General features: G+C 38.1%; 13 protein-coding genes and 2 long non-coding RNA genes across 29 annotated transcripts in view; 5 read left to right on the top strand and 10 right to left on the bottom strand.

Annotated features, from left to right (window-relative positions):
• Positions 1-29,665: 29,665 nt before the first annotated feature.
• Positions 29,666-49,783, bottom strand: LOC120494718 (broad substrate specificity ATP-binding cassette transporter ABCG2-like). Of its 2 annotated transcripts, none has more exons than XM_089124204.1 (16): positions 49,718-49,783; positions 48,637-48,850; positions 45,209-45,268; positions 44,325-44,439; positions 42,572-42,724; positions 41,391-41,548; positions 40,788-40,939; positions 40,580-40,681; positions 37,308-37,561; positions 36,724-36,806; positions 36,545-36,634; positions 36,193-36,317; positions 31,778-31,932; positions 31,543-31,632; positions 30,584-30,657; positions 29,666-30,124 (listed from the first exon to the last, which is right to left on the bottom strand). In XM_089124204.1, exons 2-16 carry the CDS (start codon positions 48,840-48,842, stop codon positions 29,974-29,976), a joined length of 1,968 nt encoding a protein of 655 aa, XP_088980330.1. In that variant the 5' UTR covers positions 48,843-48,850; positions 49,718-49,783; the 3' UTR covers positions 29,666-29,973. The 2 variants fall into 2 exon arrangements, with proteins under 2 accessions (XP_088980330.1, XP_088980331.1); XM_089124205.1 differs by having other exon boundaries at positions 49,526-49,719.
• A 6,850-nt stretch (positions 49,784-56,633) lies between these two features.
• Positions 56,634-73,633, bottom strand: LOC120494710 (broad substrate specificity ATP-binding cassette transporter ABCG2). The gene is made up of 15 exons (XM_089124483.1): positions 73,394-73,633; positions 71,802-71,861; positions 70,580-70,694; positions 68,813-68,965; positions 67,950-68,107; positions 66,728-66,879; positions 66,540-66,641; positions 64,509-64,765; positions 64,002-64,084; positions 63,823-63,912; positions 63,467-63,591; positions 61,774-61,928; positions 61,325-61,414; positions 57,615-57,688; positions 56,634-57,085 (listed from the first exon to the last, which is right to left on the bottom strand). The coding sequence occupies exons 1-15, from the start codon at positions 73,630-73,632 to the stop codon at positions 56,935-56,937; spliced, it is 2,004 nt and encodes a 667-aa protein (XP_088980609.1). The 5' UTR covers position 73,633; the 3' UTR covers positions 56,634-56,934.
• Positions 73,634-79,449: 5,816 nt separating this feature from the next.
• On the top strand, positions 79,450-89,528 carry ftr92 (finTRIM family, member 92). The gene is made up of 6 exons (XM_039693761.2): positions 79,450-80,039; positions 82,109-82,192; positions 82,453-82,686; positions 85,239-85,398; positions 88,068-88,127; positions 88,989-89,528. Exons 1-6 carry the CDS (start codon positions 79,602-79,604, stop codon positions 89,513-89,515), a joined length of 1,503 nt encoding a protein of 500 aa, XP_039549695.1. The 5' UTR covers positions 79,450-79,601; the 3' UTR covers positions 89,516-89,528.
• Positions 89,529-89,628: 100 nt separating this feature from the next.
• On the bottom strand, positions 89,629-105,577 carry fbxl5 (F-box and leucine rich repeat protein 5). The gene is made up of 11 exons (XM_039693760.2): positions 105,314-105,577; positions 102,895-103,110; positions 100,599-100,694; positions 100,047-100,245; positions 98,070-98,246; positions 95,747-95,872; positions 95,448-95,596; positions 94,988-95,070; positions 92,544-93,257; positions 92,178-92,326; positions 89,629-90,709 (listed from the first exon to the last, which is right to left on the bottom strand). The coding sequence occupies exons 1-11, from the start codon at positions 105,485-105,487 to the stop codon at positions 90,633-90,635; spliced, it is 2,160 nt and encodes a 719-aa protein (XP_039549694.2). The 5' UTR covers positions 105,488-105,577; the 3' UTR covers positions 89,629-90,632.
• A 1,576-nt stretch (positions 105,578-107,153) lies between these two features.
• Positions 107,154-114,757, bottom strand: syap1 (synapse associated protein 1). The gene is made up of 9 exons (XM_089124353.1): positions 114,441-114,757; positions 113,591-113,709; positions 113,273-113,339; positions 113,057-113,130; positions 111,426-111,565; positions 110,114-110,253; positions 109,622-109,680; positions 109,388-109,514; positions 107,154-107,766 (listed from the first exon to the last, which is right to left on the bottom strand). Exons 1-9 carry the CDS (start codon positions 114,562-114,564, stop codon positions 107,639-107,641), a joined length of 978 nt encoding a protein of 325 aa, XP_088980479.1. The 5' UTR covers positions 114,565-114,757; the 3' UTR covers positions 107,154-107,638.
• A 1,329-nt stretch (positions 114,758-116,086) lies between these two features.
• On the bottom strand, positions 116,087-136,107 carry lmnl3 (lamin L3). Of its 6 annotated transcripts, none has more exons than XR_016147993.1 (14): positions 135,973-136,058; positions 135,518-135,606; positions 134,754-135,156; positions 133,511-133,667; positions 131,842-131,967; positions 128,190-128,360; positions 126,952-127,077; positions 124,452-124,672; positions 120,974-121,196; positions 120,774-120,881; positions 120,521-120,643; positions 118,378-118,479; positions 116,794-118,234; positions 116,087-116,264 (listed from the first exon to the last, which is right to left on the bottom strand). XR_016147993.1 is itself a non-coding variant. In XM_089124263.1 (14 exons), exons 3-13 carry the CDS (start codon positions 135,137-135,139, stop codon positions 116,811-116,813), a joined length of 1,782 nt encoding a protein of 593 aa, XP_088980389.1. In that variant the 5' UTR covers positions 135,140-135,156; positions 135,518-135,606; positions 135,973-136,058; the 3' UTR covers positions 116,087-116,264; positions 116,794-116,810. The 6 variants fall into 6 exon arrangements, 3 of the variants coding, with proteins under 3 accessions (XP_088980389.1, XP_088980388.1, XP_088980390.1); XR_016147995.1 differs by having other exon boundaries at positions 135,511-135,606; positions 135,973-136,045; XM_089124263.1 differs by having other exon boundaries at positions 116,794-116,849.
• Positions 135,043-138,163, top strand: LOC148970688 (uncharacterized). Its single transcript, XR_016147998.1, has 3 exons — positions 135,043-135,131; positions 136,620-136,694; positions 137,174-138,163. It is a non-coding gene; the product is annotated as an uncharacterized LOC148970688 (long non-coding RNA).
• Positions 138,164-138,198: 35 nt separating this feature from the next.
• Positions 138,199-188,523, bottom strand: vdra (vitamin D receptor a). 3 transcript variants are annotated; one of them, XR_016147997.1, is made up of 11 exons: positions 188,388-188,523; positions 188,063-188,122; positions 160,340-160,487; positions 155,271-155,401; positions 151,879-152,063; positions 150,031-150,130; positions 149,765-149,939; positions 148,515-148,666; positions 148,313-148,429; positions 139,222-146,292; positions 138,199-139,110 (listed from the first exon to the last, which is right to left on the bottom strand). XR_016147997.1 is itself a non-coding variant. In XM_039679129.2 (10 exons), the coding sequence occupies exons 1-10, from the start codon at positions 188,416-188,418 to the stop codon at positions 146,039-146,041; spliced, it is 1,353 nt and encodes a 450-aa protein (XP_039535063.1). In that variant the 5' UTR covers positions 188,419-188,523; the 3' UTR covers positions 138,199-146,038. The 3 variants fall into 3 exon arrangements, 2 of the variants coding, with proteins under 2 accessions (XP_039535063.1, XP_039535062.1); XM_039679129.2 differs by having other exon boundaries at positions 138,199-146,292; XM_039679128.2 differs by lacking the exons at positions 188,063-188,122; positions 188,388-188,523 and adding an exon at positions 167,223-167,382 and having other exon boundaries at positions 138,199-146,292.
• A 188-nt stretch (positions 188,524-188,711) lies between these two features.
• On the top strand, positions 188,712-190,897 carry LOC148970687 (uncharacterized). The gene is made up of 2 exons (XR_016148228.1): positions 188,712-188,847; positions 189,529-190,897. It is a non-coding gene; the product is annotated as an uncharacterized LOC148970687 (long non-coding RNA).
• A 16,092-nt stretch (positions 190,898-206,989) lies between these two features.
• calcrl2 (calcitonin receptor-like 2) lies at positions 206,990-220,848 on the bottom strand. 3 transcript variants are annotated; one of them, XM_039679126.2, is made up of 14 exons: positions 220,702-220,801; positions 217,005-217,089; positions 214,573-214,667; positions 214,097-214,262; positions 213,821-213,928; positions 212,627-212,739; positions 212,452-212,543; positions 211,995-212,118; positions 210,317-210,476; positions 209,832-209,892; positions 209,482-209,545; positions 208,840-209,058; positions 208,594-208,635; positions 206,990-207,740 (listed from the first exon to the last, which is right to left on the bottom strand). In XM_039679126.2, the coding sequence occupies exons 3-14, from the start codon at positions 214,624-214,626 to the stop codon at positions 207,507-207,509; spliced, it is 1,437 nt and encodes a 478-aa protein (XP_039535060.1). In that variant the 5' UTR covers positions 214,627-214,667; positions 217,005-217,089; positions 220,702-220,801; the 3' UTR covers positions 206,990-207,506. The 3 variants fall into 3 exon arrangements, with proteins under 3 accessions (XP_039535060.1, XP_039535059.1, XP_039535058.1); XM_039679125.2 differs by having other exon boundaries at positions 217,015-217,089; XM_039679124.2 differs by lacking the exon at positions 217,005-217,089 and having other exon boundaries at positions 220,702-220,848.
• Positions 220,849-224,423: 3,575 nt separating this feature from the next.
• Positions 224,424-233,184, top strand: ednrab (endothelin receptor type Ab). 2 transcript variants are annotated; one of them, XM_039679091.2, is made up of 8 exons: positions 224,424-224,636; positions 226,475-226,919; positions 228,113-228,240; positions 231,049-231,247; positions 231,400-231,552; positions 231,715-231,848; positions 232,509-232,617; positions 232,956-233,184. In XM_039679091.2, the coding sequence occupies exons 2-8, from the start codon at positions 226,521-226,523 to the stop codon at positions 233,097-233,099; spliced, it is 1,266 nt and encodes a 421-aa protein (XP_039535025.1). In that variant the 5' UTR covers positions 224,424-224,636; positions 226,475-226,520; the 3' UTR covers positions 233,100-233,184. The 2 variants fall into 2 exon arrangements, with proteins under 2 accessions (XP_039535025.1, XP_039535026.1); XM_039679092.2 differs by having other exon boundaries at positions 226,457-226,919.
• A 3,804-nt stretch (positions 233,185-236,988) lies between these two features.
• On the bottom strand, positions 236,989-250,418 carry fhip1ab (FHF complex subunit HOOK interacting protein 1Ab). The gene is made up of 11 exons (XM_089124469.1): positions 250,092-250,418; positions 248,321-249,373; positions 246,879-247,037; positions 246,571-246,657; positions 246,315-246,482; positions 245,314-245,393; positions 244,707-244,906; positions 243,580-244,431; positions 241,819-241,985; positions 240,570-240,690; positions 236,989-239,843 (listed from the first exon to the last, which is right to left on the bottom strand). The coding sequence occupies exons 1-11, from the start codon at positions 250,185-250,187 to the stop codon at positions 239,638-239,640; spliced, it is 3,189 nt and encodes a 1,062-aa protein (XP_088980595.1). The 5' UTR covers positions 250,188-250,418; the 3' UTR covers positions 236,989-239,637.
• A 3,370-nt stretch (positions 250,419-253,788) lies between these two features.
• Positions 253,789-266,069, top strand: LOC120484071 (uncharacterized). 3 transcript variants are annotated; one of them, XR_005623660.2, is made up of 15 exons: positions 253,789-254,081; positions 255,733-255,772; positions 257,713-257,753; positions 257,859-257,901; positions 258,746-258,878; positions 258,970-259,132; positions 259,265-260,383; positions 261,394-261,461; positions 261,565-261,620; positions 261,700-261,912; positions 263,358-263,438; positions 263,523-263,683; positions 263,854-264,059; positions 264,709-264,776; positions 265,702-266,069. XR_005623660.2 is itself a non-coding variant. In XM_039679075.2 (15 exons), exons 1-15 carry the CDS (start codon positions 254,012-254,014, stop codon positions 265,816-265,818), a joined length of 2,544 nt encoding a protein of 847 aa, XP_039535009.2. In that variant the 5' UTR covers positions 253,789-254,011; the 3' UTR covers positions 265,819-266,069. The 3 variants fall into 3 exon arrangements, 2 of the variants coding, with proteins under 2 accessions (XP_039535009.2, XP_039535008.2); XM_039679075.2 differs by having other exon boundaries at positions 261,700-261,877; XM_039679074.2 differs by having other exon boundaries at positions 261,700-261,877; positions 264,691-264,776.
• A 2,278-nt stretch (positions 266,070-268,347) lies between these two features.
• Positions 268,348-281,790, bottom strand: dclk2b (doublecortin like kinase 2b). Of its 2 annotated transcripts, XM_039679077.2 has the most exons (16): positions 281,070-281,790; positions 278,485-278,813; positions 275,889-276,021; positions 275,703-275,789; positions 275,093-275,157; positions 274,944-275,019; positions 274,626-274,728; positions 274,479-274,536; positions 272,765-272,884; positions 272,519-272,665; positions 269,852-269,985; positions 269,146-269,320; positions 268,898-268,978; positions 268,721-268,813; positions 268,616-268,634; positions 268,348-268,526 (listed from the first exon to the last, which is right to left on the bottom strand). In XM_039679077.2, the coding sequence occupies exons 1-16, from the start codon at positions 281,467-281,469 to the stop codon at positions 268,486-268,488; spliced, it is 2,061 nt and encodes a 686-aa protein (XP_039535011.2). In that variant the 5' UTR covers positions 281,470-281,790; the 3' UTR covers positions 268,348-268,485. The 2 variants fall into 2 exon arrangements, with proteins under 2 accessions (XP_039535011.2, XP_088980825.1); XM_089124699.1 differs by lacking the exon at positions 268,721-268,813.
• Positions 281,791-287,069: 5,279 nt separating this feature from the next.
• LOC120484077 (F-box only protein 41) overlaps positions 287,070-288,358 on the bottom strand; it is a 9,486-nt gene continuing 8,197 nt past the window's right edge. The window contains exons 11-13 of the mRNA XM_039679090.2: positions 288,175-288,333; positions 287,383-287,498; positions 287,070-287,204 (exon numbers count right to left, since the gene is read on the bottom strand). Of these exons, the coding sequence (XP_039535024.2) occupies positions 287,133-287,204; positions 287,383-287,498; positions 288,175-288,333 (347 nt within the window). The 3' untranslated portion in view covers positions 287,070-287,132. The remainder of the gene's footprint in view (positions 287,205-287,382; positions 287,499-288,174; positions 288,334-288,358) is intronic.

Raw genomic sequence — 288,358 nt, 5'->3', positions numbered from 1 at the left:
AGAAGATTGGAGAAACTTAATTTTTCGCCCAAAAATGAAAAAAAACAAAAGGGGTAACACTGTCGTTTTTTTTTTCGGGTCGAAATTTTGAATTTTGATATCTCAGCTCTGGAAGGGTCTAGATCATCCATTTTTGCACTCAGGTCAAAGTTTCGTGGCCCTCTATCATAATCCAGAGTTTTGAGAAGATTGGAGAAACTTAATTTTTCGCCCAAAAATGAAAAAAAACGAAAGGGGTAACACTGTCGTTTTTTTTTCGGGTCGAAATTTTGAATTTTAATATCTCAGCTCTGGAAGGGTCTAGATCATCCATTTTTGCACTCAGGTCTAAGTCTCACAGCCCTCTATCATAATCCAGAGTTTTGAGAAGATTGGAGAAACTTAATTTTTCGCCCAAAAATGAAAAAAAAACGAAAGGGGTAACACTGTCGTTTTTTTTTCGGGTCGAAATTTTGAATTTTGATATCTCAGCTCTGGAAGGGTCTAGATCATCCATTTTTGCACTCAGGTCAAAGTTTCGTGGCCCTCTATCATAATCCAGAGTTTTGAGAAGATTGAAGAAACGTAATTTTTCGCCCAAAAATGAAAAAAAACGAAAGGGGTAACACTGTCGTTTTTTTTTCGGGTCGAAATTTTGAATTTTGATATCTCAGCTCTGGAAGGGTCTAGAGCCTCCATTTTTGCACTCAGGTCAAAGTCTCGCGGCCTTCTATCAGAATCCAGAGTTTTGAGAAGATTGGAGAAACTTAATTTTTCGCCCAAAAATGAAAAAAAACAAAAGGGGTAACACTGTCGTTTTTTTTTCGGGTCGAAATTTTGAATTTCGATATCTCAGCTCTGGAAAGGTCTAGAGCCTCCATTTTTGCACTCAGGTCTAAATCTCACAGCCCTCTATCATAATCCAGAGTTTTGAGAAGATTGGAGAAACTTAACTTTTCGCCCAAAAATGAAAAAAAACGAAAGGGGTAACACTGTCGTTTTTTTTTTCGGGTCGAAATTTTTAATTTCGATATCTCAGCTCTGGAAAGGTCTAGAGCCTCCATTTTTGCACTCAGGTCAAAGTCTCGGGGTCTTCTTTCAGAATCCAGAGTTTTGAGAAGATGGGAGAAACTTAATTTTTCGCCCGAAAATGGAAAAAAACGTAAGGGGTAACACTGTCATTTTTTTTTCGGGTCGAAATTTTGAATTTTGATATCTCAGCTCTGGAAGGGTCTAGATCATCCATTTTTGCACTCAGGTCTAAGTCTCACAGCCCTCTATCATAATCCAGAGTTTTGAGAAGATTGGAGAAACTTAATTTTTCGCCCAAAAATGAAAAAAAAACGAAAGGGGTAACACTGTCGTTTTTTTTTCGGGTCGAAATTTTGAATTTTGATATCTCAGCTCTGGAAGGGTCTAGAGCCTCCATTTTTGCACTCAGGTCAAAGTCTCGCGGCCTTCTATCAGAATCCAGAGTTTTGAGAAGATTGGAGAAACTTAATTTTTCGCCCAAAAATGAAAAAAAAACAAAAGGGGTAACACTGTCGTTTTTTTTTCGGGTCGAAATTTTGAATTTTGATATCTCAGCTCTGGAAGGGTCTAGATCATCCATTTTTGCACTCAGGTCAAAGTTTCGTGGCCCTCTATCATAATCCAGAGTTTTGAGAAGATTGGAGAAACTTAATTTTTCGCCCAAAAATGAAAAAAAACAAAAGGGGTAACACTGTCGTTTTTTTTTTCGGGTCGAAATTTTGAATTTTGATATCTCAGCTCTGGAAGGGTCTAGATCATCCATTTTTGCACTCAGGTCAAAGTTTCGTGGCCCTCTATCATAATCCAGAGTTTTGAGAAGATTGGAGAAACTTAATTTTTCGCCCAAAAATGAAAAAAACGAAAGGGGTAACACTGTCGTTTTTTTTTCGGGTCGAAATTTTGAATTTTGATATCTCAGCTCTGGAAGGGTCTAGATCATCCATTTTTGCACTCAGGTCAAAGTTTCGTGGCCCTCTATCATAATCCAGAGTTTTGAGAAGATTGAAGAAACTTAATTTTTCGCCCAAAAATGAAAAAAAACGAAAGGGGTAACACTGTCGTTTTTTTTTCGGGTCGAAATTTTGAATTTTGATATCTCAGCTCTGGAAGGGTCTAGAGCCTCCATTTTTGCACTCAGGTCAAAGTCTCGCGGCCTTCTATCAGAATCCAGAGTTTTGAGAAGATTGGAGAAACTTAATTTTTCGCCCAAAAATGAAAAAAAACAAAAGGGGTAACACTGTCGTTTTTTTTTCGGGTCGAAATTTTGAATTTCGATATCTCAGCTCTGGAAAGGTCTAGAGCCTCCATTTTTGCACTCAGGTCTAAATCTCACAGCCCTCTATCATAATCCAGAGTTTTGAGAAGATTGGAGAAACTTAACTTTTCGCCCAAAAATGAAAAAAAACGAAAGGGGTAACACTGTCGGTTTTTTTTCGGGTCGAAATTTTTAATTTCGATATCTCAGCTCTGGAAAGGTCTAGAGCCTCCATTTTTGCACTCAGGTCAAAGTCTCGGGGTCTTCTTTCAGAATCCAGAGTTTTGAGAAGATGGGAGAAACTTAATTTTTCGCCCGAAAATGGAAAAAAACGTAAGGGGTAACACTGTCGTTTTTTTTTCGGGTGGAAATTTTGAATTTTGATATCTCAGCTCTGGAAGGGTCTAGATCATCCATTTTTGCACTCAGGTCAAAGTTTTGTGGCCCTCTATCATAATCCAGAGTTTTGAGAAGATTGGAGAAACTTAATTTTTCGCCCAAAAATGAAAAAAAACGAAAGGGGTAACACTGTCGTTTTTTTTTTCGGGTCGAAATTTTGAATTTTGATATCTCAGCTCTGGAAGGGTCTAGATCATCCATTTTTGCACTCAGGTCTAAATCTCACAGCCCTCTATCATAATCCAGAGTTTTGAGAAGATTGGAGAAACTTAATTTTTCGCCCAAAAATGAAAAAAAAAACGAAAGGGGTAACACTGTCGTTTTTTTTTCGGGTCGAAATTTTGAATTTTGATATCTCAGCTCTGGAAGGGTCTAGAGCCTCCATTTTTGCACTCAGGTCTAAATCTCACAGCCCTCTATCATAATCCAGAGTTTTGAGAAGATTGGAGAAACTTAATTTTTCGCCCAAAAATGAAAAAAAACGAAAGGGGTAACACTGTCGTTTTTTTTTCGGGTCGAAATTTTGAATTTTGATATCTCAGCTCTGGAAGGGTCTAGAGCCTCCATTTTTGCACTCAGGTCAAAGTCTCGCGGCCTTCTATCATAATCCAGAGTTTTGAGAAGATTGGAGAAACTTAATTTTTCGCCCAAAAATGAAAAAAAACGAAAGGGGTAACACTGTCGTTTTTTTTTCGGGTCGAAATTTTGAATTTTGATATCTCAGCTCTGGAAGGGTCTAGATCATCCATTTTTGCACTCAGGTCTAAATCTCACAGCCCTCTATCATAATCCAGAGTTTTGAGAAGATTGGAGAAACTTAATTTTTCGCCCAAAAATGAAAAAAAACGAAAGGGGTAACACTGTCGTTTTTTTTTCGGGTCGAAATTTTGAATTTTGATATCTCAGCTCTGGAAGGGTCTAGATCATCCATTTTTGCACTCAGGTCTAAATATCACAGCCCTCTATCATAATCCAGAGTTTTGAGAAGATTGGAGAAACTTAATTTTTCGCCCAAAAATGAAAAAAAACGAAAGGGGTAACACTGTCGTTTTTTTTTCGGGTCGAAATTTTGAATTTTGATATCTCAGCTCTGGAAGGGTCTAGAGCCTCCATTTTTGCACTCAGGTCAAAGTCTCGCGGCCTTCTATCAGAATCCAGAGTTTTGAGAAGATTGGAGAAACTTAATTTTTCGCCCAAAAATGAAAAAAAAACAAAAGGGGTAACACTGTCGTTTTTTTTTCGGGTCGAAATTTTGAATTTCGATCAGCTCTGGAAAGGTCTAGAGCCTCCATTTTTGCACTCAGGTCTAAATCTCACAGCCCTCTATCATAATCCAGAGTTTTGAGAAGATTGGAGAAACTTAACTTTTCGCCCAAAAATGAAAAAAAACGAAAGGGGTAACACTGTCGTTTTTTTTTCGGGTCGAAATTTTGAATTTCGATATCTCAGCTCTGGAAAGGTCTAGAGCCTCCATTTTTGCACTCAGGTCAAAGTTTCGTGGCCCTCTATCATAATCCAGAGTTTTGAGAAGATTGGAGAAACTTAATTTTTCGCCCAAAAATGAAAAAAAACGAAAGGGGTAACACTGTCGTTTTTTTTTCGGGTCGAAATTTTGAATTTTGATATCTCAGCTCTGGAAGGGTCTAGATCATCCATTTTTGCACTCAGGTCTAAGTCTCACAGCCCTCTATCATAATCCAGAGTTTTGAGAAGATTGGAGAAACTTAATTTTTCGCCCAAAAATGAAAAAAAACGAACGGGGTAACACTGTCGTTTTTTTTTCGGGTCGAAATTTTGAATTTCGATATCTCAGCTCTGGAAGGGTCTAGATCATCCATTTTTGCACTCAGGTCTAAATCTCACAGCCCTCTATCATAATCCAGAGTTTTGAGAAGATTGGAGAAACTTAATTTTTCGCCCAAAAATGAAAAAAAACGAAAGGGGTAACACTGTCATTTTTTTTTTCGGGTCGAAATTTTGAATTTCGATATCTCAGCTCTGGAAAGGTCTAGAGCCTCCATTTTTGCACTCAGGTCTAAATCTCACAGCCCTCTATCATAATCCAGAGTTTTGAGAAGATTGGAGAAACTTAATTTTTCGCCCAAAAATGAAAAAAAACGAAAGGGGTAACACTGTCGTTTTTTTTTTCAGGTCGAAATTTTGAATTTTGATATCTCAGCTCTGGAAGGGTCTAGATCATCCATTTTTGCACTCAGGTCAAAGTTTCGTGGCCCTCTATCATAATCCAGAGTTTTGAGAAGATTGGAGAAACTTAATTTTTCGCCCAAAAATGAAAAAAAAACGAAAGGGGTAACACTGTCGTTTTTTTTTCGGGTCGAAATTTTGAATTTTGATATCTCAGCTCTGGAAGGGTCTAGATCATCCATTTTTGCACTCAGGTCTAAATCTCACAGCCCTCTATCATAATCCAGAGTTTTGAGAAGATTGGAGAAACTTAATTTTTCGCCCAAAAATGAAAAAAAACGAAAGGGGTAACACTGTCGTTTTTTTTTCGGGTCGAAATTTTGAATTTTGATATCTCAGCTCTGGAAGGGTCTAGATCATCCATTTTTGCACTCAGGTCAAAGTCTCGCGGCCTTCTATCAGAATCCAGAGTTTTGAGAAGATTGGAGAAACTTAATTTTTCGCTCAAAAATGAAAAAAAAAACGAAAGGGGTAACACTGTCGTTTTTTTTTCGGGTCGAAATTTTGAATTTCGATATCTCAGCTCTGGAAAGGTCTAGAGCCTCCATTTTTGCACTCAGGTCAAAGTTTCGTGGCCCTCTATCATAATCCAGAGTTTTGAGAAGATTGGAGAAACTTAATTTTTCGCCCAAAACTGAAAAAAAACAAAAGGGGTAACACTGTCGTTTTTTTTTCGGGTCGAAATTTAGAATTTTGATATCTCAGCTCTGGAAGGGTCTAGATCATCCATTTTTGCACTCAGGTCTAAGTCTCACAGCCCTCTATCATAATCCAGAGTTTTGAGAAGATTGGAGAAACTTAATTTTTCGCCCAAAAATGAAAAAAAACGAAAGGGGTAACACTGTCGTTTTTTTTTCGGGTCGAAATTTTGAATTTTGATATCTCAGCTCTGGAAGGGTCTAGATCATCCATTTTTGCACTCAGGTCTAAATCTCACAGCCCTCTATCATAATCCAGAGTTTTGAGAAGATTGGAGAAACTTAATTTTTCGCCCAAAAATGAAAAAAAACGAAAGGGGTAACACTGTCGTTTTTTTTTCGGGTCAAAATTTTGAATTTTGATATCTCAGCTCTGGAAGGGTCTAGATCATCCATTTTTGCACTCAGATCAAAGTCTCGCGGCCTTCTATCAGAATCCAGAGTTTTGAGAAGATTGGAGAAACTTAATTTTTCGCTCAAAAATGAAAAAAAACGAAAGGGGTAACACTGTCGTTTTTTTTTCGGGTCGAAATTTTGAATTTCGATATCTCAGCTCTGGAAAGGTCTAGAGCCTCCATTTTTGCACTCAGGTCAAAGTCTCGTGGTCTTCTTTCAGAATCCAGAGTTTTGAGAAGATTGGAGAAACTTAATTTTTCGCCCAAAACTGAAAAAAAACAAAAGGGGTAACACTGTCGTTTTTTTTTCGGGTCGAAATTTAGAATTTTGATATCTCAGCTCTGGAAGGGTCTAGATCATCCATTTTTGCACTCAGGTCAAAGTTTCGTGGCCCTCTATCATAATCCAGAGTTTTGAGAAGATTGGAGAAACTTAATTTTTCGCCCAAAAATGAAAAAAAACGAAAGGGGTAACACTGTCGTTTTTTTTTCGGGTCGAAATTTTGAATTTCGATATCTCAGCTCTGGAAGGGTCTAGATCATCCATTTTTGCACTCAGGTCTAAATCTCACAGCCCTCTATCATAATCCAGAGTTTTGAGAAGATTGGAGAAACTTAATTTTTCGCCCAAAAATGAAAAAAAACGAAAGGGGTAACACTGTCATTTTTTTTTTCGGGTCGAAATTTTGAATTTCGATATCTCAGCTCTGGAAAGGTCTAGAGCCTCCATTTTTGCACTCAGGTCTAAATCTCACAGCCCTCTATCATAATCCAGAGTTTTGAGAAGATTGGAGAAACTTAATTTTTCGCCCAAAAATGAAAAAAACGAAAGGGGTAACACTGTCGTTTTTTTTTCAGGTCGAAATTTTGAATTTTGATATCTCAGCTCTGGAAGGGTCTAGATCATCCATTTTTGCACTCAGGTCAAAGTTTCGTGGCCCTCTATCATAATCCAGAGTTTTGAGAAGATTGGAGAAACTTAATTTTTCGCCCAAAAATGAAAAAAAACGAAAGGGGTAACACTGTCGTTTTTTTTTCGGGTCGAAATTTTGAATTTTGATATCTCAGCTCTGGAAGGGTCTAGATCATCCATTTTTGCACTCAGGTCTAAATCTCACAGCCCTCTATCATAATCCAGAGTTTTGAGAAGATTGGAGAAACTTAATTTTTCGCCCAAAAATGAAAAAAAACGAAAGGGGTAACACTGTCGTTTTTTTTTCGGGTCGAAATTTTGAATTTTGATATCTCAGCTCTGGAAGGGTCTAGATCATCCATTTTTGCACTCAGGTCAAAGTCTCGCGGCCTTCTATCAGAATCCAGAGTTTTGAGAAGATTGGAGAAACTTAATTTTTCGCTCAAAAATGAAAAAAAAAACGAAAGGGGTAACACTGTCGTTTTTTTTTCGGGTCGAAATTTTGAATTTCGATATCTCAGCTCTGGAAAGGTCTAGAGCCTCCATTTTTGCACTCAGGTCAAAGTTTCGTGGCCCTCTATCATAATCCAGAGTTTTGAGAAGATTGGAGAAACTTAATTTTTCGCCCAAAACTGAAAAAAAACAAAAGGGGTAACACTGTCGTTTTTTTTTCGGGTCGAAATTTAGAATTTTGATATCTCAGCTCTGGAAGGGTCTAGATCATCCATTTTTGCACTCAGGTCAAAGTTTCGTGGCCCTCTATCATAATCCAGAGTTTTGAGAAGATTGGAGAAACTTAATTTTTCGCCCAAAACTGAAAAAAAACAAAAGGGGTAACACTGTCGTTTTTTTTTCGGGTCGAAATTTAGAATTTTGATATCTCAGCTCTGGAAGGGTCTAGATCATCCATTTTTGCACTCAGGTCTAAGTCTCACAGCCCTCTATCATAATCCAGAGTTTTGAGAAGATTGGAGAAACTTAATTTTTCGCCCAAAAATGAAAAAAAACGAAAGGGGTAACACTGTCGTTTTTTTTTCGGGTCGAAATTTTGAATTTTGATATCTCAGCTCTGGAAGGGTCTAGATCATCCATTTTTGCACTCAGGTCTAAATCTCACAGCCCTCTATCATAATCCAGAGTTTTGAGAAGATTGGAGAAACTTAATTTTTCGCCCAAAAATGAAAAAAAACGAAAGGGGTAACACTGTCGTTTTTTTTTCGGGTCAAAATTTTGAATTTTGATATCTCAGCTCTGGAAGGGTCTAGATCATCCATTTTTGCACTCAGGTCAAAGTCTCGCGGCCTTCTATCAGAATCCAGAGTTTTGAGAAGATTGGAGAAACTTAATTTTTCGCTCAAAAATGAAAAAAAACGAAAGGGGTAACACTGTCGTTTTTTTTTTCGGGTCGAAATTTTGAATTTCGATATCTCAGCTCTGGAAAGGTCTAGAGCCTCCATTTTTGCACTCAGGTCAAAGTCTCGTGGTCTTCTTTCAGAATCCAGAGTTTTGAGAAGATGGGAGAAACTTAATTTTTCGCCCGAAAATGGAAAAAACGTAAGGGGTAACACTGTCGTTTTTTTTTTCGGGTCGAAATTTTGAATTTTGATATCTCAGCTCTGGAAGGGTCTAGAGCCTCCATTTTTGCACTCAGGTCAAAGTCTCGCGGCCTTCTATCAGAATCCAGAGTTTTGAGAAGATTGGAGAAACTTAATTTTTCGCCCAAAAATGAACAAAAACAAAAGGGGTAACACTGTCGTTTTTTTTTTCGGGTCGAAATTTTGAATTTTGATATCTCAGCTCTGGAAGGGTCTAGATCATCCATTTTTTGCACTCAGGTCAAAGTTTCGTGGCCCTCTATCATAATCCAGAGTTTTGAGAAGATTGGAGAAACTTAATTTTTCGCCCAAAAATGAAAAAAAACAAAAGGGGTAACACTGTCGTTTTTTTTTCGGGTCGAAATTTAGAATTTTGATATCTCAGCTCTGGAAGGGTCTAGATCATCCATTTTTGCACTCAGGTCAAAGTTTCGTGGCCCTCTATCATAATCCAGAGTTTTGAGAAGATTTGAGAAACTTAATTTTTCGCCCAAAAATGAAAAAAAACGAAAGGGGTAACACTGTCGTTTTTTTTTTCGGGTCGAAATTTTGAATTTTGATATCTCAGCTCTGGAAGGGTCTAGATCATCCATTTTGCACTCAGGTCTAAGTCTCACAGCCCTCTATCATAATCCAGAGTTTTGAGAAGATTGGAGAAACTTAATTTTTCGCCCAAAATGAAAAAAAACGAAAGGGGTAACACTGTCGTTTTTTTTTCGGGTCGAAATTTTGAATTTTGATATCTCAGCTCTGGAAGGGTCTAGAGCCTCCATTTTTGCACTCAGGTCAAAGTCTCGCGGCCTTCTATCAGAATCCAGAGTTTTGAGAAGATTGGAGAAACTTAATTTTTCGCCCAAAAATGAAAAAAAACAAAAGGGGTAACACTGTCGTTTTTTTTTCGGGTCGAAATTTTGAATTTTGATATCTCAGCTCTGGAAGGGTCTAGATCATCCATTTTTGCACTCAGGTCAAAGTTTCGTGGCCCTCTATCATAATCCAGAGTTTTGAGAAGATTGGAGAAACTTAATTTTTCGCCCAAAAATGAAAAAAAACGAAAGGGGTAACACTGTCGTTTTTTTTTCGGGTCGAAATTTTGAATTTTGATATCTCAGCTCTGGAAGGGTCTAGATCATCCATTTTTGCACTCAGGTCTAAGTCTCACAGCCCTCTATCATAATCCAGAGTTTTGAGAAGATTGGAGAAACTTAATTTTTCGCCCAAAAATGAAAAAAAAACGAAAGGGGTAACACTGTCGTTTTTTTTTCGGGTCGAAATTTTGAATTTTGATATCTCAGCTCTGGAAGGGTCTAGAGCCTCCATTTTTGCACTCAGGTCAAAGTCTCGCGGCCTTCTATCAGAATCCAGAGTTTTGAGAAGATTGGAGAAACTTAATTTTTCGCCCAAAAATGAAAAAAAACGAAAGGGGTAACACTGTCGTTTTTTTTTCGGGTCGAAATTTTGAATTTTGATATCTCAGCTCTGGAAGGGTCTAGATCATCCATTTTTGCACTCAGGTCTAAATCTCACAGCCCTCTATCATAATCCAGAGTTTTGAGAAGATTGGAGAAACTTAATTTTTCGCCCAAAAATGAAAAAAAACGAAAGGGGTAACACTGTCGTTTTTTTTTCGGGTCAAAATTTTGAATTTTGATATCTCAGCTCTGGAAGGGTCTAGATCATCCATTTTTGCACTCAGGTCAAAGTCTCGCGGCCTTCTATCAGAATCCAGAGTTTTGAGAAGATTGGAGAAACTTAATTTTTCGCTCAAAAATGAAAAAAAACGAAAGGGGTAACACTGTCGTTTTTTTTTTCGGGTCGAAATTTTGAATTTCGATATCTCAGCTCTGGAAAGGTCTAGAGCCTCCATTTTTGCACTCAGGTCAAAGTCTCGTGGTCTTCTTTCAGAATCCAGAGTTTTGAGAAGATGGGAGAAACTTAATTTTTCGCCCGAAAATGGAAAAAAATGTAAGGGGTAACACTGTCGTTTTTTTTTTCGGGTCGAAATTTTGAATTTTGATATCTCAGCTCTGGAAGGGTCTAGAGCCTCCATTTTTGCACTCAGGTCAAAGTCTCGCGGCCTTCTATCAGAATCCAGAGTTTTGAGAAGATTGGAGAAACTTAATTTTTCGCCCAAAAATGAACAAAAACAAAAGGGGTAACACTGTCGTTTTTTTTTTCGGGTCGAAATTTTGAATTTTGATATCTCAGCTCTGGAAGGGTCTAGATCATCCATTTTTTGCACTCAGGTCAAAGTTTCGTGGCCCTCTATCATAATCCAGAGTTTTGAGAAGATTGGAGAAACTTAATTTTTCGCCCAAAAATGAAAAAAAACAAAAGGGGTAACACTGTCGTTTTTTTTTCGGGTCGAAATTTAGAATTTTGATATCTCAGCTCTGGAAGGGTCTAGATCATCCATTTTTGCACTCAGGTCAAAGTTTCGTGGCCCTCTATCATAATCCAGAGTTTTGAGAAGATTTGAGAAACTTAATTTTTCGCCCAAAAATGAAAAAAAACGAAAGGGGTAACACTGTCGTTTTTTTTTTCGGGTCGAAATTTTGAATTTTGATATCTCAGCTCTGGAAGGGTCTAGATCATCCATTTTGCACTCAGGTCTAAGTCTCACAGCCCTCTATCATAATCCAGAGTTTTGAGAAGATTGGAGAAACTTAATTTTTCGCCCAAAATGAAAAAAAACGAAAGGGGTAACACTGTCGTTTTTTTTTCGGGTCGAAATTTTGAATTTTGATATCTCAGCTCTGGAAGGGTCTAGAGCCTCCATTTTTGCACTCAGGTCAAAGTCTCGCGGCCTTCTATCAGAATCCAGAGTTTTGAGAAGATTGGAGAAACTTAATTTTTCGCCCAAAAATGAAAAAAAACAAAAGGGGTAACACTGTCGTTTTTTTTTCGGGTCGAAATTTTGAATTTTGATATCTCAGCTCTGGAAGGGTCTAGATCATCCATTTTTGCACTCAGGTCAAAGTTTCGTGGCCCTCTATCATAATCCAGAGTTTTGAGAAGATTGGAGAAACTTAATTTTTCGCCCAAAAATGAAAAAAAAACAAAAGGGGTAACACTGTCGTTTTTTTTTTCGGGTCGAAATTTAGAATTTTGATATCTCAGCTCTGGAAGGGTCTAGATCATCCATTTTTGCACTCAGGTCAAAGTTTCGTGGCCCTCTATCATAATCCAGAGTTTTGAGAAGATTGGAGAAACTTAATTTTTCGCCCAAAAATGAAAAAAAACGAAAGGGGTAACACTGTCGTTTTTTTTTCGGGTCGAAATTTTGAATTTTGATATCTCAGCTCTGGAAGGGTCTAGATCATCCATTTTTGCACTCAGGTCTAAGTCTCACAGCCCTCTATCATAATCCAGAGTTTTGAGAAGATTGGAGAAACTTAATTTTTCGCCCAAAAATGAAAAAAAAACGAAAGGGGTAACACTGTCGTTTTTTTTTCGGGTCGAAATTTTGAATTTTGATATCTCAGCTCTGGAAGGGTCTAGAGCCTCCATTTTTGCACTCAGGTCAAAGTCTCGCGGCCTTCTATCAGAATCCAGAGTTTTGAGAAGATTGGAGAAACTTAATTTTTCGCCCAAAAACAAAAAAAAAACAAAAGGGGTAACACTGTCGTTTTTTTTTCGGGTCGAAATTTAGAATTTTGATATCTCAGCTCTGGAAGGGTCTAGATCATCCATTTTTGCACTCAGGTCAAAGTTTCGTGGCCCTCTATCATAATCCAGAGTTTTGAGAAGATTGGAGAAACTTAATTTTTCGCCCAAAAATGAAAAAAAACAAAAGGGGTAACACTGTCGTTTTTTTTTTCGGGTCGAAATTTTGAATTTTGATATCTCAGCTCTGGAAGGGTCTAGATCATCCATTTTTGCACTCAGGTCAAAGTTTCGTGGCCCTCTATCATAATCCAGAGTTTTGAGAAGATTGGAGAAACTTAATTTTTCGCCCAAAAATGAAAAAAAACGAAAGGGGTAACACTGTCGTTTTTTTTTCGGGTCGAAATTTTGAATTTTAATATCTCAGCTCTGGAAGGGTCTAGATCATCCATTTTTGCACTCAGGTCTAAGTCTCACAGCCCTCTATCATAATCCAGAGTTTTGAGAAGATTGGAGAAACTTAATTTTTCGCCCAAAAATGAAAAAAAAACGAAAGGGGTAACACTGTCGTTTTTTTTTCGGGTCGAAATTTTGAATTTTGATATCTCAGCTCTGGAAGGGTCTAGATCATCCATTTTTGCACTCAGGTCAAAGTTTCGTGGCCCTCTATCATAATCCAGAGTTTTGAGAAGATTGAAGAAACGTAATTTTTCGCCCAAAAATGAAAAAAAACGAAAGGGGTAACACTGTCGTTTTTTTTTCGGGTCGAAATTTTGAATTTTGATATCTCAGCTCTGGAAGGGTCTAGAGCCTCCATTTTTGCACTCAGGTCAAAGTCTCGCGGCCTTCTATCAGAATCCAGAGTTTTGAGAAGATTGGAGAAACTTAATTTTTCGCCCAAAAATGAAAAAAAACAAAAGGGGTAACACTGTCGTTTTTTTTTCGGGTCGAAATTTTGAATTTCGATATCTCAGCTCTGGAAAGGTCTAGAGCCTCCATTTTTGCACTCAGGTCTAAATCTCACAGCCCTCTATCATAATCCAGAGTTTTGAGAAGATTGGAGAAACTTAACTTTTCGCCCAAAAATGAAAAAAAACGAAAGGGGTAACACTGTCGTTTTTTTTTTCGGGTCGAAATTTTTAATTTCGATATCTCAGCTCTGGAAAGGTCTAGAGCCTCCATTTTTGCACTCAGGTCAAAGTCTCGGGGTCTTCTTTCAGAATCCAGAGTTTTGAGAAGATGGGAGAAACTTAATTTTTCGCCCGAAAATGGAAAAAAACGTAAGGGGTAACACTGTCATTTTTTTTTCGGGTCGAAATTTTGAATTTTGATATCTCAGCTCTGGAAGGGTCTAGATCATCCATTTTTGCACTCAGGTCTAAGTCTCACAGCCCTCTATCATAATCCAGAGTTTTGAGAAGATTGGAGAAACTTAATTTTTCGCCCAAAAATGAAAAAAAAACGAAAGGGGTAACACTGTCGTTTTTTTTTCGGGTCGAAATTTTGAATTTTGATATCTCAGCTCTGGAAGGGTCTAGAGCCTCCATTTTTGCACTCAGGTCAAAGTCTCGCGGCCTTCTATCAGAATCCAGAGTTTTGAGAAGATTGGAGAAACTTAATTTTTCGCCCAAAAATGAAAAAAAAACAAAAGGGGTAACACTGTCGTTTTTTTTTCGGGTCGAAATTTTGAATTTTGATATCTCAGCTCTGGAAGGGTCTAGATCATCCATTTTTGCACTCAGGTCAAAGTTTCGTGGCCCTCTATCATAATCCAGAGTTTTGAGAAGATTGGAGAAACTTAATTTTTCGCCCAAAAATGAAAAAAAACAAAAGGGGTAACACTGTCGTTTTTTTTTTCGGGTCGAAATTTTGAATTTTGATATCTCAGCTCTGGAAGGGTCTAGATCATCCATTTTTGCACTCAGGTCAAAGTTTCGTGGCCCTCTATCATAATCCAGAGTTTTGAGAAGATTGGAGAAACTTAATTTTTCGCCCAAAAATGAAAAAAACGAAAGGGGTAACACTGTCGTTTTTTTTTCGGGTCGAAATTTTGAATTTTGATATCTCAGCTCTGGAAGGGTCTAGATCATCCATTTTTGCACTCAGGTCAAAGTTTCGTGGCCCTCTATCATAATCCAGAGTTTTGAGAAGATTGAAGAAACTTAATTTTTCGCCCAAAAATGAAAAAAAACGAAAGGGGTAACACTGTCGTTTTTTTTTCGGGTCGAAATTTTGAATTTTGATATCTCAGCTCTGGAAGGGTCTAGAGCCTCCATTTTTGCACTCAGGTCAAAGTCTCGCGGCCTTCTATCAGAATCCAGAGTTTTGAGAAGATTGGAGAAACTTAATTTTTCGCCCAAAAATGAAAAAAAACAAAAGGGGTAACACTGTCGTTTTTTTTTCGGGTCGAAATTTTGAATTTCGATATCTCAGCTCTGGAAAGGTCTAGAGCCTCCATTTTTGCACTCAGGTCTAAATCTCACAGCCCTCTATCATAATCCAGAGTTTTGAGAAGATTGGAGAAACTTAACTTTTCGCCCAAAAATGAAAAAAAACGAAAGGGGTAACACTGTCGTTTTTTTTTCGGGTCGAAATTTTTAATTTCGATATCTCAGCTCTGGAAAGGTCTAGAGCCTCCATTTTTGCACTCAGGTCAAAGTCTCGGGGTCTTCTTTCAGAATCCAGAGTTTTGAGAAGATGGGAGAAACTTAATTTTTCGCCCGAAAATGGAAAAAAACGTAAGGGGTAACACTGTCGTTTTTTTTTCGGGTGGAAATTTTGAATTTTGATATCTCAGCTCTGGAAGGGTCTAGATCATCCATTTTTGCACTCAGGTCAAAGTTTTGTGGCCCTCTATCATAATCCAGAGTTTTGAGAAGATTGGAGAAACTTAATTTTTCGCCCAAAAATGAAAAAAAACGAAAGGGGTAACACTGTCGTTTTTTTTTTCGGGTCGAAATTTTGAATTTTGATATCTCAGCTCTGGAAGGGTCTAGATCATCCATTTTTGCACTCAGGTCTAAATCTCACAGCCCTCTATCATAATCCAGAGTTTTGAGAAGATTGGAGAAACTTAATTTTTCGCCCAAAAATGAAAAAAAAAACGAAAGGGGTAACACTGTCGTTTTTTTTTCGGGTCGAAATTTTGAATTTTGATATCTCAGCTCTGGAAGGGTCTAGAGCCTCCATTTTTGCACTCAGGTCTAAATCTCACAGCCCTCTATCATAATCCAGAGTTTTGAGAAGATTGGAGAAACTTAATTTTTCGCCCAAAAATGAAAAAAAACGAAAGGGGTAACACTGTCGTTTTTTTTTCGGGTCGAAATTTTGAATTTTGATATCTCAGCTCTGGAAGGGTCTAGAGCCTCCATTTTTGCACTCAGGTCAAAGTCTCGCGGCCTTCTATCATAATCCAGAGTTTTGAGAAGATTGGAGAAACTTAATTTTTCGCCCAAAAATGAAAAAAAACGAAAGGGGTAACACTGTCGTTTTTTTTTCGGGTCGAAATTTTGAATTTTGATATCTCAGCTCTGGAAGGGTCTAGATCATCCATTTTTGCACTCAGGTCTAAATCTCACAGCCCTCTATCATAATCCAGAGTTTTGAGAAGATTGGAGAAACTTAATTTTTCGCCCAAAAATGAAAAAAAACGAAAGGGGTAACACTGTCGTTTTTTTTTCGGGTCGAAATTTTGAATTTTGATATCTCAGCTCTGGAAGGGTCTAGATCATCCATTTTTGCACTCAGGTCTAAATATCACAGCCCTCTATCATAATCCAGAGTTTTGAGAAGATTGGAGAAACTTAATTTTTCGCCCAAAAATGAAAAAAAACGAAAGGGGTAACACTGTCGTTTTTTTTTCGGGTCGAAATTTTGAATTTTGATATCTCAGCTCTGGAAGGGTCTAGAGCCTCCATTTTTGCACTCAGGTCAAAGTCTCGCGGCCTTCTATCAGAATCCAGAGTTTTGAGAAGATTGGAGAAACTTAATTTTTCGCCCAAAAATGAAAAAAAACAAAAGGGGTAACACTGTCGTTTTTTTTTCGGGTCGAAATTTTGAATTTCGATCAGCTCTGGAAAGGTCTAGAGCCTCCATTTTTGCACTCAGGTCTAAATCTCACAGCCCTCTATCATAATCCAGAGTTTTGAGAAGATTGGAGAAACTTAACTTTTCGCCCAAAAATGAAAAAAAACGAAAGGGGTAACACTGTCGTTTTTTTTTCGGGTCGAAATTTTGAATTTCGATATCTCAGCTCTGGAAAGGTCTAGAGCCTCCATTTTTGCACTCAGGTCAAAGTTTCGTGGCCCTCTATCATAATCCAGAGTTTTGAGAAGATTGGAGAAACTTAATTTTTCGCCCAAAAATGAAAAAAAACGAAAGGGGTAACACTGTCGTTTTTTTTTCGGGTCGAAATTTTGAATTTTGATATCTCAGCTCTGGAAGGGTCTAGATCATCCATTTTTGCACTCAGGTCTAAGTCTCACAGCCCTCTATCATAATCCAGAGTTTTGAGAAGATTGGAGAAACTTAATTTTTCGCCCAAAAATGAAAAAAAACGAACGGGGTAACACTGTCGTTTTTTTTTCGGGTCGAAATTTTGAATTTCGATATCTCAGCTCTGGAAGGGTCTAGATCATCCATTTTTGCACTCAGGTCTAAATCTCACAGCCCTCTATCATAATCCAGAGTTTTGAGAAGATTGGAGAAACTTAATTTTTCGCCCAAAAATGAAAAAAAACGAAAGGGGTAACACTGTCATTTTTTTTTTCGGGTCGAAATTTTGAATTTCGATATCTCAGCTCTGGAAAGGTCTAGAGCCTCCATTTTTGCACTCAGGTCTAAATCTCACAGCCCTCTATCATAATCCAGAGTTTTGAGAAGATTGGAGAAACTTAATTTTTCGCCCAAAAATGAAAAAAAACGAAAGGGGTAACACTGTCGTTTTTTTTTTCAGGTCGAAATTTTGAATTTTGATATCTCAGCTCTGGAAGGGTCTAGATCATCCATTTTTGCACTCAGGTCAAAGTTTCGTGGCCCTCTATCATAATCCAGAGTTTTGAGAAGATTGGAGAAACTTAATTTTTCGCCCAAAAATGAAAAAAAAACGAAAGGGGTAACACTGTCGTTTTTTTTTCGGGTCGAAATTTTGAATTTTGATATCTCAGCTCTGGAAGGGTCTAGATCATCCATTTTTGCACTCAGGTCTAAATCTCACAGCCCTCTATCATAATCCAGAGTTTTGAGAAGATTGGAGAAACTTAATTTTTCGCCCAAAAATGAAAAAAAACGAAAGGGGTAACACTGTCGTTTTTTTTTCGGGTCGAAATTTTGAATTTTGATATCTCAGCTCTGGAAGGGTCTAGATCATCCATTTTTGCACTCAGGTCAAAGTCTCGCGGCCTTCTATCAGAATCCAGAGTTTTGAGAAGATTGGAGAAACTTAATTTTTCGCTCAAAAATGAAAAAAAAAACGAAAGGGGTAACACTGTCGTTTTTTTTTCGGGTCGAAATTTTGAATTTCGATATCTCAGCTCTGGAAAGGTCTAGAGCCTCCATTTTTGCACTCAGGTCAAAGTTTCGTGGCCCTCTATCATAATCCAGAGTTTTGAGAAGATTGGAGAAACTTAATTTTTCGCCCAAAACTGAAAAAAAACAAAAGGGGTAACACTGTCGTTTTTTTTTCGGGTCGAAATTTAGAATTTTGATATCTCAGCTCTGGAAGGGTCTAGATCATCCATTTTTGCACTCAGGTCTAAGTCTCACAGCCCTCTATCATAATCCAGAGTTTTGAGAAGATTGGAGAAACTTAATTTTTCGCCCAAAAATGAAAAAAAACGAAAGGGGTAACACTGTCGTTTTTTTTTCGGGTCGAAATTTTGAATTTTGATATCTCAGCTCTGGAAGGGTCTAGATCATCCATTTTTGCACTCAGGTCTAAATCTCACAGCCCTCTATCATAATCCAGAGTTTTGAGAAGATTGGAGAAACTTAATTTTTCGCCCAAAAATGAAAAAAAACGAAAGGGGTAACACTGTCGTTTTTTTTTCGGGTCAAAATTTTGAATTTTGATATCTCAGCTCTGGAAGGGTCTAGATCATCCATTTTTGCACTCAGATCAAAGTCTCGCGGCCTTCTATCAGAATCCAGAGTTTTGAGAAGATTGGAGAAACTTAATTTTTCGCTCAAAAATGAAAAAAAACGAAAGGGGTAACACTGTCGTTTTTTTTTCGGGTCGAAATTTTGAATTTCGATATCTCAGCTCTGGAAAGGTCTAGAGCCTCCATTTTTGCACTCAGGTCAAAGTCTCGTGGTCTTCTTTCAGAATCCAGAGTTTTGAGAAGATGGGAGAAACTTAATTTTTCGCCCGAAAATGGAAAAAAACGTAAGGGGTAACACTGTCGTTTTTTTTTTCGGGTCGAAATTTTGAATTTTGATATCTCAGCTCTGGAAGGGTCTAGAGCCTCCATTTTTGCACTCAGGTCAAAGTCTCGCGGCCTTCTATCAGAATCCAGAGTTTTGAGAAGATTGGAGAAACTTAATTTTTCGCCCAAAAATGAAAAAAAACAAAAGGGGTAACACTGTCGTTTTTTTTTTCGGGTCGAAATTTTGAATTTTGATATCTCAGCTCTGGAAGGGTCTAGATCATCCATTTTTTGCACTCAGGTCAAAGTTTCGTGGCCCTCTATCATAATCCAGAGTTTTGAGAAGATTGGAGAAACTTAATTTTTCGCCCAAAAACAAAAAAAAAACAAAAGGGGTAACACTGTCGTTTTTTTTTTCGGGTCGAAATTTTGAATTTTGATATCTCAGCTCTGGAAGGGTCTAGATCATCCATTTTTGCACTCAGGTCAAAGTTTCGTGGCCCTCTATCATAATCCAGAGTTTTGAGAAGATTGGAGAAACTTAATTTTTCGCCCAAAAATGAAAAAAAACAAAAGGGGTAACACTGTCGTTTTTTTTTCGGGTCGAAATTTTGAATTTTGATATTTCAGCTCTGGAAGGGTCTAGATCATCCATTTTTGCACTCAGGTCTAAATCTCACAGCCCTCTATCATAATCCAGAGTTTTGAGAAGATTGGAGAAACTTAATTTTTCGCCCTAAAATGAAAAAAAACGAAAGGGGTAACACTGTCGTTTTTTTTTTCGGGTCGAAATTTTGAATTTCGATATCTCAGCTCTGGAAAGGTCTAGAGCCTCCATTTTTGCACTCAGGTCTAAATCTCACAGCCCTCTATCATAATCCAGAGTTTTGAGAAGATTGGAGAAACTTAATTTTTCGCCCAAAAATGAAAAAAAACGAAAGGGGTAACACTGTCGTTTTTTTTTCGGGTCGAAATTTTGAATTTTGATATCTCAGCTCTGGAAGGGTCTAGATCATCCATTTTTGCACTCAGGTCAAAGTTTCGTGGCCCTCTATCATAATCCAGAGTTTTGAGAAGATTGGAGAAACTTAATTTTTCGCCCAAAAATGAAAAAAAACGAAAGGCGTAACACTGTCGTTTTTTTTTCGGGTCGAAATTTTGAATTTTGATATCTCAGCTCTGGAAGGGTCTAGATCATCCATTTTTGCACTCAGGTCAAAGTTTCGTGGCCCTCTATCATAATCCAGAGTTTTGAGAAGATTGGAGAAACTTAATTTTTCGCCCAAAAATGAAAAAAAACGAAAGGCGTAACACTGTCGTTTTTTTTTCGGGTCGAAATTTTGAATTTTGATATCTCAGCTCTGGAAAGGTCTAGAGCCTCCATTTTTGCACTCAGGTCTAAATCTCACAGCCCTCTATCATAATCCAGAGTTTTGAGAAGATTGGAGAAACTTAATTTTTCGCCCAAAAATGAAAAAAAACGAAAGGGGTAACACTGTCGTTTTTTTTTCGGGTCGAAATTTTGAATTTTGATATCTCAGCTCTGGAAGGGTCTAGATCATCCATTTTTGCACTCAGGTCAAAGTTTCGTGGCCCTCTATCATAATCCAGAGTTTTGAGAAGATTGGAGAAACGTAATTTTTCGCCCAAAAATGAAAAAAAAACGAAAGGCGTAACACTGTCGTTTTTTTTTCGGGTCGAAATTTTGAATTTTGATATCTCAGCTCTGGAAGGGTCTAGAGCCTCCATTTTTGCACTCAGGTCAAAGTCTCGTGGTCTTCTTTCAGAATCCAGAGTTTTGAGAAGATGGGAGAAACTTAATTTTTCGCCCGAAAATGGAAAAAAACGTAAGGGGTAACACTGTCGTTTTTTTTTTCGGGTCGAAATTTTGAATTTTGATATCTCAGCTCTGGAAGGGTCTAGAGCCTCCATTTTTGCACTCAGGTCAAAGTCTCGCGGCCTTCTATCAGAATCCAGAGTTTTGAGAAGATTGGAGAAACTTAATTTTTCGCCCAAAAATGAAAAAAAACAAAAGGGGTAACACTGTCGTTTTTTTTTCGGGTCGAAATTTTGAATTTTGATATCTCAGCTCTGGAAGGGTCTAGATCATCCATTTTTGCACTCAGGTCAAAGTTTCGTGGCCCTCTATCATAATCCAGAGTTTTGAGAAGATTGGAGAAACTTAATTTTTCGCCCAAAAATGAAAAAAAACAAAAGGGGTAACACTGTCGTTTTTTTTTTCGGGTCGAAATTTTGAATTTTGATATCTCAGCTCTGGAAGGGTCTAGATCATCCATTTTTGCACTCAGGTCAAAGTTTCGTGGCCCTCTATCATAATCCAGAGTTTTGAGAAGATTGGAGAAACTTAATTTTTCGCCCAAAAATGAAAAAAAACGAAAGGGGTAACACTGTCGTTTTTTTTTCGGGTCGAAATTTTGAATTTTGATATCTCAGCTCTGGAAGGGTCTAGATCATCCATTTTTGCACTCAGGTCTAAGTCTCACAGCCCTCTATCATAATCCAGAGTTTTGAGAAGATTGGAGAAACTTAATTTTTCGCCCAAAAATGAAAAAAAAAAACGAAAGGGGTAACACTGTCGTTTTTTTTTCGGGTCGAAATTTTGAATTTTGATATCTCAGCTCTGGAAGGGTCTAGATCATCCATTTTTGCACTCAGGTCAAAGTCTCGCGGCCTTCTATCAGAATCCAGAGTTTTGAGAAGATTGGAGAAACTTAATTTTTCGCCCAAAAATGAAAAAAAAAACGAAAGGGGTAACACTGTCGTTTTTTTTCGGGTCGAAATTTTGAATTTCGATATCTCAGCTCTGGAAGGGTCTAGAGCCTCCATTTTTGCACTCAGGTCAAAGTCTCGCGGCCTTCTATCAGAATCCAGAGTTTTGAGAAGATTGGAGAAACTTAATTTTTCGCTCAAAAATTAAAAAAAAACGAAAGGGGTAACACTGTCGTTTTTTTTTTCGGGTCGAAATTTTGAATTTCGATATCTCAGCTCTGGAAAGGTCTAGAGCCTCCATTTTTGCACTCAGGTCAAAGTCTCGTGGTCTTCTTTCAGAATCCAGAGTTTTGAGAAGATGGGAGAAACTTAATTTTTCGCCCAAAAATGAAAAAAAAACGAAAGGGGTAACACTGTCGTTTTTTTTTTCGGGTCGAAATTTTGAATTTTGATATCTCAGCTCTGGAAGGGTCTAGATCATCCATTTTTGCACTCAGGTCAAAGTCTCGCGGCCTTCTATCAGAATCCAGAGTTTTGAGAAGATTGGAGAAACTTAATTTTTCGCCCAAAAATGAAAAAAAAACGAAAGGGGTAACACTGTCGTTTTTTTTTTCGGGTCGAAATTTTGAATTTTGATATCTCAGCTCTGGAAGGGTCTAGAGCCTCCATTTTTGCACTCAGGTCAAAGTCTCGCGGCCTTCTATCAGAATCCAGAGTTTTGAGAAGATTGGAGAAACTTAATTTTTCGCTCAAAAATTAAAAAAAACGAAAGGGGTAACACTGTCGTTTTTTTTTCGGGTCGAAATTTTGAATTTCGATATCTCAGCTCTGGAAAGGTCTAGAGCCTCCATTTTTGCACTCAGGTCAAAGTCTCGTGGTCTTCTTTCAGAATCCAGAGTTTTGAGAAGATGGGAGAAACTTAATTTTTCGCCCGAAAATGGAAAAAAACGTAAGGGGTAACACTGTCGTTTTTTTTTTCGGGTCGAAATTTTGAATTTTGATATCTCAGCTCTGGAAGGGTCTAGATCATCCATTTTTGCACTCAGGTCAAAGTTTCGTGGCCCTCTATCATAATCCAGAGTTTTGAGAAGATTGGAGAAACTTAATTTTTCGCCCAAAAATGAAAAAAAACAAAAGGGGTAACACTGTCGTTTTTTTTTCGGGTCGAAATTTAGAATTTTGATATCTCAGCTCTGGAAGGGTCTAGATCATCCATTTTTGCACTCAGGTCAAAGTTTCGTGGCCCTCTATCATAATCCAGAGTTTTGAGAAGATTGGAGAAACTTAATTTTTCGCCCAAAAATGAAAAAAAACGAAAGGGGTAACACTGTCGTTTTTTTTTCGGGTCGAAATTTTGAATTTTGATATCTCAGCTCTGGAAGGGTCTAGATCATCCATTTTTGCACTCAGGTCAAAGTTTCGTGGCCCTCTATCATAATCCAGAGTTTTGAGAAGATTGGAGAAACTTAATTTTTCGCCCAAAAATGAAAAAAAAACGAAAGGGGTAACACTGTCGTTTTTTTTTCGGGTCGAAATTTTGAATTTTGATATCTCAGCTCTGGAAGGGTCTAGATCATCAATTTTTGCACTCAGGTCTAAATCTCACAGCCCTCTATCATAATCCAGAGTTTTGAGAAGATTGGAGAAACTTAATTTTTCGCCCAAAAATGAAAAAAAAACGAAATGGGTAACACTGTCGTTTTTTTTTCGGGTCGAAATTTTGAATTTTGATATCTCAGCTCTGGAAGGGTCTAGAGCCTCCATTTTTGCACTCAGGTCAAAGTCTCGCGGCCTTCTATCAGAATCCAGAGTTTTGAGAAGATTGGAGAAACTTTTAATTTTTCGCTCAAAAATGAAAAAAAACGAAAGGGGTAACACTGTCGTTTTTTTTTTCGGGTCGAAATTTTGAATTTCGATATCTCAGCTCTGGAAAGGTCTAGAGCCTCCATTTTTGCACTCAGGTCAAAGTCTCGTGGTCTTCTTTCAGAATCCAGAGTTTTGAGAAGATGGGAGAAACTTAATTTTTCGCCCGAAAATGGAAAAAAACGTAAGGGGTAACACTGTCGTTTTTTTTTTCGGGTCGAAATTTTGAAGCTCTGGAAGGGTCTAGAGCCTCCATTTTTGCACTCAGGTCAAAGTCTCGCGGCCTTCTATCAGAATCCAGAGTTTTGAGAAGATTGGAGAAACTTAATTTTTCGCCCAAAAATGAAAAAAAACAAAAGGGGTAACACTGTCGTTTTTTTTTTCAGGTCGAAATTTTGAATTTTGATATCTCAGCTCTGGAAGGGTCTAGATCATCCATTTTTGCACTCAGGTCAAAGTTTCGTGGCCCTCTATCATAATCGAGTGCAAAAATGGATGATCTAGACCCTTCCAGAGCTGAGATATCAAAATTCAAAATTTCGACCCGAAAAAAAAACGACAGTGTTACCCCTTTCGTTTTTTTTAATTTTTCGCCCAAAAATGAAAAAAAACAAAAGGGGTAACACTGTCGTTTTTTTTTGGGGTCGAAATTTTGAATTTTTATATCTCAGCTCTGGAAGGGTCTAGATCATCCATTTTTGCACTCAGGTCAAAGTTTCGTGGCCCTCTATCATAATCCAGAGTTTTGAGAAGATTGGAGAAACTTAATTTTTCGCCCAAAAATGAAAAAAAACGAAAGGGGTAACACTGTCGTTTTTTTTCGGGTCGAAATTTTGAATTTTGATATCTCAGCTCTGGAAGGGTCTAGATCATCCATTTTTGCACTCAGGTCTAAGTCTCACAGCCCTCTATCAGAATCCAGAGTTTTGAGAAGATTGGAGAAACTTAATTTTTCGCTCAAAAATGAAAAAAAACGAAAGGGGTAACACTGTCGTTTTTTTTTCGGGTCGAAATTTTGAATTTCGATATCTCAGCTCTGGAAAGGTCTAGAGCCTCCATTTTTGCACTCAGGTCAAAGTCTCGTGGTCTTCTTTCAGAATCCAGAGTTTTGAGAAGATGGGAGAAACTTAATTTTTCGCCTGAAAATGGAAAAAAACGTAAGGGGTAACACTGTCGTTTTTTTTTCGGGTCGAAATTTTGAATTTTGATATCTCAGCTCTGGAAGGGTCTAGAGCCTCCATTTTTGCACTCAGGTCAAAGTCTCGCGGCCTTCTATCAGAATCCAGAGTTTTGAGAAGATTGGAGAAACTTAATTTTTCGCCCAAAAATGAAAAAAAACAAAAGGGGTAACACTGTCGTTTTTTTTTCGGGTCGAAATTTTGAATTTTGATATCTCAGCTCTGGAAGGGTCTAGATCATCCATTTTTGCACTCAGGTCAAAGTTTCGTGGCCCTCTATCATAATCCAGAGTTTTGAGAAGATTGGAGAAACTTAATTTTTCGCCCAAAAATGAAAAAAAACGAAAGGGGTAACACTGTCGTTTTTTTTTCGGGTCGAAATTTTGAATTTTGATATCTCAGCTCTGGAAGGGTCTAGATCATCCATTTTTGCACTCAGGTCAAAGTCTCGTGGCCCTCTATCATAATCCAGAGTTTTGAGAAGATTGGAGAAACTTAATTTTTCGCCCAAAAATGAAAAAAAACGAAAGGGGTAACACTGTCGTTTTTTTTTCGGGTCGAAATTTTGAATTTTGATATCTCAGCTCTGGAAGGGTCTAGATCATCCATTTTTGCACTCAGGTCTAAATCTCACAGCCCTCTATCATAATCCAGAGTTTTGAGAAGATTGGAGAAACTTAATTTTTCGCCCAAAAATGAAAAAAAACGAAAGGGGTAACACTGTCGTTTTTTTTTTTTCGGGTCGAAATTTTGAATTTTGATATCTCAGCTCTGGAAGGGTCTAGAGCCTCCATTTTTGCACTCAGGTCAAAGTCTCGGGGCCTTCTATCAGAATCCAGAGTTTTGAGAAGATTGGAGAAACTTAATTTTTCGCTCAAAAATGAAAAAAAACGAAAGGGGTAACACTGTCGTTTTTTTTTCGGGTCGAAATTTTGAATTTCGATATCTCAGCTCTGGAAAGGTCTAGAGCCTCCATTTTTGCACTCAGGTCAAAGTCTCGTGGTCTTCTTTCAGAATCCAGAGTTTTGAGAAGATGGGAGAAACTTAATTTTTCGCCCGAAAATGGAAAAAAACGTAAGGGGTAACACTGTCGTTTTTTTTTCGGGTCGAAATTTTGAATTTTGATATCTCAGCTCTGGAAGGGTCTAGAGCCTCCATTTTTGCACTCAGGTCAAAGTCTCGCGGCCTTCTATCAGAATCCAGAGTTTTGAGAAGATTGGAGAAACTTAATTTTTCGCCCAAAAATGAAAAAAAACAAAAGGGGTAACACTGTCGTTTTTTTTTCGGGTCGAAATTTTGAATTTTAATATCTCAGCTCTGGAAGGGTCTAGATCATCCATTTTTGCACTCAGGTCAAAGTTTCGTGGCCCTCTATCATAATCCAGAGTTTTGAGAAGATTGGAGAAACTTAATTTTTCGCCCAAAAATGAAAAAAAACAAAAGGGGTAACACTGTCGTTTTTTTTTCGGGTCGAAATTTTGAATTTTGATATCTCAGCTCTGGAAGGGTCTAGATCATCCATTTTTGCACTCAGGTCAAAGTTTCGTGGCCCTCTATCATAATCCAGAGTTTTGAGAAGATTGGAGAAACTTAATTTTTCGCCCAAAAATGAAAAAAAACGAAAGGGGTAACACTGTCGTTTTTTTTTCGGGTCGAAATTTTGAATTTTGATATCTCAGCTCTGGAAGGGTCTAGATCATCCATTTTTGCACTCAGGTCTAAGTCTCACAGCCCTCTATCATAATCCAGAGTTTTGAGAAGATTGGAGAAACTTAATTTTTCGCCCAAAAATGAAAAAAAAACGAAAGGGGTAACACTGTCGTTTTTTTTTCGGGTCGAAATTTTGAATTTCGATATCTCAGCTCTGGAAAGGTCTAGAGCCTCCATTTTTGCACTCAGGTCAAAGTCTCGCGGTCTTCTTTCAGAATCCAGAGTTTTGAGAAGATTGGAGAAACTTAATTTTTCGCCCAAAAATGAAAAAAAACGAAAGGGGTAACACTGTCGTTTTTTTTTTCGGGTCGAAATTTTGAATTTTGATATCTCAGCTCTGGAAGGGTCTAGAGCCTCCATTTTTGCACTCAGGTCAAAGTCTCGCGGTCTTCTTTCAGAATCCAGAGTTTTGAGAAGATGGGAGAAACTTAATTTTTCGCCCAAAAATGAAAAAAAACGAAAGGGGTAACACTGTCGTTTTTTTTTCGGGTCGAAATTTTGAATTTTGATATCTCAGCTCTGGAAGGGTCTAGATCATCCATTTTTGCACTCAGGTCAAAGTTTCGTGGCCCTCTATCATAATCCAGAGTTTTGAGAAGATTGGAGAAACTTATTTTTCGCCCAAAAATGAAAAAAAACGAAAGGGGTAACACTGTCGTTTTTTTTTTCGGGTTGAAATTTTGAATTTTGATATCTCAGCTCTGGAAGGGTCTAGAGCCTCCATTTTTGCACTCAGGTCAAAGTCTCGCGGCCTTCTATCAGAATCCAGAGTTTTGAGAAGATTGGAGAAACTTAATTTTTCGCCCAAAAATGAAAAAAAAACAAAAGGGGTATTACTGTCGTTTTTTTTCGGGTCGAAATTTTGAATTTTGATATCTCAGCTCTGGAAGGGTCTAGATCATCCATTTTTGCACTCAGGTCTAAGTCTCACAGCCCTCTATCATAATCCAGAGTTTTGAGAAGATTGGAGAAACTTAATTTTTCGCCCAAAAATGAAAAAAAACGAAAGGGGTAACACTGTCGTTTTTTTTTCGGGTCGAAATTTTGAATTTCGATATCTCAGCTCTGGAAAGGTCTAGAGCCTCCATTTTTGCACTCAGGTCAAAGTCTCGTGGTCTTCTTTCAGAATCCAGAGTTTTGAGAAGATGGGAGAAACTTAATTTTTCGCCCGAAAATGGAAAAAAACGTAAGGGGTAACACTGTCGTTTTTTTTTCGGGTCGAAATTTTGAATTTTGATATCTCAGCTCTGGAAGGGTCTAGATCATCCATTTTTGCACTCAGGTCAAAGTTTCGTGGCCCTCTATCATAATCCAGAGTTTTGAGAAGATTGGAGAAACTTATTTTTCGCCCAAAAATGAAAAAAAACGAAAGGGGTAACACTGTCGTTTTTTTTTTCGGGTCGAAATTTTGAATTTTGATATCTCAGCTCTGGAAGGGTCTAGAGCCTCCATTTTTGCACTCAGGTCAAAGTCTCGCGGCCTTCTATCAGAATCCAGAGTTTTGAGAAGATTGGAGAAACTTAATTTTTCGCCCAAAAATGAAAAAAAAAAAAAGGGGGTAACACTGTCGTTTTTTTTTTCGGGTCGAAATTTTGAATTTTGATATCTCAGCTCTGGAAGGGTCTAGATCCTCCATTTTTGCACTCAGGTCAAAGTCTCGCTGCCCTCTATCATAATCCAGAGTTTTGAGAAGATTGGAGAAACTTAATTTTTCGCCCAAAAATGAAAAAAAAAAACGAAAGGGGTAACACTGTCGTTTTTTTTTTCGGGTCGAAATTTTGAATTTCGATATCTCAGCTCTGGAAAGGTCTAGAGCCTCCATTTTTGCACTCAGGTCAAAGTCTCGTGGTCTTCTTTCAGAATCCAGAGTTTTGAGAAGATGGGAGAAACTTAATTTTTCACCCGAAAATGGAAAAAAACGTAAGGGGTAACACTGTCGTTTTTTTTTCGGGTCGAAATTTTGAATTTTGATATCTCAGCTCTGGAAGGGTCTAGATCATCCATTTTTGCACTCAGGTCAAAGTTTCGTGGCCCTCTATCATAATCCAGAGTTTTGAGAAGATTGGAGAAACTTAATTTTTCGCCCAAAAATGAAAAAAAACGAAAGGGGTAACACTGTCGTTTTTTTTTTTCGGGTCGAAATTTTGAATTTTGATATCTCAGCTCTGGAAGGGTCTAGAGCCTCCATTTTTGCACTCAGGTCAAAGTCTCGCGGCCTTCTATCAGAATCCAGAGTTTTGAGAAGATTGGAGAAACTTAATTTTTCGCCCAAAAATGAAAAAAAAACAAAAGGGGTAACACTGTCGGTTTTTTTTCGGGTCGAAATTTTGAATTTTGATATCTCAGCTCTGGAAGGGTCTAGATCATCCATTTTTGCACTCAGGTCTAAGTCTCACAGCCCTCTATCAGAATCCAGAGTTTTGAGAAGATTGGAGAAACTTAATTTTTCGCCCAAAAATGAAAAAAAAACGAAAGGGGTAACACTGTCGGTTTTTTTTTCCGGTCGAAATTTTGAATTTTGATATCTCAGCTCTGGAAGGGTCTAGAGCCCCCATTTTTCCACTCAGGTCAAAGTCTCGCGGCCTTCTATCAGAATCCAGAGTTTTGAGAAGATTGGGGATACTTAATTTTTCGCCCCAAAAAAAAACGTAAGGGGTAACACTGTCGTTTTTTTTCTGGTCGAAATTTTGATTTTTGATATCTCAGCTCTGGAAGGGTCTAGAGCCTCCATTGTTGCACTCAGGTCGAAGTCTCATGGCCCTCTATCAGAATCCAGAGTTTCAAGAAGATTGGACCAACTCAAAATTTCGACCCACAAAAAAACGACAGTGATATTGGTGTGTTTGTGACGCAGGACGTGCCGCTCTGATGACGACACAGACTGACCGGGACTTCACAGCGATTGTGATGAGTTTGGATATAAAGAGGATTTATCTGTATTATTAAGTGTGTGTAAATATATAAAACTTGTTTTTGTTTTGAGCACATTCATGTTTAGTACATTTCAGATCCTCTCCACTTTATGAAAGATTGTAAATTAGTGTAATTATTATTTATTGTGAATATGTAGTTCAGTCGCACTGGGGGACATGCTGAGTTTGGGTCAACAGACATTTTTATATTCCTGTAATTCCCATGTTTCGTTATAATGTTTGTGTTTATAATGAAATGTTTCACCTTTTATTTTTGAAAGCTTCAGATAAAATAAATATGTTTGTGAAATACTTTTGAGAATTGTATTATTAAATATTTTTTTTGACTAACATGAGTGACATCAACGGAGATTAATATTTATTAGCAGGATTGATATGATGGAACTGATAACCAAAAAAGTCAATATTACTGTAAGGTTGGTTTCACGTATTGAATGTAGGAAGAATAAAGAGGTCAAGATGACATGAATTTTATAATATTTTATTTTAATATTCCATGAGGTTCACCTGTTACGAAAGTTTTTGCACAAAAACTTTAATTTTAGAGACTGAACTCCAGTGGGCGGAGCTTATAGTGTGATGAGGTGTAACTATTGGTCCATGTCTTGCTCTGGAGGCGGGCATATGCAAATGTATGATGTCACAGATCCCGCTGTTTTTGGAGCTTGATTAAATAAATACTCTGTTTATAATGAAGACGTTTTAATCAAGATGTTCTAACGAAATAAAGACCTTTTATATGCCATAATAAGATCAAGGCAAATTTTAATTCTTATTAAGACATGAATAGCCAAAAATTACTGAGACAAACATTGTGAACATTTGTTTTTATTAAACAGCTTTCTTAAAAAAAGTATTTATTTTAACAAAATATATATAAATTCAATGTTGCAGAAATATTAGTATAGTCTCATAGAAAAAAACGTGCACCAAACAAAGTTAACTTACACGTGTCAAACATTGGCATATGACATTATGATTTTTTTAACACACCTGAGCACAGTTAAAGCTGATTGTATTGTAGACGATTGTATGACTTCAGTACAGGATGATTGATTGGTTCCGTGTGAAAACGGTGTCTTATGATAAAGGAGTGTGTGAGGAAGACGATGATCTGAGATTATGTGAATTTCTTGATGAAGCGCAGCTTGAGGTAAGCAATTACCAGGAAAATGAAGGTCATGATTGCCAGAGCCAAGTGATTCTGCCACAAACCCCAGGCTGAATAATCGATGCCCTGATCCATCAGGAACTCCTCGCCTGCGGTGCAACTGCCATGAGAACAAACCAGACGTCAAAACTATTATTAATACCAAGTGTTCACTGGATTGATTTCATATTAATTCAACTTAATTCTATTAAAGTCCCCCTGTGGTGTAAATCCAGCGTTTAATGTTGATTATGTGTGTATGTGGTGTTTTTAATCCGATTTAACCAAAGACAGTCTCAAAAACACGCTTTGAAATCGCTGGTGTTTCTGACGTCACAAACCACCTTGTAACCAATCAGATCAACGTGTGATCGCCAACCAGTGGATCTCTGAGTGAGTGGAGGTGGGGCTCATTTGCATATTCATAGAATCACGTATACTAAATGAGGCAAGGGTGTCGAGTTACATTCAAGAAATTTAAAGGCAGAATTTTTTTTTTCAAAGGAAAACCCATTTACAGTATAGCTGTCATTTTGGTGATCAGTTTTAAGGGTTTTATTTGGGTAATTTAGTTACTCACACTCTCTCTGGCGTGCCGGTTGTGTTCCTGGTGTCACAGAAACTGAGGCCGGTGAACTCGTTGATTTGCAGAGCCTGAAACAATCATCATCAACCATAAATAAACATGATTTCTTCTGCATTCAATAAATCAAACAGCAAGTGTTTAGTGTCAGGGTTCTTATACTTAAAAAAAATAAGTCCAAAAATATTGCTTTTTTTTTAACCGGCTTGTTATTTAGTTCACCTTCATGAACTGCAATAATTACCACTGAAATCAACATTAATACAAACTGGATGAGTAAAGTTTTATAACGAAGCCCTGTCTGAAAGTCTTAAATAACTGAGTGAAATAAGTTAACCTGATTTAACACGTAGCTAAAAACGAATCAATACTTTCCACAAAAAGTTACTAAATAAACTAATGTTTTCCTTTGCGTTACTTTTTCTCATCTTTGGGTTGCTTCTTTGTTTCTAAATAACAAAAAGTTCTCATTTTTCTTGTGTTACTTAATAAAAAAAAAGTGTTGTAAATAAAGTAAAGTAATCCGATTACGTCACTCGGTCACTTCTACTGCGTTACTCCAACACTTTTCAAAAAAAAACATTTTGCTAACATGTTTTTTTAGCATGATTTACCATTGCTGATGTTTTAACATGTTGCTTGCATGATTCATGATGTTGCAAGCATGATTTAGCTACACATTGCTAACATGCTTTAACATGTTGTTATCATGATTTAGCATATTGCTAACATTTTTTTGCATATTGATAACATGATTTAACCTGTTGCTAGCATGAATTAACATTGCGTTGACAAGCCAACATAACATACTTAAAGCAATTTTTTATAGAGTTAAAAAATACTTTTAGATATTTTTTTTACATCTAGTCTTTCAATGATAGTAAAACGACACTGCTGCGTGTCAGAGTATGCCAACTTAGGGCAGTTTGAGACACCAGCTCTGATTGGACACTCACAGCGAGACCGTAACGAGGAATACTGAAGTACTTCAACCAGTTCAACCAATTAGCCACACTGGGGAGATTCACCAGCAGCCCAGAGAAGATCTACACACACACACACACACACAGAGAGAGAAATAACAAACAATGTTAAACTAAACACAAATGTATTTATATTAACATTACATGTATTTTAGATCAGCCAAAATCACACATGTGTATGTGAATGTGTGTGTGTGTGTGTGTTTACCATCATGAAGACAAAGCTGATGGTCAAAAAGATGTTAGCAATGGCCACCACCGTCTGATCCGCAGAGATGGCCAGAGTCAAGGCAGTCGCCGTATACGAGACCATCACGATGGAGAATAAGAAGATAAAGAACGCCTCCACAGATGCCTTCAGGCCTGGAGAACCAATCACAACACAGCATCAGAGAAGAAACCACTATCACTCACTCACTCACAATCACTCTTTTACTCACTCACTCACAATCACTCTTTTACTCACTCACTCACAATCACACACTATCACTCTTTTACTCACTCACTCACAATCACTCACTATCACTCTTTTACTCACTCACTCACAATCACTCACTATCACTCTTTTACTCACTCACAATCACACACTATCACTCTTTTACTCACTCACAATCACACACTATCACTCTTTTACTCACTCACAATCACTCACTATCACTCTTTTACTCACTCACAATCACTCACTATCACTCTTTTACTCACTCACTCACAATCACACACTATCACTCTTTTACTCACTCACTCACAATCACACACTATCACTCTTTTACTCACTCACTCACTCACTCACTCACAATCACACACTATCACTCTTTTACTCACTCACTCACTCACAATCACTCACTATCACTCTTTTACTCACTCACTCACAATCACACACTTTCACTCTTTTACTCACTCACTCACTCACTCACTCACTCACTCACAATCACTCACTATCACTCTTTTACTCACTCACTCACAATCACACACTATCACTCTTTTACTCACTCACTCACAATCACACACTATCACTCTTTTACTCACTCACAATCACTCACTATCACTCTTTTACTCACTCACAATCACTCACTATCACTCTTTTACTCACTCACAATCACACACTATCACTCTTTTACTCACTCACAATCACTCACTATCACTCTTTTACTCACTCACTCACAATCACTCACTATCACTCTTTTACTCACTCACAATCACTCACTATCACTCTTTTACTCACTCACAATCACTCACTATCACTCTTTTACTCACTCACAATCACACACTATCACTCTTTTACTCACTCACAATCACTCACTATCACTCTTTTACTCACTCACAATCACTCACTATCACTCTTTTACTCACTCACTCACAATCACTCACTATCACTCTTTTACTCACTCACAATCACTCACTATCACTCTTTTACTCACTCACTCACAATCACTCACTATCACTCTTTTACTCACTCACAATCACTCACTATCACTCTTTTACTCACTCACTCACAATCACTCACTATCACTCTTTTACTCACTCACTCACTCACTCACTCACTCACTCACAATCACTCACTATCACTCTTTTACTCACTCACAATCACTCACTTTCACTCTGTTACCCACTCACTCACAATCACACACTATCACTCTTTTACTCACTCACAATCACTCACTATCACTCTTTTACTCACTCACAATCACTCACTATCACTCTTTTACTCACTCACAATCACTCACTATCACTCTTTTACTCACTCACAATCACTCACTATCACTCTTTTACTCACTCACTCACAATCACTCACTATAACTCTTTTACTCACTCACTCACTCACAATCACTCTTTTACTCACTCACTCACTTTCACTGTGTTACTCACTCACTCACAATCACACACTATCACTCTTTTACTCACTCACAGTCACACACTATCACTCTTTTACTCACTCACTCACAATCACTCACTATCACTCTTTTACTCACTCACAATCACTCACTATCACTCTTTTACTCACTCACTCACAATCACTCACTATCACTCTTTTACTCACTCACAATCACTCACTATCACTCTTTTACTCACTCACAATCACTCACAATCACTCTTTTACTCACTCACAATCACTCACAATCACTCTTTTACTCACTCACAATCACTCACAATCACTCTTTTACTCACTCACAATCACTCACTATCACTCTTTTACTCACTCACAATCACTCACTATCACTCTTTTACTCACTCACAATCACTCACTATCACTCTTTTACTCACTCACTCACAATCACTCACTATCACTCTTTTACTCACTCACTCACTCACTCACTCACTTACTCACAATCACTCACTATCACTCTTTTACTCACTCACAATCACTCACTTTCACTCTGTTACTCACTCACAATCACTCACTATCACTCTTTTACTCACTCACAATCACTCACTATCACTCTTTTACTCACTCACAATCACTCACTATCACTCTTTTACTCACTCACTCACAATCACTCACTATCACTCTTTTACTCACTCACTCACAATCACTCACTATCACTCTTTTACTCACTCACTCACTCACTCACTCACTCACAATCACTCACTATCACTCTTTTACTCACTCACTCACAATCACTCACTATCACTCTTTTACTCACTCACTCACTCACTCACTCACTCACAATCACTCACTATCACTCTTTTACTCACTCACAATCACTCACTTTCACTCTGTTACCCACTCACTCACAATCACACACTATCACTCTTTTACTCACTCACAATCACTCACTATCACTCTTTTACTCACTCACAATCACTCACTATCACTCTTTTACTCACTCACAATCACTCACAATCACTCTTTTACTCACTCACAATCACTCACTATCACTCTTTTACTCACTCACAATCACTCACTATCACTCTTTTACTCACTCACAATCACTCACAATCACTCTTTTACTCACTCACTATCACTCACAATCACTCTTTTACTCACTCACAATCACTCACAATCACTCTTTTACTCACTCACAATCACTCACAATCACTCTTTTACTCACTCACAATCACTCACTATCACTCTTTTACTCACTCACAATCACTCACAATCACTCTTTTACTCACTCACAATCACTCACAATCACTCTTTTACTCACTCACAATCACTCACTATCACTCTTTTACTCACTCACAATCACTCACAATCACTCTTTTACTCACTCACAATCACTCACAATCACTCTTTTACTCACTCACAATCACTCACAATCACTCTTTTACTCACTCACAATCACTCACTATCACTCTTTTACTCACTCACAATCACTCACTATCACTCTTTTACTCACTCACTCACAATCACTCACTATCACTCTTTTACTCACTCACTCACTCACTCACTCACTTACTCACAATCACTCACTTTCACTCTGTTACTCACTCACAATCACTCACTATCACTCTTTTACTCACTCACAATCACTCACTATCACTCTTTTACTCACTCACAATCACTCACTATCACTCTTTTACTCACTCACTCACAATCACTCACTATCACTCTTTTACTCACTCACTCACTCACTCACTCACTCACTCACTCACAATCACTCACTATCACTCTTTTACTCACTCACTCACTCACTCACTCACTCACTCACAATCACTCACTATCACTCTTTTACTCACTCACTCACTCACTCACTCACTCACAATCACTCACTATCACTCTTTTACTCACTCACTCACAATCACTCACTATCACTCTTTTACTCACTCACTCACTCACTCACTCACTCACTCACTCACTCACAATCACTCACTATCACTCTTTTACTCACTCACAATCACTCACTTTCACTCTGTTACCCACTCACTCACAATCACACACTATCACTCTTTTACTCACTCACAATCACTCACTATCACTCTTTTACTCACTCACAATCACTCACTATCACTCTTTTACTCACTCACAATCACTCACTATCACTCTTTTACTCACTCACAATCACTCACTATCACTCTTTTACTCACTCACTCACAATCACTCACTATCACTCTTTTACTCACTCACTATCACTCACAATCACTCTTTCACTCACTATCCCTCACTATCACACACACACACTACCACTCACTAACTCACTCATTATCCCTCACCATCAGTCACCCAATTCAATTTCAATTGAAATTTGATTTGCTCTATTAGCATGACTGTGTAACACGATGTTGCCAAAGCATCAACATATTAAATATAAATAATAAAACAAACAAGTAAAACTCACTCACTCACTCACTAACTCTTTCACTCACTCACTCACTATCAGTCACTCACTCACTCACACTCACTAACTCTTTCACTCACTCACTCACTATCAGTCACTCACTCACTCACACTCACTAACTCTTTCACTCACTCACTCACTATCAGTCACTCACTCAGAATCACTCACTCACTTATTATCACTCACCCTCTTTCACTCACTCACTCATTTTCAAATAATCAGTCTTTCACTCACAATCACTCACTATAACTTACTAGCACTCACTCACTAACAGTCACAATAAGTCACTATCTCCCACACACACATTCACACACACACACACACACACACACACACACACACACACCGATCATCCAGTAGGCCACACAGCTAAAGATGATGGCAGGGATGGTGCGCAGCGTGAGGATGTCAGACAGAAGCTTCGACAGAAAGTACACAGACAGTCTGTAGTAGCCGCTGATGTACTCATGCCTGAGACACAACAACAACAACAACAACAACAACATGACATATCACTCAAATATCACAATTATAGTCACAATAGTAACTGTACATAAAACATCACAAACCAACAAAACAAAACCACTGCCGCTAATAAACGGAGCACTCAACGTATAATATGTAGGTGGAAATTATTTCACCCCTGTAAATTGCGGGTGTGTGTGTGTGTGAGTGTGTGTGTGAGTGTGTGTACTTACACAAAGAGTTTCCTCTCTGTGATGAAGAGTTCAGCTGCTGAAACTGAACTAAAGCACTGATTAGTAGTGATAAAGAATAATGCGCCCATCCTGAAACACAAACACACACACAATTGGAGTTTTTCTTGAGATGCTTCAGCATCTGTTCTGTAAATCAAACACTGGTGAATGTTTCGTACCGGTTCTGAATCCCACTCGAGTTTAACTTCAATCCGAAAAATATCGCTCCAACAACCAGAGCCAGGAAGATTATGACCCCGATCTGGAGGAACAATACTTACATTAATATAGAAACGCCAATAAAACTTTCTAAATGAAAAATAAAAATAATACTTTTTCTTTCATAATTATGAGATAAATATTTGAAATTATGACTTAAAAAGTTAAACTATTAAAAAGATATACCAAGTCTAAATTATTATTATACAATTCCAAATAAACTTATACTCAAGATATATAACCAAGTTCTTAATCAAGTTATAATGACATTAAATGTTGAAATTATGAAATACTAGGTTAAAATTACAAAATAAATTTTAAAATTGACAAATTCTAATTATGACAAAAAAATTGAGATAGTGACATACTAGGTTAAAATTATGAAATAAAACTTTAAATTGACATTCTAATTATGACATAAAAAGTTTAAATGATAACATGACTAAGGTTATAATAACTAATGTCTCGTAATTATGACTTCAGAGTCATAATTAGTACGTCACAATTTCAACGTTTTGATGTGTTCAGCTGTCGAGCGCCTGACCTGAGCGAAGGAGGTCTGTGGGTTGAGCATCAGGTTCCGGAAGGTTCTCTTGAGGACCCAGTTGAACTGGTGGAAGAAGGACGTGCTGTAGGTGATGGTTCTGGTTTTGATTTTGACCCGAATGTTCTCCTGACCCTGAATGATGCGATCCAGTTCACCTTTGGTGTGTTTGAAGCTGGAGCTATTCCTGTATTCCTCCACTAAACGATCCTCGATGCCCTTCAGAGATGAACTCAGCTGATCCTGGTCCAGTTCTGGCATTCAAATGCATGTAGATACTCAATCATTCAATTTGAAATTGATTTAAATACTGATAATGACATAAAAAGTTGAAATTATGACATACCAAGTTTAAAGTATTAAATAAAATTCAAAATCGACAAATAGTTATAATTATGAAATAAAAGTTTAAATTGACTTAAATTCTAATTATGAGATAAAAGTTTAAATTATGACATAGCAAGTTTAAATTAAGAAATAAAATTCAAAATCGACAAATTGTTAAAATTACGAAATAAAATTTGAAATTTACTTTAATTCTAATTATGACATAAAAGTTGAAATTATAACATACCAAGTCTAAATTATTAAATAAAATTTAAAATCGACAGTTATAACTGAAATAACAAGTTGAAATTATGACATACTAAGTTAAAATTACGAAATAAAATTAAAAATTGACAAATTCTAATTATGACATAAAAAGTTCAAATTATGACATATCAAGTCTAAATTACGAAATAAAATTCAAAAGACAAATAGTTATAATTATGAAATAAAAAGTTGAAATTATGACATAGGCTACGAAGTTAAAATTACAAAATTTGAAATTAATTCATTTCTAATTAGGACAAAAATTTGAAATTATGACATACCAAGTATAAAATACGAAATAAAATTCAAAATCAACAAATAGTTATAATAATGAAACAAAAAGTTGAAATAATGTATACTAAGTAAAAATTACGAAATAAAAGTAGAAATCATGACATACAAATTCTAAATTATGACATACCAAGTCTAAATTATGATATACCAAGTCTAAATTATGACATACCAAGTCTAAATTATGACATACCAAATCTAAATTATGATTATGACATACCAAGTCTAAATTATGACATACCAAATCTAAATTATGATTATGACATACCAAGTCTAAATTACTAAATAAAATTAAAAATGGACAAATAGTTATAATTATGAAATAAAAAGTTTAAATTTTGACATACTAAGTTAATTACATAATTTGAAATTGACAAACTCTAATTATGACATAAAAAGTTGAAATTATGAAATAAAGTCTATGTTAGGAAACAAAATTCAAAATCGACCAATATTAGGCCTGTCATAATTTCAAATTTTATTACTTAAAACTGAAATAAAAATTAATTAAAGCTAAATAGAAATACTTAACACAAAAAACAAATTACAAAAGAATAAAAAAAGTTAATAGAATTTAAACTACTAATAAAATGAAAAGTAAAATTATGAAAAAAAATAATTCTCTTTCATGATATTTCTTAAAGGTGCAATGTGTAAAAAAGTTGAGTATCTATTAACAGAAATGCAATATGACATCCATAACTATGTTTTCAGTGGTGTATAAAGAACTTACTTAATTAACCGTAATGTTTTTTATTACCTTAGAATGAGACATTAATAGCTCCATAACCGCGGGAATCCCCTTCTATGAAGGTCGCCATGTTGTGACGTCATATTCCTACCGTAGCCGAACGCAAACAAACAGCGCTACAGAACGCGTTTCATCACTACCTTGAAAGAGAAGTAGCGGAAAGCTGGAAGCTAGCCTTACACTCCGTGAGTAGTGACTTTTCCCTTGTGAGTGGTGTAAAATATGTAGTTGGGATTGTTTCATGTAACTTAGTTCTCCCTCGCTGTGTTATGGGTTTGTTATGTTGGGGATAGATGTGCTGTTACGTTCGTGAGACAGCTGATGATTAGTATTCATGTCATTGACCGTAAAACAGTACGTTACAGGAATCACTAAGCCGTCGATAGAGACTTTTAGATCACTAAAGTCGATCACGAAGAGTTTTCAAAATCAGAGAAAAAAGCCTATTGTGTGTAGTAAATAGTATCTATGGGATGCGGAGATGACATGATTGCTCAGCCACAGTAACAGCTCATATTAGCCAGCTAAACTATTACTACCCTGTTAGAAAAAATATATAGCTGCTCCCTCGCTGTATTATGGGTTTGCTACAGTATGTGGGGAGAAATGTGCTGCTGGTTACGTTTGTGAGACAATCAGCTGATTACTATTATTTTATTAAATTATATATTAAAACCCTTGATCCTCACCTGACTATGGCTTTGTAAACAGTATCCATGATGTGGTTTATAATGGACTGTGGTACAGAAACAGTGACAATGTTACACACTCTTGGCTTACTCTGGCTATTCTCTGCTGTCTCAGCCGACGAGATGTTTGTCCCGTTTTAGCAACCGTAGCTTCTTCGAAAGGGAGGGGTGAGCAGTGGGCTGAGCCCTTAGTGCAAACCTGGTGCAAACTCGCAACCGAACCACTAGATGTCGCTAAAAATCACACATTGCTCCTTTAAGGATAAATATTATATATTAGTAGAACATATTAATTTAAATTAATTATTTAAAATAAGCTAAATGTTAAAAATTCAAATCTGCATATTTGTGATAATTTTTTACCCTTTTTTCCCTGTAATCTTATTAAAAGTGTGCTTCAACTTTCATTTCAAATTCTTCAATTTGATCAATTAATGTACAAATAAAAAATACTTTTCTCATGATATTTATGAATGATGTATATTAAATTGTAGTAAATATTCATTCAAAATCCACTCTGATAATATTATATATCCACTGTGATATTATATGGACCATTTCACAAGATGTAAACAACACTGGTCCAGAAGCACTTCCTGTTTCAGTTTGTAACTGTTTTCTTTATTTCACATGTATGTTTGTTTAACTTTTTGATTCAGTTTTAAATGTTCTGTTGGTTGTATTTTATCCCAGCTTTTATGTAGTGTTAAAAAACTGAAACAGGAAGTGCTTCTGGACCAGTGTTGTTTACATCTTGTGAAATGGTCTATATCACTCTAGTGTGTGTAGATATTATTTGACCATTATTATTTTACTAAATAATGAAATAATAATAAACGGTTCTTGACTAAAAAAAAGCATCAAAGTGGCCGTTATACAGCGAGACTGGAGACACACAGAAGGGAAGTTTGCGTGTGTGTGTGTGTGTGTGTGTGTGTGTGTCGTACCCTCATTGTTGTGTAACTTGTTGAGAGTTACAGCCGTCGAGTCTCCATTGATGACATCCAGGAAGAAATCAGCAGGGTTGTTATGAGGTTCACAGGTGTATCCTGACACACAAACAGAAGACATGAGAGTGAGTGTGTGTGTGTGTGTGTGTGTGTGTGTGTGTGTGTGTGTGTGTGTGTGTGTGTGTGTGTGTGTGCGTGTTCTCACCGATCTCACTGAAGTACTGCAGGGCGTCCTGAGCCGGCCCGTGATACACCAGCCTTCCTCCCACCAGGAGCGTCAGGCTGTCGAACAGACGATAGATGGAGTAGCGCGGCTGATGGATGGAGAGGATGATGGTGCGACCGTTGAGAGCCATTCTGAACACACACACACACACTTAAATAACACAATCTCTGTTTATGTTCATCTCAAAACATACACACACTTACACTTGAATTTTAGACACAACATTGACTGTTTTTGTTCTGCTTTAACAGCGATAATGATCTGTTATCATCAAGCTACTGGAGTGCCTCAGGGCTCAGTGCTGGGACCGCTTCTCTTCTCCATCTACATGTTATTAGTAGGACCTGTCAATCAGAAACATGGTTTCTCCATCACTGGAGTGCCTCAGGGCTCAGTGCTCACTCATTGAGACATTAAGACACCTGCTGCCACCTACTGGTGCTTTAGTGTGAGTGAGTGTGTGTGTGAGTGAGTGAGTGAGTGAGTGAGTGTGTGAGTGTGTGTGTGTGAGTGTGTGTGTGTGTGTGTGTGAGAGAGAGTGTGTGTGTGAGTAAGTGTGTGTGTGTGTGAGTGTAAACACACTTCTTCAGCAGCATGAGGACAGAGTTGGCAGTGCTGGCGTCGAGGCCTGTTGTCGGCTCGTCCAGGAAAAGCACTGATGGATCGATGATCAACTCCATGCCGATGTTCGTCCTCTTCCTCTCTCCTCCCGAAATTCCACGAATCAGCTGCGTGCCCACCTGTGAATCAGCCAATCAGGGCAGCAGTGAGTCAAAGCCACGCCCTCTGAACACAATCAGCAACTACAACACTCAGTTTGTTAAATTTCTCACACATACACAATTTTTACTGTATTTTTAGTGTATAATAAATTAGGGTTTGAAAATAACTCTGTCAAATCACGAGCCAATTGGGCGTCTTACTTATTATGTGTACTCACTTTGCTGGGAAGTTCGTGTAACACAAATCTGCAAAGATTTAGCGTAAACTCGTGATCATGATATATTTAATACAGCATATTAAGGAGAATCTGCTCATATCTGGCTTACGTGAACACGCACGTCTCTACTCGCAAACAAATAATTTAATTTGCATTGAATAGCAAAGAATAAAAAGCATTTGGTTGACAGAAAACGGTAACACTTTACAATAAGGTTCGTTAGTTAACATTAGTTAACTACATTAGTTAATATGAACTAATAATGAATAGCACATATACAGCATTTGTTAATCTTTGTTAATGTTATTTTCAACATTTATTAATACTTGATTAAAATCTTGTTAACATTAGTTAATGCACCGTGAACTAACATGAACAAACAATGAACAGCTGTGTTTTCATGAACTAACATTAACAAAGATGAACAAATGCAGTAACAAATGTATTGCTCATGGTTAGTGCATGTTAATAAATACATTAACTAATGTTAACTAATGAACCTTATTGTAAAGTGTTACCCAGAAAACATTGTTATTTTACAGCATCCTATCATTTTTTTATGTTCTTTGTACTGTATTGATCGGTCATCCTAAAACACATTTGGGGGATGAAAGAGGAAGGACTGGATGACAGGATTGTGTTCAAATAAGAGTGTATGAAATCCAAATATATATATATATATTATTTCTTCTTTTTTTTGCTAGTAGAAGCTCTGAGAGGCTTGTAACTTAATTTAGAAGCCAAATTGTTTGGCATGTGAAAAAGTTAATTTCAAACCCTGTGTAAAACGATTATAACTCCTGAAGTGTGTGTCGTGTGTTACCCGTGAATCTGCCACTTTGCTCAATCCGAGCTCCTGGATGAGTGTCTCCACCTTCTCATCTTTCTCTCGTTGTTTGATCGTCTTCGGGAGCCGTAAAGCGGCTGAGAAACGCAGATTCTCCCGTACGGTCAGCGTCCCCATGACCACATCATCCTGACACACACACACACACACACAGTTTGAGACGGAAGTGCGAGTGTCTCCTGACACGGCTGGCGTGATTTGAGATTAGATTAAAGAGTTATTCGATTTATAGGATTTCAGACTTCAGAAGAAAACAGGATCTATAGTAACTCTATTACACTGTATGTTAAACATCTTTACATTATGGCAGAGCTGCTGCTTTAAAGACATCTATTGTAAGTTCCTCTCCAATTCCTTAAAACTCATCTTTGTAGTTTTTGTCCAGTGAATATATGAAGAGTTCAGATGCAAAAGCCTCTAAATGCCATTTGAAATGTTCTTCTAGAATGATCATTTTTATCAAGCTTGTATATTTAAGTCCAGTGATTTCACTTAAATGGCAATGATAATTACCTATTAATTGTTATTTAAGTGAAATTACTGAACTTAAATATACAAGTTTGATAAAAATCATCATTAAAGAAGAAAATTTCAAATGGCATTTAGAGGCTTTTGCATCTGAACTCTTCATATATATATATATTTGTGTGTGTTTATTTGTGTGTATCCTGATATCGTTAAACACTTTGGTCAACTGTGATTGATTTTGAATTTTTATATACAAATAAATTTGAACTTCTCAACTTCTTCATGCCTTAGAATATGAATGTAACTCGACACCCTTGCCACATTTTAATATGCAAATGAGCCCCGCCTCCACTCACTCACAGCAGCTCGGATTACCTGATTCACTCACTTAACTTTACTGTGGTAAACGCTACATGTTTCATTTTTTGTTAAAACCACATGTTGCTGTCTGGGCAACATTAAAAACTTTAAAGGTTCTTCGTGGAACCATCGATGCAACGTCAATTAAGATCCTTTATTTTTAAGTGTGTATGGAAGGAAAACAAATTAACCTGCACTCCTACGAGTGTTGTGCCTGAGCGCGTTCATATTTTGAGTTCATGAGATTTGGGTTCGCCCAGTGTAAAATGGGTTGTGGCAATAATAATAATAAAAAAAAATAGTTTGCAGCAGTATAAGGAAAAAAAATAACTATGAACTAGTTCATTTTTTGGAACCGTGAGCTTAGTTTAAAATTGTGAACTATGAACTATGAACTGAACTAGTTCATTTTAAAATTTGTGAACTGAACTTGAACTAGTTCATGTAGAAAGTGAACTTTCCCAACACTGACTACTACTATAATCTTAGTCAGCAATCTCACAAATGCCTTAGTCATGAAACGTGCTGTACAGAAAAACCAGTTCAACTTCCTCTTTTTAATGCTAGAGTTATGTAATCTTATTTACAGTCCAAATATCAAACATTTCTTAAATCAAGATGCATTTACTAGATGAGTGAAATGACATAAGATATTGTGTCCTGTTATCTGGGGAAATAAATAAAAATTAAGTGAGTTTTTGCTTAAAACGAGCAAAATTATCTGCCAATCGGGAGTGAAAATAATGTTAAGATTATTTTTCTCACTCCATCGGCAGATCATTTTGCTTGTTTTAAGCATCAACTCACTTCATTTTGATGAATCCTCCAGATAACAGGATATAGTATTCGATGGGTTGTCTGTATGAATAGGATGTGCTTGTTTGCTGCTGTGAGTTTATACCTGCACTACATATCCCGACAGACACTTGAAGTTTGGAGGCTGAGGCGCTCCGTCGATAAGAACCTCTCCGGAAAGACCAGCGGGATCCTTACGGGCCGCCAGCACATCCAGGAACCTTCATTACAACATGGAAACAACATCAGCGACACGTCTGCTTTTGGGTCATGTTTCATGTCTCGGTCATGTGATCCCCTGTTTTAATCATGTGATCCTGCCATGTGTCCCTTGTCTAGTCTTGTGTATTAAAGGCCTCATGTTTGCCATGTGTATTTATCAAGTCATGTTTGTGTAACCACTGTTGGGAAGCGCTCTATTCCTGTCCATGTTTTGAGTTCATGCCATTATTTTACACTGCAAAACATGCTCTTCTTACTTACTATTTTTGTCCTGTTTCCAGTCCAAATATCAAACATTTCTTAAATCAAGATGCATTTACTAGATGAGTAAAATTACATAATAAAAATGCTGATTGTATAAACACAGACCGACAGAGAGACAGATAGACAGACGGATGGACGGATAGACAGACAGATAGACAGACGGATAGAGAGATAGACAGACAGATAGATAGATAGACGGATGGACGGATGGACAGATAGAGAGAGAGACAGATAGACAGATAGAGAGAGAGAGAGATAGAGAGAGAGAGAGAGACAGCTAGACAGATAGATAGATAGACGGATGGACGGATGGACAGATAGAGAGAGAGACAGATAGACAGATAGAGAGAGAGAGAGATAGAGAGAGAGAGAGAGACAGATAGACAGATAGATAGATAGACGGATGGACGGATGGACAGATAGAGAGAGAGACAGATAGACAGATAGAGAGAGAGAGAGATAGAGAGAGAGAGAGAGACAGATAGACAGATAGACAGCTCTTACGATGATTTCCCGCTCCCGGTCGCTCCTAATATGGCGTTCAGTCCCGGCTTCATGATGCCACTGGAGAAAAGGACACACAGAATTATGTAATAATCATCATCACCTCATTTTCTTCTTCATTAAACCAAAATAAAAAATTAAAACCAAAAATTAAAATTAAAATTAAACCAAACATAAAGCCAAGCACCAGTTCACACGAGGAAATAAACATCAGCATTTATAAAACACACACACACACACAGGAATCTGATTGGATGAGCCACAGCCGAAGCGATCATGAAATGCAGTTTCTTTTTGGAAGACCAGAATATTTGAATCTATTATATCAATCACGTACAAACAGATGAAGGCGACGAGTCATAATTAATATTCCTCCTAATCCCGATAGCGGAGCGCATGTCCAGGATCATGAAGATTTACAGTTTTTCTCGATTGTTTACACACATTTTCTGAAAGAATGCCTCATATTCTCAGAACTCTACACACAAATCTAAAAACACTCACACAATCGGCAAAACCCCTCAATTCTCCTGCAAAAGCAAACTTTACATTCAAAACAATGTTATTTCTTCTCAAAATCTAAAACACTTCTTCTCCATTCATCATAATGACTCGGGCCTTTTTTGTTCAGTGTTACACTTACTACAGACATTACATACATAAGTGTGTTGAAAAATATTTGAGAATATTGTGTTTTATACCCAGAACACACAAATACAATGTAACAAATATATTTTATTTTTCCCACAAAATCAATGGGAGATAGATCCCACATTTTGTACACCCCAACCAACACAAAGTTGCACATACAGTGGTCTATGCTGTTACAGAAAAAAAAGAAATAAATACATTTTTAAAGAAATAAAGAAATAAAGAAATAATTTAGAAAAACGTGTGTTTTAGAGCTGCAATTTGAGTGTAAAGCAGGAATTGTGCTTGTGGTTCAGCAGAATTGGTTCAGGGAGTTGGTGAATGAGTTACATGTTGTGGTCATTGTGTCTCGAGTACCAGAAAATGTGTGCAAACAATCGAGAAAAACTGTAATTATTTAATCAGTTCACACAAGGAAATAAACATCAGCACTTAAACAACACACACACACACACACACACGGGTTAATGATCACACTCGGTTGAGCTGACAGTAAACATAGGAATCCTGTACAAGGGTTGAACACACACACACACACACACACATGCCGGACTAGAATATCTGCTAAACAATGTCACTCTCATTATAGTGGAAATGATTTCATTAAGATTTCAAAAAGAACATTTAAAAAAAGGGCAATTAATAATTCTGAAATTATAAGATTATAGTTTCTGCTGTACTGAATGTGTCAATTTTAGGAAAAATTATGAAAAATCATATATATATATATATTCTGTTTGTCATGTATATTGTGTTGTGTTGTGTGTGTTGTGTTGTGTGTGTGTGTGTGTGTGTGTGTGTTGTATGTTGTGTTGTGTATTGTGTGTGTGTGTGTGTGTGTGTGTGTGTGTGTGTTGCGTTGCGTTGTGTGTGTGTGTGTGTGTGTGTGTGTGTGTGTGTTGTGTGTGTGTTATATTTTATGTGTTGTGTATTGTGTGTGTGTGTGTGTGTGTGTGTTGTGTGTTATATTTTATGTGTTGTGTGTTGTGTGTATGTGTGTGTGTGTGTGTGTGTGTGTGTGTGTTATATTTTGTGTGTTGTGTTGTGCGTTTGTTGTGTTGTGTGTTGCGTTGTGTTGTTGTTGTTGTTGTGTGTGTTGTTGTGTGTGTGAAAGTTCAGGCTATTGTTGTGTGAGACTTTGATGTTGGACAATGCCCTGGCCGCAGCGGGTGTGTGAACACGTAACGCCCATCATCAGGTTATGGAAGCGCATGTGTGTGTTCGGTAAACATGCACATGTGTAAAGTGTGTGTGTGTGTGATTGGATAACAAGCTTCTGCTGCTGTTTGTCTACGTAAATGCTTTTCTTACTTAATATTTTGTCGTGTTTCCAGTCAAAATATGTAAATTTCTTCAATCAAGATTCGTAAAATGAGATAACATATGATGTCCTGTTTTCTGGAGAATTGATGCTTTAAAAAAGCTAAATCATCAGCCAATGGAGTGAGAATAATTATGTTTCTGTTTGAATTAAGATTATTTCTCACTCCATTGGCAGATAATTTAGCTTTTTTAAGCATCGACTCACTTCATTTCGATTAATTCTCCAGAAAACAGGACATAATATCTAATAGAATGTTATTTTTCTGGCAAATGGATCTTGATTTGATCTGTTAGATATTCAGACTGGAAAGGACCCTGGGTAAGAGAGCCGTTCTGCAGTGAACCGCGTGTGTGTTTTAGAGAGCAGCTTTAGCTGATCTCCACACTTCCTTCCTTCAATTCACACGAGCCCTCCCTGGTGGATTCCCCAATCACACATGTTACCCCGCATCACGTCCACATGTTCTCAGACCCACGACCTCTGAGAGGACGTCAAATCCAGGAATGAAAACACTAGAATAAGCAACACTACCATCACATTCGCTCCTGCGCCCGTGTTCACATCGAGTGTTCAGAAGAAGAAGAGCGAGGCAGAGGACAAGTCTGAACAAGAGACCCGCTGGCCGGACCGACACAAGACCACACCGGCAGAGGGACTCGCTCACTTCATCACGTTTGCAGGATATGTTAGTTAGGGTTAGGGTTAAAAATGTATAAATGGAAATAAATGTGACTTGACTTGGCAGCTTGAAAAAACTAGTACTGCTATAAAAGCATAACTTGTACGAAAAAAACATGCAAAAATAAACAGAGAATAAAACATGCATTAAAAAAAACAAATACATGCATGCATGCAACATACAACAAACAACAACATGCATACTAAAACACTAAATAAAAACATGCATATAAAAACACCCATAAAAGCACGCATTAACAACCGTTTATCAAATGTCTTATCGCAAGAAACATAAAAAAACTTAAATAAACATGAAAAACATGCATACAAAAACACAAAAACAAAGCCTGCATACAAAAACATACACACAAAAATATAAAAAAACAAGCATACAAAAAACAAACCCAAAAATCATGAATCATCTTTGCACAATAGTAACTTCACACTAATTTTCAACTAATTAAAATATAAACTAATGTTTTAAACTTTTGTTATTTGTCGAGTGGCCGTGGGATAAGCGGGATGAGTACTCTTCGAGGTGTCCATCGTCCAGGTATGAATGGACTTGGACGGAGGCAGCCGTCCTCCACGCTCACGCCTCGCCATAAATACCCGACAATGGACACCTCGAAGGGCATTAAACTTGTTGTTTGTTTTATTTTTCCAAATGTGTTTATTTGTATGTTTTATTGCCCCTGACATGTTAGTGTGTAACCACCTGACGTAAGGAATATTAGTATTATAAAAAAAATAATGAAAAAGCGCAGCGACTTACTTGAGGTCGATGAGGATGTTCTTGCGCGTGACCGTCCTCTTGCAGAGGAAGCCGCTCTTCATCTTCACATTATAGTTGATGTCGTGAAAGCTCACGGTCGCTCCTCGCCGGGACGCTGAGAAGGACATTCTGGTGGACACGTGTTTTGGGGACACATGATTCTCCAGACCCTGGACGCTGGTCAGCTGAACAACCGTATCTGCCATCGCCAACCCTGAGGAACAGCAGAGCAACATCATCAGCTTCACTGGAGCTATACTGGAGCTATACTGGAGCTATACTGGAGCTATACTGGAGCATTACTGGAGCTATACTGGAGCTATACTGGAGCATTACTGGAGCATTACTGGAGCTTTACTGGAGCTATACTGGAGCTTTAAATAAAAGGAATTAAATGAGTAAAAAGATGATAAACTTATATAACAGTTTAACAGATTCTCAACATACCTGATCAACTCCTTACATATTCATGCATTCATAAACACATGGCATATTAATGCAAGTGTTATAGACATGTATTGCCGTCATAAGGTAATTAAATGCGAGCTGCAATTAACTAACATGATAAGATTCTTTCAGAAATGTTTTTGGACACTCATGATCACTAGCCTACATTATTTATGAAAAAGCCCTACATGGCATTCACACCAACATTAATATGGTAAATAATATTACGGTTTTTGAGCACCAATGTTATTTTTTAAACGCCTTACTAATTAGACTAGCGAATACTAATCTCAAACTCATAAATATAAACATAAAAACAGCGTTACTCAATATACAGCGACTCAACTGAGGACTAACGTTAGAGCAAGCGGGTCAACAACACAAGAAGTGCTCAATTATGAATTATGATTTTCTTATTATGATGAGCTAAATAACTACTTACGTCATTTCTCATCATGTTCATTCATTATCTGAGCAAAACATAATGTAAAACTTTGCTGAAATAATATCCCTCCACGGGCTTCACAAATCAACACAGACCAGAACAATCGAGGTCGTTTTCATCCGAACAGCGGAAAAATGCCGAATAATCATCGATTACGAGGTTGAGAAAAACCCATTCACACACACTCACCTGATGAGGAGACTATCTCTGCTCACGCGTGCACGGCTGCTTTTATGCGTGTGTGTGTGCGCGCGCGTGCGCAGTGCGAAATGTGAATGAGGTTTCATAAACACACACGGGCGCGTCACACGTGTTATGATGACTTTATAAAGCTTATGCATATCAGCATTACATATGAACACCATCGGCATGTACAAGAGGGACCGTGATCGTGTAAAAGTACCAGTAACTTAGCCTACTTAAATATCATGACATGAATTCGGCATATGGGGATCAAATATCAAAGTAGCCTATTGTGGGATTAGCATTTTACAATATAGCTACACATACACATTTTTTTTTTTTTTCAAAATGAAACAGTTATAAAAGTAATTGGTGACACTTTACAATAAGGTTCAATAAGAAAGAATAATACTTCTGCAGCATTTATTAATCTTAGTTGATATTAATTTCAACATTTAATTATACGTTATTAAAATCAAATGTTGTCTTTGTTAACATTCATTAAAGCTCTGTGAACAAACAATGAACAGCTGGATTTTTATTAACTTACATAAAAGATTAATAAATACAGTAACAAATGTATTTCTCACGGTTAGTTCGTGTAAAGTTAATAACTAAAGTTAACTAAAGTGTTAAGAGATGTAAAGATGATGCAGTCAGTTATAAAAGGAATTAAATAAGTAAAAATATGATAAACTTATGCAAACTCATATTTTTCACATGTTGATTGTCTGTTATGTTATTACACTGATAACAGGTTCTGAACATACCTGATCAACTCATCACATATTCATGCATTCATACATTCGTGGCATTTTAATGCTAGTGTTATAGAGGCTTAAAAACACCCATGCCATCGTATGGTAATTAAATGAGAGCTGCAATTAACTAACATGCTAAGATTCTTTCAGAAATGTTTTTGAACACTAATGATCACTATGATATTTATAATAAAAAAAACATATATAGGCTACAGTGTACATATTTACATACATATACATAGGCTACAGACAGACACACACACACACCCATATATATATATATATATATATATAATAAAATGTCATTAAATCGAGCCATAATTTGATATTGTTTAAAGATAAAAATATGCTTCATAAAAAAATATAATTTAAATTGTCCTCAAAGTAAATTGTTTTAGCTAAAATCCTGATTTCTAGACAGGCAATTATTCAGGCACACTGACTGAATTGTACTTGTGAGCTAAACTGATTAACTCAGGACAAACTAAATGAAGTGAAAAAGGGATGGCGAAGAAGTTTAGATGAAGCGGTGAAAACTTTAAAAGAAATGGTGACCGGTTACGTCATCTCAAAACACACGCGCTGTAAAAACATGACATGATCAATGAGTTATCACAACATTATTTACATTGCTTTCACTCATCAAAATAAGCTTTTTATATTCGATTTTATATTCGATATTCAATTCGATTTATATATCGATTTTAAAAGCAACTCGTTTTTTAAGTCAGTTTATTGTGATTTAAGTTGAAATTACTTAAATATACAGGTTGATTGTACTTAAAATTAAGGCAGCAAGTTTTCTTTCACAGCGTACAAATTACACAAGTCTTGATGTTAGAAACAAAAGTTTTCAATTCGTCATTTATTTAGGTAACTTCTGCTTTATTTAGCCTACACACGCACATCGTAACAACACAGCATATTATAAGCCTTTGAAACAAGACTTTATGGGGAAAATTATTGAAAATTATTTTATGGAAAAAAAAATTCAAGATTTGTTATCACAACATATTTTCTTTTGTCAAATCAACTTTATAATAATTTATTTAGTTGAGAACTTATTATTTTGAGTTTCTGATGAGTAAATTAATCTCCTTCATTGCATGAACTCACTTTTTCCAGTTCAATCAACTTAAAATTTTAAGGCAACCAGGTTACTTACTTTTTTAAGTTAAACTAACAATATTTTTTTACAGTGCACTTAATACAGTTTAATTACTATTGATCCGGTTTAATTTCACTGAGAAATTACATGAACCAAAAAATCATGCCAGAACACCTAAAATAAAATTATGAAACAAAAGGTATTCAATTATACAACAGCCCATACTTGGCTCTTCCCACATACGGGTTTATTGTCTCTCTTAACACGTTACACAACAGTGTGTTTGACAAGCTCACGGCAACTGGACTCTGTCCACATATAAACCTTATCAAAAAAACACTCACTGAGAGAAAAAAACTACAAAAGCGACAACAAACCAAGAGTTCACAATCTTTTCAACCTCAATCCACCTCGATATGCATGCAAACACAACATGAAAATATTTTAAATATCCACATGACAGCGTTCTGTCGTCTTTGACTGGTTTTTCTGGTCACTCCGAGTTATTTCATTTATCTAACCACACAGTAGCACGCAACTATCTGTCTCTCTGAATAGGTTTCACATGAGTTCTCTCTCTCTTAATCTGTGGCCACACACACCAATAATTACGCATAAGGTAAAGAAACGAAAAGGAAAGTGTTTGTCTCTTTAACACAGAGCTCCTAGACCTCCATGCAAATGGCAGATGATAAGAACACACACATGTGCTCGATTTGCCTCCAGGACCTGAAGGAAAACACCTTTCATCGGTGCGGGACAGATCCGGATGAATCCTTAGATTCGGTTGCAGGGGAACTGGGAAAGATGGGATTTCAGACGTGCGACTCCTGCACTGGTAGGGAGGAGAAAGCCATCAAGACTTGTCTGGTGTGTTTGGCGTCGTACTGCGAAACTCACCTTCAGATGCACAATGACTTGAGTGCTGGGAATACACACTTACTGGTGGACGTCACTGGAAACCTCCTGGAGAAGATGTGCGGTGAACACCAGAGGCTCTTGGAGGTTTACTGTCGCACTGATGGTCAGTGCATCTGCTGTTTTTGCATGCTTGATGAGAAACACAAACAGAGTGAGCTGACAAACAGGTAAAGTGTGTGTGTGTGTGTGAGTGATTTACGATTAGACAGACATTCATTCCTAGTTCAAGTTATCGGGGACAACATATACGATGACACTTAAAAGCAGCTGATGTCTTTATGATTATCACAGTAGGGGAGAGCGGGGCATAACCTAACGCATTTTGGTTTTGGCTCAATTAATTAAAAAATAATTAGGTTAGATTAATACTTTTTTTACACAAGCAACATACTGTACACATCTCTGCTACAAATGTTTTTTCTAGGACCTAGCATTTTCGTACAGTTGCACTGAAAGTGACAGAAGTGCAAATGTTACAACTTACCCCATATGCGGGGTTTATTGTAATAGACAGAGGGGTTAGTTGTAACACTTGTGTGTAACACACATAATTCAGTTTTTATTTGTATTGTTTGTGCATCTGTATAGACAGATATCCATACATCCATCCCTCATCCAATCATCCTTCTATTATGGATCAGAATCATGGATAGAGACATAGAAAAGGGCTGCATAGTTTTGCAATAAATAATCATAACTAAAATTATAAATATTGTAATTGCAATTAAATTAGATTTGTGTGTGGCAGCTGCATATACAATTATTACTACTACTAATAATAATACAAATGAGCTTAAAATAAAAAATTTAAAGGGTTTATTGCATTCATAACAGGCCATATTTTTAATAAATAAACAAGTTCCCTTTCGTAGTCACTCCGAGTTACGTCAGGAGTGACGGAGAATGGGGATTTCGCATAGAAAGCCAATCCTCTTCGAGTATTTAATAACGAGCCAATGGCATGAAAATGCCTTGGGGCTGCGGAATTTGCATGCGTAACTCCGCCCCACCCCATGGGTATAAAAGGAGGAAGTGAACGCAACCGCAGTATGTCTTCGCTGAGGAGCCAAGAGACCTCTTCACTCCTAAAGCCATTTCTCACTGACAAGACTCTTCGAGACGAGTGTCCTCTTCAGTGTTGGTGTGACGGCGGTACCCAGCGAGATTCTGCATCGCCTGCGATCTGAGCAGTGGTCTGCCAGACTTTGCGCTTCTCCCTGGACGCCTCAGCGCTGAAAGACTGAATTTCCTCCTCTCTTCTGAAAGAGCTGCACGCGGCACGTCTTTTTAAAGATGGTTCGCCCGTGTTCTTCTGGGTGCGGTCGATTTATGTCGTCATCTGATGGTCACGATCGCTGCTCTGTGTGTCTGGGCATTCAACATGCAGCAGCGGCGTTCGTGGATGACTCAATACCGCTACGGTAGCATATATCAACCATCAGGGTGGTCTACGCTCACGTCGGTTGTCGCAGCTCGCTCGCCACCACCTGTTATGAAGTCAGAAGCACCTGAGGTCCCTTCGTGCAGTTTACATTCCAGGAGACCGGAACCTGGCGGCCGACGAGCTGTCACGGGTTCGCCCTATCTCCGGCGAATGGCGACTCCATCCCCAGACGCTCCAGCTGATTTGGGACCAGTTCGGGGAGGCACAGATAGACCTGTTCGCCTCTCGGGACTCGTCCCACTGCGCCCAGTTTTATTCCCTGTCCGAGGGCACGCTCGGAACAGACGCACTGGCGCACAGCTGGCCGCGGGGCCCACGCAAGTATGCGTTTCCCCCAGTGAGCCTTCTTGCACGGGTGTTGTGCAAGATCAAGGAGGACGAGGAGCAGGTCTTGTTGGTAGCCCCTTACTGGCCCACCAAGACGTGGTTCTCTGAACTGATGCTCCTCGCGACAGCACCTCCTTGGCCTATTCCTCTGAGGCAAGATCTACTCAGAGACGGGGCATCCTGTGGCACCCTCGTCCCAAACTCTGGAGGCTACATGTGTGGCTCCTGGTCGGGACGAGGCAGGTTTGAGTTCGCTGCCACCTGCGGTGGAGGCAACCATCACTTCCGCTACAACATCGTCCATGAGACACCTCTTCGTCAACTGGTGCTCTTCCCGGAGAAGACCCCCGGAGATGTTCGATCAGTGTCGTGCCTTCCTTCCTGCAAGAAGGGTTGGAGCGTAGGCTGTCGCCCTCCACCCTTAAGGTTTACGTCGCAGCCATTGCAACCAGGAGACAGCACTCCTGGTTGCATTGGCCTCCTTCAAGAGGGTAGGGGACCTGCACGCATTCTCCGTTGACGAAGCGTGCCTGGAATTTGGGCCGGCTTACTCTCACGTCTCATGATGCAGGGAAAGGTAAGTTTATGGGAAAGCACGACCTGGTCATCAGGTTCCTGAGGAGAGTGGGAAGGCTAAATCCGCCTCGCCCTCCCCTCGTTCCCTCTTGGGACCTCTCAGTAGTTCTAAGTGCTCTGCAGAGGCCTCCTTTTGAGCCTTTGCAATCGGTAGAGTTAAAGTTTCTGTCCATGAAGACAGCACTCCTGGTTGCATTGGCCTCCTTCAAGAGGGTAGTGAAGCGTGCCTGGAATTCGGGCCGGCTTACTCTCATGTGATCTTGAGACCCCGGCCTGGATATGTGCCCAAGGTTCCCACCACTCCCTTCCGGGACCAGGTGGTGAACCTGCAAACGCTGCCCCTGGAGGAGGCAGACTCAGCCTTGGCACTGCTCTGTCCGGTACGTGCGCTGCGCACCTACGTCGACAGAATGCGGTGTTTCAGGACCTCAGACCAGCTCTTTGTCTGTTATGGGGGGAGCCAGAAGGGAAGGACTCTCTCAAAGCAACGGCTGTCTCACTGGATAGTGGACACCATTGCTTTGGCTTACCAACAGCAAGGTCGACCGTGCCCCCTTGGTGGCCCACTCCACTCGGAGTGTGGCTTCCTCTTGGGCTTTAGCGCATGGCGCCTCGCTAACAGACATCTGCAGAGCTGTAGGCTGGGCGTTACAAACACCTTCGCGAGATTCTATAATCTGCGAATTGAGCCGGTGTCCTCTCGCGTACTCTCTCCCGCCAGTACTGGACCCGCTTAGGTGTCTTCGCTTGCTCGCCATTCCACTCCTCGGACTGGGTAAGTGCGATATTCTTCAGTTGAGTCTTCCTTTGAAGCCCTGAGTCCTCCAGCACTCATGATGCGGACACCGAAAGGGTCTCCTTGCGTTACGTCTCCTTGCCACTTCTGCTGTACCGCTGGGTAGACGCAGAGTTCAGTCTTGGCTCCTCAGCGAAGACATACTGCGGTTGCGTTCACTTCCTCCTTTTATACCCATGGGGTGGGTGGAGTACGCTATGCAAATTCCGCAGCCCCAAGGCATTTTAATGCTTTGGCTCGTTATTAAATACTCGAAGAGGATTGGCTTTCTATGCGAAACCCCCATTCTCCGTCATTCTGACGTAACGTCTCCATTCCCTACTCAGGGAACGAGGGTTACATTCGTAACCGAGACGTTTCGTAATAATGTTTGTGTTTATAATGAAATGTTTCACCTTTTTATTTTTGAAAGCTTGAGATAAAATAAATATTTTGATACCATGTTTCAGATCCAGTCATGTTTGTGAAATACTTTTGAGAATTGTATTATTAAATATTCTTTTTGACTAACATGAGTGACATCAACGGAGATTAATATTTATTAGTAGGATTGATATGATGGAACTGAACCAAAAAAAGTCAATACTGTAAGGTTGGTTTCACGTATTGAATGTAGGAAGAATAAAGAGGTCAAGATGACATAAATTTTATAATATTTTATTTTAATATTCCATGAGGTTCACTTGTTACTAAAGTTTTTGCACAAAAAACTTTAATTTTAGAGACTGAACACCAGTGGGCGGAGCTTATAGTGAGATGAGGTGTAACTATTGGTCCATGTCTCGCTCTGGAGGCGGGCATATGCAAATGTATGATGTCACAGATCCCGCTGTTTTTGGAGCTTGATTAAAAAAAAACTCTGTTTATAATGAGGACGTTTGAATCAAGATGTTTTAACGAAATAAAGACCTTTTATATGCCATAATAAGATCAAGGCAAATTTTAATTCTCATTAAGACATGAATAGCCAAAAATGACTGAGACAAACTTTGTGAACATTTGTTTTTATTAAACAGCTCTCTTAAAAAAGTATTTTAGCAATATATATATAAATTAAATTTTGCAGAAATATTAGAATAGTCCCATAGAAAAACGTGCACCAAACAAAGTTAACTTACACGTGTCAAACATTGACATATGACATTATGATTTTTTTAACACACCTGAGCACAGTTAAAGCTGATTGTATTGTAGACGATTGTATGACTTCAGTACAGGATGATTGATTGGTTCCGTGTGAAAACGGTGTCTTATGATGAAGGAGTGTGTGAGGAAGACGACGATCTGAGATTATGTGAATTTCTTGATGAAGCGCAGCTTGAGGTAAGCAATTACCAGGAAAATGAAGGTCATGATTGCCAGAGCCAAGTGATTCTGCCACAAACCCCAGGCTGAATTATTGATGCCCTGATCCATCAGGAACTCCTCGCCTGCGGTGCAACTGCCATGAGAACAAACCAGACGTCAAAACTATTATTAATACCAAGTGTTCACTGGATTGATTTCATATTAATTCAACTGAATTCTATTAAAGTCCTCCTGTGGTGTAAATCCAGCGTTTAATGTTGTTTATGTGTGTATGTGGTGTTTTTAATCCGCTTTAACACACACCATGTGTAAGTTGATAAGTGGACAGCATTGCTGAGTATTTCCTCCTTAAAACTGCAGTGAACCAAAGACAGTCTCAAAAACACACTTTGAAATCGCTGGTGTTTCTGACGTCACAAACCACCTTGTAACCAATCAGATCAACGTGTGATCGCCAACTAGTGGATCTCTGAGTGAGTGGAGGTGGGGCTCATTTGAATATTAATAGAACCACGTATACTAAATGAGGCAAGGGTGTCGAATTACATTCAAGATATTTAAAGGCAGATTTTTTTTTTTTTCAAAGGAAAACCCATTTACAGTATAGCTGTCATTTTGGTGATCAGTTTTAAGGGTTTTATTTGGGTAATTTAGTTACTCACACTCTCTCTGGCGTGCCGGTTGTGTTCCTGGTGTCACAGAAACTGAGGCCGGTGAACTCGTTGATTTGCAGAGCCTGAAACAATCATCATCAACCATAAATAAACATGATTTCTTCTGCATTCAATAAATCAAACAGCAAGTGTTTAGTGTCAGGGTTCTTATACTTAAAAAAAAAGAAGTCCAAAAATATTGCTTTTTTTTTAACCGGCTTGTTATTTAGTTCACCTTCATGAACTGCAATAATTACCACTGAAATCAACATTAATACAAACTGGATGAGTAAAGTTTTATAACGAAGCCCTGTCTGAAAGTCTTAAATAACTGAGTGAAATAAGTTAACCTGATTTAACACGTAGCTAAAAACGAATCAATACTTTCCACAAAAAGTTACTAAATAAACTAATGTTTTCCTTTGCTAATGTTTTCCTCTCCCCACGGGGTCCGGCCGGGCTCAGCCCGAAGGAGCGACGTGGGGCCGGCTTCCCGTGGGCTCACCACCTGCAGGAGGAGCCGTAAGGGGCCGGTGCAGAGAGGATCGGGCGGCAGTCGAAGGCAGGGGCCTCGGCGACCCGATCCCTGGACACAGAAACTAGCCTTAGGGACGTGGAACGTCACCTCGCTGGCGGGGAAGGAGCCTGAGATTGTGCGTGAGGTTGAGAGGTTCCGACTAGAGATTGTCGGGATCACCTCTACGCATGGCTTGGGCTCTGGAACCACACTCCTTGAGAGAGGATGGACTCTTCACCACTCTGGAGTTGCCCAAGGTGAGAGGCGACGAGCTGGTGTGGGTTTGCTAATAGCCCCCCAGCTCAGCCGCCATGTGTTGGAGTTTACCCCGGTGAACGAGAGGGTCGTTTCCCTGCGCCTACGGGTCGGGGATAGGTCTCTCACTGTCGTTTGTGCCTACGGGCCGAACGGCAGTGCAGAGTACCCGGCCTTCTTGGGGTCTCTGGGAAGAGTGCTTGAAAGTGCTTCAACTGGGGACTCCGTCGTTCTACTGGGGGACTTCAACGCTCACGTGGGCAACGACAGTGACACCTGGAGGGGCATGATTGGGAGGAACGGCCCCCCCGACCTGAACCCGAGTGGTGTTCAGTTATTGGACTTCTGTGCTAGTTACAGTTTGTCCATAACGAACACCATGTTCAAGCATAAGGGTGTCCACCAGTGCACGTGGCACCAGGACACCCTAGGTCGCAGGTCGATGATCGACTTTGTGGTCGTTTCATCTGACCTGCGGCCGTATGTCTTGGACACTCGGGTGAAGAGAGGGGCAGAGCTGTCAACTGATCACCACCTGGTGGTGAGTTGGATCCGATGGTGGGGGAGGAGACTGGACAGACTTGGCAGACCCAAGCGTACTGTAAGGGTTTGCTGGGAACGTTTGGCCGAATCTCCTGTCAGAGAGATCTTCAACTCTCACCTCCGGCAGAGCTACGACCAGATCCCGAGGGAGGCTGGAGATATTGAGTCTGAGTGGACCATGTTCTCCACCTCCATTGTCGAAGCGGCTGCTCGGAGCTGTGGCCGTAAGGTCTCCGGTGCCTGCCGAGGCGGCGATCCTCGAACCCGGTGGTGGACACCGGAAGTAAAGGATGCCGTCAAGCTGAAGAAGGAGTCCTATCGGGCCTGGTTGGCTCGTGGGACTCCGGAGGCAGCTGACAGGTACCGGCAGGCCAAGCGGACTGCGGCCCGGGTGGTTGTGGAGGCAAAAACTCGGGCCTGGGAGGAGTTCGGTGAGGCCATGGAGAAGGACTGAATCGGCTGGCCTCGAAGAGATTCTGGCAAACTGTCCGGCGCCTCAGGAGGGGGAAACAGTCCCCAACCAATGCTGTTTACAGTAGGGGTGGGCGGTTGTTGACCTCAACTGGGGATGTCGTCGGGCGGTGGAAGGAATACTTTGAGGATCAACCTCAATCCCGCCGTCACGTCTTCCATTGAGGAAGCAGAAGCTGAGGGCTCAGAGGTGGACTCGTCCATCACCCTAGCTGAGGTCACCGAGGTAGTCAAGAAACTCCTCTGTGGCAAGGCACCGGGGGTGAATGAGATCCGCCCTGAATACCTCAAGTCTCTGGATGTTGTGGGGCTGTCTTGGCGGTCGGGGACAGTGCCTCTGGGATGGCAGACCGGGGTGGTGGTTCCTCTTTTTAAGAAGGGGGACCGGAGGGTGTGTTCCAACTACAGGGGGATCACACTTCTCAGCCTCCCTGGGAAAGTCTATGCCAGGGTACTGGAGAGGAGAATACGGCCGATAGTGGAACGTCGGATTCAGGAGGAACAGTGCGGTTTTCATCCGGGCCATGGAATACTGGACCAGCTCTATACTCTCTACAGGGTGCTGGAGGGTTCACGGGAGTTTGCCCAACCAGTCCACATGTGTTTTGTGGATTTGGAGAGGGCATTCGACTGTGTCCCCCGAGGCGGCCTGTGGAGGGTGCTCCGGGAATATGGGGTCCGGGGTCCTTTGCTAAGGGCTGTCCGGTCCCTGTATGACCGAAGCAGGAGCTTGGTTCGCATTGCCGGTAATAAGTCAGACTTCTTCCCGGTGCATGTTGGACTCCGGCAGGGCTGCCCTTTGTCGCCGGTTCTGTTCATAATTTTTATGGACAGAATTTCTAGGCGCAGCCAGGGGCCGGAGGGTGTCAGGTTTGGGGACCGCACGATTTCGTCTTTGCTTTTTGCGGATGATGTTGTCGTGTTGGCCCCTTCACACCTTGACCTTCAGCATGCACTGGGACGGTTTGCAGCCGAGTGTGAAGCGGCTGGGATGAGAATCAGCACCTCCAAATCTGAGGCCATGGTCCTCAGTCGGAAAAGGGTGGTTTGCTCACTTCAGGTTGGTGGAGAAATCCTTCCTTAAGTGGAGGAGTTTAAGTATCTTGGGGTTTTGTTCACGAGTGAGGGTAGGATGGAACGGGAGATTGACAGACGGATCGGTGCAGCTTCTGCAGCAATGCAGTCGATGTACCGGTCTGTTGTGGTGAAGAAGGAGCTGAGCCGTAAGGCAAAGCTCTCAATTTACTGGTCAATCTACGTTCCTACTCTCACCTATGGTCATGAGCTTTGGGTCATGACCGAAAGGACAAGATCCCGGATACAGACCCGGCCCCGGATGAAGCGGAAGAAGATGTATGCATGCATGTATGTATGTATATATGTTTTCCTTTGCGTTACTTTTTCTCATCTTTGGGTTGCTTCTTTGTTTCTAAATAACAAAAAGTTCTCATTTTTCTTGTGTTACGTAATAAAAAAATTTGTTGTAAATAAAGTAATCTGATTATGTCACTCGTGTCACTTCTGCTGCGTTACTCCAACACTTTTCAAAAAAACCTTTAGCATTTTGCTAACATGTCTCTAGCATGATTTACCATTGCTGATGTTTTAACATGTTGCTTGCATGATTCATGATGTTGCAAGCATGATTTAACTACACATTGCTAACATGCTTTAACATGTTGTTATCATGATTTAACATATTGCTAACATTTTTTTGCATATTGATAACATGATTTAACCTGTTGCTAGCATGAATTAACATTGCGTTGACAAGCCAACATAACATACTTAAAGCAATGTTTTATATAGTTAAAAAATACTTTTAGATATTTTTTTACATCTAGTCTTTCAATGATAGTAAAACGACACTGCTGCGTGTCAGAGTATGCCAACTTAGGGCAGTTTGAGACACCAGCTCTGATTGGACACTCACAGCGAGACCGTAACGAGGAATACTGAAGTACTTCAACCAGTTCAACCAATTAGCCACACTGGGGAGATTCACCAGCAGCCCAGAGAAGATCTACACACACACACACACACACACACACACACAGAGAGAAATAACAAACAATGTTAAACTAAACACAGATGTATTTATATTAACATTACATGTATTTTAGATCAGCCAAAATCACACAGCTGATACACACTCTGAACACCGATGTCTTTTATTATGTTATCTTTGATTTAAGTCTACAATTTATATTTATAGCCATGACGATAGCCGATCATTCAGAATGATATCTGCTGATACCGCTGACACCGCAGCCCGCGAGCTTAGAATAATCACTGTTATCGGTGATGGTGTGAACAGCCCTTTAGTTGTTTTAGTTTATGATGAGCATGAATGTGTGTGTGTGTGTGTGTGTGTGTGTTTACCATCATGAAGACAAAGCTGATGGTCAAAAAGATGTTAGCAATGGCCACCACCGTCTGATCCGCAGAGATGGCCAGAGTCAAGGAAGTCGCCGTGTACGAGACCATCAGGATGGAGAATAAGAAGATTAAGAACGCCTCCACAGATGCCTTCAGGCCTGGAGAACCAATCACAACACAGCATCAGAGAAGAAACCACTATCACTCACTCACTCACAATAACTCACTATCACTCTTTTACTCACTCACTCACTATCACTCACTATCACTCACTCACTATCACTCTTTTACTCACTCACTCACAATAACTCACTATCACTCTTTTACTCACTCACTCACTCACTCACTCACTATCACTCACTCACTATCACTCCTTTGCTCACTCACTATCACTCACTCACTATCACTCTTTTACTCACTCACTATCACTCACTATCACTCTTTTACTCACTCACTATCACTCACTATCACTCTTTTACTCACTCACTATCACTCTTTTACTCACTCACTATCACTCTTTTACTCACTCACTATCACTCTTTTACTCACTATCACTCACTCACTATCACTCTTTTACTCACTCACAATCACTCACTATCACTCTTTTACTCACTCACAATCACTCACTATCACTCTTTTACTCACTCACTCACTATCACTCACTATCACTCACTCACTATCACTCTTTCACTCACTCACTCACTCACTCACTCACTATCACTCACTCACTATCACTCTTTTACTCACTCACTATCACTCACTATCACTCTTTTACTCACTCACTATCACTCTTTTACTCACTCACTATCACTCTTTTACTCACTATCACTCTTTTACTCACTCACTATCACTCTTTTACTCACTATCACTCACTCACTATCACTCTTTTACTCACTCACAATCACTCACTATCACTCTTTTACTCACTCACAATCACTCACTATCACTCTTTTACTCACTCACTATCATTCACAATCACTCACTATCACTCACTCACTATCACTCTTTTACTCACTCACTATCATTCACAATCACTCACTATCACTCTTTTACTCACTCACTATCACTCACTATCACTCTTTTACTCACTCACTATCACTCTTTCACTCACTATCACTAACTCACTATCTCTCACTATCACACACACACACACACACACACACTACCACTCACTAACTCACTCATTATCCCTCACCATCAGTCACCCAATTCAATTTCAATTCAAATTTGATTTGCTCTATTAGCATGACTGTGTAACACAATGTTGCCAAAGCATCAACATATTATATATAAATAATAAAACAAACAAGTAAATCACTCACTCACTATCACTCACTCACTAACTCACTTACTATCACTCACTCACTATCACTCACTCACTAACTCACTTACTATCACTCACTCACTAACTCACTTACTCACTCACTATCACTCACTCACTATCACTCACTCACTAACTCACTTACTATCACTCACTTACTATCACTCACTCACTATCAGTCACTCACTAACTCTTTCACTCACTGACTAACTCACTCACTATCACTCACTCACTCACTCACTCATTTTCAAATAATCAGTCTTTCACTCACAATCACTCACTATAACTTACTAGCACTCACTCACTAACAGTCACTATCAGTCACTATCTCACACACACACACACACACACACACACACACACACACACACACACCGATCATCCAGTAGGCCACACAGCTAAAGATGATGACAGGGATGGTGCGCAGCATGATGATGTCAGACAGAAGCTTCGACAGAAAGTACACAGACACTCTGTAGTAGCCGCTGATGTACTCGTGCCTGAGACACAACAACAACAACAACAACAACAACATGACATATCACTCAAATATCACAATTATAGTCACAATAGTAACTGTACATAAAACATCACAAACCAACGAAACAAGATCACTGCCGCTAATAAACGGAGCACTCAACGTATAATATTTAGGTGGAAATTATTTCACCCCTGTAAATTGCGTGTGTGTGTGTGTGTGAGAGAGAGAGAGTGTGACTGTGTGTACTTACACAAAGAGTTTCCTCTCTGTGATGAAGAGTTCAACTGCTGAAATTGTATTAAAGCACTGATTAGTAGTGATGAAGAATAATGCGCCCATCCTGAAACACAAACACACACACAATTGGAGTTTTTCTTGAGATGCTTCAGCGTCTGTTCTGTAAATCAAACACTGGTGAATGTTTCGTACCGGTTCTGAATCCCACTCGAGTTTAACTTCAATCCGAAAAATATCGCTCCAACAACCAGAGCCAGGAAGATTATGACCCCGATCTGGAGGAACAATACTCACATTAATATAGAAACGCCAATAAAACTTTCTAAATGACAATAAAAATAATACTTTTTCTTTCATAATTATGAGATAAATATTTGAAATTATGACTTAAAAAGTTAAACTATTAAAAAGATATACCAAGTCTAAATTATTATTATACAATTCTAAATAAACTTATAATCAAGATATATAACCAAGTTCTTAATCAAGTTATAATGACATTAAATGTTGAAATTATGATATGCTAATTAAATTGACAAAATAAAATTTTAAATTGACATTCTAATGATGACATAAAAAGTTTAAATGATAACATGACTAATGTTCTAATAACTAATCTCTCGTAATTATGACTTCAGAGTCACAATTAGTACGTCACAATTTCAACGCTTTGATGTGTTCAGCTGTCGAGCGCCTGACCTGAGCGAAGGAGGTCTGTGGGTTGAGCATCAGGTTCCGGAAGGTTCTCTTGAGGACCCAGTTGAACTGGTGGAAGAAGGACGTGCTGTAGGTGACGGTTCTGGTTTTGATTTTGACCCCAATGCTGTTCTCCTGACCCTGAATGATGCGATCCAGTTCACCTTTGGTGTGTTTGAAGCTGGAGCTATTCCTGTATTCCTCCACTAAACGATCCGCGATGCCCTTCAGAGACGAACTCAGCTGATCCTGGTCCAGTTCTGGCATTCAAACGCATGTAGAGACTCAATCATTCAATTTGAAATTGACTTAAATACTGATAATGACATAAAAAGTTGAAATTATGACATAACAAGTCTAAAGTATTAAATAAAATTCAAAATCGACAAATAGTTATAATTATGAAATAAAAAGTTGAAATTATGACATACTAAGTTAAAATTACGAAATAAAGTTCAAAATCGACAAATTGTTCAAATTACGAAATAAAAGTTTAAATTGACTTAAATTCTAATTATGACATAAACGTTTAAATTATGACATAGCAAGTTTAAAAAAAGAAATAAAATTCAAAATCGACAAATTGTTAAAATTACGAAATAAAATTTGAAATTTACTTTAATTCTAATTATGACATAAAAGTTGAAATTATAACATACCAAGTCTAAATTATGAAATAAAATTTAAAATCGACAGTTATAACTATGAAATAACAAGTTGAAATTATGACATGCTAAGTTAAAATTACGAAATAAAATTCAAAATCGACAAATTGTTAAAATTACGAAATAAAATTTGAAATTGACTTTAATTCTAATTATGACATAAAAAGTTCAAACTGACATATCAAGTCTAAATTACGAAATAAAATTTAAAAGACAAATTGTTATAATTATGAAATAAAAAGTTGAAATTATGACATAGGCTACAAAGTTAAAATTACAAAATTTTTAATTAATTCAATTCTAATTATGACAAAATTTTGAAATTGACATACCAAGTATAAAATACGAAATAAAATTCAAAATCAACAAATAGTTGTAATAATGAAACCAAAAGTTAAAAATTATGCATACTAAGTAAAAATTACAAAATAAAAGTTGAAATTATGACATAGAAATTCTAAATTATGACATACCAAGTCTAAATTATGATTATGACATACCAAGTCTAAATTACGAAATAAAATTAAAAATGGACAAATAGTTATAATTATGAAATAAAAAGTTTAAATTTTGACATACTAAGTTAATTACATAATTTGAAATTGACACTCTAATTATGACATAAAAAGTTGAAATTATGAAATAAAGTCTATGTTAGGAAATAAAATTCAAAATAGACCAATATTAGGCCTGTCATAATTTCAAATTTTATTTTATTACTTAAAACTGAAATAAAAATTAATTAAAGCTAAATAGAAATACTTAACACAAAAAAACTAATTACAAAAGAATAAAAGAAAGTTAATAGAATTTAAACTACTAATAAAATGAAAAATAAAATTATGAAAAAAAATAATTGTCTCATGATATTTCTTAAGGAAATATTATATAGTAGTAGTATATATTCATTCAAATTAATTCTTTAAAATAAGCTAAATGTTAAACATTAAAATCTGCATATTTGTGATAATTTTTTACCCTTTAAAAACTGCTTTTTCCCTGTAATCTTATTAAAAGTGTGCTTCAACTTTCATTTCAAATTCTTCAATTTGATCAATTAATGTACGAATAAAAAATACTTTTCTCATGATATTTATGAATGATGTATATTAAATTGTAGTAAATATTCATTCAAAATTCACTCTGATAATATTATATATCCACTGTGATAATATTATATATCACTCTAGTGTGTGTAGATATTATTTGACCATTATTATTTTACTAAATAATGAAATAATAATAAACGGTTCTTGACTAAAAAAAAGCATCAAAGTGGCCGTTATACAGCGAGACTGGAGACACACAGAAGGGAAGTTTGTGTGTGTGTGTGTGTGTGTGTGTGTGTGTGTGTGTGTGTGTGTCGTACCCTCATTGTTGTGTAACTTGTTGAGAGTTACAGCCGTCGAGTCTCCGTTGATGACATCCAGGAAGAAATCAGCAGGGTTGTTATGAGGTTCACAGGTGTATCCTGACATACAAACAGAAGACATGAGAGTGAGTGTGTGTGTGTGTGTGTGTGTGTGTGTGTGTGTGTGTGTGCGCGTGTGTTCTCACCGATCTCACTGAAGTACTGCAGGGTGTCCTGAGCCGGCCCGTGATACACCAGCCTTCCTCCCACCAGGAGCGTCAGGCTGTCGAACAGACGATAGATGGAGTAGCGCGGCTGATGGATGGAGAGGATGATGGTGCGACCGTTGAGAGCCATTCTGAACACACACACACACACTTAAATAACACAATCTCTGTTTATGTTCATCTCAAAACATACACACACTTACACTAGAATTTTAGACACAACATTGACTGTTTTTGTTCTGCTTTAACAGCGATAATGATCTGTTATCATCAAGCTACTGGAGTGCCTCAGGGCTCAGTGCTGGGACCGCTTCTCTTCTCCATCTACATGTTATTAGTAGGACCTGTCAATCAGAAACATGGTTTCTCCATCACTGGAGTGCCTCAGGGCTCAGTGCTCACTCATTGAGACATTAAGACACCTGCTGCCACCTACTGGTGCTTTAGTTTTGTGTTTAAAAGAATCATTCTTTCCCCAACATTTCTTATTTGTTAGGGTTAGTGTGTGTGTGTGTGTGTGAGTGTGTGAGTGAGTGAGTGAGTGTGTGTGTGTGTGTGAGTGAGTGTGTGTGTGAGTGAGTGTGTGTGTGAGTGAGTGAGTGAGTGAGTGTGTGTGTGAGTGAGTGAGTGAGTGAGTGAGTGAGTGAGTGTGTGTGTGAGTGTGTGAGTGAGTGAGTGAGTGTGTGTGTGTGTGAGTGAGTGTGTGTGTGAGTGAGTGTGTGTGTGAGTGAGTGAGTGAGTGTGTGTGTGAGTGAGTGAGTGAGTGAGTGAGTGAGTGAGTGAGTGAGTGAGTGTGTGTGTGTGTGAGTGAGTGTGTGTGTGAGTGAGTGAGTGAGTGAGTGAGTGTGTGTGTGTGTGAGTGAGTGTGTGTGTGAGTGAGTGTGTGTGTGAGTGAGTGAGTGAGTGAGTGCGTGTGTGAGTGAGTGAGTGAGTGAGTGAGTGAGTGAGTGTGTGTGTGAGTGAGTGTGTGTGTGAGTGAGTGAGTGTGTGTGTGAGTAAGTGAGTGTGTGTGTGTGTGTGTGTGTGTGTGTGTGTGAGTGAGTGTGTGAGTGTGTGAGTGTGTGAGTGAGTGTGTGTGTGAGTGAGTGAGTGTGTGTGTGAGAGAGAGTGTGTGTGTGAGTAAGTGAGTGTGTGTGTGAGTGAGTGTGTGAGTGAGTGTGTGAGTGAGTGTGTGAGTGTGTGTGTGTGAGTGTAAACACACTTCTTCAGCAGCATGAGGACAGAGTTGGCAGTGCTGGCGTCGAGGCCTGTTGTCGGCTCGTCCAGGAAAAGCACTGACGGATCGATGATCAACTCCATGCCGATGTTTGTCCTCTTCCTCTCTCCTCCCGAAATTCCACGAATCAGCTGCGTGCCCACCTGTGAATCAGCCAATCAGAGCAGCAGTGAGTCAAAGCCACGCCCTCTGAACACAATCAGCAACTACAACACTTTGTTACTAACAGTTTGTTAAATTTCTCACACATACACAATTTTTACTGTATTTTTAGTGTATAATAATTAGGGTTTGAAATTAACACCGCCAACCGGCTAACTCTGTCAAATCACGAGCCAATTCGGCGTCTTACTTATTATGTGTACTCACTTTGCTGGGAAGTAATATAATATATCATATAATATAATATTAATAGTAATATTAAATACAGCATTTTAAGCAGAATCTGCTCATATCTGGCTTAGGTGAACACACACGTCTCTACTCGCAAACAAATAATTTAATTTGCATTGAATAGCAAAGAATAAAAAGCATTTGGTTAACAGAAAACATTGTTATTTTCCAGCATCTTATCATTTTTTTATGTTCTTTGTACTGTATTGATCGGTCATCCTAAAACACATTTGGGGGATGAAAGAGGAAGGACTGGATGACAGGATTGTGTTTAAATAAGAGTGTATGAAATCCAAATATATATATATATATATTATTTCTTCTTTTTTTTGCTAGTAGAAGCTCTGAGAGGCTTGTAACTTAATTTAGAAGCCAAATTGGCCAGCATGTGAAAAAGTTAATTTCAAACCCTGTGTAAAATGATTATAACTCCTGAAGTGTGTGTCGTGTGTTACCCGTGAATCTGCCACTTTGGTCAATCCGAGCTCCTGGATGAGTGTCTCCACCTTCTCATCTTTCTCTCGTTGTTTGATCGTCTTCGGGAGCCGTAAAGCGGCTGAGAAACGCAGATTCTCCCGTACGGTCAGCGTCCCCATGACCACATCATCCTGACACACACACACACACACAGTTTGAGACGGAAGTGCGAGTGTCTCCTGACACAGCTGGCGTGATTTGAGATTAGATTAAAGAGTTATTCGATTTATAGGATTTCAGACTTCAGAAGAAAATATTCCAGGATTTTCTCCATATAATGGACTTCAATGGGGTCCAAACGGTTCAAGGTCCAAAAGACAGTTTCAGTGCAAACTGTTTAAATGTCTTTAAACGACACCAGACGATGAATAAGGGTCTTATCATGCGAAACGATCGGTTATTTCAAAACTTATTCCAAAAATGTAACTTTTCTAAGGACAAATGCTAGCCTTGCTCTATTCTGTGAGGCGTGTTTGTAACGTCACGTAATACGTAATTACGTTCAAAAGGTCACGGGCGACGTAGCCGGAAGTACAGAATCAAAATCGTCCGACATCGTTGTTTTAACTTTTAATTCCTTTTTTTGTAAACGGCGTTTGAGTTAGTTTGCACGTTCAACCTATGCGTTCAACTTGTAAACACTGACTCTGTACTTCCGGCTACGTCGCCCGTGACCTTTTTTTGAACGTAATTACGTATTACGTGACGTTACAAATGCGCCTCACAGAATAGAGCAAGGCTAGCATTTGTCCTTGGAAAAGTTACATTTTTGGAATAAGTTTTGAAATAACGATCGTTTCGCATGATAAGACCCTTATTCATCGTCTGGTGTCGTTTAAAGACATTTGAACAGTTTGCACTGAAACTGTCTTTTGGACCCCATTGAAGTCCATTATATGGAGAAAATCCTGGAATGTTTTCATCAAAAACCTTCATTTCTTTTCGCCTGACGAAAGAAAGACATGGACATCTTGGATGAGATGGGGGTGAGTAAATTATTAGCAAAAGTTTTTTCAAAAGTGAACTACTCCTTTAAGATCCTTTATTTTTAAGTGTGTATGGAAGGAAAACAAACTAACCTGCACTCCTACGAGTGTTGTGCCTGAGCGCGTTCATATTTTGAGTTCATGAGATTTGGGTTTGCCCAGTGTAAAATGGATTGTGGCGATAATAATTAAAAAAAAAAACTATGAAATAGTTCATTTTTTGGAACCGTGAGCTTATAGTTAAAAATTGTGAAGTATGAACTATGAACTGAACTTGTCGGATGAACTTGAACTTGGTTCATGTAGAAAGTGAACTTTCCCAACACTGACTACTACTATAATCTTAGTCAGCAATCTCACAAATGCCTTAGTCATGAAACGCGCTGTACAGAAAAACCAGTTCAACTTCCTCTTTTTAATGCTAGAGTTATGTAATCTTATTTACAGTCCAAATATCAAACATTTCTTAAATCAAGATGCATTTACTAGATGAGTGAAATGACATAAGATATTGTGTCCTGTTTTCTGGGGAAATAAATAAAAATTAAGTGAGTTTTTGCTTAAAACGAGCAAAATTATCTGCCAATCGGGAGAGAAAATAATGTTAAGATTATTTTTCTCACTCCATCGGCAGATCATTTTGCTTGTTTTAAGCATCAACTCACTTCATTTTGATGAATCCTCCAGATAACAGGATATAGTATTCGATGGGTTGTCTGTATGAATAGGATGTGCTTGTTTGCTGGTGTGAGTTTATACCTGCACTACATATCCCGACAGACACTTGAAGTTTGGAGGCTGAGGCGCTCCGTCGATAAGAACCTCTCCGGAAAGACCAGCGGGATCCTTACGGGCCGCCAGCACATCCAGGAACCTTCATTACAACATGGAAACAACATCAGCGACACGTCTGCTTTTGGGTCATGTTTCATGTCTCGGTCATGTGATCCCCTGTTTTAGTCATGTGATCCTGCCATGTGTCCCTTGTCTAGTCTTGTGTATTAAAGGCCTCATGTTTGCCATGTGTATTTATCAAGTCATGTTTGTGTAACCACTGTTGGGAAGCGCTCTATTCCTGTCCATGTTTTGAGTTCATGCCATTCTTTTACACTGCAAAACATACTTTTCTTACTTACTATTTTTGTCCTGTTTCCAGTCCAAATATCAAACATATCTTAAATCAAGATGCATTTACTAGATGAGTAAAATTACATAATAAAAATGCTGATTGTATAAACACAGACCGAGAGACAGATAGACAGACGGATAGAGAGATAGACGGATAGACGGATGGACGGATGGACAGATAGACAGATAGACAGACAGACAGATAGACAGACAGACAGATAGATGGATAGTCAGATAGACAGATGGATAGACGGATAGACAGATAGACAGATGGACGGATAGACGGATAGACAGATAGACAGACAGACAGACAGACAGATAGACGGATAGACAGACAGACAGACAGATAGACAGATAGAGAGATAGACGGATAGACGGACAGATAGACAGATAGACAGATAGACAGATAGACAGATAGACAGATAGACAGACAGATAGACAGATAGACAGATAGACAGATAGATAGATAGACAGATAGATAGACAGATAGATAGATAGATAGATAGATAGATAGATAGATAGATAGATAGATAGATAGATAGATAGATAGATAGATAGATAGATAGATAGATAGATAGATAGATAGATAGATAGATAGATAGATAGCTAGATAGATAGCTAGATAGCTAGATAGATAGATAGATAGATAGATAGATAGATAGATAGATAGATAGATAGATAGATAGATAGATAGATAGATAGATAGATAGATAGACAGATAGACAGATAGACAGATAGACAGATAGACAGATAGATAGATAGATAGATAGATAGATAGATAGATAGATAGATAGATAGATAGATAGATAGATAGATAGACAGATAGACAGATAGATAGATAGACAGCTCTTACGATGATTTCCCGCTCCCGGTTGGTCCTAATATGGCGTTCAGTCCCGGCTTCATGATGCCACTGGAGAAAAAGACACACAGAATTATGTAATAATCATCATCACCTCATTTTCTTCTTCATTCATCATTATATATTTAAATTAAACCAAATATAAAACACACACACACACACACACAGGAATCTGATTGGATGAGCCACAGCCGAAGCGATCATGAAATGCAGTTTCTTTTTGGAAGACCAGAATATTTGAATCTATTATATCAATCACGTACAAACAGATGAAGGCGACGAGTCATAATTAATATTCCTCCTAATCCCCTGACGCGGCCGATAGCGGAGCGCATGTCCAGGATCATGAAGATTTAACTATTTCATCAGTTCACACGAGGAAATAAACATCAGCACTTATAAAACACACACACACACACACACATGCCGGACTAGAATATCTGCTAAACAATGTCACTCTCATTATAGTGGAAATGATTTCATTAAGATTTCAAAAAGAACATTTAGAAAAAGTGCAATTAATAATGTACATTTCTGAAATTATAAGATTATAGTTTTTGCTGTACTGAATGTGTCAATTTTAAGAAAAATTATGAAAAATCAAATATATATATATTAGGGCTGAGGCTGTGCAAAAATTAATCGATTAATCGCATCCAAAATAAAAGTCTGTGTTTACATAATTTATTTGTGTGTGCTGTATATAATTATTTTGTATATATAAACACTTATGCATGCATGTATATATTTAAGAACTATTTGCGCTTAAATTCTGTATATATATATAAATACATAATCTATATTATATAAATATAAATATTTTATATATGAATAACACATTTTCTTAAATATATACATGCATGTGTGTGTATTTATATATACAAAATAATTATATACAGCACACACAAATATATTATGTAAACACAGACTTTTATTTTGGATGCGATTAATCGCAATTAATTTTTCCACAGCCCTAATATATATATATATATATTCTGTCAATCATGTCTATTGTGTTGTGTGTGTGTGACAAAACATGCATACTAAACAAACAACATGCATACTAAAACATTAAATAAAAACACCCATAAAAGCACGCATTAACAACCGTTTATCAAATGTCTTATCGCAAGAAACATAAAAAAAAACTTAAATAAACATAAAAAACATGCATACTAATACACAAAAACAAAGCCTGCATACAAAAACATACACACAAAAAAATATAAAAAAAACAAGCATACAAAAAACAAACCCAAAAATCATGCATCATCTTTGCACAATAGTAACTCCACACTAATTTTCAACTAATTAAAATATAAACTAATGTTTTAAACTTTTGTTATTTGTCGAGTGGCCGTGGGATAAGCGGGATGAGTACTCTTCGAGGTGTCCATTGTCCAGGTATGAATGGACTTGGACGGAGGCAGCCGTCCTCCACGCTCACGCCTCGCCATAAATACCCGACAATGGACACCTCGAAGGGCATTAAACTTGTTGTTTGTTTTATTTTTCCAAATGTGTTTATTTCTATGTTTTATTGAAAAGAAAGTATGTTTTTATGAAAAGGCGCAGCAACTTACTTGACATCGATGAGGATGTTCTTGCGCGTGACCGTCCTCTTGCAGAGGAAGCCGCTCTTCATCTTCACATTATAGTTGATGTCGTGAAAGCTCACGGTCGCTCCTCGCCGGGACGCTGAGAAGGACATTCTGGTGGACACGTGTTTTGGGGACACATGATTCTCCAGACCCTGGACGCTGGTCAGCTGAACAACCGTATCTGCCATCGCCAACCCTGAGGAACAGCAGAGCAACATCATCAGCTTCACTGGAGCTTTACTGGAGCTTTACTGGAGCTGTACTGGAGCTTTACTGGAGCTATACTGGAGCTATACTGGAGCTATACTGGAGCTATACAGGAGCATTACTGGAGCTATACTGGAGCATTACTGGAGCTATACTGGAGCATTACTGGAGCTATACTGGAGCTATACTGGAGCTATACTGGAGCATTACTGGAGCTATACTGGAGCTATACTGGAGCTATACTGGAGCTATACTGGAGCTATACTGGAGCTATACTGGAGCTATACTGGAGCATTACTGGAGCTATACTGGAGCTATACTGGAGCTATACTGGAGCTATACTGGAGCTATACTGGAGCATTACTGGAGCTATACTGGAGCATTACTGGAGCTATACTGGAGCATTACTGGAGCTATACTGGAGCATTACTGGAGCTATACTGGAGCTATACTGGAGCTATACTGGAGCTATACTGGAGCTATACTGGAGCATTACTGGAGCTATACTGGAGCTATACTGGAGCTATACTGGAGCTATACTGGAGCATTACTGGAGCTATACTGGAGCATTACTGGAGCTATACTGGAGCATTACTGGAGCTATACTGGAGCATTACTGGAGCTATACTGGAGCATTACTGGAGCTATACTGGAGCATTACTGGAGCTATACTGGAGCATTACTGGAGCTATACTGGAGCATTACTGGAGCTATACTGGAGCTATACTGGAGCTATACTGGAGCTATACTGGAGCTATACTGGAGCATTACTGGAGCTATACTGGAGCTATACTGGAGCATTACTGGAGCTATACTGGAGCTATACTGGAGCTATACTGGAGCTATACTGGAGCATTACTGGAGCTATACTGGAGCATTACTGGAGCTATACTGGAGCTATACTGGAGCTATACTGGAGCTATACTGGAGCTATACTGGAGCTTTAAATAAAAGGACTTAAATGAGTAAAAAGATGATAAACTTATATAACAGTTTAACAGATTCTCAACATACCTGATCAACTCCTTACATATCCATGCATTCATAAACACATGGCATATTAATGCAAGTGTTATAGACATGTATTGCCGTCATAAGGTAGCCTAATTAAATGTGAGCTGAAATTAATAAGATTCTTTCAGAAATGTTTTTGGACACTCATGATCACTACATTATTTATGAAAAAGCCCTACATGGCATTCACACCAACATTAATATGGTAAATAATATTACGGTTTTTGAGCACCAATGTTATTTTTTAAACGCCTTACTAATTAGGCTAGCGAATATACTAATCTCAAACTCATAAATATAAACATAAAAACAGCGTTACTCAATATACAGCGACTCAACTGAGGACTAACGTTAGAGCAAGCGGGTCAACAACACAAGAAGTGCTCAATTATGAATTATGATTTTCTTATTATGATGAGCTAAATAACTACTTACGTCATTTCTCATCATGTTCATTCATTATCTGAGCAAAACATAATGTAAAACTTTGCTGAAATAATATCCCTCCACGGGCTTCACAAATCAACACAGACCAGAACAATCGAGGTCGTTTTCATCCGAACAGCGGAAAAATGCCGAATAATCATCGATTACGAGGTTGAGAAAAACCCATTCACACACACTCACCTGATGAGGAGACTATCTCTGCTCAGCGTGCACAGCTGCTTTTATGCGTGTGTGTGTGTGTGTGTGTGTGTGTGTGTGTGTGTGTGTGTGTGCGCGTGCGCGGTGCGAAATGTCTTTTTTTTTTTTCAAAATGAAAACAGTTATAAAAGGAATTGGTGACATTTTACAATAAGGTTCAATAAGAAAGAATAATACTTCTGCAGCATTTATTAATCTTTGATATTAATTTCAACATTTAATTATAGGCTACGTTATTAAAATCAAAGGTTGTCTTTGTTAACATTCATTAAAGCTCTGTGAACAAACAATGAACAGCTGGATTTTTATTAACTTACATAAAAGATTAATAAATACAGTAACAAATGTATTTCTCACGGTTAGTTCATGTAACACTCTCAGAAAAAAAGGTACAAAAGCTGTCACTGGGGCTGTACCTTTTCAAAAGGTAAACTTTTGTCCATTTTAGGTGCCAATATGTTTTAGGTGCTAATATGTACATTTTATGTGTTAATAAGGACATTTCAGGTGCTAATAAGTACATTTTAAGTGTTAATCTGTACATTTTAGGTGCTAATATGTCCATTTCAGGAGCTAATATATCCATTTTAGGTCATACTATGTACATTTTAAGTGTTAATATGTACATTTTAGGTGCTAAGGTACCAATATGCAGCCTTTGGGTACAAAAGTGTACCTTTTGAAAAGGTACAGCCCCAGTGACAGCTTTTGTACCTTTTTTTTTCTGAGAGTGTAAAGTTAACTAAAGTGTTACCAAGGAATTAAGAGATGTAAAGATGATGCAGTCAGTTATAAAAGGAATTAAATGAGTCAAAAGATGATAAACTTATGTAAACTCATATTTTTCACACTGAGAGATTTCACATGTTGATAGTCTGTTCTGTTCTTTTTTACACTGATAACAGGTTCTGAACATACCTGATCAACTCATCACGTACAGTATTCGTGCATTCATACATTCGTGGTATTTTAATGCTAGTGTTATAGACGCATAAAAACACCCATGCCATCGTATGGTAATTAAATGTGAGCTGCAATTAACTAACATGCTAAGATTCTTTCAAATGTTTTTGAACACTAATGATCACTATGATATTTATAATAAAAAATATATGAAGAGTTTAGATGCAAAAGCCTCTAAGTGCCATTTGAAATTTTCTTCTAGAATGATGATTTTTATCAAGCTTGTATATTTAAGTTCAGTAATTTCACTTAAATTGCAATGAGGATTACCTATTAATTGTCATTTAAGTGAAATCACTGAACTTGAATATATAAGCTTGATAAAACTGATCATTTTAGAAGAAAATTTCCAATGGCACTTAGAGGCTTTAGCATCTGAACTCTTCATATATAGGCTACAGTGTACATATTTACATACATACATAGGCTACACACACACACACATATGTAAAAAAAAAATATTTTTAGGATTTGTTATCACAACATATTTTCTTTTGTCAAATCAACTTTATAATAATTTATTTAGTTGAGATAACTTATTATTTTGAGTTTCTGATGATTAAATCATTCTCCTTCATTGTTTTAACTCACTTTTTCCAGTTCAATGAACTTAAAATTTTAAGGCAACCAGGTTACTTACTTTTTTAAGTTAAACCAACAATATTTTTTTTACAGTGAAATGTCATTAAATCGAGCCATAATTTGATATTTTTTAAAGATGAAAATATGCTTCAGGTACGAGTCATCATTTCAAAAGCCGTGATTGGTTGATCCTACAAGTTTGATGAAAATTAACTTTTGGTGATAATGAGCATGTACCCTCAAATCAATAAACATAATTACACGCTCTAGTCGTATGCAGACTGTAATTGTAAATAATATTTCACGAAAATTCAAGAAAATATCTGGAAAATGAATATAGCCTAAGCTGTAGGGGTTAACATTATGTGAAAACTTGAGCTTATTACACCCTGTTCAAATAATGATTTGTGTCTTATTTGCTCATATTAATATCCTAGCTGGCATATTTTGTACGTTCACTCCCATATGGACCCTATTGAAAACAAGATGGCCTATCTCAAGGCAATGTCCTCAATGAAGTACAAATTGCAACGTTACAACTCAGTGTGGTCTTAACGAGGGTAACACGGCTCAGCTTTTATCAATGTCTGTGATTGCTGGCTGGCTGGTCTATTCATGAAGGCTTGTTAACAAATATCCTACAAACACAGAAAATGGAGAAAAAAGGAAAAAATAAATTTTGTGCAGCTGATTAGGGGAACTCCTCTTCCCTGCTCTTAGCAGATCTCGGAGCCCTTTTAAGCGCTAGGAATTTTGAGGAATAGCTTTTATATTAACTGGGATTTTCGTGTCACTTTTAGGGGAAATTCTAAGAAAACGTCATGACTCTGAGAATTTTCTAAGAATTTGGCCACTAGGTGTCACTTTTTGCACAAAAATTCTTTAGAGATACGGGCCCTGATTTGTAGACAGGCAATTATTCAGGCACACTGACTGAATTGTACTTGTGAGCTAAACTTATTAACTCAGGACAAACTAAGAGGGATAATTTAAAAACGAAGTGAAAAGGGGATGGTGAAGAAGTTTAGATGAAGTGGTGAAAACTTTAAAAGAAATGGTGACCGGTTACGTCATCTCAAAACACACGCTGTAAAAACATGACATGATCAATTTGTTATCACAACATTTTTTACATTGCTTTCACTCATCAAAATAAGTTTTTTATATTCGATTTTATATTCGATTTTATACAAGAAGCAACTCATTTTTAAGTCAGTTTATTGTGATTTAAGTTGAAATTACTTAAATATATAAGTTGATTGTACTTAAAATTAAGGCATCAAGTTTTCTTTCACAGCGTACAAATTACACAAGTCTTGATGTTAGAAACAAAAGTTGTCAATTCGTCATTTATTTAGGTAACTTCTGCTTTATTTAGCCTACACATGCACATCGTAACAACACAGCATATTATAAGCCTTTGAAACAAGACTTTATGGGGAAAATTACTATCAATGTAAAAAAAAAAAATCAAGATTTCTTATCACAACATATTTTCTTTTGTCAAATCAACTTTATAATAATTTATTTAGTTCAGATAACTTATTATTTTGAGTTTCTGATGATTAAATGAATCTCCTTCATTGCATGAACTCACTTTTTCCAGTTCAATCAACTTAAAATTTTAAGGCAGCCCAGGTTACTTACTTTTTTAAGTTAAACTAACAATATTTTTTACAGTGAAAATCACAACATTTTTTTCTTTTGTCAAATCAACTTAAATAATTTATTTAGTTCAGATAACATATAATTTTGAGTTTCTGATGATTAAATCATTCTCCTTCATTGTTTTAACTCACTTTTTCCAGTTCAATCAACTTAAAATTTTAAGGCAACCAGGTTACTTACTTTTTTAAGTTAAACCAACAATATTTTTTACAGTGCACTTAATACAGTTTAATTACTATTGATTCGGTTTAATTTCACTGAGAAATTACATGAACCAAAAAATCATGCCAGAACACCTAAAATAAAATTACGAAACAAAAGGTATTCAATTATACAACAACCCATTGGCTCTTCCTATATACGGGTTTATTGTCTCTCTTAACACGGTTTATTGTCTCTCTTACACATGAAAGTTCGTATCTACAGCACAAATGTCATTTCTCGTGTCATTTATACGCCAAAAACTGTTTTTGCGTGTATATGGCACGCGTTTTTCGCGTGCATATGATACGCATTTTTTGGCGTAAAATACGCACGAACTCCCCACCCCCCTCCCCCCTAAACCTAACCCAGGGTTTTTTAGTGCGTACCATATAGACGCAAAAACCGTTTTTGGCATATAAATGCCACGAGAAATGACATTCGTTGTATAGATACGCATCTTCATGAGACTGTGTTGGTTTGACAAGCTCACGGCAACTGGACTCTGTCCACATAAACCTTATAAAAAAAAAACACTCACTGAGAGAAAAAACCTATAAAAGCGACAACAAACCAAGAGTTCACAATGTCTTTAACCTCAATCCACCTCGATATGCATGCAAACACACACACACTGATGAGAGGCAAGTTGCAACATGAAAATATTTTAGAAATCCACATGACAGAGCGTTCTGTCCTCTTTGACTGGTTTTTCTGGTCACTCCGAGTTATTTCATTTATCTACATTAGCACGCAACCATCTGTCTCTCTGAATTAGGTTTCACATGAGTTCTGTCTCTCTTTATCTGTGGCCACACACACATCAGAGCGTCCCACCTATAATTAGGCATAAGGAAAAGAAACGAAAACGAAAGTGTTTGTCTCTTTAACACAGAGCTCCTTGTCGTCCATGCAAATGGCAGATGATAAGAACACACACATGTGCTCGATTTGCCTCCAGGACCTGAAGGAAAACACCTTTCATCGGTGCGGGACAGATCCGGATGAATCCGTAGATTCGGTTGCAGGGGAACTGGGAAAGATGGGATTTCAGACGTGCGACTCCTGCACTGGTAGGGAGGAGAAAGCCATCAAGACTTGTCTGGTGTGTTTGGCGTCGTACTGCGAAACTCACCTTCAGATGCACAATGACTTGAGTGCTGGGAATACACACTTACTGGTGGACGTCACTGGAAACCTCCTGGAGAAGATGTGCGGTGAACACCAGAGGCTCTTGGAGGTTTACTGTCGCACTGATGGTCAGTGCATCTGCTGTTTTTGCATGCTTGATGTGAAACACAAAGGACATGATATGGTGTGTGTGGCGACAGAGCGAGCTGACAAACAGGTAAAGTGTGTGTGTGTGTGAGTCTGATGATTTATGATTAGACAGACAGTTATCGGGGACATCATGTTACGATGACACTTAAAAGCAACTGATGTCTTTTTGATTATCACAGTACACTGTAAAAAAAATCATGATTTTATCGGTAAAAACTGTTATTTGGTTAACGGAACGTTTTCACGCGAAAAACGGTTAATCTAGATCTAACCGTATAATGTTATTTTACAGTAAAATACCATTAAATTTACAGTTTTTGGAAGTGAAAAAGAAAAATGGTACTGTGAGAAACTGTTAATTGGTTAACAGAAAGTTTTCATACTGTATCCACAAGTTTCCTACGCCCCATGAGGCCTTGCGTCAAAAGTGGGCGCGACTTCCGGTTGGAAGTAAACAAAGCACGATTTGACATGCTTGACACTCGTTCATTCAACAGTTGACAGTCATTCAAGTTATAGCGATCCAAACTAGCTAACGATGTGGGAACACAACCTCAACGAAATTAAAAAAGGTGAAATAACAGTACCTTTACCCTCCACAGTAGTTGATTGGGAGTATTATAATAACATTATTAATAATCAATACTCATCAAGGCGTGGTGACAGACAGTTGTGTGAGCTGGCAAACAATTAAAATAAAAAATACACACTTAGTCATTGTGCTTTGGAGTTTATTCAAAATTATAAATGAATGTGCTACTTGAATACATTACTGGCACATTTGGTATTCTGTCAACACAGGCTTTGATCCTGAGTTTAGGTGCAACATAGAGAACAGCCAAACACATGCTGATAAAAGTTTATAGAATATTAAGAATTTAAACAAATGTACACAGGAAGATTCGTCGTCTTTTGGGAGGTGATGGAAACTACAGTCGTTGGCAGGATCACTCTGATTTCGTTTTCAGCTTATGTTCAAAACAATCACGTTTAAGCCACTGAACTAGTTTAGTCCGGTTATACATACAACCGCGAACAGCACATGTTGTCCATGAGCTCCGTAACGACATCTCTCATAAAGATTTGCGTCTTTAAATAGTAAAATAATTCTCCGAAAAACAGCTAGCCTCTTCGCTAACTAACACACAAAATACCATTGGAATGCTACTTCCGCCGCCTCACCGGAAGTTTCACCCACTTTATTTTTTACAGGAGCGCCCCTCGGAAACTTGTGGATACGGTGAAAAAATATAGATCTAACCGTACATTTAAAAAATTCAAAACAAAACAAAAAAACAACTGATGACCACCATAATAATACTAGTGGCAAACAGAGTTTAAACAGAGTTCGCTGTCGGCTCTCATGCGTTCACAGATAATATAATCAATAACGTGAAAATTATTAAACATTCCTTATATAATCAAAGACAAGACTTAATATGAGATCAGTGAATCAGGCCACTACATGATGATCAGGTCATCAACAATATGTAGCCAACATCACATTTTCTCTTAACTTTCCTTGTAATAACGAATGTTTTAGAAACATTTACAGCAGACAGAAACTCCACTGTTAGGAAGTGAAGGGTCAAATTAAAGCAAACACTGATAACGGTGAAGCACGTGTAAACACAGCAGCCTTTTTTCCTTTTTTACTGTAAATTGAAGTTCAATGCTATAAAACCTAAAATATTACTGTATTTTTTACAGTAAAGCACTTGCAACCACAGCTGCCAGTTGATTTACCGTAAACTTATATTATTACTATTATAATATTACTACCGTATTTTTTTTAACCAAAATCTGTACATATAACAGTATTTTACTGTAAAATTAAATGAAACATCCCGTGAGATCCACATATACCATTAACCAATTAACATGTTTTTTCTGTTGCATTTACATTTAGTCATTTAGCAGACACTTTTATCCAAGGCGACTTAAACAGTCTTTTACTGTTAAAATTACGAACAATATTCACAGTGAGGTAATGACGTTGGCACGTTGCCGGAAAGAGAAATCAGCCAGCGTCCTAACCAGTGTACGAATAAGTGTACATTATACAACAATTCACAACCCAGAGAGCTGATTGAGACACACCCATGGTCTTGAATCTTGTTGTCCAATGATTCCCAGAGGCAGCTGGAAAAGTCTGTGCAGATCGTTACGGATCGAGTGACTGAGCTGAAAGAAATCCAGAAGTCGGCAGGTTCCCTCAGGGTAAGTCCGTCCGTGGCTCAAACTCTTTCTTTTATCTCAGATTAATTGGCAGAAACTATAATTAAGCCTTGACTTTTAAGATGGGGGTCTATGGGATTGACTCTCTTTTGCAGCCGGTCTCTAGTGGCCATTCGATGAACTGCAGTTTAAGTCACTTTCGTTTTGGTTTCAAGCGAGAAATCGAAAGGTGGCCACTTGACTTTCACACACGAACAACCAAATAAATGCTTAAGTACATCTGACTATCTGTCCCCTAACAGAACCTGACTCAAGCCACAGAGGAGGAATGTGACAGGATCTTTACCGAGTTGCTTGGCTTTATACGGAAAAGCCACAAAGAGACGATTATGCTGGTCCAAACTCAGATGTCCACGGAGTTGGACCGAATTCAGGGACATTCGGAAGGTCTGGAACAGGAGATCTCAAAGCTGAGGATGAAACAGTCCGAGCTGGAGCAGCTCTCACACACTGATGATCACATTTATTTCCTCCAGGTAACACAGGGGTGTCCAATCCGGCTCCGGGATGGCCACTGTCCGGCACAGTTGAGCTCTAACCTCACCTGAACCAATCAAGGTCTTCAGGATTACCGCAATCTAATCTAGGCATGCGTGTTGGTAAAAGTTGGAGCTGAACTCTGCAGGACGTTGGCCCTCCAGGACCAGTGCCCGGTTGCGTAAAGCACCTTAAGTGGAATTTTCCTTTAGGTACACTGTGTTAGCCTGACGTCGTCATACTCAGATGCTAGTCAGCATGTGAGTCTGATAGTGCTTCATTGGGCTGTTATTATAGAGCGTGTTTCAAGTTAGCAAACTGACATTGAATCAACGTGGAAACATGACATCCAAACAACGTCGATCTGGCATTGTTTTGCTCATCGAATTAACGTTGAACCAACGTCAGACGCGGCATTCTTCAAAACTAAAGGAAAATCAACTTGAAGTCAACGTTGTTTCAACGTTAGGAAAGCAAACCAATTGTGTCGATTTTCATTTAGCTTTGAAGAATGGCGCGTCTGACGTTGGTTCAACGTTAATTCGATGAGCAAAACAATGCCAGATCAACGTTGTTTCGATCGTTTCCGTGTTGATTCAATGTCAAATTGCTGTCTGGGTGGTTTCAACCGAACTAGGAAAGAAATGCCTCTGCACTTACTTGGATAGACCTACAACTAATCAGAGCAACAGAGTGTGGGACATGTTGAATCCCGTAGGAAGGACGGCAAAAACGTCGCGGATCGCGGTTCTTGGTTCCTCTTTTAAAATGAATGCGCCATTGATATATTCTATAACAGACGCAATGGCTGTTTCAACTACGGTGGCCAATAGCACTTACATTGCCAATAGCAATAGTCTTCCAATAGCACTTAATAGAGTTTAACTATTCATGTTCTACTGTTATGCTGCCGATATAATGACAAAAAAAGTGTAATATAGACCATAACATTGACTTACCTGTCGAGAAGAAAGCCGGCAACTTCAAAATCTTTCTCCTTCATTAGCTTAAAAGCCATCCTGATATTTACCCTTGTTTTTTTAATTCGCCAGTCACGTTTCCTTCCTCCAGGATTCCTTCGGCGTAAGTATGATCCTGCATTATCTGATCTCCTTGTCCGTTTCAGTCACGTGATGCTGGCTCTGAACGCAAACGTGATGTGGAAACTTGTTTAGGTAGGCTAATGCTTTTCGTCCCTCTCTGCTATTATAGAACGACACGGAAGCCTCCATGGACTTACCAGTCCCATGTAACTAAAGATAAGAAATTCTTTGCGTACGAAGATAAGTCAGATCTTTGGAAGAGGTTATTTTACACCAATGAAGAAGACATTGATTTTCGCCAATAAAAACTACACCGTGTACCTTTAAGAACGTGCTTAGAACCGAACTTAAGGGTGTTGCAAAAAATAACCCATAAGAGGTTCTTTAGGTGAAACGTCATACACCCTAAGAATTTCCCTTAAATATCCATTTTTGTTGAATAAATAAAGCCGCTTAACTGTACTTTTCATAGCGAATATTACAAATATCTTTATTTGTTTCTAAATATCTTATTTCGTATTTGGTTTTCCTTCTCTATGTTGTGCGGATTTCTGTAAAACCAAGCGGCAACATTCTAATCTGAAAGATGAAGCCTACCCCGAAGTGCGATAAAACTGCAATACATCTCAAATCCACTAGACGGCCGGTCGAAAAGGGAGCAAATATCCATAGACGTTATGTTAAAATATCCGTTTTCACAGCATAAATTCATATGTTTACAGTTTGGTCCCATGGACTTTTATTGTAATCTTCAATATGTTCCGCATGCCTTACAACTGTGAGGGGGGTGAATTTTTTTTCTAACTCGTTAGTTTAGATCATATTTAGATATAAAATGTATGACAAATAAGGGCGGTTAACTTTGATTGACAGCTGATAACGGGCCGCACCAAGTGAATTTGACGTCTCGGCCATGATCTGACTACACATCATACCACCTCTGTATCCTTTCTGAAACTTTTGTATTTTGTATTTCTCAAGATTTTCCAGTATGGCGCCGCCCATACCTCCATAAACAGCCTCAAACCCATTCTTCAGAGAGTCTATGGGTGACGTCACAGACGCTTTGTCCATATTTTTTAGTCTATGTGTAAAACGAACCGCTATCTGTATTAACAAATAACAAGTCCATGGCAGCAATCATATTTTATAATGTCAAACCTGGGTCGCTGTCTTGAAACACTAAGACAACCATTTAAGGGATTATATCCAACACCCTTCAGTCATCCCCTTAGCTGAGGGTCTAGTCTCATACTTAAGGGAAAAACATAAGGTGCTTTACGCAATCCGGGACAGAAATACATTAGTCTTAAAATGAAGCATGAATTATATATGATCAACAAAAGGAATCAACATTATCAAAGTCTTTCAACTAATTGGAACTGGGCTCTACATGAGGTACAAGGGTTGCTTGCTTGATTCCTGTGACGAGCAATCAGTTTAGAAACCAAAGGACTAATGCTCAATCTGTTGTAGCACCAACTCGTGATTGTCTCCTAATCTCGTAGGAGGTCGAATCTCGCTGGCCGACTTCGCAGTGTACCGACTTTCCCAACCTAACCACTAATCCACAGTTCTCCTTTGGAGAAGTGATCAAGTCCCTCTCCTCATTAACAGCACAAATAGAGGACACGTGGAGGCTGGAAATGACCAGGATATTCTCAGCAGGTAAAAACTAATGTTTTATGAAAATATTTACTCCACATATGTGGTCCGTTTTAATTCAAAGTATGGGACTACTACTAGATCTTTGTGGTCTTAAAGTACTCCCAGAAGTTGGATAGCAGCCAGTCACTGGCCTAAGAATTGGTGGAATTCAGTATCTGTATAATAACAGTTGGTAGGTGGACTGTCAAAAGTAGTGTATAACTATACTCTTAAAAATAAAGGTTTCTATTTGTCATCAACAGATCCATGAAGCACATCCATGAAACATTCCAAGTACAAGAAAAAATGCTTAGTTTAAGAACCGTCCCCCAGTATCTTTTCAAAGGTTGAAAATGGTCCTATATTACTACAAAACACACATTTGGAACCTTTATTTTTTAGTGTGTGGTTCAGCATCTGTACCTTACGGAAATTATATTTCAATGCATATGCATTCCCTCACAAAAGTTTTGCGTTCCCCCATAAAAACGTACACAAAGTTTCTCAGGGAAATGCAAATGATTGCGAGTGACCTCAATAAGTTTCTCAGGGGAAAGCAAAAGTATTGAAATGTACCTTTTCCTCTTCATCTCGTTTTCATCATCCATGTCCCTTCAGTGATGGGCAACTCTAGCCATTGTTTCCTCCACTCCTCCAGAGTTTAGCTCCAACTTTCCTGTAGCTCAAACAGTAGAACATTGGCGCTTGCAATGCCAAGGTCATGGGTTCAATTCCCAGGGAGAGCAAGAACTGATATAATTAAAGCTGCAAGCAGCATTTAGCGGGGTTCAAGCAGTTTAGGCCTTGAAGGCCTTTAAGCACAAAAGCATCAAAAGACATTAAGTTTTAAGTTTCAATAATGGCAATTTACCATAGGGTATATATTGTTTTTAACATTTTTAACAATTATAGCGCCACCTATAGTCCGATCTCCATGAAACTTTGCATGCTTGTTGAATAAGCTATGACACATCTGCTCATCAATTTTTGTGAAGTTCTGACTTTTCCTTTAGGATTTATAGGCTTTTGGGTGCATTTTGTCATGTCCCCTTTTGTAAATGACCCTGTTATAGCAAAACAAAAGACAAAGTTCAACTTTTTTTAGATAATTATTGATCTAGAGAGTCCAGAGAATTATCCTAGACTGGTCTGGTTCCGATCGAGCAAAAAACCAGGGACTAGTTTGCAAAAGTAGGTTTTTGACATATTTGTGAATATTTAACGAACGATTTGATTGACAGCAATGGTTCTTGAGGCAAAGTTGTTCATCATGAGGAGATCTATCAAATGATATGCATTTTGTGGGGATATGCGCAACACCACGTGATTACAGAGCCATAAAACTCGTTAGCGCCAACTAGTGGCCGATTTCTTTCAAAATTTTTACAGACCTCTAGGGCCATGAGTCGAACATTCCCAACGAGTTTCGTTCCGATCGGCCTTCGTTAACCTTGTTTCATAGATGCTCAAACTTCATTGGCCGATGGCGGCCATGTTTTTTGAGATACACCAATGTCCTTATAGACTTACATGAGGCCTTGGACCAAGACACTGCATACCAATTTTCAAGTCAATCGGACTGACGGTCAGGTGTTTATCTGTTTTTTTCATTTTATAGCGCCACCTAGTGTTCAATCGTCGCGATTTTTTTACAGTCACCTCAAATTGAACTCTTACACATGTGTACCGAGTTTGGTGAAGATATCTCATTTACTTCTCGAGCTATAGCCATTTTAGTAAAATAGGCTCCTCCCACAACGTTTATTTTGCGCCTCCTAGCGAACGGAAATAGAAATTTCCACTTTTTTTCAATAATTATTGATATTCAGACTCCAGAGAATATTTCTGCACTGGTTTAGTTCCGATCGGGCAAAAAACCAGGGACTAGTTCGCAAAAGTAGTTTTTCGACAAAATTCAAAATGGCGGAAAATCTATCCTGGCGGAAATGAAATCGGAGATATACGTTTTTTTCGTCAGGTGACCAGCTTTCCAATGATATAAGACACTTGAGTGTATGACTTACGGTCTAGGAGTTATGAGCAGTTTCGCGCAATTGGTTGCTATAGCGCCACCTATGGGCCAATCGGGCTCATAATTTGATAACCTCTCCTCGATTTTTGTACTACCATCTGACAAAGTTTCAGAGTTCCAGCACTTACGGTTTGGGCTGCACGATGCGTTTTACGGCAGAAAAATAATAATAAAAATCTGGACAATTACAATAGGGTTTCAGCACTTCGTGCTTGAACCCCTAAATATAAAAACGTGCACCTTGAAATGCAATGCAAGTCACTTTGGATAAAAGCATCTGCCAAATGCATAAATGTACCTGAAAAATCCACCAAGACTGCTTGAACTCTACAGGCTTCAAAGTATGGGACTACTAGATCTTTGTGGTCTTAATTTCCATCCATCCAAAAGCAACAAGTACTCCCAGAAGTTGCTTCTGAGCTTGATTAATGTTGGGGTTAAACTCTGCAGGGCCCTTGAGGGACCCCAGAAAGCAACATAGTGTCGGCCCAGATCCAGACCACATCTGGTATGTGGTGCTATGTTGCTCTCTGGGTCCTGCCTAACGGACTACATACTTCACAGAACACTCATGATTTACATAATCCTACACGTCTTCCATCCCTTGCGAAAAAGTCTGCAAATTCCCATATAACCTCTCATCATATAATCTCTCTAGTGACTGCAGAGAAGATCCTCCTACCACAAGAACCCCAAACAAGGGAGGACTTTCTAAAGTGTAAGTTATTCTTTTTGCTCACATTTAAAAATAACCTAAATTTACCTAAACATGAAAGGTAAAGGGCACAATAGGAAAATCCCTATTCCCTCCGTATTCCTTACGTGGGATTTCTTCCCCCAATTCATTCAGCGCAAAATCCACCCTAGAGCCGATTCTAAAGACTTCATTGCCCCTTTATCAATCACAGTGCTAATTACCTACACAGTACTACAAGAAATACTACCTCCAACTACCAAGGCACTGATTGGCTTGTTCAGGAGTATTTGATTAGAGTTGGCGGGAACTCTGCCGGACAGTGGCACATCAGTACCTATGTTGCCCATCCCTGCCTTAGTCCTTGATTGTTGATTGATTCAAATCATTTCTTCTTTCACTTTAAGTTCTGTTTTACATACCAAGACCTTAGCAGGCCCGGCGCCAGAGGGGAGGCCCATGAATGTCCCAGAAACCCCTCCAGACCAACAATCAAGAATCACCCCTGAATGTAGGGTTGCCCTCACCTAAAGATTTTTCGGTAACACTATACTTGAAGGGGTTAGCATAAGACTGCCATGACACCTTCATAATCCTGACACGACACACAGGAAAAAAGAGAAAGATCGGATAGGGAATGCTCTGGCTTCGTGTGGATGTGGCCTAAGCCTCTTCAAGTCGACTATTAGGGGCCAGCCCTACTGGAATGCAATTTCGGCGGCTGGCCCACGTGAGAATATCAATGCCCTGTCGTGTCGCGTGTCCTGGCGCCGGGCCTGCCATCCCCACTTGTGGGCGATCCAAGTAAACTGGTCTTGGATAAGCTTTACCTTTGTCTTTTCTTGTGTCTTGCTTAGTCTCTCCTTGTCTCTCCTCTCCAATCAGTTCTGGTCCCCTTGAGTCTGGACCCAAACTCGGCCCATAGGAACCTCCGGTTATCGGAGCAGAACCAGGCTGTGGATTGCAGCATTGAGCCCCAGTCATACCCTGAGCACCAGGACAGGTTCGAGTGGTGGGCCCAAGTACTGAGCAAGAAAGGGCTGACGGGCCGATGCTACTGGGAGGTGGTGTGGGCCGGGGAATATGGCGTAGACGTCGCAGTGTCATACAAAGACATCAGCAGAACTGGGCAAGACGACGACAGCGGGTTTGGGTACAACAGCCAATCCTGGAGTTTGGACTGTACAATATTCAGATATGCACTAGTGCACAATAACGAGGAGGTGGAGGTGGACGTACCCCTGTCCCATCGGATCGGGGTGTATCTGGATCACCGGGCAGGACGGCTGTCCTTCTACAGCGTCTCAGACACCATGATCCTCCTACACCAGGTCCAAACCAGGTTCACTCAACCCCTCTACCCAGGATTTGGCCTCTTTCAGGGATCAAGCGCGAAATTTTGTGGACTGTAAAGTTTCCAATAAAGGGATAGATCACCAAACAATGTAAATCCTGCCATTATTTACTTACCAAAATGACTTACTTTACACCACATGCTCAATAAACACTTCAACACAGACGTATGTTCTGTCAAGGTGCTTTTAATGGTCAGCTACGCAAAAGAAACGCATCATGCAGCATCTAAAACGAACAAGTGTAAATGAACAAGTGTAATATACCCAGGTCTTATTACAGTTCACAAGCCCTTTAAACCAACCCAAGTGTGAAATATTGGAAAACGCTTCGACACGGTTGCCAGATATTTAAATCACGGGTGAAGTCTCGTTCAGTGAAGATAGAGAAATATATCTGGGCAAATAGATTAACACTAGTACAGCTTTGTTGCTTTCCAAAACACCTGCGGATTTATTTGACGAACCACAACTCAAAAAGCTCGCGAATTGCATTTTTCCTATTTTGCGCAGGTGATTAACACACATCATACTCACAGTAATGATTCTTGAGATGGAGTTACACTGCAGAAAATGCTTTTCTTAGTAGTTTTGTCTTGTTTACAGTCCAAATACGTAGAGATTCTTAAATCAAGATGCATTTACTAGATTAGTAAAATTATATATGATATTATTTCCTGTTTTCTGGGGAAATAAATAGAAATGTAATGAGTTGATGCTTAAAAACAAGCTAAATTACCTGCTAATGGGGTGAGAAAAATAATCTTAATTCAATCAGAAACATTATTTTTCTCACCCCATTTCCAGATAATTTCAAATAATTTTTTTATATTTAGATTGGAAACGAGACAGAAACACTAAGAAAAGCATGTTTGGAGTGCACACACTCGAGATGTGCCAGGGTGAAATACTCAAAACAAAAAAACAACCCACACGATGTTGAAGTAACATCTTAAAGTTTCCAATTAAAGAGCGTCTGAACAGACAATTATGAATTATATACAAATATACATCATTTAGATCCTTCACAAAACCTTTCAGGGGATTGGTTTACAAAGATGAATTTGACTTTATTTGATTTTAGTGAGACCGAACTGCGTCGAAGAGCATCTTGAAGCAATTTCCGGCTTAAAGTGCAGTGGATGATGAGGGATGAGACATAGGAGGATGAAGAGCATCACTCTCCGGATCGACAGCAAGCCCTGAAGCCGCACTGCAGGTTCTGGCATCCGCTGGCCGTGTCTGCGTGAGGACCTGCGGGACCAGAGCCACACCAGTTACACACACCGGGAGATCACATGACCAGTTTCCATGAATGAACTCAGAGATTTACTAGTAAACTGAGAAAGCACTGGGGTTTCACAATACACACACTGCAAAATATGCTTTATTACAAAAATATCTAACATTTCTTAAATCAAGATCCATTTACTAGATGAGCAAAATGACATAAGATGAAACTCGAAGAATTATTTCAGTAATTCAACTTAAAAGGTGAAACTAATATATAGACTCATTACATGCAAAGTGAGATATTTCAAGCCTTTATTTGTTATAATTGTGATGTTTATGGAATACAGATATGAAAACATTTTCATAATATTCTAATGTTGAATTTGGTGTTTTCATAATCATCAAAATTATAACAAATAAAGGCTTGAAATATCTCACTTTAATGAGTGTAACGAGTCTATTTAATATATTAGTTTCACCTTTTAAGTTGAATTACTGAAATAAATGAAGTTTTGCACCATATTCTCATTTTATTCATCTAGTAAATGGATCTTGATTTAAGAAATGTTAGATATTTGGAATATAAATTGAGTAATAAATCATGTTTTGCAGTGTGTGTGGACTGAAAGATGCTATAAGTAAACAAAATGAAGCTAGTATTTGAGCTATTTTACATTTTTACGTAAGATTAAAACAGGCTTCGTAACAAACCCACGCTTTACTTACCGAGACAACGCCAAACTTGGTTTTGGGCTTCACATGAGGAATTGTGTATCACATAACATATATCACATATCATAAAACAGATCCATATGACTCAAGGATTTACAAAGTGTTTTGTCAGCAGAACACATTTGAGCTGAAAGTCTTTCACATTCACAAAGTTCACGGTTCTCGTATTAAGAAAAAAAATCACCCAAAATAAAATAAACATTAACTGAAATACAACAAATTATATTTAAAAAAAATTAGCTAGTTGCCATGGCAACATTTTTCATTTTCTTTTAGTATATGTAATAAAACAAACAACTAGATAAAATAAAAATTAGTAACTGATACAAACGACAAAAACGACAAACTTCTAATATGAATAAAAAAAAAACCAGCACTGACGTCAGTTAATTTAAGTAATTGTTATTATTCTACAAATTAGTAATTTCGATTTAAACTTTTTATTTATTAAATTGATTTTAAATATAAAAATAAAATAAATAATCTAATAAAATAAATATTTTCACAACAATCAAAATATAGAATCATCTATTATTAATAACTTTTATAATCAATTTTATAATAAATCAACTCAGGAAACCCAGTGTGGGAAATTATGATAACAGAACACAGAGAGATTTAAAATTCAGAGATTGGACACGAGTAATTTATTAGGTTATAAGGTGACGCATTTGCTGTTAATAAGTTCATATCTATCAGATAAATCACGTATTTCTCGTTATTCTCAGCGCTGTGAGTGTGTGTGACGGTGTGTTACCGTTAATGTTGTCGCAGTAGTAGAAGTGCTGTGTGTTGAGGGCGGGGCAAGCCGACACCAGCTCATGAAGCCCCGCCCCCGTGATGAGCAGGCAGCCCGACAGATTCAGATGCTCCAGCAGAGGGAGCCCTCCACGCCGAGACAGACACCTGACACACACACACACACACACACTTTACTGAGGAATCACAGTTTGTAAAAAACAAACAATAAATTTAGACAGCTGAAATCATTAGTGGCTTTCGCACCAGAACTACACTGAAAAACTGTTAAACATGGAAAGCAAACCGTATATGAAAAGTTATTAGTGTCTAGTGTATTAGTTCTAGGATCCTCCATAATATCGTGGCGGTGTTTGGTCTGTACCTCAGGCCGAGATCCGTGATCTGATAGCATCCCGACAGGCTGAGGAACCGGAGTGTTCGAAAGGCTCCTGATTGGTCAGTCCTGTTGTGACGATTAGGGCAAGATTCGCCCTCAAACGAGCATTTAGTCCGAAAACCAACACTGCCCCCTCTGGCCTGGAGGTCACAGTGCGTTTCTCTCACAGTCCAGAGCGACACATCTGATGTGCAACAGGTGGAGTGACCACAGTGGGCGTCACCCATCGAGCCAAACTGCCAGTGGGAGGAGCTTATACCAGTCCTGAAGCTCCGCCTCCGGCTCCTCCTACAACAGCATGAGCCGACGCCTCCCTGCAACTCAAAAATGTGACCACGACCACTTTCCTGTGTAGACACGCCCCCCGGTTTGCTCCAGTCGGCGGCGTCCTCGATGTCGGCTAGTTTCGCTGGATCAAGAACCCACACGTGGGCGGGGCCACAGCCTGAGCCACGCCCACCAGGTCTCCGCTTGAATATAAGATCCTGGCAGCTGCGTCCTATTGGCTGAAGGGAGTGCTCGTCTTGTAGTTTGATGGGAGAGGGCGGGGCTTTCAGCAGTTTGGCTCTGCGATCCGGATTGGACGCCGTTAAGTCGCCCAACCCCAGTGAGAGAATCTTCAGAGTGCGGTCCGTGATTTTGTCGCAACCCGACAGATCCAGGTGTTCCAGAGTATGACACACCCCGAACTCCGCCCAGCTGGAAAAACACGTAACTATAAGTAACTATAATAATCATGAGATCCACAAAATCAAAATGCTTAGACTTTACGAGTGACTCACTGAATCATTAATTCAAGAGATTTGTTTAAAAACACTGATTCATTCATTAATGAAAGAAGTGAAGTATTTCTGAGTGAGTCATTGAATCATTCATTCAAGAGATTCGTTCAAAAACACTGATTCATTCATTAATGAAAGAAGTGAAGTATTTCTGAGTGAGTCACTGAATCATTCATTCAAGAGATTCGTTCAAAAACACTGATTCATTCATTAATGAAAGAAGTGGGTTCCACAAAATCAACATGGCATTACAGTACATCAAATACACAAACACGCCGATATGAGCAGCCAAATGTTACGAACAACTAATCGGAAGAAGTGAAGTATTTCTGAGTGACTCACTGAATCATTAATTCAAGAGATTCGTTCAAAAACACTGATTCATTCATTAATGAAAGAAGTGAAGTATTTATGAGCGAGTCATTGTATCATTCATTCAAGAGATTCGTTCAAAAACACTGATTCATTCATTAATGAAAGAAGTGAAGTATTTCTGAGTGAGTCATTGAATCATTCATTCAAGAGATTCGTTCAAAAACACTGATTCATTCATTAATGAAAGAAGTGAAGTATTTCTGAGTGAGTCATTGAATCATTCATTCAAGAGATTCATTCAAAAACACTGATTCATTCATTAATGAAAGGAGTGAAGTATTTCTGAGTGAGTCATTGAATCATTCATTCAAGAGATTCATTCAAAAACACTGATTCATTCATTAATGAAAGAAGTGAAGTATTTCTGAGCGAGTCATTGAATCATTCATTCAAGAGATTCGTTCAAAAACACTGATTCATTCATTAATGAAAGAAGTGAAGTATTTCTGAGTGAGTCATTGTATCATTCATTCAAGAGATTCGTTCAAAAACACTGATTCATTCATTAATGAAAGAAGTGAAGTATTTCTGAGTGAGTCATTGAATCATTCATTCAAGAGATTCGTTCAAAAACACTGATTCATTCATTAATGAAAGAAGTGAAGTATTTCTGAGTGAGTCATTGAATCATTCATTCAAGAGATTCGTTCAAAAACACTGATTCATTCATTAATGAAAGAAGTGAAGTATTTCTGAGTGAGTCATTGAATCATTCATTCAAGAGATTCATTCAAAAACACTGATTCATTCATTAATGAAAGGAGTGAAGTATTTCTGAGTGAGTCATTGAATCATTCATTCAAGAGATTCATTCAAAAACACTGATTCATTCATTAATGAAAGAAGTGAAGTATTTCTGAGCGAGTCATTGAATCATTCATTCAAGAGATTCGTTCAAAAACACTGATTCATTCATTAATGAAAGAAGTGAAGTATTTCTGAGTGAGTCATTGTATCATTCATTCAAGAGATTCGTTCAAAAACACTGATTCATTCATTAATGAAAGAAGTGAAGTATTTCTGAGTGAGTCATTGAATCATTCATTCAAGAGATTCGTTCAAAAACACTGATTCATTCATTAATGAAAGAAGTGAAGTATTTCTGAGTGAGTCATTGAATCATTCATTCAAGAGATTCGTTCAAAAACACTGATTCATTCATTAATGAAAGAAGTGGGTTCCACAAAATCAACATGGCATTACAGTACATCAAATACACAAACGATATGAGCAGCCAAATGTTACGAACAACTAATCGGAAGAAGAGCCAACCTGTGGAAGGCGGAGTCGGAGACGTCAGTCTGCGTGAGGTCCAGGTGCGTGAGGCCTGGGCACAAACTGAGGATCTGTCGCACCTGGAAGGAGAAAACAATATTATAATCATATTATTATATTAATTAAATGTAATAATAACAAAAATCATGAGTTTAAAAGCAGGATAGACCAGTTAAATATGGTTAATAGTCAAATAACATATATTTAACTAGATTTCGTAGACATGTTTGAGCTGCACGATTAAGATCGCAATCTTGATTCAAACACCCATGTGAAACAAGTCTTTATGAGTGAGTCACTGAATCATTCATTCAAGAGATTCGTTCAAAAACGCTGATTCATCCAGTAATGGAACAAGTGAAGTCTATATGAGTGAGTCACTGAATCACGACTCCTCTTCAGTGCTCAGTTTGGTCATGTGTGAGTGTGTGTTGATCACATGATCTGAGTAACGCACCATCTTGCTGGAGACGGTGGAGCTGTAGGCCAGGACGAGCGAGCGAACGGATGAGCCGACGACAGGCAGAAGCTTCTGGATCATCCCGTCGAGAAGAGTCTTCTCTCTCTGAACCGCATTAATGGCTGGAGAGCCCTCACACGCCTCCTCTGAACACACACATGTTTAAAAGTGTTATTTTTTTTAAACTATTAAAGCCCAGCCCTGATTAAAATGAATATTTGGGCTCAGTAAGGATGTTTATTTCACAGCTACGGCCCGCGGGATCATGGGAAATGTAGTTCTAAGTAAAGGCTCACCTGATTCGTCGACGTCTGCGTCCTCGTCCCACTCCTGATAGGCTCGTCCCTCGTCCTGGAGACTCTTCACCCAATCATCATCCGGCTCCTGGTCCAACTCGCCCGGAGGACCACAGTAATAGTCCCCTACAAACACCATCACAACCAATCGCATGAGCACACACTGATGCTGTATCCCACAATGCAACACACTCGACCCGACCTTCAATGTTCTCCATTTAGAACCGCATTAAAAATGTAAAATAACGTAAAATACATGATTGGATACCGTCCTGAATTAAACACGTGGCATTAATGCAGTTTATTCATTTACAATTTAATTAATTAATAAAAGTAATAAAACAAAAAATATAAATGCACAGTAATGCAGTTTTTTAATTACAATTCCATTAATAAATAAATAAAATAAAACCCAAAAAACATAAATGTATTAAGCATGAGGCTGTAATGGAGTTTTTTAAATACAATTTAACTAACTAATAAAAAATAATAAAACCAAAAATAGAAATGTATATATAAAATATAAAAATATCAACAATTTTAATAAAAGTTTTGTAATTCTATAAAATTATAAACAGAATAAATACAATTCACTAATTTAGTATATAACTAAAGTTTTAGAATTATAAACATATTTTAAATATAATTCACTACTGCAGTATAGTACTATTTTTAATTAAAGTTTTATAATATAAAAATTAAAATAAATTATAAAAACAATTTATTATAGTACGTATAGTATATATGTTTTTTAATTAAAGTTTTATAATTAATTAAAAACAATAATTCACCAATGCAGTGCACTACTGTTTTAAATTAATTAAAGTTAATTAAAAAAATGTAAAAAATAATTCACTAATGGTGTTTGAAATTAGTTTCATAATATATGTTTGTATGTGTATATATATATATATATATATATATATATATATATATTTATTTATATAAATAATTAGCTAATGTAGTATATTACGGATTTAAATATATATTAAAATAATTCACTAGTGCAGTATGCTACTGTTTGTAATTAAAACATTTTAATATTTTTCAGAATTAATTATAAAACTTTCAAGTAAAAGTTATGGTTAAAGTAGTATTTAAATAGTTTTATAATTATCAAAAAAAAATTTTACTAATGCAGTAACTACTGTTTGTAATAAAGGTTTTATAGTATAAAAATACTTCAAAATCATTTGAATAATGCAGTATATTATTTTAATGAAAATTATATTAATTTCATAATATAAAATTTAGAGCAAAATGTATAAAATATTTGCTATGCAGTATATAATTTAATTAAAGTTTTTTAATATAAAATAATTCGATATTATTGTTTTTTAATTAATTAAAAATTACTTAATAACAAAATAAAATAAAACTCATGCTGTAATAATATGCATTTAATATTTACATATAAATATAAATGTAATATTTAGTTAAAAGACACCATGAAATAAACATTATTTTCTGTCTTTAATGCCTCAATGTTTGGTGCACATCATACTAAAGGGAAACACATCTCTCAGCTTACAGTGATAAACATGACTGATGGACACAAGGGGGCGATAAACGCACATCAACTCAAAGCTGACACCTTTATTATTTATCAGAAATGAGTGATTTCTGAAGGATCATGTGACACCGAAGACTGGAGTAATGATGATAAATTCAGCTTTTATCACAGGAATAAATTACACTTTACTGTATATTGTCATAATATTTAACAATATTACTGTTTTTGTTGTTGTATTTTTAATCAAATAAATGCAGCCTTGGTGAGCAGAAGAGACTTGTGAGCGCTAGTGTAAACGTATTAATAGTCCGGCTATGAGAAACACACTTCTAGCCCAAGTTACATTGAATATATGATATTCCATCATATAAGCAAAATAAGCATAACTCATTCAATTTCTTCATCTAATTGATGAATTACACACACTGAAAAAACTGTTTTTCTTAGTATTTTTGTTGTTTCATTTTCAGTCTAATTATGTAAAAAATCTTAAATCAAGATGCATTTACTAGATGAGTAAAATGATATTATTTCCTGTTTTCTAGAGGAATTAATCAAAATGAAGTGAGTTGATGCTTAAAACAAGCAAAATGATCTGCCGACGGGGAGAGAAAAATAATCTTAATTCAGACAGAAACTATTTATCTAACTAATTACTATATGACTATTACTAGTCATCTAGTAAATGCATCTTGATTTAAGAAATGCTTGATATTTGGACTGGAAACAAGACAGAAACACTAAGAATAATAAAGCATAGTTTGGAGTGTTTATCTTTACATATATGTGGTAAAGAGTGTGTTGACGCACCTCTGGCCCAGCGTACGGGGTACAGGTGTCTCCACAGCGAGCCGGTCCTGGACACCTGAGCCCAGAGGTTGCACACCTGCGCACAGCGACACAGATCCAGCGGAGCCAGGAAGCGGAACACCTTGAGGAGCAGCTCCTGCGGCAGCGCCGAGATGGACCCGCGCTCGCTGCCCCGCTCTGCCGGACACAACACACACAAACACCGACACATCACAGCAGATCTCACACACACACCACGCTCGCAGGTTACATGGCTCACTCAACTCCAGGGAAACTCCAGATTTACATCAGACTTCAATACGGAAGGAGGTTGAGTAACATGGGCAATGCCTGGCCTAAGAGGTCAAAGGTCATGACGCAACCGGAAACAATAACATCATAGGCAAGTCGCTTAAAGGCAGGGTTGTAATGTCCCCAGTGTGTGTTTGAGTGTGTGTGTGTGAAGTTTCAGCTCAAAATACCCCACAGATATTTTTATATTGCATGTTAAAATTGTCCCTTTTTAGGTGTGTATACTATTACTATTGTGATATTTCAATGTAAAATAAAAATTAAGTATTTAAGAAAAATAACAATTATGATACCAAAAGAAAATATATTTTCTTTTTAGCACTTTTTTTTATGGCTGTCTTAATTTCTGCATTTATTGAAAACTTTAAATATATATATATATATATATATATATATATATATTTAGGGCTGTGCAAAAATTAATTGCGATTAATCGCATCCAAAATAAAAGTCTGTGTTTACATAATATATTTGTGTGTGCTGTATATAATTATTTTGTATATATAAATACACACACATGCATGTATATATTTAAGAAAATGTGTTATTCATATATAAAATATTTATATAATATAGATTATGTATTTATATATATATATATATATATATACAGAATTTAAGCGCAAATAATTCTTAAATATATACATGCATAGGTATTTATATATACAAAATAATTATATACAGCACACGCAAATATATTATGTAAACACAGACTTTTATTTTGTATGCGATAAATCGCAATTAATTTTTGCACAGCCCTAATATATATATATATATATATATATATATATATTAAAATAATATATAAAATAATGAATACAAATAAATTAAATTAGCTGTGCTTGTTCTGTGCAGATTGACCCAAAATGTTGTGATTATACTGTATATAAATCATCAGATTACTAGACAACCAAAAAACTATTGTTAGCTTGTTGAATTATCTGAGTACTCAATTAATCGTCAAAACAATTGTCCGATTAATTGAACACCAACAGGCTATTGTTCAATTCTTAAATTATCCGAGTACTCGATTAATCATCAAAATAATCAACTGATTACTTTAAAACCTAAATGCTATTAATCACCTGATAAATCATCCGAGTACTCGATTAATCATCAAAACAATCGCCCGATTAATTGAACACCAACAGGCTATTGTTCAGTTCTTAAATGATCCGAGTACTCGATTAATCATGAAGATAATCAACTCATTACTTGAAAACCTAAATGCTATTAATCACCTGATAAATTATCTGAGCACTCGATTAATCATCAAAACAATCGTCCGATTAATTGAACACCAACAGGCTATTGTTCAATTCTTGAAATTATCTGAGTACTCGATTAATCATCAAGGTAATCGACTGATTACTTGAAAACCTAAATGCTATTAATCACCTGATAATTATCTGAGTACTCGATTAATCATCAAAACAATCGTCCGATTAATTGAACACCAACAGGCTATTGTTCAATTCTTAAATTATCTGAGTACTCGATTAATCATCAAGATAATCAACTCATTACTTGAAAACCTAAATGCTAATAATCACCTGATAAATTATCTGAGTACTCGATTAATCATCAAAACAATCGTCCGATTAATTGAACACCAACAGGCTATTGTTCAATTCTTAAATTATCCGAGTACTCGATTAATCATCAAAATATTGATTAGTGACTCACCGTCTTCGGTCTTCTCGTGGTCGGAGTATTTGAAGGCCTTGTGCAGCTCCTCAGCTTGGCTCCAGAGGTTCAGGCCTTTCAGCACGTCGGCGGCGGCGGCGCTCCAGGACGGGTTATTGGAGTGTTGCAGCATCACCTGACGCTTGATGGCCTTCAGCTCCTCGTACGTGAAGTACTCCATCAGCATGGGCTGATACACCTGAGAACACACTCCACACATCAGACGGACACAGAGAGGAGACCACACATCTGACGGGACGAATGCAAATTTAACGTTAAAATAATGCACTTTAAATTATGCATTATGGATCTGCAGGAATGCCATTTCAAAATTTAATTTTCAAAATTCAATTCTGATTGAATTACGATTATTTTTCTCACCCCATTGGCAGATAAGTTTACGTTTTGTAAGCATTAACTCACTTCATTTTGAATCATTTCTCTAGAAAACAGGACTTTACTAAATAATTATACACATATATTATGCAAACACAAACTTTTATTTTGGATGAGATTAATCATTGCCCAGCACTAGTTAAAGATGAGTCTCACCTCCTCTTCCTCTTTCATATGAGGAAGGAAGTCCTGAGTGAACGCCTCCAGCCTCTCCTTCAGCTGCTGCGCGTAATTCAGCTGCTCGTACTCGCTCTGAAACACAACACGTTTGAGCATGACAGTTCTCCTCTATATCAGTTTCTTCCGGGAACGAACACGTCACAATACTCCTCATTATAATAATTAATGCGCGGAATAAAGGGGCGGGGCCTTGTTGAGTGAGTTAGTAGTGTGTTAAACTGGTGGTTATGGAAAAGGGCGGGACATTCCAAACCACACTCAAAGCGCTCGACCAATCATAACACACTGTTCCAGCCGACCAATCAGAGCAGAGTGTGCTTTTCAGGGGGAGAGACAGGAAGTAAACAGAGTGTTACGGACAGACTGGGAGGAGAGGAGCCGCAACAATGAGGAGAATAATCAACATTCAAGCAGGAAAACCTGTTCTAGTAGAGCCTGAACACAAGAGAGGGCGTAATAAGGCCTAATTAAAAAGCATTATTGATTTCTTAATGAGTCTGTTTGCTCAACACACTTCACACTTCACCCGACACCAGGCGTTTCCACTGCAGATCATTATGCTGTGTCACGATTACAGACTAAAAAGGCCACAACAAACAAGTCTGTGCTGCGACTGACACACTTAACCCAACTCAAATGTTCTTCTGTAACATGAAAGATGCTTAAAGACCATTTCATTGTTGCTTTACTGTTTTTCTCCATTGATTGTATGCATTTTATACTGTTTATATCAATATCTTCTCTACATGGACTTCATAAATGTATGCACACGCATATATGAATGAATACATATTACACATACATTTGCATGCTGTTTTTGATATTTGTTATGATTATACTGTTTTTAGTTATTTGTTTATTGTTTACTATAAATAAAATCATAAAAATTAAAAAATTACTTGAAATAATACGAAATAAAAAAATTAAATATACAATTTATTATTTAGAATACATTTATTTATTTAGTGTTTATATTTACTTAAGGTACTAAAATATATAATTTTTTTTTATATAAAAAACACATCAAAATAATGGCTACAATTAACTAAAATTAAAATGAAACTGGAAAAACTCAAAATATTAATAAAAATTATGATAGTATCTTAAATGATGCTAAAATAGGTTTGATGTAGTAATTTACATTTCTCATATATATTAATTGCACTGTGATATGAATTTGCATTTCCTTGCTTTTTATTGTATATATTTAATATTGTGTAAAAATAAGCTAACTCAACACGACATGCGAGGTCTGAGTACGAACTAAAACAGTTCAATAACGCTGTAAAATCACAGATGAACTGTTAAACTGAATTAATCTCATAACTGGAGTTATTATAAACTCATGATCTTCATTCTTTCCATTGTCCGCACAGGAACTCACAGCATGATTTCCCAACGCCCTGTAAATAATCAAGTGGAAAATTCCCCAATATTTGGCAAGTTTGGACTGACACGTCAGAATGGACCTTGTCTATCGTATTTTGAAGATAAAAAAACAGTTTGGATGATTAAATAGAAATGTTAAAATACGTAAACAGAGAGTCATGTGACACATTTAACTTCTCCATCCAGATCTGTGTCACGTCTCGGCTGATGGCCACGAGTGGCCATGACATCATCAGTAATTAGCAGTGTTTAGCGTCACAAGACGAGTGTGACGAGTCTTGAATCGCGTTCAGACCCTGGTGTTACGTGTGAAGCTGTAGTTCACTTAACGGCCTCTGGTGTCGCTATTACAGCTACATAAAGCCTCTGTAACCCTCTGGTGCTCTTCGGCATTTTTGAGCGAAAACTAATTTTTTACGATATCGGAATGGTTGCACTTGCTACATTATTTCATTTAATAATTTTATTTTTGCACATTTTTCATGATTATTAACATAAAATTCTGTTTGTTTTTTCAAATTCACTTTTTAAAACTTTTTTCACTTCAGCAATAATCCGTTAAGTGTCGTCTTTGAGAAGAGGTCAAACTTCAGTCTGTCGCTCTAAAGCATTCAAGATTTACCAAAATTTAATTTTCAGATCTATGCTCAAAAAGTAAATAAATGGATAATAAATACAGCGGTAATATAATTTAGTACCATAAATCCCCTAAAAATGCAAAAAATTAAATAAAAAAATATTATCAAACTAAAATATAGTACATTAATCTGATTGAAAAAATAATAAAATAAAAATTCGGTCATTTTTGACCGACACGTGAAAAGTGTGTAATTTCTGCTGCAGCAATCAAACCTATGACATACGTGTACACACACACACACACCTTGACGCTGCACAGCCCCTTCTCAAACAGCGACAGCATCTCGGACAGCTTGTTGTCGGCGTGGACATGATAGACCATCTGACTGCGTTCCTGCAGGAGCTCGATGATGCACTTGTTCTCGATCTGCTCGTGCATCTTGAACTCCTTAAAGGTGGCGAGCAGCGACTGCAGGAACGAGCGGAAATCCCTGTTGTTGGAGAAGTTCGTCTTGGAAAGCTGTGGGTGGAAAACACACAAAACACGCGATGAAACATCAGGGACTCAAGAGTTACTGACACACTAATGTAAACGAGATCTGCCCAGGAAAACTAAATCAGTTACATATAAAAGAGGCGGGTTTATACGGACTGATATATCGTTAACTAAAAAAAAAAAAAAAAGTAAAACCAAGTTGTCCCAAAAGTTCTGTGTTCGTTCCCGAAAGTTTTGAATTCTCTCCTGAAAGTTGTGCGTTATCTCATAAAAGTTTTGCTTTCGTACCCGAAATTTTTATCTCGTGGAAGTTTTGTGTTATATTGCAAAAGTTTTGCATTCTCTCCCAAAAAATGTCTGTGTTCGATCACGAAAGTTTTGCATTTTCGCCCCAAAAATTTTGCACTCTCTTCCGAAAGCTCCTGAAAGTTTTGCGTTCTCTCGCGAAAGTTTTGCGTTCCCTCGCAAATCTTTTGGGAGAGACCGCAAAACTTTCGCGAGAGAGTGGTCTCTCCCGTTTTGTGGTCTCTCCCGAAAGTTTTGCGGTCTCTCCCAAAAGATTTGCGGTTTCTCACGAAAAGTTTTGCGGTCTCTCGCGAAAGTTTTAGAGTTCTCTCACGAAAGTTTGAGTTCTCTCACGAAAAGTTTTGCGTTCTCTCGCGAACGTTTTTTTGTTCTCTCGCGAAAGTTTTGCGTTCTCTCGCGAAAGTTATGCGGTCTCTCGCGAAAGTTTGAGTTCTCTCACGAAAAGTTTTGCGTTCTCAGTGATACAGAGATTTCATGTAAGAGTCAAATGGCATCAATAAATTAAACGGTTAATAAAATATTGGTCATAATCCTTTCTAGATCAGAGGTTTTCAAACTGAGATCCATAGATAAATAGAAATAATTAAAATAAATTAGATCTAATTAACTAATTAAATTAATTGATTAAAATAAACAATAAAAACGATTTAAATAAATAATATAGCAATACAGTACTATAGTGAATTAGAAAAAAGAATAATGTACCATTTGAAACTAAATATTAATTTACAACATGATTTTTTCCCAGTATAAATTACATCTTAATACATATAAATATATAGCTGGCTTTTCAATTTTAGGATGGCGGTCCTTGGCACAAAGATGATCATATCCGAAAGAATGAAAAGATGATCATATCCAAAAGAATGTCGCTCTAGTCTAGACAACGGCATCAGCGTCGGCCATTATAAACTCAGAGCATTACCGTTATATAACCCTGGATGTGTGTCAACTGTTAAACGAGTTCAGATGAGTGTGTAGATGCACGACATTTTCTACTGACACAGCAAACACACACACATTTGTGTCTTACATAAGCAGTGTGTGTGACTTACAAACCCTAACATAGGCTGAACTGAAGCTACACACCCACTGAAACCATTAAAATCATCATAATCTCCATGCAAACCTGTTCAGATTAAATGAGTGTAATCAGACTGACTCAGACTAATAAACCATCTCACTGCACAGCACTTTCACCCCTTCAAATCTCAATTTCAGATGTTTATAAACGAATTTTAAGTCAAATACATTAATCGGCGAAGCATATTAGTGCATTTAAAGTGTGTTTTCAATCTAGAAATAATCTGATTATAGATCAGACACACTGAATGTAGTGAAATTCACGTCTGTGTGGATGTTTAACAAAATACATGGGTTTGGATGCGTTTAGAAGTTAATGTTGTGTTAGAAAAATCAATATAAAACAAAGATAAAAAAATTGTTTTTAATAGACGTCACAACATTATCAGACGCAGCTATTTCCACATCTCACGTGGCGTCTGAGTGTTTATATTATTATTAGTAGTAGTAGTATTCAATACAAAATAAGAGTATGTTTACATATCTGAGATCAGATTGTGGATCAGAGATTCACAATAAATGCGACATCGCCTTATTATTGTGTTTTACATTTAATAAAGTCTGTTTACGTACAGATCTGAGATCAGACATTCTCATACTCCGGCTATAAGCTCACATATGGTCAGAGTGGGTTAAAATCTTAACAACACAGATAAAGATAGCGTCTCTGTGCTGATCTGCGATCAGATCGTTATCAAGCGTTCATTATAAACTCTGTTCTCTGTCTATTAGCCGTTTGGCTAACACTGACGTTAGCTCTCCTCAAACAAACACATCCTCGACCGCTTTAAACCACTTTAACTGGTGAAATGGCGGATAAAACAGGTCAGACACGAACCTTCTCGCTGTAGAGCTCCACCAGCTGCTTCATGCGCCAGTGTGGCCCGGTAAAAACATCCACCTCGTCGGGGAAAGGAGCCATCGCGACTCCATCCGCGGATCTGGGACTGAACACTGCGGGGGAGGCCAGATCCTCGCCGGGGAAACACTCCTCACGGGCCACGCCAGTCATTTCAGTGTGTAAATAAGGCACAGCTTTCCAAGAGAGCCTTATTTTACTAACAAAATACGTGACATTTTACAATGTTTTCCACATTATCTCCAGATTGGTTTTTGTTTAAAAGTCTTTGTTTTTAAACTCTGAATACAACCCTCATCACAGTCACAAGTCACACCAAAGGCAGATTTTAATAATTTGCTTCAATAAATTGAGGAAGGATCAACCAAGGAAAACTGATAATCTACTGAGGAGTAAGAATAGATAGCTTTTCTTTTGGTAGTCCACAAGGCATCTGTAGCCTACTTTGAAGTCTACCTATTTCGACATGTGTTGTACTTTTAATATTTATACTTGATGATACTGATACTATTCTGAGTGTAAAATAAAGGCTGGATGATCAATAGAAAAAGAGAGAAAGAAAAAAAGCTCAGAAAAAAATAACCAAATTAATAAAATAAAATAGGCATCGTGACCTGCAAACAACTGCACAATGAAAAACAAAATCTACATTACTAAAATAAAATAAATGGAAATAAAACAATAAAACATTTTTTTAAGTATAGGGAAAAAAACGATCACAGTGATAAACAGTGGGAGAAAGTCCGATTTCATAACTCGCAATTGCGCTTTTATATCACGATTCTGAGGAAATGAAATCAGAATTGCTTGATAAAACTGACAATTACCTTTTTTATTTATGTTTTATTCTGTGGCGGAAGCAAGCTTCCATTAAAAAAACCTAATAAAAAGGTTTCAGAAAATAGAAGAGTCATAGGCCTATGTTACACCACGAGTAGTAGTCGTTGTAGTATTCAAACAGTGCCGTGTTAACAACTTTAAACTGTATAATCAAAAAAAAAAAAAAAAACTACGAACACAATAAGACAAATTTCAGCGACTTTCCACGGAAGTCATATACAGATGAGATGGGGTTTAATCTATGGGTTTAATAAATGTGCCATTTCGAGATTTCAGAGGATCTTTAAACCAACCAACATGGCAACCCGGATGACGTCATTACGTATACGTGCACTGTGACACGTTCAAGACAGACGTGTAAACACAAGCACTATTAAAAAACGTATTAAAAACCGCATCAAATGTAATTTAATAACGTATATGTGTGTATCGAATATGAACAAAATAACATGACATAAAAGCTAACACTATTTACGATGCTAAAAAACTGTTGTTGTTGTTTTTACAGTTTATTGAACGAATGCGGTGCATTGATTACACAACAACAAACCAGAGCTTTTTAGAGACAAAGATTTTATTGACGGCAACAAAATCATGATTATTCATCTGTTAAGTAATAAGACAAGGTGCAAGTTGAAAATACAAACAAACAAACACAAAGTTATACTAAAGCTCTCACCTTACAAACATATTGTAAATATTGTTTGATTAAACATGTATTTTATCTCAAGAGAGAAACCAAACATTTTTTTTAACTTTACCAAATCCTGCCACATGATGACCAGAGTACAAATATCGAATAATCGACATTAAAAAACAAATAAGGAATGAGAAGCAGTCAAAAACCAGTCAGAAAACCCCGATATGTGCACTTATAGTGTTTGAGCATTGCAAAAATGTATTATTTATAGTATTTTTGACTAGTTTTCCAGTACAAACATCGAAACATTTTTAAATCAATATACATTCACTGGAAAAGCAAAATGACTTAAGATCTTAACTCTAGCTGTCTGCAAAATTAAGTGAGTTTATAATTAAAACAGGAACAAAGTCACCCCACAGACAGACTTTTGTTCACGTTTTAATCATAAATAAAAATCATAATTTTGCTTCTCCAGTAAATGTGTCGGGATGATATTTGTACACGATTTAAAATATAATAAATCTCCAGCTTTTTGAGTTTTGGTTTGTATTTACACCTCTGAAAGAAGGCCATTCATGGCAGAAATTAGTCAGAAAGAAAAGATAAATCAGCAAAATTACGTCTGATTTACATGTTCTCGCTAACTATGATCAGAGAGAGGGACCGTTTCTTAGTTACTGTGCATGTCAGCACCTCACCGAATGAACCCTTCGACTGCTAAACATCACATTTCATTCATGTTTATGATAAACATTCTCATAGAACAACGAAACGGATTTCATTTGCAGTGTCCTCCACACCAGAGGGGGCGCTGTTGCGATTTAGCTGTCGCCCTGCAGCATCTCCTCGATCTCACGGTCCCAGTTATCGTCTCGATTATCCGGGTCGACGACCACCTCGTATTCCTGAAGCTCCTGCTGCAGTTCCTTCTCCCAGTCGGCAGTCTCTTCTATCGGAGAAACAACAGGAGTCTTCGGTCAAAAACGGACGAAAAATTTTTACGTCTTTAAATTAAATTTTTTTTTTTACTTCATCGGAATGGGATGAAACTATAAACATTAGCTATGTGAACAAAAAAAAAATTCACAAACATGATTCGGATTTGTTAAAAGGTTGGAAAATAATAAAAATGGCCGACATATGAAATTATTGGAAAATACGAAAAAATACGAAAACTTAGAGAATCATTTGGTGGTAAATCAGTGCACAGCAATGAAGGAGTGACGCTCTAAAATATCAAGAGTGAACTAGCGCAACTATAACACAGAGCAACTTGTGTGAAATAAAATCAATAATTCAGCCACAATGCAGCAAAAAATAAACGGCAAGGAAGAGGTTAAACAAGAGACACGCCCACTCAAACACACACACACACACACACAAATAAACTGGTGTGGCTGTAACAATACGGTCAAATTGAGCCAAAAGACTCAAATAAGAGGTTGAAATAAGATCAAACCCCAGATTGATAGAGTCATGATGAAGCATACCTGTTCATTGTTCTTACATTTTTATTGTATTTTGATGTTTTGTATGACAAAATGTCTTTCTGTGTTCAGGTTTGACTGTAGTAAATCAACATTTCGAACAAAACTAAATCTAAACCTAGACAAAAAGTAGTGTGAGAATAATCCAGATAAAAACTTAATAAAAGTAATTAATTATGTCTATAAACCACTAGAGAATGTAGAAACCTCTTTATATAGAGCTACACCACGTTTATTTAATTTTATTTCCTATTCCTACACCCACTAATCTATCTTCAGCAAATTGGATTTTAAATGCCTCGTCTCGATTTTAACATGGGATACTGCTTTAATTGGAAAATATTAGGGCTGTGCAAAAATTAATTGCGATTAATCGCATCCAAAATAAAAGTCTGTGTTTACAAAATATATTTGTGTGTGCTGTATATAATTATTTTGTATATATAAATACCTATGCATGCATGTATATATTTAAGAATTATTTGCGCTTAAATTCTGTCTATATAAATAAATACATAATCTATATTATATAAATATAAATATTTTATTTATGAATAACACATTTTCTTAAATATATACATGCATGTGTGTGTATTTATATATACAAAATTATTATATACAGCACACACAAATATATTATGTAAACACAGACTTTTATTTTGGATGCGATTAATCGCAATTAATTTTTGCACAGCCCTAGAAAATATATTTTTAAAAAAATGTTGTTTAAACAAAACAATTTCTAATTTTATTTTATTTCCCCAGAAACAGGACATAATATCTTACTAATCTAGTAAATGCATCTTGATTTAAGAAATGTTTGATATTTGGACTGAAAACAAGACAGAAATACTAAGAAAAGCATTTTTTTTGCAGTGAATGGTGGAAAATAACTCATAAAATTGTATAAATATTGCATACTATCATAAAATCCCCCCAAAATTCTAAATAATAATTAAACAAAAATTGAAAAAAAAAAAAAAATTTTAAGGAAAAACCAAAGTATCATTTGAAGGCTTGGGCCAGTGTGGACTCTCACACACACACACACACACAGACACACAGTGCTGCTTTAGCTCTCACCGTCCTTCTTGTCCAGCACCAGCTGCTCCATTTCCTTCCTCAGGTCCTCCTGGTTGATGTCACAGGCGTCAAACGCGTCGCTCACGAACTCGGACACGCCGGGGCTGGTGGAGATATCCTCCTCCTCCTGGAAGCAGAGACAGACACAAAGACAGACTTCCACTACGGCTTAGACACAGCACTATCTTAAGGAGGACTACACTGAAATGCATTCTGGGTAAAATAAGACAGTACCTCGGCGGGCTTGGGTTTGGTGCTGATGGCGACAGGAGGAGTTTTCGGTCTGATGGACTCTGTGAAGCAGGAAAACAAACGTTTCACTCCTCAATGAATGTGCGTTTAACCATGTTCAAAAGACACACACTGCACAACGGGCTTTATTACTCCATGTTTCTGTCCAAATATCCAACATTTCTTAAATCAAGATGCATTTACTAGATGAGTAAAGATATAAAGTCTTGTTTTTTGGAGAATTAATCAAAATGAAGTGAGTTGATGCTTCAAAAAAGCTAAATTATCTGCCGATTTGGTGAAAAAAATAATCTTAATTCGAACAGAAACATTATTTTTCTCTCCATTGGCAGATCATTTTGCTTTTTTTCGTAATATCTTATATCATTTTACTCATCTAGTAAATGCATCTTGATTTAAGAATTTTTAGATATTTGGACTGGAAACAGGACAGAAACACTGTGTGTGTGTGTGTGTGTGTGTTGCTTTAATGACCCGAGAGAGTTTGGTCGAGGGGAGCGCTTGAGTTCTTCTCCTCCGCCTGTTGCTGAGCCGCGAGAGCCGTGAGCTGAGCCGACTGCTTTATCAGAGACACCCGGTAGAAGTAATTCCTCCAGAACACGTCCTCCTTCACCCTGAAACACACACACACACACACACACACACTTAGAAACCAGCTCACAGGGACAGAAAACAAGAAGTTAATCCTCCTAATGCATGCGGAAATGTGCAAGATTTGAGGTGATATGTTCATTTTTTCATAAAAGTTTTTCATGAAACTGAAAATTTTCAGAAATGGAGCCATCGCAAAAATGCCTCATGGTGACCATTTTACTTTCCACCATAACCAAATTATGCATTTTGCTTCAAATCTCCTGAATGAAACATGCTAACACAGAAACGATGATGTCGACCCCTATGTTTAGATGGTCAAGGATTACATTTCAGACGTTTATGGGCCAAATAGTCTAAATATGTAAAAGGAGAGAGGGTTTGAAAAGGAAAAGCTGCAGATTCAGGCTGTTTATCATCTGAAAGTTAACGCTTATGCAAGGAAAATTAATATATTTTGTTTAAAGACAGTAATTTAATACTGATGTATAATTTTAAAATTTGTAAAATTTCAATGATATATTCAAATAGTATTTCTCATAAACATTGATGTTTTTCTTTTCCTCCCTAGATTTTGATCTTGTAACATTTAAAATTTCAAAGTATTTCTCAATTTTTTTTTTTATTAATAAAAAGGTGGTAAATGAATTAATAGCACAATAGAAACATGCTAACATTTGTGTTTAGATCAGATACAAAATGGTTTTAGTTGAATAAAAATATTAAGTTATGACTATATTATATTATGTTATTATACTGTATAAGTTATGGTATATTTGTATTATATGAAAATAAAAAAAAATAAATGTATTAATCAGTATTTCAGATATTATTAATAATTTATATTTCTGAAGATCTTATTAATAATTAATTAAAGTTCAATTATTTTAATAATATTGCGAGTGTATATAAAAATAAAAACTGTAAGTATATTTAAAAAAAAAAAAAAAAGTTATGTCTTTTTATTTGGTATTTTTAGCAGAATATCGTTTGTAACTATGCTTCTTTTTAAATGCAAACAAATAAAACACATCCTAACAGATCTGCATGATTACACAGTTATTAATGCATCACGAGGGGTTCATATTTGTACGTTTAATGTTCATATTGTGGTTAAAGGACAGGATTTGAGTCGTAAGTCTTGCTTGTACACAGGTTTGTTTGACTGCACCGCTTTAGAGGAGACGGATCTCACTGTTTGGGGACGAGGTCGAAGCGCATCCGGTTGAGCAGCTCGTCCTCCTGCAGCATCACGAGGGCGACCGGGAACATCTGATCGAAGTCGAAGTGAAACTGCACTCCAGCCGGAGGATCACGCAAGAAGTTCCTCTTGTCCTGAAGCAAGATTTAAAAAAACATACAAATCAAGAAAATCCTGGGTTATGACACACACTCACCTGAAGGATTATTAGGAACACACACTAATACTGTGTTTGACCCCCTTTCGCCTTAAAGGAGTAGTTCACTTAAAACAAAAAAACTTATGCTGATAATTTACTCACCCCCATGTCATCAGATGTCCACGTCTTTCTTTCTTCAGTCGAAAACAAATTAAGGTTTTTGATGAAAACATTCCAGGATTTTCTCCATATAATAAACGGTTCAAGGTCCAAAAGACAGTTTCAATACAAACTGCAAACTGTTCAAAGGGCTTTAAACGACCCCAGACGATGAATAAGGGTCTTATCAAGCGAAACGAGTGGTCATTTAAAAAATAAATAACAAAGTTTAAGTTTTATAAGCTCAAATGCTCGCCTTGCTCTGTTCTGTGATGCGCGTTTGTGACTCTCCTGTTCGAACTCAAAATCAAAATGAACAAATCTTTTGCCGAGTCAATTCGTTCGTTTCGTTCGTTGAATGAACCAAATGACTTGGAAAAAGATTTGTTCATTTTGATGAACGAGTTCGAACACAAACGTGCGTCACAGAACAGAGCAAGGCGACCATTTGAGCTTATTAAACTTAAACGTTGTTATCTATTTATTAAATGAGCGATCGTTTCGCTTGATAAGACCCTTATTCATCATCTGGAATCGTATAAACCCCTTTGAACAGTTTGCAGTTTGTACTGAAAGTGTCTTTTGGACCTTGAACCGTTTGGTTCCCATTGAAGTCCATTATATGGAGAAAATCCTGGAATGTTTTCATCAAAAACCTTCATTTCTTTTCGACTGAAGAAAGAAAGACATGGACATCTTGGATGACATGGGGGCGAGTAAATTATCAGCAAAAGTTTTTTTTAAAGTGAACTACTCCTTTAATTCTACGTGGCATTGATTCAACACGGTGCTGAAAGCATTCTTTAGAAATGTTGGCCCATATTGATCAGATAGCATCTTGCAGTTGATGGAGATTTGTGGGATGAAGCTCCCGTTCCACCACATCCCAAAGATGCTCTATTGGGTTGAGATCTGGTGACTGTGGCGGCCATTTTACTACAGTCAACTCATTGACATGTTCAAGAAACCAGTTTGAAATGATTCCAGCTTTGTGACATGGTGCATTATCCTGCTGGAAGTAGCCATCAGAGGATGGGGACATGGTGGCCATAAAGGGATGGACATGGTCAGAAACAATGCTCAGGTAGGCCGTGGCATTTAAACGATGCCCGATTGGCACTAAGGGGCCTAAAGTGTGCCAAGAAAACATCCCCACACCATTACACCACCACCACCAGCCATCTGAATGTGTCATCCGACTCTACCATCTGAATGTCTCTACCAAGCCGATGAGACAGCCCTCAGATTTAACCACAAATACCTTAATTTGTGTTGACATGTTTGGGTGAACTTTCCCTTTAAGTGTGTATGCGGGTCTGAAACTCACGGCGGATAACGCCAGGATCTGCTGCTGGATGGTCTCCTCCTCGGTGTATCCGACCCAGGGCGGCATCGCTGCGTCTGCACACACACACACACACATGATGAAATATAGAAGTGCACACACACATATTTCAGAAACACTTTACAATAGGGTAGTTAGCATGAACTAATAATGATAAACTAATGACGTATCTTCGAGCACACCTGTGTAACGTCATACCTGTTTTCTTTGCATTTTTCTCTTGCACAAATTTCTCCTGTTCCTTCTGGAAATCTCCCAGGATGGTCTGAAAGAGAATCACTGCACTGGATGAAGGTCATCAACACACTCCTGATCATATTATACAAATCCCTTTAAATTAACATACGATTAAAAAACATCCAAAACCTTTTCCGGCATAAATGAGTCCTTAAGTGAAATAACTTCATAAAGAGAATTCTGCTCGTATTAAACCCGGGACAGTGACAGCATATGAATTGAAATATGTGTGAATCTGTGTTTATGAATAGATTATTAAGAGTGAATTATGAGTCTTACCTTGTCGATGATGCCGTCGATGTTGCTCTCCTCCACCGTCTTCTTGATGTTCTGCGCCGTCTCGGCCACAGACTCCGAGATCTTCTTAGTCGCGTTACTCGCAAAGTTCAGAATTAAGTCTGACAGAGGAGAATACACACACACATTAAACACCTCACACACATCATACTAAGATGTTCTGCAGCACTGTTGAGTCGTGTGCTTACATTAACCACTGATATTTACTATAGTAGAGGACCAGTAGATGAATATGTTTACATACAACTCCCATGACTTTATACTGTTCTTCATCTTGTAAGATATGACACCCTGACAAAGGCTACTTGTGCCGAAACGGTGGTAATAAACGCGCTTATGTGTGTGCAGTTATTTTTTCTTTGCAACTAGCTAATAATTACACACACATTTATATATATACACACACATATACAGTATATACATACATACACAAACACACACATATATAAACACACATATAAACATATATTTACACAAAAATAGAAAAAAACATGCTTTTGTAAATCACCAACTTATTTTTTTGTCATAATTTTGACTTTATCTCATTATTATTTTTATAATTATGATGACATAAAAAGCCAAAATATGACTTAGTACGCAAAAAAAAAAAAAATTCTGTTTCAATTTCCACTTTTTATTTAATGTCTTCACGTATTATCGACTTAATTGAGACTTTTTTCCCAATAATTATGACTTTTGATATGATAACTTGGACATTTCAGTGCCTTAATTAACATTGACCAAAGCATGATTTGTTCTCCTGGTATCTTTAAGCTTTCACAGATGATATATATACATATATGTATTTTTTTTATGCAGATGAATGTCTCACCGCCGAGTCCTTTGGCCTGTGACTCCACAGTGTTTATGTTTTTCTCCTCTGCTGTTTCCGGTTTCTCGGTCTTCTCCTCATTCTCCAGTTCTCCGGAAAGCCACGAGCTCCAGCCCTTGAACATGCTGCTGTCTTTCAGTCTCTCTGCGGTGAAATAAACGATCTCTGCTCGTTTTAATCAAGATAATTAATATTTTTACTCCATGTCTCACACATCCGCACTGGGCCACATCAACACCAGCCTCTGAGCGCTTCCTCGGTCCTCGTACAGAAGCGGTTTCGGCGGCTCCACAGCGACATCTGCCGCCAGGAGGAACGACTGAGCACGACTGAGCGCCACTGGCGGCCACCATAAAATCTGTTTTGAAATAGTTGAAAGTCGAAGTAATCACGCTGGTCTCGGGATAAAAAGAGAAACTGATATTAGCGTAAACGCCATCCTTCTTATCATGTACCAAGTACATCAGGATTTACGGGACGTGTTCCCGGTTCCGGATGATCTAAACTATGCAGCATAATTTTGAATTTAGGAAGTCTAGTGTGTTCTGTGTATGCTAGCTAGGCCAAAGAAATGTGTTTTTAGTCTAGATTAGAACTGACAGATTGTGTCTGCTTCCATGACAATGTTAGGAAGATTGTTCCTAATTAAACTAGATTAAAAAAGTGTCAATTACCTTTATATTTTTATTCCGTGGTGAAACAACACTTTCTATGTTTACAGATGAAATGCAGATGTGGAGCAAGAAACACATTAAGTTCTCCAATCAAATCCAAAGTGTTGTTTGACTTTAGTCCACAAAGAAGCTCGATATAATGAAGCATCGGGAACTTCATTAATCTCCAAAGCATATCAACTCAAGAACCTCATGGACAGAAACTCAAAAACTACTGAAGAACCTTTTTAATGCACCATTTTAATGGGTTTATTATACCCAATAACAGAAAATCAGATTAAAACATTTTAAAACATCAAAAAATGAACTTATAAGCTAATGAAACAAATTTGAGCTGTTGCTATGTGTATGTTTTTAGGGTGTTCTGAGCAGTTGCTGTGTCATTGCTATGGTGTTTTAGATGGTTGCCAGGGTGTTGCTATGGTGTTCTATGGTGGTGGTTTTTAGGGTGTATGGAGCAGTTGGCAGGCCATTGCTGTGATGTTTCAGATGGTTACTAAGGTGTTGCAATGTGGTTGCTATGGTCTTCTGAGTGGTTTCCAGGGTGTTATGTAGTTCCCATGGTGTTCTGGTTGGTTGGTAGGCGAACAGCCTGTAGAAACTATGTGGGTTTTAGGGTGTTCTGACCAGTTGTCAGGTCAATGCTATGGTGGTAGCCAAAGTGTTGCTATGGTGTTTTGGATGGTTGATAGGCTGTTGCCATTTGGGTTTTAGGGTGTTCTGACCAGTTGCTGGGTCATTTGGGTGGTTGCCAGGGTGTTGCCTATAGTACATGGTTGATATGGTGTTCTGGTTAGTTGGTTGATAGGCTGTTGCTATGTGGTTTTATGGTGTTCCGAGTGGTTGCCGGGTCATTGCAATGGTGTTTCGGGTGGTTAACAAGGTGTCGTTATGTGGTTGCTAGGGTGCTCTGATTGGTTGCCAGTGCATTGCACAGGATATAGGGCATTCAAAAAAATAGGCTTTAAACACGAATTTGCAAAAAGCATTTATTATGATCTAACAATTATTTAAACTTTATTATTTGAACAAAATAAAATAATCCAGTTACAGCTCTCAACATTTATCAAATATGTCTTCAGATGCGTGGCGTCACACTCGATGAGCGTCACATGACGGCACAGCTGCTGTCCTGGTTGTGTCTCAGACCCTGAAACGGACACAGATAGATCGTTCACATGAGAGCGCCTTTATACACACTTCTGACTGACCCTATAAAGCTACTGCATCACATTTGACACACAAAGGCCTCTAAATGATCAGCAACTTCCTGAGTAGTTTCGGGGTTGTTGCTATGGTGTTTTGGTTGCTAGGGTGTTCTGATTGGTTGCCAGGGCATTGCTATGGTGTTCTGATTAGGTGTTTGGTCATGCTATTTGGTTGCCAGGGTATTGCTCTAGTGTTCTGAGTGGGTGTCAGGTCATTGCTATTTGGTTGCTATGGAGATCTGGGTGGTTGCCAGGGTAACTCCTGTGATAAAGGTACTAAAGGTACCAAATGAACAAGTAGCGAGCAGTTCCTTGGCATATGGAACAAAAAATACGCACTTCATTAAAATGCAATCATGCATGACAACTGCTCAGCAAAAGCTCAAATCAAAAGGTGTTACAATGCTGATGATGCACAGTGTTAGTAAACATGCAAAGCGAAGCACAAACAGCCGACTGGATCCATCTCACCTACAGACGCTTCTGAATCAGGAGAGGGAACAACATTTCTTTTTTCTTCTTTTAGGCTTTTACAAAACAGAGGTGAAGCAGAAACAAACAAACAACAACAGCATATTTCAGATGTTGCCATGTGCTTTCTACAGCGTTCTGAGTTGTTGCTGGGCCTGGGTCATTTTTTGTGCGTGTCAGGGTCAATGCTATTTGGTTGCTATGGTGATCTGGGTGGTTTCCATGGTGTTGCTATGTGGCTTTCTATGTGGTTTGTTGCTATGGTGTTTTGATTGGTTGCCAGGGCATAGTTATGGTGTTCTGAGTAGGTGTCAGGTCATTACTATTTGGTTTCTGTTCTGGGTGGTTGTTAGGGTGTTGCTGTGTGGCTTTATGAGCAGTTTCCAGGTTGTTGCAATGGTGTTTTGGTTGCTAGGGTCGTTTTGACTGGCTGCCAGGGCATTGCTATGGTGTTATGAGTGGGTGTCAGTCCATTGCTATTTGGTTGATATGGTACTGTAATCTGGGCGGTTGCCAGTGTGGCGCTACGTGGAATTCTGAGCGGTTTACGGGTTGTTGCTATGGTGTTTTGGTTGTTAGGGCGTTCTGACTGGTTGCCAGGGCATTGTTATGGTATTATGAGTGGGTGTCAGTCCATTGCTATTTGGTTGCTATGGTGATCTGTGTGGTTACCAGTGTGTTGCTACGTGGTGCTCTGAGCGGTTTTCGGGTTGTTGCTATGGTGTTTTGGTTGCTAGGGCGTTCTGACTGGTTTCCAGGGCATTGCTATGGTGTTATGACTATGAGTGGGTGTCAGTCCATTGCTATTTGGTTGCTATGGTGATCTGTGTGGTTACCAGTGTGTTGCTACGTGGTGCTCTGAGCGGTTTTCGGGTTGTTGCTATGGTGTTTTGGTTGCTAGGGCGTTCTGACTGGTTTCCAGGGCATTGCTATGGTGTTATGACTATGAGTGGGTGTCAGTCCATTGCTATTTGGTTGCTATGGTGATCTGGGCGGTTACCAGTGTGTTGCTACGTGGTGCTCTGAGCAGTTTCCGGGTTGTTGCTATGGAGTTTTGGTTGCTAGGGTGATCTGACTGGTTGCCAGGGCATTGCTATGGTGTTATGAGTGTGTGTCAGTCCATTGCTAGTTGGTTGCTATGGTGATCTGTGCGGTTACCAGTGTGTTGCTATGTGGAGCTCTGAGCGGTTTCCGGGTTGTTGCTATGGTGTTTTGGTTGCTACGGCGTTGCTAGGGCATTGCTAAGTGATTTTTAGGGTGTTCTGCGTGGTTACCAGAGCGTTGACATGCAGTTTCTGGGGTGCTGATAGGGGTTTAAGACGTTCAGGTCTTTCTTTCAATGTAAATCTGCTCCAAAACAACTTGCATTGCATTAAAGTAAACATTTCATGAGTTCATGCACTGGCTGAGAACATGATGTTGGAGATGTGAGAGACATCATCTGCAGTTTGAGGACAAACAGAAAATCTCATAGAAAGATGTATGATATTTTTTGTCTAAACAGTGATTTGAGTGTATCAGACTGAAGTCTACCCGATAGTGTCAGATGACATTCAGTAATTAATCAGGACATTAAGGCGTTACCTGTCGGCGCAGGTGAATGTCTCGGGTCGGGATGTTTTCATCACAGTCTGGATCCTCGTCAGCTTTACCATGAACACACACCAGACAATACTCCGCAGTCTCCTACACACACACACACACACACAGAGTGTAACGATGCCCTCTGTCACGATTTCGATACAATTCACGATATGATATTATTGCGATACTCCAAGACTTATGATAAACGATTAACAAAAAATGTACTGTTGATTAAAATGCTAAATTTGATATATTGCATTGTTGGAGTTGGTGCTGAAACCCAAAACACAATAGAGACACCAGAATGACAATATTCATGATCCTGAAGCTGAAAATACTGAATTATTTTAGACGATTATGCTTTACTCTGACTAGATATAATTGAAATAATATAGGACACTTTTTCCAGATATCAGGACTAGGGTTGGGTATCGTTTGAATTTGAACGATTCTGATTCCGATTCCGATTCCTTGTTTCGATTCCGGTTCCTAACGATTCCGATTCTTTTAAGAGGCGGGGTCAAAAAAGTTTAGCTAACCTTGCTAACCAACGGCCTTTCTGAAGGAAATACTCCTTCTGTAAAAATACTCCTTTTGTCACAAATTTTGCCGAGATTTCGTTATTTTTAGAAAAGTGAAGCCACACTTTGGACCGCCGACGTAAGCTACTCATGTTCGACTCGCGCGGTTATGCCAACACTTCCGGTAGACGCTTCTTCGTTGGTGTTGTTCAGCGGTTTCTTCTTCCGCTCGGCGGACTGTGAATATCGAAACTAGGAATCGAAATTTTTACTTTTGAACGATTCCGGCAAAAACGAAAAGTTAGTCTCGGTTCCAATCGATACTCGATTCTCGATACCCAACCCTAATCAGGACCCAGAGATATTCCCCCAGTGCATTATTATACATTAGATTCAACATTATATAAAGGAGTACACGCACAATGTGAAGTTAGCCGAGCTCGTCACAAGAATGATGTGAACTCGGCGTTCGGACCCTAGCTAGCGCTCGCGAGCTTCTGCTTTGGGATCGTCTGGTGACACTTTACGTTAGTTACCTATTACTACCTCAGAACGAAAAATTGAATCAGAATTGATCTTAGCGAATATTAAATTTCAACTTTTACTAATACGTTATTAAAATCAAAAGGTTGTATTTGTTAACATTATTTAATACACGGTCAGTGTTGGGTAAGTTACTCTAAAAAAGTAGTTAATTACTAGTTACTAATAACCTCTTCAACAGTGTAATTAGATTACTGTACTAATTACTCTCTCCAGAAAGTATTTAGTTACTTTTAATTACTAATTACTTTCAAAATCCCATATCAATCTCAACCAGCTGAATAATACAAGGATAGACATGAATCGGTTTTAATTCTTTCAAATAAATATTATAAAATTGCATGAATTATCCTTAAACTGACCAAGGAGAAGGTTACATTATAAAAACATACTTTTTAACATCAGACAATACATTTTGATATTAAACCCACTATTGTTTTATGTCTGATCTCATGACATTTCACACTTTTTTCATTCATATTTTACAATAATTCATACGAATTTGTACGGGTCGTAATATTTAGACGCCTCATAAAATGCGTACGAATCGCTGTGAGATCGGATTGATCTATACACAGTATTTACCTCAATTACATCAGAAGTTACTGTAATTAAATTACAGATAAATGAAGAGTAATCCCTTACTTTACATTTTCAAGGGAAAAGTAATTAAATTACAGTAACTAATTACTTACACCCAACACTGCGCACAGTGAACTAACATGACCGGCTGGATTTGCACTGCAAAAAATGTTTTTTTTTTAGTGTTTCTGTCTTGTTTCCAGTCCAAATATCAAACATTTAAAAACAAAAATTTTGTTTCGGTTTGAATTTAGATTATTTTTCTCACCCCTTTGCCAGATAATTTAGCTTTTTTAAGCATCAACTCACTTGATTTTGATTAATTCTCCAGAAAACAGGACATAATATCTCATCTCATTTTACTCATCTAGTAAATGCATCTTGATTTAAGAAATGTTTGATATTTGGACTGGAAACAAGACAAAAACACAGAGTAAGAAAAGCATTTTCTGCAGTGTGTGTGTGTGTCTGATCCTCTCGTGGCGAGTGTGTCTCACCTCGTTCTGTGTGTTAATCAGCGTGACTCGGACGTCCTCGAACGGGCCCCACGACTCATGAGTCCTCAGTAGCAAATCCCCTGCAGGGGGCGTCTGATCCAGCCCAGCACCGGCAGCCCAGATCTACACACACACACACAGAGTCAGAGAGAGAAACCGTCAGGTCACACTCAGTGTGTTTCCTCAGTGTTTACAGTGAGCATCTGTCCAGCATCCAGCGCACACACACACACACACACACACACGTGTTTACCGTGAGCATCTGTCCAGCGTTCAGCACACACGGCGAGGGGAACTGGAAGACGATGTCCTGTTTTTCTGCTTCACTCTTCCTCAACACCCAGCCTCCCAGAGCCTGATCCTGAAACACACACACACACACCAAAAAATATAAAGCTAAACCAAAGTGAGTGTGTGAGAGACACTGAGATAGACGTGATGTGATCGCCGCACCTGGTCGGAGGTGTTCCTGAGCTTGACGAAGCGGCCCTGCGGGTCGATCTCGTCGATACACACACTCCCGCGGGACGAGGAGCGCTGGCTGAGCTTGTAGCCGGGCGAGAGGCCTGAACTGGAGCCCTCGTGCTTGCGCTTCCTCCCCCAGCCCTTGCGCACCGGCTGACCCCGCGTCCGAGACACGGCCGGCGGCTGGATCGGACTCGGAGACAGATTCAGCCTGAGGAGGAGCAGCGCAGGACACACCAATAAAACCAGTGTGACTCTGGATCGGGTCACATTAGCCAACAACACACTGTAGGAGTCAAAATCATCGATTTTTGTTCTATGCCAAAACTCATTAGGATATTACGTAAAGATTTATTTCCTTCTGTAAATATATTGTACACTGCAAACAATGCTTTTCTTACTCAGTGTTTTTGTCTTGTTTCCAGTCCAAATATGTAAAAATTCTTAAATCAAGATGCATTTACTAGATGAGTAAAATGCCATTATGTCCTGTTTTTGATGCTTAAAATAAGCAAATTTATTTATTCAAACAGAAACAAATATTATTTCTCTCCCCATTGGCAGATAATTTTGCTTTTTTTTTTAAGCGTCGACTCACTTCAAGGGATACTTCACCTCTGGAAAGATGAATGTGTTTTTAAAATGGGTCATTTATGCAGAAGAATGGGCTCTATGCACGGCGGTATTTCCGGTGAAGGATTAAAGGGTTAGTTCACCCAAAAATGAAAATTCTGTCAGTATTTCCTCACCCTCATGTTGTTCCAACCCTGTAAGACCTTCGTTCATCTTCGCAACACAAATTAAGATATTTAAGATATTAAGATCGCTTCATAGGCTTCTTGAGGGAATGACTCTTGCTGTCCCCGAAAAGTCATTAAAGACATCGTTAAAATAGTCCAAGTGACTACAGTGGCTCAATCTTAACTTTATCAAACGACGAGAACACTTTTGTGCGCAAAAAAACAACAAAAATAACGACTTTATTTCAACTATTGGTTTATTTCTCCCTTTGCGCGAGTCAGGTTACTAGTTTGATAGCGTAAGCTTCTGTTATTGTACGTCACACGCATCATCACACACATGACCAGCGTCGGCCAATAGTGAGCCTACGTGTGACGTAGCTTTACGCAATCACACTACGTTAACTGACTACAGGCTCATGGAGAAGGAAGTGAATAGTTGAAATAAAGTCGTTATTTTTGTTGTTTTTTTGCGCACAAAAGTGTTTTCGTCGTTTGATAAAGTTAAGATTGAGCACCTGTAGTCACTTGGACTATTTTAACGATGTCTTCAATTACTTTTCGAGTCATTCCCTCAAGAAGCCTATGGACTAGTATGCAGGAGCGATCTTAATATCTTAAATATCTTAATTTGTGTTCCGAAGATGAACGAAGGTCTTACGGGGTTGGAACAACATGAGGGTGAGGAAATACTGACAGAATTTACATTTTTGGGTGAACTAACCCTTTAAGGATGCTCGATAACTTCCGCCGATCGTAGAGTCCAATGCAATACCGAGAATTTATATTGAATTTTACACTCCATGGTTTTACTAAAGAAACGTTAGTCACAAAAACAGATAAAACAGACACCCCTCGTTGTGTTTATGCTTCTTTTTAAAATTATATTAAATAAATATAACTATATATAAAATTACATCTAAACGTATGTACGTTTCATTTCAAAGACGGGAGGACAGTAAATTTTGAAGACTCTGCCATAATCCCGTTTTCCTCGGTTTTCCTCCGCTTTAATCTACACAACCGGAAATGGACGAGCATCCTTGCGTCAAATGCGGAATTAATGCGTGCATATAGCCCATTGTGAAATTATTTTTGAATTTGGAGCCTTCTAGACTGAGAAAAGCCAGAAAATGTATTTTTGGCTTGTGTGGATGAAAGACAACAACTCCCAGAATGCACTTGCTTCGCTGCCCTAGGAGGCCACGCCCACCGGTAACAGAGCGCAGGAGTTATACATAGTTCCCACATGATGTCACAACATACGGGCATTTGCCGACCCGGCGCCATTGCTTAGGGCAAAACATAAGAAGAAGCAATACGAGTTTAACGAAGTGAAATGAGTTTCGTGCTATAAAGTGAAAATGGTCATCTCCTGCTGAGTCAATGGATGATAAAATCGTGCCGGAGGTTCAGTTAAATCGGGATTTTACACTATACCCGTCATTAGACTCCATGGATGTGAGAAGACTAAGCTTTTGTCCGAACAACGATGGAGATTATGGCTGGCGAGCATAAACAGGAAAGAAACTCACTCAAAACACGCAAGAATTTGTTTGACAAAAGCACAATGTTGTGTTTTATTGCGAGTGTAAATAAATATAAGTTAACACGTTGCAGTTTGAATAATGTCCTGTATGAACAAAATGACGAGGTATTAAAAACATACAAAACATTGTTTCCACAGTTTGATCTCACATTCCAGCATTGCAATCTCAGATTATGTCCCTAAAGATCCCGCGTATAATGTAATTTATTACATTAATTAAATTGCACGCGAGTTATTTATTTTAATATTCATGCACCGAACCATGACGCCCGCAAGTACATGCATATTACAGAAATCACCGGTGACTGGGGAACATAGGAATTAAGTTGTGCAGGCTATGGCTTTTTAATAGACAGATTAGCATCATGCTACTTCGCTATGATGACTTAAGTTACTTTTCCATTGATTGCACTTGAGCAAACGTCACCAAACCAACCCCACGTCAATCTGATCGTACACCTCCAGTGATTTCCAGGCTTGGAATTGCTCACATGTGTAAAAACTCCTCACCAATACCAGATAATTGTACACATGAAAATACTGTATCTGAGGCAAAGTTGCATAATCGGTGCTCAGTGCTTCTTTTGTTGCATAAGGATACACACCATTTATGAATGAAATTTTCGCATTGTACCTCTCTATGTCTTGTTTTAATAGTCTCTTTATAATCTATTACACTCTGTCTTTTCATGATTTGCATAACAATATAAACAGACATAAATATTTGTTTGTAAAACGACATTCTCTGATAAAACGTTGTAAACGCCTATGGTAAACACAGCGGTTTTGCCCTCAAAGATGGCGTCTCCGGGGAGGTCACGTGACAATTTTTTTGCCTGTGGGAACTATGTATACAACAAGTCTGTGAGTCTCCGTGATGAAAAAATGACGATTTTTTTCCAAACAAATTTACATAAATCTCTCATCTCAGGGGGATATGGGGGTGGAAAGCACGGTGATTCGAATAATAAAACAGGTTTTCTAGCAATACAAAGCTTAATGCTAAATCCTGAAGTAATCCTTTCATTTTGATTAATTCCCCCGGAAAACAGGACATTATATCTTATGTTTTTTACTATAGAAAATGCATCTTGATTTAAGAAATGTTTGATATTTGGACTGAAAGACAAATAAACAGTAAGAAAAGGCAGTTTTGCCGGGACAGGACACAGCGCACCGCTTCTCCTCGCCCTCCAGCATCTTGCGGTACGCGTTGATCTCCATGTCCAGCAGGAGCTTGGTGTCCAGCAGGTTCTGGTACTCCTCCAGTCGCTCCTGCATCTGCTGCCTCAGATCCGCCATCTCCTGCTCCTTCTGGGAGAGCCGGTACTGGTGGGACTGTCTCTCGCGGTCCAGCATCTGCTCCAGCTCCTGCACACGAGCCTCCAGCGCCGAGTTCTGGTCCACACACACACACACACACACACACACACACACACACAGTCAGCTTTCTTTAGTGTTGCTGTTTGAGCATGAAGTGGCTCTCTAAAGCGCCTCCAGCGGTAAATCAGTCGTAATTTCGGCGCCGGCTTTTACGATATAGACGACACTAATGCCACAACAAGCAAGTAAACTTAATTCTAATGCCTGATCTGTGACTAGGGTTGGGTATCGAGAATCGAGTATCGATTGGAACCGGGACTAACTTTTCATTTTTCCCGGAATCGTTCAAAAGTTAAAATTTCGATTCCTAGTTTCGATATTCACAGTCCGCCGAGCGGAAGAAGAAACCACTGAACAACACCAACGAAGAAGCGTCTACCGGAAGTGTTGGCATAACCGCGCGAGTCGAACATGAGTAGCTTACGTCGGCGATCCAAAGTGTGGCTTCACTTTTCTAAAAATAACGAAATCTCGGCAAAATGCAAAATTTGTGACAAAAGGAGTATTTTTACAGAAGGAGTATTTCCTTCAGAAAGGCCGTTGGTTAGCAAGGTTAGCTAAACTTTTTTGAACCCGCCTCTTAAAAGAATCGCAATCGAGAATCGTTAGGAATCGAAACAAGGAATCGGAATCAGAATCGTTCAAATTCAAACGATACCCAACCCTATCTGTGACCAGTGATTTTTGATTTGTCAGTCGGATTTGATTCATGTACAGTCAAATGTGTCGGTAAATCAAACCAGTGACTTCAACTTCACATGGTTTCTCTTAGTAGAATGAAAATAATCGGTTTGCTTTGCAAACAAACTTGAGGGACAGATGCACTTTTATGACGAATAGATGCACTTTTATGAGGGATCAATGCACTTTTATGATGGATAGATGCACTTTTATGAGGGACAGATGCAATTTTATGATGGATAGATGCACTTTTATGATGGATAGATGCACTTTTATGATGATAGATGCACTTTTATGAGGGACAGATGCAATTTTATGATGGATAGATGCACTTTTATGAGGGATAGATGCACTTTTATGATGGATAGATGCACTTTTATGATGGACAGATGCACTTTTATGATGGATAGATGCACTTTTATGATGATAGATGCACTTTTATGAGGGACAGATGCAATTTTATGATGGACAGATGCACTTTTATGATGGATAGATGCACTTTTATGATGGACAGATGCACTTTTATGAGGGACAGATGCAATTTTATGATGGATAGATGCACTTTTATGATGGATAGATGCACTTTTATGATGATAGATGCACTTTTATGAGGGACAGATGCAATTTTATGATGGATAGATGCACTTTTATGATGACAGATGCACTTTTATGAGGGACAGATGCAATTTTATGATGGATAGATGCACTTTTATGATGGATAGATGCACTTTTATGATGATAGATGCACTTTTATGAGGGACAGATGCAATTTTATGATGGATAGATGCACTTTTATGAGGGATAGATGCACTTTTATGATGGATAGATGCACTTTTATGATGGACAGATGCACTTTTATGATGGATAGATGCACTTTTATGATGATAGATGCACTTTTATGAGGGACAGATGCAATTTTATGATGGACAGATGCACTTTTATGATGGATAGATGCACTTTTATGATGGATAGATGCAATTTTATGATGGATAGATGCACTTTTATGATGGATAGATGCACTTTTATGATGATAGATGCACTTTTATGAGGGACAGATGCAATTTTATGATGGACAGATGCACTTTTATGATGGATAGATGCAATTTTATGATGGATAGATGCACTTTTATGATGGATAGATGCACTTTTATGATGATAGATGCACTTTTATGATGGATAGATGCACTTTTATGATGAATAGATGCACTTTTATGATGGATAGATGCACTTTTATGATGATAGATGCACTTTTATGATGGATAGATGCACTTTTATGATGATAGATGCACTTTTATGAGGGATAGATGCACTTTTATGGAATTCAAAACAGAAACATCAATTAACTGCCATTATAAAGCTTGGTAGAGCCAGGACATATTTTAATATAACTCTGTGTTCGACTGAAAGAAGAAGGTCATATACACCTAAGATGGCTTGAGGGCGAGTAAATCATGGGCTAATTTTCATTTTTGGGTGAACTATCCCTTTAAGTCCTAATGCACAGTGTCGTTGATGAATAAAAGTATTGATTTTTTCTTTTTTTTTTAAATCGTACCAACCCCAAACTTCTGAATGTTAGTGTAGCTGATGGGAAAACCCGTCCACATCTCTACCTTTTTGTGCAGGTTGTTGATTTGCAGCGACTGAGAATCCAAACGTATTTTAGTTCCCGCCAGTTCTTCTCTCGTTGAAGAAGCGAAGTCGCTGTTTTTCACCGCCGCCTGCTTCGCGTTCTCCAACTGCAAGAGATCGACCCATAACACCAATTACTGCAAACCAACGAGAACACGGAGAATGGTTTGCTCTCGGACACAGGATTACTGAGGTACCATGAAGGACAGATGTTTGGTGTGTGTCCAGGTTACCGTCTCTTCCTTTCGCTCAAACCCCTGAACTACACTTCTCCTGCAGACTGCACTTCTCACTGCTGTAAAATCCTCACGCTGATTTACTGTCTTAAATGCATGAAAACACACTGATTTTTGTTCATCAATAAAGTGGACACAAGTGTAAACCGGCTTCATCTATTTGCGTCTCCTCTATTCTGCCAAGGAAGAAGGAAAAGCCTGTTTTTAATTCTTTAAGTTTAAAGAATTCTTTACCCTTGTGGTATTTCGTATACCATTGTTGGTATTTGATAATCATTAGCTGTGGAAATATCTGTAAATTATTAATATGTATGGTACGAGTGTTTGGTTTTGACTTGTGCATTCACTGTTTCTAAATGAGGTATTATTTCTATTACTATCATTATTATTATTATTATTATTACTTTCTCTTTGAGATCGTCGATGAAGGAAGCTGAGATTTATTTATTTTTTGTTATTGTGTAAAATATGTAATAGACTGGGGTGGGGTTTAATAAGTTTTACTTCTTCCCACTCCATTTCAAGCATAAGTGTTAAAAGTTATTTTATTGTCCATCTTTTCTGTTGTCACACTATCTTGCTTGAAATAAATAAATAAATAAATAAATAAATAAATAAATAAATAAGTCTTTCTCTTGCGGTCTCTTCTACAGCTTCATTGGCTGTTGCTCAACGCTTGTTATTCTGCAATTCAACTTAAAAGGTGAAACTAACATATTACAGTATAAAGACTCATTACATGCAAAGTGAGATATTTCAAGCCTCTGTTATAATTTTGATGATTATGCAGTACAGCTCATGAATCATAAGCTCAATCATCAAAACTATAACAAACATATAAACAACATTTATAAATAACTGATATGAGTACAATTAATATAAGGAAAATTAAATGAAATACACAAGTTTTGCATGACCATTTTCTAAAATGTAAAATAGCTCAATAACACTATCTGCAGAACAGGCGTGTGTGTGTGTTTCACCTTGGCGACGAAGGTTTTCTCCAGCTCCTCTTTGTACTGCTGGATTTGGGCTTCATGTTCTTCGCGGAGCTGCTTCATGGCTTCAGCTAATTTACCTTCAAACTCCTTCTGTCTGCCGGTGTCGAGCTCCATCAGCCGGCTCTCGTGGCGACTGCGCATCTCGCACACCTCCTGCTCACACACACACACACACACAGTCTGTGGGTGATCGACATTACAACCAACCTGGGGTGTGTTTCCCGTACAGCGGTGTAACCAGCGTTACAAGTAACGAGTTATGCAACGCATTACTTTTAAATTTAAAACAAAATATCAGAGTTACTTTTTCAAATAAGTAACGCAAGCTACTTTGTTTTCCCATTTATTGACTGAAAGCTCTCCTGTCCTCATGCCGAGACAAATCAACTAGCGTAGTAGAAATCACGACTGTTTCCCAAATCATAGCGTCTCTAAGGCCTCGTTTACACTGCATGGTTCAAGTGACCCAAATCCGATTTTTTCCTCTCATGTGGCACAGATCGGATATGACCGGTGAACGTGTAAGCAGGAAAAAAACGCATGGAATCTGATTCTCAGATCGGATTCAGGCCTCACTCATATGTGGTAATAAATCGGATACGTGCATTTGCGTGTGCCATGTAAGCAGACAAATCGGATATTCCCCAGTAAACACGAGTCTTACGTCATTAAAAAGTGCGCGATTATAGCAGTGATGAAAGAAAGGATACACACAGTGGAGCAATGCGGAGGTTTCATGTCTTTTGAGTAGGGCTGTGCAAAAATTAATTGCGATTAATCGCATCCAAAATAAAAGTCTGTGTTTACATAATATATTTGTGTGTGCTGTATATAATTATTTTGTATATATAAATACACGTATATATTTAAGAAAATGTGTTATTCATATATAAAATATTTATATTTATATAATATAGATTATGTATTTTTATATATATACAGAATTTAAGCACAAATAATTCTTAAATATATACATGCATGCATAGGTATTTATTTATACAAAATAATTATATACAGCACACACAAATATATTATGTAAACACAGACTTTTATTTTGGATGCGATTAATCACAATTAATTTTTGCACAGCCCTACTTTTGAGTGTTTGGGGTGAAGAGTGCAGACTAAAATGAAGGGTTGTTACAGAAATAAATCCGTTTTTGAAGGCATTTCTACGGAGGTGTATTGCATTCACTTGAAGAAAAAAAATCTACTCTGTTTTTCTGAATTAACGAGTTAATTTTTCATGAGAAAATTTTTTTTTTGCTCTGTTTTTCTGAATTAATTAGTTAATTTTTCGTGAGAAAAAAAGTTTTTTCTCTGTTTTTCTGAATTAACGAGTTAATTTTTCATGAGAAAAAAAAGTTTTTGCTCTGTTTTTCTGAATTAACGACTTAATGTTTCATGAGAAAAAAATTTTGCTCTGTTTTTCTGAATTAATTAGTTAATTTATCGTGAGAAAAAAAGTTTTGGTCTGTTTTTCTGAATTAATTAGTACATTTTTTGTGAGAAAAAAAGTTTTTGCTCTGTTTTTCTGAATTAACGAGTTAATTCAGAAAAACAGAGCAAAAAAAAAAAAACAATTCCATGAAAAATTAACTCATTAATTCAGAAAAACACAGCAAAAAAAAATTTCCATGAAAAATTAACTCGTTAATTCAGAAAAACAGAGCAAAACCTTTTTTTCTCATGAAAAATTAACTCAATACGCCTCCGTACATTTCACGAGATATGAGGCATCGTTTTAAGTGCTCATGGCCAGAGCCTCTCCTCTTTTTTCTCCGCCATACGAGACCAATGTTTTGACGACTTATTGAAATATTGTGGAAAGAAAACACTGGATAATTTTATTCACATCTGCATCCATTGAAGTTCGTGCTGTTTTGCTTAATTTCCCGGGTCAGAACGTCTGCATTTGGTAGTTTCAGCAGTCTATAGTGTAAATGCAAAAATCGGATATGGGTCACTTTTAAAAGATGATGTAAGCAGGTCGTAAAAAAAATAATTAAATCGGATATTGTCAGAAAATCGGATTTGGCCATGAAGACCTGCAGTGTAAATGCAGCCAAAGTGGTCGTTCAACCTCATTGGTTAATGATGATGTCACGCAGATGTTGGAGTAATAAATACTATTAATGATTCTGTTTGAGACCGAACTAACGCTAAATGTTCCTCTATAAATTACAGACATGCATCTGAGGACCAACTCATTTTTCTCAGTTATTTCCAGATTCACTCATAGACTCGTTCACACATGCGCACTCTTTAAATCACATGACAAACTAAAAGATGTTACGAATTACATTTGTAATATTTTGCAGTTTGCTTATTTTGTTCAAGACACGGATTTATTGAGTCCACACGTCACGAAAACAAGAAATTGCCTCTAAGCGCAACTCGAGATCTGTCGCTCATACACACACACACACACACACACACACACAACGATGCTGTTTGCGAATGTTTTGCTGGAATTACAATTTTGGGAAACACCGACTCGTTGAACTGCTGATAACGATGAAACTCGCGACTATAGACGGACAACGAAGCTTTTGAGAAACGCACACCTGAATAGTAACCAACACAGACTTGGTTTCATTCGGTCAATAAAATCAACCAATAGATGCATTTCCATTACAGATTGATAAACTATTGCGAATTGACAGCATTTCCATATACCATGATGCAACTACAACGTCATTTGTAATTTTAAATCATGGCGATGGATGTTGGTAAATTTGTAGGTATATATCGATTAGAGCCCGACCGATAAAGGATTTTGAAGGCCGATACTGATAAAAATATTTTTTGGTTTTAAAATCCGATATATCGGCCGATGCTTTTTATATATATTTTTTTATTTCGGAAACGCGCAACAAAACATTAACAGATTTCTCTAACATTAGTTATTTGTAACTAAAATAAACTAACATAATATGATAACGCATTTTAAAAAGAAACTTGTTTCTTTTATTGTCATGACAGAACAGACTGACGATAGCATTAGCTAGCTTTATGGTTAGCTAGTCTATCATGAGCCATAATTTAGCTAACTGCAAATTGTAAAACATACATGTTCAATATAACAGGCCAAGGAGAGATGATGCGTCTCATTGTTATAAATCTCACGCGCTTTTAAAGAAATACTTCAGTCACATTGTTAAAAGTTTAAAGGACAGTCAGTCAACTACTGTAACAACGTAACGTAACTATTACTAGCTAATTCCGCTTCACTCTCGGCTTATTTAACAACAGGACATGATAATATCGACGCCACCGCGCTAGACACGAAGGCGTAAATTCAAGCATCAATGGCAAGGAAAGACGCTTGAGGCGTTTTCGTCAAGCTCTTGATCGTGGCATTTCGTTGAGGTTTCGAATCCAGTATTCCTGTAATTCGTTTGTCTTTTATGAGTTTAACGAAGAACTCTGTCTCGTCCAAACATACCGCATCATCTACGTCAGGTGAACCGTTTCCGTTGCAGTTTTTGCCTGAAAAATCTCCTGAAAAACCTCCTCATGCGAGCGTAAATATTTTTTGCGAAAAAGTCGTTTCCTTGGAGCGTATTTTCAATTTGAAGGGTAATGCAAACGCGGCTGACGAATGAAACATCAGTGTTTTGGACGACAGAACCTGTTCGCTGAGATGCTTCTGGAAGTCCAGCTGCTCCTGCAGGGTTTGGATCTGGTTCTCAGCATCAACTCGACGCAGCATCTCAGAGTTCAACTGGGTCTTGGCGTTCTGCAGCGCCGCCTCCAGCTGTAAGGCAGAAGAAACGTTTAAACTGACATTAATTGAGTTAAAGGGGTAGTAAGCGATTTCACTGTGGATATTTGAAATCAATCAAAATAAACACGCCCCTCCCTTTATTGCCCCGCCCCCAAAATCCACAAATTCCCAATGCAAGAGTGGATAAAGTCTCTTTATAAAGGCTGAAGTGGAGCAAAATAATGCTTCACAAGAAGATAGTATTCCTCTGCGCTTTCTCTTTTGTAATGTCTCTCAGCCATTTCTCCTTCTACAGTCTTTCAAATCTCTCTCTCTCCCGCATCATGAGCGGTCACGCCCACTACTGCGGATTGGCTCACTATCTCACAATCAGAGTGGACACACCCCCTTCTGCTGATTGGCTCACTATCTCACAATCAGAGTGGACACACCCCCTTCTGCTGACTGGCTAACTCTCATCCCCATCATGAGTGGACACACCCCCTTCTGCTGATTGGCTGCTCGGTCCAATCCACTTTCAACAGCTTTTCTGCACGTCGAAGACTACTAACAAAAACAAACCAATGGTTGTAGATGTCCTGAATAGCTTCTTGAGTTTATCAGTCAATATTAGGGCTGGGTAATAAATATCGATTTCTCGATATTAATCGATTCTCATTTTTACGAACCGATATCGATTCTTAAATCTCAAGAATCGATTAGTCATCCTGTTTCATTTGAATGAATGGATCATTGTATCGCGGCTGCGTGTATCCAAAAAAAATGCAATAATCTTTGTCCTTTGTTACTATTGATATGAAACAAAGTCTCAATTTTTAAGTTACGTCCATTTTCTTTAGAAATTCAAAAACATAAATAGCGTTTTGTCGCTGTGGTGTGAGATCGCTCTGGAGAAGCAGCAGCGCTGATCTCTCTTCCGGCTTAATAATACCAGTCACAGCGCCAAATAAACATGAATGAGCATCTGAAAGTGTGTTAAAGATAGAGTACAACTTATCCAAATCCGGATCATGTCACATTGATTCGCTCAATCAGCGTTTCAACCGTGGAAAGACGTCAGTTAAACAGCTTGTAATCAATGTCATCGTCATATTTACCTCAGAAAACCCACATAAACTCGTTAATGTTCTTCAATATTTAATGCATATTTGAATAAATCTGGCAAGTTTTTATGACAGCCACCATTTAAATGTTTATATTTCATATAATCTTCTTATTATAAAATAAATAAGTGTAATTTAAGTGTTTGTATAGCTACAAAACAGTTCATTATTACCTTCATATTAGGCTAATGAAGCCTAGACTCCCATAGTTTGCAGCATTTAAGAGATTTGATTCCCTTGAGAAAAATGGCCATTTATTGTAACTGATATCCAAAATAATCGATATTGAATCGAATCAAATCGTAATCGAAATCGAATCGTATAATTTGTCTCAACACCCAGCCCTAATATTTAACCACATAAACGCTGATGTGATGTGCATGATGAAGATAGTTACGGATAGTTGGCGCAGACACTAGTACAAACACCTTCAGTCTTTCCCGTTAGTTTCATGCATGTTGTGTACTCACATTAGCCACCTGAGTCTTGAGATTGGAGATGTCATTCTCCAGTCTGCGGTTGGTGGCCTGTAAATTTGCATAATCCGCTTCTTTAGAGTTCAGCGCGGCTTCAAGATTCCTCCAGTGTCCGACAGCCGTGTTCAGTTCACACTCTTTCTTATTATTCCTGAGACACAAGAGAACAAACTTTAGATCAGATTACTAAGGCGTGTTAGCATAAGGTGTGCCGGTTCAGAATTGGTAATGGCGGTTATGACGTGTCAAATATCATCCGGGGGTTCATCTGTTATAGGACAACTTAGTTTGAATAAACGAGCAGACACTGGTTAGCTACTTGCTCTATGCAGTGTTGTAGTCGAGACCACCTCACTCGAGTCCGAGTCGACACCGAGACCAGAGAGAGTCGAGTCCGAGTCGAGACCGAGTCCATAGAGAGTCGAGTCCAAGTCGAGACCGAGACCAGTGAGGGTTGATTACCTAATTTACTTTTATTTACTTAGAGAAATCCTTTTTTTTTTTTTTTACTGAATTTACTTAGAGTTTAAAAAATATGATCAGTTTAGGGTAAAAAGGCCACATAGTAGGTGGTGTTAAAAGTAATTTTATTACAATTTGTCATGCGCAGTTGCGCACTAGAAAATCACCAATCACTGGGCGTGTCAATCAATTTAAAGAAATATTTTATTAACATACATTCATAATCATGAAAAATATTTTGAATTGAACACGAGTGGATTCGGGAATAAGTCCGAGTCCTAAAAAAAAAAAATGTTCGAGTACGAGTCAATTTCGAGTCCAAATGCACACGAGTCCATGACAAGACCAAGACCATTAAAATATGGTCTCGAGACGAGTCCGAGTACTACAACACTGGCTCTATGTTTATTTTAAATGAACAGAAGTCAGTGTGCTTTCCATTAAATGATTCACACACAGTACACGAATCCTTAACAAAAACAGGCCTTTCTTTGTCAGTGTCGGCTGCAAGGATGAAGTTCTCGCGATCTTCAGTAGTGAACGCGCCAGAGAGAAATGCACATTTCATACAGATTGCATAAGAAGAGAGCAGTCTGATATCAATATTTCAGATATCTAAAATGGCTACAATCACACTCATGATACCAGAAATTAACATTGACGACACTAATGAAAATAGAATTGTTGATATCAATAATAGACATTTGCACTAGTAACTACACAATTGATATCAAAAATAAAGGTTTTTATTATCAAGAATTGTATTTCTGAGCACCTGGCAGTGAGTGTGTGATGGTCCTCTTGTAACTGCGTGAACTCGATCTGAAGTCTCGCGCGCTCGTTCGCGATGGCATCAAGACTCTTGCGCGCGTCCGAGAGCTCGGTCTCGTACAGGCGGCGCACGTTCCCGATCTCCCTGCGACTGCTCTCCTCCTTCTCCTCCAGCAGGATCTGCATGGATGACTTGTCATTCTCCAATTGTCGGACCCGCTCGATGTAATTCGCGAGACGGTCGTTCAAATGCCGCAAATCCTCTTTCTCCTGCAGGCGCGTGACCCGCGTCGGGCTCACGGTGGACGGGGACGCGCCGGCCCCAGCGCCGCTCCGCCTGGACGTGCGCACCGTGGACGCGCGGCTCTCCATCGGGCTTGAGGTGATCATAATAACTGACGCACTTTCTATAAAATAAAAAATAAAAAAAACACACACAAAAATACGAATATAACAGATCAGATTTGCTCAGAAAACACAGATTTCCTGACCCAAACAAAAGTGGAATAAAACGCTCAAACGCGTGTGTGTATGTGTGTTTGACAGGACCTGACAGTTTGTAATAACTGACGCACTTAAATATATAAATAACAATATACAAGAACACACTCGCTCAGATAACCTGACACAAACTCAAACTGACACAAAGAGCAGATTTGCTCGGAAAACACAGATTTCCTGACACAAACTCAGAGAAGTGGAATAAAATTGGCGTTTGACGCGTTGCACAATCACTCAAACAAGTGTGTGTGTGTACGCACGCGTTACCGGGATGTGTGCTGTGAAGTCCACAAAACAGGGGATTTGCTGCTGTTTCTCTCACACTAAACACTCAGTTTGCGCTTCGTTGCGGTCAGCTGTGCAGTGATGACGTCATATCACAAGTCCGGCCGGATTTAAAGGGAAAGGTCGAATAAAAACAAACGCAGCAAACTGAACTCAGAATAAGATTTTTTTTTTATTTAGTAGCTATATTTTCATGTTATCTCTTTGTTTAGAGTATAAGAAACAAATGGTAAAAAAAAAACCAAACAAACATTTTTGTAATAACTGACGCACTTTCTCTAAAAGAAAAAAATATATATAGGCTATATAACGAATATAAAAGAGCAAACGTGTTCAGGTAACACAGATATCCTGACACAATCTCAGAAGAAGTGGAATAAAACTAGCGTTTGACACAGTAGCTCAAACACGTGTTTGTGTGTTTAACGCATGTTTACCGGGATGTGTGAAGTCCAAACACTGAATTTCTCCGAGGTTTGCTGTTGTTTCGCTCAGAAAACACTCGGTATTACTGTCAGCTGTGCAGTGGTGATGTCATATCACAAGACCAGCCGGATTTAAAGGGAAAGATCCGATTAAAGCAAACATATCGTATTAATATTGTGGTAAAAGCCTTTAAATATGTGGTTCTAATTTAGTTTACTCAAGTATATTGATAATGACATTGATTTTTAAGTGCCTTAAACTGTACGTTTTTGAAAAATAAATTGAATGTAAAATAATTACATTTTGACATACATACACTACGTTTTTTTTAAAAGATAGGCTTACATATATAGATATGTAAGCCTATCTTTAAAAAAAACGTAGTGTATGTACTATGTCAAAATGTAATTATTTTATATAATTTTATGTAATTATTTTATATATGTGAGCACCATAATAATTTTGCATTGATCAAAATTGCGTATATTAAAGATTTATCAAAAAGTATTTAATAATTTTTTATTTAAAAATATCTACAAACTGACATTAAAAAGACACATACTTTTTTACACATATATTTTTTACAATCCCAGCAAAGAATGCATTCATCAAATATGTTAAGAAAGGGGTGTGAACAACAATTTGTTTTCTCAACCAGTACAGCAGATGGCGCTAATATCCGCCCGAACAAAAACACCGAAGAGAGGAAGAAGCAGTCTCCTTAAACTTGCAGGTTTGCAATTTTTATCGTATTACAAATACAATACATGGAAGTTAAATTCTTTAAATTATTTTTATATTTTAACATTGTTTTAAGTAGATTTAGTAGATCGCTTGTAATGTTTCATGGATGCATAATTTATTTCATCATGCAATAAATTATAATGTAGGCTACACACAGTCTCTTACCTGTTGTTTAGCACTATTGCTTTTTTTGCTGAAGAGAAAAATAGTTGGAACCAAAGCTACAGGAGAAGTGGATAATTTGCCACACAATTAATCTACACATTTAACAGCCTTTGAGAAAACATTGAGCCATATTCAGAAGAACTGTTTTCTTTCATTTTTAAATACTGTATGTTCATACTGGATTTCTGCTTTGACGTTCAGATTTAGGCGTTGCAACAGGAAAGGATGGTATTTTCTTCACACACTTTTGGTCTGCCATACTCAGTGTTGTTTCTGATCATGTCCATCCTTTTATGACCACAGTGGACCATCTTCTGATCTATCATCATGACAATACAGAGCAAAAACCTCCGAGGAAAGTGTCCATCAGTTCGCTAAATCTCTGCCATGAAGAGTAAAGCACTTCTGACGGCAAACGATGACCAAACCTGGAGCTCGCAATGTTATAAAGCCGCAGATAAGTGTGTAGGATAAAAGTGAGTGACTTTAGGCATAAACATATTCTAGAATTGAGAATTCTTATTAAAAATGTGTCAACACAAGAAAACAAAGGATTTCATTTGTAAAATGTAAAGCATTTCATTGACTTGTCTGCAAATAACATGTTTAAGGTATTAAAAATACAGCTTATTTAATAATATATTTTAAATACAAAGTTTATAATGGCTGTTATTGTTCAATATTTCATTGAACAATAATTATTATTTTATTTTGTAATATTTTATGTTATAATGTTGGCGTACTCGGTTTATCTTCAGTGCCGTTACACAGTTGCGCCAGTAGGGGGCGAAAGAGACTGACTTCAAGAGCAAGTTAGTAGACATTCTGTTATAATAATAATTGTATCCCTTTAAACTCATCTTTGACCACCAAAATGATACATTTAAAATGTTTTTTCCTAAGAAAATTAAAAATTAAGTTCATATGTTTGCATGTATATATATTTATATATATAAATGGTACTGGAAATATTAAAGAATCTAAGGATAAGCAACATGTGTTACTTTATGAGAGCATCCATACAGGTTATTTGTTTTTATATGTGATTTAATTTTATAATCATTATAATCTGAAAAATAGTCAGAAATATAATAATTTTTTCTCCCCATTGGCAGATAATTTTGCTTTTTTTAAGCATCAACTCACTTAATTTTGATGAATTCCCCAGAAAACAGGACATAATATCTAATATCATTTTACTCATCGACTAAATGCATCTTGATTTAAGAAATGTTTGATATTTGGACTGGAAACAAGACAGAAACAGTAATAAAGCATGTTTTTTTTCTCTCCTGTGTGAATGTTTCATTGATAGACAGTCTCACAGATTATGCATCAGTATATACAGCTGTTTATTTGTGATTTTTTTTCCAAAACATGTCATTTACTACATACAATGCAAAAAAATAAATGTGTAATGAACATTCAAGGGGAAAAAAAGTGAGATGGACACGTATGAGATGGTACAGACCGAAATCAGCTGTACATCAAACAACGCAAAATTATACATTACGGTCTTGAGCTTCTCATGTTTTTCTAAGTATGTGAGGTGTGTTTTGTGATCTGGAAACGTCATAATGGGATCTTGGTGATCCAAAACAGTGATCCACCACCGATTTCACTTCACAACGGATATAAAATGAGCATTGATAAAGAGAGTTTGATCGTGACCACATTCAACAACTTTAATGCATTTCTTTTTGGGAGAATTAAACTGATTTTTATAAATTTGGTGAATTATTCCTACAATAGTTACAGGTTTACTCACCCTCTTGTTTTTGCCATGTATTATTTCTGTTCTCCCATGAAACACAACAGATTATGTTTTTACCGCACAGAGAAAGTGGAGAGTGATTTATAAGCCAAATACCAAAAAGGACAAACAAAATCAGCACATTAGTATCATAAACTCGTGCACTATATTTGGCAGGATGAATCACCGCACACTTCCGTTGTACAGAAAGCCAGTATCTGGCCCACATCTAGCCCGGATCTGGCCCACATCTAACCTACATCTGACCCGGATCCGGCCCACATCTAGCCTGGATCTGGCCAACATCTGACCCGGATCTGGCCCACATCTAACCTACATCTGACCCGGATCCGGCCCACATCTAGCCTGGATCTGGCCAACATCTGACCCGGATCTGGCCAACATCTAACCTACATCTGACCCGGATCCGGCCCACATATGACCCGGATCTGGCCAACATCTGACCCGGATCTGGCCAACATCTAACCTACATCTGACCCGGATCCGGCCCACATCTAGCCTGGATCTGGCCTGCATCTTGCCCACATCTGATCCGAAATCTAGCCCACATCTGACCCGGATCTGGCCAACATCTAACCTACATCTGACCCGGCCCACATATGACCCGGATCTGGCCCACATCTAGCCCACATCTGACCCACATTTAGCCCACATCTAGCCCACATATGACCCGGATCTGGCCCACATCTAACCCGGATCTGGCCCACATCCGACCCACATTTAGCCCATATCTGACCCACATCTAGCCCACAACTAGCACATATCTAGCCCACATCTGACCCACATTTAGCCCACGTCTGACCTGGTTCTGGCCCGCATCAGGGCCAACACTACATTCTAAAAAAAATGCTGAGTTGTTTCAACCCAAATTTGGGTCAAATATGGACAAACCCAGTCGTTGGGTTACATATTTAAATTACATTTTTAACCCAACATTTAGGTTTGTCTATGTTTAACCCAAAATTGGGTTAAAACAACCCAGCATTTTTTTAGAGTGTTTGTTGCTGTCTGGGTTAAAATGACAAAAAGCAAACATCTCGTTTTTGTGTTTCACAGGAGAAAGTTTGGGAAACCCGAGGGCGAGTAAACGATGCCAATTCTGAAGAACAGCAAAAGTGCCGTTTTTCCAACCAGCTCATCCCAAAATTACATGAATCATCATTCATTCCTTGAAAACACCAGCAACCAAGCAATGAACAAATCAAATCAGTAATATAAAATGAAACTTTGCTTTGAACAACTAACGCAAATTCCTATTATATCACAATACTGACTATTTCTTGCTAGAAAATGCCATAATTTTACCTAAGAGTAAATAAAACTGCAGCATGCCTTTGAGTGAGAGTTATATGGAAAAAGGCACCTGATTCCAGGAGCGTAGTCCGTCTGAGACTAAATGTGTTCGGATCGCTGAGAAACCAAACAGATTTTCCTGTCGTTTTGGGTTAGTCAGACTGAACAGATCCACGTGAAACGCTTCGAAACTTTGTTTTGCGTTACAGCCATTATTAGCGTAAATGTACACTTTTTATTTTTTTAGGGAATATTTGCAGTGTTTTTTGTTACTATTATCTTTGAACAAACTTTGCATTAAGCGACAAAAAAAAAAAAAAAAAGATTTTTCTCTTTGATATACACCGCTGTTCAAATGTTCTGGATCGGTAATATTGTTTATGTTTTAAAATAAGTGTCTTCTGCTCATCAAGGCTGCATTTAATCAACAACAAAAATGACATTAAATATTATGAATAAAATATAATTTATTCCTGTGATCAAAGCCGAATTTATCATCATTACTCCAGTACTCAGTGTCACATGACCCTTCACAAATTACTCTAATATGAGGATGTGATGATCAACACACATTTAAAAACAGTCAACATTGATAATGAAAAAATAATTCATGATTCTTTGATGAATAAAAAGTCCAATTTCATTTATTTGAAATGGAATATTTTGTTAACATTATAAATGTCCTTACTGTAACTTTTGATCAATTTAATGCATCCTTGATTTCTTTAATTACCGTTTTTTCTTCTTCGTATTTTTGTGAGCATAAAGAGACTTCTTTTTAAAAACAGAAAATATTACCAATCCCAAACTTTTTAACGACAGAGTTCGTCACAATAGAGGAGAAAAAACGATCTAAAGTTTCATGTCGACTCTAAACAAAAACGAGCCCGTGTTAGTGTTAGTTATTCACTTCTGGCCGGCGAGTCTAACGCCAACACTTCATGTCCAAATTTCCCGTGTGTTCAGTCTTGACGGTGATTGTTACTCATGAATGAATGGGCAGAACTACAGAAGCTGAAGCCCGACACGCTCCCGAAATAAGGCTTTGGGCTGTATAGGCACACAGAGGTCTTTAACTGAGCATGGAGAATCCGGTGACCCGTCGGTCTCTCCATCACTGATAAAACACCAAATATGACTTCTACGCTGAGGATTTCTGTCTGTAAAGCAAATGCTGGTGGAGAATCTGCGTGTGTGTGTGTGTGTGTGATTGAAGTGGCAGAAATGAAGGTGACAGTGAAGGTTTAGTTGATAGGTGTTGGTTTACATCTGGTATTTCACTGCAAAACATGCTGTTCTTACTCTGTGTTTTTGTCTTGTTTACAGTCCAAATATTTAAAAAAAAATCTTAAATCAAGATGCATTTACTAGATGAGTAAAATGATATAAGATGTTATGTCCTGTTTTCTGGAGAATTAATCCAAATTAAGTGAGTTGATGCTTAAAAAAAGCAAAATGATCTGCAGATGGGGTGAGAAAAATAATCTTAATTCAAACAGAAACAACATTTCTATTAGCTCTGTCAAACGATTAATCGCGATGAATCACATCCAAAATAAAAGTTTGTGTTTACATAATATTTGGTGCACTGTGTATAATTATTTTATATATATATATATAAAAAAATACACATACAAATACACCCGCGTCAATATATTTATTTATATATATAAATAAATAAAATGTATAAATAAGAAATATTTTCATTTATATACTGCATTTAGATTTATATATAATTTATATTATATATAAATATAATTTTTTTTCTTAAATATTTATATGCATATTTATAATTTATATGTATATACACAGTGCACCCACATATATTATGTAAACACAAACTTTTATTTTGGATGCGATTAATCGCGATTAATCGTTTGACAGCCCTAATTTCAATGCAATAATTTTTCTCGTTTTAAGCATCAACTCACTTAATTTGGATCAATTCTCCAGAAAACAGGACATAATATCTTATATCATTTTACTCATCTAGTAAATGCATCTTGATTTAAGAATTTTTACATATTTGGGCTGGAAACAAGACAAAAACACCGAGTAAAGCACTATTTTGGTCGATCGGATCACAAGTGGACGACGCTAAATACAGGTGTAAACGGCGTCTGAAATGTTTTAAACTTCCAGAGACAGTGGAAAAGCACTTTCCTAGTGTAAACGCTGTTCAAATGCGACTGACCCAGTGAGTAAACATGGGAAACGCACTAGCCATGTAGACCTGATGTAGACCCGAGTTTGGTTCGAAGATGAAAAACACATTTTTTCTACACCAGGTGTAAACGGGAAGGTCTCTGTCGTCTACTTACGATCCGGTCGACCAAAACGCATCTTAATACAGGTGTAAACAAGAGAGAGAAGGATAAAGGGCCGAATAAAACCAGATTTAACCGGCATCGCAATGGGAAGCAACGTCAATGGTCGGAGGGTGTATTCAAAAACAGAGAAAATTAATTAAATGGAATTAATAATAAGAATAAATGTCATTCATTTATTATTGAACTTATCATTAATCCCACAACGTTGAATCCGCATGTACCGGATCTGGGCTTGAACTATGTCGCGGTCTTTGATTTCATCAGCAATAATAAAAGCATTCATTATTATAAATAATAATATAACGTTATGAGGGAATGCTTTGAGCTCCTCCCACGATTGAGGTTAAAAAAATCCGGAAAAATAAACAGAATAGCAAAGATGCCTCTTGAGATTAGCTCGAATACAGATGAGAACTTCAAAGCACATGCTATTGCTAATGCTAATGTAGATATACACAGTTTTCAAATGGCGAGAGTGCTTAACAGACAATACTTAAAGATACTTTGGGATTAGCTAGCTTGGTTGTCAATGCTTTGACATTCTGCAATGAGAAAGAGTGAATACTGACAGATGCTAGCCTAGCGGTCAGGCTAGCGGGAGTCGCCAAGATGCGCGTTTCGTCTGGAATAATGTCCAAACGAAATGCTCAAGTCCAAAATGTTGTTAAGTCCTACTGGGAGGTTCGTATTCACGAGTTGTAAATACGACGGACGCAATTACAGGCGAGTAAAGCGCCGCTTAAGCTGCAAGCTCATGGAGACGTCTTGAGGTAAAAACAGTCCAGCATTTGAGTCAGAGAGGAATAAATAAGTAAGGGATTTATAGTGTTTCTTTAAAAAAAGGAAACAAACAAACATTGAAATGGTGTAATGATTACATGTGTGAAGAGAGGTAGTTCATTTTGGTTAACAACGGCACCTGGTGGTTTGTGTTTTCCTTACAATCAGCATTCAGACAGTCAGTCATCAAACGATTCGTATACCCGCGTCAATTTCCTTCAGCTAGACTCAAGAAACCCGCTTTGAGAGGACTTCTCAGGGAGGGAAAGTGCATGATGGGATTGATGAGCACTGGGTTTCTTCAGTCTAGTTGCGCATCACAACACGTCGAGCCATTAGCCAAGAACATCAACAAAGACTCATAATAACTGATCCAAAAGTGCATAGAGATGTTCCTCTACTCGTGGAAATACTGATTAAGAGACACTTTTCCCCGTCCGTTGACAACCAATGAAGCAAAACCCAAAACTGTTTGGCTGTTGAGGTCCTGTTGAATCCAGAGCGGGTTTGTTTGATTTCCCTTGTTGATCGGATGCAAGTGATCCAGTTGCGTTTGAGGCAATGGAGGCAGAGACGGGTGTGTGTCCATCTGTGAGCGAAAAGGGGCAAAAACACTCCATTCTTAGCTAATAAATCTAGTCCGAAGCTTATCGTGAACTGGTATATACACGTATGGTTCGTCCAAACTCTCGAAAAGTCTTTCGTTTGCAGCGGAGATCAAGCAGACGTCGTCTCTTTCGTTAGCAGCCCCTTTTCCCGTTTCACCCGCAGTAACGTTAAAGCTTCCTTCCACGAGTCCTTGTGTGTGTGTGTGTGTGTTTCAGTTTGGCTGGTTTGAGGCAGCGGTTTTGCAGAAATAAAAACATAGTCCAGTTTGAGTTCTCAAAATCCGTACAAAACTAAGCCATGATTAGCCATCATTATATATTCGCACCTAAAAAGCATCAGGAATAGATACGGTCGTAAAAGCTTATTAAATGTCGTCTGAGAGAGAAAGACACCGAAAAACGTTATGAAAATATGAGATTTGCATATTTCTCCCAAGCTGCTGCTTCAACTGTATTAGCCTATCCGTTTCATTAGACATATGTACAGAAACAAGTGGTATTTACAGCTCATGACCACAAGAGATCAGCGCAGAACCCGCTGGAATGGGAAACGCTAAATTCATGCAACGTTATCATGAATTCAGTGTGTTTGGAGGTAAAACCACTGGGGGGATTTGGGTTTAAATTGGTGCATTTGTGCAAAACCATTTTACCAACCATTTGAGGATGTCAATTTTGGATCATTGTACATCAATTTTCTGAATTTGAAATAAAACGGATTACTTTATGGGGCGATTTACATAAAAATGGGTTGACGGTTGATTATGCTTGATGACAAATGAATTGATCAAACATGATATTCTGAGTATTAAAATCACAAGAGGTACTGCACCCATATAAGATCCGTTTTCAGGGTAAAGCAAGGCCTCGTCTTGGACTAAACCCATAATATGAGGTTGAAGCAGCCGGTTGGCCTTGTTATGAATGATAAATAATATCGAGCAGCATTCGGGCTGATCTCGGGGAGCTTCAGTTCTCTTGTGGTCATCTATACAGACATCAGACCAACAGGTCAGGCCCTCTACTCTCATTTCAAAGTGTGTGTGTGTGAGCCAGGCCCGTATTTTTGTGATATTTTGGCTCATAAATCTGCACACACAGCGAGTCAAAATGGCAACCGTCCCAAAACCTAGTAAACTAAAAAATTTTCCGAAAAAGGAGGTTTAAAGTGACGCACTACCTAGATTCGTAACTCGTATGAATAGCATTTAACCTAATTTGCAATGGATTGAAATAGAATTGGACGTTGGTATGTTGCTAATCAATGCGAGTGAAGGAATTATATATACTTATAATCAAAAATTGATTATAACGCACCTCAAGGAGACACCAGTTCAAATTTAATGAGTTTATTCTCACCGTTTTACTTTGAGGTTTTTTCTTTATTGTCGAGTTTAATGAATTTGTTCTCAACATTGTTTTCCTAGAAATGTAACGTTTTTTTTTTCTCTCAATGAAGAAAACTCAAGTTTATTCTCAACATTGTATTTCGACTTATTATAATGATTTAATTTAGTTTTTCTTTTTTGCTTGGCCCTAATCCTCTTCCATAGAAATGCAACAATGTCGCTGATTGAAACATTTAAAAAAAATAAAAAATTCGCAGTATGGGATGGTTTTTCCCACCATTGCATTATGGGATTGCATTCGTGACCCATACCACGTAGTCTACCTAGGGCGTTGGCTAGGTTTTGAAACAGAGCCACTGTGAATTTAAATCTAATTTCGTCACACAAACACACTCATTTATCCAATGAACTAGAAGAGCCTGCTAATCCTATTACAACAGAGGATCACCTGGCCATACCTCTCTCTCTCTCTCTCTCTCTCTCTCTAATATAAATATTAGTGTATATGCATGGTTCTACTCATACATTATTAATACATTCCGTTCGGAAATTCCCAGTAGCATAAATGCGGGAATTCCGCAACATTATCCAGACTTGTGCACCACCCTCACACACACACACAAACACACACACACACACCAACACACGCACACACTGCAAAAAATGCTTTTCTTAATTAGTATTTTTGTCTTGTTTCCAGTCCAAATATCAAACATTTCTTAAATCAAGATGCATTTACTAGATGAGTAAAATGATGTAAGATATTATATTCTGTTTTCCGGGGGGAATTCCATTCCCAGTTGACGCTTAAAAATAAAAATACTAAGTAAGAAAAGCATTTGTTTGCAGTGCGTATCTCTCTCTATTATCCAGACCTGTGCACCACCCTCTCACACACACACCTCTCTCTCTCTCTCGCTCTCTCTCTACAGCCCCCCGCAGTGTGAACCGTGACGCTCTCCTAGCCGAAGCGCCGAGCTCCCGGGTCTGGGATCCGGCGTGGGTCCGGGAGTGCTCCGGGGGGCCCTCGGATGCTAGGACACCTCGCCGCCGAACACCTCGAGCACCAGGGGCGTGAGCTGCATGCTGTGCTCGGGCTGGAAGGACAGCGAGCGGTACTGCTTCGAGTGCTCCTCGTTCAGGCTGCGCAGGTCCGCCAGCTTCTGGATCATCTTCGCGTAGACGAGTCTCCCGCCCGAGTGATGGATGCGGATGTACGCCTGGAGAACGTCACACAAGCGGTCCTGGAGCGCTTCGATGCGCACGTGGTCCTGAACGCCCGGGCGATCTGCGGGAGGACGAGAGTCATTAAAGTGCTGGTTGATTGTGGTTTCACTTTTATGCAAAAAACATGTATGAAATTCATTAGAATTATTGCACTTTCACCCGTAAGCACAGACTGCTATGTGGGGATTATTTTTCCAGTCCCTCCAGAAAAACGCGATTATGCAATCGCTGAATTCAACGCAAAATCAGCCAAAGTCCGCATATTTATGCGGGGGCCGCATTTTTCAAATATGCCGCACTTTCGCCGCATAAATTGCCGATTTCCGTGCAAAATATGCGGGGTTTGCATGATTTTATAATCCTCGCATTTTCGTTGCAAAAAAAGCCACATATATCTTAGCAGAAAGTTGAAAAATGTTGCGTTTGCTTCACACAAGAGCAGCCATTTCCCCCTGTTTCCATGGGAACGTTATGAAGTGACGCAATTACGCGACGGGAATAGCTCACAGCTGAAGTTACTGCAGAGACCAGACAGACTCACGGAGGCGATCGACATCTCACAAATCGAACTCGTATAACTGTCTGTCGCACGTTCTACCGTCACATCGTTACTTAATAAACAACATAAGATAAAGGAAGTAGCAGATTTGCATATTTCTCCCAAGCTGCTGCTTCTTCTCAGTTGATTAACTGTATTAGCCTATCCGTTTCATTAGACATATGTACAGAAACAAGTGGTATTTACAGCTCATGACCACAAGAGATCAGCGCAGAACCCGCTGGAACGGGACACGCTAAATTCATGCAACGTTATCATGAATTCAGTGTGTTTGGAGGTAAAACCACTGGGGGGATTTGGGTTTAAATTGGTGCATTTGTGCAAAACCATTTTACCAACCATTTGAGGATGTCAATTTTGGATCATTGTACATCAATTTTCTGAATTTGAAATAAAACGGATTACTTTGTAGGGCGATTTACATAAAAATGGGTTGGCGGTCGATTATGCTTGATGACAAATGAATTGATCAAACATGATATTCTGAGTATTAAAATCACAAGAGGTACTGCACCCATATAAGATCCGTTTTCAGGGTAAAGCAAGGCCTCGTCTTGGACTAAACCCATAATATGAGGTTGAAGCAGCCGGTTGGCCTTGTTATGAATGATAAATAATATCGAGCAGCATTCGGGCTGATCTCGGGGAGCTTCAGTTCTCTTGTGGTCATCTATACAGACATCAGACCAACAGGTCAGGCCCTCTACTCTCATTTCAAAGTGTGTGTGTGTGAGCCAGGCCCGTATTTTTCATCAAACAGAAATTACCCGCACACATGGGGTGTTCGAGGCGCACATATAACACTGCAGAGAGTTCAACAGGAGCACACCTTATTTACACTCGTTACAGTCTGAAATAAAACAAGATGAGAAATTAAATATTCCCAGCACTTTCTATGATGTAGTATGCTTGCGTATCAAAGGAAGTAATAAGAAATGACTCTTTACATTAAGGTAGTAGCCTAGTGAGAACAGGGTGTTGGGGGAATCACTTTTTTTTTCTTTTTCATCAAACCGCAGTTTTTGCAAGTTCCCGCAATTTTATCGCATAAAAATCCCGCATATTCCATCGCATTTTTAAAGAAAACGGGCCGCGTAATCAAGGATTTTTGCCCGCAACAATCACAAAAAAACTCCGCATTTTTCTGGAAGGACTGTTTTTCTAGTTTCCTGATTTATTAGAGGGTCGTTATCATATTCTGGTGAAACAAGAAACTTCCCTCAAAAGCTAAAGCGGTAACATTCCTTGAAATCCAATAATTCCAAATTCGCTTAAAATACCTTGAATGTAACTCGACACCCTTGTCTCATTTAGTATGTGCGGTTCTATGAATATGCAAATGAGCCCCGCCCCCACTCACTCAGAGATCCACTGGTTGACGATCACACGTTGATCTGATTGGTTACGAGGTTATTTGTGATGTCAGAAACACCAGCGATTTCAAAGCGTGTTTTTGAGACACCCCTGTGATTGGCTACTGCGATAGGCTAATTTTTCAGATTAAAGATATTAAAAATCGCACCTGGAGACAGCAGACATATGGCCATCAGCAGCACATGCTCCTCCTCATGCATGTTCAGCTTCTTCAGACCCACTTGAAACTTGACCAGCGGCTCCAGCAGCTCCACTGTGTGACCCGCTGCGCACACACACACACACACAGGTGAGAGCGTTAACATGTGTGAGTCTGTGTGTGATTGAGGGTGTAAAAGTGTGTGTGTTACCCTTGGTGACGTCATTGACGCAGTATTTGAAGTCCGGTCCTCCGCAGCTCCAGCTCATGTCCTCCAGACTGAACGACTGGTTCGACCTCAACATGATGATCTCGATGGCACTGGACTTGAGCAGAGCGATCTGATCTTCTGCCGTCAGGTCCCTGACACACACACACACACACTCTTCATCAAGCAGGGTTATTATCGTTAACTAACTATTAAAAACGTCTGTGAAATTAAGCTGAAATGACATATAAATAATACGGAAACGAAAATTAACGTTTAGTTTCTTGACACGAAACTTAAAACGAGACCTTCTCTGACTTGCTGTTTATGATGTTTGTGTGAAGGATTTTCATTTTTTCACTGGAAAATTGTACGTTTACGCTGCCGAGAGTCTCTCTTGCGTTCAGTGATGCATGAAACTAATGCTTATACAATGTTCAGCAAAAGAGCCGTCCTGCGCTGTAATGTCAATGTGTCGTGCTAAAAAAAACAGATTTATTTAAACTATAGTCAGATCTATGTAGTTTATAGTCTCAAATATACTTTATAATTAAACTATCATAACAGTGAGATTTTAATGAGCTCATCTGTCGACGGTGATTGCTCGAATTTGACTTTTCAAAACTCAAGCGTTTAATTTAAGTATGAAAAAGTTAAGGTAGTTAAACTTTACTGTTACTCAAATGTAATTTTTTATATAAAATATAAATTGTACAAAATCAAAGATGTATGTCTAACCAAGTTTTGTCCCAAATTTAAAGTCTATAACAAAAAAAAACGTAAGTTCCTATGAGATTTTGTTTAGGCGTAATACAAAAATACATTTCATTGATTTATATTTTTATGCATTATCCAGTAAAAAATTAATAAATCACAAAATAGTCGCCAAATATGCAACCTTGAGACTCAACGATTCGAAACGTTTTTAATTATAAAGTAGTTAAAATAAATGTTGTAATATGAAACCTGTCGACGCCCACTAAGGGGAGGAGTTTTAAAAGAATTTAAAGTGCCATCACCATGGTAACGCAACATCCAATTTCTAAACGGTCTTCACAGGATGCGTTTTGAGTTTGTGAGCTTTCGAATGATACCTCGTTTATGGCGATTACTAAAACATGTGATACAACAAACACAGTGTGTAAACGCGATTGGCGACGTTACGTCGAAAATTACAGACGAGAATTTCGGACGGAGTGTGTAAGGGCCTTTATGATTTCAACTGAAGTGTGTGAGTGTTTTCGGAGACTCACCTGAACCCCGGGATCATCTTGGCGAATCCGATGACCTTCTGGATGCTGTAGCTGACGAGATCCGCGAGGTGCGGCAACATGGAGAGCCGAGAGCTGTCCTCCTCGCTGGAGTCGGGGCTGCTGTCCTGATACATCATCAGCAGATTACTGAAGTTCAGCTTCGTGTCCACAGACTCTACACACACACCGGAGAGAGTGAGTGAGTGTGTGTGTGTGTGTGGGAGTAGGTGAGTGTGTCTGAGTGTGTGTGTGTGTGTGTGTGTCACCTGGTGAATGGTTGAATGAATCTGATGAGGCGTCAGACAGAGAGTGTAGAGACGCGGCTCGACTGGCGCTGCGAGTGATGGGACCCTCACGGACCGGAGGCTGAACACACACACACACACACACAGTCAAAAATACATATAGCAAACAATAAAAACAAACTCTTAAAGGCATTGGAGGGGAAAACACTTGGATGTGTTCAACACAAACAAGAGAAATAATTACACACGAGTCCTTCCTTACAAGTGTGTGTGTGTGTGTGTGTGTGTGTTTCAATGTTATGTTATATAATATACTGTTAGATGTGTTTGCTGTAATAACCCCTCCCCAGCTCTTCTATATGAATATAAAAGTAAATTAAACGTATATAAATATATATGAAGAGTTCAGATGCAAAAGCCTCTAAGTGCCATTTGAAATTTTCTTCTAAAATGATCATTTTTTATCAAGCTTGTATATTTAAGTTCAGTAATTTCACTTAAATGGATACGGAGGCGTATTGCATTCACTTGAAGAAAAAAAAAATCTACTCTGTTTTTCTGAATTAATGAGTTAATTTTTCATGAGAAAAAAAGTTTTTCTCTGTTTTTCTGAATTAATAAGTTAATTTTTCATGAGAATTTTTTTTGCTCTGTTTTTCTGAGTTAATGAGTTAATTTTTCATGAGAAAAAAAGTTTTTCTCTGTTTTTCTGAATTAATGAGTTAATTTTTCATGAGAAAAAAAATTTTTCTCTGTTTTTCTGAATTAATAAGTAAATTTTTCATGAGAATTTTTTTTTGCTCTGTTTTTCTGAGTTAATGAGTTAATTTTTCATGAGAAAAAAAGTTTTTCTCTGTTTTTCTGAATTAATGAGTTAATTTTTCTTGAGAAAAAATTTTTTTGCTCTGTTTTTCTGAATTAATGAGTTAATTTTTCATGGAATTTTTTTTTTTTGCTCTGTTTTTCTGAATTAATGAGTTAATTTTTCATGGAATTTTTTTTTTGCTCTGTTTTTCTGAATTAATGAGTTAATTTTTCATGGAATTTTTTTTTTTGCTCTGTTTTTCTGAATTAATGAGTTAATTGTTCATGGAATTTTTCTTTTGCTCTGTTTTTCTGAATTAATGAGTTAATTTTTCATGGAATTTTTTTTTTGCTCTGTTTTTCTGAATTAATGAGTTAATTTTTCATGAGAAAAAAAGTTTTTCTCTGTTTTTCTGAATTAATGAGTTAATTTTTCATGAGAATTTTTTTTTGCTCTGTTTTTCTGAGTTAATGAGTTAATTTTTCATGAGAAAAAAAGTTTTTCTCTGTTTTTCTGAATTAATGAGTTAATTTTTCGTGAGAAAAAAAGTTTTTGCTCTGTTTTTTCTGAATTAACTCATTAATTCAGAAAAACAGAGCAAAAAAAAATAAAAAATCCATGAAAAATTAACTCGTTAATTCAGAAAAACAGAGTAGATTTTTTTTTCTTCAAGTGAATGCAATACGCCTCCGTAAATGGCAATGAAAATTACCTATTAATTGTTATTTAAGTGAAATTACTGAACTTAAATATACAAGCTTGATAAAAATGGTCATTTTAGAAGAAAATTTCAAATGGCATTTAGAGGCTTTTGCATCTGAACTCTCTCTCTCTATATATATATATATATATATATATATATGTATAATGCCAGGACAAAAAGACTAACATCATTCGTTTGTTTGTATAAGTGTGCGTATTTTACAGATACTTCTCCCATAAAACACATTAATAGAAAATAAAGGTTTAATTCATGAAACATCAAATAAATTACACATTTACTGTATTTTATTTTATTTGACTGATTTCCACTGGAGTAATATTTCCTGATTTTATGCACTGACCCTGAAGCGCACGAAGTCGGAGTAGGAGTCGTCGTAGGTCTTGTGGTGCGCCTCCATCAGTGTGTTGATGATCTGCCTCTGTTCTTCACTCAGACGAGGTTTCCTCGCCTCGCGCGCCGCCTCCTCCTCCTTCCGCTTCAGGATCAGATCCTTCTTCCTCTGCACCTCCTCGTCCGTCAGGATGACTGAGAGACACGAGCAGTGACACGGTGAAGAAACGTCAGGGTATCCCTTAAACCATCTTTGATCACCAACATGACATATTTACAAGTTTTTTCCTTCTTCATGCCTTAAAATATCTTGAATGTAATTCGACACCCTTGCCTCATTTAGTATGTGCAGTTCTATGAATATGCAAATGAGCTCCACCTCCACTCACTCAGAGATCCACTGGGGGGCGATCTGATTGGTTACAAGGTCGTTTGTGTCGCAAATAAATGAAATGAAGCGCTAAAATTACATTATATCCAGAAAATTAAATTATATCCTTAAATTAAAGATATGCGCACATTTTAATAAATGCACGTAAAATTACACAAACATAAACCAATGATAAACTATAAAAAGGGGCGGGACATTTCCCAAACACACTCGAAGCACTAGACCAATCACAACACACTGCTCCAGCCGACCAATCAGAGCACAGTGTGCTTTTCAGGAGGAGGGGCTTCATAGAGACAGGAAGTGAACAGAGCGTTACTGAGAGACTGGGAAGAGAGGAGCCGCAACAATATGAGGAGAATAATCAACATTCAAGCAGGAAAACATGATCTAGTCGAGCCTGAACACAAGAGTGTGTGAAAGGGAGTAACAGCCCTGTATTCACCCGAGTGACATTTACACACACTCTCACGCTGATATTCTCTTGGCTCAAACTAGATGAGGACGTCCGCCAGACTCTTTATCTCAGAGACTCTGGTGACAGACACACACACACAGATCAGCACGTCTGTTGAGGGCCAGTGTTCCTCTGGAGTGGGCCGATGCCAGGCTTGTGCCCGTCTAGACCGAGTGCCATCTGTGTGTTTGTCTCTATCTCAGGCCTCCGTCTGGGTTCTGAGCGAGATTCAACTGTTCCCGGACACACATTTACACTAAACTGAAAAAATGTAGTCGGCAGGAAACTGGAGTTTGAACAAACCGATGAGAGATCACTGCGGTTTCACAGTTAATATCATAACACACACATTTATTTCAACCTTTCAATTAGTATCCTACAGTGTGACATCACAGTCTCCTAGTGTGACATCATCAGAGTCTCCTATAGTGTGACATCATCACAGTCTCCTATAGCGTGACATCATCACAGTCTCCTATAGCGTGACATCATCACAGTCTCTTAGTGTGACATCATCACAGTCTGCTATAGTGTGACATCATCACAGTCTCCTATAGCGTGACATCATCACAGTCTCCTAGTGTGACATCATCACAGTCTCCTATAGTGTGACATTATCACAGTCTCCTATAGTGTGACATCATCACAGTCTCCTAGTGTGACATCATCACAGTCTCCTATAGTGTGACATCATCACAGTCTCCTATAGCGTGACATCATCACAGTCTCCTAGTGTGACATCATCAGAGTCTCCTATAGTGTGACATCATCACAGTCTCCTATAGTGTGACATCATCACAGTCTCCTAGTGTGACATCATCACAGTCTCCTATAGTGCGACATTATCACAGTCTCCTATAGTGTGACATCATCACAGTCTCCTAGTGTGACATCATCACAGTATCCTATAGTGTGACATCATCACAGTCTCCTATAGTGTGACATCACCACAGTATCCTAAAGTGTGACATCACCACAGTCTCCTATAGTGTGACATCATCACAATATCCTATAGTGTGAGATCAACATCTCACTGGCTATAAAAACTCTAACCTTTGACCTGCTGACCTCTGACCTTCTGTCCTCATCCGAATGTATATTCAACACACAAAGAGACTCTTTTACACCCCGATTGTATCCGTTTTCGCTTTAAAGTAGCGGCCGGCCTCTCCCACAACAGGGAAATCTGGGTCGCCCATTGTGCAACTTCATGGAGAAAAAGCATCATTGTTGGCTCTCTCTCTCTCTCTCTCTCTCTCTCTCTCTCTCAGCAGAGTTTGGAAACAGCAACTATGTTTCCTGAAATGAACTGTGTTTGTGTGTGAGAAAGAGTGTGTGCGCTTCTAAAGACGCGAATCAACCAGTTTACTCTGAAACAAAGCAGATGTTTTAATTGATGCCGCTTTCTAACAATCAGAACACTTGCTGTTAAAATAATCATTAAATGTATAATTAAATGAAAATCACGGCGCCACACTTTCTAACATCTTTCCATCGCGGCTCAAAACGAGCCGAAACACCTACAATTATAAGAAGTTATTCTATTTTTTATTCAACATTTTCAGAGATTTTTTGTTATTTTTTATTTAACGACCCAGGGCAAAGATGAGAGTTACAAATAAAAAGACAGATGATCTTACACAAAAACTGCAGACTATATACAGTTAGTTCTGGTTCTCGAATCTGATTGGCCGAGAGCCTTTTCCAGCCAAGCAATATCCTACTAATATCATACAGAAACCGCTTCACAGTTCGTATCACTCCGCTCGTTTCTGCCGGATCTTTTCTCCCAGAAAGAGTCAATGGTGGAGAAGCCTCTGTTTGGCAAACACTGCTGTTCTTGCGTCACAGAACGGTGTTTTAAGAGGTTTCAGGTGAGAAAGTAATTGTTTAGACCTCAAATATACAATATAAATGTGGAAAATATAATATTTTGCTTTTATTGCATTACACGTTTTTCCTCCTCACTTTAGTACTATTCGATGTAGCATTAATTTGTTTTAATCAAATGTACTTATGCCAATTGTTTTTATTTATTTGAATCAAATGTACTAATTTATTTTAATCAATCGTCTGTTATTTAAGGCTTCTCTCTGAACGTTTCCACTGACCCACTAGCACTCCCTTGTTAGATATTATTTATTTTAATCAAATAGTTTAATTTATTTGAGTTTGAGTATGTTTTTTAGCTAATTAATTATCATTTATTTAAATTGATTTAAATAATGTTAATCTTATTTTTATTATTACATTGCTTATCTAAACTTCTCCAACTGACTCACTATTAGAAGTATTAATTATTTATTTGAATATTTCTTATTTTAATGTTTTTATTTATTTATTTTAAGCTAATTGTTTATGTTTATATTATTACAATTTTTTTTCAATTTTAATCAAATTTAGTTAGTTTAATCGTACTTTAGATGTCAGTGTTTGTGTCTGATCTCTAGTGTCTGAAGGCATCGTGGTCGTTCTTTCACACGATGATTGTTTGCCCTGTGTTTATGGGCTCTGGCGACCCAGGCCGTGACCTCTGACCTCTGGTGACACTCACACTCCTTCATCATGCCGATGTCGACGCAGCGCTTCAGACGACAGGCCTGGCAGTGACGCCGGTTGTCTTTGGTGATGGAGCAGTTTCCACTGAACGGGCAGGTAAAGCTGGCCTTGCGCTTCATACTGCGCCTGAGACACACACACACACACACACACACACAGATGAAGAGCGTTAGAAATCACTTACAACTGTACAAGTCAATCTGGTAGATAAAAACACAACATATGCAATATGCAAGAGACATGGTTCTAATGAGTTGGTCACGATAACAAGCACTTTATGCATATTTCTAATTTATATATATATATATATATATATATATTTTAAGAATTATATGTAATAAGTATATAACAACATTAGATATTTTTCTAGTCCATAAATATAAAATATATATAAATTTTTAGTTTATATTCATACAAATTTTAAAAATGAATTTACGTGATTTTAATATTATACAATACTTAAGAGACGTATGTAATAACTGTGTGTGTGCGTGTTCATTTTAATATATTTAATATATATATAAAGTTCATATTTACACAAAAAATATACATGTACTGTGTGTGCACACACCCCTTTACTAAATAAAAGCAATCACACAACACACACACACTGCTATCATCTGTAAACACATGTAAACACACCATGTGATCAGAGGAAAAGAGCCAGACATGTTTCGGTGGCGACAGTGAACGAAAACTGTAATATTATTATAAATGGTCCAGTCAGTATTTTAACAGTTGATCCAGCCTTGAATAAGCTCTGTTAACCCCTCACACCCTGAAGGCATTTTTATGAGTTATTACTCTAAACTTTGAAAGGTTTTCTATCAAATGAGACCATACTTGATGATATCTTGTGTTTTGTTTTTTTTAAAGGAAATATTTAATTCATGTTTGGAGGTTCTTTTGTTACGTCGCTGCTGGGAAAACCCCATAAAAATGTATGTAATTTTGTTACTCATGCTTGACTTTGATTCCTATTATAAAGTATATATGACAAGTCATAAAATCCAGTTTGGGCGTGTTCACTAACACGTGAACCGCTGCCAGGCTAAATTTATTTCTGATATCTCAGAGCAATTAAAAAACTTGTTTCATGTGTAAACCACAAATCATAAAATATTTATAATTACATAGAACAAGTGACAAGGCTGATGAGTGATGATCTTCCAGCGCTGGTAAATCCAGACCTGTCAATCTGAGCGACCTGTCCAATCCAAGCGTGTTCTCGCTGTAAAACAGTGTCTGATTGGTCTCTACCATAGACTGTGAAATAATGTGCGTGACATCACCCGTAGTGTTTCTAAAGAGCATTAAGTGGGCGGAGCCGGCCGTCGCCATCTTGGCAGCGTCACTCCCGAACGATAAACGAACATGTGCAGCGAGGCGGATTAGCTGAGGTGACGTGACGCTAACACACAGCAGACAAACGGCTAGCAGTGACATCAGCGGCAATCCACCTGTCACTCAAGCGGCCACGCTTTTAAAGGGTTAGTTCACACAAAAATGAAAATTCTGTCAGTATTTACTCACCCTCATGTTGTTCAACCCCGTAAGACCTTCGTTCATCTTCGCAACACAAATTAAGATATTTAAGATATTAAGATCACTCCATAGGCTTCTTGAGGGAATCAAACGACGAGAACACTTTTGTGCGCAAAAAAACAACAAAAATAACGACTTTATTTCAACTATTCACTTCCTTCTCCATGGGCCTGTAGTCAGTTAACGTAGTGTGATTGCGTAAAGCTACGTCACACGTAGGCTCACTATTGGCCGACGCTGGTCATGTGTGTGATGCGTGTGACGTACAATAACAGAAGCTTACGCTATTAAACTAGTAACCTGACTCGCGCAGAGGGAGAAATAAACGAATACTTGAAATAAAGTCGTTATTTTTGTTGTTTTTTGCGCACAAAAGTGTTCTCGTCGTTTGATAAACTTAAGATTGAGCCCCTGTAGTCACTCGGACTATTTTAACGATGTCTTTAATGACTTTTCGATGCCAGCGAGAGTCATTCCCTCAAGAAGCCTATGGAGCGATCTTAATATCTTAAATATCTTAATTTGTGTTGCGAAGATGAACGAAGGTCTTACGGGGTTGAACAACATGAGGGTGAGGAAATACTGACAGAATTTTCATTTTTGGGTGAACTAACCCTTTAATTATGCCACTTTTTGCACCAGACTGTAAACATGTTTATTTCTTGGGCATTTTAACATGGGGGTTTATGGGATTGGCTTTCTTTTGCAGCTGGTCTCTAGTGGCCAGTGGAGGAACTGCAGTTTAAGTCACTTCAGTTTTCAGACATCAGAAGGTTTCCGCTGGGTATTTAGCTACTGGAGTGCCTCAGGACTCAGTGCTGGGACCGCTTCTCTTCTCCATCTACATGACATCGCTAGGATCACCAAGAATGCTTAGTTGATGGATTTATGTTTGATGTGGAGTTAACGATCTTCAATTAGCGTATTCCATCATGCTAATTTATAAATGGCTGGTGTGGAACTGTTGTGAGACGCTACAGTGTGACATTCGATTGCGTGCGAAAAGGCGAACGCGACAGCTTGAGCTTCTAAATGTGCTCTCTTCCTCTCCTCAACATGCGTTGCGTGTTCCGGGGGGCGGGGCTTATGTAAATTCTAGTGTTTGTGATGTCACTAACCCGGGAGGAAGCTTGTGTAGTCCTTACCAGGTGTTTGTTGTAGTCCTTAAAAAACGATTTCTTTAAAAGCACATATCTCCCTTTGCTTTGAACTGTGAGCGTCGTAACTTTGCAGATGTTGTTTATGCTCAAACTTCAACATTACACACTGACTACAGCTAGAAAAGTGGAATCATAATCATAATCAACCACCGCTTTAAACACTCGCTCCATTAGGTTACATAAGCAGAAATAAAACGTTTTATTTCAGTCGCTTCATGCGTCAATCATGCGTTTATGTTTTTATGAAGATTTCAGCTTTAATAATTGCAACCTGGAATTTCATACGCTACCGTACTGTTCAAAGGTTTGAAATAAGTCATTAAATTATAAATTATATATATTAAACAGTTCACTTTGTTTTTCAGGTTTCTTTGGCTGAATAGAACATAATGTAATAAACGAGGGAAATCTTTTATAACATTATAAATGTCAGTCACTTTTGATCCATTTAGTGTGTCCTTGATGAATAAAAGCATTTCTTCTTTTAAAAAATAAGTGTTTTTTTTTTTATTAAACATGTGAACGATGTAATAAAGAGTTGGCAGAGAAGCTTCTGAGACCGTATATGAGACCGTATATGACCTGCATCACAAACCTGTAAATATATCTGTGAATGACAGTTTTATATGGATCACGTTTTAATAACCCTTACTCGCATGCTCTGGTGAGTGGCCGTTGATGTGGTTTCCTAAGCAAATACCGTCAGCCAATCATAATTACTGACAAGCCTTAAAGGAGCCACGCCTTAAAAACAGATCATTTCAGACACAGGGTTGAAAATAATAGTCACTTTCTGTGAACCTCAAGGAATGTTAATATTAGTGCTGGGGCAACGATTAATCACGTTGTGTTTACGTAATATATGCGCCTGTACTGTCTGTCACGATTCACGATACGATAATATTGTGATACTCCAAGACTTATGATCAAAAATGTACTGATGATAAAAATGCCATTGAGTTAGCTGCAGTGTGTAAGTTTTAGCAGCATCTAGTGGTGAGGTTGTGAATTGCACCTAACAGAAGTTACGGTGGCCGACAGGAAGTGATGTCGTCGTGTGAGACAGCAGAGAGTAGCCAGTTAAACAACAGTTTCTTTACAAAGATTAAATAAGAAATTAGGTTTACTTAATTATTCAGTAAAACGATGTTATTGCGAATATTATTGTCACTTGTCCATCATTGTGTCAGTGTTTTATTCGCAGCTTCTTTACACAAAGTGACGAAACGCGTTTGTCCGCTCAGGGCCACCGTAGAAACGTGGATGTAAGCGGACCCGCGTGTGTGTAGCTAATAAAAACATTACGCTTCATTATGCAAGCTCTTTACACACCACTGAACACATAGTTATGTATATGATATTGCATTTCTGTCAACAGATCCTCCTGAATATTAAACACTGCACCTTTAAATGCACGTGTAGATTATTCACCACAGAAATGTAAATCCCAGTTTGTCCATGATCTGGCGGTGACGGACGAGACGTTTACCTGAAGCCCTTTTTGTTTTGCTTCATAAAAACCTATTAAAAAATGTATTTATAAAAATTAAAAAAAATATAATAAATCCTACGAAAACTGCACAAATGTGTATTAAAAACATTAATAAACAGAGTAAAATGACATTTCTTTTGTTTTTTTTTGTTTTTTTTGTCCCTTGCAAACGAAGCACACACAAGGGTTAAAAATCTATTAAAATAGCAGCATTAATAACTACAGAAATGTAATTTCCAGTTTTTCCATGATCTGGTGTTAACGGATGATACGTTTACCTGAAGAAGCCCTTGGAAAAAAGCGTTTTTTTGTTGTTTTTTTAAATAAAAACCTATTTAAAAAAAAAAAGTATTTATATATTTACATAAATGTAAAAAATATATAATAAATCCTACAAAAACTGCACATAAGTGTAGTAAAAACATTAATAAACAGAGTAAAATGACATTTCTTTTGTTTTGTTTTTTGTTTTTTTGTCCCTTGCAAACGAAGCACGCACAAGGGTTAAAAATCTATTAAAAATAGCATTAATAACTACAGAAATGTAATTTCCAGTTTTTCCATGATCTGGTGTTAACGGATGATACGTTCACCTGAAGAAGCCCTTGGAAAAAAACTTTTTTTGTTGGGTTTTTTTTAAATAAAAACCTATTTAAAAAAAAAAGTAAATGTAAAAAATGTAAAAAAATATATAATAAATCCTACAAAAACTGCACATAAGTGTAGTAAAAACATTAATAAACTGAGTAAAATACATTTGTTTAAAAAAAACAACATGTATTACATTTTGGTTAAATGCATTAGATAACAGCAGCATCATGTAAATCGCTGTTCGTCCCTGATCTGGTGGTAATGACGGAGGTTTACCTGAAGAAGCCCTTGCAGCCCTCGCAGGTCATGGCGTTGAAGTGGAAACCGGAGGCTTTGTCTCCACACACTCCACAGATGCGCGGCGCGTTGCGGTCGAACTCATCGGGACCCGCCGCTGACGTGCTCACGGCCATGGCATCCATCACTGAGAACACCAGAGAGGGTTTCATTTAATGCATGTCAGCATACAAGACTATTTTCATTTCACAAAAAATACAAATATCATATAAATACAAAAAAAAAAAAAAAAGTCTTATTACACAATTATTTTTTAAATTAACCTTTTCAGGCATAATCTTACTAAACTAGTCCTTCGAACACGAGAGAATCGGTCAGAAAACACACCTCATCTACTCAAACATCTCACACAGACACGAGAGATCAGTGGACGAAACATTTTTACATAATACACTGCATTTATGCATTTACCAGATGCTTTATCCACAGCAAAACATCAGCTGTCGCATTTGGAGAACGCAGACCGAAAGCGAGATGCATATGAATAAAACCGTAACACTTTCCAATAAGGTATATTAACTAACAATGAGCAAAAATGTATTTATTAATCTTTGTTATTATTAGGTCACATTAACAAATAAAAGCTTTGAGTTGAATAATGCATTAGTACATTTTGAAATTAATATCAAGTATTGCTCATTCTTTAGTTCATGTTAACTATTGAACCTTATTGTAAAGCGTCACCAATAAAACAACTTTTCCCGCTTAATCGGCCCATCTGTTAACTAACGGTGTCAATTACACAAATAAAGAGTGAGATGTGAAAAACAATGAATTTTGCATTGAGCTCAGACACAGTTACAGAAACACACTGCATAATGAAATGAGGATGTGCAGGTCAAAGGTCACGCAGAACGAGAGCAATGATGAACCGAGGGAAAGAAACAAAATATGACAAGATCTGGTTTCCATGAATAGTCACGCTAAAAGCATTTCTAGCAGCTATAATAATAATAATAATGGTAATAATACGTGTGTTGTTCACCAGGTCATCGTGTTCTTCCTGGAAGCGATAGGCTTGTTTTGCTCAGCGAGAGGAACCCAGATAACAAACAGCAGTAGAGACGCATGAGCATGCAGAAGCGCACGTGTGTGTGTGTGTGTGTGTGTGTGCAGGAGAACAAAAGCAGGAGGAGCTTCATTCAGATTCCTTGATCAGTACATCAGTCGCCCACGACACACACTCACACACACACAGCGACTGAACAGAATCAGTAAATTCATGGAAATGTTGAACCTTAAATTAAAAACGCTGCTTTTTAAATATGTGAAGTGCTACGAGTATGAATGAAACATGTACTAATGCTCACAACACCCTATTTGGGTAATAAAAGAAAAATCCATACGTTTTTCTTCAGTGTAGAGAAATGTTTTTTTGTTTTATCCCAGTGGCAAAAATGAAGAATTTTTTTTTTCATATTAAATGTAATACTTTATAATACAACTTTAGAGCTTTCTAATGATTTATAGGCAAATGAAGCAGAATTTAACCAAAACGGAGGGATGTTGTTTGGATTGTGATTATGGATATTGGGCTGTGTAAAGAAATCTGGCGTAAATGTTAAGAAAGGGGTTTACATCTGGCGAATAAATAAAAAACTGTTTGAAAACGCTTTTGTCATGACAACTCTGAGTGTTTGGCATGGTAATGAATATGACATTGTTGATCGGTTTGATCTTGGCGGAATAGATCTGCTATGCTGCTGTTATTATTTCTGTTGCTGCCGCCGCTGCCATTTCTGCAGCTGCTCTTATTTCTGCTGCTGCTGCCAATTTTGTTGCTGTTTCTATTTCTGCCGCTGCTGCTTTTCTGTCACTATTTCTGCCACTGCTGCTGCCCTTTCTGCTGCATTGCTGCCATTTCTGCTACTGCTATTTCTGCTGCTGACATTTCTGCCGCCATTGCTGCCATTTCTGCTGCCGCTATTTCTGCCGCCACTGCTGCCATTTCTGCTGCTGCCATTTCTGCTGCCGCTATTTCTGCTGCTGCTATTTCTGCCGCCATTGCTGCCATTTCTGCTGCCGCTATTTTTGCCGCCACTGCTGCCATTTCTGCCGCCGCTATTTCTGCCGCCGCTATTTCTGCTGCTGCTATTTCTGCTGCTGCCATTTCTGCCGCCGCTATTTCTGCTGCTGCCATTTCTGCCGCCACTGCTGCCATTTCTGCTGCTGCCGCTATTTCTGCTGCCGCTATTTTTGCCGCCACTGCTGCCATTTCTGCTGCTGCCGGTATTTCTGCCGCTGCTATTTCTGCCGCCGCTATTTCTGCCGCCACTGCTGCCATTTCTGCTACTGCTATTTCTGCTGCCACTGCTGCCATTTCTGCCGCCGCTATTTCTGCTGCCGCTATTTCTGCCGCCACTGCTGCCATTTCTGCTGCTGCCGCTATTTCTGCTGCCGCTATTTTTGCCGCCACTGCTGCCATTTCTGCTGCTGCCGGTATTTCTGCTGCTGCTATTTCTGCCGCCGCTATTTCTGCCGCCACTGCTGCCATTTCTGCTACTGCTATTTCTGCTGCCACTGCTGCCATTTCTGCCGCCGCTATTTCTGCTGCCGCTATTTCTGCCGCCACTGCTGCCATTTCTGCTGCTGCCGCTATTTCTGCTGCCGCTATTTTTGCCGCCACTGCTGCCATTTCTGCTGCTGCCGGTATTTTTGCTGCTGCTATTTCTGCCGCCGCTATTTCTGCCGCCACTGCTGCCATTTCTGCTGCTGCCGCTATTTCTGCTGCCGCTATTTTTGCCGCCACTGCTGCCATTTCTGCTGCTGCCGGTATTTTTGCTGCTGCTATTTCTGCCGCCGCTATTTCTGCCGCCACTGCTGCCATTTCTGCCGCCGCTATTTCTGCTGCCGCTATTTCTGCCGCCACTGCTGCCATTTCTGCCGCCGCTATTTCTGCTGCCGCTATTTCTGCCGCCACTGCTGCCATTTTTGCCGCCGCTATATATGCTGCTGCCATTTCTGCTGCCGCTGCTGCCATTTCTGCCGCCGCTATTTCTGCTGCTGCCCTTTCTGCTACTGCTATTTCTGCTGCTGACATTTCTGCCGCCACTGCTGCCATTTCTGCTGCTGCCGCTATTTCTGCTGCTGCTATTTCTGCCGCCGCTATTTCTGCCGCCATTGCTGCCATTTCTGCTGCCGCTATTTCTGCTGCTGCTATTTCTGCCGCCATTGCTGCCATTTCTGCTGCCACTATTTTTGCCGCCACTGCTGCCATTTCTGCCGCCGCTATTTCTGCTGCTGCCATTTCTGCTGCCGCTGCTGCCATTTCTGCCGCCGCTATTTCTGCTGCTGCCATTTCTGCCACCACTGCTGCCATTTCTGCTGCTGCCGCTATTTCTGCTGCCGCTATTTTTGCCGCCTCTGCTGCCATTTCTGCCGCCGCTATTTCTGCTGCCGCTATTTCTGCCGCCACTGCTGCCATTTCTGCTGCTGCCGGTATTTCTGCTGCTGCTATTTCTGCCGCCGCTATTTCTGCCGCCACTGCTGCCATTTCTGCTACTGCTATTTCTGCTGCCGCTATTTCTGCCGCCACTGCTGCCATTTCTGCCGCCGCTATTTCTGCTGCCGCTATTTCTGCCGCCACTGCTGCCATTTCTGCCGCCGCTATTTCTGCCACCATTTCTGCCGCCGCTATTTCTGCCCCCACTGCTGCCATTTCTGCCGCCGCTATTTCTGCTGCCGCTATTTCTGCCGCCACTGCTGCCATTTCTGCCGCCGCTATTTCTGCTGCCACTATTTCTGCCGCCACTGCTGCCATTTCTGCCGCCGCTATTTCTGCCCCCACTGCTGCCATTTCTGCTACTGCCGCTATTTCTGCCGCCGCTATTTCTGCTGCTGCCATTTCTGCTGCTGCTATTTCTGCCGCCATTGCTGCCATTTCTGCTGCTGCCATTTCTGCTGCCGCTATTTCTGCTACTGCTATTTCTGCTACTGCTATTTCTGCTGCCGCTATTTCTGCCGCCACTGCTGCCATTTCTGCCGCCGCTATTTCTGCTGCCGCTATTTCTGCCGCCACTGCTGCCATTTCTGCCGCCGCTATTTCTGCCACCATTTCTGCCGCCGCTATTTCTGCCCCCACTGCTGCCATTTCTGCCGCCGCTATTTCTGCTGCCGCTATTTCTGCCGCCACTGCTGCCATTTCTGCCGCCGCTATTTCTGCTGCCACTATTTCTGCCGCCACTGCTGCCATTTCTGCCGCCGCTATTTCTGCCCCCACTGCTGCCATTTCTGCTACTGCCGCTATTTCTGCCGCCGCTATTTCTGCTGCTGCCATTTCTGCTGCTGCTATTTCTGCCGCCATTGCTGCCATTTCTGCTGCTGCCATTTCTGCTGCCGCTATTTCTGCTACTGCTATTTCTGCTGCTGCCATTTCTGCTGCCGCTATTTTTGCCGCCACTGCTGCCATTTCTGCTGCTGCCGCTATTTCTGCCGCCGCTATTTCTGCTGCTGCCATTTCTGCTGCCGCTATTTCTGCTGCTGCTATTTCTGCCGCCATTGCTGCCATTTCTGCTGCCGCTATTTTTGCCGCCACTGCTGCCATTTCTGCTGCTGCTATTTCTGTCACTGCTATTTTTGCTGGTTATTGCTGTTACAGAGCAAGGCATGCTGCTTCTGTACATTATAGCATAAATGAATAGACGTGGCAGATCAATACAGGTGGAACTGGGGAAGGTGGAGTTTCTGAAAGTGCTGCAAATGGAGATCAAGTAATTAAATGTTGAGCAGCGAGCGAGCTCATTGGCTACTGATACAGCAGGAACCAATCAGCTGTGCCCTATAGAGACTGATGTGAATAAGGTTGGTGTTTTGTGTGCCCTGTATGAAACATTAATGTACTTCGTCAGTCAAATACCTGTTTAAGTCATGAACTGCGTTGTGTTCGTTTTCAGAGATGGTAAACAGACATTTTATTCTTGTGCTACAATTATGTGGCCTTTAGTATTTTAATTGCATAATATAATGCTATTACAGAGCTTAATTTTAGGAATCTGATTACAGTTAATTAGTAATTACTTAGCACTGTATAGGCTATATTAAATATACATGTACTATTTTTTTTAGCAAAATAAAAAGAACACAAAAACTTAAAAGTAAAACATTACATTTTACATAAGACATAAGTTACATAAGTTAACCATTATTTTGAATCACAATTATAAAGAGTTTACATCAAATTAGGTTTCTTTTATTTGAATGCAAGTGATTCATTCATTTAAACTGTCTCTGTGTGTATATATATATATATATATATATATATATATATATATATGACTAAATTCTTGTACAATTCATAGGGGTGGAGCTAAACTGTCAAGAAAAATTGTCATAATGCAAAAATAGTGCAAGTAGTGACAGTTGATGTATTGTTTCACTTCCCTGTTCTTCAAGAATGACCCACATTTAACTTCCCTGAGACTGAATATTATAAGTTTGATCAGGAATTGTGAAACCAGTTTCAACCAGTTATTTCTAACAATGTGGTCTGTGCAAAACAAAAGCTTCTTCCAAGAGTGAGGGGAAAAAGAAAGCTCAGCAGTAAACACAACGCTACATAAAACACAAATACATCACCCGAGGAGTGAGACGCACAATATTACAACACACTGATGTTCGAAGGCTTGCACAATGCAGAATGTCAGTCAATGTTTCTTGTCCTAATTCATAATTCATGCAAATGAGCTGCTCTCTGCTGATTGGCTGATGTTTTGAGGCGCATAAACAGATCAGAATGAAGCTTTTGAACATCTTCGCCTCAATTGGGGATATAAATGAATTAAAATAATAACGTTTTACAACAAAAATGAAGCATCACTGAACTGACTTAAGCTGGACTGTGACGCTATTCTCTTCTGGAAACACACTTTGTTGTATTATTTTCCTGTTATCTCTGTAAAGCTGCTGTGAAACACTCTGTACTGTGAAAATCGTGTATAAATACATGTAAAGATTTGAAGATGAGTCGCGCCAAACATGCAATGCATTTAAACACAAACCATCCATTCAGAAACCATGAGCCGCTGTTAAACACACGACTAAATCTGCCGCTTATAGTCAAAATATATTCAGAAAGCAACAGTAAAGACGTTTATAATGTTGCAAAATATTCTTTTAAACTTTATACCCATCAAAGAATCCTGTTTTCAACACTGATAATAATCATAAATGTGTCTTGATCAGTGATTTCTGACGGATCACGTGACACTGAAGACTGGAGTAATGATGATTTGATCACAGGAATAAATTAAACTTTACCGTATATTCACAATAGAAAACAGATGATTTACAGTGTAAATAATATTTCAGTATGTTTACTGTATTTTTTGACCAAATAAAGTAAAGTAAATAAACTTTCAAACTGAATTCACTCCTGTTTTTCAGAAGTAGTGCGCCACGTTTGCACACGATCTCAGTAACGTGCGTGTTTCATTTAACAAGTGACGGAAATAAAAAATGTGTTATATAACCGCTTAAAATTCCTTAACTCTCGGCAGTCCAATAAAAAAATCATGAAAAGGAGTGCGTTGTCAAATGTTCAAATCCACATACCGTGTGTGTGTGTGTGTAAAAGCGCTAGCATACAGTGTTACTAATACTCTGGAAAACACACTCCTGCCAGTGTTTTAAATCAGACCCGACACTAAACATCGGCTGTATCCAGAAGGATCGGGGTAGCAGTGACACAGCGAGTGTTTCCCGGAGCAGAACGAGGAGGAAAACGGCTGTGTGTGTGTGTGTGTGTGTGTGTGTGTAACCCAACGCCAGTGTTAAAGCCCACAGCTGAACTTCACCATAACAAGCCCAAACTGATCCAGACCCGATAGCCGAGCTCAGACTCCCACGAAACACAGACACTACTCACCGATCGCCGGCCATGGAGAGAGAAACGCTGCGGGAAACTCGACCCAGATCCGCGCGACACACACGCTGAACTTTAGACCTTGTTTTGAGCGTTCGCTGGGAGAAGAAAAGGCCGGAGCGGGGCGGGAGCTTTCAGAGGAACAGGGGCCCGATCCCGCCAGAGGGGCCCGTTCAGGGAGAACACACACACACACACACACACAGCGTCGCTCTCAGGATAGGAATCTTTATTTGTCATTCATTATACAACACGAGTACAACGAAATGATATGCAATCCTCCCATTCAGCGCAATAATCAGTCTCAATCTTTACAAACTATTATCCTATATGCAAAAATAATAATAATAAACACATAAAATAGTTTTATTTAGAGCAATGTCAGCATCTAAGGCTATTTCATGACAAAAAAAAATAATAATAATTTTAAAAAAATACAAATATCATATGAATACAATAAAACCAAGCAAACAAAGTCATATTATACACATTGTTTTAAATTAATAAATGATAAAAAAATTTAACTTTTTCCTCCTATGTAACAACTTTTAGAAATAAGTGAGAACGGTGGAACACACACACCAGGGGCGGCTCGCCCATAGAGGGCGCTGGGGCGCCGCCCTCCCTCCGACCTGTCTGTCTGTTTTTTTAATATATATTATAATTTATCATTTTGAAAAATAATCAATGTTAATTATATGCTAATAATGCTTTTACTTTGAAAAGTGTTTTGAACTCACCAGAATGATATTTGCATTCACTTTCGTTTCTTTTATCATGTTGGTGTAGTAGTATAGCCAATAGGCTGTCTTCTCAGGGCGCCAGTTCGCTCAGCCCCACAGTGCTGGAATTTAAGCCAATAGTTCCTCGGTTGCTATGCAAAAAAGTTAATATTTCGCCAATCAGCGTCGTCAAATTTTATGGTTTGGGGGCGCTGAAAATATCGCCCACAGTATCAGATTAGGGGAGTGCACCGTGCACGCGCACCACGGGGCATTTTTTTACCTCAGATGAGAGCAGAATGGCAGCGCCAGTGACGTCGAGTGGAAATAATGTAAAGTAAGTCGTGGGAATTGACCTGTCTGTCTCTGTCACTCACTCACTCACACACACATAAACACTGTTTCACACACATTTGATATTAAAATAGTTATAGGAATATTAATACCTGTGTGTTTGCTTTGTTTTTAATGTTTTTAAGTTCTGAGCTAGTTAAAATCAACTTTCTTCTCATACTTGGGTGTTACCCTTAAGAATGCTGTCCCACCCTCTCTTTCACAGCCTTTTCTCTTTCTCTTTCTCTAGTATCAACACATTGTTATCCATTATCCAATTGTCAATTTGTCAAAAATATGTAGTCTACAGCTGGGGATTGATTAAACTAGATTGTTGTATTACCTATTATTTTTTGTATTACCTATATTATAATTTATCAATATTATGCGTTTGCACTTTTTCTGTCAGCACACAGAGCATAATAAACATGCAACTTGTTCATTATCAGTAACTGTCAAACTGTTATTATTATTATTGTATTATTTGACCATTGGTATTGACTGTTTAAGTTATTTTAGGTAAGGGGATGGCCTAAGGCCTAAAATGCACCAGAATGCAGGAAATCACATCTACTAAATTCAAAATTTTCTGGGGGGGGGGGGACCCCCAGACCCCCCTCTTATTCAGCCCCCCCTCAAATATTTTTCACCAGCCGCCACTGACACACACACACACACTCAGAATCTGTGTTTGTCATTACACACGAGAAGACTCTCTCTCCCAGTTGAAATCTAGATTAAAGATGCATCTCTTTAAGAGTTAAATCAGATCAAATGCACATGATTATTCTTGCTTAATGTTATGAACAACTCCTGCGAGATATAGATATAAGCAATATTTGCACATCATATGCAGCACAACTGAGGTGATTTATAAGCATAAGACTATATAAACAATTACAAAAGAGGGATTGCATTAAATCCTAGGACATGAGCTCAAAGCACACACACACACACACTCGTGAAGAGAAGTGTGTCGAAGTGACGGTGATGCGACGATCAAACCCGTTTAAACGCAGACGTGCAGTGGATCACTTCCTGTTTGGGCATCTAAGAAAAGCTGCGACTGGACCGTCTCCAAACAACTGACCAGGAATGTGTGTCAACACGCCATTCTCGAGCAATAAAGCCATAATTCTGCAGAAAGTAAACTCTCGGGAAGGGTCAGCGCTTGAGCAAACTCTCACCGCCACACACATCAGGAATGAACATGCCATCGACTCGGAGTTTGGTTTCTAAATCCTCAAATCATAAGACATGATTTGTAGTATGCTGATGCGACAGGAAAGGGGAGGGGCTTGGTGTGGAGAGGCGTGGCCTGAGAGGGAGAATGTGGATGAACACGTGCAAACGTTTGTTGATCATCAGATCCTCATATTAGAGTGATTTGTGAAGGATCATGTGACTCTGAAGACTGGAGTAATGAGGATAAATTCAGCTTTGATCACAGGAATAAATTACACTTTACTGTATATTCACTTAGAAAACAGTTATTTTAAAATTGTAATAATATTTCACATTTTTACTGTTTTTTTTTTGTATTTTTAATCAAATAAACGCAGCCTTGGTGAGCACTAAAGATCAGTAATGTAGAAAAAGCGATCTGCAAGTGTATGGCGTTCCAGCTTTAGATATGAACGGGTCAAATACACTCGTGAGTGTTTCAGCACAAACAACACACACACACACACACAACCACTACAACCTGATGCAAGAGATTACAAGACAACAACAGATGAGTGTTATCGACTCACCAAATACCTAAAGCAAACCAATCGCGCATGTGTGTGTGTGTGTGTGGTTGAGACTTTAACCTCGTGCAATCTAGATAGGCCCACGCACAGATTTAACCCAGGTGAGGAACGCATCGTTCAGGAACAACATGCACAAGCCAGACAAATAAAAATAGCACAAGAACAACATGTTACCTTACTGACGCAACAATAGACATGGCAAACCCAGCATCTGACGAGTGCAGATTCCTGATCACACACACACACACACACACACAGATCGGATGCGTTTTTGACTGATTTGGTTTTTTTTTTTGCATTTTTACTTACTTAGTTACTTGGTTTTGGCACTTAATGTACAACGGGGAGGGGGGGGGGGGGCACTGATCCGATATCGTTGAGAGCGTTTTGGCAGCGCAGCGTTTTTTCGGTTGAGACGTTTCGTTGCTATGATACAGAATACCCGCAGCACACTTTGAATGTTGACAGTTGGTCGGTGTGGTATTAGTCCCGCCCCTCCTCCACTGTGATTGGACGGCTGGGTAAAAAGTGACAGTGATGAGCACTGCGTTTTATCCAAAGTTGAACATTTTTCAACTCCCAGCGACCAGTAAAAACGCCGGGCGCTCGGCGCTTCAGCGTGAAAAAAACCGCTCAGCGCCTCGGTACGCTCATGGCGTTTAAAAAACGCGGCGCTCCCATTGAAAACAATTGAAAACATACGCCAGGCACGTGGAAAAACGCTTTGGTGGACACACGGCCTTACTGTTCGAATTTTGCTTTTTTATGTATTTTTTTATTGTTATTTTCTTTTATATACAATCTTGCCTTTTCGCTGCCTTGGCTTACACGCATGTGAAAATGAAATGCCTTTGTTTCGTCTGATGAACAATAACGTTTTTGAATCGTAACACAAGTGTGCACGTCGTCATAACAACTGTCAAAAACGGTAGCCTAAGGCCGCGTGTCCACCAAAGCGTTTTTAGCCATAGACATATACACTAGACGTCACCTTGGCTATGGCAGTTCATTGGAACGAATGCGTCAATAGAGCCGCCATCTTGAAACAGGGGAGACCCTCCACTTTAATGCATCAGCATCATGTAGTAGACACAGGTCTAACAGAAATAAAATCACCATAAATCATCATGAATGCGAATTTTCTTGTTTTTTTTGGTTTGTTCCAACGGTCAGACATGTATTTATCATTGATTCCAGAAAGAAAAAAAAATTTTTTTTTTTTTCAAAAACACTCTTCCTAGTTCAGATTTCATCCGTGAACATCATACACTGCACAAAAGTCCGCCACCATCAATGAATTCGACGTAAAGGCAAAGATAGCAGCGTTACCTAGCTACTTCCTATGACAAGACCCCTGTTCCAAGATGGCGGCGGTTTTGACGCATGCTTAGAGCCCCAAGGTGAGGTCTAGTGTATATGTCTATGGTTTTTAGCCAGCTGAAAACGCTAGACGCTCTGCTGAAGACGCCGTGCGTTAGAGCGTTTTGGCAGCGCAGCGTTTTTTCCGTTGAGACGTTTCGTTGCTATGATACAGAATATCCGCAGCAGTTGAATGTTGTGACAGTTGGTCGGTGTGGTATTAGTCCCGCCCCTCCTCCACTGTGATTGGACGGCTGGGTAAAAAGTGACAGTGATGAGCGCTGCGTTTTATCCAAAGTTGAACATTTTTCATCTCCCAGCGACCAGTTCCAGCACCTAACGCTCAGCGCCTCGGTACGCTCATCCCGTTTAAAAAACGCGGCGCTCCAATTGAAAACAATTGAAAACATACGTCAGGCGCGTAGAAAAACGCTTTGGTGGACACACGGCCTAAATGTTTACTGACGTAAAAAGCGCCCGCAAAGCGCCTGTGAAGCGAAAAACGCAAATATCTCAACGGATATCAGCCGAAAACCATCGGAAGCGCTTCAACCATATTCAGCACGAAAAAAATGTGTAGCCTATTAGATGTCCCTCTAGTGGACCGAACGCGTAACAACAACCACATGCTATAGTGGCACTGGCGATCCATAAGCATGTGCAATGTCGTAAATATTAATAATAGGATACATTTTTTTGTGTTAATTTTAAATGTTATAGCTGTCAACAACATATTAAACCCTACGGATTGAGAATGGGGTGTCATTAAAGATCATGTGCATGTAAAGGCAAGCGTCCCAAAGCTTTTGGCACTATAGTGAACATCAGGCCTCAGGATCCGAGAAATACGCTCCAAACAAGACCGGCGTGAAAACGCCCTAAATACTAAAAAAACAAGACGGTGTGAAAACGCCATAAAACCGTTTGTCGAGTCACATGATTGTAAATCTAAACCAGATCATCAACCGTGACCTGAGGAATCAGAGGATCAGGTGCCGGTGCGACGGGTCTGAACATGTTCGGCACGTGTGGAGAATCAGGCTAATTTCCTTAATATAACATTCCAGTTCCCAGAGGACACCGGGACACCCACGAAGCCCAGCTTTACAGTTAACGAAAATGAGTTATAATAGAGTTACTCGTCTGACACACTGGAGGCGGCAAACGCCACAACGGGATAAAATGACTGAACTTCACATCTGGTGTGGAGGTGCATATGATCATAAACGGACCGAGCTCGGAAAACTCACATCAGGATCGTGTCCGTATTTACAACACAATAAATAAAACGGTAACACTTTACAATACGGTTCAGTAGTTAGCAGGAACTAATAATGAACATCAATTTGTTAATGATCATTTCAACATGTAGTAATACTTTATTAAAATCTCACTGTGAACTAACATTTTTATAACCTAACGTTAACAAAGATTAATAAATATTGTGTCAAATGTGTAAATTGAACCTTATTGTAGAGTGTTAATGTTAAAATAATATAAAGTAAAGACAGCGGTCAGGTGATGACTGACCGGCCCTCGAGAGTCTCCAGCTGGACTCCACAGTGGTTTCATCCGTTTCGTCAGGGTTATTCATTACTATCACCAGCAGTCTGAGCTGGGCTCACACACACACACACACACACACACACACACACACACACAGCACGACTCCTTACAGGTGTGAGAAAAGTGGAACGATTCATTCACACAACGACCCTTCAGCCCAACTGACACCAGCTGGAAGGAAAGTGATTCGATCTCGTTTGAGGTGTAAACAACTCTCTCACACACAACCACACACACACACTGGGTTTCCATGTTTTATGGAGACTTTTCATAGACGTAATGGCTTATATTGTACAAACTGTCACCTTCCACTAACCCTACACACACACTTATGTAGGGTTTACCAGGACACACTCACACATTTTAAATGTATTAATTCACAGAATAAAATTTTAAATCAAATATTATTAAATAATAACAAGAGTTAAAAATTCTATTTATTTTCAGTAGGCCTATTTCTTCTGGATTTTGCAGTTTTGCAGTCTTAATCCTGTAATTATTTTCAATAAACAGACCTTTTATTAGCTGTAAAGGCAAGTTTAAACATGTGACAAACTGGATTATGAATTTGAGCAATAACTGCAGTCAACTCATAACACTCACACACACCACAAACACAGTCTCCGATCTTATCGGCAAACAGTCAAAACCCCCAGACGAGGCTGGCAGAGAGAGCGTGTGTGTAGAGTGTGTGTAAACACACATCAGCTGCCGACACACACGCCAGCGAGATCACACACACACACACACACACACACCAGATAACCAGAGGTTTCAGGAAATAAACTCTACTTCAGCAGAATTACATAACAGTCCGAGCGCAGTCGTTGAATTATTCACTGTGTGTGTGTGTGTGTGTGTTATACATGAGAGTCAAATCACAGTCACTGCAGTCTTTCCCAGCCCAAACATCCTTAAATCCAGATGCAACATCACATAAGATAAGAAATGAGGAAAAAACAAACATGTTTTTCCTCAAAAACCGAGAGATCTGCTAATGGAGACAGAAAAATCATGGAAAACAAGAAGTTTATTTTTCTGATCCCACAGGGAAATGTTCTAGTTAAGCACAAACTCGCTTCACTTTGATACATTTCTCAGAAATCAAAACTGTGCATCATTTTAATAACATTTAGATTTAAACCTGCAGGCGCACACAGGGTTCAAAATGTTAGCAATCATAAAACACATCTAGACACGTCACAGTGAAGCTCCGCCCCCACCTGTCAATCACATCACAGTAAAGCTCCGCCCCCCACCTGTCAATCACATCACAGTAAAGCTCCGCCCCCCACCTGTCAATCACATCACAGTGAAGCTCCGCCCCCACCTGTCAATCACATCACAGTAAAGCTCCACCCCCCACCTGTCAATCACATCACAGTAAAGCTCCGCCCCCCACCTGTCAATCACATCACAGTGAAGCTCCGCCCCCCACCAGTCAATCACATCACAGTGAAGCTCCGCCCCCACCTGTCAATCACATCACAGTAAAGCTCCACCCCCCACCTGTCAATCACATCACAGTAAAGCTCCGCCCCCACCTGTCAATCACATCACAGTGAAGCTCCGCCCCCCACCAGTCAATCACATCAAAGTAAAGCTCCGCCCCCCACCTGTCAATCACATCACAGTGAAGCTCCGCCCCCACCTGTCAATCACATCACAGTAAAGCTCCACCCCCCACCTGTCAATCACATCAAAGTAAAGCTCCGCCCCCCACCTGTCAATCACATCACAGTGAAGCTCCACCCTCCACCTGTCAATCACATCACAGTGAAGCTCCGCCCCCACCTGTCAATCACATCACAGTGAAGCTCCGCCCCCACCTGTCAATCACATCACAGTGAAGCTCCGCCCCCACCTGTCAATCACATCACAGTGAAGCTCCACCCCCACCTGTCAATCACATCACAGTGAAGCTCCGCCCCCACCTGTCAATCACATCACAGTGAAGCTCCACCCTCCACCTGTCAATCACATCACAGTGAAGCTCCGCCCCCACCTGTCAATCACATCACAGTGAAGCTCCACCCTCCACCTGTCAATCACATCACAGTGAAGCTCCGACCCCACCTGTCAATCACATCACAGTGAAGCTCCACCCCCACCTGTCAATCACATCACAGTGAAGCTCCGCCCCCACCTGTCAATCACATCACAGTGAAGCTCCACCCCCACCTGTCAATCACATCACAGTGAAGCTCCGCCCCCACCTGTCAATCACATCACAGTGAAGCTCCACCCTCCACCTGTCAATCACATCACAGTGAAGCTCCGCCCCCACCTGTCAATCACATCACAGTGAAGCTCCTCCACCCTCCACCTGTCAATCACATCACAGTGAAGCTCCACCCTCCACCTGTCAATCACATCACAGTGAAGCTCCGCCCCCACCTGTCAATCAAGCACTGCAAGAGGGGGAAATTCATTTTGATAAAAATTGCAATGGCAATGTATGAATTGACAGCTTGTTGGAGATTCTTTTTCTTAAAAACATTTGTATTAGTCGGTGAAAATATCTCCTCATTACCCAGACCTGTGATTAACCCGTGTAAGCTCCGCCCATCCCGGTTACTATCCTTAAAAAACAAAACAATTCAACGTCATGAATGAAAACCGAAAACAGATCCTAACAAAGCCCACCTCTGGAAACATTCACATTAGTGCACTTGATTACATCATCAACACCTGATTAAAGCTAAATTATAATAATCCCCATCTTGCCCAGACAGAAACGAATAATTTGATGCATGATGGATGGACTTCACTGTCCTTGGCAAATGCAACTTGTGTCGCCATGGCAACCCGTTTCCCCTCAACACTAATTGATGTTTTCACCACCGAACGCAGCGACTGTGGAGGAGGAGGAGGAGGAGGAGGAGGAGAGACGCGTTCAGGGACCCGGGGCCGGGTTCACACAGCTCAAGTCTAAAGTCTGCTCAGACTGATCTAATGGGAGTTCCCCAAAAATAAAGACTGACTTAATTTAGACCAAAACATCAGGGCTGAGACTCTGTTACCGTGGCAACCAGCAGCAACAACAGCCCTTAAGATACATGTATATATGCATCCCCATCTCTTGAGGTGCTCCTCCTGTGTTTGGATGTCTCTTATGGCATCTTCTAGCATGGTTTTGTCTCTTTTCTGTGCGTCTTTAACGCTCCGCTCAACGGCTCAACATGCTTGTGTACTGGTTTCAGATTTATGTATTTGGAGCACCACAAAACCAGTCACATGGGTCATTTTTCTTTAATACATGATCTTTCCATTAATGTGTGGTGTGTTATATTTGTCTGAGACACAACTATTGAAAATCTGGGGGTGAATAAAATCTACACTTTAAAAAAAAGCTGGGTTGTTTTAAGCCAAATTTTGGGTCAAATATGGACAAACTCAAACATTTGGTTAAAATAACATTTAATTAAAAAAGTGGCTGGGTTTGTCCATATTTGACCCAAAATTGGGTTAAAACAACCCAGCATTTTTATTTAGTGTAAACATTGAGAAAATCTCCTTTAAAGTTGTGCATTGTGCTGCACTCACTCACAGAAACACATGCTTTATATATTTTCTGTAAAAATACATTCATGGAACATGATCTTAATATCCTAATGATTTTTAATCTATAATTTTGATCCAGACTCACATTAGTGTAGCTCTCGCTGTGGACACACTGCTGGCGTGTGTGAGCGGGACAGGACGTCCCGTCTCCGTAATTACGAATACTGCAGCCGCTCCACTTCAGGCCACAAGCACTCCTGGTTAAACACAGGCCACGACGGCCCCTGACACCCGAGAACAGCACAGAACATCACGCAACAGATGCAAGATCAACAGGAAGAGTCTTAATCCAATGCAAACCCAGTACATTATATACACTTTCACTTATAAGCACAAATCTACAGTCGGTCGACTCGTACGCGGGGTTTATTTTTCTAGTTTCCTGATTTATTATTATAGGCTCATTATCATATACTGGTAATCGACATTCATGTTTTTCTATTAAAACAACAGCATTAAAAGACTTTATGGTTGCAGACGTCACAAATATAGTCGAGATTCATCTTCGATTTAGTCTATTTTTATATGTTTATGCTATTGATAAAATTTTATGCAATTGATTTTTTTTTTTTTATTTGTGCAATTTGATGTTTCTCCAACCGCTCATATACCTGTAGGATTTTATATATTCTCTCCAACAACTTCACCTACGCACCATTCTCTGAGTCTGCATACGAGTGAAAAAAGGGTTTATGATCTCCACAGTGAATATTAAGTGTTGATCATTTAAACCGAATGCACGAGTCATTCAGCCCATGTCCTTTACACTGGCGAAACAGAGCAAAAACAGGCAATATCGTGTCTAAAAACTCACTAAATATTAACATTTTTTCTTGAACTGTGTATAAAATCAAGATCACATTTGCAGAAAAGAACAGCACTCTTTTATTAACTATATCAAAACGACAGATAAATGAGACATAGAGATGCATTTCTGCTGAACACTAGCCGTCTTTCCTACAATAAACGCATATTTTTGAGCAGTACAAATGAATAAATACCCAAAGCAAAGAATCAGATGATTCATGACAAACACTTCTTGTTATGAAATATGAAATGCACTCTGACTCATGTATGAATGACTGCCAAAAGTGCATTGCATTAAGTTTATTAGTTTGTTGGGGTTTTTTTCTGGTAAAACGGTGCAACCCAAACGGGTCTCGAGTCGAGCGAGTTAACAACACTGTACGGGTCAAAATTATAGATTCAAAATCATTAGGATATTAAGATTAAGTTCCATGAATGTATTTTTACAGTAAATATATAAAGCATGTGTTTCTGTGAGTGAGTGCAGCACAATCACCAACATTAATGCAGATTTTCTTAATGTTTACACTAAATAAAAATGCTGGGTTGTTTTAACCCAATTTTGGGTCAAATATGGACAAACCCAGCCACTGGATTACTTTTTTTAAATTAAATTTTATTTTAACCCAATGTTTGATTTTGTCCATATTTGACCCAAAATTTGGCTTAAAACAACCCAGCTTTTTTTAAAGTGTAGATTTTATTCACCCCCAGATTTTCAATAGTTGTGTCTCAGACAAATATAACACACCACACACCAATGGAAAGATCTTGTATTAAAGAAAAATGACCCATGTGACTGGCTGTGTGGTCCAGGGTCACTATGCACTCCAAATACATAAATATGAAACCAGTACACAAGCATGTGTGGTGACCCGTGACACACACACACACACACACACACACGTATGTGTATTGTACATGAACTCAGATATGTAAACAAGCACGGCTCGGCTCGGTCTGCAGTCCCAGCGGTCGGGACACCTGCGCTCAGCAGGGAAACCTTTTAGGATTTTTGGCAATATAAAAACAAAAATTAAAAAAATCTATAATTTTGACCCATATTGTTGGCTATTGAATATAATAATTTAAATACTAAGTAACGTGAGTAAAGTGTTCATTTAATGTAACTGATAAAAATTAACAGCAATAAAATATTAAAAGTATAATTTTTTGACATATACTATAATAATGCCATTTATCTTTCTCTTTGGTGTTGTTAAAATGCAAAACTATTACAATAAGAGAAATCTTTCCACACACCATTCTTAAATTTGGGCTTTATTTTCTTCCCCGTCCCGCTCGGGGTTAGCCTGGATCGGATCGGCTCGAATCGAATATCTTAATTAAAGGGAATTGTTTCGTGAAGCTCAATATCTCATCTTTCTTAATACTGTGGTTTTCTGATGATGATGATGATGATGATGGATTTGACCTTTGTGTTCCTCATATTTAACCTGAAACAAGTCATTTCTAGACACTTTCATGTTCCTCGTCTCCCTGTTGTGATATTTTACTCATACAGAGTTTGTTTTGGAGGAGTGTGTGATTTCACCCCACGTTCAGTTCTTTTACTTCAAAGAAAGGTTAATTAAAAAACATTTTTAATGAAAGATGAAAATGATTAACATGCAGATTTTCACGGCCACCACGGGTGTCAATAATTCCGACCACAACTCTGTGTGTGTGTGTGTGTGTGTGTGTGTGTGCACATATGTATTTATACACTCACGGTGTCGCACCACTTCCTTGTCACTTTCAGTTCCTCTAAACTCGAGCAGTGCCAGTCCCTCATAACTATTTTAAAGTAAGAACACTTATTAATTTGACTTTTTGTGGTTTAAAACAAGTGATGTGAATAAGTTTGGACACCCAAACTTTGTGAATGAATCATGTATCCTAAATAAATAAATGTTCTTCCTCAAAATACAAGGTCATTTATATTTTTAAAAGGCCAGTTATTTCATGGATCAGGATAATTTGCATCCTGATAAAGTTCCCTTGGCCTTTGGGATTAAAATATCCCACACACACACACACTTCACCACACCTGATCGGCATGGTTTTAGTTCAGATCACCCAATAGCTTGTTTTATGATCTAATGGAAGTTCCCCATGCCGATCTAGGTGTGGTTAAGTGTGTGTGGGATATTTTAATCCCAAAGGCCAAGGGAACTTTATCAGGATCATATTATCCTGATCCATGAAATAACTGGCTTTTAAAAATATAAAATCTGCCCCTCTTTGGGAGTTTAACACAGGGGTGTCCTGACGGATGGCCCTGTATTTTAACGAAGAACATTTTTTTTATCATATATTATTCGTACACAAAGAAAATTGGTGTCCGACTCCTTAAAGGTTGAATTTTTCCTAATTTTTCTAATTAAAGCATTAATTTCAATTTCCAAAAGATGATTTTTTCATTCCTCTTTTCAGTCAGCTTTAGCATGGGGGTTTCTTATTCCACTAACAAATAATTTTATAGTTTATCATCTACATAATATATAGTTTATCATCTACATATTATATTTTAATAAAAAAAATAATATAATAAAGGAAAATAATACACAGATATTTTGTTTCCTAGTTTAAAGCAGATCTCACACTGCTCACAGTGAAATCAATTATATTCAAGTTAAACAATTAGTATATTAACACACTATACAAACAATAAATATTTTTTATGCATGCAAAATTTTAGTTTTTCTTAAGTTTTAACTAATTTGTTTCACGTATTTGAAATACAATTATAAAAACTTGAATACAGTCATCAAAAATAATATTAATACACAATTATTCTTAACAGTGTTTAAAGCGGATCTCACATTTTTTTATAATACATTAAACTCAAACTTTTGATTCAAAAATTAAATAATTTTAATATTTATTTAAATGCATTTATTAAGTTTATTTATTTGGTATAAAATAGTTCTAGAAATATTAATAAATGCTAATAAAAAATGTTTTTGATTATACAATCATAAAAAACTTAATTGTAAAAATAATAAACATTCTTAAAGTTTCATACACTGTATGAAATATTTAAACAGATAAAGCAAATTCAAACAAATAATTTCATAAATATGTAGGCCTATTTACCTTTAATTTTAACTTTTAAATGCATTTATTTGAAATAAATAATTTCACAAATATAAATGAGAACTGATTATACAAATCAAAAACAAAACACTCATAATCCTTCTTCTCACAGTGAATAAAGCAGATCTCCCGTTCGAGATCAGGAACGCTTAATGATATTAAAACGAACCAACCACGACTGTGGCATAATCAGCACGATGAATCTTTCCAAACACCCAAACCCGCGTCTCCAAGGGAAACAAAACACAGAAGCAGACGGAAAAAAAAAAAAAAAGGAAAAAACTCCGGAAGAAATTCTTGAATGGGACAGGCTGTATCCCGTCCCACTCGTGTTCATCACATCAGCACTTCCTGTCGGGGGAGGGGAAAACAGGAAGGGGAGGGGCTCCCGCACGGGGGCTTGTCACCCGGCAGCCAATCAGAGCGGCTGTACCCTGACGCAAGGTCCCTCGAGACACACACACACACCCTGCATTCCTCTGACAAGTGAACGAGTGACAACTTAACCACAGAAACATGAGGTTAAATAAACACACACCCTGCAGCTCAACGGGAGAGTCTTCTGAGAGATAACGGCTATAATATGATGTCATGTGGCTTATTAAGTAAAGAACTTGAGAATTATATACTATGTAAAACCAAACACAGAATCAACATTGAGGGGAAGAACATTATCACTTACTTTGAACACAAAGAAAAGAAACTATGTACTATAATAAACCTTTACATTTTGTTAGGTAAGTTTCATATCCATAAGTGTAAAATCCAGAATTCTTAACCATCATTTAAGTTGTTTTTGATAGAGGTGGATTTTTATTTTAAGTCTCTTAATTTAATTACATATCAGTAATGAACATTCATTCAGAAATTTTTAAAGGAGCAATGTGTGATTTTTAGCGACATCTAGTGGTTCGGTTGCGAGTTTGCACCAGGTTTGCACTAAGGGCTCCGCCCACTGCTCACCCCTCCCTTTCGAAGAAGCTACGGTTGCTAAAACGGGACAAACATCTCGTCGGCTGAGACAGCAGAGAATAGCCAGAGTAAGCCAAGAGTGTGTAACATTGTCACTGTTTCTGTACCACAGTCCATTATAAACCACATCATGGATACTGTTTACAAAGCCAGTCAGGTGAGGATCAAGGGTTTTAATATATAATTTAATATAATAATATTAATCAGCTGATTGTCTCACAAACGTAACCAGCAGCACATTTCTCCCCACATACTGTAGCAAACCCATAATACAGCGAGGGAGCAGCTATATATTTTTTTCTAACAGGGTAGTAATAGTTTAGCTGGCTAATATGAGCTGTTACTGTGGCTGAGCTGGGACGCGTCCGCATGAGTCCAAAGGTCGGAAGTGCGCGCGCTGTTACAATCATGTCATCTCCGCATCCCATAGACACTATTTACTACACACAATAGGCTTTTTTCTCTGATTTTGAAAACTCTTCGCGATCGACTTTAGTGATAAAAGACTTTAGTAAAAGTCTCTATCGACGGGTTAGTGATTCCTGTAACGTACTGTTTTACGGTCAATGACATGAATACTAATCATCAGCTGTCTCACGAACGTAACAGCACATCTATCCCCAACATAACAAACCCATAACACAGCGAGGGAGAACTAAGTTACATGAAACAATCCTAACTACATATTTTACACCACTCACAAGGGAAAAGTCACTACTCACGGAGTGTAAGGCTAGCTTCCAGCTTTCCGCTACTTCTCTTTCAAGGTAGTGATGAAACGCGTTCTGTAGCGCTGTTTGTTCGCGTTCGGCTACGGTAGGAATATGACGTCACAACATGGCGACCTTCATAGAAGGGGATTCCCTCGGTTATGGAGCTATTAATGTCTCATTCTAAGGTAATAAAAACATTACGGTTAATTAAGTAAGTTCTTTATACACCACTGAAAACATAGTTATGGATGTCATATTGCATTTCTGTTAATAGATAATCAACTTATTTACACATTGCACCTTTAATGATTAATATGTCACTAGAGTTATTGTTTTCATGGGATACAAAATCTGTCACATGCGTTTATTTTTATTTATTGGTAACTGGATTGTTTTTCTTCTGTTTGTTGTTGTTTTGTTTTTTTAACCTTTAATGTATTGTGTCGATACTATTATAACGAATGTGAACTGGAAAGACTGAAATGTTGTTGTTATGTTGTAAAATAATTAATGCAAATAAATAAATAAATAAAAAACAAACAAAAAAAATGTGTTGTGTTCAATTTAATTCAAATAAGCTAGACACAAATAATTTGTGATACACAATTGAAAATAAGCTGAAGTAACACGATTTTGTAATATTTTGTTAACTTAATGCGTTTGATTAACTAAATATATTTTTACCTCACAAATGAAGAATTTGTCTCTTATTTTAATTCATTTAATTGAACAAAAGTAACACGATTTCTTTTATATTGTTACAACTTAATTTAATTGTTCAATCAACCTATTATTTTTAACTCCAATGGTGAAACCACATAACATATCGCTGTTTATCACTGCCACTTATCTATTTAACTAGTGTAAACTTGACTCTTAGGACTGTGTGCCTTAAACATGCACGTTCACTTCTATATAGATTCTAACTGGGTTGTTGTAGCAGATTTATTCATTATTAGACTGTGTGTAAGGGTTATGAGCTGGGTGAGCTACGGGATGCTTCATGAAATTCAATTATTCAATCAATCAATCAATCAATCAGTCTGGACATCCTCACACTCATACCTGGACGATTACGAAATACTCTCAAAAATACAAATTTCAGACAGAATAAACTTTCCCCGTCAGTTAATCGTGAACACTCTGCAAAACATCCATCCTCTCACGAATTATTGCTGTGGCCTCATTTTGAGTGCCTGCTGAGGAAGGGGGCGTGTCTACGGCTGATTGACAGCTCTCGAACATGTAGCCCCTCCCCCTTCTGATTGACATGTAAAGCGACCAATAATGGTTTGTTTCGTTCAGCATCATGTGTAGCGGCATGAACGTGTCAACGTACCTACGATCACAGAACGGCTAATTCATTCATAATTTACTTTAACAATTTACCGCGAGCTTCACATGTGGAAATACAGTTTAGTTGATTCTACAATAACAATCGATATTAAATCAGAATCGAATCAAGAGCTTGACGTCTTTTTTGAGCACTCAACGCATTCACACACACGCACAGGTCAAACTAGTTCATAGCATGTCAAAGGCAAAATACTCATTTTGCGTTTAACAACGACAGTTCAGACTTTCGCTGCTGAATTTCTTGTTAACCCTTTAAGTTCCACGCCCACTTTTTTTGAATAAACATGTAAATGCACCATCCGAACTCAAATGGTCGTAATTTAAATATGCTTTGGAATATAGATGTAAGATTGGTCTTGTTTTAAAGAAGACATTTGGCAGATTTTTGCAGACGTGAAATAAATCAAGAAAGTGGAAAAGAAAAAAAGTTATACAAGTTTGAGTTCATGAAAATGTCAAACGTAAAAATTTAATTACTCATATTTTGTATAAAATATATATTTTCAAAAACCTGGTGGACTTTAAAACTACAAGAAAATCAACGCGAAAACTCTGAACAAGTTGCGTTTCAAGTTTTAGGTTGATATCTGAAATGAGCTTTCAGTGAGAGTGCGTGTGGGCGCAGAACCAAACTTTTTCACTAGGTCACAACCATTTATGAAGTAGTTTGGCATATGAATTCAACCTCTAATAAACATATACAAAAACATAGACACAAATAAACTTCACGATTAAAAAAAAAACTGGTTCCAGTAGCTTAGTCTTTTTTCCAGTGTTTAACCGCTGCAGTTTAGACTTTCGTAGCTAAAACGCAAGAGTTTATTAAACGAATTTGTTGTGCAGCGGTAAATGATCAAATATGTAACGATAGAGCTCGTTTTCGCATTTACACGACAACGATCGGCACGACAACATTTACACGGCACTAAAAAATGGGAAATCAATTCTGCCGTGTTTTTCGCGTTTAGACGACAGCGTTGTTAAAACGATTAAAAAGCGCTGTATTCTGCAGTCAGGCCAGTAGATGGCGATGTCACAGTGTAAAGAAGCTTTAGACTGAAGCTTTAACACATGCATGACTCCAGATCAGCATTCATAGTCACAATAACAATCAATATAAAATCAGGATCGAAAGCTTGTGAATCGATTCGTGAAGCTCCACGGCACATGCGAATCTCAACATTTTTAGTCTACTCGTGGTGCATTTAATGTGAGTTTGAGCGCACTGGAGCCCAAACGCTGCTGACACTGAGATTTAATACCTTTCGTTAGAGGTTTAACATTAACCATGAGCAATTAACCAAATAAAAGCCCACTACACAAACAGCAATTCCATCAATGTCGTAAACGTGCGCCTAATGAGACTTATAAACATTCGATAGCATTCACAGGCAGTCTAATGACGCTCCGCTTTGTGTTGCGTCGCCCCTGGAAACGACTAATCACTCAAACTATTAAAGTTTACTTCCTGAAGGTCCAGCGTAGCGCAGACGGGCTCATGTGGGAGTCATTACACTCCTGTCGACACACAGATCGTCCAGGACCCGCTGGAGGAACTCCGAACTCTCGCAATCACAGGCTAATCAGTGCGGGAATGCTAAACTCGCGCTAAACGCTTTAGTCTCGCTGAGCAGTGTCACATGGAGGCCTCGTGGTGTCTGGGTGGTCCTGAGCACATGCAGCAACACACACACACACGTATGCATGCAAAACACACAGACACACACATGTATGCATGCAACACACACACACATATGCATGCAACACAGACACACACGTATGCATGCAAAACACACACACATATGCATGCAAAACACACACAGACACACACACATATGCATGCAACACAGACACACATACACGTACTGTATGCATGCATCACACACACACCAACACACAAGTGCAACACACAAGAATGCATGCAACACACACCACACACACGTGTGCATCAAAATAAATGCATGCACAACACACGCATCCCACACACATGCATGCATCACATTTCATATGTGCATTTTTGTGCATTTTTCATAACAATGCATGTAAAACACTTTTTAAAACTCGTCACTTCAGCAATAATCTGCCAAGTGTCGTCTCTGAGAAGAGAACTTCAGTCTGTCGCTCGAAAGCGTTCGAGATTTACCACAGATTAAGATGGAAACGTCATTTTCAGATCTATGCAATGTATAAAAGTGAATAAATACAGCGTAAATATAGATTTAGTATAAAAGAAATCCCCTTAAAAATGCAAAATATTAAATAAAAAACTAAAACTAAATAGTGCATTCACATTTTTTATGTTTGACTGACACATGAAGAGCACCAGAAACTTTCATAACTATATGATCATGTTATTTCAGGAGAAGTTATGCCCTCGGGTCAGGACGCTTTTGCACATGAAGATTTTTATTTATTTATTAGTTGTTGTTTTTTAATTGGTCATTATTAATATGCATCTACACTTGCCGTAACGCTTCAGAATCACAAATGAAAGCAATCCTATTTAACAACTCTAACATCATAATTACAGCCCTGAGGTCATCAGAATTGGCAAGTTATGATGTAAAAAATCAGGTCAGATTAGTTAGTGCATTAACGAAGAATGAGCACATTAATCTTCGTTAACTTTTAGTTCATTTGAATATTCACAGATACAACTAAGGTTGAAATTAAGATTAAGAAATGCTTTAGAAATATTTTTCGTTGTTAGTTCTTACTAATGGAACCATATTGTAAGTGTTTCCATTTAATAAAAACAATAAATTTAATTAAGACTAAGCTCTTTCATAAGTGTTTTTTTTCTTCAATTATTAATTTTAAATAAAATCCATTTTATTTCATTAAGGCCAATAAATGATGTGGCGATCAATATTATAATTTAATACTTATTTGTGGAATAAAAAGAAAAATCCAACAATGTGACCTTCCATAGAAAACTGTAAATAATTGTAATCAGACTAAATATAAATATATATTAAATCTGCTTACAGTATCGACAGATTTCACAATGATGCGTTTAATTAAAACATACAAATATCTAGATATAAATACACAGTCTAAATGAAACAACTTTTTTACAATTTTACGAACTTTATACTTCCTATTTGAGCCTAAGCGCTGAATGCAGATAAATGAGTGTAAAGCAAATCGCGATCGGAGCAAAAGCGTGCTATGATTGGTCAGCGCAAAATAGCTGCTATCTGATTGGACGGTGGGCGGAGTCAAACCATTCATGGATTTGTGCTTGAAGTAGAACCCTTTTTAATTTTGATATTGTGCTCTGGCACCGTTTTATTTTATTTTTCTGTAGTTACTTTGTACTTTTACTTTGAATAATAAAGTCTCATTGTATTGTTCCGAATCCGATTCATTGCATTAATAAACAAAATAAGTGCGGTGACACAGATTTTGCAAATCTTATTTTATTTATTTCTAAATTGTTTAGTTTTGTTTCTCTCTTTACACTTATTTGTGAATTTCAATCTATTTATTTTGAACTAATGCCACATGTCTAACCCCGCAGACCCGTCTCATGCACAATAACCACCCTAAACTGGAAAAGTCTCGTGCACGAGGGTGGGTGTGCGAGTGTGCGTTTGTAGGGTGCAGGTTCACAGCACCAAACCACAGATGACACATGTACCGTTTAAAGCTCACGGCTGTTCTTGCCATGCAGTGGTTTAAGACTATAAAGATTTATAAAGAGCAAAGGCTGAGCTACGATACAAAACAAACACAACACGAGCCAAATAGGACAAAGTTTATCTCATATCATCTGGAGGAAGAAAAAAAACTGCGTCACACACACTCATCCCACAAGGACTCTTTCAATCCGGAGATGCGTTTAACACACACTACACACACTCACTCTGCACTTGTGTAGACCACAGATATGCTCAACCGAGCAACAGTTCCCAATGCAACACACAACTCATATACAGCAGATGCAATATGACACTAAACTACCACAAATACAAAAGAAATGCTCGGCTTGGCGGAAAACACTCCAAACGTTTGAAGTCCTGCTCATGTTTCTCATTGTGTGTGTGTGTGTGTGTGTGAGCCCGAGGCCGGTGTCTGATCCCGTCTCACAAGGGGACAAGAGACCAAAACCAACTAATAAAGTGCTCGCAATGCACTCTAATAATAGACGGATTCACCCTGAAAGCCCTGAGTTACTCTTCTTTATGAAGGAGGAGGACACTTAATTATCGATATTATGTATCAATGAGATTTTTTAAAACGCACACATCTACAATTTCACAAAGCTTCAAGAAACCACAACAAAAAACTGTCCAGAAGGAATGTAACTCACATCCATTCTGCATAAACAACGGTTCATTTTATACTCAGTGTCTTGATCTTGAAATAAATACAGACGTGTTAAATAAAGAGAAATACTAAAAACCACAAGTTGTTAATTCATTAAAACTTTCCCTTCTCCATTTTTTATATTATACGAGGTCAACATTCACAACGCAGCTCAGAGAAAACACTGCTGTCAGCTCGGAGAAACTCTTAAATAGTCAAAGAGAAATAAACAAACACACACAATAAAAGCTGCTGAGAAACAGTGAATAGTGAGTCTCTAATGTTACCTGATGGGGCATCACCGTTTACTCGGGGTTCACACGCGCCAGCTTCACGTTTAGATTTACCTATTAAAACACACACACACATATGAAAGTGTGATATATTATCGTGTTTTTTCCCCAAAATATGATGTATCTGTGATCATGCTGTTTTGTGTGTCGCACATACAAACACACACACACACAGACAGACACACAAACATACACTGACGCGCGTGCGCGCGCATACACGCACTGCATGGCCACATATTCGCGTTATAACTGACCGCTAATAGCGATCCAACAGTTTTCTCAAGTACAAACAGCATGATTTCATTAAAGTATATTTTACCAGAATTAATCAGACTCGTTTCTGTAATCATCCACTGAATCCAATAGCAGGCCGCGGTGAAAACTCGCGTTTAGTCCCACCGATCGCTTTTCTTTCTCCAGATAAACGAGCAGCGAACGGTCAACAGCTTTACAGAGCCCCGCCCTCCGCCTGCATATCTATAGACCCTGAGCGCCAATCACAGGCGTCCGTTGACATACCCTCTCCGCTGATTGGGCGGAACGCCTGACAGCTGGATTCTGATTGGCCGAATGGCGCGCCACTGACTGCCGAGACGAGCAACGCCCCCTGCCCTTTAGGGGTGTGTCCTGACGTCACGGCTCAGCCGCTAAGAGGTAAACAATCTGTGTCCTCACAGTGTTTCTGTGTTTAAAAAGTTAAAAATATCAAAACTAGGTCATTCATGCTAAAAATGCAGACCTGTGGAGTTAGGACACAGAGAACGCGACGGCATATTCGAGTAAATATGACTTGATATGATTATTTATTATTATGTACATTATCGTTAGATTGGCATGTAAACTGATATTGTTGAACATTCAACAACAACTACAGCGTGATTCTAGCTATTTAAGCAGTATAATAAGGTCATGATGTAAAAATGTGTATTTTATTGACATTTATGGCATAATTTGTTACGGATTACCTTTTCAATCAACATGACTATGTTATGTATATTATTATATGATGTTATTTACACATTTATTACACATATATACGTACACACACACATATGTATATGCATGTATTTATACACATCATAAAGTGTATATATGAAGAGTTCAGATGCAAAAGCCTCTAAATGCCATTTGAAATTTTCTTCTTTAATGATGATTTTTATCAAACTTGTATATTTAAGTTCAGTGATTTCACTTAAATAACAATTAATAGGTAATTATCATTGTCATTTAAGTGAAATCACTGAACTTAAATATACAAGCTTGATAAAAATGATCATTCGAGAAGAAAATTTCAAATGGCACTTAGAGGCTTTTGCATCTGAACTCTTCATATATATATAATGTGTGTGTGTAGTATATAGTCACGCATTGTACTATACATCAAAGTACAGCCTAATATTACTGTGATATTAAAGTTCATATTTGTGAAACTCATACAGCTCCTCTGTGATTATATTTAGCTGGAAGACAATGTTCGAACGCAAAAAGGACTAAAGGAATTTCCTGCTAATCCAGTGGGATCATATGCGATTCCTTGGGAAATTCCCATCAGGATCCTATAGGATTAGGGTCTAATTATGTTCCAACGTCCAGGCAGAACCCAGTCTATACATGAGGACATCGAGTCGGTTCAGTCTCGTGTGTGAAACAGGCGATCACGTGAACCCTGTCTCTCTGTGTGTGTGTGTGTAACACAGTCTATCACGTGAACCCTGAACTCTGACTCTGCAGCCGTGAATCTTCTCTCAGCCGAATATGTTCTGTTCACTGTATTGAGATGTACAGAGAGATGTGTGTGTGTGTGAGAGAGAGAGACTCACACACACATCTTTCTCTTTACATCTATACAGTGAACAAACACACACTAAGATGTGCACGTGTGAGAGAGAATGTGTGTGTTCACTGTATAGATGACAGAGAAAGACGTGTGTGTGTGTGTGTGTGAAACAATAGTCACATTAGCACACACTGAAACCTGAAGCTGAGCTGCTCTTTATGTTCCTCTCCTCGTTCTCCTCAGCGTTTCTTTTGTCCTTTTCTCCGGGACGTGGATTGAACATTGTTGCTCCGGCTGGGGCCACATCCGGTGTTTAGGGTGTGTGTGTGTGTGTGTGGGCCTCTGACCAGGAACAGTGTCTGATGTTGAAATGTCTATACGTTACATGTGCATGCTTGTGTTTGTAGACAAAAATAGTACATTTTGTTTTAAATATCCCAGTGTAAATCATCAGTTTTCTACAGTAAAGTGTAATTTATTCCTGTGATTTTCAGCATCATTACTCCAGTCTTCAGTGTCACATGATGCTTCAGAAATCACTTTAATATGAGGATCTGATGATCAACAAACATTTGTTTATTATAAATGCACACATATGAAAGTGTGTGTATGATTCAGCATAATTGCATTAGTGTGCATGGATGAGTGAGCATCTACTATTTTCCCCTCGGTGTGTGTGTGTGTGTGTGTGTGTATCTAGGCCATCCTGTCAGCTTTGTGTCTGCGAGGCGGATCAGGATTGAGGGGGGAGGGCTGGAGTATTTCCCGGGTCAAAGGTCAAGTCCGATCGGTGGGAAGCGAGGCGAAGAGTCCGACTGAACCCATTCCTCATGAGAAACTCATTGCTGATGATATTTTAAATACTTTTCTTTTATCCGATAAATATGTCATTGCATCAAGGACAAAGGATGCCGGTTTCATTATTTTCATGTAAATTTCATATTCACAAATGTAAACTCACAAATGGCAAACCGAATTTTACAGTGTTTGAGATTAAGATGTGCATAGATGATGTCAAAATAAAAAAACAGCAACATTTAACATTATGAAAACTATCTGTGCATGCTGTTCTTTTATTGTCGGTTTTCTTTCTTCTTTTGTAATAGGTGTTGTATTGTTCAGCATGTGATGTGTTCTTTGTGTAATATAAGAGTTACCTTTGCACACGCGGTTTGTTTGAAATAAAGCGTTTAAATACAGAACAAAGAAGGCGTATTAGGAGCTTTCTGCTTTTGCTCGTCAGCTAAGTGGTTTTAGATCCGCTCTCTCTTAAAACACGATGAGCGAAGGGGAGTCTGGCGACACAGGAGGAGATCTGTACGACTCCAGCGTTCTGGAAAAACAAACACACAGTGTGTGTGAGTCAGGAGAACCAGAAGAGAAGAGCTTTCACTGGGATATGAAGGAACGAGATGTGCTAGAGGTTTATTATTATACTGAAAAATAATGTGAAGAAACAACCACCACTCCACATATTACAGAAAATCAGCAAGTGACACGTCGAATTAAACATGGATTTTTAAAGCAGAAAGGACTACAGTTCTTTTTTATCATTAAATCTAAAACAATAAGAAAAAAAGAAATATATATATATATATATAATTTAAGCTATTGTAGTTGCCAAAATGGAGTTGGTTTAATTTATTTTTGTGGAAACTGTCATATTTTATTCTTCAGGATTCTTTGATGAATAGGAAGTTCAAGTTCAAATAACAGCGTTTATTTGAAACAATATGATTTGATCACAGGAATAAATTACAAAATATATTGATAGAATAAATGCAGAAGAAACTCTTTCAAAAACATTGAATTCTTAATTATGCCAAATTTTAGGTTGAAGTACTAAACAACCCTAAACCGTTAATAGTAAAGATAGTAAAATAACAAGGAGCATTAAAAAGCATTAAAGTGTTCGATAGAATTGAATTACAAAATTGTTTATGTGAAGTAATAAAATATTAGCCAAACTAATTAAAAGATAATTAAAACAAACTCAGAGGAAGAAAAAACGGTTTGCTTTAAACAAATAAAAATCGCTGGACAAATGAAAAGAAATAAAGATGTTTCTGTTTTCATCCACCATTTTGTCTTGGACTGTTTGTTTTAACATGTTACAACTTCATGGGGGGCGGGGAGGGACTTCACCCCCAAGGAATCGTTCATCAAAGTAATGTTTTTATTAAAATGGCATTTCTTTTTAGACAGCTATTATAAGAAATCCCACCAGATCCTTTCATCATCTCTTGATGAATGAAATCCAGTCCTGCACAACTTGGAAACATGTCACATCACGGAAGTAAAATGGTCTGAAAATGCCTACTTTTGCGCTAGAAGGACGTGTTTCTCCGTTTGTGTTGCTCTAAAAACGAGTTAAAATATAGTTCAACTTTTAAAAAACTTGTGTCTAGACTTCGGGCTAATTTTGTGCTTCAAAAACGGTTCAGTGAAAACGAGCAAGGGACAACCAATCGCGTGCCGTTCACATGCTTTATTTACGCATTATTCGCAAGTTTTAATATTTAATGAGAAAAATGTTAAACGCTAATGGAAACATGTACACTGAAGACAAGATCGTTTCGTTCTTACCTTTATAGTCGTAAAAAGTCAATTTGTGGTGATGAGGACTTCCCCTTTCTGTTTTAAATGGCGGTTGCGTATTATTCAGAGCCGTTAAATATGTTTTTCAACGGCTCTGGTATTACCATATTACGAGGACATACGTATCGCGCGCTGCGCTCGTCCAATCAGTGACACTATGCAAATAAAGACTAACGTGCTATCACGTGCTATCTGACGTTTCCTACTCTGTAGTGAATCGCGATTACGAGCTTATCGCTTTCAAGTGTTTTGTTTTCGGAAAGAAGAGGAATATAGTGTATTCTTGCAATATATCTTGCCTAAATCTTATAAAACCAAAACAACATTTAGCCTCCCATTCCACTGAAAGAGAGCTGACGATTTTCGCTGTGTAGCCAACGTTAAAAACACTTCAAGTGATTTTTAATAATAATAAACGACAAGACAAGACAATAGCGGGGGTGTTAAAATTGTCCACGAATTTTCCATTGGTAAACAGGGCTTTAGTGGGCGTTCAAGACCAATTTGTAACTAAAAACTCTATTTACGATAGTAGGCTATAGCATGTGAAGGCAGCATTAACCCAGGATAACGCCAATACGATTAATTGTTAGGCTAACCCTGGGTAAAAAGAGCTGTTAATAACGTGATTTTATTTTTTAGGCATGGGTTAACTATTTCTAGTGTGAAACACCTATTGAATGTAGAAAATAGTATTTTTTTGTAGACTATGCTAATTTTTTATTTTATTTTTTACAGTATAATGGGAAGCATCATTTCAAATAGGGACTACTATGTATTGCAGACAGATAATTCTCCTAAAAATCCTTAATAAATAAGGACACCACAAATGAGACAACCACTCACATCGTCCTCTTCATCAGAACATGTAGTTGTGTTTATTTCTGTTCATGTATGTAATGCAATTCCTGCTAATTGTGTTTACATGTACTTGGTGTGAGTGTTTTTATGTCTGCCGATCTCCTGCAGAACACTGTTATCTTCAAATGTTCTCGATGTACCGTCCTCGCTCTTCTTCCATCATAAACAGGAATACAGCAGCACTGCCTGACCGGTCATCTTCATTTATAATCAAGAGGATCCGTGGACATCGAGGTAGGGGGTCGAAGCATCCGTTATTCATGCGCTTTATGGTCATCATCGTCTGAAGACAACCAAGATATTGCATCTAAAAGGCTGAAGTTAGTGGTGGAGCGCATCACAGAACACACAGTTCGGGTCATTTACGGTTTTTGAGCCCCGGATACATCAAAAACTACTAACTGATAAAGTTAAAATTATTATTAAAAAACAAGTGAACAGTCAGTGAAAAAATAAGAACAAATACATAAATTACACAGGCAGAGATGAACACTAAACAACACATTTACAAAGTCCAACAGTTGTATTCAGGTCCAGAAATCAATGATTAAGCCTAAATGTGAAACTACACTATTTGTTCACTGTAGAAATTAAATAGTTTTATCTTTGTTAAAGCTGTATTTTGTTGTTTTATTAACATTAACGACACAGACAACAGCAGGATTATTAGGCTACTGTCACTTTAAGACGCGAGTCCCGTTTTTCGGCTCTGCTTCTGCGTCTAAAATTGTTTGAATGTGTAAATTAGGCAAGACAAAACATGTCCAACTTCAAATTATAAACTTTAACTCTATGACGGTTAAATTTAGGAGTTAATCGGTGAATCACATGCTGATCCGTACAGATCACAATCAAATGATTGCACCCCTGAAGTGAACATTTAAAACTCCACAAGGACCAGAGTTAATGATTTATACAATCTTTTGTAAATACTATAATAAATATACATGCTTGAAGCAAGAACACGAAAGAAAATAACGCATGACACTCAAAGTTCATTCAGAGGTCACAGATAATGAGACACAAGCAGGTGAAAAGTGTTAAAAATATCTAAATAAAGCTCTGTAAAATCTTTATGTGCATTTTTACCAGGAAATCACACTTACCCGATCAAAGACTTCTCTTTCCTACACAATTAGCTTCATTCTAGCTGATTATGAGTATAAAGATGTAGGAAGAAGAGGAGAAATGCATGATATGAGATGAAATAAAACTAAATGCTTTATACAGCTGTAGTCAATCATTTCATCTTTGATCACCAAAATAACATATTTATATATTTTTTCCTTGAAAAATGTTTTCGTGCCTTAAAATATCTAAAATGTAACTCGACACCATTGCCTCATTTAGTATGCGCGGTTCTATGAATATGCAAATGAGCCCCGCCTACCCTCACTCGATCCACTGGCTGACGATCACACATTGATCTGATTGGTTACAAGGTCGTTTGTGACGTCAGAAACACCAGCGATTACAAAGCGTGTTTTAGAGACTGTCTTTTGTTTTAAGCAGGAAATACTCAGCAATGCTGTCCACTTATCAACTTACACACGGTGTGTGTTAAAGCGGATTAAACACACCACAGATTTTCAGCACACCTTCAGAGAAGTGTGTCTGTGTTTGGTCGTTTTAGGGCAGTCTCTTCAGTGTCTGTCATTTTCTAAGTTTAGCTCTGGCAGAAGCGACTGATTCCTCAGTCCTGACGATTCGGCTCTTTAATGTTTTTTTCATGTGCGCAAGTCAATACAGAACAAGAGAGAGACATAAAATCCTCCTTTATTGACCGCAGGGTTCTCAGACGGCTACATTCAAGCTATTTTAAGCCATGACGATTTTTTTTTTCAAGGAAAAAACGTTTAAATATGTCATTTTGGTGAACAAAGATGAGTTTTATACCGTTGTGGTCTATATAAAGCATAACTGCAATGCTTGGGTCTGAATTCCTCATTATTATAGCTCCACAAGCCTCTTTTCTGATGTGCGTCTGTGAGCGACCCGTTTCAAAGCGGCCCCTTTAAATAAAAAGGAGATGCGTCACACCCCGCCCGCTCTCCAGGTCCATGAGTTCACGGTCAGTTCAACTCCCCACGTTCGGCCATTATTGTTGTAGTTTGATTAGAGATATACGATTATATACGATACCTTCAAAGAACATTTTTATTCACACGTTAATAAAATGTCAACAACAGAAGACTTGTCCATCAAGCCTTACATATTCAAGCCAGAGCGAGCGAGTTGATAAAGACGATGACGTCTTCATATGGATGTATTGGTATGTGAGTTAACTGTTTTGTGTTATTAGTGAAAGTCGACTATTTCTCTTGTTAAAACAAGCACACTGACAAGATAAATGACTACGGTCTAATCTTACCACAAACAATCCGTATTGATAATATGAAAACACAGCAGCTTGACATTTTGACTTGCCCTCTCGTAACTTCTGCATCATTGAGCTCGGACTACAAAACTGGAGCGAGAAATAATAACGGCGGATTGCTGGAAGTGTTGGGCCGGTAGTCGATGTCCTTATTCGTCAGTTCCGCTGCAAATACGGTGACGCACTCGCTCAAAAAACATCATAGACAATTGGTTGAAAAATATGACCAAAACAGACTATAAAGATCTAAACGAAGCACCTGAAGAGAATAATTTCATCTTTTCTGTACTTATAAACACTCCAAATATACAACAAAATGCATTTAAGGGCTAAAAAAGTGGATTTTGCATGATATGTCCCCTTTAAGAGTTAAAATGATTGACTACAGGGGGACTTTTAAGCTGACGGTTGTTATGACGCAACAGGACTCTATTAATGAAAGTGGTTTGTGAAGACAGGAGGGTTTTTCTCTCTAGCGGTGAGGTTTCCCGACTCGAAGATGAGTCAATGTTTGACCACACTGGGCTATTTGTGTCTCTCAAGTAACTCCGAGGCATTAGACTTCGACCCGCCAGCTGTTTAGTGTGTGTGTGTGTGTGTGTTTGCAGGGACTCTTGTGTAACTCCAGACGTAGATTAACCCTCCAGTCGACCATTCAGGATTTTTCTCCACACGATGGACTTCAAGTGCAACCAACATGCTGAAGTCCAAATCAATGCACGACCCCAGCTGAGGAACAGGGTCTTATCTAGCCAAACCATTGCTCATTTTCTAAAAAAAAAGAAAAATGTATATACTTTTTAGCCACAATTGTTAAAAAGTTTGCGTTATGTCATTATCACGCTGGAAAGGTCACGCTGGACGTAGGCGTAAGCACCGCCCCATTGTTTACAAGCGTAGAGAAGGAGGATCATTCAAATTTTATTGTATGTTGAATGACATATTTATGTCTTTGTGTCAGTTTATTGTTTAAAATGCTCTTTTCGTCTATGTATCCTGGATGTTTAAAACCATGGGGCGGTGCTTCCAGCGTGATTACGTAATGCCTGACGCGTCACAAACCAGCACAAGACAAACAATTGTGGTTAAAAAGTATATCCATTTTTATTTATTTTAGAAAATGAGCGATGGTTTGGCTAGATAAGACCATAGATATCTAAAATAAAGGCTAGATATGTCGTCCACGCTGCTGACCTATGGAGGTCGACGTCTGCACTAGCGGCCATCTTGTCACAGGCAGCTCGCTCACTTGTAACATTGTGTTAATGGTACATGTACTATTTAAATGACCATAACTTGCTCAATTTTGTACCGATTTTCAAACGGTTTGACTTTGTTTTGTTATAAACGTCAGAGATGTAGTTATGACACTGCATACTTATGAATAAAAAGTGTATAAATAAATAATCATCCAGATAATTATAGCCACGTTAATAACGTTTGTAAGAAACCAAACCGTTTGTAAATCCGTCAGGATTTCAAGAAGTCCATTGTATGGAGAAATATCCTGAAATGTTTTCCTCAAAAAACTTCATTTCTTTTCCACTGAAGAAAGAAAGACATGAACATCTTGCATGGCATTGGGGTGATTAGGCATACATTATCAAATATAAATTTTGTGGTGAACTACTCCTTTAACTGCACTAAACTTGCCCAGCGTACATTTCACTCAAAATAATAATGTCACAATGCAAATAAAAGTTAATGAATTCACAGATTTTCTCAACTGCTTACACACAAAATTCTTGTCACACATTTTCTGAAACCTGACACTCGACTGTAACACACATCTCACAGGAAGTACTATATCTTGATTTCCCTTTTCAAACACAAACTATTAAAATGTCACACAGACACTGCGTCTCAATTCTTCTACTTATACTACACACTAAAAGTATCTAGGCTACTCTTTTTGTGAAGAAAAAGTGCATACTTTTGAGTGTGTATGAAAAGAAGGCAAGCTTTGGGAGAAACGATCACGTCATACAATTCTATCTTTAACGGTTGCTCTCTGTCAATCATCCTGTCACAGTAAACTGACCTGTCAATCATTTTTTCTTTTTTTTCCTTTCTTTTTTATTGACGTTGCAAGACATAAAATACACTCAATCAAAAAGAAAATCAATAATAAAAAATAAGTAAAAAAAAAAAAAAAAAACATGGTAGCAAGAACAAAAACTGTTGAGTGCCTCAGGTATTATGAATCAGACGAAGTCTGATCTTATCCCAGATAGCAGACTGACATTGAATCAACGTGGAAATATGACGTAGAAACAATGTTGATCTGACATTGTTTTGCTCATCGAATTAACGTTGAACCAACGTCAGATGCGTCATTCTTTCAAAACTAACGGAAAATCAACTTAAAATCAACGCGTTGTTTCAACGTTATGAAAGCAAACCAATTTTCGATTTCATTTAGCTTTGAAGAATGCCGCGTCTGACGTTGGTTCAACGTTAATTCGATGAGCAAATCAGCGTTGTTTCAATGTCATGAGAGACGTCGTTTCCACGTTGATTCAATGTCAGTTTGCTGTCTGGGATCTTATTGTTTGAATAAATTTCAAGAATCCATTCCACAACCTCTTGAATTTATCCATTTCAAGTCTACCCGTCAATCATTTTTTCAAAGATGAAATCCTCCACATTTCATTTAATTTACTAACATATCATGAGAAATGCAGAGTCACGTTGATCTGCGTCGCGGGTCTTTCATGAAGAGACTGTCATCAAAAGTTAATCGGATCTTTCTAAAAGTCCACATTAATCACAGATGAAATATAGCACGGCGGATAACATGAAATAAATATTTTTCTATCAGGTTAAACTTTGTTTAGTCACTCAAACCTTTATCTGAACCTCATCGTCGGTCGCGCATATCCGCGATGTTTTGTAGTTTTTAAACACCTTTTAATCGTGGTTGTAGTTCCTCCTCCAAAGCGGGTTGTGGTGGGTAACGCGTTCACGGATCCGGGGACTTTTAAAATACTCTTTTAAACATATATGCTTTAACACACACTTATTTTAATCTCACATACGGTTTAGGATGGATAGTATGAACATTGAGACGCAGGATATGTCTATTTTTGCTGTGTGGAATTAAAGTGACAGCGCATATTTGTGGTCAAAAAAACGAACACGGATTGACATGAAAATCTAGTAATCTCACCATAAATTCATTCAATTAAATTATACTGCTATTTTTCAGTCATCTTTTTACTTTAAGGCCGGTGTAAAGCGAGTAAAACTGGTAATACTACACCGTGACAAGGCGCCATAATGTAAAACTCTCTTCGTGAAGGTGGAAAAAAACGAGTTCGATTGACCGGCAATATTTATTGTATAAACATTTAAATACAAAAGTAAAGGTATGAGAGTCTGCTGTTTTTGTCAGTTGTAAGTTTTATTTTAAAATGTGTAGTAGGCCTACATGTTTAATTGTTTGGCCACTTGCTTGAGCAACTGAATAGAAGTAATGCATTGTGTTTAAACGTGAATACTTCTATAGAAACGACTCTATGTTAACTACACGATATAATCGGACTATGAGTAACACACTTTCTTTCTTTCTTTCTTTCTTTCACACACATTAATTAACATTTTTGTAAATGTCCTTTGGCAAGATGTTTTTGAAACCTTAAAATAATGAAAGTACATTACGAGGACATTACATACTGTAAAATACAACCAACAGTATATTAATCTTGATAAAATATTACAGACTTCTAGCCAGAATATCCTTGAATTTGGTAACATGTCGTTTTTGTCAAAATAACTTCTTGTGAGATGTGTGTAATATTCCATCATGTGAGCAAAGTCAAAGCTGTTTAGATTCATTTCTTCATCTAATTGATGACTAGTCTATTTTTGGGCTATAGTTCAGACGTTTATTAATCCCAGATTTGGCCTTGTTTTAGCCTAGATAAGTCTTTTAACGCACAATTGCTTGCTGGTTGTGTACAAAGAGAATCGCAATGCTGAAAACTGTTTTTATCCATATCTAAAAGTTGCTGAAGTTGTGTTTGCGGTGTACAGCCGCACACGCTGAGCTGAGTAAGTGAGAAATGTGTATAACACCTCACATGAGCAGGCAACGTGTCTCACGAGATACATCGTTTTTATTGTATTATTGGGCGTAAGAAAGATTTTTCCATGAGATCTTTAATCACTTATGACAGCTGGGTCTGTCTTGAGTATGCTGGTCACACGATTTGCTTCATATTTTTTGTGATCAATTAGTCAGCCAGACCTATACATCCAACATGGCTGCCAGGTGCAGAACATTCAGATATTTAGATAAGTAAATATATATTAAACTTTTCTTCTGAAGAAAAAAAAAGAATACTGCAAACGTGAACATTGTCTTAAGGTGCTGAAGAAGAAAATTAAGCAATATGTTGTTCATGTTATTTAGCACGTATTGAGACACGTTGCCTGTTTAGGGTATAAGAAAGGGATTAAACTATAGCTTTAAAATACACTATTTAAACTTAAATGATTGTAATTCAAGAATGCTTTGGAATATAGACCTAATTTTGGTCTTGTTTTAAAGAAAATAGTCAGCATATTATTGCTGAAGTGAAAACACTTAAAATATGAAAAAGTTAAGGAAGTTTAAAGCTTAAATCAAATATACTGTCCTTAATATTTATTCTTTTTTTTTTTTTAAATGTATTTTACAAAATATTTTAAACTATAAAATTACTATAGAATCAAAGCCGAGTTGCCAAGTTGATATCATAAAAATTGAAGTTCTGATGAGATTTTGTTTAGGCGTAATACCACAAATAGCCACCGGGTGACTTACATTCCATTGAATTTAATTGTCTGCATTTTGTCATAACAAATGAATAAACTTCTGTCCAAATGTCACAAAATATGGAGCCTTGAGACTCAGACCTTTCTGACAACATGTGTTTTGTCAAGATTAAAAAAGGTTTTGATAATAAATTATGAAACATGACGATGCCCAAAAGGGGAGGAGCCCATTCAAATAATTTTGTGTACTGTTACTATGGTAACACAATGTCCAACTTCAAAACGGGTTTCACACAGGCTGAATCTCGAGTTCGTAAGCTTTGGAATGATATATGATTTGTCAACATTAGATCAGGTAAAGTATGGGATATAAATATAATACAGTGGCAGTAACAGTATCCTCATAAAATCCTAAATATATCGCATTTAAAAAAATAAATATTTTTGATATGTTTTATTTAGGTCTTACAGTAAAACAATAAAATAGTTTCAATCAATAAAATAGTTTCAAACTGCCAATTACTGAGAAATATACACAGGTGTTTGCAACCTTCGCCATAATAAATGTTTGCTTTTGAGATGTTTGTGATATTTTGAATGCAGTGCTTCATTTTGCAAGAGATGTGAGACATTTTGTATTTTGTGTGTGCAATGCTTGGATTTGTGTGTAAAGTTTGTGGGGGAAAGGGCAAAGTTTTGAAAATGTGTTTAAGCAGTTAAAATAATCAAAGGTAAACTTTGGCCCTCTAGTGGTTAAAATAAAACAAAACTGTGTGTGAGTGAGAGAGTGAGAGAGTGAGAGAGAGAGAGAGAGAGAGAGAGAGAGAGAGAGAGAGAGAGAGAGAGAGAGAGAGAGAGAGATGGGTAGGTTTAGTGAGTGTGTGTGTGTGTTTTTGTGTATGTGTGTGTCTAAAGTCAGCTGATTTAAGGTAAACACGAAACTGAGCTCTGATGTTGTCCGATTAATCGCACACAATTGTGTAAGATGTAAATCCACACTAATCAGTGGTTAATTAGGCAAACGTAGAGATTAACTCTAATGAGGATCTAAAATTAGGCGGTCCAGGATTAAACTCCAGAGTCACGTGACCTGTTCCTGAATCCTCATCAACAACATCACCATGATCGGTGTGATGACGACGTGTGAACTCATTATCTTAATGACACTCGTCAGCTCTAATAATGAGCCTCTAATCTTCTCAAGACAACAATCATGAGTTGTTATCATCGTGATTCATTACTGTCCCCGAGGAGAAGATTATCAGCCAATAACAGCCTTAATAACAGAAGTGTTGAGCATGATGACGCACGAGTCGAATGAACTACTATGTGCTTCTGTGTATTTTTAACCCAACCGTTGGGTTACACATGTTGGGTCACTATGTTGGGTTATTTCCCCCCCAAAAAATGTTGGGTTTTTTTTTTTTTTAATTGTTGGGTAATTTATAGTAATTACCCAGCTGTTGGGTTAAATACAGTTTCCATATTATAATATTGTTCCTGCAAAGCAATATTGCTCTTTATTAATGTCCTTATGTTTAGATATTTAAGTCATTTTCTTTAATTAAAATATTTGTGCATATTTTTGCAAGGTTTCACACAAAAGCCCATTCAGTGTTATCAATAAACCGTGAAAACATAAAGAATAAATGCACTTTGCTTTTAAAAAAAAATAAATTTTGTTTGTTTATTCAAAAGAAAATGTCACAAAATGGAACATTATTGTTTTAATAAAAAAGAATGCTAATGTTGTTGACTCCAAGTTTGGACAAACAGTTCTTCTAAATCAATAAATGCAACTGGTATTAATGTTGTTCATTATTATAATTCGACATTATTAAATTTAATGTGGCAACAATATTGATAGGAAAAAAGTTTGAGGGGGTCGAGGAGACAGAACTGATTGCAACATGATTGTGTTTCAAGGTTCTGCCAAACGGTCTTTCAGCGACATAAACAAACGTGTATCTAAAGTTGTCTGGTCTTTAATACCGTTCATTAAAAGTTTGCACAAAACATTGTTAATGTTACTTTTTTTGGGCATAAACTTTTAAGTCGGTAGCCAATAACTCGTCTAACAGTTTGTAAAAGAATACATTAAAAAAAATAACGTTCCCATAATGTTTGCAAAATTCTAAAATGGGGCATTCCCTTAATCTTTTCTCTAACACTCGCATAAGCAAACAATTATTAGAAAGTGTTTTTGTTAGTTGCTCTAGGAAAACAATACAGCATGTGTCTAGAAATAACACATCTGGGATGGGCGAATTGTTTCCAGAAGCTTCGAAACCTTTGCGAATCATTTGTTTTGAATCAGTGATTCAGAGTTCTTTTTTCTTTTTGGAATGCAAGTTACAAATACAAGCATCACAGTTCGTAAACAAACATTATACAACAAAAAATAATCAATTCAGAGTTCAATTTCAGTAAACGAGGCCAGAGCCATGGCTCTGAACGAGGCTTTGTTACGTCATCGTTACTGTTTGAAATGCCATTGGTTCGCCGCTAGGTGGGGGGGATGATCTCTCATCTCTGTCACTGTGAATTATGTTTTTTTTAAACAGATTTCGGGTCAGTTTGATACATTTGTTGACATCAGACCTATCAGACAATTTGATCATTATATTTAATAGATTGCACTTTCAATAAAACATGTGTCATTGTTTAGTTGACCAGCGTGTGGCGTTTCGAACGATTCGAAACAGTGAATCATTTTTTGCGAAGCAATTGATTCGATTGAATTAAAGTTTCGAAAAGCTTCGTTTCTTTCTTTTACTGTCTATCTGTGGTTTCTCCCAGCACTGCTACTTACCCTATTATTTCCAGGTTGAGTTGAATGAAAGTTCCTGATTTCATCTCCAGGTCCCGCTTGTTCCAGTATCCAGGCCTGTGACAAGGATCCAGACTATGATCCAGACACGTGGTGATGTTCTCATCTATACTGCCATCTAGCGGCGTTAGATTCTAGCGCACACTGGGCTTCCTGCATCATGATATGAATAAATAAAGACATAACTGAGAAAACATCTTGACAGAACACACAACACACCACACAAACAGCAAGTCGTCTTAAGAAGATTCCCGTGTTTCAGTGCTAGTAAAGCTGAGTCCATACAGCAGTGTGATAAAAATATTTTATAATATTAAAATGTAAAATAAACCTTTCAAAGTTTTTTTTTTTGCGCAAAGAAGTTTTCTGTGATCAGTTCCTTAAAAAAAATAATTATTTGTGTGGAGACCGTTTAAATTTATTTTAATTTTTTTTTAATTTAATTAAAATTTAATTTAATTTAATTTAATTTAATTTTTAATTTAAAGAACATTTTGTCCAATGGAAAGTCTGTTAAAACTGAGACTTTTATTTTTTAAGAGTGAGACACCGGTCCGTGAAGCCTGTCCATTATTAAACATCTCCTCACGGTCGTTCACACATCTCAAGCTTGTCTTTTCACCTCATAAAGCAGGCGTTTGAGATGAATTATTGAGGGATGTTGTAATCCCATTTTATGAATAATATAATAAAGCATAAAACATGTAGTACTGAAGGTGGTGAAGCTCTTGTGTTTTAAACGAGGCCTTCCATCCCAGAAACGTTATTTCAGTCATGTTAACAGAACGCTCTTTGATAACGTTCTCAAAACGTCAGAGAAAACGTTCGTCAAATGTAGGCCTTGTTTAAGAATGTTCGAAAAGTAACGTTTGAAATAATGTTTGGAAAAAAAAAAACCGAATCTTCCCTTAAAGGGACAGTACACCCCAAAATTCTGTCATTTACACACCCTCATGTTGTTCCAACCCTGCATGAGTTTCTTTGTCTGCTGAACACAAAATAAGATTGAAAGAATGTTGGTAACCATTGCTGTGTCATACCACCAGTAAACATTCTAATTATACACTATTATTATTAAAATTACTTATAATGTATTCATCTGAAGAACTTTGCGATGACAAAATAACAGGCAAGTCGTAATTTGGTGCAATTTTTACAAAGCTGCTGTTGTTACGTTAATGTTACGCTCTTTTATATTTATATATAAATATAAAAGAACGTAACATTAACGTAACAACAGCAGCTTTACCAAATTACGACTTGCCTGTTATTTTGTATATATATATATATAACAATATATATATATAAAAAACTTTTTTGCTGGTTTCGCCACTCCCCATGGTGTAATGGTTAGCACTCTGGACTTTGAATCCAGCGATCCGAGTTCAAATCTCGGTGGGACCGCGTCCTTTTCAGACGAATCAAAGAATTAGTTTGAAATAGAATATGACAATGTGGTTAATAACGCGAAAAATATGTAAAAGGATCGTATGTGGAGACGGAGTTGTAAAAAACATGGACAGAATTTACTCCTCCGTCCTACATTTAAAAATTAACTCCACTGTCCTTGATCAAGAAAGTTATGAAAACACCGTATGCTACGTCATATGGTGAAATAATAATGGTGAAACGTCAAACGTGCGTGCGACTCATATAAAGACCAAGGCTAATCATTGAAGATAAGCATGAATGGCCTTCATGGATTGAGAATGTCTACTACATTTACAGACCCAATAAGAGCTAAAGCAATTCGTCAGAGACTAAAATATACAGTAATGTGCAGTATTTATTCAATGGCTTGTTTATTAGAAAGGAAACGAGGTTGAGCAAATGAGAAATGCGGAGAAGAGAACGAACAGGATTCTTGTGTGTTTTAAGTGTATCAGGAAAGCACTCATTCCTCATTCATATGAACAATACATTTTTTGTACATGACTCAGTATCCTGAAATGCTATTCAAATAAATAAATGAAAACTCTGCTTCTATTTATGTGTATCTTCCCCAGAAACCCTAGAGTGAGGAGAACATGTGCAGAGGCTTTAACGCTGTTGGTCATTCCTGCTATTCTGTGCATTATGGCCATTATAAAATGTACAAAACAACAGGTTTTAAAAGGATTTTTTGTGTGTGTGTGTGTGTGTGTGTAGTCATGATAGAGTGAAGTAAAAGTAAAACACTTGATTTTGGTCAAGCTCTGGCAAATCAATTTAACCATTAAAAATAATCAAAGGGAAGATCAATATGTCCACCGGGACAAACGAACAACATTTTCAAATACTAATGATTGTAATTTATAGGCACTGTGTACATTATCTAAGACAACTCAAATGCACATGTGTCCCTTTATGACCATATGGGTTAAGACATTATCAGAAAATATAAATATTGTGTATGAATTGTTTACCTTTCAGATTCGAATGTATAAAATGTGTTTTTCATTATTATTTTTCATTATTCATCGTCTGGTGTCGTTTAAAGCCCTTTGAACAGTTTGCACTGAAACTCTCATTTGGACCTTGAACCGTTTGGACCCCATTGAAGTCCATTGTGTGGAGAAAATCCTGGAATGTTTTCATCAAAAACCTTCATTTCTTTTCGACTGAAGAAAGAAAGACATGGACATCTTGGATGACATGGGGGTGAGTAAATTATTAGCAAAAGTAAAAAAAAAAAAAAAAAAAAACTGAACTACTCTAACAGGGTGGACAAAATAATAATAGACTGGACTAAATAATAACAGGATGGACATAATCATAACAGGATGGATAGAATGATAATAATAGGGTGGACAGAATAATAACAGAGTGGAACTTTTATTGAGTTTCACTATATCACAAATAGTGATAATCCAACATTAACAAGTCAAATGGAATGTTTTGTTTGCATTTTCCAAGAATCACAAAAAGCAAATGTGACACGACATCTCACAGGCTTTAACACAGAATAATAAAGGGCTCATAAAGCAGATACATTCAGTGAAAACAAGTGCTTATATAATAGCTTATTTACAACAAGATGTTTTCCGCATTCCACTTCGCCTCGCGCACCCACCAACGGGGACAGACGTTGGTTTACTAGAAAGTACTTTTTTGCGGCAAAGAAGTACCCTAATTACTTATCCGAAACAAGTACCTACTAAAGAGAGTATGCGATTCTGGATGCAGCCCATGAGCCCTAGAAACACAGTGGTACAGTTTAAGTCCACTAGGTAGTGCACATACTGTTCCGATGACAAAAATTAGGTCACATGACCAACAGACGAAGCGGAACGCAGACAAGTGAACTATTCGCTTTGTTCAATATCCATTGGTTTTTCCACATTAACACGTGCGCATTTATTGAAATATAAATCGGTGAACAGTTTCGACTGAAGAAATCTCGCTAAAAGCAACTTTACAGTCAGACTGATGTGTTTAAATGTACAAATACAACATGATACCAATTAATGTATTAATAATCCATAACAAACACAAACTCTTTCACTAGTCAAACGTCACATCACAGAAGTAAAATGTGATGAGATATTAGTGCATAAACAACTGACAGGGAACGCTCTGAGCAAACGTTCTTCCAGTAACGTTAATAGAACGTTCGTTCAAAGTTCTTTAAAGATGTTCTTTAGAACGTTTGCACAGAGAACATTCAAACGTAACGTTTCCCAACGGAACGTTCCTTTAATCATCCTTTCCTCGCAATTTCTAACATCTTTCCCTCCCGGGTCAAAATGACCCGAAACTCTAAAATCATACAATTTATTTATTTATTTTTCAAAAAGCTTATTTGATTTTGATAGTATTTTGTCTATTATTTAATGCAATTTTTTTTTATATTTTCTTATTTTATTTCCTTTAAATTACTAGATTTGATCAATAAATAATGGGAAAAAAAGTAATTTAAACACATACCTTAAATTCTTTCAAATTCAATTCAAAATAACTCACAATGCTTTCCATTCATTCAAGGGGGTTAAAATGACCCGTGAGGGAAGAATTTGTTATTTTTTAAAATTTTGACCACAAAAACTTGATTCGTGGTTCAAGTGCGACAAAACTCATAGGGTCTAGATGAACTCTGATGAACACCCAATTTTAAAAAAATAAGTGTCGGGAAGGATGAGGGTAACGTTCGCACAACAAAGAAAAAACATTTTGAAAACGTTCAGCAATAAGGTTTCCATGACTTGTGTTGTGTGTGTTTGGTTTCAGGGAGTGTGAACAGGATCTCTTGTGATGAAGCTCATATCTCAGTGGACTGGAGCACTTCTCCACGGACCGCGGGCTCGGGGTTGGGCCAGGGCTTGCCGTTGCTCTGGCCGTTGAGTGTGTGTGTGTCGAGGCTGAGGGTGACCCGGCTGGTCTCGGTGATGGAGGAGTTGGTGTGATAGTTACAGTGAGAATCTGTGGTCACCAAACGCCGTCGCCTCCACTGACAGCGATACTGAGCGACCTTACGCCGGAGAGCCGACTGCACCTGCGGGAATGTGTGGAAGTCATAATTATGAGATGAAAAGTCGACAGTCATAATTATGGCGTATTATGGTGAACTAAATCGCAATTATAACTTTAAAAAGTCTAAATCATGTCAAAAAGTACCAAAATTACAAAATCGTGACAAAAAATTGAAATTTAAAATCTAGTAAGTATTATAACTTCTCATTTTTAAATTTTGTTTTTTATTTCATAATTAATTTTTTTATATAATCATTTTAACTGTATGACATAATGTTGGATTTTTTTATCTAATAATTTAGATTTTTTTTAATCTAATAATTTTGATTTTTATCTCATACTGTAATCTTGACTTTTTAATCTCACAATTATAACTTAATATGTCATAATTTTGGCTTTTTTTTTTACACAATTTCAACTTTTCATCTCATAATTTAATTTTTTTTTTTGTTAAATTTAAATTTTTTCACATTTACCTCTCATAATTTCATTTTTTCTTCTCTTAAATATTTTTTTAAATCTCATTTCGATTTAGTATGTCATAATTTGCATTTTAATGTCATAAAATGTCATATTTTAAATATTTCAATCTCATAATGTCATCTTAATTGACCTTTATTTCCACATATTTTCAATTTCATAATTATGACTGAGTATGTCATATTTTCGGCTTTTTAATGTTACAATTTTAACCTCCTATTTTCATTTGAGTCTGATCAAATAACAAAGAAAAAGTTCAAACCCTAATGGTGTTTGTTCATCGGGTTATTGCATCCAAAACTTTCATCTACAATCCCCAGGAGTTCATGTTCATCTAAAGTGCTTTAATAAAGAGAAATGAGGTTAATTATTGAGGTGTAAACAGGAAGTCATACCTCTCCATTACAGAAGCAGAAGATCACGGCCACCAGAAAACCCTGCACACACACATTATATATTGTATATAAACAATTATATATTGTAGCTTTAATAAATGCTGAGGAATTCTTAGATCTTGTTAACTAAGGTAGTTAAATAATGAACCTTAGTGTAAAGTGTTACCAGTCACACTAATGAAATGCTGATGTCATTGTGGGATATTTTACAAGACATATTTGATCGATTCTGTAAGTTTACGTCACCTGGAAATGCACGAAGATGTTCATGAAGAGGTCGTAGATGGCCAGAGAGAGGCGTCCGCTCGGCTGCATGGGCACCAGTATGAACTGGGCTCCCAGTAGCGGGACCAGTATGATGGTGCCGCGCACCGCTTTCATGTACACACTGCTCTCCGTCTGGTGTGTGACCCTCAGTTTGGTGATCAACACACGCACGATGTTGAGCAGGAAGAACAGGTTCACCTGAGAGACACGGATGGAGGGATTCAATGCAGGAAATCTTGTGTGTTTGTCTTGTTTTCCAGTGCAAGCGTGCGGGTGTTCTTCGGGAGTCGGTCAAAGATAAAAATTCAATTAAATTAATGTACCATATTTTAGTTACATAATGTTTTTTTATTTATTATTAGGGGATTTTATGGCACTGAATTATATTTGCGCTGTATTCATAATCCATTTATTCACTTTTTGAGCGTAGACCTGAAAATGTCATTTCCAACTTAAACTGTTCAAGTTTTTTTCTTGTTTTGGGCATAAACGCAAAGCATTTTTCAGATATCCAGACTTAAAATCTTAAGCAGATTGATTCCCAAGTAAATGTATCTTGATTGAAGAACATTTAGATTAGTACTGGAAAACAAGAAGATGATGATTGATGATGAAGCTCACCAGCAGAGCGACGTATATCGGGCCGTGTGTGATGTACAGCAGGTTTGTGTTGATGACCCAACACCTGTCAAACACACAATGTCACTGCGATTAAACATTTTAAGGCTTAGTTTGGCCAAAAATGAAAAATCTCATCCTCAAGTTGTTCACAACCTGTATGAATGTCTTGGAAAGAGTGTTGGTAACCAAATATCTGCTGGTCTCCATTGAAAAAAACACATGGAAGTCAATGGAGAACATTTATGGGGGCTCGTCCGGGAAATAATCAAACTGATTCCTCACGGATATAAATGTTATGTGTGTGTATATCTTTATGCTGGTTCATTTTAGGTGTTAAATCTCAGGTTTACCTGTCATCGAGGAAGAGTAGACGTGCCACCGCGTACATGACAGCAGGGATCACTGGGAAACCTGTAGAAATAACTCACTGTTTTCTAAGGTGATATTTGCATTGAGAAAATCTACAGTAATCAGTGTGTGATCAATCTTTCATTTCTTGCACAATAAATCATGATGAAAACAGAAGAAGTCTAGTTAGCATTATAATCACGATTACTGTGCTTTGTATGTTCTGTGTTTTAGGACTTTTATTCTGAAATGTATCATCTTTTTTACACGAGGGGCTGACACAGGACAGGTGAGGGTAATTAATCACTATGGGAACAAACAAAGCCAAACAGGAACAAACTACAGGAAGTGAACAGAGAATCAGAAATCATACTTCAAAATAAAAGTCCTAGAACACAACACACGGGAGAAATCGTGGCACACACGGGTCAAAGATGTACTGATGTTGATTTGTAAAGGGCGATCCGGGCTGGTGTTCAGTACGTACCCCAGCCGAGGACGTAGTACCAGCCCAGCTGCTGCTCGCCCACAAACACGGCCACGATGATGAGCGTGTGCAGGTAGATGCCCTCACACAACATCCAGAAGAAATTGGAGCATGAGGTGTAGTGAATGACACTTGCCAGGATCTTACAGCCTATCTGAAACTGAACACACACACATAAAATGCCAACGGACCCGTAAATGTGCCAATCCCCTTATGAGAGGCCTTTCCTAAAAAATAAAGGAAGTTATCTATGTATCAGTCATGCGGCGAAGTCAGCGACAAGGGAGAGGTGGATCCGAATACAAATAACTCAATAAACTACAACAAAATAAACTACAACACAACAGCTATAGAAAGACAACACCAGACAGGAAACACTGGGGTGTAAATACACAAGATAACAAGGAACAGGTGAGGGTAATGAGTTGCCATGGAGACTAACGAGGCTAACTGGAAACAAACAAGGCAGCAATGGAAACAAATAAAAGAGAAACTAAGTCAAACAGCAGGAACAAAAACACACTTCAAAATAAGAGTCCTTCAACAAGACATGGGAAACGAGACAGAAATTGTAACACTACGTCTAGTAACATATTTTTTAAAAAATATTTATGTCTGTGAACCTGGATGACAAAACCAAACCAGTCACATGAGTCAATTTTTGGAAATTGGGATTTATACATCATCTGAAGCTGAATAAATAATTGTTCCATTGATGTATGGTTTGTTATGATAGGACAATATTTGTCTGAGACACAACTATTGAAAATCTGAGGGTGCAAAAAAATCTAAAAATTGAGAAAATCTCCTTTAAAGTTGTGCATTAATGTTGGTGATTGTGCTGCACTCACTCACAGAAACACATGCTTTATATATTTACGGTAAAAATATATTCATGGAACATGATCTTAACTTAATATCCTAATGACTTTGGCATAAAAGAAAAATCGATCGTTTTGACCCGTACAGTGTGTTGTTGACTATTGCCACAAATATACCCGTGTGACTTATGACAGAGTCACATATATTGCATTACTGAACAAAAGCAATTTTATTAAACCATTAAAATTATTATAAAAATTGTATTATTGTTTAAATTAAAATTGTAAGTGCACACATTGACTTTGACAGCCTAAGGTGCATTTGTAATGTTTTTCCTCTCAAATTATTATAAAACATTGTATTATATTTTAATGACCCTACAAGTTCAATTAAATCAAAATATGGGAAATATTTTATATATACTTTTATTATTTTATATATACTTTTAATATTTTTTTTAACAATAATCAGTTATTAATATTTCGATGGTTCTTTCGTTTTACATATAATTTCTTTCTATGACAGCCGGGCCAAATATTATGTCACACAATTTGCCGTGTTTCATTGCATTATTATCATAAATAAAACAATCAACAATCAACTACACAATAAACTTACAAAATCTAAATTACATAATAATATATGGATAAAGGGTGAAGATGTTAATTTTCCTAGGCGGACATTACTTTTGGCCACTACAGTATATATAGTATATTAAGTGCACAATAACCCATTTTGAAAACCCTGTTTCACAGTGAAAATTTAAGTGAAAGCAACATCAAGTTCACTTCATAATGCTCATATGAATACCCTCATATATATATATATATATATATATATATATGCTCATACTTACAGAGTCCGTTCTGCTCTGATGGCCGCCGATGACGAAGTAGAACCAGCCGATGGTGGCGAAGGAGTTCAGGATGAAGGATGTGAACATGTTTTTATGAAGAGTGATACGCTGACAGCTCAAGCACCTGCACACACATTCATTCGTGACGTATAATGCCTTTTCAAAACCACAGAAAGGGTCATGACACGTTTTTTTATTTATTATTTGAATATGTTCCTTGAGTTTCACTTATACGGTAGATAAAGTTTTATGCACACAAAAAAACTAATATATATGCAGAAAAATGCTAATTTACAACCTTCGAACTGTCTGAAATTATCAGTTTTTAATGCTTTAAGGCTTTAAGGAACATTGTAAACCTGGACGTTCAGAGTAATAACGTTTTGGGAAATGTTCATAGAATATATATTTGCTTGCTGGGAATTTAGTCTTGTTTGTGTTTGTTGTTCTACTGTACTTGAAGTAGGAGAAGATGCATATGGAAATGATGAGCGATATGATGGAGAGGACGTTTCCCACAATAGCCAGATAGTAAGCCACAAGCGTGAGCTGCAGGACAAACCAGAGACACACAGATTATAAAACAGACGGGATTATGATATAATGATTTCATATTTAAACTGAAGCGTAACCTTGAGTTTCTGCTTAGTGTAAGCGGAGCACTGCGTGTAATTGGACCAGAGTCGGTTGCTTTCCGGGTGACGAAACCAATGACCGTCTGAGTCACACACTTTGGTCACTTTTTCTGAATGAATAAAAGCCAAAATGTGAAAGGACATGTGTTTACTACGGAGGCGTATTGCATTCACTTGAAGAAAAAAATCTACTCTGTTTTTCTGAATTAATGAGTTAATTTTTCATGAGAAAATTTTTTTTGCTCTGTTTTTCTGAATTAATGAGTTAATTTTTCATGAGAAAAAAAGTTTTTCTCTGTTTTTCTGAATTAACGAGTTAATGTTTCATGGAAATTTTTTTTTTTTTGCTCTGTTTTTCTGAATTAATGAGTTAATTTTTCATGAGAAATTTTTTTTGCTCTGTTTCTCTGAATTAACGAGTTAATTTTTCATGGAATTTTTTTTTCTCTGTTTTTCTGAATTAACTCGTTAATTCAGAAAAACAGAGCAAAAACTTTTTTCTCACAAAAAATTAACTCATTAATTCAGAAAAACAGAGCAAATTTTTTTCTCATGAAAAATTAACTCGTTAATTCAGAAAAACCGAGCAAAAAAAAAAAATTTCATGAAACATTAACTCGTTAATTCAGAAAAACAGAGAAAAACTTTTTTTCTCATGAAAAATTAACTCATTAATTCAGAAAAACAGAGCAAAAAAAAATTTCTCATAAAAAATTAACTCGTTAATTCAGAAAAACAGAGAGAAACTTTTTTTCTCACAAAAAATTAACTCATTAATTTAGAAAAACAGAGCAAAAAAAAATATTTTCTCATGAAAAATTAACTTAAACATTTTTTTTCTTCAAGTGAATGCAATACGCCTCCGTAGTTTACTGTAGTGGACTTGATCAAATTAGCCTTTTAAAGTAATGCATTGCTTTTAAATTGACAAGAAAACATTCAAACAAATTTATTTAAAAAAAAAAAGTTTTTAAACAAAATTCTTAATCCTACATTTTTCCAGGTTTGAATTACAAAAAAATAACGAACTTAAAATTCCAGATTTTAAACATGGTCTTAGACTTTTGGAACCCAGCATTATTGCACTCAGTTGATGAAAAGTGACAGTGAAGACGTATTGTAAAGCGATCTTAAATTTGTAGAATTGTGCTATATGAAATAAACGTATTATTATTAGTAGTATTATCTCACCAGACGGATCAAAATCCTGGAAGTAGGAGGGGCAGTGCTGGAAGGCGGTGCCGGGGGCGGAGTCTCCCCAGCAGAGCCACCCGTCCCACGTGCGGTTACAGTACGGGCCTGCAGGGGGCGACACACACATACACACTTTATTTTCATTTAAAAACACCACATTTTTTACCAAAGGGGGACCTTAATTCTATCCATTTTAGCTTGTTAAATTATTTAGCAAATTGTCTTTTACGTCTGTCCTTGATTTACGCACATGTGTTTCGGGTCAGTGCTCACCTGGATCTCTGCGCGGAGGCTCGTACATTATTTTGAGGTAACACTCAAACTGGGCGGAGAGGATCTGCTCACGGGTCACGCTCAGATCCGCAGGGGATTCTGGGATATCGCTCCCCTCGTCTGTTGACATCCTCGCCGCTACGAGCACATCCTCACACTGACACACCTGTGCTCGTATTCAACAGGAACATTAGACACAATACTTCACAATAAGGTGGTTTAATATGTTAACATTAGTCCAAGAGCATTTATTAATCTTAAATTCAGCATTTAATCATACCTCTTTTAAATCAAAGGTTAATGGACTGTAAACTAACATGAACAAAAAAAAAAAAATTTTAGTAATGTGGATTTTAAATATAGTTTTTAAATACATCAATTCATCCCTAGCTTTGTGTTGTTTGTCTGGATTCTAGTATTTATTAAAAACAGAACTGAAAAAAAAAAAAATCTGAGTAAATACATTGCTGCCGTACCTCTGTGTCCAGCAGCAGAACGAGCATCAGCAGGAGTGACGGGCTTCTTGTCATGATCTGACACTCACACAGGGGGCGCTAGAGAGCATCTGTGTCTGTGGTGAAAGACAAACATCTGCATTTTAATACATAATTCCTCTTCAGGAAACATTAAAATAACATTAAATAACATTTGTGTTTTGTCTTGTGGAGTCTAGCTCCAGAACAGGTTGTGTATCTTCTCTGGGATGTCCATGAGAACGAACACATTATGTTTATTTTTCTGAGAGGATGTCGCTCTCAGTCCATAAACACAGAGGTCGAAGCCCTTCAGCTTTACAATAGAGGACACACACACCATTAAACACACCAGAACCAGCGAAACCACCACAGTCGTGTTCTGAGCTCTTCACACAAATCACCATTCACTGATGATTCAGGATTAAATATCAAATGAATGCTGATAAAAAGATGCTCTTTTGTTTTGGCCAAGTTCACACAGATTATTTATTTTGGTCATGTTTCTATACAAGTAGCCTATGGAAAAATATTGACACATTTATTACAGATAGAATCCAGTCAAATACCCGTAGGCCTGTTGATTTTGACTAAGCTTGGCTTGAGATTTTTTTTATTATTATTTTCTTCGCAAATTTTATATAGGCTACAGAAATGTAAAGCCACCAACAACCTGGGAAAGTTCGCTTTCTACATGAACTAGTTCAAAGTTCAGTCAGTTCACACATTTTAAAATGAACTAACGTTAGTTCAGTTCATAGTTCATTCTTCAAAAAAATGAAGCTCATTCATAGTTCTTTTTCCCATATGTTGCGAGCTTTTGTTTTATTATTATTATTGCCACAGCCCATATACAAACACAGACAACAATTATTTTATCGACGGGCAAAGTTTGCACATAAATGTAAGATTTTTCCCATCCTCACCGATCTCCTCAGAAAATCCGTTTACGCCTCCTCGACGCTCGCTGCGTGTTGCCAGATTGGGTGTTTTTGTTTTAGCCGGGGTTTCGCCTGGAAGGTTCTATAGAAATCTGGCACCCTATTGAACGAATTTAAACTGACAGAGCGCGCGAACGAGTTCACAACGTTCATCAGCCAGTAATACAGTACGTTCAGTTCACGTTCGCCCAAAATATGAACGCGTTCATGAACTATCGCCTATTGAACGCGTTCAGGCACAACACTGCCAACAACAAACCTTTTTTTCCCGTTTTTTTTAAAACATTTGAAATGTACCGTAACACTATTTCACAGTGTTGTAGTCGAGACCACCTCACTCGAGTCCGAGTCGACACCGAGACCAGAGAGAGTCGAGTCCGAGTCAAGACCGAGTCCATAGAGGGTCGAGTCCGAGTCGAGACCGAGACCAGTGAGGGTTGATTACCTAATTTACTTTTATTTACTTAGAGAAATCCTTTTTTTTTATTTTTTTACTGAATTTACTTAGAGTTTAAAAAATATGATCAGTTTAGGGTAAAAAGGCCACATAGTAGGTGGTGTTAAAAGTAATTTTATTACAATTTGTCATGCGCAGTTGCGCACTAGAAAATCACCAATCACTGGGCGTGTCAATCAATTTAAAGAAATATTTTATTAACATACATTAATAATCATGAAAAATATTTTTAATTGAACTCGAGTGGACTCGGGAATAATTCCGAGTCCTAAAAAAAAAATGTTCGAGTACGAGTCAATTCCGAGTCCAAATGGACACGAGTCCATGACAAGACCAAGACCATTAAAATATGGTCTCGAGACCGAGTCCGAGACGAGTCCGAGTCTCGAGTACTACAACACTGCTATTTCATCCTCAGTAAATAAGAAAGCAAGTAAAACAGACTCAATTTGTAATGACTTTAATTTGTAAACACTAACTGATGTATAAAACAATATCTTTTTTTCTATCCTCTCCTATTTTTCTTTTTTTTTTGCCCCCTCCCCCCTCCTGTACATTCAGATGACACATTTTTAGTGTACTGTATATCTCTGTATGATTTGCACATCCCTGTTTCTCCACTAGTATTGTGTTTGCAGTGAAAGAAAGGAACACGGATTATCATCAAGTGTTTTCTGTGATGATTGTGGGTCAAACCACTAGTGTTGTGTGTGTTATTTTGTGATTTCCTGTTGATAGAGTTTCTACAGCATCTCACGAGGCAGAAACCAGCGCTGTGTGAGAGTGCTTGGGAATATTTCCCGTGAGCTCTAGAGTTTGAGGTCAAAGGTCACGGTCACCAGAGGCTCTGCACACATGAGAAACATCCACAGGCAGTAATTACAGCAGTAAACCACGAGTTACGGTGATTTTACCACACGAATCACACCGTGGTAAAATCACCGTAACTTATAGTGATGCGGATTTTGCTTTTATAAATGCAACAACAATAGCATAGAATACATAAACATTTGATCCAAAATTAAAATAAATCATACTTTCGCTCACCAAGGCTGCGTTTATTTATTAAAGCTGAATTTTCAGCATCATTACTCCAGTCTCCAGGAGAAGGTTGTTTGTGTTCTGAGGGGAAACAGGAAGTAGAAATATAAGAGAGGCCTTATTTCCTGTGAGTTTCCGTCCTGCTCGGCCACTAACATCAGGATAAAAATAAGCCATTGTTGCGCCTCTGCGTTCACTTCGGGCCGAACCGTGTGTGTTCGCTCGGTGTCAAACGCTCACAGACGGGAATCCAGAGGAAGTTTCCAGAAAATAAGAACATGTTGTTCACGTCACGAAGCCGACCTGTGATCAAACGCAATCATGACAAACCATTCCCGAACGTGAAGCTGAACAGAAACAGCTCATCATGTGCACATTTTCTGCATTTATATTGTGCGCTCACGTCCTTTTATAGCCAAATATAATTAGCTTTCTTATTTTTCCCATTGCTGGGTCCAAAAATAACAGCGTATGATTGGAGGAGAGCCAGACAACTACAACCAGACCACTGAGTGAGGGTGCGCACACACACACACACACACACACTTCAGCAGAAAATGTGAGTGGTGTTTTACTACTAAACTAAAATGTCACTGTCACTGATGGGTGGCTACTAGGGCGTTACCAGGGTGTTCCTGGTGGTTGCTAGGGCATTTTGCCATGGTGTTCTGGTTGGTTGCTAGGGCACTATCAGGGTGTTCTGGGTAGCAGCTAGGGCATTGCTAGAGTGTTACAGATGGTTCCTAGAATATTTTGGTTGGTTGCTAGGGTGTTGTCAGGGTGTTTTACATAATTGATAGAGTGTTCTTGGTTGTTGCTAGGGCATTGTCAGGGTGTTCTGGTTGGTTGCTAGGGCATTACCAGGGTGTTCTGGGTAGCAGCTAGGGCATTGCTAGAGTGTTACAGATGGTTCCTAGAATATTTTGGTTGGTTGCTAGGGTGTTGTCAGGGTGTTCTACATAATTGATAGAGTGTTCTTGGTTGTTGCTAGGGCATTTTGCCATGGTGTTCTGGTTGGTTGCTAGGGCATTATCAGGGTGTTCTGGGTAGCAGCTAGGGCATTGCTAGAGTGTTACAGATGGTTCCTAGAATATTTTGGTTGGTTGCTAGGGTGTTGTCAGGGTGTTCTACATAATTGATAGAGTGTTCTTGGTTGTTGCTAGGGCATTTTGCCATGGTGTTCTGGTTGGTTGCTAGGGAATTATCAGGGTGTTCTGGGTAGCAGCTAGGGCATTGCTAGAGTGTTACAGATGGTTCCTAGAATATTTTGGTTGGTTGCTAGGGTGTTGTCAGGGTGTTCTACATAATTGATAGAGTGTTCTTGGTTGTTGCTAGGGCATTTTGCCATGGTGTTCTGGTTGTTGCTAGGGCATTATCAGGGTGTTCTGGGTAGCAGCTAGGGCATTGCTAGAGTGTTACAGATGGTTCCTATAATATTTTGGTTGGTTGCTAGGGTGTTGTCAGGGTGTTCTACATAATTGATAGAGTGTTCTTGGTTGTTGCTATGGCATTGTCAGGGTGATCTAGGTGGTTGTTAGAGTGCTGTCAGGGTGTTACGAGTGGCTATAGGCGCATTGCCATGGTGTTCTGGGTGGTTGCTAGGGCGTTGTCTGGATGGTTGCTAGAGTGTTTTACCAGGGTGTTCTGGTTGGTTGCTAGGGCATTATCAGGGTGTACTAGGTGGTTACTAGGGCATTATCAGGGTGTTCAGCCTGGTTGCTAGAATGTTCTTGGTTGTTGCTAGGGCACTGTCAGGCTGGTCTAGGTGGTTGTTAAGAGTGCTGTCAGGGTGTTTTGAGTGGCTATAAGCACATTGGCACTGTGTTTTTTAGTGGTTAATAGGGTGTTGCCAGGGTGTTCTGGGTGGTTGCTAAGGGGTTGCTAGGGTGTTTTTCCAGGATGTTCTGGTTGGTTCCTAGGACATTATCAGGGTGTTCAAGGTGGTTACTATGGCATTACCAGGGTGTTCAGGTTGGTTGCTAGAATATTAGAATATATTTTGGGTGGTTGCTGGGGTGTTGTCAGGGTGTTCTAAATAATTTCTAGAGTGTTCTTGATTGTTGCTAGGTGGGTGGTTGTAAGAGCCATGGTGTTCTGGGAGGTTTCTAGGGTGTTTTGCCAGTGTGTTCTTGGTGGTGTCTAGGGCGTTGCCTGGGTGGTTGCTAGGGTGTTGCCATGGTGTTATGGGTGGTTGCTAGGGTGTTGCCATGGTGTTCTGGGTGGTTAACAGGGTGTTCTGGGTGGTTGCTAGGGCGTCGCCTGGGTGGTTGCTAGGGTATTTTGCCAGGATGTTTTAATCAGTTTCTAAGGGCATTATCAGGGTGTTCTAGGTGGTTACTAGGGCATTGCTATGTGTTGTCAGGGGGTTTTGAGTGGCTACAAGCGCATTGCCAAAGTGTTCTAGGTGGTTGCTAGGGAATTATTTCCCGGTTAAGTATACTACAGTGATTGCACTGGTCACCCCTCCTCATTCTGTTGAGCCGAACGAGACCTCGATCCGTTCAGAATGTGAAATCTCCCTATATGGAGATGAGGACAAACATCTGGAATACAGCACTAATCCAAACCGGACACAGGTTATGTTCCAAAACACTCAATTCTGAGTTCTATTTATAATCATAACACACTTAATTGAATTAAAATGAATATTCACATTTCTCACTGAGCTTGTTGCAGTGCATTATGGGATAACCTTGATATGAGAAGGAATGTGCAATATTTTGGCCTTCAAATTTGGCCAAAAGAAGAAGAAGCCAGCGTAATCAGAAACATGCCAATGTCTTAAAACGCTTTCTATATAGTAGATTTTGGAACAAGGCCACAGGGTCAAGATAAAACATAATGTTATTTGCTTAGAAAGACTATAAAAGCCACACTGCATGTTGACAGTGAGCTGCACCACTTCAGGAAATACACACATCTAGTTGGTTCCCGTAAAGAACACACAGATCGAGTTGTGAAAGCGAGCAGAACACAGATATTAATACACCGAACAGCTGCCTGGCAGAGCAACACGTCCCGCTAGTGCAGGACCACACCTGTGACGCCTCGTTAGTGCCCTTGAAAGTGGACATGGGTGAGAGGTTCACTACAGACACACACACACACCGACAGAGAACACTGAATTTCAGTCCTATAACAGCAGCACGTCACGACAGCAAGTATATCTGCATTTTTTTCACAATATCCACTGTATTTATGCTCTGATTCGGCATTTTAAATATATTTCCTTCAATATTTCATAAAGTAGGCAACTGTGACAGTGATGATATCACTTGGTAAAACACTGAATGATTACATATTCATATACCATGATATTTGCTTATGAAATATATGCATTTGAAATATATGCATGGCCAAAAAACAATACATGCAGACGTTCTATGTTTTATATCATTAATTAATTCATAAATTTCTCTGCATAAATAATTCTATATAGGCCGCTAACTTATATGAAATATATATATGTAAAACATTCCCATATCGTTTTGAAGCAAATACAACATACATTCGAGTTAACATTAGTTTCATTACAATTCACGAGCACTGACAGAGATCAGACGAACACAACATTACAAACTAAGTTACAACGCTCACAATACAACAACATTACAGACTCCAAGAATTAAACATAAAATAGAGAAAATAGCATAATAAGTATATAAAGCAAAGAAATCAGTTAAATTTTCGTACCGTTCTGGTGTGTGTGAGAGTCTCGTCGAGGGGTTCGTGTATGTGTGAAAGCGCGCGCGTGTGTGTGTGTGTGTAAGAGAGAGAGCCTGCGTGTGTGTGTGTGTGTGTGTTTGGTCGGTCCTCATGATTTGCGGGTCTCTTGTAGTCTCCATCTCCACCACTACACTGGTGTAAAAACAATCACATATTGCTATTAAATTATACCTATTATACTTTACTAAAAAAAATGTAAGATTAGTACAGTTATTCATTTATAAATATTAATTTATTACCGTTGAATAGATTGTTTGAAGCTGGTTGTGGGACTGAGTGTCAGTGCAGCGCCTCCTGCTGTGGAAGATGTGTTACAACCGCCATTAGGAAAGACTGGACCTGAGATATATCAGCTGCAGACCCGCAGCAGCACCAGTTTCAGAACCCCAGCGCCAGAACCGGAAGTGAGGGAGGGGCGCAATTATTGTTATTGCATTATAGTTATTTTAGCAAGAATGTAAGGACAAAATGGGCCTGAGAGTGAGTTCCTCATTTGATACAGTGTAAGTTGAATTTATACAAGATTGTTGTGATAAAACAAGCCTGCTAGGGTTGAATTGGTCATTTTGTATACATATTTATGTTTCGTTTAAAACAATGCCGAATTTTCTCTCTCTCTTTTAGATTTTGACATTATTATTTTACACGAAAAAAAAATGCATGCTGCACGTTCTTGTGAAATAAAGTATATTTTATAAAAAAAAAAACCTGCGTTTTTTTTTGTTTTTATTAAACAATAAAAATCATCTTATACAAATACATATCTTCAATATCAAAACAATTTAAGATTTTTGTAAACACAGTAAATAAATAAATAGAACATAAAATATCTAGGTCTAGATATAGATATAAAATAGAGGTCTAATCAGTTTGTGAATTGTGTATAATTTTGAAAACCTCCAATGCTTGTCTTGTTTTATTTCTTTCAAAGCTTGATTATACAAAGTTAACTCCTTCATAAAAAACAAAAAACAAAGGTCTTACCTTCATAAATGTATAAACTGCTTAGCTAAAATTATTAAACTGTAAAAAAAAAAGAAACGGATAACTGAAACTATATACAATTATACTACACAAAATCAATGTTTTAAAATGCTTATTGTACTGTAATGTAGCATCATAACATACGTAGAGAGTAGGACGTTTCATGTTTAATAAAAGCTGTTTCATGTGTAAAATACCCTAAAATATAACATAAATAAAATAATAGATAGATAGATAGATAGATAGATAGATAGATAGATAGATAGATAGATAGATAGATAGATAGATAGATAGATAGATAGATGATAGATAGATAGATAGATAGATAGATAGATAGATGATAGATAGATAGATAGATAGATAGATAGATAGATAGATAGATAGATAGATAGATGATAGATAGATAGATAGATAGATAGATAGATAGATAGATAGATAGATAGATAGATAGATAGATAGATGATAGATAGATAGATAGATAGATAGATGATAGATAGATAGATAGATAGATAGATAGATAGATAGATAGATAGATAGATGATAGATAGATAGATAGATAGATAGATAGATAGATAGATAGATAGATAGATAGATAGATAGATAGATAGATAGATAGATAGATAGAAATAGATATGATTAATTTAATTTTATAAAGCGCACAAACATCTTGTTAAACTGAAGTCACTCAAGCTGGCAAATGTTTAAGACATTTTAGCCGTAATAAATATCAGTATATAATATGAGTTTCCGTGGGCAGGAAACACTCTCAATATGTGTGTGTGTGTGTGTGTGTGTGTGTGTGTGTGTGTGTGTGTGTGTGTGTGTGTGTGTGTGTGTGTGTGTGTGTGTTGGCTGAACTTTATGTGGAAAATGTTTATTGGTAAGTGACTCGAGAGCGTTTCATGTCGTGTGTGTTTGTGGTGACGCTCAGAACATAGTCTGATACTTCTGTTCCTCTCAGATCAAAGCTGTGTCTGTGAACACACACACACACACACACATAGAGACATAATCATTCATATTCATATTGTTTATTCATCATCTGAGGTCATTATGAATGAAGCCATAACAGATATTAATGCAAAAGTCCCTCACAAAAGCTTTATGCAGATAGGTCCAGATTTATGAATTTTAATAATATGAATATCGTAGGCTACTTTAAAAGAATATATTTTAGTGCAAACTCAATATAATCTTTTCAGACAGACAGCATGTTATTCACAATTAAATGAAACTATTGTTGTCTAAATTTAATGCAGTTAATTGAACTTGAGTGTTTTTTAGATCCACATGTTTATATGTATATATGAAGAGTTCAGATGCAAAAGCCTCTAAATGCCATTTGAAATTTTCATCTTTAATGATGATTTTTATCAAGCTTGTATAATTAAGTTCAGTGATTTCACTTAAATAACAATTAATAGGTAATTATCATTGCCATTTAAGTGAAATTACTGAACTTAAATATACAAGCTTGATAAAAATCATCATTAAAGAAGAAAATTTCAAATGGCACTTAGAGGCTTTTGCATCTGAACTCTTCATATATATGTGTGTGTGTGTGTGTGTCATTTAATTTCATAACTGGTTCTGTTGTCTGGTAAACTAAAACTCAATAATATCGAGTACAAGGATTCATATTCATGTTGTTTCCATTCAGACGCTCAGAGCTGCATTATTGGTCACACACACACACACACACACACACACGGACACACACTTTCCACTCTTTGGTGTTCCTACCAGTAGCAGATGAGTTTAATTGAGACACAAACACTGATTAAGAAAAAAGCAATTTGTTTGTGACCTCAAAGGAACTGGGGAACGGTTTATGTGTGTTTTGATGTGTGATTGTTTTATTAAAGTCATGGAAGCTGGAATTAATAAAGCCGATTACAGAATATTACACTTTAAAGTGTCTCTCTTAGATCTAAAGTGTGTGTGTTCGTATGTGTGTGTGTGTGCGCTGATGCCCCCTGCAGGTCAGAGTTGATGAGGTCAGGCCTGTAATTGCTCTCAGTGGTTTGGCTCTGGGCAGCGAGTGACCTTTGACCTCTCTATAGTCCATTCACCAGTAACACCACAGGTATCGCCGTTTGATTCAGAACCACGTTAATAATAAACTAATATCACCAGATTATTTTATGAGGTAGTTCAACAAACAACATGAATTACAATATTCATAACTGTGTCTTGAGCATCAGATCCTCATATTAGAGTGATTTGTGAAGGGTCATGTGACACTGAAGACTGGAGTAATGATGATAAATTCAGATTTAAATCACAGGAATAAATTACACTTCACTATATATTCACATAGAGAACTGATGATATACACTGGAATAATATTTCACAATTTCTACAGTAGTTTTGATCAAATAAATGCAGAAGAGACTCTTTCAAAACACTAAATAGGTAATTTTTCCAAACTTTTGACTGTGTGTGTAAGAGAGAGAGAGTGTGTGTGTGTGTGTTATCACTCATCCAAAAAAATGAAAAAGAAAAAAAGGACTGAATACTTTACTCAGAAGTGTTTATATTGTTTCCTTCATAAACTGAGTAAATAACGTCCTGACATAGGGTGGTCTCTCTCTCTCTGAGTGTGTGTGTGTGTGTGTGTGTTTTAAAATTGAAATTAGATCCAGTGCCAGGAAAGCCACATCCCACAGATAAGAAAGAGAGGGAGAGAGAGAGACGGAGAGAGAGAGAGAGAGAGAGAGGAGGGTGTTGGAAGATATCTCATCTGCTCCTCACACACTCACACACACAGACTCACACACACTCGTCTGAAGGATCCTCAGCATCGGACCGGATCCCACTGCTCTCCTGGACTCACACACTGAAGATTCGGGACGTTTCCGGGCCAAAGAAGAGACAGAGAGACGGAGGGAGAAGAGTTTATCAGCTTTATCCTGAAGGTCAGTGTGTGTGTGTGTGTGTGTGTGTGTGTGTGCGTCACTTACTCAAAACATCACTGTCTCTTTCACTGCTCTGTGTTTCTCATCGACTCAGACTCACTGTAGACGCTTCTCCTGACACCCGAGAACATCAACCCAACACACACACAGTTATGAAGTTATGGATATACAGATCATATCATCTCACGAGACGTGATTGTGTGTGTGTGTGTGTGTGTGTGAGCTCAGATCGAGACTAGAGGAAACCCATGCGAGCTCATGGACTAAAACCATACCACATCTGTGCTACTTCAAACAAAATAAGCGTTAACTGTAATTAACAATTTAAGTGTGTGTGTGCGTGTATTATTATTATTATTATAAATTATTAAATATTTTGATTAGTCTAGTTGCAATAGTTCTCATATTAGATTAGTTTCAGTTAAAATAAATAAAGCCAATAAATGAAAAATAGGTATATTTAAAAAGAGACAACTAAATTACTACTAAAATTAAAGAGAAAACAGAACAAAAAAATAAAATCTAATTAAATATATTAACTAAACTATAAAAATATTTCTATAGCAATGGTTTGTTTTGTTTAAAATAACTAAAATAAAAATATATAGATGTTTAAAAATGACAAAATACAACAAAAACTGCTAAAAGTTAAACAAAAATTAAAGTGAAAATATGAAAAAAAAATCTAATCAAAAAAATAAAGAAAAACTATAATAGTAAAACTAATAAAAATTATATAGTATTTTAAAGGAAATAAAAAATACAACAAATTAAAACATAAAAATCAAATCAAATTGAAAACATGAAAAATGATAATAGTAAAACAAATAAATATACAAAAAAACTATATAGATATTTAAAAAAACAAAAAGCTAATACAAATTACAAAAATACAACAAAATAACTAAAACTAACTAAATTTAAAGTGAAAAAAGACAATTTTAAATATGAACAAAACTATAATAGTAAAACTAATACATAAACAAAAAACTACTAAAAAGTGCAAAAATAAAACAAAACAACTAAAACTTTAATTAAAAATAAAGCAAAAAAGACAATATAAAAAGAAAATTCTAAATATGAACAAAACTGTAATAGTAAAACTAATAAACACACAAAAAACGAATAAACATTACAAAAATACAACAAAATAACTAAAACTTTAACTAAAAGTAAAGCGAAAAAATAAAATAAAAATAAAAATCTAAATATGAACAAAAACTATAATAATAAAACTAATATATATACAAAAAACTAATAAAAATGACAAAAATACAACAAAATAACTAAAATTTTAAATTTTAACAAAACTATAATAGGAAGAAAGAAAGAATAAATTTCCAAAAGTAAAACTATAGACATTTTAAAGCAACAAAAAATAAATTAAAGTTAAAAACAGAACAAAATATGAACAAAAAACTACAAAATTGCTACAACTTTAACTAACATTAACGTGAAAGTACAGATTAAAATCTCATTCAAAACATGAATAAAGCGTGTGTGTGTGTGTGTGTCTGATGGTGGCGTGACAGCTGTGTGTTAGTTATCAAAGGCTCTTCAATGCAAGTGACTTGACAGTTTTAACTGTTAGATCACACTAAAAAGATCATTTTTAAATGCACGATTTACCTAAAAACGTAGTTATTTCTGAAATTTATTTGCGATTTCTGATTAAAATAGTTTTTGTGTTACAGACTGGATTTAAACACCCATATCAAGTGCAGGTTTCCTTGTTCAGTGGTTTTATATGTCAAAGTTAATAGTTTTATCCCAGTCTCGTAACATTGATCGCCCCACAGACGGCCACAAACCCAGAACAGTTTCTCTTTGTCCTGTAGAGACACTGACCCCAGACCTGTTAACAAAAGGAGTCTGTGATCTGCAATGTTGCCCCACACAACCCGCCGGGTCACTCTGCTAATGATGGTCGTATCCTGCCTGCTGATTGGCTGGGGAACCTGTCAATCAAACTCATCCAACAGCTCTCATCTCTCTGATGAGCACGAGTCCCCGGGGTGGAACCGCGTGACCTCTGACCCCAGATCTGCCCGGGGCCGTCCACCGGCGTGTCTGAGGAGGACGTCTATCGAGGGATTGTTCAAGTACGTGAACACGGTGCTGTCGTGTGTGATCTTCGCGGTGGGAATTCTGGGAAACGCGACGCTTCTGAGGATCATCTACCAGAACAAGACCATGAGGAACGGGCCGAACGCCCTGATCGCCAGCCTGGCCCTCGGGGACCTCGTCTACATCGCCATCGACATCCCCATCAACCTCTACAAGGTGCCGCTTCACACACACACACACACACACACAGACACCAGGTAAATGTGATCAACCCTGCTGATTTACACATCAAGTTTGAGATTCTTACATCTATAATTTAGATATATCTAGGTCAGCATTATTTTATTATTATATACATGTTATTATAGTAATTTTTATTAAACAAAATATTTTAGTGGACGTTTTATTCATTTTGTATTTTTTCTACCTCACTTTTTTTATTACTATATTTCTATTTGTTTAGTAATTTTTAAGTTCTAATTATATATATTTTTTGTTTATGTAATATTAGTATATATATATATGAAGAGTTCAGATGCAAAAGCCTCTAAGTGCCATTTGAAATTTTCTTCTAGAATGATCATTTTTATCAAGCTTGTATATTTAAGTTCAGTGATTTCACTTAAATGGCAATGATAATTACCTATTAATTGTTATTTAAGTAAAATTACTGAACTTAAATATACAAGTTTGATAAAAATAATCATTAAAGAATAAAATTTCAAATGGCATTTAGAGGCTTTTGCATCTGAACTCTTCATATAGTTTTTATAAAATAATTTTAGATTGTATATATATATATACTAAAAGTATTTTATAAAAACTAAATATTCAAATAAATATTAAATTTCTCTAATAAATTAAAAACGTTGTTTACTCATATTTCTATAATAATTATATGTATGTCTTATTACAGTAATAAATGAGATATATTATTATATAAATATATTCATTATAATTTTTTTTAATTATTATATAAAATAATATAAATGTATAAATATATATATATTGTAAATATATATTACTATATATATATATATATATATATATATTTATCTAAATATATTATATATCATTTTAACAAAATGTTATTTAGATGCATAGTGGTGTAAAGTGTGCAGTGTGTCAGACAGACTTATATCGGGACATTTATCAGAGTAACACTCATCACACGCTCAATCACACACACACACACACACACACACACACACACACACACACACACACACACACACATAAAGGCCTTCACAGGTTGGTGTTTAAACACACACACACACACACACACACATACGCACGCACAGATAAAGGCCTTCACTGGTTGGTATTTAAACCAGTAGCACCAAACATACACACACAGACACAGGCTGTCCAGCGTTTGAAGTGTGTGTGTGTGTGTGTGTGTGTTTCAGCTGCTGGCGATGCGGTGGCCCTTCGACGACAGTGTGTTCGGCCTGTTCCTGTGTAAACTAATGCCGTTCCTGCAGAAAACATCAGTGGGAATCACAGTTCTCAATCTGTGCGCGCTCAGTGTGGACAGGTAACACACACACACACACACACACAACTTAACAATACTCATATTTTCTCAAAAAACACATTTTCATCTTAATGGTACGAAACTTGGTAAAAGTTTAGGCCCTGAAAACAATCCTCATCCTCTAGTGGAAGCGTTTGGTACTGCAGCCGAACACACACACACACACACACACATACACACTAAATCTAATTTTTTTCATCTCAACTTTTTTATCTTCCAAAATCAGTGGATGCACTCTAAAAAATGCTGGGTTGTTTTAACCCAATTTTGGGTCAAATATGGACAAACCCAAAATGCTGGGTTAAAAATGTAATGTAAAAAATTAAACCCAACGCCTGGGTTAGTCCATATTTGACCCAAAGTTGGGTTAAAACAACCCAGCATTTTTTAGAGTGTGGAAACACAACACACACTGCTTTTATTTATGTATTTATCTGTGTGTTTACCTCGTGTGTGTGAACCCTATTTTTACAGTCTATAGTTGGAACGCTACAGTAACTTCACACTGTTACCTCGTGTGTGTGTGTGTGTGTGTGTGTTGGAATGCTATAGTACCTTTACACTGTTACCTCGTGTGTGTGTGTGTGTGTGTGTTGGAATGCTACAGTAACTTCACACTGTTACCTTATGTGTGTGTGTGTGTGTGTGTGTGTTGGAATGCTATAGTACCTTTACACTGTTACCTCGTGTGTGTGTGTGTGTGTGTTGGAATGCTACAGTAACTTCACACTGTTACCTTATGTGTGTGTGTGTGTGTGTGTTGGAATGCTATAGTACCTTTACACTGTTACCTTGTGTGTGTGTGTGTGTGTTGGAACGCTACAGTAACTTCACACTGTTACCTTATGTGTGTGTGTGTGTGTGTGTGTGTTGGAATGCTATAGTACCTTTACACTGTTACCTTGTGTGTGTGTGTGTGTGTGTGTGTTGGAATGCTATAGTACCTTTACACTGTTACCTCGTGTGTGTGTGTGTGTGTGTTGGAATGCTATAGTACCTTTACACTGTTACCTCGTGTGTGTGTGTGTGTGTGTGTGTTGGAATGCTATAGTACCTTTACACTGTTACCTCGTGTGTGTGTGTGTGTTGGAATGCTACAGTAACTTCACACTGTTACCTTATGTGTGTGTGTGTGTGTGTGTGTGTTGGAATGCTATAGTACCTTTACACTGTTACCTCGTGTGTGTGTGTGTGTGTTGGAATGCTACAGTAACTTCACACTGTTACCTTATGTGTGTGTGTGTGTGTGTGTGTGTTGGAATGCTATAGTACCTTTACACTGTTACCTCGTGTGTGTGTGTGTGTGTGTGTTGGAATGCTATAGTACCTTTACACTGTTACCTCGTGTGTGTGTGTGTGTTGGAATGCTACAGTAACTTCACACTGTTACCTTATGTGTGTGTGTGTGTGTGTGTGTTGGAATGCTATAGTACCTTTACACTGTTACCTTGTGTGTGTGTGTGTGTGTTGGAATGCTATAGTACCTTTACACTGTTACCTCGTGTGTGTGTGTGTGTGTGTGTGTTGGAATGCTATAGTACCTTTACACTGTTACCTTGTGTGTGTGTGTGTGTGTTGGAACGCTACAGTAACTTCACACTGTTACCTTATGTGTGTGTGTGTGTGTGTGTGTGTTGGAATGCTATAGTACCTTTACACTGTTACCTTGTGTGTGTGTGTGTGTGTTGGAATGCTATAGTACCTTTACACTGTTACCTCGTGTGTGTGTGTGTGTGTGTTGGAATGCTATAGTACCTTTACACTGTTACCTCGTGTGTGTGTGTGTGTGTGTGTTGGAATGCTATAGTACCTTTACACTGTTACCTCGTGTGTGTGTGTGTGTGTTGGAATGCTACAGTAACTTCACACTGTTACCTTATGTGTGTGTGTGTGTGTTGGAATGCTATAGTACCTTTACACTGTTACCTCGTGTGTGTGTGTGTGTGTGTGTTGGAATGCTATAGTACCTTTACACTGTTACCTCGTGTGTGTGTGTGTGTGTTGGAATGCTACAGTAACTTCACACTGTTACCTTATGTGTGTGTGTGTGTGTGTGTGTGTTGGAATGCTATAGTACCTTTACACTGTTACCTCGTGTGTGTGTGTGTGTGTGTGTTGGAATGCTATAGTACCTTTACACTGTTACCTCGTGTGTGTGTGTGTGTTGGAATGCTATAGTAACTTCACACTGTTACCTTATGTGTGTGTGTGTGTGTGTGTGTGTTGGAATGCTATTGTACCTTTACACTGTTACCTTGTGTGTGTGTGTGTGTGTTGGAACGCTACAGTAACTTCACACTGTTACCTTATGTGTGTGTGTGTGTGTGTGTGTGTGTTGGAATGCTATAGTACCTTTACACTGTTACCTTGTGTGTGTGTGTGTGTGTGTTGGAACGCTACAGTAACTTCACACTGTTACCTCGTGTGTGTGTGTGTGTTGGAATGCTATAGTACCTTTACACTGTTACCTCGTGTGTGTGTGTGTGTGTGTGTTGGAATGCTATAGTACCTTTACACTGTTACCTCGTGTGTGTGTGTGTGTGTGTTGGAATGCTATAGTACCTTTACACTGTTACCTCGTGTGTGTGTGTGTGTGTGTTGGAATGCTATAGTACCTTTACACTGTTACCTCGTGTGTGTGTGTGTGTTGGAATGCTACAGTAACTTCACACTGTTACCTTATGTGTGTGTGTGTGTGTGTGTGTGTTGGAATGCTATAGTACCTTTACACTGTTACCTTGTGTGTGTGTGTGTGTGTTGGAACGCTACAGTAACTTCACACTGTTACCTTATGTGTGTGTGTTGCAGGTATCGCGCGGTGGCGTCGTGGAGTCGCGTGCAGGGCGTCGGGATCCCCGTGTTCACGGCGCTGGAGATCGTGTGTATCTGGACGCTGGCGGCGGTGCTGGCGGTCCCGGAGGCCATCGGGTTCAAGATGGTCAGTTTCGAATATAACAACATCACCATCAGAACCTGCATGCTGAAGCCGGAGACGCCCTTCATCACGGTGACAACAACAACACCATATATATATATATTTGCTGCATTTTATACTTTTATCTAAATAAAACAAGTAATTAAATGCATCTCCATCAATGTTGCAATGCAATTATATTTCACTCATTTATGGAGTGTGTGTGTGTGTGTGTGTGTGTGTAGTTCTACAGGGACGTGAAGGTCTGGTGGCTGTTTGGCTTCTACTTCTGTGTGCCGCTGGTGTGTACGGGCGTCTTCTACACACTGATGACCTTTGAGATGCTGAGCAACAGGAAGGGCAGTCTGAAGTTCTCACTGAGCGAACACCTCAAACAGGTGCACACACACACACACACACACACGAACCGAAGATGACCCGATCCGCCACTGACTGACACTCTTATAGAGGATAACTCAGCAACATTACAGCAACACACTCTACAGAGAGGATGATGTAATAAAGCTCTTTTATATGTGTGTGTGTGTGTGTGTGTCCAGAGGCGTGAGGTGGCTAAAGCGGTGTTCTCTCTGGTGTTGATCTTCGCTCTCTGCTGGTTTCCGCTTCATCTGAGTCGAATCCTGAAGAAAACGGTTTATTTCCAGAACGACGTCGGCCGCTGCGACCTGCTGAAGTACACACACACTTCACTAACACACACACACCTACAAAAAACATGTGCATTGATGGGTGTTGTTGTTTGTGTGCAGTGTTGGGTGTAAGTAATTAGTTACTGTAATTTAATTACTTTTCCCTTGAAAATGTAAATTAAGGGATTACTCTTAATTTATCTGTAATTTAATTACAGTTACTTCTGATGTAATTGAGGTAAATACTGTGTATAGATCAATCCGATCTCACAGCGATTCGTACGCATTTATGAGGTGTCTAAATCGCACTCGTACAAATTCGTATGAATTATTGTAAAATATGTATGAAAAAAGTGTGAAATGTCATGAGATCAGACATAAAACAATAGTGGGTTTAACATCAAAATGTATTGTCTGATGTTAAAAAGTATGTTTTTATAATGTAACCTTCTCCTTGGTCAGTTTAAGGATAATTCATGCAATTTTATAGTATTTATTTGAAAGAATTAAAACAGATTCATGTCTATCCTTGTATTATTCAGCAGGTTGATATGGGATTTTGAAAGTAATTAGTAATTAAATACTTTTTAGAGAGAGTAATTAGTACAGTAATCTAATTACACTGTTGAAGAGGTTATTAGTAACTAACTAGTAATTAATTACTTTTTTAGAGTAACTTACCCAACACTGTTTGTGTGTGTCAGTTTCCTGCTAGTGTTTGATTACCTGAGTATCAATCTGGCCACCATCAACTCCTGCATCAATCCCATAATCCTCTACTTCGTCAGCAAGAAGTTCAAGAACTGCTTCAGGGTAAAGCGCTTCTGTCAGAGCCGGATTTACACACACATTACACACATTTTTTCACAAAATTAATTTTTTTTTCTGCATTCCATTTTTTCATTTTTAATAGTTCAGGATTCCGTTTTAATGTTTAAATTAAATGTTAGTAATCAAAAAAGATTTAATTGAAAAAGTTAAACGTACTATTCAATAACATTTAACAAAAAATACATTTTTAGTGTCCAATGAAAATGTTATTTTAGTATCTCTGAGACACTAATAATATTTCAATGAAGTAATCATCTCTCTCTCTCTCTCTCTCTCTCTCTCTCTCTCTCTCTCACACACACACACACACACACACGCAGTCGTGTTTGTGTTGCTGGTGTTATCCGAGCGGCTCGTTGTTAAGCAGTGTCGTGCCTCTGAACGGGACCAGTTTCCAGTACAAGAACCCGGATCACAACGGCTTATCGGACCGAACCGCACTGCGCAAGGACAGCTACAACTGACACACACACACACACACACACACACACACACACACACACACACACACACACACACACACACACACACTATTTCACCTAAAGTCATCCAGCGTGAGAATGAAATATGAATATAGGGCCTATATTTATGTAAATAATGCGACTGCACTGATTAAAGGGTTAGTTCACCCAAAAATGAAAATTCTGTCAGTATTTACTCACCCTAATGTTGTTCCAATCCCGTAAGACCTTCGTTCATCTTCGGAACACAAATTAAGATATTTAAGATATTAAGATCGCTCCTGCATACTAGTCCATAGGCTTCTTGAGGGAATGACTCTTGCTGTCCCCGAAAAGTCATTAAAGACATCGTTAAAATAGCCCAAGTGACTACAGGGGCTCAATCTTAAGTTTATCAAACGACGAGAACACTTTTGTGCGCAAAAAAACAACAAAAATAACGACTTTATTTCAACTATTCACTTCCTTCTCCATGAGCCTGTAAGTCAGTTAACGTAGTGTGATTGCGTAGAGCTACGTCACACGTAGGCTCACTATTGGCCGACGCTGGTCATGTGTGTGTGATGCGTGTGACATACAATAACAGAAGCTTACGCTATTAAGCTAGTAACCTGACTCGCGCAGAGGGATAAATAAACGAATAGTTGAAATAAAGTCGTTATTTTTGTTGTTTTTTTGCGCACAAAAGTGTTCTCGTCGTTTGATAAACTTAAGATTGAGCCACTGTAGTCACTTGGACTATTTTAACGATGTCTTTAATGACTTTTCGAGGACAGCAAGAGCCAGTCCCTCAAGAAGCCTATGGACTGTATGCAGGAGCGATCTTAATATCTTAAATATCTTAATTTGTGTTGCGAAGATGAACGAAGGTCTTACGGGGTTGGAACAACATGAGGGTGAGTAAATACTGACAGAATTTTCATTTTTGGGTGAACTAACCCTTTAACTGTGCCTATTATGACAAAGTGCATATTTTTAGATTTTGTAAAAAATCATTTTCATTGTTTTGTTTTGTCAATAAACTTAGACTTGGATAACAAACATCGTAACTTGAGTTTCTGTTGATTAAATTAATCCTCTTTGAATTATCTAAAATGTTTTGGTTCATTTGACTACTATTTAAAGACAAACCTACAATTATTTTACAGCATTATAGGGGATTTTTTCCAGCTAATGAACGATATAAACATTGACAAACAACCAGCAGCGACCAATGCTTTTGAAACCGTTGAGAATCATTTGTTTTGAACGAATCAAACGGCCAGAGTCACGTGACTCCAGCTGAGGCTTTTTGTCATAAATGCTTCGATAAGTTTATACGTTTCAGTGGTTCGCCATTAGGGGGCGATGATCTCAGTGAACCCAGAAACCATTGTCTATATGATTTTTTTTTTTTACCTAATCTCGGTTTTATACATTTTTAGACAAATTGCATCATAAATGAAGAGTAAAGTTAGCTGTCTCTAGCCACGTGCTCCATAAAACACACAAACAAGCCAAAAACAGTAATGAAAGAACGCTTAACATCATATTTAATGTTATATTTGATGATTTGTAGATTCCATTTAATAGAAAATATTGAATAGATATAGATCGTGTATTTACAGTTTCCCACTACGTCAACGCCCCGCCCCCTCTCCGAAACACCGCCCATCACAGCCATATCAGCCAACCAGATGCCAGCAAACCTGAAAACTCAAACTGACTGACAGCCAGAGAGCGTTTAGTGGAAGCCTTTCTCCACCACACAAGGGGAAAAAACATAATTATGACATAGAAAGTTAAAATTGTGATATCCATGTTGATTTAAAGTCAATTATGAAAAGTCAAACTTTTTATGTAATGATTCGTTTTGACATCATGACTTTTTCTGACATATTAAATATTTATTAAAGCATGATTTATTTCTTATGTGGCGGATGTCTGTACATTTCTGATTTATCTAATATATTTTGGTCATATATAACAGGACATCACATATTATAGACAGCTAGTCATTATTGTGATGGGAATTTATTTAGTTAAGAAACACCTAAGTAGTGTATATGGTTACCAGATCTCAGATCAGTTTTAAATGTAGAAGTGTAAAATGAACAGTCCAGTAGTTCTGAAAGCAACCGTGAGAAGCCATTAATGAAATGTACTTATGTCTGGTGTGTTTATGAGTGGTCTTTTGGTTATGAATCTGAGAGACGGGATTATGGACTCATTCCCACAGACTTGTCTTTCCATTTTAGTGGGAAAATTGAAAAAAATGTTTTCCCTCAGGAAATTATTTTTGTCAGAATTAAGAGGGTCATTAACAACTGACATGAGACCAGTTATTATTGTGATTAATCACAATAATCCTAAACCACAGTTTTGTGTGCAGTGTACAGAAACCCTTTGTTAAATACATTGTTTATTAATAAATAATTAATTTACATGCATTTGATAGTTTTTTTTGTCATTAATTACACTTTAATGTATTGTACAGAAACAATACATTAAAGTCTCCATGTGGTGAAAATCCAGCGTTTAATGTTGTTTGTGTTTGTATGTGGTGTGTTTAATCCGCTTTAACACACTCCATGTGTAAGTTGATAAGTGGACAGCATTGCTGAGTATTTCCTCCTTAAAACTGCAGTGAACCAAAGACAGTCTCAAAAACACACTTTGAAACGACCTTTTGAAATGTGTGATTGTCAACCAGTGGATCTCTGAGCTCAGTGAGTGAGTGGAGGCGGGGCTCATTTGCATATCAATAGAACCCTGCATTACTAAATGAGGCCACGGTGTCGAGTTACATTCACGATAGTATAAGGCATGACGATTTTCTTTCAAGAAGAAAAAATGTTTAAATATGTTATTTTGGTGATCAAAGATGAGTTTTAAGGGATACAATTATTGACTACAGGAGGAGTTTCAGGATAATCCTGGGACCTTTTATTATTATTGTTATTATACTGTCATAAAAGTGTCAGAACGTTAATCCCAGAGACTCTGAACTTGGTGAGAAACTCAGAAATCCTATCAACCTTCCAACACTAGGTGGCACTATAATAAAAACATATACGTTTTTGTTCTTTTAAATATCTTGAGCCAAAAATGACCAACTGGTGTGAAAGGGCCAAACACACTTTTTAATGTCTTAAATATGAGACCTGTTTTTATTCAGTGTAAGTATTGTAAATTGTGTATGTTTAGTAATACACATATATATATATATATATATATATATATATATATATATATATATATATATATATATACATAAAAATCCTGTTAAAGGGATAGTTCACTTTGAAATTAATTTTTGATATGTTTTATCTTACCTCAAGGGCATTCAAGATGTAGGTGTTGTTGACATTTTTTGGTCAAACCGGTGTTGTCAGTCAGTCATACACGATCGGTTCACCTCAAAAAGCATGCACAGAGAAGTCCAAATTAAACATGATTTAATAACTCGTAAATGTAAGTACACATTGATGGCCTAAGACACGAAACGAGTGGTTTGTGTGAGAAAACAAACAGTATTTATATAGTTTTTACCTCTTAACAGCCGTCGAACTGATCTGAGACAGATGTCCAACTGAACCAACCGTCTTCAGACGTTACGCCGGAAGTGATCTCTCGCGAGTCTAGTCACGCAATGTTTACGTGGAGATTTCGGGAGTTTTACCTTTCACTAAACATATTTAGATATATCGAAATCGTCTTCCATTGCGATTTTCCGTATATCTAAATATGTTTAGTGAAAGGAAATTTTTTTTTTACATGTATTGCAATGTGGCGTAATGTTTTATCAATATCTGTACAAAATAAAATCTATATTTACTAATTATTTTATGTTGTGGCTCAAGAGTGGCATCTTCAATATATTTACATTATAAATACATAACAGGCACATACATATGAATATAAACCACAAATGGAGTTTTAATTTACCACTAGAGGGCAGAATAATATTACAAAAGGCTCATAACAAACCATTTTCTGTGGTCCACGTGACAGACTGTTCTGTAAAAATATGTGTACAAAACTTTACATTGACATCAGTGACAACAGGTCATAAAACATTTCAAAATCATCTCGATTCAACAAACTGTAAATGTACAAATACACATCAAAATAAGGCTTCACATCATCTGCAGCCATGTTGAATATTTGGAGTTGCATTTGATTTCTCAATAGATTCGAGTTCTAGAATTCTCAGTCATTTTGTTGCTGAAAATTACAGAATTTAAAGTGACTTTAGTGACAGAATTAAACTATGGAAGCATCATCATGTAACAAACACGGTGGATTAAAATCTCACATTGGCCTAGAAAAGTCCCATTGACTTCAATACAATTAAACATTTCGACAAATCGGGTTTCACCGGAATAGAACTTAAAACATTTCCAATAGCTGCTTAAAGTCAACATGAAATCAAATTCACTTTCTCAATTCATGTTCCTGGTGTAGCTAATTATGAATCACTCATCAGTGCATGTTATGCGAAGTAAATATCTTCTTTATATTAAAAAAAAATTCACCAACCAATGCAGTTGCTGTAATGAATGTGTTTTGAGACGAATGCACAGTCACATGAAGCTTCGAATAAGATATATGTTTAACTGCTGGATAAACATCTAATTACAGTGATTAATCTATAAATAAGGTATGGGATAACAAGCCATATAATGTAAAACACAAACCCACATGAATCTGAATAAAAAAAAAACACACACACACAAAAGGTTTTGAAAGGATTAAAATTAAAATGTACTTATTTACTCACCCACAGGTGCCATAATTTGAGAAATAATAATTCACAATAATACTATCGTATGACTTTGAATAAAGAGCATGAGACACATGGACGGATGATATTATATGATGATTAACTTATTCATCAATAAAGGTTCACTTGCACACATGAGGTCCGGATTGCTCTAAAGTGCCGTTTTATAGTTTTTCCTTTCATGTAGTGTAGTGTGCGATAAAGCTGGATAAAGCTCTGCAAAGTTTACATGATAAAAGGGCAGATGAATAAAGTTATTGTCTTTATTCAAAAGTGATTTGAGTCCTCGATAATTCCAGTCCAGTGAAGCTCATTTGCATAATGGTTGTGATAGGCTGAACAGAGTCTCTTAGCTCCGCCCTCAAACACTGTAGTGTAAGTGTATCTGAGACTGGGAGAGTTTGGTTCGTGTTCATGTCGAGAAGACGCTGTTTTCTGCTGACAAAGCGAATCCACTTGCGCTGGTTTTGATACAGATAAACCAACACCATCATTCATATTACTGAGAATCATCTGACCAATCAGAGCAGAGTAGTCCAATCACTTTTATGGACTTCAAAACAGAAACAGCCATTCACTGCCATTATAAAGCCAGGACATGTTTTAACAAATCTGATTGTGTTTGTCTGACAGAAGAGTGTCTCGTACACCTATGATGACACGAGGGTGAGTAAATCATGGGCTGATGTTCATTTTTGGGTGAACTCTCTCCCTTTAACCCTTGTGCATCCTTATGGACATTTTTGTCCTTTTCAGTTTTGTTTTTTTGATCACTTTGCCTGTGTTAAAGCTAACTCCAAAAAACTTGGCACAGGTGTGTATTTTTATTAGAATTTTACTATTTCACCGTCATTTTCTTAAAAAAAAATAATTTTTGCATTAGGTACAAAAAATACTCCCTCTCAGCACCTTTTGGACAAAAATGTCCCCATTGAAAACTGCCATTTTTAACCCCCGGTTTAGTTAACTATAAAATTATGCAATCTTTGTTAAGAGGCTTTCATTCTGATGGCAAGGCTTCACATTTTTATTTTTTACTATTTTTTTTATCAAATGGTGCCATTTTTTTTTTAAGTTTGGCCTATAAAACAAATATGGCTTTATTCCTGTGTTTTCTGGTTCGGCATATTATAGAGCCAACGGGATAAATTATGCAACAATATTTGTGTGGGTGTGTTGGTATGGATGTCAGAGTGTGGTTAGCATGTGTGTTATAAAAAAAAAAAATGTGTGTAGAGAAAAACTGCAAATAACAAATCCAATCACTGTGAGCTCCAGTGGGGTTTTGCTGGGACCCAATGGGGAAAATATGTTACTACACCCAAACAAACTTTTACCGAAAGCTCATTTTTTGAGATATCATCCTCAAATTTGGAACACAACCTATTTAGATTTATGGCTTTGATTTTATTGCAGTTTTGAGTTCAACCTGATTTATAAAATATATACATTTATGTAAAATATTTTTTATAAGTAATTTACATAAACTTATACCTATATAACTTTTTTTTTGGATTTACTTATTATTATATTTTTTTTTACTTCAGCAATAATCTGCAAAGGGTCTTCTTTAAAATGATACCAAACTTAAGTCGTCACGTTTTTATGACAGTTTTTTGACACGGACATTTTTGTCCTCTTTTTACCTATGTGTAACTTTTTTTAATTGATGCACAAGGGTCAATAAGTCTGAGTGGTCAAGCGACACATTGGCCGACACACGACCGGGAGAGAACGAGAGATGCGGCAGCGTTTGTCTCACGGCGGTTCACGGCTTCACTCCTCCGGGACGATGGCGTGCTCTTGAGCGATGGCCGCCAGCTCCTTCAGGAACTCGGCGAACAGGAAGGTGGCGAACACCCTGTGGCGCAGGGCCGGAGGGACCCGGGGACACGGAGGGAGAGGCTTGCGGGGACGACCCGGGACGTGTCCGTTCAGAAACCAGCCGGTGCCGTGATTATCCTGCAGGTGAGCCTCTCTCTCTGGCAGGAGGAACACACACACCGTCAACACGCAACAATATTCAAATCAAGACCGATATTCATCGTCCAGCTCAAAATAATGAGGAATGCTCGTTGTTTTGTCTTTTCCTGCAGCAAGTCTTCTTTATTTGTTAACATCTCTCGTGTCAAAGCATGGAAATTGCCAAATAAGTTTAATAAAGAAGGGTCTAATCTAGAATTTATCCTGCGACGCATATTTTGGAAAGATTTAAGCTTAAATATTTCACTGTATTTACTCAAGATTATTTTGGAAAGACTTAGAAACCTTTATTAGCAGAATACTAAAGTGTATGATAGAAATGTGTGTATTTTATATATATTATATATTTTATATATATTAATGTGTGCTTCTTTTAAACTCAGAATGACAATTTGCAATGTAAAGAACGACATATTATACAGTATTATACAGTATTTAGTTAAAAAGGTAAAAAGAAGTGGGCTCAATGCAAACCAATTTGTTCACATTTTAAAATTGACTTTTAAACTATATGGAAATCTTTTGGAACGAACAAAAAAAAAACTAAAAAGCGCTGAAAACGTAATGCTTTGAAAGCACTTTTCCTATTTTTATTTATTTTCTTGTTCTCATGGCACAAAAAAAAAAAACAACAATCAAACAATCAATGCATTAAATTACAATAAATACCACAACACAGACTGTTTTAGCATGATAACGGAAAGATCACACACACACACACACACCTTGCTCTTTTAAGGCCTGGTCTTTGAGCAGCAGGTACTGGGAGGCTTCACGGACCAGTTCGGGGAAATCGGGATGGGACGCCGCGTGTTGCTCGATCTGAACACACACCGACTGCAGAACCTGCGACACACACACTGATGTTCACATGATACATGACAAAAGTTCATTTATTTCAGTAATTCAACTTAAAAGGTGAAACTAATGTATTATATAGACTCATTACATGCACAGTGAGATATTTCAAGCCTTTATTTGTTATAATTGTGATGATTATGGCTTACAGATATGAAAACCTTTTCACAATATTCTAATTTTGACTTCATAATAATCACAATTATAACAAATAAAGGCTTGAAATATCTCACTTTCACTGTAAAAAATATTTTCAAGATTTGTTATCACAACATATTTTCTTTTGTCAAATCAACTTTATAATAATTTATTTAGTTGAGATAACTTATTATTTTGAGTTTCTGATGATGAAATTAATCTCCTTCATTGTATTAACTCACTTTTTCCAGTTCAATCAACTTAAAATTTGAAGGCAATCAGGTTACTTACTTTTTTAAGTTAAACCAACAATATTTTTTTTTACAGTGTAATCACAACATTTTTTCTTTTGTCAAATCAACTTAAATAATTTATTTAGTTCAGATAACATATAATTTTGTACGGAGGCGTATTGCATTCACTTGAAGAAAAAAAATCTACTCTGTTTTTCTGAATTAACGAGTTAATTTTTCATGAGAAAAACATTTTTTTGCTCTGTTTTTCTGAATTAATGAGTTAATTTTTAATGGAATTTTTTTTGCTCTGTTTTTCTGAATTAATGAGTTAATCTCATGAAAAATTAACTCATTAATTCAGAAAAACAGCAAAAACTTTTTTTCTCATGAAAAATTAACTCATTAATTCAGAAAAACAGAGTAGATTTTTTTTTCTTCAAGTGAATGCAATACGCCTCCGTAATTTTGAGTTTCTGATGATTAAATCATTCTCCTTTATTGTTTTAACTCACTTTTTCCAGTTCAATCAACTTAAAATTTTAAGGCAAGCAGGTTACTTACTTTTTTAAGTTAAACCATCAATATTTTTTTAGTCTATATATTAGTTTCAGCTTTTAAGTTGAATAACTGAAATAAATGAACTTCTGCACGATATTCCCGTTTTGTTCTCGAGTTTCACCTGTATAATTGTTAAGTTAGGCATGTATGACAGCAGCGCCGGTGTGCTGGAGGTGTGCTGTACCTGGTAGAGCGAGCGCCGGCCGGGTCGGGTGTTCAGCAGAAAGCCTCTCAGCAGCGGCTGTGGGAACGAGGCCAGATGAGCTAACAGCCCCGTCACCAGCAGATTAACCTCGATCGAGTTCTCCAGCATGTTCTCCAGACGGGACAGCAGGACGCTGATGAACGGCCCTGACAAACACGCACGCTTTACATTTAATCACTGAGCACACGCTTTCATCCATAAGCAGCACTGCAAAAAATCTTGTTTCCAGTCAATCAAGATGCATTTACGAGATGAGTAAAATGATATCAGATATTAAGTCCTGTTTTCTGAATTAATCAAAATTAAGTGAAATTTTGAATTTAGATTATTTTTCTCACTCCATTGGCAGATAACATGCTTTTTTTTAAGCATTAACTCACTTAATTTTGATTAATTCCCCCAGAAAACAGGACATAATATCTTATATCATTTTACTCATCTAGTAAATGCATCTTGGTTTAAGAATTTTTAGATAATTGGACTGGAAACAAGGCAAAAATACAAATACTAAATAAGAAAAACATGTTTTGCAGTTGCAGTACCCTTCCCGAGTTTAGTCTAATGCAGTATATGTATACATATGAAGAGTTCAGATGCAAAAGCCTCTAAATGCCATTTGAAATTTTCTTCTTTAATGATGATTTTTGTCAAACTTGTATATTTATGTTCAGTAATATCACTTAAATAACAATTAATAGGTAATTATCATTGCCATTTAAGTGAAATCACTGAACTTAAATATACAAGCTTGATAAAAATGATCATTAAAGAAGAAAATTTCAAATGGCATTTAGAGGCTTTTGCATCTGAACTCTTCATATATAAATATTTTAAAATACATATAGAGTAGAGGAGGACTAAAATACTAAAAGAAAGAGTTAGTATTAATGGATCAAGTGTTGCTGAAAAAGATTGTGAAACTGGCCACGGACTGAGCCGCTCTTTAACTTTTAGTTTTTATTCCAAACCTCTCCTTAAATCCACACAAATCCTCCTCGTATTCAGTGTTGGGGAAAGTTAGGCATTAAAAATAATGCATTATGCAAAATTGGGACACAACTTGGTTAGACAACTTTGATTTTACTGCAATTGAAATTATTGGTAACACTTTATTTTACAGTGTCCTTCTTACATGTACTTACCATAACAGTAAATTATGCATTATTACATGCAACTACCCCTCAACCAAACCCTAACCCCAGAGTAAATACATGAAGTTAATTAATATTACTTAGTATTTAAATATATAACTCCACTATAACACTTGACACCTTAAAATGAAGGAAGCGTAAACAAATTATTTGATAAAATATGTATATTTTTCTATAAAATAAAATGTTTAGTGCAGCACATTTGCTTTACAGTAAATCTTTATTTTACACTGTCTGTGCAATAATCTGTGATTGTCTTCTTTAAAAGAGATCGACGCCAAAGCTTAAAGTGTGGTGGACCCTGTGGTGTAAATCCAGCGTTTAATGTTGTTTATGTGTGTATGTGGTGTTTTTAATCCGCTTTAACACACACCATGTGTAAGTTCATAAGTGGACAGCATTGCTGAGTATTTCCTCCTTAAAACTGCAGTGAACCAAAGACAGTCTCAAAAACACACTTTGAAATCGCAAACGACCTTGTAACCAATCAGATCAACGTGTGATCGTCAACCAGTGGATCTCAACCAGTGGAAAAAAACGTTTAAATACATAATTTTGGTGATGAAAGAGGAGTTTTATCGTGACTGACCTGTAAACGAGTGTTTCCCGCTGTGGTTTCTGCTCGGTTCCTCGTCATCTTCTTCATCGTCATGATCGTCACAGAGAGAGCTGAAATCCTCCTCACACATCCACCGCTCGTGCTCTTCCTCCTCCTCGTCTTCTCCTCCGCCCAGATCTCGAATGAGCTCGACGCACTGCGAGATAAAGTCGTCGGCGGGCGCCTTGCTCTCGATGCTAATCTCCTCCAGATTATTAGCTTCGGCTTCAAGCTCCAGTTTCGGTTCTTCAGAAGCATATCCGTTCGTGAAAGCGAGCGGCTCAGATTCATAATTACCTGGGTTAGCATCGCTAGTCATGTGATTAGCGTGCGCAGGTTTGTTCAAACCGTTTTTAACGGATATCCGCCGGTCGTCTCGCGCGTCTTTCTGCGCGATGAGATTATAAACAAGCACGTCGTCCTGAAAGTCGGACTCCTCGATGTAAGATCCTTTAATGAGCATGATTGCGCTTTTACGCATTTCTTGAATGTGTTTCGGGGGCTCGTCCGGGATCGTGTTTTCTGGGATCGGCTCTTCGTCAGGCGAGGCGTCGAAAGTGTCGTCCCACTCGAGCTCGACTCGTTCGCTGGTTTCCGACGCCGGGTGGGGTGTGTGCGTTTGAGTTGAGAGAGGAAGACTCTCGTCCTCTTCCTCGTACTCGTCCGGTGGCGGATTGAGACCGTCGTAGGGATTCGACCACACGACACACGCCTGGACGCCGATACACACGGCCCTGCGGCCGTCGTACAGGTAATGGAGATAGTTCTTATCCATCAAGGGCTCGGACGACGTTATTCGGGAAAATCCCACGCTGTCGCCACCGGAGAACAGATCCTCCATTCCTGGAGATTAATCGGGAACACTTTCAATGAGGTTCATTAGATAACTATCATCAATCAATATTGATGACACACACTCAAAAAACTTTTGAAACGTAGTGTAGGTCTATGAATCGTATAAATGTTTAAAGTTCATTATGGATATTTAAGCAGCATATCGGCTTCTCTGTCAAGGAAAGAAAGTATTGTTGAAATTTCTAAAGTTTTTTTTACATTTTATAAGTATCAAATGAAATATGCCATACACTGCATGTGCACAAAATCATGAACTACATTACCCATGTTCCCCCTCAGCAGGCCCTCTGTGACCTTAGACCAGAGGATGTAGTCGGGTTTGGGGGGCGGAGCCAGAGAGGGTTTGGGAATGAAGAACGAGGGAGTGAGAGAGAGAAGTGATGACGCAGCGACGGAGTAACAGTCTCTCTCTCTCAGTCGGTGTCTCTCAGCGCACGTCAGGTGAGAGCAGGGGATCAGATACCTGAGGAAACACACACACACACACACACACACACACTGCTTCATGACATCACTCCAGCACTGACTGAACATCAGCTGAACAATTAATAATAATAATAAAAACAGCTGCTATTGGTCAGACACACAGAAGGCCCCGCCCCCAAACTCACACCATTGGCTGTTGGACGTCTCAATGGTGTGAAAAGTGCAGGTACGCTTTTTAAGAAGTCAAGCTATTAAAACTAGCAACCTATAAATAGTTTACATATAATAAGGAATAATTATAAATAATATTAAACTGTTCATATTGTATTAAAACTAACGGTAAGAAACGGCTTCTATAACAGAGAGAGATCTAAACCTGGAGCTGATTTGATGAAACTATTCTTCATATTTAATCAAAATTTCGACTCTACAAGATGCAAATACCTGAGAATCAACTGCAACATGACGTCTTCACAATACAGACCAATCAGAGTGCGGAACAGAGCCAGAGAGACCGTACCCAGCTAGAAACACACACACACACACAGTGCGTTTTAATGACTGACTGACATACTCAAAGTCAAGTCACACATGCTCGCTCACTCACTCGCTCACCATCTCACTAACTCTCTCTCTCACTCACTCACACACTCACTCGCTTGCTCACTCACTCGCTCGCTCACTCACTCACACACTCACTCGCTTGCTCACTCACTCACTTGCTCACTCGCTCACTCACTAACTTACTCACTAACTCACTCACTCGCTCGCTCACTCACTCACTAACTCACTCACTCACTCACTCAATAACTTACTAACTCACTCACTCAATAACTTACTCACTAACTCACTCACTCACTCACACACTCAATAACTTACTCACTAACTCACTCACTCACTCACTCACACACTCAATAACTTAGTCACTAACTCACTCACTCGCTCGCTTACTCACTAACTCACTCACACACTCACTAACTCACTCACTCGCTCGCTCACTCACTCACTAACTCACTCACTTGCTCGCTCACTCACTAACTCACTCACACACTCACTAACTCACTCACTCGCTCACTCACTCACTCACTAACTCACTCACTCGCTCGCTCACTCACTCACTCACACACACACTAACTCGCTAGCTCACTCACACACTAACTCACTCACACACTCAATAACTTAGTCACTAACTCACTCACTCTCTCACACACTCAATAACTTAGTCACTAACTCACTCACTCACTCACACACTCAATAACTTAGTCACTAACTCACTCACTCTCTCACTCACTCACTCACTCACTCACTAACTCACTAACTCACTCGCTCACTAACTCACTCACTCACTCACTCACTCACTCACTCACTCACTCACTCACTAACTTACTCACTCGCTCACACACTAACTCACTCACTCACTCACTCTCTCTCTCACACACACACACCTGAAACGGAGTGTTGATCCTGCTGACCAGTGTGTCCAGGATGTTGACGTTGTCATGGCGATGCCTGAGGATGAAGAAGAGGAAGGTCTGCAGGAGGGCGGAGTCAGAGATGCTGCGCAGGAACAGATCCAGATACGCCGTCGTCGTCATCACTTCCTCCAGAGTCAACTGGCCAATGAACAGAGAGTGTTCAGTGAGAGAGATCGGATTGACCAATCACAGCTCTCCGAATGCAAACACACACACACACACTCACCTTATGTAGCGCAGGAGCCATGACAGGCACTAGAAAACCATTATAGATGTAGCCCAGAAGCTGATCTCTGATAGACGGGTGAGCCACCTACACACACACACACACACACACACACACACAACAAACATCTCACTTAATTCGTTGTATGCATGCGTGTGAGTGTGTGCATGAGTGTGTGTGTGTTTATATGCATGTGTGTGTGAGTATGTAAGTGTTTGATTCTGATTGTGTTTAAATGTGTGTGTGTGTGTGTGTGTGTGTGTGTGTGTATGTGTTAGATTCTGATTGTGTTTAAGTGTGTGTGTGACCTTGCAGACGGTGCAGCAGAAGTGCAGTGAGTTGAGGAACTGGAACAGCGCTGGAACCTGCAGCCAGTCGCGCTCCTCCAGACAGAACCAGCCGTCGCTGTACACCTCCAGTTTAGCCGGCAGACCCGAATACAGACCACTGAGACCTGTAGCCAACACCTGCACACACACACACATGAAATAAATAACATATTTATATGTTAAATTATATTTTTTTAAACATCCGCACAGAGTGTGACATCATATTGAGAGTGTGTGTGTAGAAAGTATTTGCGAGGCGTCTAGCGGGAGAATCAGAGGAGGGTTCGCTGAAGGAGATTAAACCCTATAAAAAATATTGTTAGTTTAACTTAAAAAACCTAAAGTAACCTGGGTTGCCTTAAAATTTTAAGTTGATTGAACTGGAAAAAGTGAGTTAATACAATTAAATGAAGGAGATTAATTTAACCATCAGAAACTCAAAATAATAAGTTATTTCAACTAAATAAATTATTATAAAGTTGATTTGACAAAAGAAAATATGTTGTGATAACAAATCTTGAAAATATTTTTTTTTACAGTGTATGGCCATTCCTATGGATTATTCCTGATTCTCGTTGGTACGTTAGTAACAAGTACGCTATGTTGTGTTTCGACGAGTTTTACGGACTTGATATATCGCTTTAATAATGTTCACAAAAATGTTATTCAAACTTTTTTTCTGAAACATTTTAGTTGACATTATATAAATGTAACTTCTGTAGCTTCAGAACATTCAAAAAGTAACGTTCCCATAATGTTTGATAACATTCAGAACATACTTTCATAATTTAATGTGAGCGTTAGCAAAACAATCTACACTGTAAAAAAACAATATTTTCAAGATTTGTTCTCGCAACATATTTTCTTTTGTCAAATCAACTTAATTTGTTTAGTTGAGATAACTTATTATTTAAAGTTTCTGATGATTAAATCATTCTCCTTCATTGTATTAACTCACTTTTTCCAGTTCAATCAACTTAAAATTTTAAGGCAACCAGGTTACTGACTTTTTTAAGTTAAACCAACAATATTTTTTTACAGTGTAAGAGCAGATTTTATCTGTAGCACACGGATATGCAGAACAACATCTGTTGACGCAACACGTCACAAAAGAGTCTTCGTGCTGTATTGTGTGTGTGTGTGTGTGTGTGCATTTATGTGGGTCAGAGCCGTTAGAGCCGAAACACCCATAATCCATCTACAAAAACACACATGACTGGGATTAAACTCCAGCGGAGATGAACGCATACAGTATGAGAGAGAGAGAGAGAAAACACACACACACACACACACACTAACCCAACCCCTAAACCTACTCATCACACACACACACACACAATAACACTCACACACACATCCTCATCCCAGGTAAACACCACTCACATCAGCCTCTACTAAAGTACAGGTGTAGTCTTCCTCACCGGGCAGAAGTACGTGTTCTCCACGATGTGTTTGGCCACCAAGGCGTTCTGAGACGAGAGGCTCATGATGAGTGTGAGGGCGTCTCTGGCCTGCGTGCCGACCGTCCCGTCGCGGTGGATGAAGGGAATGAGGAGCGAGAACAGCAGGAAGTTAGTGGCTCCCTGATCCTGACTGCTGTGGAAGAACAGCTCCAGCACAGAGGCTTCCTTCACCAGCACACGACACAGCTGATGCAGCAGAGACACCAGCTCCGCCTCCACGGTGCAGCCGGGCCCCACGGTGCAGGAGCCTTTACCAGGAGCAGTGGGCCCCACGGTGCAGGAGCCTTTACCAAGAGCAGTGGGCCCCACGGTGCAGGAGCCTTTACCAGGAGCAGTGGGCCCCACGGTGGAGGAGCTGCAGCCTTTACCAGCAGTGGGCCCCACAGTGCAGGAGCTGTAACTTTTGCCAGGAACAGTGGGCCCCATGGTGGAGGTGGGCCCTGTTGCGGAGCTGCCACTTTTGCCAGGACCAGTGGGCCCCAATGTGGAGGAGCTGTAGCTTTTGGAACGAGCAGTGGGCCCCACGGTGGAGGAGCTGCAGCCTTTACCAGCAGTGGGCCCAACGGTGCAGGAGCCTTTACCAGGAGCAGTAGGCCCCACGGTGGAGGAGCTGCAGCCATTCCCAGGAGCAGTGGGCCCCACGGTGGAGGAGCTGGAGCAGGCGGACAGCAGCATCATCAGAGGTTTGAGGATGGGTTTGTGGTGTAGCAGGGGTTGTTTGGCTTGAGCTAGCAACATCTTGTACATGCGCAGCTGCTCCAGCTTCATGTCGTCGGTGAACTCCCGCCGCAGGCTCCACAGAAACAGCTTTTCCATCACGTTCTCCACCACCACGAACTCCAGGATGGTCCCCATGGCCCCGGCCTGACCGCTCTCCTCCTCCATCAGCAGGAACAGCATGTGCTCCACGTAGTTCTGCACGGCGCTCGCCTCGTCGCCCGGGATTGGGCCGAACCGCAGACCGACGCCTCCGCCGCGGCCCGGGTCGTGCTTCTCCAGGATCCTCAAAACCTGACGCAAACAAACACAACCAATGAGAGAGCTTTATTGGGTTGAGCAGACAGTGAGTCGGGCTGGTAAAGTTTTACAGATTCGTGATAAACAATTATGTGCCACGTAGGAACAAACTATAATGGTGGATTGATAAAATGCCAGTTTTATTTTTTTAGACGTATGATACATCTAAAAAAATCTCAGATTTTACATTAATGGATGGGCAGACTAGATAGATCGATGGATAGACAGATAGACATATAGATAGATAGATAGATAGATAGATAGATGGATGGATGGACGGACGGACGGACGGACGGACGGACGGACGGACGGACGGACGGACGGACGGACGGACGGACGGACGGACGGACGGACAGACAGACAGACAGACAGACAGATAGATAGATAGACAGACAGACAGACAGATAGACAGATGGATAGACGGATGGACAGATGGATAGATGGACGGACGGATGGATGGACAGATGGATAGATGGATGGACAGATGGATAGATAGATAGATAGATAGATAGATAGATAGATAGATAGATAGATAGATAGATAGATAGATAGACCGATATATAGAGAGATAGATAGATAGACAGACAGACAGACAGATAAATGGATAGATAGACAGACAGACAGACGGACGGACGGACGGACGGACGGACAGACAGACAGACAGACAGATAGATAGATAGATAGATAGATAGATAGGCAGATGTTTCTATACCTGTGTCCAGTGGTTTTTGAAGACGATCATGCATGTTTCGGGATCCACACCCTTCAGAGTCAGCGCTCGCCCTCCGTTACTACTGGAGACCAACATCCTGAAGGAGTGGGAGGAGCTAGACCATCATGCACCTCTGATGGGCCTCGTTCTCTTCTTCATGCGCTCCCAGCAGCGAGGACCAGCTGACATGAGGTGAAAACTATCAAAGTTATAAATGAAGCTCTAGTTGAGTTTGAGGAGAGCAGGAAGAGTGAGCAGGGTGGAGGCTCTTCTCCGACATTCCCAACATTCCACAGCATTCCCAAGCAGTTCTTACCTCAGCGTAGCCATGGCAGCTGAGAGAGAGAGAGAATTATTATTTATTTTATTATTATTGCTATGTTTCTTTTCGGTACAACATTTAAAGTCGGCATGAAATGGAAATTCACCAGATCTATTTTCTAAAAGCATGTTATCTGTCTTATTCTGAAATTTTTGGGGACTTTTGGGATATTGTAAGTACACAACTGCAGGAAATATATCACACTGTGCAAGTGATTTTGGGATATTTTATTACAAAATTCTTGTTGCACCTTTCAGAAGGAAAAAAACTTATATGCAATTTTGGTGATCAAAGGTAGTTTTAAGGGATACAATTATTGACTACAGAGGGACGTTAAAGAAACTTAAACTGGTGCATCAAATGCAAAATGATATAATTGTAACATACAAATGCGTTTAATTCCAAACAATTTATTCTGTTTTTTTTTTTCGTCTAATGCTGATTTCTATTAATGATAATAATAACTGATTAAGGATAACTGGTCAACAACTTTAACCATTGATTGGATCCGTTATGGAAACAAGTTATGAACAAATAACGTTCTTCCAGTAACGTCAGAGTTAGGCTATCTGGTCTTAAATAATGTTTTAAAACAAGCACAACAACATAGCGTTCCTTTCCTGAAACGTTTTAGTTTACGTTATTTTAAACGCTACACATTTTTTAGAACATTGAGAGAATATTCAAATGTTACATGTTTTCAAAATGGAATGTTCACATGAACGTTCGATTTCCAAGAAGAAGAAAAACGTTTTTAAATGTTTTGAACGTTCAGGAAACATGTTTCGTAATGCAATATGAACTTTTAAACGTTCTTAGAATATGTGTTTTGTCAGCTGGAAAACACATGTGAATCTATATTTAATTATCCGTTATCATTGCTTTCAATATTTTCGGCCTGTATTTCAGACACTATAATAAAGCTCAGATTTTGAATCCTCTGCCATCATATATTATTTGAGAGAAGGCTTATCTGAAACTCACCAGGGTTCCTCAGTGACGCAGGGTAACTTCTGCTGTTAAACTGACCCGAAATTCTCCTTATCGTCCGGATAATCCATGACGTTTCTGTCTTAGAAAACATGAGTAGGCCTAATAATGTAAAGTCAGTTTAAATAAGAAACCAGTGTTGAGAAACACAGTCAGAGCAGAACACAGAGCAACACAACAGAGCAAAGCACTCGCAGAGATTAGAGCGATTAGAGCCCGTGCGCGCGCTCGTGTGCGCGTGCCTGCAAAGCCTCGAATGACAGCTGTCAGTTGTTGTGTGTTCGTGATTTATAAACGCCATTAATGTAGTATAAAACCCGTTTATCTTCGAAGAAAACAGATTTTAGACAAGAGCTTGTTTGGTCGTGAGGCTGGCGCAGAAACGTCACTCGCTATTCCGTGATTCAATAAAGCATGTCTCATTAAAAAAGTCTAACATGTGGAAACTGTTACTGTTCCTCTGACACAAAACACACAAATTACTCGCATTGAATGTTTCCCGACACAGAAACTCAAACAACAGCGACAACGTGTGGAGGATTTGTTAATATGAGAAAAATATGAGAAACTCGTCAATTTATTAGGTTCAACTTAATGTGTTTTTTTTTTAATTTAGACTAATTCTATTCTTTTTTTATTATTAAATTCAACCAATATATATGTATTTTTAGGTTGGAGTCAGTGTGGGTCATTTGAAGTGAAAAACTTAATTTACACTAATTTACAAAAATGCTGGGTTATTTTAACCCAATTTTGGGTCAAATATGGACAAACCTAGCTGTTGGGTTAAATTTATAAATTGCATTTTTTAATCCAAAAATTTGGTTTGTCCATATTTGACCCAAAATTGGGTTAAAACAACCCAGCATTTTTTAGAGTGTATAAATGTAAACATACACTCTAAAAAATGCTGGGTTGTTTCAACCCAAATTCGGGTCAAATATGGACAAACCCAAATGTTGGGTTAAAAATTTAATTAAAAATTTGCACAGTTGAAAGTGAAAGTTTCAATTAGCCTAGGTTAAAATTTTAAATTACATTTTTAACCCAACATTTGGCTTTGTTCATATTTGACCCAAATTTGGGTTAAAACAACACTGCAGCTGTAACGGTTAGCAGCTGGAGTGCCCTCTTGAGCCACCAGAGGGCACTCCAGATAAGACTATGTTTCACACAAACTACATTTCCCAGAACTCACTGCCCGGACTCATCATCACTGATCACATTCACCTGTACCTCATTCACTGATTGCATTCACCTGTGTCTCATCCTGTTAGTGTGTCTATATATACCTTGTGTTCACGTTCAGTGTTTGCGAAGTCTTGTTGTACTGTTTGTCTGCATTTCTGAGCATTTTCTGTGTTTGTTTTCTGGTTTTTTGACTTTTGGATTGTTCTTGGATTTTGATTATTGCTGCCTGCCCTGACCTCTGCCTGCTTCTTGGATTCCCATTGTGTATTCTCCATTGTCCTGTCTGCTGATTCTCGACCCTGCCTGTACGACTATTCTTATATTAAAGCTGCATTTGGATCTACATCTCCCAGTCTCGGAGCAGTTCGTAACAGCAGCATTGTTTAGAGTTAGGGCTGTCAGTTGAATAAGTTTTAATATTTAATTAATTACATGATGTGGCGATTAATTAATCTAATTAATCACACATCAAATTTGACTGAAAAATTATCCCCAAAAAGATAATTTAAAGTCATTATTGTGTTAAATAAGAAATGACATTAAGTAGAAATAAATATGTATTTAATTCAACGGAATTTATTACACATATACTTATATATTTATATATATTTACAGACCAGAACAGTTTGGTTACCAACATTCTTCAAAATATAGTTTTATGTTCTGCAAAAGACAAACAATCATACAGGTTTTTGTAAGGTGAGGATATATAGAATTTTCAATTTTTGGGCAAACCAAAATATAAACATATTTTTTTAATGAAGTTATACTCGAGTTATTGAGTCAAAGAAACTGAACCAACTGAGAAAGTTCCACTTATTAATAACAACCACACTGGTTATTATTCATCACATGATCACTAGCTATACATCATCATTTCCAGACCTCCATTTGTGTTCAGTTTTCATTAGTTTAATAGTAAATATAATGAGTGTGGGTTAGGTTTAGGGTGTATAAGTGCAGTTCACTATTATAGGCTACTTCATGCTAACTAATGTAATGAACCTTATTGTAAAGTGTTGCCAAAGTTTCTCTAATAATCATGTATAATCATGAACGTTGCACCTCCTAAACCATCATCATCATCATTATCATCATCATCAGATATGTATTGTGTTTGGAGTGATTGTTCGTCTTTGGCTCCTCCCCCTTTTCTTTCTCTTGGGACAGAAGAACTTCCTGTTGACGCTCGTGCGTCCTGACAATAGATCCTGAGACTCCAGTCCGAGTTTACATAGAAAAACAGAAACTATTTCACATGACAGCATCAAACTAAACGCTCATCCGACAGGAGAAACCTCCCGTCCGCTGGATTCAGAGTCTGATCACAGTTGGAGCGAGTTTCCGAGGAGGAGGAATGCCGTTCAGATCATTGTCTTGGTGTTTTAGACTGTAAATAAACCGTGTTTCTCCCGGTATGGCGGAGGCTCGAGCTGACGATGACGAGGAGCGAATGCGCGAGCCCGGCGGCGCGAGACGGAGCGCAGGTACGCGCGAGACAACAAAGTTTTTACATTTTTAATTAAATGATTGAATAAATATATAAAAGAAAAACATTACCAACAATGATCGTCATTGTCATAACATAGCCTAACGCAACAAGCAATACAGTTGTCAAATATACAGAGCGGGCAGTTTTTGATTAAACAACACAACTGTAGGTTAAATAAATGTGTGTTTCAGGTTACGTGCCACTTCTTTTTCTTTTTATTTCGATAAATTCAAGTTTTCACCCCTTGTCTAGTTCATTTTTATTGGGGCTGTCGTGACAAAACTGTGAACATGCCATGGTTTGTCGATTAATATGCTCATAAAAACGCCATGATAATCAAATATTTAAATAGGCTTTATATATATGTGTGTGTGTGTGTGTGTGTGTGTGTGTGTGTTATGTACATATATATATATATATATATATATATATATATATATATATATATATATATATATATATATAGCCTAGTGAACATTTGAAGTGGATCAAAAGATATACATGATACCCTTTGGGACAACTTTTTCTAACTTTTTTGATCCACTTAATGTATAATAGGCTATATATGTGTGTTTGTGTGTAATGAATGAGGTTTATTAATCTGTGGGCTGAATGTTGTTTCCTCTTTACTGTATGAAATATGAATCTGCTTTGTCCTGGGTGGAAACTAACATATGAATATTAGTTTCACTCTAGTTGCTCAACTTTATTGCTATGGGGAATTTCTCAACTGGATGTGAAATGACAAGAATGACGTGCGATTCAACCCTCGCTATTCATCACATTTAGATATATTTATGAGTTTAAACAGAGAGTGTTTTTACTGTTATGTAATATATTAACTGGAGAAAGCATTAGTCATGTGACTTGAGCTCCTCATGTGATGATAAATATCCTCTATAGCAATGATATGGTTTCTCTGTTTCATGGCTTCTCTCTCTCTCTCTCTCTCTCTCTCTCTCTCTCTCTCTCTTTCTCTCTCTCTCTGTCTTTCTCTGTCTCTCTCTCTCTCTCTTTCTCTGTCTCTCTCTCTCTGGTTTGTTGTAAATCCCAGCTGTGGTTTCTTAGACAAAAGCTCAGTGAGTTTCTCTCGCTGTAGTTCATGTCAGTCTCCTGGCAGTGTGAAGGAACCGACTGTAATAGATAGACTGAGAAATATTTAGTGTTTATATATATATATATATATATATATACAGTATATATATGTATATATATATGTATGTATGTATGTGTGTGTATCTTTACAAAATCTTTTAAGGGTGTTAATTGTCAATACCTGCTAGAAAATCTATCACATACATTCATGGTGCAAAACATTAGTCATTTGATTATAATTTACATACAATGATTTCCATACTGTTAATAAATAAACCTTATTTACATTTCTGTTTATGCATTTGCCAGACGCTTTTATCCAAAACGGCCTAAACATTAGGTTTTGAATCTGCTGTCACTGATTGTGTCTTAAAGGGAAAGTTCACATGAATCTGAAACTTCTGTCATCATTTACTCGCCCTTGGGTGAACTTGCCCTTTAAATCTGTTGTTGTCACTGTTGAAGACTGTTATTTATGAACACAAACACAGACTGTGTGATTTAATGATGCGTTCTGACGTGTGTGTGTGTGTGTGTGTGTGCACTTCCAGAACATTCAGACAGAAACAAACCGGATCAGCGCCTCTCCAGGTAAGACGAAAGTGTAAAAGATTAGTTTTAATCGGTGTAACGAGTGGCTGAGGAAATTATATTTTGTATATACAAAAATTAAAAAGCCTATTTTTAACATATTTAATATTTTTTGGGAAAATGTAGTACGTTTTAAGTCTTCAAATGACATTAAATGGCAGTATTCAGATATTGAGAATTACTGAAAACTAGAAAACCAAAAACTCTGGATTTATTTTGTTTTATAATTACAATTTGCATTGAAAAATGCACTACATTGTTTAAAAAATATTGTCACAATGCAAACATTCATAATTATGAAACCTTGTTTCCACCACTAAAAAAAAGGCAATTCGCAATTCTGACTTTATTTCCCGCAATTCTGACTTTATTTCCCGCAATTCTGACTTTATTTCCCGCAATTCTGAATATTTCTTGAAATTCTGACTTTATTTCTCGCAGTTCTGACTTTACTTCTCGCAGTTCTGACTTTATTTCTCGAAATTCCGACTTTATTTCTCGCATTTCCGACTGTATTTCTCGCAAATTCTGACTTTATTTCCCGCAATTCTGACTTTATTTCCTGCAATTCCGACTTTATTTCCCGCAATTCTGACTTTATTTCCCGCAATTCTGACTTTATTTCCCGCAATTCTGAATATTTCTTGAAATTCTGACTTTATTTCTCGCAGTTCTGACTTTATTTCTCGAAATTCCGACTTTATTTCTCGCATTTCCGACTGTATTTCTCGCAAATTCTGACTTTATTTCCCGCAATTCTGACTTTATTTCCTGCAATTCCGACTTTATTTCTCACAATTCCGACTTTATTTCTCGAAATTCCGACTTTATTTCTCGCAATTCTGACTTTCTCACAATTCCGACTTTATTTCACGCAATTCTCACTTTATTTCTCGCAATTCCGACTTTATTTCTCGCAATTCCGACTTTATTTCTCGAAATTCCGACTTTATTTCTCGAAATTCCAACTATATTTCTTGCAATTCTGACTTTATTTTATCGCAATTCTGACTTTATTTCTTGAAATTCCGACTGTATTTCCCGCAATTCTGACTTTATTTCCTGCAATTCCGACTTTATTTCTCACAATTCCGACTTTATTTCTCATAATTCCGACTTTATTTCTCGAAATTCTGACTTTATTTCTAGCAATTCTGACTTTATTCCTCTCAATTTAGACTTTATTCCTCTCAATTTAGACTTTATTCATCACATTTCCAACTGTATTTCAATCAATTTAGACTTTATTTCTCGCAATTCCGTCTTTCTCACATTTTTGACTTTCTCGCAATTCCGAATAATATTTCCTGTAATTGTGACTCGTTCTCACAATTGTGAGATATAATGTAAGAATTGCAAGAAAAACAAAGTCAGAATCGTGAGATAAAATGTCGCAATTACCTTTTTTATTTTTTATTCCGTGGTGGAAACTAATTTTTTTGGAAATGATTTCCAATAAAAATAGTGTTTTTTTCCTCCTGATTTGGGGTGAAATGTGATCTGAACCTGTGCGAGTCAGAAACCTGTTCACAAAGCGGTGAAGCTTTCGGTTCATGTCTGAACATCTCCCAGCGAAACATGCGATAAGAACCGCAAACTCAGCACTAGTTCCTCCAACTCAGAACTGGAAAAACCTGTTATTTTACAGCAGGAAAAATGATGAACTCTCTTCCTCTATAATCTCCAGAGCTTAATATGATTGTCACATCAAACAAAACTCATGCACATGTGTTCAGGAATAACACGCCACATTTTTGGCTTTGTTTTGTGACAAAATTTGTCTTATTTCTGCATGTGTTGATTTACTGTGTGTGTGTGTGTGTTTGATGAAAGTCAGTTTGGGTGTGGTGTGGTTTGTGTTTGTGAAGCGTGTTTCGGGTCATGTAACTGGAAAACTGGCCTACAGTTCCTGAGTCCTTCTGTTTCTCTCGCTTTCCCAGCCAAGGCCCGCTGTCCTCCATCAGAGCTGTCATCAAACGCAGTGAGTAGTGTGTTTCTGTCCTGTACAGCTTGATTTGGTGTGTTTTGTAAGATGTTTGCATGTGAGTTTGGTTTTTGTGCTTGTGTTTTTGTTGAAACTGCACAGCATCGAGAACGAGCTCTCATAGTGACCATCAGCGGGATCGGAGGTCAGTCGCTTTTTCTTTCTCTCTGTGTTTATTTAGGTGTTTTCGAACATGATCTTTGCCTTGATTTTGACTGTTCCTTTAATAATCACGTCTGATATCTGACCACAAGCTGTTTGCTGGCACTTTTGGGAACAAATACAGTTGATTTATTTGGGGCAAAAATCATGCTGGAATTGATGCCGCAACTGAATATTTAAATTTATTTAAATTTGTTAAATGTTTGTTAATTGTTAAACAAAGCTAATATTATTTTTAAGGTGGATTTTGGAATAAAAAACAAAATTGTCTATATACATAAATATACAAAATAATTAATGGGCAAAGTTCATGATTGTATAAAATCATTGCATTTATATATTTTTGGATATGTCTTCTCAAAACATGGTTATTGTAGTTAACTAAAACCATTAAAACATGTCTGTTACTTGAAATAAATTAAATATTAACTAACATAAAGTTAAACAAAATATAACATAATTAACCTAATTTGATTTGATCTAGTTGCCAAAGCAACTTTCTCATTTTCTCAAGTTTAACTTGATGTACTTACTAAAACTGAAATAAAAAATAACAAAAACTCAACGTATAAAAAAAGAAGACTAAAACCCATACCAAAATTACAAAACAATTAACTGTAATTAAAAAGGAAAATATAAAAACATTTTTTTACACTATTTAAAATGAAAAAAGTGAAATCACAATCAACCCCCCTTTAATATAACTCAGATTGTATTCGTCTAATTTTCATTTTTGGGTGAACTATGCCTTTAACGAGCTGTTTTTAGTACTAATGTACAGCGGTGATGTTATATAATAAACTTTGTTACTGATTGTCGTCCCGCAGACGTCCAGAAATCACCATCCTCTCTGCTGAACCCCTGCCGTCCAATACGTGGTTCCCAGGGGCTTCTGGGGCGTTTCCCCCGGCCCCGCCCCCAGCCCCGCCCACATGGGCTGCTACCGCGGCAACAGTGCAGGTGGGAGGAGCTTGAGGCTGCGTGTATAGAACCCACCATTTATTTATTTATTTGTTTGGTTGATTGATTGATTGGTGCTCCTCCTCCCCAGCTCCCGCCTCCTTCGTATGAGCAAGTGATCCGAGAAAAAAGCCGAGAACAGAATATTCCCTCTTCGTCTTCGTCCTCTTCATCTTCTCGTCTCTCTACCTGCACCATCGCCACTCAGACGGACACACACACCCCCGGCCCACGATCCTCCGCTGCTCGTCCAGGTGAGGTTTCGTTTCACACCGTGTCCTAACTACACGCCAATCTTATCGCAGCGCGTCTGGTTCAGACTCGGTGTCAGGCTGCATTTGCAGAAAAGTGTTTCTGTATTATAGAAATGTGTCTTTTTCTTGCAGTTCACAAACCCCCCAAACCCCCGCGCCCCTCGTTGCCTCTCAAACACACGTCTGACCCGGACCGGTCCAACCCGAAGCCTGTAGACGCTCAACACGAGCAGTGTGGCGTTCAGACGGACTTCGATGACATCACCGGTGACATCAGCCCAATAGGCCCCGCCCCCACTACCAAGTTTTCCACCCAGAGCGACCTTGATGACATCATTGATGACATCAGTTCCATAGGCCCCACCGCCAAGTTTTCCACCCAGAGCGACCTCGATGACATCAGCCCTATAGGCCCCGCCCCCACTACCAAGTTTTCCACCCAGAGCGACCTTGATGACATCATCGGTGACATCAGCCCCATAGGCCCCGCCCCCAACACTAAGTTTCCCCCCCTGAGAGACCTTGATGACATCATTGGTGACATCAGTTCCATAGGCCCCACCCCCACCGCCGATTTTTCCACCCAAAGCGACCATGGTGACATCAGCCCCATAGGCTCCGCCCCCTCCGCCAAGACCTACTTCGATTTCCCAGTCGAACCCATGAAAGAGGAGGCGAGGGCTCGTCCCAGACCTCGACCTCGCTCCACGGTCGCCCTGCGACCCGTCGTTCTAGACCAGCCAATCACGAGGGAGGTCAAAGTTCAGACGCTAGTGCGTTTAAAGGACGATGGGGCCGACAGCGTGTTCGCCGGGTTCGACGACTCCCCGTCGAACATCTCCAGCAAATACCTGCAGGACCTGCTGGACGTGTTCGGCTCGGACGAAACTCGAGAGAGCAAAGCGAGTGATGTAGAAGATGAGAAACATACATCTGAACCGTTAAATAGACCGCAGCCACGGCCTAGAACTCTGAAATCCAAACCCCAACTCGCCCCAAAACCATCCGTCTTTGACGTTTTTGACACTACCGTTGAGCAGAACCCATCCAAAGCCCTGAGTCCACCAGTACCAGCACCTAGACCACTTCTGAACAAACCTCGGAGTCCGTCAGAGTCCTGTTCATCCACCAAACCCTCAGCCGCCACCCGACCTGCCACTCCATCTCAGAGGAGGAACTCAGAAGGTCACGCTGTGAACACTGCGGTCAAGAAGACGCCTGTGACGCCGGCCGACAGGAACGTCGGGAAACGTGAGTGCTCACAGTATGTGACCCGTATAATGGTGGATCTCGAATTCACCTGTAACTTGGGAAATCTGTTTGGGATTTTTATGATAAAAATGGCAATAATATTGTAGTTTACAGTACGTTTTTTTTTTTTTTTTTTTTTTTTTTTTTTTTTTATTTAACCCTCAGGTGCTCTGTTTTGAAATTTTTTAAATCACAGCTTCATCGCAATGTTACGAAAAACTTGGTGACTTTTATGGCATTGGGTATGTGAACACACAAAAAAATGAATTTTTGTTTTTTGTCAATTTTTTCTAATAAGAAATAGTTTTTGAGATTGTTTCAACTATGTATTCAAATCCACCAACAACAACAACAACAAAAAATGTGTTCATAATCAGTTGAATTCACATGCCTCTCCAGTGGTTACACCATGATTCTACGCTTTTTCTCTATACTGTAACCAGATGGTGCTAATTTTTTTCAAAAAATATTTTTTTTCTGAAGGCCTAGATTCTCTATTAAATAATGCATTAATATTTTTTTTGAAAAAAATAATATATATATATTTTTCCATGGCAAAAATAAACCATAAATATTGCATAAATATTAATAAATTCAATTAAGTTGTCTCAAAATACTAAATTAAAAAGAATAAATATTATAGAACTAAAATAAATTGCATTGGTTTTACTGGGATGGAGAAAGTTTCATTTTTAGGTGTCCGGTCACTTTTGACCGGGAAGATAACAAGTGTGACTGCGAAACGAAGAGCACCTGAGGGTTAACGGGGACAGGTTTAGCTATAGAGCACAATTTCATCTGCATGTTAAAAGAATAAAACTGCCAAGATAGTATTTTTGTAAAATAATCAATCATTTTTAAATGCCCGTTATAAATCTGTCAAAGATTTGATGTGGTGAAAGTCATAAAGTTGTGAAATCTTAAGTTAATCTGCCTGATACTTGTAAACACAACTTTTTTTCCTGGTGGATATTATTGGCGTATTATATTTTGAATGTGTTTAAATCCAGGTCCATCAGTTCCCAAACACTCCCGGCCGCCTCCACCGGTGCTCAGGAATATGGCGTCCCCCTCACAGGTGATGTTACACTTGTTTATAACCCACTCTTATCAGGAAGTTTCCATATTAGCATGATCATTTCAGAAGAGTTTGATGTTTATGATGATGTGTGTGTATTCAGACTGCTGCGGATGTTTCCAGAGCCGCCGACGCCTCAGTTCCTCCTCTGCCCCCGAGGTACCGCCGTGTTTTTCCTCCAGAATGAGGCGTCCGCTTTGTTTTGTCCCATCTGCCATTCTCTCTGTTTGTGTCTCAGACCCAGTGGTGGAAGACTCCTCCCCCTTCGCCCTCCTCCAGTCAAAGTGGCCAAACCTGCAGGCTCCGCCTCCTCCCCCACTGCGACCAATCAGCTGCCAAGCAGCAGAACTCCGAAGAGAGCCCCGCCCCTCCCTCCCCGACCGAAACCGGGACATCCGCTATATAAGCGCTATTCTGTGAGTGTTTCTGGAGGATTTGAGAAGAACTGCAGGTCATTCTTGTTCGCTATGTGTTTTTTTTAAAGATGAAATAAAATAAAATTTAATTTTAGATGAAAAACAGTGTTTTTATTTAAAGATGAAATAAAATAAAATTTAATTTTAGGTGAAAAACAGTGTTTTTATTAAAGATGAAATAAAATAAAATTTAATTTTAGATGAAAAACAGTGTTTTTATTAAAGATGAAATAAATAAAATTTAATTTTAGATGAAAAACAGTGTTTTTATTAAAGATGAAATAAAATAAAATTTAATTTTAGATGAAAAACAGTGTTTTTATTAAAGATGAAATAAAATAAAATTTAATTTTAAATGAAAAACAGTGTTTTTATTAAAGATGAAATAAAATAAAATTTAATTTTAGATGAAAAACTGTTTTTATTAAAGATGAAATAAAATAAAATTTAAATTTAGATGAAAAACAGTGTTTTTATTAAAGATGAAATAAAATAAAATTTAATTTTAGATGAAAAACAGTGTTTTTATTAAAGATGAAATAAAATAAATTTAATTCTAGATGAAAAACAGTGTTTTTATTAAAGATGAAATAAAATAAAATTTAATTTTAGATGAAAAACAGTGTTTTTATTAAAGATGAAATAAAATAAAATTTAATTTTAGATGGAAAAACAGTGTTTTTATTAAAGATGAAATAAAATAAAATTTAATTTTAGATGAAAAACAGTGTTTTTATTAAAGATGAAATAAAATAAAATTTAATTTTAGATGGAAAAACAGTGTTTTTATTAAAGATGAAATAAAATAAAATTTAATTTTAGATGAAAAACAGTGTTTTTATTAAAGATGAAATAAAATAAAATTTAATTTTAGATGAAAAACAGTGTTTTTATTAAAGATGAAATAAAATAAAATTTAATTTTAGATGAAAAATATTGTTTTTATTAAAGATGAAATAAAATAAAATTTAATTTTAGATGAAAAACCGTGTTTTTATTAAAGATGAAATAAAATAAAATTTAATTTTAGATGAAAAACAGTGTTTTTATTAAAGATAAAATAAAATAAAATTTAATTTTAGATGGAAAAACTAACTAAAAGAAATAAGTTTAAGTTGAAGCAATAAAATCACTTGAATTAAGACATAAATTAAAGCCATAAAGAAGTAATCGAAATAACAAAAGAAGAAAATTATTAAGATATAAAATGAAAACCAAAAACATATAAATAAAAGCTAATTCAGAATGTAAATAAATTAATTGCGATTAGACGCATCCAAGATAAAAGTTTGTGTTTACATAATAAATGTGTTTGTGCTGTGTATAATTATTTTGTATATATAAATACATATGCATGCACGTATGTTCATTTAAATGTATTTTAAAGAAGGAAAGTCTTTAAATAAATAGAATTGTGAAATCCTGTGTAAACAGCAGACTTTATAGTGAATATGATGTTGTGTATGTGTTTGTGCACTAGAGCACAGTTCCTCAAGCAGAAACTGAGGAGGAGAATATCAGCAAAGAGCAAGAGGAACCATCGGAGGAAACATCTTCCCATGTCAGTGCACACACACACACACACACACACACTTGCAAATTGTGAAAACGGTGTGTTTGTATCCTGAAATATCTTCTGCTTCAGGAAGAGGAGCAGCTGATTGTCCTCGATGATACAGACATCCTAGAAACACAGTCGAATACACTCCATGACCTCTGCGCCTCAGAGGTCAAAGGTCAAGATGTGACGGTCAGTGGGGTTCAGCTGGAACACACGCCCTCAGAGCAGCAAATCCAACAAAACAGGTGAAACATAACCATAATTAAAAACATTATCATTTAAAATGAAAAAATAATGTCTTGTATTTTTTAATTAAAGATTTAATTAACTATATATATATACTGTCAGCTTATTAGACATAATATAAGACCTGCATGCACAATTCCCGTATCAGTTTCTGTCTTCCTCTGTCCAGATTTGTTGTGGCCCGTTTTGGGTTTGAGGGGGGGGAGGGGGAGCTGACTTTCAGTGAAGGTGATGTCATCACTCTTGTGGAATATGCAAATGAGGAGTGGGGGCGTGGCATTCTCAACCGACAAATGGGAATCTTCCCTCTCAGTTTCATCCAGGCTACAGAGGAATCTGATGTGTCGCCGGGGAAACCGGTTCGGGAATCTCCTGGTAAATAAACACTCTTCATCTGACTATTGATCAACCGTGGACCAATCAGAAACTGTGGCCTATATGGAAAGCCAACATGTATTATGAATATGTCATGGCCTATATTGTCAGTCTATAATGTAATTTTTTTAATCATACATTCACTGCAAGTGAAATCTTCTGAATCAAGCTGAAAAACTAATAACGGTTTATTACTATTTGCTTCTAATATCTACTTAATCAGACCTTTATGATAATATAAAATCAGCAACACTTTACAAAAAGGTTATAAAAAAGTTATCTTGAGCTAAGAATGTACAATACTACTACAGCATTTATTAATCTTAATGTTAATTTCAACATTTACTAATACATTATTTAAAAAAAAGGTTGTATTTGTTAATATTAGTGAATGCACTGTAAACTAACATGAACACACAATGAACAGCTGGATTTGAATGAACTAACATTAACTAATACAGTAACATTGGTTTGTTCATGTTAGTTAATAAATTAACTTGCGTTAAATAATGAACCTTATTGTAAAGTGTTACCAAAAATCTAATTATCACTAATATGTTTATACTGTAGATTATGTATAGATTACTGTAGTTATGACAAATATATAAAAATGGGAAACATTTGATTGCAGGTGTGTTTTGTCCCGCAGGAGGGCGGAGCAGAGGACGGGCACTTTATGAGTTCAGGCCGGAGTGTGAGGACGAGCTCTGTCTCAAGGTGTGTGTGTGTGTGTGTGTGTGTTTCACTATTGCAGACTCATGGACAATATAAAGGGATTTCATAAATCGTGATTATCTGGCTGAGGAAATTGAAGAAAAATCTTGAGAAAATACATAGAATCTGATGTGAAATTCACATGTGAAAAGTTAAATATTTCGGCATAATATTGTATTAATTAATTAAACATAAATCAGAATACGAATGAGCTTTAATCACCAAGTGTGCGCAAACACAAGGAATTTGTTGTGGTTTTATTTCAAATATTTATTTATTTTATTTATTTATAAAAAATATTTATAGATTTAAATAATACGCTTTTATTGAATGTATATAAAATAAAAATATGTTTTCTTGAAATTACATAAAATGTTTACAGTAAAATACTACAATTACTATATATAACACAAATATAATAATTATTACATAATATATATATACTTTTATTTATTAGTTTACATAATATATTTAATGATATTTACATAATATTCATAAAGTAATGAAAAACATAAGATATTACATTTATTATATAATATACATATTTTTACCATGTTTACGTTATATATTATTACAATATATATATGTATGTATGTATGTATGTGTGTGTGTGTAATAAAAATCATAATTAAATATACATTAATTTAATATGTATTTAATGAAAGATGCATATGTAAATTATTATCGTATTATTTTTATAGTAAAAATATTGAATAAAGATATTAATAGTATAATATATATTACATAATTACAATATAATATACATATTTTCATTTATAATGCTTACATAATATATTTAATGAAATGTATATAATATTTTTTTAAATATTTGTAAATGTACAATATATACATATATATCATTTACAGTAAGTACACTAAGATCAACAGCATTTGTAAAATATCTGTGTGTGTGTGTGTGTGTGTGTAGGCAGGAGACCTAGTGTGTGATTTGGAGGAGATTGATGCCGAATGGTTCGTTGGAGAATCCGGTGGGAAGCGTGGCATCGTCCCTAAAAACTACATCCAAGTGTTGCTGGACCCCTGACCCCTGACCCCCTGACCCTGTCCTGTCATGTGCCTGATGAGCGTTTCTACATTTTGCCTTATTTAGATGTAATACACTTAAAGAAGGTCAGTGACGAGATGTTAGTTTGTGAAGTGTATGGAGATCTCCTGTATTGTACTGACTCCAGTCTGTGTGTGTGTGTGTGTGTGTGTGTGTGTGTGTGTGTGTGTGTGGCCGTATGAATTTGTTTACAGAGTTTTAACCCACATTAAACTCATCCGTTACATGAACATCTGTCCTTTTTTACTTCTCAATCTGTTTAAATCTCTCTGTAGAAACACTTTCAGGATGAGCTTTTAAGAGCTGAACGTTGTTTTAATGAATATAACAACGACTCACAGCGACTTAGGGTTTCAGCGCTACACATTTGAACCCCTAAACATCTATCAAAACTCACCGGACAAAGGTAAACGAGACCTCACCTTTACTGCTCTACAGATCTCTCATTTTATTTCTGGCACATTTCGGTGAAAAATAGGTATTCACACTTGAAATCGTGACATTATTAGCGTTCTGTTTAATTTCAGTCGCCGGAATAAAACACAGACTCGCGTCTCAGGGTTTATCAGCTACTCATGATGTATTGTTGCAATACAAAACAAAACATGAAATTAATTCATAATTAGAATAATTATGAGGAGCTCTTGGCCCCGAACAGCCACCGTACAAAAGTTAATACCAGTGATACCACAAGCGATCGTTCAGATCGACACTTCAGATCAAATTAAATTAACAATTCTTCTAAAAAAGGAGGCATTTCATGGACATACACACACATTCTCATTCACCGAAGGCTGAAGATTTGGTGTAAAGCAAAGTCATAAAACTACATCAGGCTTGTAACACATTTCATCACACAAATCAGATTTAAAGAAACATCCACCAACACAATTCAAATAAATCGTTTTGATTTAGCTACAGACGGTCTCACACTCTCAATCGCTTTCAGGTACAAAGATGCACATGTCTGAAATGAGACGATAATGATGCATCTGATCAGACGCCAACATCAACATGTATGTACAGAGAGGGAGAGACGGCTAGGACACAGTGCGGTAAAAATCGAGGTCGCTGGTTTAGTTGAAGCCCTGCGTACGAACACAGACCAGAATGAGAGAAAATTAACATGTCGTTTTCATGCACCATCTGTCGGTAATCGGTCTGAAAATCCTGCATGTCCAAATTTCAGTCTGCTTGGAAGGGGTGATAAAATAACCCTAATCAAGATGAAAAAACTAAGCAACTAGAATTGAGAACTGAGTTCTAAATTTAGAATTCCCAGGAAAAAAATTGGAATTGTGAGATGCAAATTTAGAATTACGAGGGAAAAAAAATTAAATAGTGAGATGTAAATGGATAATTCCAGAGGAAAAAAAAATGTAACTGTGAGATGTAAATTTAGAATTCCAAGGAAAAAATTTGGAACTGTGAGATTTAAATTTAGAATTACGGGGTAAGAAATTGGAATTGTGAGATAAATTTATAATTCCAAAGGAAAAAAATCGTAACTGTGAGACGTAAATTTAGAATTCCGAAGAAAAAAATTGGAATTGTTTAATGTAAATTGATAATTCCAGAGGAAGAAATAGTAATTGTGAGATGTAAATTTATAATTCCAGAGGAAAAAAATCATAACTGTGAGATTTAAATTTAGAATTACGGGGTAAGAAATTGGAATTGTGAGATAAATTTATAATTCCAAAGGAAAAAAATCGTAACTGTGAGATGTAAATTTAGAATTCCGAAGAAAAAAATTGGAATTGTTTAATGTAAATTGATAATTCCAGAGGAAGAAATAGTAACTGTGAGATGTAAATTTATAATTCCGGGGTAAAATGTCTGAACTGTGAGATGTAAATTTATAATTCCGGGGTAAAATGTCTGAACTGTGAGATGTAAATTTAGAATTCCAAGGAAAAAAATTGGAATTGTGAAATGTAAAATTAGAATTCCGGGGTAAAATGTCTGAACTGTGAGATGTAAATGTAACTTTAGAATTCCAATGAAAAAAGTCTCAACTGTGAAATGTAAATTCAGAATTCTGGGGAAAAAATTCCGAACTGTGAAATGTAAATTTAGAATTCCGATGAAAAAAGTCTGAATTGTGAGGTCTAAATTTAGAATTTCAAGGAAAAATGTCAGAACTGTGAGATGTAAATGTAGACTTATAAGGGGAAAAATCTGAAATGTGAATTTCAAAAAAAAAAATGTAATTGTGAGATGTAAATTTAGAATTCCAAGAAAAAGTCAGAATTGTGAGAAACTTCTGTGGAAAAAAATCTAAAATTCTAATTTAGAATTCTGAGGAAAAATGTCTAGTTTGGGATACATAAACGCACATGTAAAGGAAAATGTGAATCGTATCGGAAAGTTTAAGGTGCATATAAACAGAACTTTCAGAATGTGGACTGAAGAACATTGGTGCACGACACGTCAACAAACTGCGATGGATTCCATGTTGCTATGCGGTTGCTAAGGTGTTCTGAGGTGTTTTTTCACCTGTTTTCCCTTTAATGTTAGAAGTTTCAGCATGTCACTACCACTAGAACATGATTAATATTGATGATCAGAGAAGGTGTTCTGGTCTGGTCTCAGTGTTGAGGTTATTGGTGTTGATCAGGGTTTCTCCTCTTCTGCGTCCTCAGTTTACTGCCAGCTGTGATCTACTGTGCCGTTCTTTGAAGATCCTTACAGTAACATTGAAGTGACACAGTGTTAGTATCTGATACACAGTACTATACATGTTAAGCCTACAATCTTTTAGACATGATGTTACCATGGAGATGATCCACCACCTATAAAAGAGGAAACGAGACACAATGTTTCAGCTAAAGGTAATTATGGGATGTAGTGTGTGTGTGTGTGTGTGTGTGCTTTTCACCTCAGCCTCTGCTACCGTGCTGTTGTTTGTTATTTTTGATTCAACACTGTCTTCCATATCACACGCCATGTTGATGTCCATCACTGCATCGTCCTGCTCACACACAAGTTCATGACGACGGGTCAGTTTTGTGTGTGAGTGTGAGTTTGAGTGTGTGTGTGTGTGAGTGACACTCACCTGCACCCACGGGTGTTCCAGCACCTGGTCAGCTGTGTAACGAGCACCAACATTCACTTGTAGCATCTTACCAATTAAATCCTGCAAAAGACATTTAACCAATCAGCTGCTTCGCCTGACCTCATGTGACGCCAATCAGCCAATCAGCTCCAGCCGACACATTTAAGAGACTTCAGCCAAACCTGAATAACTGCTGTCTGTGTGTGTGCAGAGACCATAGCAGAGTGTGTGTGTGTGTGTGTGCAGACCTTAGCAGAGGCACTGATGTTGTCCCAGTACGGGGAGGGGAACTCCAGTCGGCCCAGTAAGATCTGCTGGAACAGCTCCTCCTGCTGGTTCCTCTCGCTGCGGAACGGAGGAAACCCACACAGCAGAATATAGGAGATCACACCCGCCGCCCAGATGTCCACCTTCAGCCCGTACCTGACAAACACACACACACACACACACACACTTTCACCAGCGAATCAAACTCCATGTCGAGTTGGAGGAACTAGTGCTGAGTTTGCGGTTCTTATCGCGTGTTTCATTGGGAGATGTTCAGACATGAACCGAAAGCTTCTCCGCTCTCGGATCACAATTGTGTGAAATAAAGTCAGAATTGTGAGATAAATTCGCAGTGGCGAGAAAGAGTCCGAATCACAGGAAATATCGGAACTGCGAGAAGTAAAAAAATGCTGCTTTTCCTCAGAGTTTGTCTTGTTTTCCAGTAGCGATATCTAAACATTATTAAATCAAGATATATCTACTGGAGAATCGAATGTTAAATCTCGTTTTCTGAATGTGTCAAAATGAGGTGAGTTTATGAGTTCTGCAGAAAAATAAATGAAATACAAAAGAAAGCATGTTTATTTTTCAGACTCTATTGGCAAAAACTCACTTCACTTTGTCCACCATTTCAGTGTGTATGTGTGTAAGTGTGTACGTGTGTAAGTGTGTGTTGCAGAGTTTTACCCGCTCTCCGCGATGATCTCCGGGGCGACGTACGTCGGCGTCCCACAGACTGTGTGTAGCGGCCCCTCCACCACTGTAGCCAGCCCGAAATCACCCAACTTCAGAGACTTAGTGCCGTCAGGGTACTCACACACCTACACACACACACACACACACACAGTGAGTGAGTGATTGTGTGTGTGAGAGAGTGTCTGTGAGTGTTTGTGTGTGTGAGTGAGTGATCGAGAGAGTGATCGAGTGAGTTAGTGAGTGATCGAGTGAGTGAGAGCGTGAGTGAGTGATCGAGTGAGTGATCGAGTGAGTGAGAGTGTGAGTGAGTGAGAGTGTGAGTGATCGAGTGAGTGATCGAGTGAGTTAGTGAGTGATCGATCGAGTGAGTGAGAGCGTGAGTGAGTGATCGAGTGATTGATCGAGTGAGTGAGAGTGTGAGTGAGTGATCGAGTGAGTGAGAGTGTGAGTGAGTGATCGAGTGATTGATCGAGTGAGTGAGAGTGTGAGTGAGTGATCGAGTGAGTGAGAGTGTGAGTGAGTGATCGAGTGAGTGAGAGTGTGAGTGAGTGATCGAGTGAGTGATCGAGTGAGTGAGAGTGTGAGTGATTGATCGAGTGAGTGAGAGTGTGAGTGAGTGATCGAGTGAGTGATCGAGTGAGTGATCGAGTGAGTGAGAGTGTGAGTGAGTGATCGAGTGAGTGATCGAGTGAGTGATCGAGTGAGTGAGAGTGTGAGTGAGTGATCGAGTGAGTGATCGAGTGAGTGATCGAGTGAGTGAGAGTGTGAGTGAGTGATCGAGTGAGTGAGAGTGTGAGTGAGTGAGAGTGTGAGTGATTGATCGAGTGAGTGAGAGTGTGAGTGAGTGATCGAGTGAGTGATCGAGTGAGTGATCGAGTGAGTGAGAGTGTGAGTGAGTGATCGAGTGAGTGATCGAGTGAGTGATCGAGTGAGTGAGAGTGTGAGTGAGTGATCGAGTGAGTGATCGAGTGAGTGATCGAGTGAGTGAGAGTGTGAGTGAGTGATCGAGTGAGTGAGAGTGTGAGTGAGTGAGAGTGTGAGTGATTGATCGAGTGAGTGAGAGTGTGAGTGAGTGATCGAGTGAGTGATCGAGTGAGTGATCGAGTGAGTGAGAGTGTGAGTGAGTGATCGAGTGAGTGATCGAGTGAGTGATCGAGTGAGTGAGAGTGTGAGTGATTGATCGAGTGAGTGAGAGTGTGAGTGAGTGATCGAGTGAGTGATCGAGTGAGTGATCGAGTGAGTGATCGAGTGAGTGAGAGTGTGAGTGATTGATCGAGTGAGTGAGAGTGTGAGTGAGTGATCGAGTGAGTGATCGAGTGAGTGAGAGTGTGAGTGATTGATCGAGTGAGTGAGAGTGTGAGTGAGTGATCGAGTGAGTGATCGAGTGAGTGATCGAGTGAGTGATCGAGTGAGTGAGAGTGTGAGTGATTGATCGAGTGAGTGAGAGTGTGAGTGAGTGATCGAGTGAGTGATCGAGTGAGTGATCGAGTGAGTGAGAGTGTGAGTGATTGATCGAGTGAGTGAGAGTGTGAGTGAGTGATCGAGTGAGTGATCGAGTGAGTGATCGAGTGAGTGAGAGTGTGAGTGATTGATCGAGTGAGTGAGAGTGTGAGTGAGTGATCGAGTGAGTGATCGAGTGAGTGATCGAGTGAGTGATCGAGTGAGTGAGAGTGTGAGTGATTGATCGAGTGAGTGAGAGTGTGAGTGATTGATCGAGTGAGTGAGAGTGTGAGTGAGTGATCGAGTGAGTGATCGAGTGAGTGATCGAGTGAGTGAGAGTGTGAGTGATTGATCGAGTGAGTGAGAGTGTGAGTGAGTGATCGAGTGAGTGATCGAGTGAGTGAGAGTGTGAGTGATTGATCGAGTGAGTGAGTGTGAGTGAGTGATCGAGTGAGTGATCGAGTGAGTGAGAGTGTGAGTGATTGATCGAGTGAGTGAGAGTGTGAGTGAGTGATCGAGTGAGTGATCGAGTGAGTGATCGAGTGAGTGAGAGTGTGAGTGAGTGATCGAGTGAGTGATCGAGTGAGTGATCGAGTGAGTGATCGAGTGAGTGATCGAGTGAGTGAGAGTGTGAGTGATTGATCGAGTGAGTGAGAGTGTGAGTGAGTGATCGAGTGAGTGATCGAGTGAGTGATCGAGTGAGTGATCGAGTGAGTGAGAGTGTGAGTGATTGATCGAGTGAGTGAGTTAGTGAGTGAGCGAGCGAGTGTGTGCATGTGAGCAATCGAGCGAGTGTGTGTGAGTATGTGAGCAATCGAGTGAGTGAGTGAGCGATCGAGCGAGTGTGTGCATGTGAGCAATTGAGCGAGTGAGTGAGCGATCGAGCGAGTGTGTGAGTATGTGAGCGATCGAGTGAGTGAGTGATCGAGCGAGTGAGTGAGTGAGTGATCGAGCGAGTGAGTGAGTGATCGAGCGAGTGTGTGAGTATGTGAGCGATCGAGTGAGTGAGTGATCGAGCGAGTGAGTGAGTGAGTGATCGAGCGAGTGAGTGAGCGATCGAGCGAGTGTGTGAGTATGTGAGCGATCGAGTGAGTGAGTGATCGAGCGAGTGAGTGAGTGAGTGATCGAGCGAGTGAGTGAGTGATCGAGCGAGCGTGTGTGTGTGTGTGAGTATGTGAGCGATCGAGTGAGTGAGTGAGTGAGTGTGTGTGTGTGTACCAGCAGGTTCTCAGGTTTGATGTCTCTGTGTACGATGTTCATGTGGTGCAGGTATCTCAGCGCGCCGGTCAGGTTGAACAGCATGGCACTGGCGTCTCGCTCCGTGTACTTCGTGGAGGAAGTGATGGCGTCGAACAGGTCACCGCCCTTCCCAAACACACACAACACACACAACATTACATACGCACTGAGGTGTCAAGCAAGTTTACTTCACTCACACACACACGCACACACACACACGCTCACCTTTACCAGCTCCATGACCAGATACAGCTCAGTGGGCGTGTCCAACTCCTCAATTAGCATAATGATGCTGGGGTGGTGAACCCTGCGCAGTATCGACACCTCATTGGCTATCAGGTGCTCCTGTCAACACCAGTCAACCAATCAGAATCTCTGCTGAGGATTTCCACAGTTGTGTTGTGAATGAACATGTTTTCCAGTAATCTGAGCCTCTATACAGAACAGAAACTAGAGAAAAATGATCTTCTTCCTCATTATTTTTGCATACGTCGACGATACAGGTAAAAACTGCACTCATTAAATAATTTTAAAATATTTTATGTTTTAGTTTGAAAACAAATGTTTTTCTCTCCACACTGAGACTGGGTTTTTATTACTGAAAACAATGCTTTTTGAAAACGCTCTCCAAACTTGTAAACGCTGTTGTGTGGACTGTCAAAATGGAGGTATTTAAAAACTGACATAAGTTTAGTCATGTGACGCATATTATTCCAGTTAGAGCCACACCGATATATCGGCCGATATTAGGCATTTTCTAAAATATCGGTATCTGCAGTTATAATAGCTGATAAATGAATATTTCAAAAATAAAATAAAAATGGACGAATCACGCTTCAACCATGTCATGAGTGTTGTCAAAAGTGCAGGTAAAGGGATAAGCAAGCTGACATAACTATAAGGCAATGTAGGGACTAATTATTATTTAATTTATCAGAACTTTAATATATTTGATGTTCCTCTGTTCTGTTGTGACAATAGAAACAAGTTTCTTTTTAAAACGCATTATCATATTATTTAAGCTAAAACTCATAACTAATGTTAGGGAAATCTGTTAATATTTTGTTTGCGCGAAATAGAAAATAATAATATCGGCCGATATATCGGAATATCGGATTTTAAAACCAACAAATGTTTGTATCGGTATCGGCCTTCAAAATCCTTTATCGCTCTGGCTCTAATACCAACATATGTTCATGTTTATACTGTTATTGTGCCTGTTATGTGCCGTTCACGCTGTAAAACATGAGAGTTGTTGTCTTGAGTGAGTAGTAGAAATCTACTCTGTTTTTCTGAATTAACGAGTTAATTTTTCATGAGAAAAAAAAATTTGCTCTGTTTTTCTGAATTAATGAGTTAATTTTTCATGAGAAAAAAAAATTGCTCTGTTTTTCTGAATTAATGAGTTAATTTTTCATGAGAAAAAAAGTTTTTGCTCTGTTTTTCTGAATTAATGAGTTAATTTTTAATGGAATTTTTATGGAAAAATTAACTCATTAATTCAGAAAAACAGGAAAAAAAATTTTTCTCATGAAAAATTAACTCGTTAATTCAGAAAAACAGAGCAAAAAAAAAATTTTCTCATGAAAAATTAACTCATTAATTCAGAAAAACAGAGCAAAAACTTTTTTTTTCTCATGAAAAATTAACTCGTTAATTCAGAAAAACAGAGTAGATTTTTTTTCTTCAAGTGAATGCAATACGCCTCCGTAATTGCGCAATAACTTTATTATTTATTTCTCTGTATCATCTCAGTGAACTTTTACGCATGCGCAACACGGCGAATTCAGCGTTAGAAACGCCTGTGTGGACGAAGTTTCAAACGTATCCGGATGAATAAAGACGTATAGCCTCAATAACATGAATACAGGGGACAGATTTGCTGATGAGGTCACGCTTTAATTAAGAGCCATTTTACTCTTTGAGAAGTGAAACGTACCTTTCCGCTGCATTTGGCCTTGTCTATGATCTTCAGCGCATATTCCTGTCCTGTAGACCTGACAAACACCAACGACATCAGATCTAAATATACAGAGCTGATCAATACATCAGTTCTGTACGTGTGTGTGTGTGTGTGTGTGTGTACCTCTCCACACACTCTCGGACGACAGCGAAGTTTCCATCGCCGATGACTTTCCCCACTTTGTACTTCTCACTGATGACCGACGACTGAACATCATTGCCGTTCACTGCAGAGAGAGAGTGTGTGTGTGAAAATCAACAGCCAATCAGAACGTGCCCCTGGTGTTTCACATGCATTTGAGTGGGATTTTGGACCAATGAGATTTCACTGTGGGCGGAGCTACTGTAGGGCCGAGAGATATAAAATAGTGAATATTGTGGCGATTTAAGTGAGTGAGTGAGTGAGTGTGTGTGTGTGTGTGTGTGTGTGTGTGTATTTTACCCTCCGGAGTGTGCTCTTCTTCATCATTGATGACACTGGAGGCTGTCGGGGACGGAGACGCCTCATGCACGGACGTCTGAGGAAGAGAGATCGTGTCAAACACAAATGTAGAGAGAGTGTGTGTGAACAGCTTTCAGTCGCTCACTCACTTTACGGCTGTCGGGAGACTTTGATGACCTCATCGGCGGAGACCCGCTTCTCGGAGCCTCATTGGCTGAAAAACCATGAGCAGAATCTCCATCAACACGCATGAGTATCCAGTGTGTTTAACGTGTGTGTGTGTGTGTGTGTGAGTTTTTTGGTCCCACTTTATATTAAGTGGCTTTAAGTACTATGTACTTACATCGAAAAATAAGTACAATGTACTTATTTTGTTCAGGTTGTATTGTAAAAAATTTTGTTGCTATTGAGGAGTGATATGGGTAGGGTTAGGGTTAGGTGTGGTTGTATAGGTCGGTTTAAGGTTGGGTTAAGGTGTAAGGGAAGGGTCAACTGTGTAATTACAAATGTAATTACATTTATTAATTACAGCTGTAATTACATGCAGGTATTTTCAAAATATAAGTACAATGTAAAAGCATGTATGTACACAATAAGTCCATTGTATCAAATTATTAATTTCAATGTAAGTACATAGTACTTAAAGCCACTTAATATAAAGTGGGACCAAACATTATGTCTATGGAGAGTCCCCACAAAGAGAAAGTGAACCAGACGTGCGTGTGTGTGTGTGTGTGTGTGTGTGTGTGTGTAAGTTACCAGATAAAGGTGATTTGGAGCGCGGGACCCCGGGGCTCTTGGTTCCTGCTGTCTTCGGAGGAACCGGCGGTCGAGATTTCTTGCACTCTGAGAAACAGTGTGTGTGTTAGACTGTGTGTGTGTGTGTGTGTGTGTGAATGTTGTATTAGACAGCTGTCCATCACTCATATCTGCTGTAAATCTCACCGTTAACGAAGGCGGCCGCGACGGCCTTCCCCGCGTGTCCGATAGCGGCGTCGTCCTGAGCGTAGCGGAACTTCTCCAAACCGCACGCCATGAAGACGTCATCGTCACCGAAGAAATCCTGCAGACTCGTCAACTACAGGGACAGAGAGAGAGATTATATATAGCAAATGTACAACAGAACTGCTGAAAAACAAAAAAACTAAGATGCTGCTCTGACTCAGAGTCGGATATAAACAACTGAAAACACTCGTAGATTTAGAGCATTCGTTATTGTTAAACTTATTATTGATAACTGAGTGTCTGTGTGTGTGTTTGAGACAGATAGAGAGTGTGTGAGAGAGAGGGAGTGCGTGTGTGTGTGTGTGAGAGACAGAGAGAGAGTGTGTGTGTGTGTGTGTGTTTGTGTATGTGTGAGAGAGAGAGTGAGAGAGGGAGTGAGAGAGATAGAGAGTGTGTGTGTGAGAGAGAGAGAGGGAGCGAGAGAGAGAGGGAGTGCGTGTGTGTGTGTGTGTTTGAGAGAGATAGAGAGTGTGTGAGAGAGAGAGAGCGAGAGAGAGAGGGAGTGTGTGTTTGTGTATGTGTGAGAGAGAGAGTGAGAGAGGGAGTGAGAGAGATAGAGAGTGTGTGTGTGAGAGAGAGAGGGTGTGCGTGTGTGTGTGTGTGTGTGTGTGTGTTTGAGAGAGATAGAGAGTGTGTGAGAGAGACGGAGCGAGAGAGAGAGGGAGTGCGTGTGTGTGTGTGTTTGAGAGAGATAGAGAGTGTGTGAGAGAGAGAGAGACCGAGAGAGAGGGAGTGTGTGTGTGTGTGTGTGTGAATGTGAGTGAAATACAAATATAAAAAACAAAAAATAACAAAAGCACAGATAATAAACAAAAATAATTAAACGGACAAAATAAAAATAAAACTGAAAATATGAAAATTAAAGCTAAATCTAAATATTAATAAATAATTGAATAATACTAAAATAACACAGATCTGGAAGTGGCTTCAAATCTGGCTAATATTACTATATAATATGTCACTCATGTTAAACCCAAATCATGAACACACACACACATTCGGTCGGAAAAGCCCTCGTCTCTGCAGTGAGAGGCGCTCGGCATACAGATGAACCCAACTGAGTTCACTCAGGGGGAAACCAGGTGACCATGGTAACCAGACGAGTCTCACACACACACACACACACACACACAGTGTCATTTACTGTGAGTATCAGTGCAGAAACAGAGAGTCAGAGACAGGACGTCCTGGACGATCGACATACAGTTATTGTAGAGAGAGAGAGAGACATTCATCCAGACATAATTTAGAGAACGTCTCCCTTTTAAAGTCTCATTCATTATTCATCCTCCATCAGCTGTCTCACACACACACACACACACACATCTGACTGACCGCTTTCTGTCGGCATAAATCACGCTTATGTCCTAACGCAGTGTTTACGCTTTTCATGCATGTGATGAAAGATTGAGCTCATATTATGGCCATAACAGCGACAGTGCACTATTTACTGAGTCACACTGAAATATTAGGATTCATCACATACTTTATACACAAATACAAGCATTAAACACATTAATAGTTGATAAATGGTAGGATAAGATGAAATATAAGGAAAATAAGGATTTTCAGACCCACAAAACAGCTAAAACGCATAATTTTTACCCTTTTTTAGTTGAAAATCAGTTTACATCTCTGAAATCTCTTCTGTATATATAATAAAAATGAAATGTTGAAGTAATTAAATTACTAAAATTGAAAAAAATCTACCATAAAGCTACATAGCAACAAAAAAATAGAAAAGTTTTTTTTTTTATCATTTTGATATTATTTAATCTCACATTTTAATGTTTTATTGTAAAATTATTTTTAAATTTAAATTGGTTTTGTTTTTAAATCATTTCAATTTTACATTTTTTCAAATTATTTACTTCAACTTTATATTTTTTTGATTTATTATAAAGTACTATATTTATTAAAATAGTTTAATATAAATACTATGTTTTATTTTAAATTTAAGTTTTATTTTAAAACTGTGTATTTTATCTCACATTTTCATGTTTTATTATAAAAACTAATTCAACTTACATTCGTTTTGTTCGAAAATAATTTTTTATTTTACATTTTTGTTTTGTTTGAAAACAATTAATTTTACCTTTACATTTTTATGTTTCGTTTCATTATTAATTTCACTTCATTTAACTCGTTTTTAATTCAATTTATTTAACTCGTAAAAAAAATACAACAAAATGAAAATAAACCCTAATTCAGTTAAAACGGAAGTATTAAAGCAAAATCAAAATAATAATATTACAATAAAAAGCAGCTTTTCAAGGCCCTTAAAAAATACAACAAAAAAAATAATACACAGTTACAAGTATATAATAATCCTGTCAAATCGATTAATCGCGATTAATCGCATTGAACATAAAAGTTTGGAAATACAGACCGGAAGTCAAAAGACAACGAGCGCAGTGCTGCAAAGGGGCGGGGCTATCGATATATACATACACACACTAACAAACATTTGTTCGATGCGATTAATCGGTTTGACATCATATAATAACTGACTGAACGTAGGAAGTGTGTTTTGTACCTGTTTGCCGTCCAGCGTGTAGAGTCTCTTGACCACACCTGAGTCCAGTTTGATGGCCTCGGTGATGTCAGCGAGCACCTGGTCGAACGAGTGCGCCGTCTTCTTGTTCAGGAGGATCCTCACGGCCTTCCTCGGCTTCACGCCGCTCCGGATCACCGTCACCAGTTTGGGTTTGATGAAGTCTTTAGATTCCCCCGCTGCGCGAGGAGGCCCGAGGCGAGAGGCTCCGCCCACTGGCCCCGCCCCCCTCGACCCCCAGTTGGGGTTGACGTTCTTGGTGTAGTCCACCTTCCTGAAGGGCTCGTTCGAGGCGCACACGTAGCTCTCCCCTGTGGTAGGAAAAAAAATTCAACTTACATTTGTTTTGTTCGGAAATCATTTTTAATTTTACATTTTAAAAACAATTAATTTTTATGTTTCATTTCATTATTAATTTTACTTTTACTTTTAATTTGTTAATTTTTTTTAACGAATTAAAGATTTTCACAAACTCACCAACCCCAGTTTGGGAAACTCTGATGTAATGAAAATTGCTTTATGGTTGCTAGGCCATTTCTAAGTGGTTTCCATGGTTACAAAAACAGAGTAGGACCACCATCCCCAAACCATGTGTTAGACTTTATTCCCTGGATGTGAAAATGCTGATGCAGTGATGGATGCTCCTGCTGGCAGCTGGTCATATGACCCCTGATCACCATGGCAACATGACCCTGGGGGTCAAATCAGCATCATTATGTGCCAGGTGTGAATGTGCATGTGTGTGTGTGTCTGTACTGACGCCACAGACTGAAAGTCCCCTTATTTTCAGCTCAGTCTCTGTTTCTGCTGATTCAAACATCAGCTCAAGGTCAAAAACTCCAGATGTTCATCTGTGTGATTCTCCAGCTCCAGTCACTGTTAAACTCCTGTGAAAGAGTCTCTTCTGCTCACCAAAGATGCATTTATTTAATCAAAAATACAGTAAAAATGTGAAATATATTTTTACAATTTAAAATAACTGTTTTCTATGTGAATATACAGTAAAGTGTAATTTATTCCTGTGATCAAAGCTGAATTTATCATCATTACTCCAGTCTTCAGTGTCACATGACCCTTCACAAATCACTCTAATATGAGGATTCTCAGAAATCGCTTAGGTAATGCACCTTTAATTTCATAATGTTTCCTAAAGCCTAAACTTTTGAATGGTAACACATTTAATATTGATATTATGTTGATGTTTGATGATGTTTATGTTTGTTGATCATCAGATCATCATATTAGAGTGATTTGTGAAGGATCATGTGACACTGAAGACTGATGATAAATTCAGCTTTGATCACAGGAATAAATTACACTTTACTGTATATTCACATAGAGAACTGATATTTTAAATTGCAAAAATATTTCACATTTTTACTGTATTTTTGGTCAATTTTAATTCAATTGTTTGAATTAAAAACTGTAGGCTAATTATCGCAAACCGGTGTGCATTTAACATCGATATTTGAACATCCACATAATGATGCATGAAGATGATTACAACACAAACCTTCATCTTTAGAAAACTTTAGACTGCCGATTGTGCAAAATACCCGAAGCCCTGACAGCAGAAACATCTTTATAAAGGCAAACTAATGCTTCAATAACGGTTTAACGGGACACGTGCACGCGCTGTTGATGTGTGTGTGTGTGTGTGTGTGTGTGTGTGTGTGTGTGTGTGTGTGTGTGTGTGTGTGTGTGTGTGTGTGTGTGAGTGATGGACGAGCTCACTCAAATCTGCTGTCCTTTAACCGGCGTTAAGTGCACGAGTTGGAGAGCTTGCTGGTATTGATCGTGTGTGTGTGTGTGTGTGTGTGTGTGTGTGTGTGTTTGTGTTTGTGTGTGTTTGTGTGTGTGTGTGATGAGACTCTCTCTCTAATGACTGATCTATCAGACTGTGACGTTCACTGATTAATGATCTAAAGTCACTGACATCCACTCACTCACTGACGATCAGCTGATCAACAGAAGCACTCTTTCACACACACACACACACACACACACACACACACACACACACACACACACACGCACACACACACACACACACACACACACACACACGTAGGCCTATATTATATTGTGTTTTGCATTAAAAAAGTAGGCTATGACTGTTTAGGTACCGTACCGTTAAAATGAACTAATTTTCCATGCCATGAACATTTAATTTTTGCATTTGTGAATTTACACTAAAATTCTACATTTTAAAATTAATATAATATAGCACAGAAAATAATAATAAATAATACTGCATAATGTTATAAATATTACATAATCCCTTTATTACGGTATATATATATATATTATAAAATTGTATATATTTGCAATTTATAATTTGTAATGTTGATCTATAGTAGGCCTATTTATAATATTAGACGATATTATGTTTATCAATACTCTATAACAAATTATTAATGGCCTATATATATATATATATATATATATATATATATATATATATATTCGAACGGATTCGAACCTGCAACCGTTCAGCCCTTATATGGTCATAACTCACAGTGACCCTTCCGGCCCGCAACACGCTAATATCCCCGTTATTATCTGACCTTCCACCAGCTCCTCCAGGCTCACGATCTTCCTCGCGCCGTCCGCGCTGTAGATGTTGCGCACACCTTGCGGCAGGTGCAGGTTATCCGTGAGCGCGCGCGTCAGCTCGGCCAGGAGCGCGTCCATTGATCTGAAGCGGTCATTGGACACCGCGTACACCAGACCCTTGAAATACCGGTCTCCATTCCGGTAGAACCGAACCTTCTTGGCTCGTTTCTCGGAGCTGAGCGTCTGGAGCGTGCGCGTGCGGTAGAAGCTGCAGTTCGCGCTGTGCGCGGGACTCGGTACCAGACTGCTCGCGCGCGAACCCGAGCCGCCCGAAACCACCGCGCGTTTGGAGCGGTGCGCCTTGTCCCGCTCGTCAAAGTGCTCGAGCTCGATGCTTCTGCTGAGAGACATGTTTCCCGACTTTTCCCAAAGGTTCTGTTTGTATCCTTCGCGTTTATATCGTTAAAGTCCGCTATTGTCATCAGCGCGAGCGGACGCGCCGCTCTCCCCGCTGCGCGTTTACCGGGCGCACGAGCATCATTTACATCAGCACAAAAGCAGACCGGCGTTTTTTTCCGCGTTCAATCGGCCATTCGATTAGAAGATGGGAAATATTCCAGATAATTCTGCTGGAGAATAACAAGCTCGGACGACAAAAACCAGGATAAACAGGAAAATCCTGTTCAAGCGGGATCTTCCATTGAGACACTGTGACAAAAAATCCCGATCCGCCCTGAACCGAGAGCGGTGTGTGTGTGTGCGGTTTTTAGGCGCGCGCCCCGCTGTAACCGGGCAGCATGGCCGGACACGGGAGCGCGCAGCCCGTTTCTCCACCTCAGCGCGCGACACCCCGCCGCAGGTGAGCGTGTGGCGCGCGCATCAGACTCTTCCGCGCGGTCTTAATGCCGTCTGACAATACTGTAAAAGTGGGTCATACTCATCAGAAAAACAATGTGATGTTTGACATTTCTGTTTTTAAAACATGAAAGCACAGATCTATTTTTATATTCTTATTTGAGACAAATAAACTGCAAGACTGTATCAGAGAGAATGATTGATTAATCGTCCACCAGAGGGCAGACTAGCGCTGGTCACACTTTTACGCTAAAATTAAAATAACTCAGCCCAGATGTGCACTACCACAAACACATTCTCACACACTACACACACTTCAGACACGTTACACTCCTGGCATTTCGAGCCTTGTTTTTAACCAGTCGTTAAAACTGCATTTATTTAAAACATAAAGATTACTGAAGTAGGTTTTACAAGAAAATACTTCATTCTTTATACTTCATTTCAATTCAATTCTTTGTAATTAACTGTGAAATGTACTACCAATTTTTGTGGAAAATTTATTTTACAATGTTACATGTACTTACCATAATAATAACAACAGTAAATTATGCCTAACTAACCCTCAACCAAACCCTAACCTTATTAAATACATGTAGTTTATTAATATTATTAATTACACTGTAACAATAAAGTGTAACCAAAATGACAACACGTTAAAAATGGCAATGCTCAAGTTTATTTCTTTATTTCTTTGTTTTGCATTTCCATTTGTTCCTGCATAGTACATTATACATGAAAATGCACCATAAAGGTTTTAGTTAAATGAGGTAACCTGATGTCTCAACATTTGTTTAATTAGTCCTAACTCACTTTCACTTACTAATACTAGTTTAATAAGCTCTAACACACACACTTCATTAATCAAACACAGTCACAGAATGAGAACGTTTATTTCTGCTCATCTAATGCTAATCAAAAACAAAGCGTCATCATTTATATGACATCTCTCTTTTTTGAAAGTTTCCCAGTGACAAAGATCAGAATTAAAAGATGAAAAAAGTGTGAAATGATTAATAATTTTTGTGCCATGAAAGAGGGATAAATATAAACACACCCATGGTTTTAGAATATTTAAATAGCGTATGTGTTTCTCAGAGAATAAAAACATCTGTGTGATATTAATGTGGCAGTGCAATCGCTCACACGTCAGATCGTCTTGTTCAGATTATCAGGGTATTTTTAGGATTATCATTTGCATCATAAAGCACAGCTTTGGTCTAAATTATGATCAGCACCGAGTCATAAATCTGGTATAATAAATCCATATCTGAGACTCTTTTCACTCTTTGCATGGTCTTTTCCTCTTAATAAATAGTCCCATGTGTCTCGGGAATATCCCGGACGAGCCCCCAATTTGTTAGATTGAGGCTTCAGATACTTGAAAATTAACACAACATTAACAAATTCATATTTTCCTGTGACGTCACACACTTATAGGAACGGCCAAACAAGGCTTTCCTTGGGATTTCCTCACATATTTATTCCTGGCTTACAGCTTTTTACAGTCGCTAGGACACATTTCTCAAAACTTTGGTCACTTTTTCAAAACTCTTCACATTGAGCACAACAGACGTATAATAATTTACACATGCTTACACATTGTTTTCAAAACTGTTAAACTTAAGCTCAAAATAAGACAGCATTTTGCCACATTTCTACAGTAATATTGTAACGAAATATATTTCAAATCTAAAAAATAAATGGTATAAAAACAATTGGACGATTGGACCGAGCACAGCTGATTCCTGTTGAGTCAGTGGATGGTGTGTATACACATGTTTGTACATTGGAATTACTGCAAAAACGTAAAATATATAAAGTATTGAAGCATAATGCATCATGTCTTTTATTTTAGTAACGTATGTTGCAGTGAATTCTAAACAGTAGAGGGGTGTTCTTGTTTTACAGACGAAAACATTGTATAAAGTTTCCTGTTGTCATTGTTTTGTGGGTGTAAAAGTGTGTGTGTTGGCTGTCAACCTTTGCTGAAGATTGTGTTGATCTGAGACATGAACAAAGTGATTTAGTGGTTTTAGTGCATGTTGCATGTTGAATGAAACTCGTTTGGCGAATGTTTGGCGCGTGTTTATCGTGTTTGTTGTTTGTTTGGCATGTGGTTAGTGAGTGTTTGGCGTGTGTTTGGTGTTTGGCGAGTGTTTCTCGTGTTTGGCGTGTGGTTAGCGAGTGTTTGGCGAGTGTTTGGCGAATGTTTGGCGTGTGGTTAGCGAGTGTTTGGCGAATGTTTGGCGTGTGGTTAGCGAGTGTTTGGTGCTTGCCGTGTGTTTGGCGAGTGTTTCTCGTGTTTGGCGAATGTTTGGCGTGTGGTTAGCGACTGCTTGGCGAATGTTTGGCGTGTTTGTCGTGTGGTTAGCGAGTGTTTGGCGCGTGTTTGGCGTGTGTTTGGTGTTTGCCGTGTGTTTGGCGAGTGTTTCTCGTGTTTGGCGAATGTTTCTCGTGTTTGGCGTGTGGTTAGTGAGTGTTTGGCGCGTGTTTGGCGAATGTTTGGCGTGTGGTTAGCGAGTGTTTGGCGAATGTTTGGCGTGTTTGGCGAGTGTTTGCTGTGTGTTTGGCGAGTGGTTAGCGAGTGTTTCTCGTGTTTGGCGAATGTTTGGCGAATGTTTGGCGTGTGGTTAGCGAATGTTTGGCGAATGTTTGGCGTGTGGTTAGCGAGTGTTTGGCGAATGTTTCTCGTGTTTGGCGAGTGGTTAGCGAGTGTTTGGCGTGTGTTTGGCGAATGTTTGGCGTGTGGTTAGCGAGTGTTTGGCGAATGTTTCTCGTGTTTGGCGAGTGGTTAGCGAGTGTTTGGCGAATGTTTCTCGTGTTTGGCGAGTGGTTAGCGAGTGTTTGGCGTGTGTTTGGCGAATGTTTGGCGTGTGGTTAGCGAGTGTTTGGCGAATGTTTCTCGTGTTTGGCGTGTGGTTAGCGAGTGTTTGGCGAATGTTTCTCGTGTTTGGCGTGTGGTTAGCGAGTGTTTGGCGTGTGTTTGGCGAACGTTTGGGGTGTGGTTAGCGAGTGTTTGGCGTGTGTTTGGCGAATGTTTGGCGAGTGGTTAGCGAGTGTTTGGCGAATGTTTCTCGTGTTTGGCGAGTGGTTAGCGAGTGTTTGGCGAATGTTTCTCGTGTTTGGCGAGTGGTTAGCGAGTGTTTGGCGTGTGTTTGGCGAATGTTTGGCGTGTGGTTAGCGAGTGTTTGGCGAATGTTTCTCGTGTTTGGCGAGTGGTTAGCGAGTGTTTGGCGAATGTTTCTCGTGTTTGGCGAGTGGTTAGCGAGTGTTTGGCGAATGTTTCTCGTGTTTGGCGTGTGGTTAGCGAGTGTTTGGCGTGTGTTTGGCGAACGTTTGGGGTGTGGTTAGCGAGTGTTTGGCGTGTGTTTGGCGAATGTTTGGCGAGTGGTTAGCGAGTGTTTGGCGAATGTTTCTCGTGTTTGGCGAGTGGTTAGCGAGTGTTTGGCGAATGTTTCTCGTGTTTGGCGAGTGGTTAGCGAGTGTTTGGCGTGTGTTTGGCGAATGTTTGGCGTGTGGTTAGCGAGTGTTTGGCGAATGTTTCTCGTGTTTGGCGAGTGGTTAGCGAGTGTTTGGCGAATGTTTCTCGTGTTTGGCGTGTGGTTAGCGAGTGTTTGGCGTGTGTTTGGCGAACGTTTGGGGTGTGGTTAGCGAGTGTTTGGCGTGTGTTTGGCGAATGTTTGGCGTGTGGTTAGCGAGTGTTTGGCGAATGTTTCTCGTGTTTGGCGTGTGGTTAGCGAGTGTTTGGCGAATGTTTCTCGTGTTTGGCGTGTGGTTAGCGAGTGTTTGGCGTGTGTTTGGCGAACGTTTGGGGTGTGGTTAGCGAGTGTTTGCTGTGTGTTTGGCGAGTGTTTGGCGTGTGGTTAGCGAGTGTTTGGCGAATGTTTGGCGTGTGGTTAGCGAGTGTTTGGCGAGTGTTTGGCGAATGTTTGGCGTGTGGTTAGCGAGTGTTTGGCGTGTGTTTGGTGTTTGCCGTGTGTTTCTCGTGTTTGGCGTGTGCTTAGCGAGTGTTTGGTGTTTGGCGAGTGTTTAGCGTGTGATTAGCGAGTGTTTGGCGTGTTTTTTGTGTTTGGCAAGTGTTTCTCGTGTGGTTAGTGAGTGTTTGCCGTGTGTGTTCGGCATGTGTTTGGTGTTTGCCGTGTGTTTGGCAAGTGTTTTACGTGTTTGGCGTGTGGTTAGCAAGTGTTTGGCGAATGTTTGGAGTGTGTGTTTGACGAGTTTTTACAGTGTGTTTGCCATGTGTTTAGTGTGTGGTTGGCGAGTGTATGGCAGTGTGTGTTTGGCGAGTGTATGGCAGTGTGTGTTTGGCGTGTGTATGGCAGTGTGTGTTTGGCGTGTGTATGGCAGTGTGTGTTTGGCGAGTGTATGGCAGTGTGTGTTTGGCGTGTGTATGGCAGTGTGTGTTTGACGAGTTTTTACAGTGTGTTTGCCATGTGTTTAGTGTGTGGTTGGCGAGTGTATGGCAGTGTGTGTTTGGCGAGTGTATGGCAGTGTGTGTTTGCCATGTGTTTAGTGTGTGGTTGGCGAGTGTATGGCAGTGTGTGTTTGGCGAGTGTATGGCAGTGTGTGTTTGGCGTGTGTATGGCAGTGTGTGTTTGACGAGTTTTTACAGTGTGTTTGCCATGTGTTTAGTGTGTGGTTGGCGAGTGTATGGCAGTGTGTGTTTGGCGAGTGTATGGCAGTGTGTGTTTGGCGTGTGTATGGCAGTGTGTGTTTGACGAGTTTTTACAGTGTGTTTGCCATGTGTTTAGTGTGTGGTTGGCGAGTGTATGGCAGTGTGTGTTTGGCGAGTGTATGGCAGTGTGTGTTTGGCGAGTGTATGGCAGTGTGTGTTTGCCGTGTCTCAGGAAGAGCTGTCGTGGATCAGAGGTAATTCGGCTCTGTGTTTGAGCTCCTCTCACATGGATAGTGTAGTACAGCATCTTCCTCCCGAACTGTGCTCATAAAACATCATTTATTTACAACATTACATCTATAACTAACCGCTATCACAATATAAATGGGTTATATTCCTAAAACTACTTTATTATTAAAAAAATCAACAGACCTGAGTATGTTCAGTTATATACTTTATAATTGTGCATCTGTCTCAAAGCTAAATATCCCCATGCTCAAAAGTGCCTTATTTGATAGTGTGTGTGGGTGTGCATGTGTGTGTGTGTATATGTGTTTTTGTGCATGTGTGCATAAGATTGTCACAGTGGATCAGAAACACATCAGACGTGATTGTCGGGGTTTTCCACCTTGATCTGCAGGACGTCACTCAAACCCGGCCGCTTTCTCAGCGCCTGATCAAGTAAAACACATTTAATTACAATCAGATACACACAACAAACACTTCGATTTCAGAACGTTTATTTTTAAAAGTGTGAGTGTGTGCAGTGTTTGATATTTCCATCAAATGTGTGTGTTTATTTTAGCCGTATTAGATATTTCGTAGGACAGTATTTCCGGCAGTGACTTCACCTGTAGGTTGTTGACTATCTCCTCAAATAATCTCTTGGCTTCTTCGTTTTCAGCATCCTCGAAGTAATCAGCGATACACAACTGAACTATAACACACTTGAGATTGACACACACACCTCACACACACACAGACAGAGAGCAGCTGCGTCAGACGTGTCTCACAACAAGGATTTCTGTATGTCAACCAACACACAAAATAGAAGAGACCAATCACAATTCGGTATGCAAATAATTGTGAGAAAGATGACCAACTGGAATTCATATGCAAATATTACAACAATATTTGTGCAAGTCTGTGAATAACGTCTCGCAGCCCTCGTTCCCTGAGGAGGGAACGGAGACGTGATTATGGTGAATAGGGATCGCTTGCGAGGGTGAAAAAAATATGTTTTTATTTTAAATGTATTTATTTCAATTTTACATTTTTATGTAAATTTATTTCTGGGGCTTGTGGATTGATGAAAAGCAAACAAATGATCATTAGTCATAAAATGTAAAATTAAAATAAATAAAATAAAATAATAAAAATAAAATACTCACTAATAAATCATTCACTAATAAATAAAAATGCGAACATTTGTTGTTTTTAAATAAAAACAATTAAAAGAAACCACTAAATCATAAAATATTAAATTCCATTAAAAAAGTCATTATGTAAAATCGAAATATATATAAAAAAAAATTGTTACATTATTTGCAAATTAAATTAAAACACTTGCCAAAAATCAAATCCTGATTTTTTTTAGGTTTAAGCCCCAGTTAAGATTTAAAAAAAAGTGAGGGAGTGCTCACCTGTGAAGTGCAGTATGGCTTTGGCGGTGACCGGCGTGGAGAGGAAGGAGAGTGTGTGAAGCTGCTGGAGGCCGTCTCTGCAGATCTCCTCCGCTCCCTCCTGGTTCAGCTCGTTCATGTGATCCAGCTCCAGCACACACACATTCACACAGTTCCTCACTGCGTGGACACAAACACACACTCG

This window comes from Pimephales promelas, chromosome 20 (genome assembly GCF_988280905.1).
Source record: "Pimephales promelas chromosome 20, fPimPro1.hap1.1, whole genome shotgun sequence".
NCBI lineage: Eukaryota > Metazoa > Chordata > Actinopteri > Cypriniformes > Leuciscidae > Pimephales > Pimephales promelas.
Note: the sequence above shows the minus strand (reverse complement) of the source record. Positions and strands in the feature narration are given on the sequence as shown.

What these genes read in the sequence shown, in the direction of transcription:
- calcrl2 (XM_039679124.2), bottom strand. Translation starts at nt 214,626, where the DNA reads ATGACAAGAAGCCCGTCACTCCTGCTGATGCTCGTTCTGCTGCTGGAC. An exon ending in ACACTAAGCAGAAACTCAAG is followed by an intron (nt 212,544 to 212,626) that starts GTTACGCTTCAG and finishes TTTGTCCTGCAG; the next exon opens with CTCACGCTTGTGGCTTACTA. An exon ending in ACATCTTCGTGCATTTCCAG is followed by an intron (nt 208,636 to 208,839) that starts GTGACGTAAACT and finishes GTGTGTGTGCAG; the next exon opens with GGTTTTCTGGTGGCCGTGAT.
- syap1 (XM_089124353.1), bottom strand. Translation starts at nt 114,564, where the DNA reads ATGTTCAAGGGCTGGAGCTCGTGGCTTTCCGGAGAACTGGAGAATGAG. An exon ending in AGATCCTGGCGTTATCCGCC is followed by an intron (nt 111,566 to 113,056) that starts GTGAGTTTCAGA and finishes ATCTTGCTTCAG; the next exon opens with GACAAGAGGAACTTCTTGCG. An exon ending in GGTGCTGGACAAGAAGGACG is followed by an intron (nt 107,767 to 109,387) that starts GTGAGAGCTAAA and finishes TTTCTCCGATAG; the next exon opens with AAGAGACTGCCGACTGGGAG.
- ftr92 (XM_039693761.2), top strand. Translation starts at nt 79,602, where the DNA reads ATGCAAATGGCAGATGATAAGAACACACACATGTGCTCGATTTGCCTC. An exon ending in ATCACATTTATTTCCTCCAG is followed by an intron (nt 82,687 to 85,238) that starts GTAACACAGGGG and finishes CTAATCTCGTAG; the next exon opens with GAGGTCGAATCTCGCTGGCC. An exon ending in GACCAGGATATTCTCAGCAG is followed by an intron (nt 85,399 to 88,067) that starts GTAAAAACTAAT and finishes TAATCTCTCTAG; the next exon opens with TGACTGCAGAGAAGATCCTC.
- fbxl5 (XM_039693760.2), bottom strand. Translation starts at nt 105,487, where the DNA reads ATGACTGGCGTGGCCCGTGAGGAGTGTTTCCCCGGCGAGGATCTGGCC. An exon ending in ATATGAAAGAGGAAGAGGAG is followed by an intron (nt 100,246 to 100,598) that starts GTGAGACTCATC and finishes GTGTGTTCTCAG; the next exon opens with GTGTATCAGCCCATGCTGAT. An exon ending in CGCAGACGTCGACGAATCAG is followed by an intron (nt 95,597 to 95,746) that starts GTGAGCCTTTAC and finishes GTGTGTGTTCAG; the next exon opens with AGGAGGCGTGTGAGGGCTCT.
- ednrab (XM_039679091.2), top strand. Translation starts at nt 226,521, where the DNA reads ATGTTGCCCCACACAACCCGCCGGGTCACTCTGCTAATGATGGTCGTA. An exon ending in CGGAGACGCCCTTCATCACG is followed by an intron (nt 231,248 to 231,399) that starts GTGACAACAACA and finishes GTGTGTGTGTAG; the next exon opens with TTCTACAGGGACGTGAAGGT. An exon ending in AGTTCAAGAACTGCTTCAGG is followed by an intron (nt 232,618 to 232,955) that starts GTAAAGCGCTTC and finishes ACACACACGCAG; the next exon opens with TCGTGTTTGTGTTGCTGGTG.
- fhip1ab (XM_089124469.1), bottom strand. Translation starts at nt 250,187, where the DNA reads ATGTTGGTCTCCAGTAGTAACGGAGGGCGAGCGCTGACTCTGAAGGGT. An exon ending in CCTGCTGAGGGGGAACATGG is followed by an intron (nt 244,432 to 244,706) that starts GTAATGTAGTTC and finishes ATTAATCTCCAG; the next exon opens with GAATGGAGGATCTGTTCTCC. An exon ending in GCCGGCGCTCGCTCTACCAG is followed by an intron (nt 240,691 to 241,818) that starts GTACAGCACACC and finishes TGTGTGTCGCAG; the next exon opens with GTTCTGCAGTCGGTGTGTGT.
- vdra (XM_039679129.2), bottom strand. Translation starts at nt 188,418, where the DNA reads ATGATTACAGAAACGAGTCTGATTAATTCTG. An exon ending in CCGACTTCGTGCGCTTCAGG is followed by an intron (nt 150,131 to 151,878) that starts GTCAGTGCATAA and finishes GTGTGTGTTCAG; the next exon opens with CCTCCGGTCCGTGAGGGTCC. An exon ending in CGTCAATGACGTCACCAAGG is followed by an intron (nt 148,430 to 148,514) that starts GTAACACACACA and finishes GTGTGTGCGCAG; the next exon opens with CGGGTCACACAGTGGAGCTG.
- LOC120494710 (XM_089124483.1), bottom strand. Translation starts at nt 73,632, where the DNA reads ATGATGTTGCTCTGCTGTTCCTCAGGGTTGGCGATGGCAGATACGGTT. An exon ending in CCAAAGTGGCAGATTCACGG is followed by an intron (nt 68,108 to 68,812) that starts GTAACACACGAC and finishes GCTGATTCACAG; the next exon opens with GTGGGCACGCAGCTGATTCG. An exon ending in TTCCTCGTTACGGTCTCGCT is followed by an intron (nt 57,689 to 61,324) that starts GTGAGTGTCCAA and finishes TGATTGTTTCAG; the next exon opens with GCTCTGCAAATCAACGAGTT.
- dclk2b (XM_039679077.2), bottom strand. Translation starts at nt 281,469, where the DNA reads ATGTCTCTCAGCAGAAGCATCGAGCTCGAGCACTTTGACGAGCGGGAC. An exon ending in CCTGGAGGAGCTGGTGGAAG is followed by an intron (nt 278,814 to 281,069) that starts GTCAGATAATAA and finishes TTCCTACCACAG; the next exon opens with GGGAGAGCTACGTGTGCGCC. An exon ending in GAGATCATCGCGGAGAGCGG is followed by an intron (nt 269,321 to 269,851) that starts GTAAAACTCTGC and finishes TGTGTTTGTCAG; the next exon opens with GTACGGGCTGAAGGTGGACA.
- LOC120484071 (XM_039679074.2), top strand. Translation starts at nt 254,012, where the DNA reads ATGGCGGAGGCTCGAGCTGACGATGACGAGGAGCGAATGCGCGAGCCC. An exon ending in GACCATCAGCGGGATCGGAG is followed by an intron (nt 257,902 to 258,745) that starts GTCAGTCGCTTT and finishes GTCGTCCCGCAG; the next exon opens with ACGTCCAGAAATCACCATCC. An exon ending in ATCCTCCGCTGCTCGTCCAG is followed by an intron (nt 259,133 to 259,264) that starts GTGAGGTTTCGT and finishes TTTTTCTTGCAG; the next exon opens with TTCACAAACCCCCCAAACCC.
- lmnl3 (XM_089124262.1), bottom strand. Translation starts at nt 135,139, where the DNA reads ATGATCACCTCAAGCCCGATGGAGAGCCGCGCGTCCACGGTGCGCACG. An exon ending in TCAAGACTCAGGTGGCTAAT is followed by an intron (nt 131,968 to 133,510) that starts GTGAGTACACAA and finishes TCTGCCTTACAG; the next exon opens with CTGGAGGCGGCGCTGCAGAA. An exon ending in CTGGAGGGCGAGGAGAAGCG is followed by an intron (nt 121,197 to 124,451) that starts GTGCGCTGTGTC and finishes GCTCCTCCTCAG; the next exon opens with GCTGAATCTGTCTCCGAGTC.
- LOC120494718 (XM_089124204.1), bottom strand. Translation starts at nt 48,842, where the DNA reads ATGGCAGATACGGTTGTTCAGCTGACCAGCGTCCAGGGTCTGGAGAAT. An exon ending in TGTCGGGATATGTAGTGCAG is followed by an intron (nt 42,725 to 44,324) that starts GTATAAACTCAC and finishes TGTGTGTGTCAG; the next exon opens with GATGATGTGGTCATGGGGAC. An exon ending in GTCCTCATGCTGCTGAAGAA is followed by an intron (nt 40,940 to 41,390) that starts GTGTGTTTACAC and finishes GTGTGTGTTCAG; the next exon opens with AATGGCTCTCAACGGTCGCA.